We start from the raw sequence: 238337 nt of genomic DNA, 5'->3' as shown, positions 1-238337 counted from the left end.
TTAAATAGGCACTTATATATTGGGAGAGAAAAAACAGCAACGTGTGATTAGTCATAATATCGTATTCAAGCAAAGCCATGGCATGTATGCGGTTTGATGTAGAATCACTTTCTTGTCTCCAGCGAGCGTACCAAACACCTTTTTATGCCGTCCCGATAAATGTTCAGAGTTTCCGAGGCGGTGGCAGAAAAAGAAAGACTTGCATTTAACGTCCCAAAGCCCTTTTATAGCAAATGAAGGACTTTTGAAGTGTAGTCACTGCTGTAATGTAGGAAGCATGGCAGCCAATTTGCTTCCACGAGCAGAAATGTGTCTTAGTGATGTTGATTGAGGGATAAATATTGGGCAGGACACCAGAGATAACGCCCTTGCTCTTCTTTGAAATAGTGCCATGGTGTGGCAAAGCCACTAAGAGACTTTCACAGTGACTTGTACAATTGCCTTTAATCATGTTTATTACCTTTTAATGTTGGCTCTGGTTAAACAGAGCTAGATCGACAAAATCGCGATCTGACGTGATGACGTCATCACGTGGGTCATGTGACGTCCCAACGGCGGGAAACATAATGACGTCAGAGGTAGAGGGCGTTTCCAGCTAGTCCTCGTGTGGAGTGATAGTGAATAGACCTGTTTAGAGCTTCTCCTGCATTTTCTTGTTTTGTGAAGTTTTAGTACATTAATCTCAGTTTGTTAACTACTAGTGAGTTTATAGATTCTTTGCTAGGAGTGCAGAGACTCCTGCATTGGTGACCCCGAATCCTCGCGATCGTTTTTCGCGGTGAACGCAGAACACGGGCCAGGAATGGAGGCCAATGCAGTGGCCTTGAAGCTCCCCCAATTCTAGGAACAACAGGCGGCCTCTTGGTTTGTGCAAGCCGAGGCACAATTTGAACTCCGCAACGTTGTACAGGACCAGACCAGATATCTCCACGTGGTCTCTGCCCTCGATAGCTCGACGGCGTCGAGAATCATCAGCTTTCTGGAGAGTCCCCCGAATGCTGACAAGTATGTAGCCATCAAGACACGATTGCTGCAGGTATTTGGTCTTACCAAAGCAGAGCGCGCTCGCCGTTTACTGACACTACCAGGGTTAGGTGACTCCAAACCCTCGGAGCTTATGAGCCACATGCTGACTCTCCTGGGGTCCGAGCCCCAGTGCTTTCTGTTTCGCAAGCTGTTCCTTACTCAGCTCCCCGAGCAAGTCCAAGCAGCCCTCGCCCGAGCAGAAACCGCAGACTGCGTCGCGCTCACCGAAGAGGCGGATAAGATTCACGCAGTCCGGCAACAATACTGCGCCATCGCGCAATGCCCCGCCACGAGGAGCCCGGCCCCGGCTCAGACCACGGCGCCTCTGACGACCGGTTACTGTTACTACCATGCTTGTTTCGGCCCGAAGGCCCGCTGCTGCCGCCCACCGTGCAGTTTCATTACCAGACCGTCGAATAGACCGCCGCGAGTCAAGCACGCTGGTCCCGGTACTTCCCCCGTGGCCACGATGGCGATCGGCGCTTCCGGGAATCTCACCTACTTAACCGACTCCATCTCGGGCCGTCGTTTTCTATGCGACACGGGCGCAATGCAGCATACTTCCCGCCTCGGTCATCGACCTTCGGTCCGGTGGACGGGGTCCCCCTCTGCAAGCGGCCAACAGGGGTTCGATCCGCACTTGCAGAAAGCGGCTCGTCCAAGTCTGTTTCGGTGGACAGCTTTTCATCTGGAATTTCATCACCGCTCAAATCTCGCAGGCCCTGTTGGGTGCCGACTTTTTGGGCGCCAACGGCCTGTTGGTGGACGTGAAAAATCGACGCCTCGTTCACGCCGCCACGCTCGACGATATTTCAGGGGTGCGCAGCACGGCTGCGCCACACACGATTTCATGTGCGCGGCCACCGCCCGACGATTTCGCCCATCTCCTCGAGGAGTTCCCCGAGCTGACGAAGCCCACCTTTTCGGCTTCGACCGTCAAGCATATTTCGACTACCGGCTCTCCCGTTTACGCCAGGGCGCGACGTTTAGAGCCCAGCAAGCTAGCGGCGGCGAAGGCGGAGTTCGCCGTGATGGAGAAAATGGGGATCATCCGTCGGTCCAGTAGTCCCTGGTCCTCCCCGCTCCACATCGTCCCCAAGCCCGGCGGGGGATGGCAGCCCTGTGGTGATTATCGCCGCCTCAATGAGATAACGACGCCCGACCGCTACCCCATTCCCCATATACAGGACTTCTCTGCACATTTGGCGGGGACGTCCATCTTCTCAAAAGTCGACCTCGTCCGTGGTTACCACCAGGTGCCAGAGCAGCCTCAAGATGTCGAAAAGACGGCGGTCATTACCCCCTTTGGACTTTTTGAATTCCTACGAATGCCCTTTGGACTTAAGAACGCGGCGCCGGCGTTTCAGCGCCTCATGGATTCAGTCCTGCGGGACCTTGATTTTTTATTTGTTTATTTGGATAATATTCTGATTGCCAGCACCTCCAAGGAGGAACACCTCAAGCACCTTCGGGTCCTTTTTCGACGGCTTCAGCAGCACGGCCTCATCGTTAACCCGGACAAATGCCATTTCGGCCTAGCGCAACTTGATTTCCTGGGCCACCGCATAACCCCCGCTGGGGCAATGCCACTTCAAGTCAAGGTGGAGGCAATCGCGGAGTTCCTGAAACCGAAATCCGTGAAAGCCTTACAGGAGTTCCTGGGGATGGTGAACTTCTATCATCGTTTCATCCCCAGGGCAGCGCAGCTCATGCGTCCGCTCTACGAGGCCCTCAGGGGCACGACGGGAAAGGAGCCCGTGGTATGGTCGCAAGACATGGATCACGCCTTCGAGGAGACGAAGACTGCGCTCGCCAACGCGACCATGTTGGCACACCCCCTGCCGGGAGCCACCATCGCCCTCACAACGGACGCGTCAGGCTACGCGGTGGGGGCCGTCCAGGAGCAGTGGGTTGACGGCGCGTGGCAACCTCTGGCCTTTTTTAGCCACCAGCTACAACGGCATGAGCGCCGGTACAGTACTTTCGACCGAGAGCTGTTGGCTTTGTTTTTGGCCATCCACCATTTTCGCTTCCTCCTCGAAGGGCGCCGCTTCATCACGTTTGTTGACCACAAGCCATTGACGTTCGCAATGGCCAAGTCTGCGGAACCATGGTCGGCTCGGCAGCAAAGGCAGCTGACGTACATATCGGAGTTCACCACCGACGTCCGGCATGTGGCCGGTAAGGACAACGTCGTCGCCAATTGCCTATCCCGCGCCGCCGTCCAGGCCATCCAATTGGGCATTGACTACACACAGATGGCGGCTGACCAAGCGGCCGACCCAGAGACCCAGGTTTTTCATTCGGTTCCAGCCAGCCTCCAGCCGAGGGATGTGCCGTTCCATTCCGCAGGTACTACTCTGCTCTGCGATGTTTCGTTGGGTGCACCCCGTCCGATTGTCCCATCTAAATGGCGCCGGGCTGTTTTCGATGCCATACACGGCCTATCGCATCCTGGAGTGCGGGCGTCGCAAAAGCTGCTGGTCTCCAAATTCGTATGGAGGGGAATACGCAAAGATGTCAGAGACTGGGCGAACACTTGTGTTGTTTGCCAACGGGCCAAGGTGCAGCGGCATGTCAGGACCCCGCTCGCCATCTTCGAGGTCCTGGAGTGGCGATTCGATTACATTCACATTGACTTAGTGGGCCCGCTTCCACCGTCCCGGGGCTTTACGTACCTTTTGACAATGGTGGATCGCACCACGAGGTGGCCGGAGGCAGTCCCCATGACGTCCACCACCTCTGCGGATGTTGCTCGAGCTTTCGTTTCATCATGGGTAGCCCGGTTTGGTGTCCCTGCGGATATTTCATCGGATCGTGGGCCGCAATTTTCGTCTGAACTGTGGAATGAGGTGGTTTCCATGTTGGGCGTTAAACTCCACCGCACTACAGCCTATTACCCGCAAGCGAATGGCTTGTGCGAGCGGTTCCACCGTTCCTTGAAGGCGTCGCTCAGGGCCAGCCTTCTGGATGCATCCTGGGTCGACAAACTGCCGTGGGTGATGTTAGGACTCCGCACGGTGCCGAAGGAAGATCTCCAGTCGTCGGCGGCGGAGATGGTTTACAGGCAACCACTTCGAGTTCTGGGTGAATTCCTGCCATCCCCTACGCAGCCATGGTCCGCAGCCAGGCAAAGAGAGACCCACCGGGATGCAGCCCGCTGTTTCCGCCCAGTTCCGACCTCACAGCACGGTTTGCCTTCGTCCAACATCCCGGGGGAGTTGTCGAAGACCAAGTTCGTTTTTATGCGCCAAGATGGCCATCGTACCCCGCTCGCACCTCCTTATGCAGGGCCCTTCCAGGTTTTGCAGGCAGGGGACAAGAGTTTCGTGATCGACGTCAGGGGCAAGCCTGATCACATCTCTGTCAATCGCCTTAAGCCTGCACACCTGGACCTCGAACAACCGATCGAGCTGGCGCAGCCTCCGCGCCGCGGCTGGCCGCCGGCCGCCGCCACACCTGACAGCGCCGTGTTACCTGCCAGCTCACCGCCTGCTCAGCGTTTTCCCCTCCGGGAATTTAGAATTCGGTCCAACAGGCTTGTCGGACTTCCTCAGCGATTGACTCTTCTCGTTAAAGACAATTCTGGGGGGGCGTATGTGGCAAAACCACTAAGAGACTTTCACAGTGACTTGTACAATTGCCTTTAATCATGTTTATTACCTTTTAATGTTGGCTCTGGTTAAACAGAGCTAGATCGACAAAATCGCGATCTGACGCGATGACGTCATCACGTGGGTCATGTGACGTCCCAACGGCGGGAAACATGATGACGTCAGAGGTAGAGGGCGTTTCCAGCTAGTCCTCGTGTGGAGTGATAGTGAATAGACCTGTTTAGAGCTTCTCCTGCATTTTCTTGTTTTGTAACGTTTTAGTACATTAAACTCAGTTTGTTAACTACTAGTGAGTTTATAGATTCTTTGCTAGGAATGCAGAGACTCCTACAATGGGATCTTTAACATTCACCTGAGAGAGCAGTTTAATGTCTCATCTGAAAGACAGTACTTTTGACAGTGCAGCGCTCCCTCAGTATTCCACTGGTGTGTCTGCCTAGATTTTTATATTCAAGTCGCTGGAAGTGAGGACTTGAACTTACAACCTTCTGACTCTAAGGCAAGAATGCTACCAACTGAGCCACAGCTGACACTGTTAATCAGTGAGGGAACTATTTGCTCACCCAACCCTCCTGTTACATAAATCAGATGTATTAAATTACCTCCAGAATCTCATTCCTCTGAAGTGAGTTTGTCTCCCACTCTTTCCTCATGATTCCCTTGGGGGGGGGAGGGTGCTGTTTCTAACCCTGCAATCACATTTATTGACTGGAGCCAATCGAGGCATATTTTGTTTGACACCAATAAAATTCAAATCTTTTATTATTTATATTTATTTTCACTGCAATTTTCTGCCCATTTTCCTCCCCTGAAGACATTGGGGATAATTTTGACTTTGGACCATATAATCAAACGGGCGATATTGGATCAGCCGCCTGTTATACGTCTCTCCCAAAGTCAGTGCAATGAAAATCAGGAGCGATGTATAACGGGCAGCTGATCCAATATCGTCCAAAGTTAAAATTACCCCATCGACTCCTTACTGGCATTTAGTTCTGGACAGTGTTCAATATCTCGCTAAAATGCCCATTACTCAGATGTGAGACTTGACAATAAGAATCAGCAAAGACTGATCCAACCCTCACCCTGGAACCACACACATGCACTTCCAACAGGGATCACTGAATAGCAATCAAGATTGGGCACCTGGGCCAATTTTCCCCTAACCCAGCCACTGAGCCCTATCATACTTTCTGTACTGTAGAGACCAGCTAATTCAGCACAGACCAATGATGAAACCGATGGCCTTTCTGACCAATATGGCTCAGATGCTCAGTGGATTTACATATAGATTTACATAGAATTTACAGCACAGAAACATAGCCAAACTGATCTATGCCAGCGTCTATGCTCCACACGAGCCACCTCTCACCCCACTTCATCTAATCCTATCAGGGTATCCTTTTATTCTTTCCAATGCTATTCGCCTCAATAACTCCTTGTGGTATCGAGTCCATCAGGTCATTCAGCCATTGAGGGTTCCTGCTGGCTGTACCCTGATAATGATTTATCATTCTCACCAGAAGACTCCATTAGATACTAAGATGAAGATACTTGAACAAATGCTCCCATGTAATGAAATGGTCTAAATGGGCTCATTCTGCAACCCTCCGGGGTTTCTGTGCTCCTGCAATTCTAGCCTCTTGCGCATCCCCAATTTCCATCGCTGTGCCTTCAGCTGCCGAGACCCTAAGCTCTGGAATTCACTCCCTAAACTTCTCCACCTCTCTACCTCTCTCCTCCTTTAAAACGTTCCTTAAAACCTAAGTCTTTGACCAATCATTTGGTCTCCTAATATCCCTTTCTGTGGCTCGTTGTCAAATTTTGTCTGATAACGCTCCCGTGAAGCGCCTTAGGACATTTTACTGCATTAAAGGCGCTATATAAATGCAGTTCATTTAAGTCTCTATTAATTTGATTGGAACCAGTTAGATTATTTTTAATGGTGCACTCTTAAAGAGGGCACGCAGTACTGACTTTTCTCTGTTGATACTGGGGAAACCCAGCGTAACCTTTACTTGTTTAATTAAAATATGCAAATCCCTGGCTCTTGCCCTTGGGGGAAAAGGCCAAATGATCAAAGTCAGAAAAATAGAGAAAAATAATTCGATTTCTTTTTTATATTTGACATCGCTGTCTGAAGTGTGACTGACATGCGCTAGACAGAAAATTAAGTTTTGCACCAATGTGCACTTCCTGTCCACAAGCCTTACTTCCTGTTGTCACGATTTGAATATAATTTATGTAAATCATTTGATAATTCAATTTTAGCTGTAAATTTCCTGCTTGGCTATTCTACTTACGTTGCCTAATTCAAATATTTGGATAATTCAAATTTTTAGTTTAAAAAATAGTCTTTCAGAAATAGTTTGTAATGCTTTTTACGTCAGCATTTATAATAAAAATTGCTATGTAATTATTCCTAATGGGAAAAGCTATGTAAAGTAACTTAACATTTTATATAATCGGAAAGGCATATCTGCCAGTCACACTGTTGATTTTGAGCTCCCACCAGTGATGGTTCTATAGCATGAGTCACCCAGTTCTGCCCACTATTTTGTTTTTTGTATCATATTTTCAGATATTTTTACTCTTTATCAGATGTTTAAAATGAATTAATAGAGTAGTTGTCACCATATCTATTTTTTAAAAATGATAATTAAACAGAGTCCTTCAGAATTTGATTGCTGACAACTTTGCAAATTGGAAGATGCTCATCAGTTTCAAGCTCCAGCTCAGAAGCAAGGAATATTTTAAGATTGTTCTGCATCTGTAATAAAGTGTGATGCCTGCAGTCAGATATCTGTATTCACAGACATGCCATTTTTAATCTATTACAAGCAGATCTTCAATGGCACGTCTTACAGGAATTTGTTTAATTTATTCGTTCCTGGGATGTGGGCATCGCTAGCAAGGCCAGCATTTATTGCCCATCCCTAATTGCCCTTGAGAAGGTGGTCATGCGACATCTTCTTGAACCGATGCAGTCCTTGTGGTGAAGGTGCTCCCACAGTGTTGTTAGGGAGGGAGTTCCAGGATTTTGACCCAGCGACGATGAAGGAATGGTGTGTGGCTTGGAGGGGGACTTGGAGGTGGTGGTGTTCTCAATCGAGTTGCTGCAGTGCATCTTGTAGATGGTACACACTGCAGCCACAGTGCTCCGGTGGTGGAGAAAGTGAATGTTTAAGGTGGTGGATGGGGTGCCAATCAAGCGGGCTGCTTTGTCCTGGATGGTGTCGAGCTTCTTGAGTATTGTTGGAGCTGCACTCATCCAGGCAAGTGGAGACTACTCCATCACACTCCTGGCCTGTGCCTTGTAGATGGTGGAAAGGCTTTGGGGAGTCAAGAGGTGAGAAACTCACCGCAGAATATCCAGCCTCTGACCTGCTCTTGTAGCCACAGTATTTATGTGGCTGGTCCAGCTAAGTTTCTGGTCAATGGTGAGCCCCAGGATGTTGATGGTGGGAGATTCGGTGATGGTAATGCCGTTGAATGTCAAGGGACGCTGGTTAGACACTCGCTTGTTGGAGATAGTCATTGCCTGGCACTTGTGTGGCGCGAATGTTACCTGCCACTTATCAGCCCAAGCCTGAATCTTCTCCAGGTCTTGCTGCATGCAGGCATGGACTGATTCATTATCTGATGTGCAATCATCAGCGAACATCCCCACTTCTGACCTTATGATAAAGGGAAGATCATTGATGAAGCAGCTGAAGATTATTGGGCCACGACACTGCCCTGAGGAACTCCTGGGGCTGAGATGATTAGACCTCCAATAACTACAACTATCTTGCTTTGTGCTAGGTATATCTCCAGCCAGTGGAGCGTTGTTCCCCTGATTCCATTGACTTCAATTTTAGAAAGGCTCCTTGATGCCACACTCGGTCAAATGCTGCCTTGATGTCAAGGGCAGTCACTCTCACCTCACCTCTGGAATTCAGCTCTTTTGTCCAAGGCTGTAATGAGGTCTGGAGCCAAGTAGTCCTGTTGGAACCCAAACTGGGCATCAGTGAGCAGGTTATTGGTGAGTAAGTGCCACTTGATAGCACTGTCGACGACACCTTCCATCACTTTGCTGATGATTGAAAGTAGACTGACGTGGCAGTAATTGCCGGATTGGATTTCTCCCGCTTTTTGTGGACAGGACATACCTGGACAGTTTTCCACATTGTCGGATAGATGCCAGTGTTGTAGCTGTACTGGAACAGCTTGGCTAGAGGCGCGGCTAGTTCTGGAGCACAAGTCTTCAGCACAATAGCCGGGATGTTGTTGGGGCCCACAGACTTTGCTGTATCCAGTGCGCTCAGCTGCTTCTTGATATCACATGGAGTGAATCGAATTGGCTGAAGACTGGCTCCTGTGACGGTGAGGACCTCAAGAGGAGGCCGATATAAACCATCCACTCAGCACTTCTGACTCCCATGTCTCTTTGGACCGCCACTGTTTCTAGCTTTTCACCATTTAGAAAGTACTCTGTTCTATTCGTTTAGGTCCAAAGTGGATGACTTCACATTTGCCTACATTGAAATCCATTTACCACAGTTCTGTCCGTTCACTTAATCTATTAATATCTCCTTGTAATTTTATGCTTCCATCTACACTGCTTACAATGCCACCTATCTTTGTGTCATTGGCATACTTGGATAAATGGTGCAGAAGGGAGGGCTTTCGATTCCTGGGACATTGGGAACGGTTCTGGGGAAGGTGGGACCAGTACAGGCCGGATGGGTTGCACCGCAACAGAGCCGGAACCAATATGCACGCGGCGGGGTTTGCTCGTGCTGTTGGGGAGGATTTAAACTAATTTGGCAGGGGGATGGGCACCAGGATGTAGCATTAGAAAGGAGAAACATGGTGCACAAAAGAGTGGGAGATAGAGATAGTACGGTATTAGGTGGGGTCAGACTAAGAGAGAATACAAGAAGGTCTAAGATAGGTTTACAGTGTACGTGTGTAAATGCATGAAGTGTGGTAAATAAGGTTGGTGAGCTGCAGGCGCAAATAGCCACATGGGAATTTAATGTTGTGGCGATAACGGAGACCTGGCTCAGAAAAGTGCAGGACTGGGTACTAAATATTTCTGGATATAAGGTGTTCAGGGAAGATAGTGAAGGAAAGGAAGGAGGTGGGGTGGCAGTATTGATTAAGGAGAATATTACAGTGCTGGAGAGAGGGGATGTCCTGGAGGGGTCAAAGACAGAATCTATTTGATTAGAGTTAAGAAACAATAGAGGTGCCATTACACTACTCGGTGTATTCTATAGGCCACCAACTAGTGGGAAGGATATAGAGGAGCAAATTTGCAGGGAAATTACAGAGAGGTGCAAGAACTATAGAGCAGTGATAATGGGGGGACTTCAATTATGCATACGAACATACGAATTAGGAGGAGTAGGAGCCTGCTTTGCCATTCAATAAGATCATGGCTGATCTGATTACTCCACATTCCCACCTACCCCCAATAACCTTTCACCCCCTTGCTTATCAAGAATCTATCTACCTCTACCTTAAAAATATTCAAAGATTCTGCTTCCACCGCCCTCTGAGGAAGAGAGTTCCAAAGACTCATGACCCTCTGTGAGAAAAAAATTCTCTTCATCTCTGTCTTAAATGGGCGACCCCTTATTTTTAAACAGTGACCCCAAGTTCTAGATTCTCCCACAAGAGGAAACATCCTCTCCACATCCACCCTGTCCAGACCCCTCAGGATCTTATATGTTTCAATCAACTCACTTCTTACTCTTCTAAACTCCAGCAGATACAAGCCTAGCCTGTCCAACCTTTCCTCATAAGAAAACCCGCCCATCCAGGTATTAGTCTAGTAAACCTTCTCTGAACTGCTTCCAACGCATTTACATCCTTCCTTAAATAAGGAGACAGCACTCCAGATGTGTTCTCATCAATGCCCTGTATAACTGAAGCATAACCTTTCTATTTTTGTATTCAATTCCCCTCGCAATAAACAATAACAGTCTATTAGCTTTCCTAATTACTTGCTGAACCTGCATACTAACCTTTTGCAATTCATGCACTAGGACACCCAGATCCCTCTGCATCTCAGAGCTCTGCAATCTCTCACCATTTAGATAATATGCTTCTTTTTTATTCTTCCTGCCAAAATGGACAATTTCACATTTTCCCATGTTATACTACATTTGCCAGATCTTTGCCCACTCACTTAACCTATCTATATCCCCTTGTAGCCTCCTTATGTCCTCTTATGGACACTGGAGAGGTCCCAGCGGATTGGAAAACCGCAAATGTAACATCCCTATTTAAGAAAGGAGGGAGACAGAAAGCAGGAGACTATAGACCAGTTAGCCTAACATCTGTCTTTGGGAAAATGCTGGAGTCCTTCATTAAGGAAGCAGTAGCAGGGTATTTGGAAAATTATAAGGTAGTCAAGCAGAGTCAGCATGGTTTTATGAAAGGGAAATCATGTTTAACAAATTTGCTGGAGTTCTTTGAGGATGTAACGAGCAGGGTGGGTAAGGGTGAGTCAGTGGATGTGGTGTATTTGGATTTCCAGAAGGCATTCAATAAGGTGCCACATAAAAGGTTACTGCATAAGATAAGAGCTCACGGAGTTGGGGGTAATATATTAGCATGGATAGATAATTGGCTAACTAACAGAAAGCAGAGAGTCGGGATAAATGGGTCATTTTCCGGTTGGCAAACGGTAACCAGTAGGGTGCCACAGTGATCAGTTCTGGGGCCTCAACTATTTACAATCTACATTAATGACTTGGACGAAGGGAACGAGTGTAATGTAGCCAAGTTTGCAGATGATACAAAGATGGGTGGGAAAGCAAGTTGTGCAGAGGACTCAAAGAACCTGCAAAGGGATATAGACAGGCTAAGTGAGTGTGCAAACATTTGGAGTGTAATGTGGGAAAGTGTGAGGTTATCCACTTTGGCAGGAAAAATAAAAAAGCAAATTATTATTTAAATGGAGAGAGATTACAAAATGCTACAGTTCAGAGGGACCTGGGGTCCTTGTGCATGAAACACAAAAAGTTAGCATGCAGGTACAGCAAGTAATCAAAAAGGCAAGTGGAATGTTGGCCTTTATTTCAAGGGGGTTGGAGTATAAAAGCAGTGAAGCCCTGCTACAACTGTACAGGGTATTGGTGAGACCACACCTTGAGTACTGCGTACAGTTTTGGTCTACTTATTTAAGGGAGGATATGCTTGCATTGGAGACAGTTCAGAGATGATTCACACGGTTGATTCCTGAGATGAGGGGGTTGACTTATGAAGAAAGGTTGAGCAGGCTGGGCCTATACTCATTGGAATTTAGAAGAATGCGAAGTGATCTTATTGAAACATATAAGATACTGAGGGGGCTCGACAAGGTAGATGCAGAGAGGATGTTTCCCCTTGTGGGGAATACTAGAACTCGGGGGCATAGTTTCAGAATAAAGGGTCGCCCTTTTGGAACTGAAATGAGGAGGAATTTCTTCTCTCAGAGGGTCATAAATCTGTGGAATTCTCTGCCCAGAGAGCCGTGGAGGCTGGGTCATTAAATACATTTAAGGTGGAGATAGACAGATTTCCACTGGTTCCCCTTTATCCACAGTACACGTTACTTCCTCAAAGAGTGAATGGTTATGGGGAGCGGGCAGGGAAGTGGCTTTGAGCTCAAGATCAGCCATGATCTTATTGAATGGTGGAGCAGGCTCGAGGGGCCAAGTGGCCTATTCCTGCTCCTATTTCTTATGTTCTTATGTTTATGTTCACAATTTACTTTTCTACCTATCTTTGTGTCATCAGCAAATTTAGCGACCATACCTTCGGTCCCTTCATCCAAGTCATTTATATAAATTGTAAAAAGTTGAGGCCCCAGCACTGATCCCTGTGGCACACCACTCGTTACATCTTGCCAATCAGAAAATGACCCATTTATGCCTACTCTCTGTTTCCTGTTAGCTAGCCAATCTTCTATCCATGCCAATATGTTACCCCCTACACCATGAGCTTTTATTTTCCGCAATAACCTTTGATGTGGCACCTTATCAAATGCCTTCTGGAAATCTAAGTACAGTACATCCACTGGTTTCCCCTTTATCCACAGCACATGTTACTTCCTCAAAGAACTCCAATAAATTGGTTAAACATGATTTCCCTTTCACAAAACCATGTTGACTCTGCCTGATTACCTTGAACTTTTCTAAGTGCCCTGCTATAATGTCTTTAATAATAGCTTTAACATCTTCCCTATGACAGATGTTAAGCTAACTGGCCTGTAGTTTCCTGCTTCCTGGCTCCCTCCTTTTTTGAATAAAGGAGTTACATTTGCTATTTTCCAATCTAATGGAACCTTCCCCGAATCTAGAGAAGTTAGGAAAATGAAAGCCAACGCATCAACCATCTCACTAGCCACTTCTTTTAAGACCCTAGGGTGAGGTCCATCAGGACCTGGGGACTTGTCAGCCCACAGCTCCAACAATTTGCTCAGTACCACTTCCCTGGTGATTGTAATTTTCTTGAGTTCCTCCCTCCCTTCCATTTCCTGATTTACAGCTATTTCTGGGATGTTACTTGTATCCTCTATAGTGAAGACCGATGCAAAATACCTGTTCAATTCAACTGCCATCTTCTTATTTTCCATTATTAATTCCCCAGACTCACTTTTTATAGGACCAACGCTCACTTTGTTAACTCTTTTTTAAATATCTATAGAAACTCTTACTATCTGTTTTTATATTTCTAGCTAGCTTTCTCTCGTACTCTAATTTTTCTCTCCTTATTAATCTTTTAGTCATTCTTTGCTGTTTTTTATATTCTGTCCAATCTTCTGACCTGCCACCCATCTTTGTGCAATTATATGCTTTTTCTTTAAGTTTGATATTATCTTTAACTTTTTTAGTTAACCAAATAAAGACTGGGATAATCATAGTGTAACAGGCAGAGAGGGGGAAGAATTTCTGAAGTGTGTTCAGCAGAACTTTCTTGATTAGTACGTTTCCAGCCCAACGAGAAAGGAGGCATTGCTGAATCTGGTTCTGGGGAATGAGGTGGGCCAGGTGGATCAAGTTTCAGTTGGGGAACACTTAGGGAACAGTGATCATAGTATCATAAGGTTTAGGTTAGCTGTGAAAAAGGACAAAGAGCAATACTTAATTGGAGGAGCGCCAATTTCAGTGGGTTGAGAACGGACCTGGCCCAGGTAAATTGAAATCAAAGATTGGCAGGCAAAAGTGTAATTGAGCAATGGGCTGTCTTTAAAGAGGAGATGGTTCGGGTACAGTCGAGGTATATTCCCATGAGGGGAAAAGGTAGGGCAACCAAAGCCAGAGCTCCCTGGATGACAAAAGAGATAGAGAGTAAGATAAAGCAGAAAAAAGGGGCGTATGACAGATGTCAGGTTGAGAACACAAGTGAGAACCAGGCTAAATATAGAAAGTTCAGAGGGGAAGTGAGAAAGGAAATAAGAAAGGCAAAGCGGGAGTATGAGAATAGACTGGCAGCTGACATAAAAAGGAGTCCAAAAGTCTTCGATAGGCATATAAATAGTAAACGGGTAGTAAGAGGAGGGGTGGGGCCGATTAGGGACCAAAAAGGAGACCTACGCATTGGCATAGCTAAGGTATTAAATGATTACTTTGCATCTGTCTTCACCAAGGAAGAAGATGATGCCAAAGCCATAGTGAAAGAGGAGGTGGTTGAGATATTGGATGGGATAAAAATTGATAAAGAGGAGGTACTAGAAAGGCTGTCTGTACTTAAAGTAGATAAGTCACCAGGACCGAATGGGATGCATCCTAGGATGCTGAGGGAAATAAAGGTGGAAATTGCAGAGGTACTGGCCATAATCTTCCAATCCTCCTTGGATATGGGAGTGGTGCCAGAGGACTGGAGAATTGCAAGTGTTACACCCTTTTTCAAAAAAGGGGTGTAAGGATAAACTCAGCAGTTACAAGCCAGTCAGCTTAACCTCGATGGTGGGGAAGTTTTTTGAAACGATAATCCGGGACAAAATTAACAGTCACTTGGACAAGTGTGGATTAATTAAGGGAAGCCAGCAGGGATTTGTTGAAGGCAAATCATGTTTAACTAACTTGATTGAATTTTTTGATGAGGTAACAGAGAAGGTTGATGAGGGCAATGCGGTTGATGTGGCATACATGGACTTCCAAAAGGCGTTTGATAAAGTGCCACATAACAGCCTTGCCAGCAAAGTTGAAGCACATGGAATAAAAGGGACAGTGGCAACATGCATACGAAATTGGCTAAGTTACAGGAAACAGAGTAGTGGTGAACGGTTGTTTTTCGGACTGGAGGAAGGTATACACTAGTGTTCCCCAGGGGTCAGGACTAGGATCACTGCTTTTCTTGATATATATTAATGATTTGGACTTGGGTGTACAGGGCATTATTTCAAAATCTGCGGATGACACAAAACTTGGAAGTACAGTATAGTGAACAGTGAGGAGGAAAAGGATAGACTTCAAGAGGACATAGACAGGCTGGTGGAATGGGCGGACACGTGGCAGATGAGGTTTAACGCAGAAAAGTGCCAAGTGGTACATTTTGGTAGGGAGAACGAGGAGAGGAAATATAAACTAAAGGTTACAATTCTAAAGAGTGTGCAGGAACAGAGAGACCTGGGGGTATATGTGCACAAATCGTTGAAGTTGACTGGGCAGGTTGACAAAGCGGTTAAAAAAGCATACGGGATCCTTGGCTTTATAAATAGAGACACAGGACTGGATTTTCATTGAGGAGGTGGGTAGGAGGCGGGACTACAACTTTTGGGGTTGTAGTCCCGCCTCCATCGAGTTCTAGCCAACCCATGCGATTTTGACTTGATTGACCTTGTTGAGCCAGTCCAGCGGGCTCATCAGGCCAATTAAGGGCCACCCGGCAACAGGTGACGTCACAGATTGAAATTTCATCTGTCAAGACCTTTTGACAGATGAAATATCAGCGTTTCACAGCTGTTTGAAGCTGTCAAACACTGACAATCTGTACTCCAAGTTAATTCCTTCCTCTCAGGATGATTTAGAGATCTCCCCGGAACAGAAAGCAGAGGCTGCAGATTTTGACAGCTGGCAGCCATTCTGCTTTCTGTGCTGGTGAGATGAGGGACTCCTGAGACCTGAAGGAAGGAAGGCTGTAAAGGTAAGTAAAAGTTAGTAGAACTTCTTTAAACACTTTACACAGACCAAACACACTTACCTCTGCAATCATGCACACATCACTCACCTGAACACCGGACATCTCAACCCCTCCAAGCCCTTCATCCCGACGGCCCGCCTCGCTAACTTGGCGTGGTTTGGAGCCGTTGGGAAGCCCACATTTCAACAATGAAAATAAGGATTAGGCTAAAAACTGCCTGTTAACTACCTGTTAACAGGCAGTTAATTGGCACTAATCCCCTTCCCGCCTCAGGGAGGCGGGCCCCAGTGCGGGGCGGATACCCGCCTCCTTTGAAACTGGCATGGAGGCGGGTTGGGGGCGGGATGGGGTCGGAACCCCCGATTTCGGGATTTTAAACCCCCACACGCCTCCAATCCTGACTCCACGGCCCAATGAAAATCCAGCCCATAGAGTACAAAAGCAAGGAAGTTATGATAACATAAGAAATAGGAGCAGGAGTAGGCCAATCGGCCCCTCGAGCCTGCTCCGCCATTCAATAAGATCATGGCTGATCCGATCCTAACCTCAAATCTACTTTCACTCTCCATCCCACCCGAACCCATGTGATCTCCCGGGAGAGGCGAAAAACCAGATAAAAAACCCAATGGCCAATTTGGGAGAAAAAATCTGGGAAATTCCTCTCCGACCCATCTAGGCGATCGAAACTCGTCCAGGAGATCACTCTGTCCCTGTATTTCCTGCAGTACTTACCTTCTGTAAGAGGTGATCTCCACCCCAGCCAGGAACAGGCCCAATTTACTCTTGAAGGACGCCTAGCTGGCAGCCTGTTCCCAAGGTCTCCACTAATCCCTGTGAATAGAACCATCTCCTGAAATCTAACACAGAATTAGAACACAAGAAGTAGGAGCAGGAGCAGGCTACACGGCCCCTGGGCCCGCTCCGCCACCCACAGGGCCATGACCGATCCGAACCTAGCCTCATGTCCGATTTCCTACCCGCTCCCCGTAACCCCTAATTCCCCTTACTTCTAGGAAACTGTCTATTTCTGGTTTAAATTTATTTAATGATGTAGCTTCCACAGCTCTCTGGGGCAGCAAATTCCACAGACCTACCACCCTCTGAGTGAAGAAGTTTCTCCTCATCTCAGTTTTGAAAGAGCAGCCCCTTATTCTAAGATTATGCCCCCTAGTTCTAGTTTCACCCATCATTGGGAACAACCTCACCGCATTCACCCGATCAAGCCCCTTTACAATCTTATATGTTTCAATAAGATCGCCTCTCATTCTTCTGAACTCCAATGAGTAGAGTCCCAATCTACTCAACCTCTCCTCATATGTCAACCCCCTCATCCCCGGGATTAACCAAGTGAACCTTTGTACTGCCTCGAGAGCAAGTATGTCTTTTCTTAAGTATGGACACCAAAACTGTATGCAGTATTCCAGGTGTGGTCTCACCAATACCTTGTACAACTGCAGCAATACCTCCCTGTTTTTATATTCCATCCCCCTAGCAATAAAAGCCAACATTCCATTGGCCTTCTTGATCACCTGCTGCACCCGCATACTAACTTTTTGTGTTTCATGCACCAGGACCCCCAGATCCCTTTGTACAGTAGTACTTTCCAGTTTCTTGCCATTAAGATAATAACTTGCTCTATGATTTTTCCTGCCAAAGTGCATAACCTCACACTTTCCAGTATTATATTCCATCTGCCAAATCTCTGCCCACTTACTTAGCCGGTCTATGTCCCTTTGCAGGTTTTTTATGTCCTCCTCACTCACTACTTTCCCTCCCATCTTTGTATCATCTGCAAACTTTGATATGTTACACTCGGTCCCTTCCTCCAAATCGTTAATATAGATTGTAAAGAGTTGGGGTCCCAGCACTGACCCCTGCGGAACACCACTAGTTACTGATTGCCAGTCTGAGAATGAACCATTTATCCCAACTCTCTGCTTTCTATTAGATAGCCAATCCTCCACCCATGCCAGAATATTACCCCCAATCCCGTGATTTTTTATCTTGAGCAATAATCTTTTATGTGGCACCTTGTCAAATGCCTTTTGGAAGTCTAAATACACTACGTCCACTGGTTCCCCTTTATCCACCCTGTATGTTACGTCCTCAAAGAACTCAAGCAAATTTGTCAAACATGACTTCCCCTTCGTAAAACCATGTTGACTTTGTCCTATTAAATTATGTTTATCCAAATGTCCCGTTACTGTCTCCTTAATAATGGACTCTAAAATTTTACCAACCACGGATGTTAGGCTAACTGGTCTATAGTTTCCAGCCTTCTGTCTACTACCCTTTTTAAATAAGGGTGTTACATTAGCAGTTTTCCAATCTGCCGGGACATTTGCTGAGTCCAGGGAGTTATGAAAAATTATTACCAATGCATCCACAATCCCTACCGTCACTTCCCTCAAAACCCTAGGACGCAAGCCATCAGGTCCAGGGGATTTACCCGCCTTAAGTCCCATTATTTTACCGAGTACCACTTCCTTAGTAATTTTAATCGTAGTTAGCTCCTCCCCCTCTAGAGCCCCCTGTTTGTCCAGTGTTGGGATATTCTTAGTGTCCTCTACTGTAAAGACTGATACAAAATATTTGTTCAGCGTTTTTGCCATCTCCATGTTTCCCACCATTAATTTCCCGGTCTCATCCTCTAAGGGACCAACATTTACTTTAGCCACCCTTTTTCTTTTTATATAACTATAGAAACTCTTGCTATCTGTTTTTAGATTTTTTGCTAATTTACTTTCATAATCTATCTTCCCTTTCTTAATCAATCTTTTTGTTATTTTTTGCTGTCTTTTAAAGACTTCCCAATCTTCTATCCTCCCACTAGATTTGGCTACTTTATATGCCCTTGTTTTTAGTCGGATACTATCCTTTATTACTTTACTCAGCCATGGATGGCTGTCTTTTCTTTTACACCATTTTTTCCTCAGTGGAATATATATTTTTTGAAAGTTGTAAAATAACTCCTTGAATGTACACCACTGCTCATGTACCGTCTTACCCTTTAATCTATTTTCCCAGTCCACTCTAATCAATTCCACTCTCATACCTTCATAGTCTCCTTTATTCAAGCTTAGTACATTTGTTTGAGATCCAACCTTCTCACCCTCTAATTGAATATGGAATTCAACCATGTTATGGTCACTCATTCCAAGGGGATCCTTTACTAGGACATTTTTAATTAATCCTGTCTCATTACACAGGACCAGATCTAAGGTTGCTTGCCCCCTGGTCAGTTCAGTTACATACTGCTCAAGAAACCCATCCCTAATACACTCAATGAACTCTTCCTCAAGGCTGCCCTGCCCAATTTGATTTGTCCAGTTAATATGAAAGTTAAAATCCCCCATAATTATAGCTGTTCCCTTATTACAAGCCCCAACTATTTCCTGATTAATACTCCGTCCAACAGAGTTGCAACTGTTAGGAGGCCTATAGACTATGCCCACCAATGTTTTTTTTCCCTTATTATTCCTTATCTCCACCCAAACTGTTTCATTATCCTGATTCTTTGACCCAATATCATTTCTCTGTATTGCAGTGATTCCTTCCTTTATTAACATAGCCACCCCACCTCCCCTTCCTTCCTGCCTGTCCTTCCTGATTGTTAAATACCCTCGTATGTTTAATTCCCAGTCATGGTCACCCTGCAGCCATGTTTCTGTAATGGCCACAAGATCATACCCATATGTAGTTATTTTTCCCGTCAACTCGTCCATTTTGTTACGAATGCTACGTGCATTTAGATAAAGAACTTTCAAATATGTTTTGTGACATTTAGTTCCTGCTTTTTCCCCTTTTACTACTTTACCTTTTACTCCATACATTCTGTCCCTTCCTGACACTCTCTGGTTTTTAATTCCCCCACTGCTACCTAGGTCTATGACCTTCTCCGTTGTCATTTTTATTATTTGCTCTCCAGAAACCTCCCCCCCACTAATTAGTTTAAAGCCCTCTCTACAGCCCTAGTTATATGATTCGCCAGGATTCTAGTCCCAGCACTGGCCAAGTGAAGTCCATCCCAACGGAACAGCTCTCTCCTGTCCCAGTACTGGTGCCAGTGTCCCAAGAAGCAAACCCCATTTCTCTCACACCAGTCTTTGAGCCACGCATTTAATTCTCTAATTTTATTTATCCTAGCCAAATTCGCTCGTGGCTCAGGTAATAATCCAGAGATTATTACCCTTGAGTTTCTGTTTTTTAATTTGACCCCTAGCTGCTCATACTCCTTTAACAGAACCTTCTTCCTTGTCTTATCTACGTCATTGGTACCAACATGGACCACGACAACTGGATCCTCCCCCTCCCACTCCAAGTTTCTATCCAGCCCAGAAGAGATGTCATTAACCCTGGCACCGGGCAGGCAACACAGCCTTCGGGACTCCCGCTCTCAGCTGCAAAGAACCCTATCTATCCCCCTAATGATACTATCCCCTTACCACTACAACATTTCTATTTACTCCCCCCTCTTGAATGGCCCCCCATTCCACGGTGCTGTGGCCAGGTTGCTCATCCTCCCTGCAGTCCCTGCTTCCGCCCCCACAGGGAGTAAGAACCTCGAACCTGTTTGACAAGAGCAAGGGCTGCGGCTCCTCCAACACTACCTCCTGGATCCCCGTACCTGCCTCACTCATAGTCACACTGTCCTGTCCCTGACCATGGACTACATCTGAATTAATTAATTTCATAGGTGTGACTACCTCCTGAAACATAGAGTCCAGGTACTTTTCCCCCTCCCTGATGTGTCGCAGTGTCTGAAGCTCGGTCTCAAGCACATCAACACGGTGCCGGAGTTCCTCCAGCAGCAAACACTTGTCGCAAATGTAATCACCGTGAGCCTCAATGGGGTCCACCGGCTCCCACATTTTGCAGCAGTAACACATCACCAGCTCACCCATTCTATATAATTAATTAAATTTCTTATTATTAGTTATGAAGACCCTCTGCCCCACTATAGATGATAATATCACACCACTATTTAATAGGACTGACCAACTTATAAAGGTATAAAAGAGAAGGAAGAGGACCTACCAACCAGCTGATCACCTACCTCCCTTTTCAATGCTGTCTGTGGGACCTGTTAGGTTGATTCACCTCGCTGCTCCGCTTCCGCAGTGCTGGCTAAGCCTGAGAGTGGGAAACAAAACAGGGCAAAAACACCCCCTCACCTCCCACTTGCCCGAACTCTCTCACTGACCAAAACTCTCGCTTACACTCAACGCCGACTGCACTCGATGATGAACCTTTATAAAGCACTGGTTCTGCCACAACTGGAGTATTGTGTCCAATTCTGGACACCGCACTTTAGGAAGGATGTGAAGGCCTTAGAGAGGGTGCAGAAAAGATTTACAAGAATGGTTCCAGGGGTGAGGGACTTCAGTTACGTGGATAGACTGGAGAGGCTGGGATTGTTCTTCTTAGAGCAGAGAACGTTGAGAGGAGATTTGATAGAGGTGTTCAAAATCATGAGGCATCTCGATAGAGTAGATAGAGAGAAATTGTTCTGATTGGCGGAACGGTCGAGAACCAGAGGACACAAATTTAAGGTGATTGGCAGAAGATCCAAAGGCGACAGGAGGAAAAACATTTTTACGCAGTGAGTGGTTAGGAGCTGGATTTCACTACCTGAAAGGGTGGTGGAGGCAGATTCGATCATGACTTTCAAAAGCGAATTGGATAAGTACCTGAAGGAAAAAAAAAATTGCAGGGCTATGGAGAAAGGGCGAGGGAGTGGGACTAGCTGAAGCGCTCTTATAGAGAGCCGGCATGGGCTTGACAGGCCAAATGGCCTCCTACTGTGTTGTTACCATTCTATGATTCTATGATTCTAGGTTCGTCAGGCATGATCTACCCTTTACAAATCCATGCTGGCTCTCTCTGATCAGCTGAAAATGTTCAATGTATTCAGTCACTCTATCCTTAATTATAGACTCTAGTAATTTTCCAACAACTGATCCCCATACTTATATACCTATAGCAGCACTAACTGAGGGAAATTCACTTTGTTCTGACTTTCCATGGGCAAATCCACGGGTGATTCATTAGTGGTTATACAAAAAAACACAGACTGGGGTTACTCAGAGATTAATTGGTTGTTTGGTAATCGAACTTTACAGACTAAAATGTGCTTCTCAGTTTCATATTGTTGCTCAGAACCACTTAGCATTTTGAGTTTATTTTGTATCTGCAACAAAGCATGATATCTGGAGTGTTATTTCTGGAGCATAACGTCTGTGCATATGTGCCATCTGGATATATTGCTGTTTGTGGTAGGTTGATATGCTATTTTATAAGAATAGGAGCATTTAGCCATGTAAAATATAAAAGCACAAAATCTAATTGCACTCAGGTAATCACTGAGTAAGTTCAAAGTTGAATTGCTGGTCAGGTTGTGGGCAGAAGCCAAGCTTTTTCACTCTTTAAAGTCAATTAAGATGTTACGGACACTCATAGGCAGATTCTCCTCTTCAAAACCAGGACATAAGAGCTTAACAGGACAAAGCTGATCAGGTACAAGCTGCTCACAATTTGCTGTCAGTTCATTTCAATGAATGGGAAAGCCTGAGCAGTTTTATCTGATTTTGCAATAAAGGTTTCTGCCCCATCAAACTCTTACACCCTGGCATTAATGCGGAAAATCTATCTCTCTGACTCCAATATTTTCTGTTGCTGGAGAGTTTTTCTTTACTTCTCAAATGGCTACCTTTGTTTCTTCAGAATTTTTGTAAATGCAACACAGAAGTTTGAGTGTAATGGACAGGAAATGCATGATGTACCAATTTTAGTACATCACTCCTCAATGTGCACATAGGAATTAATAAAAATAAGAATACATTACTTTAAAATGTGGATTGAATTACAGTTGCATATCTTGGTCAAAGTAACCTCCACCCTCCAACCCTGCTTCATCTGAAGACTACAGACTGACGTCTTGAGTTCCCATGTGAATGGAAACTGCAATGTAAACCTTTAAAAAATATTTGTTCATGGGATGTGGGTGTCGCTGGCAAGTCCAGTATTTATTGCCCATCCCCAATTGCCCTTGAGAAGGTGGTGGTGAGCTGCCTTCTTGAACCGCTGCAGTCCATGTAGTGAAGGTACTTCCACAGTGCTGTTAGGTAGGGAGTTCCAGGATTTTGACCCAGCGACGATGAAGGAATGGCGATATACTTCCAAGTCAGGATGGTGTGTGGCTTGGATGGAAACTTAGAGGTGGCGGTGTTCCCATGCGCCTGCTGCCTTTGTCCTTCTAGGTGGTAGCGGTCGCGGGTTTGGGAGGTGCTGCCGAAGAAACCTTGGCGAGTTGCTTCTTGTAGATGGTGCACACTGCAGCCACGGTACGCCAGTGGTGGAGGGAGTGAATGTGAAGGTGGTGGATGGGGTGTCAATCAAGGGAACTCTCTCCCCAAAAAGCTGTTGAGGCTCGGTCACTTGAAGATTTCAAAACTGAGATTGATAGATTTTTGTTAGGCAAGAGTGTTGGGAATTATGGAACCAGGACGGGTGGATGGAGTTAAGATACAGATCAGCCATGATCTGGTTGAATGGTGAAACGGGCTCAAGGGCCTGAATGGCTTACTCCTCTTCCCATGTTCCTATCAGTACTGAATTCGCTTTTCTCCCATTGGCAGGAACATTATCAGTAACAGGATCACCACTTCAGATCTACCCTGCATGCTTACTTAAGGCCTCAGCAAGAAATTGCAGTGGGTTAGCACTGGATTCACGTGGGTGGTTATTCCTGTTCTGCCACCAACCCACTACTTTGGCAACAGGAGGAGAATTCAGGCTATTATCTCGATGAAAAATAAATATTCAATGGAGATGATCTCACATGAGGCATAAGTTTACATAAAAATAAGATGTAGCTCTCTCTCACTTTTGTGACTGTAGTTTAATTTGGTTCTAATACCTCTTCTCATCATATAAATAACAGAATTGGCAGACACTGGCATTCAAGCTATGTGTTCCTTGCCTTGGGCGTGTTACTTTATTATAGGTTTCAATGATTTCAGGCCCATGTCTGATTCCAGAAAACCCCACTGTGATTGCTCAGTAGCAGAGTAATGATTTATGGTGTATGTGAAAGATTAAATTATGGGTTTTAAATTTATTACAGATGTGTTGAGGATGTAACTTTCCCTCATCTGTACTAAGTTCAAAACCTATAACCAAATTGTTAAACTCCACCAGCGAAGCAACATCTGTTTTACACTATGCTCTTTTTTCTCTCTAATTTTTATACAAATTTTCTCCCAAGCCTAATCTTCTGCTGAGCCAATAGTGTTGACTCCTTGCTAAGATTTGATTCCATAGGTGCTCGTCACCCTCTAGTACCTCACCCAAGTGGCCATTCTTTATGAGTGAACCATAATACTTGACATTGGCAGGCTATTTATTCAGGGGAGCTATCATAGTCGAGCCCAATCCTTTCCTCACCTGAAGTCCATATACTGTACATGCACTTCTGACAGGGATTGCTGGATGGCAATCAGGAGGAGAATGCCAGCCAATTTTCTTCTCCCTAACTAAGGGGTAATGGAGGTCAATTATAGCACTGTTTCCTACGAATCCTCTTTGCCTCCTGTTAGCACCTGTGTGCCTCTGTCCTTGATCCCATCCACTTCCCTGACTGCCATATCAAGCTGAATCAGGAGGTGCAGAACCTTGGCATCCTGATCATCCCTATGCTCTGCGTCTTCCCCCACATCCACTTCTTTCACCTCCATAACAGTATCCATTACTCCTCTTTTGTTCCTGGTTAGCAGGTTTATGTTCTCGCTTCAAACTCTTAAGAAATGGAGAGAACATTTTACCAAAGCTTTACTAAGTTTTCATGTTCTATTGAAATGTAATTTTGCATTGCGGTCTTGTCAGATGTTCCTTGATTGATTTGACCCTGGTTGACACCAGCTTTGTAGCCATTGGTCAATGCCAGCACCTGGTATCACAATTTTCATGGTGTGTCACAGTTCTCAGTGACCGATGCCATGACATCCGCTTTAATTGCCTTCCAACAGTATATGATTTACCCCTTTGTGAAACCAGTTCCATACTCAGCTCACGGCCTTGACATGATTATTCCAATTTTTCGAAGGAAATTCTGGCCTGCAGAATGTCAAATTTCAATTCATTCTAATGCAGGAAGACCTCAGGATTGGAGCAGTGAGCCACCTGTTAGGCTATAAGTTGGACAATCAGCTGAGCATGAATAGGGAGCCTGTGCAAGATTTGCCCTTAAACATACACTGCTTGAGGGATGCTCTGCATTGGCATCACTTTAAGAAGCTCTAATGCCAAGCTACAGCTAGAAATGGCCCCAATCACTTCACCCCTGACAGCAATACCCATCTAACAAGCAAAAGATCAAGCTATTGGCTGAGGAACTGTCTGTAAGGGAATTTATCAATTTATTTAGTCTGTTGACATCACCCAGCAAGCCATTATCACAGCAATCTTTATGCAAATACCGAAAGCCATGATGTCAGGCCAGCCAACCCCGCTCAGAGGGCATTGACTCTGGTACTGGCTAGGTTAGCTACGACATCTCCTAATGCCAGGGATTGGGGTGGTGGCCTAGCTAAGCTGCCTCAAGTGAATTTTTTTTTTGTTGACCAACAAGTTGGTTTGGCCCTGTTATCTGACACGGGAGAGGAGGCAGAGAAGATGGATAAGAAAATGGCTGGTTGTAATGCAAAAGAAAAGTCAAGAACCAAGGGACAACAGCTTTGTAAAAAGGAAAGTGTTATTACTGGATCCTTACAATAAGGAAGGCAATGAAACAAACTGTAGAGATGTACATAATACCTCACTGATTCTGGCATGTATATGGATTTATGGCTGCACCTCTTGTGCATATAATAACCAGAAGCTAATGCCGGATAACTCGCTAACATCTGTCTGAGGCTGAACCACACTGTTCGCAACCTTGGTGTCATATTTGACCCTGAAATTAGCTTCCAACCACATATCTGCAGCATAACTAAGAACCCTATTTCCACCTCTGTAACATCGCCTGTCTCCGCTCTTGCCTCAGCTCATCCGCTACTGTAACCCTCATCCATGTCTTTGTTACCTCTAGACTTGACTATTCCATTCCAATGCACTCCTGGCTGGTCTCCCACATTCTACCCTATGTAAACTTGAGGTCATCCAAAACTCGGATGCCCGTGTCCTAACTCGCACCAAGTCCCGTTCGCTCATCACCCTTGTGCTCACTGACCTACATTGGCCCCCGGTTAAGCAGTGCCTCGAATTCAAAATTCTCATCCTTGTTTTCAGATCCCTCCATGTCCTCGCCCCTCCCTATCTCTGTAATCTCCTCCAGCCCCACAACCCCCCGAGATATCTGCGTTTCTCTAATTCTGTCCTCTTGAGCATCCCTGATTATAATCGCTCAGCCATTGGTGGCCGTGCCTTCTGTTGCCTAGGCCCTAAGCTCTGGAATTCCCTGTCTAAACCTCTCCGCCTCTCCACCTCTCTTTCCTCCTTTAAGGGGCTTCTGAAAACCTACCTCTTTGATCAAGCTTTTGGTCACCTGCCCTAATTTCTCCTTATGTGGCTTGGAGTCAAATTTTTTGTCTTATAATACTCCTGTGCAGCGCCTTGGGACGTTTTACTACGTTAAAGGTGCTATATAAATACAAGTAGTTGTTGTTGATAATATTTATTTATCATAAATTTACTGTTGATTATTAATCTAGCTATACAATCACTGTTCAAAATTAAATATACAATATTTGTAGACTCAAAGTCTGCATGGATGGTGGGGGAGGGGAAAATCACTGGAAATGGAATTGATATGGGGAAGAGGACAACTAGATAAAGCACACCAAAGCACAATCGCGGGTCATAATCCGCCTACGCATTTTCCAAAGCTAGTTTCCTGATCTCTTAGTGAGTCATAGAGTTCTGCAGACAAGCAGTGTCACTGAGCTGTGAATCACTTCATGTTGCAGTGCAAAATAATTGACTCAGTGCGATAAAGTATGTTCCAGAGTGGGTGGGGAAACAGTTCTTATGGAGGAGCTGGTTCTCCGGCAAAAGTCTGCAAACACTGGACATGAGAAAATTGCAAATGATGTTTAGCTATCTCTTGAAGATACTCTTTATCAAAAAAATTTTTTTTTTTAGTGCAAATCCAATTATATTAGCATATAAGAAGTAAATCTAAAATTCCAGACAAGAGGTTAAAATAGATTATCCTGAAGAAAGATCTGTAATAGTTGGCAAGTACAATGCCATGCAAAAATATCTCATCTCTAACATGTAATCATTGGCAAATCACAATTCTCTCAGTTTTCAATTTCATTTATTTCTCCCGGTTCTATCTTTCAATTTTCTCCCCTCCTGAAGGTATTGGCTCCTTGTTGGGCTGCACTTTGACGGCTACTGGTGCCCTCCAGTACACCATCCAAGTAGCCATTCTTCATGTGTGAATGTTGGCAGGCTGTTTAATTGTGAGGGTGGAGGGTATAGAAAAATTACAGCTGAGCAGATCCTGTTCTCACACAGTGTCCGTACACTTTTGGCAGAGGTTGCTGAAGGGTGATCAGGAGCAAGAACCTGAGCCAATTTCAGCCATTCTGTAAGCAATATTTAGGAGACGTGCATGTGAGTCAGTTCTAAATGATCACTAGATTATCTTTCTTTGCTCCTTGTGAGGAGGTGCTTCCCCTCTGGTTTAACTTCCTCAAGTATTCTATCTATCTATATATATATATAAAAAGCGGTTCTTCTGTCTGTCATTCCGTCTGTCTGTCTGTATTGAATAAACTCGAAAGTTATAGAGCGTACCTACACGTGTGTTACATCGAAAGAAAGCTTACGATTCCAGAACTGTCATAAGCGTATTTACGTTTCGGCCAGACAAAAATTGCGCCCGCGGGATCCAAAAAACGTTCAACGTTCCGCTCATTATCCGCTCATTAGCATCGAGTGACGTCGAGGTCGACCAATCGTACGGTCGAGCGACTCGACGGTCGACCAATCGCTGCGTGGCGGGGGCGGGTTCCTGGCGCTTGCGGGCGAGCCCTCCTAGAGTCGAGTGACGGGACGATTGACCAATCCTATGCTTCGGTGACCTGACGGTCGACCAATCGGTGTGTGTGTGGGCGGGCCTTATCGTTCTGAACCGAGGTGAGTCGCCGCCATCTTGATTGCAAACTTTTCATTTCTTTTTCCCGCTTTCTGCGTGTTTCTTTTCAAATCTACATTTCCAGCAAAAAAAAAGTTGCTTTTAAAACACAAAGGCCTAGAAATTCAGTGGCCTGCGCCACCAGTTTGCGCCCAAAGAGGGCTTTTGCGCCACTGGCCAAACCTACCACGATATTTAGCAGGGCGTTAATGGCGGCATTAGCCTGTAGCGCTGCGCCGCCACCGATGACGTCATTGGTGTGCGCAGCACCCCGCTATCGCCCCGCTGGCCATATTTGGTCGCTGCCGCCTCCTCCGCGCCGGCCGCTAACAGCGACCGGTACACAGGGGCCTACCTGTGCCGGTAGTGGGGCGAGTTAAGGTGGAGGTGCGGCCGGCCACTTTTTCGGCGGCCGCCTGCCCGCACCTCCGTCCCCGGCCTCCTACACCACCCCCCCACGGCATTGCCGGCTGTTTCCAGAGAGCCCGGCACTTCTCCTTGGTGCCGGGCTCATTTGCCGGCACTCGCGAGCGGGGATCGCGCTGTTGTAGGCACCTCCCCCTTAAGAGTGAGAGGAAGGCCTGCAGTACCGCAGGCTGCCGTGCCGCAGCGGGTGGCGCTGCGGCACTTTGCACGCCGATATTCAGTTTCAGCGCCCCAAGCGGGGCGCCGAAACCCTTGTTTAGCGGCCGGCTTCCACTTGGGGGTGCTGAAACTGAATATTCTGCTGGCGCAAGTGGCTCCGCGCGCAGCGGTAATTCCGGCGCCCAGGCGAGCTGGGCGCCCCAAACTGAATTTCTAGGCCAAATTGTTTTTAAAAAAAACTTAATTAATTTGTAAATCTTTTCTGTAACATCTAGAATTTTCCTACCTTTAACCGTTTTTCCAGGCCTCTAAGCCTGGGCCTCTGTTGCCCAGCCACGCCCGAGCTGGGCAACTCCCGTCGCGCTGAACAAGCGGCTCGCGATCTCCGCCATCTTTGTGAAGGCTGGAGGGGACGGGCCTGAGCCGAGCGTCGCCACCGCCGCCATGTTAGTAAAGGCGGGTGGGGCAGGAGTCAGTGCGCGCGACTTGAGTCCGGCCGGGCCTCACGCGGTAGGTTGCGCGGCGGCGTCTCTCTCTCTGCTCTTGAAGCCGGCTCGGGCGGGGGGCGGGGCTCGGGAGATCGGGCCTCTGGAGATCGGGGGGGGCGGGCCTCTGGAGATCGGGGGGGGGGGGCGAGCCTTGGGAGATCGGGGGGGGCGGCGGGGCTCGGGAGATCGGGCCTCGGGAGATCGGCGCTCGGGAGATCGGGCTTCGTGAGATCGGGCCTCGGGAGGGCGGGGCTCGGAACATCGGGGGGCGGAGCTTGGGGACTCCCCCCCCCCTCCTCCCCCCCTCCCCCACTCTCCCCTCCCCTCCCCCCTCCACCTCCCCTCTCCCTCCCCCCTCCCCCTCCCCCCCTCCCCCTCACCCCTCTCCCCTCCCCTTCCCCCCAGTCGCTCTCTCTCTTCCCCCCAGTCGCTCTCTCTCTTCCCCCCAGTCGCTCTCTCTCTCTCTTCCCCCCGCAGTCGCTCTCTCTCTCTCTTCCAACAACAACATGCCCTCAAAAGAGCCTCGGCACCGCTGGGCACTCCAGCTAGTATATGCATATATTAGGAACTTAAGACTTGAGAAATCACAAGTACAACCTTGGATCCTACCATAGAATCATATAATGGTTACAGTGTAGCATACCGATCACAGAACGGACACAATCCGCTTTCCGGTCCGTAGACTATAAATCAGGCATCATGCCTTTAAGAAGGATCACACCTTTAAGAAACTCGATCTGCAAGTTAGTTAAGCCCAGAACGGGGGAGGAGCAGTCGAAGCTGTGCACTGATGAAAGAGAGTTGTACTTTGTGTAGTCTCTGACTCCATTTTGTGTTCAGCATGCAGCCTCAACAATTAAACCTTTTCTGTTGAACCTCTCCGAGTTCAGTATTTTTTGCTAGGAGTACGTAGACTCCTACATTGGTGACCCTGACGCTCAGGACGACTCCTAAGCGTAACCATGACTGACACAAACGCAGTTTCTGTGAAGTTGCCAGAGTTCTGGGAGAACCTGGCCACGGCCTGGTTCCTTCAAGCCGAATCGCAATTCCGACTCCGCGGCATCACCGCCGACGCAATGATGTACGACTACCTCCTCACCTCCCTGGGCAGCTCCACAATCACGAAAGTCTGGACAACACTACAAAACCCTCCGGAGGAAGGCAAGTACGCACATCTCAAGGCCGCGCTCATTAAAAAATTCACAGCCTCCCAATTCGTGCGCAACTGCCACCTCCTCGACCTCCCGGGCCTCGGTGACTCCACGCCGTCAGACTTGCTCTCACACATGCTTGCTCTGACCGACGAGAAACCGCCCGGCTCCCTCTTCCGCATGCTCTTTATCCGCAAACTACCTCCCAGCATCCGCCCGGCGATCGTGGCGTCCAGCCTCACGGACCGCGAGGCCCTGGCCAACGAAGCCGATAAGCTCCTGTCCGCCAGCTCCAACCACGCCGTCACCCCCGACCTGGCCTCCGCACGCGCTCCACCCTCTATCGCGCGGCCACACAGCTCGGCCACAAGGCCCCCCAGGCCCCCCAAGCCCTCCAACCCAGGGCTACTGCTACTTCCATACCCGGTTCTGCGCACGGGCACGCCGCTGCAGCCATCCCTGCACGTTTCCAACCGCCCCCACACCGGCCTACATGATGGCCGTGGGGCAAGCAGGCGCGCTGCTGTACGTTACGGACAGCGCCTCCAGACGCCGTTTCCTATGCGACACGGGCGCGCAGTGCAGCATCATCCCCGCGTCCGCCCTCGAGATCCAGCGAGGCGGCCGTGGCCCTGCGCTGGCTGCCGCCAACGGCACCGACATCCGGACGTACGGCACCCGCACCGTCACCATCGACCTCGCAGGCCGCCGCTACCACTGGGAGTTTATCACCGCCAAGGTGCTCTCCCCGCTCCTTGGTGCGGATTTCCTGTGCGTCCACGGCCTGTTGGTCGACATGCCTCGGCGCCGCCTCGTGGACATGAACACCATGTCACCTGTCCCGGGCGCCATGGCCCCCTCCAACCCGCCAAAATGGCGTGGCAGTGCCGCGCCCGCTCAACGGACGACTACTCAGCACTCCTGGCTGAGTTCCCAGCCCTCACCAACCCGACCTTCTCCGCAAAGGTTGCTAAGCACGGGGTAGAACACTTCATCCCCACCACAGGCCCACCGGTGTATGCCCACGTCTGCAGGCTGGACCCGGCCAAGCTGCAGATCGCGCGGGCCGAGTTCGCCACAATGGAACAGCTCGGCATCATCCGCCGCTCCAACAGCCCCTGGGCCTCCCCACTCCACATCGTCACCAAACCCAACGGGGGATGGCGCCCCTGCGGGGACTACCGGCGCCTAAACAACGCCACCACGCCGGATCAGTACCCCATACCGCACATTCAAGACTTCTCGGCTAGACTGGCCGGCCGCTCAGTCTTCTCCAAAGTCGACCTGGTGCGCAGTTACCATCAGGTGCCAGTCCACCCCACGGACGTTCCCAAGATGGCCATAATCACCCCTTTTGGGCTATTCAAGTTCCTCCGAATGCCCTTTGGCCTCAAAAACGCGGCCCAGGCCTTCCAGCGGCTCATGGACTCGGTCCTCCGGGACCTGAAGTTCCTCTTTGTCTACCTGGATGACATCCTGGTAGCTAGTTCCTCCAAGCAGGAACACATCGAGCACCTCCGCACCCTGTTCCAGCGGCTCAGTGAGCACAGGCTCATCATCAGCCCAGCCAAGTGCCAATTCGGCCTCAGCAGGATCGAATTCCTCGGCCACCACATCATGCAGGACGGAGCCATTCCCCTGCCCGTCAAGGTGCAAGCCGTCCAGCAGTTCCCCCGGCCTACCACCATCAAAGGCCTCCAGGAGTTCTTGGGGATGATCAACTTTTACAACCGCTTCATTCCCGGAGCGGCCTCCCTCATGCGGCCCCTATACGAAGCCCTCCGGGGTAAGAAAGACAGAATGGCAATTGAGTGGTCGGCGGACATGTTGACCGCTTTCGACTCGACCAAAAAGGCGCTCGCCGACGCCACCATGCTCGCTCACCCACAGCCCAACGCCAGGGTGGTCCTCACCACGGACGCCTCCGACCGCGCGGTCGGCGCCGTGTACGAACAGTGGGTCGACGGGGCCTGGCAACTGCTGGCCTTTTTCAGCCGCCAACTGCGCCCCCCGGAGGCCAAATACAGCGCCTTTGACCGCGAGCTCCTCGCACTGTACCTGGCAGTCCGCCATTTTAGATTTCTTCTGGAGGGCCGCCCCTTCACCGCGTTTGTCGACCACAAACCCCTAACATTCGCGATGGCGAAATCTGCAGACCCGTGGTCAGCCAGGCAACAACGCCAACTCGCCGCGGTGTCCGAATTCACCACGGACATCCGGCACGTCTCCGGTCGAGACAACGTGGTGGCCGACTGCCTATCCCGCCCCGCCGTCCACGGCGCCCACCTGGCAGTGGACTATGCTCAACTGGCAGCGGAGCAACGCACCGACCCCGATCTGCTCTCCGCGCCCACAACCCTCCCAGGGCTGCGACTGACCGACGTCGCCTGCGGCCCGTCCGCCGTCACAGTCAAATGCGACACCTCCTTGGCGCAACCCCGCCCCGTAGTCCCGGCGTCCTGGCGAAAACGGGTGTTCGACATCGTCCACGGCCTCTCACACCCCGGCACCCGCGCGTCCATTAGACTGCTGGCCAACCGATTTGTCTGGCGCAGCCTGCGGAAAGATGTGCGCATCTGGGCCAGATCCTGCATAGCTTGCCAGCGTGCCAAAATCCACCAACACGTCAAAGCCCCACTCGAGGAGTTCACCGTGCCAGAAAGAAGGTTCGACCGCGTCCACATCGACCTCATCGGCCCCCTGCCGCCATCACAAGGTCACACGCACCTGCTGACAATCATGGACCGTACCACCCGCTGGCCCGAGGCCATTCCACTGACGTCCACCACCACCGCCGACATCGCGAGGGCGTGCATCGGTACCTGGGTCGCTCGGCTCGGCGTCCCCTCCGACATGATGTCGGATAGAGGCCTGCAGTTCACCTCTGATCTGTGGGCCGCCATCGCCCGAAACCTCGGGGTGGCCGTTCACTGCATCACGGCTTACCACCCCCAAGCCAACGGACTGTGCGAGCGATTCCACAGGTCCATGAAGGCGTCCCTCCGCGCCAGCCTCGAGGATGAGGCTTGGATCGACCGCCTCCCGTGGGTGCTACTCGGCCTACGCTCCGCGGTCAAGGAAGACCTGCAAGCCTCGACGGCAGAACTCGTGTACGGCCAGCCGCTGCGCGTACCCGGAGAGTTCCTGCCCACCGCCACGACCCCCTGGTCGGCTGACCAGCAACGCCGCGCTTTCGCCAACCAAGCACAACAGTTCGCTCCGGTACCCACCGGCCGGCACGGCGAACCAGCAACCCGCGTACCACCTAGCCTGCACATGGCCAAATTTGTTTTCGTGCGCCATGACGCCCACCGAGGACCTCTACGGCCCCCATATGACGGACCCTACAAGGTACTCCAGACGGGGAACAAGTTCTTCCTCCTCGAAGTGGGCGGCAGAACTGACAAGGTGTCGGTCAACCGGCTCAAGCTGGCGCACCTAGAGCCCGACGAACCCGTTCAAGTGGGCCAACCCCACCGCGGGGCAGACCGCCTAAGAGCCCGACGCGTCCGACCGCCCCGCTCCCGACACCAACCGCCAAGAGCCGTTCCGGCCGTGCCATCAAGCCGCCACGCCGGTTAGTACACTCCCTACTAGCGGATTCTGGGGGGAGCTGTGTGGCGTACCGATCACAGAACGGACACAATCCGCTTTCCGGTCCGTAGACTATAAATCAGGCGTCATGCCTTTAAGAAGGATCACACCTTTAAGAAACTCGATCTGCAAGTTAGTTAAGCCCAGAGCGGGGGAGGAGCAGTCGAAGCTGTGCACTGATGAAAGGCAGTGGTACTTTGTGTGGTCTCTGACTCCATTTTGTGTTCAGCATGCAGCCTCAACAATTAAACCTTTTCTGTTGAACCTCTCCGAGTTCAGTATTTTTTGCTAGGAGTACGTAGACTCCTACAACAGCACAGAAGGAGGCCATTTGGCCTGTTGAGCCCGTGCCAGCTCTTTGCAAGAGCACTTCAGCTAGCCCCACTCCCCCACCCTTTCCCCGTAGTCCTTCAAATGTTTTTCCTTCAGGTACTTATTCAATTCCCTTTTGAAAGCCTGTTTGTTATTCAGTGCACTAGTGCAACAGCACAATGTACCACAGTCCACTCGTGTACTATCATCATTTGTTATGGAGATATTCACATTTTTAAGGCAGAAGTCAATTAATGTCTGTGGCCTATACACTTAAAACTCTATGATAAGCAGCAAAACTTAGAACTAAAATTGACATTTACTGTGAAAACTTGAATATTTGTGATCAGGGAGAGTAAAAGGCTACTTTATTTTGTCTTTGCCAGTCGTAGCCCTTCCCCTCCTCTCCTGCAGGCATGGTTGGGATACAATTGTCCTCCAGCACCTTGTCCAAGTAGCCATTATTCACGTATGACATTGCGTGCCGATAACTGTTTCACTGCAGGGAGGGCCTATCTGTCCTCACCTGACAACTATGCACAAGCACTTCCAGCAGGAGTCACAGGATAATGACGAGGAGTGGGAAATCAGGCTGATTTGCCCCTTCCTCGCGCCGAGACATGGAGGCCAGTTGTAGTGCTCCTAATGCTGCCCCGGCTGAGATCAGCTGACCTCAGAACAGTACCAGGTTTGCTCAACTCCTACCTGTGGATTGGAAAACAGCAGCTTCCCAACCATGAGATAAAATAGCACAGTTGGAGGACAGGAAACAGAGGTTTGGGTTTAATTGGTGATGCTTGGATTGATGAAAGGTTGGAAGTGGTGTATCCCAGGGTTCAGTGCTTCTGTTCTCTGTACATACAGATGATTTGGATTTGGACATAGGGAGCGCGATATTGAAATTTGCTGATGGCATAACAGTAGGGTGTTTTGCAAACAAGGAGGACTGTAAAAGACTTCAGTAGGACCCATTTTGCACTACTGTCAAAGACCAATTTCACCCCCATAATTCCCTGACTGTACAAGAGCAGGAGGATAAAGCCAATAGGATTTTAGAAATAGGGACATAGAATACAAGAGTTAATAAATAATTATGAATTTGAAATTTCTTTACTTAGAGTATTATTGGAGTATAGAATTAATACTTTGTCATAAGGAACATGGGAACAGGAATAGGCCATTCAGCCTGTTCCAGCATTCAATTCGATCATGGCTGATCTGTAGCTTAACTCCATTTACCCGCCTTGGTTCTCTATTCCTTAATACGTTTACCCAACTAAAAACCTGTCAATCTCAACTTTGAAACTTTCAATTGACCTAGCATCAACAGCTTTCTGGGGCAGAGAGTTTGAGATTTCCACTACCCTTTGTGTGAAGAAGTGCTTCCTGACATTACCCCGGAACGGCTTGGTCTAATTTAAAGGTTATGTCACCTTGTTCTGGACTCCCCCACCAGGGGAAATATCACTCTAATTGCCCTATCAACCCTTTAATCATCTTAAGCATCTCAATTAGATCACCCCTTAATCTTCTATACTCAAGGGAACACAAGCCTAGTCTATGCAACCTGTGGCTAAGGCAGAGACCATTGTTCCTTTTAAGGGAAAATCGGATAAATATTTGAAGTAAAGGCGTAAGGGGAGAGAGCAGAGCAGTGGGATTGGCTTTGGATTGCTTTAGTAACAAGCCGGCACAGACATTTTGATCCGAATAGCCTCCTTGTGCCATATAAGCTTCTATGGTTATAATAGGAGGGAACTACAGTGTTCAGTATTGTTGCAATTGGAGATATTATAAACCAGAGGCCAGAGTTGTCAAAAACCCTTTGAGAAACCTTTGATTGATTTTTAAATACAAATTTGTTCTGTTTTTTTGATAGGTTGGTTTAATCATAATTTCCAGCTATTGCTGCTGTAGTTCCACCAGTGAAGTTTGCTTCTCCTTTGGAAAAAAGGAGTGCTTCAACTGTGAGCAATTTGTCCTGTTTACTTCTGCAGAATCTCTGTTGCTTAGGAAAAGTGGTCCAACCATGGCTAACAAGAGAAGTTAAAGATAGTATTAGATCAAAGGAAGAAGCTTATAATGTTGCCAAAAAGAGCAGTAAGCCTGAGGATTGGGAGGATTTTAGAATTCAGCAAAGGAGGACCAAGAAATTGATAAAGAAAGGGAAAATAGAATGAGAGTAAACTAGCGAGAGACATAAAAACAGACTGTAAAAGCTTCTATAGGTATGTAAAAAGGAAAAGATTAGCAAAAGTAAATGTGGGTCCCTTACAGGCTGAGACAGGAGAAATTATAATGGGGAATAAGAAAATGGCAGAGAAATTAAATATTTTGTCTGTCTTCATGGAAGAAGATGCAAAGAACCTCCCGGAGATAGTGGAGAACCACGGGTCTAGCGAGAATGAGGAACTAAAAGAAATTAGTATTGGTAAAAAAGTACTGGAGAAATGAATGGGACTGAACGCCAATAAATCCCTATGACCTGATGGCCTACATCCTAGGGTTTTGAAGGAGGTGGCTGTAGAGATAGTGAATGCATTGGTTGTCATCTTCCAAAATTCCATAGATTCTAGAATGGTTCCCGCAGATTGGAAGGTAGCAAATGTAACCCCACTATTTAGAAAGGAGGGAGAGATAAAACAGGGAACTACAGACCAGTTAGCCTGACATCAATAGTAGGGAAAATGCTAGAATCTAGTATGAAGGACGTGGTAACAGGGCACTTAGAAAATAATAATAGATTTGGGCAGAGTCAACATGGATTTATGAAAGGGAAATCATATTTGACATATCTGTTAGAGTTTTTTGAGGTTGTAATGAGCAGAATAGATAAGGGGGAACCAGGGGATGTGGTGTATTTGGATTTTCAGAAGGCATTCGATAAGCTGCCACACAAGAGGTTATTAAACAAAATTAGGGCTCACGGGATTGGAGGTAATATACTAGCATGGATTGAGGATTGGTTAACGGACAGAAAACAGAGAGTAGGAATAAACTTGTCCCATTACCATCTCCTTTTGCCTTGCACCATCATTTCTTTTGTCTCTTAATCTCTCCTGCCTTCCATCCTATCACAGACCTTCCCTTTTATTCTTTCCTCCCCTCCCACCTTTCCTTGCCCCTACACTTGCTTAAAAACCTGTTCCATCTCCAACTTTTTCCAGTTCTGACAAAGGGCCATTGACCTGAAACGTTAACTCTGTTTCTCTCTCCACAGATGCTGCCTGACCTGCTGAGTATTTCCAGCATTTTCTGTTTTTATTTCAGATTTCCAGCATCCGCAGTATTTTGCTTTTGTAGGAATAAACAGGACATTTTCGGGTTGGCAGGCTGTAACTAGTGGGGTACCGCAATGATCAATACTTGGGCCTCAGCTATTCACAATCTATATCAATGATTTGGTTGAGGGGACCAAACGTAATATAACTAAGTTTGCTGATGATACAAAGCTAGGTGGGAATGTAAGTTGTGAGGAGGATGCAAAGAGGCTTCAAGGGGATATAGACAGGCTAAGTGAGTGGGCAAGAACATGGCAAATGGAACATAATGTGGAGAAATGTGAAATTATCCACTTTGGTAGGAAAAATAGAAAAGCAGAGTAATTTTAAATGGTGAGAGATTGGGAAATGTTGGTGTTCAGAGGGATCTGTGTGTCCTTGTACATGAATCACTGAAAGTTAACATGCAGGTACAGCAAGCAATTAGGAAAGCAAATGGTATGCTGGCTTTTATTACAAGAGGATTTGAGTATAAGAGTAAAGACGTCTTACTGCAATTATATAGGGCCCTGGTGAGACCACACCTGGAGTATTGTGTACAGTTTTGGTCTCCTTACCTAAGGAAGTATATATTTGCCATAGAGGGAATGCAATGAAGGTTCACCAGACTGATTCCTGGAATGGGGCGATTGTCCTATGAGGAGAGATTGAGTAGACTAGGCCTATATTCTCTCGAGTTTAGAAGAATGAGAGGTGATCTCATTGAAACATACAACATTCTTACAGGGCTTGACAGGGTAGATGCAGGGAGGATGTTTCCCCTGGCTGGGGAGTCTAGAACCAGGGGTCACAGTCTCAGAATAAGGGGTCGGCCATTTAGGACTGAGATGAGGAGAAATTTCTTCACTCAGAGGGTGGTGAATCTTTGGAATTCTCTACCCCAGAGGGCTGTGGAGGCTCAGTCATTGAGTATATTCAAGACAGAGATCGATAGATTTTTGGATATTAAGGGAATCAAGGGATATGGGGATAATGCAGGAAAGTAGAGATGAGGGAGAAGATCAGCCATGATCTTATTGAATGGTGGAGCAAACTCGAGGAGCCAAATGGCCGACTCCTGCTCCTATGTTCTTAGAATGATTTAATCCTGGAAGAGGATATTTGTTTGGAGAACACTTTAGAACAACACTGAAGATGTCAGAAATGCAGAGTATCATTGTTAATAAAGTTCAAGATAATTATTAATTAAATTACATCAAAATCTAAAAAATTATTTGCTATTCTAACAATTTGATACAAAAACAGAAAATGTTGGAAATACATAGCCAGTACCTGTAAAGAGAAAAGGGAAGTTGATGTTTCAGATGGAACCCAGGGTCAGAACTGTTTATTTTCTGTTAAACATACAATGCATTGAAGTAATTCATATTGAAAATGTAATTATGTCACAAAACATTATTTCATCACTTCTGTACCGCAACTTATATTTGTCATTGCAATTTTTCTCCAAGTTCGGTTTGCAAAATAACATTTTCAACAAAATAAAATGAGGAAATGGGACTTAATGTTACTGACATTTTCTCCGGAATTTACCTAAGGTATTCTGACTTTTGTTCTTTAAAATATATATCTTAAAATGTCACTGATTTTTAAACCCCTAACTTTAGGCACTATACTGAGGTTGAAATTTTGTGTCCTTGTATTTTATAATTCTATTTTCCACATTAGGTTTCTTTTTAAAGGTGAATAAGGGAATGTCGGGGTTTGGTCCACGTTCATTTCCTGAATTATTATAGAAATGTGTCAACGTAGTTGAGCTTACTCGAAAAAGTAGTGCATTGAAACAACAATAAAGGGATAACATCCCGAAAAATCGATGGATTTTTTTTTTGTCTCGACCTGTGTATGCTCTTGGCAACGTTTTTCGAAATCAGCAGCATTTCATTTGATTGAAAAAAATGATTACCCTGGCAAACTGCGCCCGACTGAGAGTCGGAGAGTCAGTCAGCCAAGCCGAGCGGCACTCTGCCGGCGCGGGTAGAGAAGAAGTGCACTCTTGCAGCGTGCACGATTCTTTGGCGGGAGGAGGCGCGGTTGCGCGGCCATATTGGTGGTGGCTGGAAGTGTCGGTTGGGCTCGCGCCGGAGAGAGTGGGTGAGTGCGCGAGCGAGCAGCAGGTGAGTGCCAGCGCGGCGGGCGAGCGAGTGAGGGCTGCTCGCTCCTGGATATTCCCGTAAACACAGGCTGAGGTCGGGTGCTGCTGTCAGCGACCGTGTGTTTATGTAGCGGGAGGGTGGTTAGATGTGTTTCCGCCTGCGCTGTTTGGCCTTCACCAGGAAGTCGAGCTTGCGGTCTGTCTCCGGTAGAGCAGGCGAGGTGAGTGAGAGCCGGTGTCAGCCCGCGGGAACGGGCGGGCTGTGTGTTTATGCCGAGAGGGACTGACTCTCTTCCTCTTCCTCCAAACTACCCGGGGCCCTTTACAATCGGTGCTGTGAGGGGGCGCTCGGTAGCTTGTCCGGTGGGGTTGGGGTGGTTGCTGGATTTTGCTGGCGCCCGGGGAGGTGTCGGTTGGGGCGGGGGTGTTGAGTTGAGTGGCTGCCCTCAGGCACCCCCCGGTCATGCCCCGCCCGGCTGTGAGGTGCAGGCGCTTCCTGCTCCGGACACCTCGGCGCTGGCGAAAGTGTGCACTGACCGGCTGTCGGTGTGTGGGGCGCTGAATGAAGCACCAGGACCAGCCCGAGTTAGAAGTTGCACTTGGAAACTTCCCCTGTGTGTGCTTTGGGTCGCGTTACTGATGGCTTTTTCCTTCCACTTTTACCGCGAGTAGTTCGGGTTGGGTTAGCCCGAGTCGGGCGGGGTCCGTGTACCGTGTCTGTCTGAGGGAGCAAGCCCGCTCCATCTGTTGCTCGATTGATTGACTCACTCGGGGTTTTTAGCGTTGCTTCTAGTGAAATAATTGTATGTCTGTCCCTCTGTTGATGCACGGAGACTGCAAGCGTGCTGTTTAGAAGTGTCAGAATCGCGCAGCAGAATCCTTGGCGCCTCCTGCGTGTTGATCGTGTTTGTATCGCAGGTGGTCGGTATTATTCTCGATCCATCGCATGTGTATATATACATAAATAAATAAATAGAGAGAGATGGGGGAGATTTTCCAGGGTCTTCGCCCAGGTGTAGTTAAAATAAAATCATGGGGCAGGGTGGGTCTGCACCCCACACGTGTAAAGGAACCCATCGGATTTTCCGATATTCGCTGCGCCCAGTCACTCAGTGCACCTGGGCAAGACCATCTCCCTTCGTGCAATGATAAAAACCAAAAACAAAACTCTTTTGGCGGACTGCATTGATTGTGAGGACTTTTCCAGCTTAGTTGCTCAGTATTTCTAATTGTTATGTCAGTCGTGCTACAGGGCGTTTGTGAAGGGGTCACTTCTTTCGTCAGGTGTAATGTAGCGCAGGAGCTGGACGTTCATTGTTATGGCTTTTTAAATGTCATATTCAGCAGGAGGATTGTGTGTAAAATTGATGCACAATGAACTTGAACTGTAGATTATTTTTTCTCAAAAGGTTTCTAATTTATGGGATGATTTGTGCCATTTGGGAGAGCAATTGTGAGGTTGCATTGAATAGTTATTCTTTGCAACCTATTCAAGCCGTCAATTTGCCATACATTGTCGTGATGGTACAGTACCTTCAGATGGAATGTCACATTTGGCTTTATTGTACATTTTATCTGCATCATAACATTCATATTGAAACTGCATTTGGTGCCCCCATCCTGGCACTAATATGGCATTTGTTTTACTCACTGACAAATGTTGGTAAGTACATCCATGAAGAGATATTTTATGTGCATAATTGTATGTAATTACAAATGCCTTGAGGCATCAGCATCTCCGGGGAATAGTGTTACATGAAGAGACTATAAGGGAATGGAAAGAATGTACTATAACATTACTTATTAGATATTCCAACATCATAATATAGTATATAGGATTGTGCTCGTATTAACTTATACAGTGAATTCCTGATCGTGAGTAGTTTTTACCTCAACCACTAATCCTGGAAATAAATTCCACAGCAACACAACTGTGCAAAGAAGTTTACCTTGCCTTTGGTTCTAAATCTTGCATTTAATCATGTATCTACGGCCCCTCAACTACTGGAAACAGACTGCTTGTATGTACCCTGCCTCATCCTTCATAATTTTAAACACTTTAAATATGTTGCCCGATATTCTGCATTGTTCTAACAAAATAAATCCCCAATTTTTTTTCCATATTTTTATTTTTCATACCAGTCAGCATCCTAGCGCAGCTGCGTGTTGTCTCAATATTTTTCTTAGTGTGCAGCCCAATATTGCACACAGTGCTCTTAACTGAGGTTCAAGCACATTGCAGCTGAAAGCTCTTCGTGAAGAGCCAACGTAACTGGGATCTGCATTGTCCACATTTAGTTTGCTGTTTGCTGCTTTTGTTTGCATCACATAGAAGAACATAGCAGCACTGCACATCTATTGAAGGGTTGCTCTATTCATGCTGGTCCACCAGAAAAACATGTAATTTATTTCCCTACTTTATAATTTGTTTTTGAATTTTTTCCCATCTTTATTGTACCACTTATGAATTCGAAAATATGCGCACATGCACAGGCACACAGGTCTTGAGGTTTTTCACAGGCTAATCATTATCTCATGGCTTTTATATTCTACACTTGGAGATAAAATTTAGAATTCCATTAACTTTTTTTTTACAGCTTTATCAACTTGAGATCTGCCTTGAATGTCCTGTGAACCTGTATCCTCAAACCTCTGTTCTTTCACAATACTGGGCCTACTTCCATTCAGAGTATAATTACTGCTGTTACTTTTACCAAAATGCATTCATCTTACACTGGCATTAAACTCCATCTGCCACTATCTTCAGTTGGTGGGTGGGATAAACCTTGAAATAATGCTCCTTGACTAGCCTGCCAAATAATATGCAGTGAACGCTGGTACTTGGCTTCTCTTCCAGTTGTGTCCAACATCTTGCAGTTTAACACACATGCATCAAAGGTTGAACTGGTTGCATCTATGATATCATCAAATTTATTAAAGTTAGTTTCAGCCAATGAAAACTTTTTTTCACATGTTCTTGTCTCCAAAGTGGAAAGAAGCTACAAGATAAGTAAAAGTTTTTTTGGGATAGTGTAAACTTAGGAAAGAAGAAACTTGGTTTATCTGGTGCCTTCTATTACATTTAATGTCCCAAAGTGCTTCACATACAATGAATTACTTCGAAGTGCAATCACGATTATGTAGGTGAATGACAGCCACAGCTTAAGTGTAAGAGTAAAGTTTAAAACATAAAACATAAATATGACTAATAAAGTTATTCCTGATGTTTTGAGAAGTTACACTAAAAGTGTTTTCAGTACCAAACTTGCTGGCTCAGACAAAAATGTCCCAGTCTAAAGGTAAATGTTAATTTTTTGGGGGAAATTTATTGCCAGCCATGGCTCAGTTGGTAGCACTCTCCTCTTGAGTCAGAGGTTGTGGGTTCAAGTCCCACTCCAGAGACTTGAGCACAAAAAATCTAGGCTGACACTCCAGTGCAGTACTGAGGGAGCGCCGCACTGTTGGAGGTGCCGGCTTTCGGATGAGACGTTAAACCGAGGCCCCTTTCGGGTGGACATAAAAAATCCCATAGTACTATTTCAAAGAAGAGCCAGGGGAGTTATCCCTGGTGTCCTGGCCAATGTTTACCCCTCAATGACCAGATAATCTGTTTAGTGATGTTGATTATCACATTGTTGATTGTGGGAGCTTGCTGTGTGCAAATTGGTTGTCGTGTTTCCTATATTACAACGGTGACTACACTTCAAAAAGTACTTAATTGGCTGTAAAGCGCTTTGGGATGTCCTGAGGTAGTGAAAGGTGCTATATAAGTGCAAGTTTTTTTTTTATTGATTAGGATGTGATCTGTTATAAAGTTGGTTGTAATAGTGTTGCTTTTTTATATTTAAAATATTTTTTTCTTGATTCAAATTTCCTTCACAACTCCCAAATCCCTCTGGTAATTGTACCTGCTTTCATCAGTGATTCATTTCCTGGTGACTAAATACTGAGTAAAAATATCAGGCAGTGTTTACGTACTCGAGCTTCTCTGAAGATGAATCTTGTAGTCATGTGGAAGTCATTCGTGTTGAAGTTATTATATTGGTGAGGTACATACACTTGTTTCAGCAAATAAAAATGAATAAAGTAATATTAGTTGGTGAAAAAGACTTGTGTTTTTAACTCCCACTTTTACCTAGGGGTTACTAAGCAGATGTCCTTCAAATTTGTCCAGTGTTTGTATACTCTGAATCTCTTTTTTTAATCTGCCATGATTTCTGTGCCCTCAGTTCTGTAAAGGATGCCTGGCTTTTCGTAAAATTACTTATTACTAACCAAAAATCTATCAATCTCTGTCTTGAATATACTCAACGACTGAGCTTTCACAGCTCTTTGGGATAGAGAATTCCAAAGATTCCTAACCCCTTGAGTGAAGAAATTTCTCCTCATCTCAGTCCTAAATGGCCAGCCCTGTATTCTGAGACTGTGACCCCTAGTTCTAGACTCCCCAGCCAGGGGAAACATCCTCCCAACATCTACCCTGTCAAGCCCTGTAAGAATTTTATATGTTTCAATGAGATCACCTCTCATTCTTCTAAACTCTAGGGAACATAGGCGTAGTCTCCTCGTAGGAGCCCCCCAGGAATCAGTCTAGAGAACCTTTGTTGCACTCTCTCTAAGGCAGGTATATCCTTCTTTGGGTAAGGAGACCAAGATTGTACATTATGCTAGGTGTGGTCTCACCAAGGCCCTATAAAATTGCAGTAAGACCTCTTTACTCCGATACGCCAATCCTTTTGTAATAAAGGCTAACCTACCATTTGCTTTTCTAATTGCTTGCAGTACCTGCATATTAGCTTTCTGTGATTTGTGTACAAGGACACCCAGGTCCCTCTGACTACCAACATTTCCCAATTTCTCAATTTAAAAAATATTCTGCTTTTCTATTTTTCCTACCAAAGTGGATAACTTCACATTTCTCCACATTATCGTCCATCTGCCATGTTGTTTCCCACTCACTTAACCTGTTTATATCTCTTTGCAGCCTCTTTGCATTCTCCTCAGAACTTACTTTCCCACCTAGCTTTGTATTGTCAGCAAATTTGGATACGTTACATTCTGTCCCCTCATCTAAGTAATTGAAATAGATTGTAAATAGCTGCGGCCCAAGCACTGATCCTTGCGGTACCCCACTAGTTATAGCCTGCCAACCCAAAAATGACCTGTTTATTCATACCCTGTTTTCTGTCCATTAACCAATCTTCAATTCATTCATGCTAATATATTGCCCCCAATCCCATGAGCCCTAATTTTGTGTAATAACCTCTTGTGTGGCACCTTATTGAATGCTTTCTGAAAATCCAATACATGCACTAGTTTCCCCGATCTACCCTGCTAGTTACAACCTCAAAAAACTTAGATTTGACAAACACTATTTCCCTTTCATAAATCCATGTTGACTCTACCCAATCATATAATTTTCTAAGTGCCCTGTTCCCATGTCCCTAATAATAGATTCTAGCATTTTTCCTACTACAGTACTGATGTTGGGCTAACTATAGTTCCCTGTTTTCTCTCTTCCCTCCTTTCTTGAATAGCGGGGTTACATTTGCTACCTTCCAATCCACTGGGACTGTATTTGTTTTATTTCTCTGCCATTTCCTTATTCCCCACTATATCTCCTATCTCTGCCTGTTTGACAAATCTATTCGAGTTCTTTTGAGGAGGTAACGAGCAGGGCGGTTAAAGGGGAACTAGTAGATGTAGTGTATTTGGATTTCCAAAAGGCATTCGACAAGGTGCCACATAAAAGATAAAGATAAGAGCTCATGGTGTTGGGGGTAATATATTGGATTGGATAGAGGATTGGCTAAATATCAGAAAACAGAGTCGGGATAAATGGGTCATTTTCAGGATGGCAATCTGTAACTAGTGGGGTGCCACAGGGATCAGTGCTCAACTATTTTCAAGCTACATTAATGACTTGGATGAAGGGACCGAGTGTATTGTAGCCAAATTTGTGGACGATACAAAGATAGGTGGGAAAGCAAGTTGTGAGGCAGACAGAGTCTACAAAGGGATATAGATAGGTTAAGTGAGTGGGCAAGAATTTGGCAGATGGAGTATAATGTGGGAAAATGTGAAGTTATCCACTTTGGTAGGAAGAATAGAAAAGAAAAATATTATTTAAATGGAGAAAGACTACAGAATGCGGCGGCACAGAGGGATTTGGGTGTCCTCATACATGAAACACAAAAGGTTAACATGCAGGTGTAGCAAGTAATTAGGAAGGCAAATGTAATGTTGGCCTTTATTGCAAGGGGGACGGAGTATACAAGTAGGGAAGTCTTGCTACAACTGTACAGGGCGTTGGTGAGACCACACCTGGGGTACTGCGTACAGTTTTAGTCTCCTTATTTAAGGAGGGATATACTTGCATTGGAGGCAGTTCAGAGAAAGTTCACTAGGTTGATTCCTGGGATGGAAGGGTTGTTTTATGAAGAAAGGTTGGGCCTATACTCATTGGAGTTTAGAAGAATGAGAGGTGATCTTATTGAAACATCTAAGATTCTGAGGGGGTTAGACAGGGTAGATGCCGAGAGGATGTTCCCCCTCGTCAGGGAATCTAGAACGAGGGGGCATAGTCTCAATAAGGGGCCGCCCATTTAAGATGGAGATGCGGAGGAATTTCTTCTCTGAGGGTTGTGAATCTTTGGAATTCTTTACCCCAGAGAGCTGTGGAAGCTGAGTCATTGAATATATTCAAGGCTGAGATAGACAGATTTTTGAGCAACAGGGGAGTCGAGGGTTCTGGGGAGCGGACGGGAAAGTGGAGTTCAGGCCAAGATCAGATCAGCCATGATCTCATTAAAAGGCGGAGCAGGCTTGAGGGGCCGAATGGCATGCTCCTGCTCCTATTTATGTTCTTCTGTTCTTATGTAAGGAACCACTTACTTTTGCTAATCTCTTCCTTTTTACATACCTATAGAAGCTTTTTCAATCTGTTTGTCTCTTGCTAGTTTACTCTCATTCTGTTTTGTCTCTATCAATTTCTTTGGCCTCTTTTGCTGAATTCTAAAATCCTCTCAATCCTTAGGCTTACTATTTTTGGCAACATTGTAAGCCTCTTCCTTTTAATCTAATAGTATCTTTAACTTCTTGTTAGCCACGGTTGGACCATTTTTCCCATGGGGCTTTTAAGCCTTAAGTGAATGTATATTCGTTGTGAATTATGAATTATTTCTTTAAATGTTTGCCATTGCTTATCTACTGTCATATCTTTTAATCTAGTTTCCTAACCTACCTTAGCCAATTCGCCTTTCATACCTACGTAGTTTGCTTTGGTCAAATTTAAGACCCTAGTTTCGGAGTTGACTAAATCACTCTCGAGCTCAATATAAAATTCCATCATATAATTACCGCACCCAAGAGGCTTCTTTACTGCAAGTTTATTAATTAACCTTGTCTCACTGCACAATACTAGATCTAAAATAGCCTGTTCACTAGTTGTTTCCTCGTCATACTGATCTAGAAAACTATCGTGAACAATGTTCCCTCTAATTTTGTTTGGTCCTGCGTGGCCCCTTTAAGGTGATTTAAAGTCTAATGTGCAATATGTGAAAGGACACGACTGCTGCCAACGAAATAAAATAGTTGTGCATGCACAGTTCCATTGTTTTTTGGTTGTTCTCGCCGGTCTTCCCACAGATTGGTGAGTGAGGAAAAAAAGAGGAGGGGGTGGGGAAAAGTGATAGCTGCTGCCGAACTGAGCTGGAAATATTTCATTATACAGATTCTAAACTAGAATATCCATAAAATACCAATGTTTTCTCTCCTGACTCGGATGAGTTTTGCTAAAATGGAAGAATTTAAAGGTCTAATCAAAAATAGAAACCTGACTTTTCTAGACTTCACTTATTTGTTTTTTAATTCAGCTTTTTAGCAAAACCAGTTTGCGTCAGAGAGAGAGATTGATGGTATTTTGACCTATTATTGCAAAACTCCAACTTATGGTTGGAAAAGGATGTAATGATTACGACTTAAAAAAAAAGTATATCATATCTTGTGGAGAATTGTTTAAGCTTGATTTCATTATATCCAACTATGCAACTGTGAAGATTTTTAGGTACTGAGCCAGGAAGTAACTTTCTGATTCTGAAAAGTGTTGGAAAATTACTCTTCAGCTAGATTGTCTTCCTCACAAAAGAAGCTGGAAAAAAAAATACTAGGAGTGGCAAACAAAAAGGCCAATGGAACGTTGGCCTTTTACCTCAAAGGGGAGGAAGTTATACTTCAGTTGTATAGAGCCTTGGTCAGATCCCCTCTGGAGTACTGTGTTCAGTTTGGGCACCGCACCTCAGGAAGGATATATAGGCCTTGGATGGGGTGCAGCACTGTTTCACCAGTATAATACTGGGGCTTGAAGTGTTAAACTATGAGGCAAGTTGCAGATATTTGGCTTGTATTCCCTTGAGTACAGGAGATTGAGGGGTGATCTGATTGAGGTATTTAAAATGTTAAAAGGATTTGATGGGTTAGATATGGAGCAACTATTTACTCCGGTCGGGGAATCAAGAACAAGGCGACATAATCTTAATATTTAGTGCTAGGCCATTCAGGAGTGAAATCAGGAAGCACTTTTTCCACAGAGTAGTAGAAATTTTGAACACCTCTCCCTCTTCTCTCTCTCTTTTCCCCCCCCCCCCCTTTTCTGATCTTCAATATGGAAGATTAAGGGGAGATGTAATTGAGGTGTTTATGATAATTAAAGGATTTGATGGGGTAGATAGAGAGAAACTATTTCCTCTGGTTTTGGAGTCCAGTACAAGAGGCCATAACCTTAAAATTAGAGCTAGGTCATTCAGGGGTGATGTCGGGAAGTACTTCACACAAAGTGGAAATCTGGAACTTTCTCTCCCAAAAAGTCATTGAGGCTAGGTCAATTGAAAATTTCAAAATGGAGATTGATAGTATTAAGGGTTATGGAACCAAGGCTGGTAGTTGGAGTTGAGATACAGATCAGCCCTGATCTAATTGAATGGCAGAACAGGCTCAAGGGGCTGAATGGCCTATTCCTGTTCCTATGTTTCTATTACCCTGGTGAAAATAGTTGGATAGTCAGGATTGGCAATCATTCCACTTCTTTATGTTGATCCTGGTGCTGAATTGTAGTTTAACACTTAGTATTTGGTGCTGAAATATATCTTAAAACTGCTAAATTACAACCAGTAAGGATGCCAGTTCCTTATCACTCAGAAGTACCAGTCAGCTATATTCGTTGAGAGTTTCCATGGCCTTTTCTCGCTCTTTTTTCCTGGAGTTGGGGATTGTTACTGCATTACAGCTCTGAGGCATAGACAGCTTGGGTACCTCCAATGAAGTGGTTGATCTTAGTGTGTGGATTTGGGCATTGTATATCAGAAGACTATTTGACTATGGGATTATTGTTGCAGCTGGACTTAATCTTATCCTCATCTGATCATTGCTGTCACAGTCACCCTGCTGCTCCAGAAGCTTCATTATAACAGTTTCTTGCCAAAAGACTCCGCATTGAAACACATGCAAGGGCGTGAAGTTGTGGTACTTGTATAATAGATACCCACTAATCTCGCTAGAAAAAGTGAGAGCTTGTGCATTCCAGTGTAAGTAAATTTTTAATGGTGTGATAAGTCTTTATTATGGCCAAACAACCTCTCTGGCACTGAAAATTAACTTTGCAAGTGTGAAATCTCATTCCTTCTGATTTTGGGGATTAAAAAAAAAGTATTACTTTTTTAAAAACTTTTTTTTCTTGTCTCATCTCTCACTCTTAATCACATCTATCTATCTATCTCTCCCTCTAACTCTCTCACTTTCTGTACATGATTTGGCATTGAATTAACTACTCTAACTAACTTACATTTCCTGGTTCTGACTCTGCGTGCCTCAGTAAGGATTCTTCAATCTGATTGTTTGATGCACAGTTGCTTGCCCTGTTCAGACAGGTCCCAGATCCCCTGTAGAGGGTGGTGCACTGAAATGGATTTCTAATCACTTCAAGTTCCAGTGCAAAAGCCCTTGGAAACTTTGTGGGCAAGTGTAAGTGTAATGAATGGCTAGTGCAGTTCATTTGCTGCTGACAGCAAAACCCGAGCCATAGTTTTAAATGAGTACGGATCCCTTTTTCCAACAAATTGGAAATGCTAGATTGAAAAAGTTGATTTAAAAGGTATGGCGGTAGGTAGCATTTAAAAATACATTCCATTGAGAAACAAAAACTCCACGGGAAAAGTGATCCAACCGTGGCTAACTAAAGAAGTTAACGATAGCATTAGATTGAAAGAAGAAGCTTCTAATGTTGCAAAGAATAATAGTAAGCCTGAGGATTGGGAGAGTTTCAGAAACCAGCAATGGTTGACCAAAAAATAGAATGAGAGCAAACTAGCAAGAAATATAAAAGATTGTAAGAGTTTCTGCAAGTATGTAAAAAGGAAAAGAGTAGCAAAAGTAAATGTTGGTCCCTTAGAGGCTGAGACAGGAGAAATTATTATGGGGAATAAGGAAATAGTAGAAACTTAAACAAATATTTTGTATCTGTCTTCACAGTAGAAGACACAAAAAGCATACCAAAAATGGTGGGGAACCAAGTGTCTGATGAGGATGAGGAATGTAACATAATTAATATAAGTAGAGAAAAAGTACCAGAGAAACTAATGGGACGAAAAGCTGACAAATTCCCTGGACCTGACGGCCTACATCCTAGGGTTCTAAAAGAGGTAAAGAAAGGCTTGCATTCCTATAGCGCCTTTCACGACCACCGGACGTCTCGGTGCTTTACAGCCAATGAAATACTTTTGAAGTGTAGTCACTGTTGTAATATGGGAAAGAGGTGGCTGAAGAGATAGTGGATGCATTGGTTTTGATCTTCCAAAATGCCCTAGATTCTAGAATGGTCCCAGCGGATTGGAAGGTCGCAAATGTAACACCGCTATTCAAGAAAGGAGGGAGAGAAAAAGCAGGGAACTACAGGCCAGTTAGCCTGACATCAGTTGTCAGGAAAATGCTGGAATGCATTGTTAAGGAAGTGGTATCAAGTCACTTAGAAAATCATAACATGATTAGGCAGAGTCAACATGGTTTTATGAAAGGGAAATCGTGTTTGACAAATTTATTAGAGTTTTTTGAGGATGTAACTTGCAGGGTAGATAAAGGGAACCAGTGGATGTAGTATATTTGGATTTCCAAAAGGCATTCGATAAGGTGCCACATAAAAGGTTATTACACAAGATTAGGGCTCATGGGATTGGGGGTAATATCATAGCATGGATAGAGGATTGGTTAACGGACAGAAAACAGAGTAGGGATAAACTGATCTTTTTCAGGTTGGCAGGCTGTAACTAGTGGGGTGCCGCAAGGATTAGTGTTGGGGCCTCAGCTATTTACAATCTATATCAATGACCTAGATGAAGGGACCGAGTGTAATGTATCTAAATTTGTTGATGATAGGTGGGACAGTAAGCTATGAGGAGAACACAGAGTCTGCAAAGGGATATAGATAGACTAAGTGAGTGGGCAGTAAGGTGGCAGATGGAGTATAATGTAGGGAAATGTGAGGTTATTCACTTTGGTAGGAAGATAAAAAACAGAATATTTTTTTAAATGGTTAGAAACTTACAAATGTTGGTGTTCAGAGAGATTTGGGTGTCCTTGTGCAAGAAACACAGAAAGCCAGCATGCAGATACAGCAAGCAATAAGGAAGGCAAATTATTGCAAGGGGGTTGGAGTATAAGAGTAAGGAAGTCTTGCTACAATTGTACAGGGCCTTGGTGAGACCACACCTGGCGCTCCAGAGGGCTGTGGATGCTGAGTCTTTGAGTATATTAAAGGCTGAGATAGATAGATTTTTGGACTCTAGGGGAATAGAGGAATATGGAGATCGGGCGGGAAAGTGGAGTTGAGGTCGATGATCAGCCATGATATTGAATGGCAGAGCAGGCTCGGGGGACTGTATGGCCTACTCCTGCTCTTATTTCTTATGTTCTTAAATCCGGAAGGATTACACTGGGTTTCCCCAGTGTCATCAAACAGAAACACAATTTAAACATGCCCCTTTTTAAAATAAATGGCACAACTAATAAAGGAACTTAGCCATAAAAAAAACTTTCAACAAAACAAAAGGAAACTTACAAAACTTATCATATTACTGGTATCTAAGACACTCCATTCCTTGCGATGCCCATTGTGTCTCATCTGAAACGTGGCTTGTGAGTTTTCTCCTTCAGCTGAGTTGACGACTTGATTGCCTGATTCTTAATGGCAAAAAAGAATCTCCCATTGTTTGTGACAGTTAATGAATCGATGCTGGCTGCCAGAACAGATAATATACTGGGCAAAATTGTTTTGGTCTGTGATGTTTATCCTTTTCTTGCTATTCTTTATTCTCTTCTGCATTTTTATTTTACATAAAAAGGCCTTTCTTCTAAAGAAAGTCCTTTTCTTTCAAGTGCCCTTTTGCAGTGGTTTTTCTATATTTTTTCTGTTTATTTATCTTTTCAAGCTGTATTGATTTTGCTACTGAAATTCTGACCCCAATTTATTTTATTGATTGTTTTTGTCCCCTTTTTCCTCCAGTGGTATGAACAGAAATGCTTGAACCATGCAGAAACAGCTGAGTGTCTGGCTCCTAGCATAATTGACATTTACGCATAATATGTTGAAAGTGATTCAAGGTTTAGCTGGAGAACTTAGTGTTTTTCTAGCCGCTTCAGAATTTTTGGAAACTATTTAAATACTTGTCAACAGATATGGCATCATAAAAATGATTTGGACAGTGTGGCTTATTGGAAAAAGATTTGAATAAATTCTTGACTGTTGCCATGCCATAATTGTGCATAGTATTAATATTGCTCAACTTTCCTGGTGCAAATAATGAGTTGAACAAAATCTAGTTTTAGCAGTTAAAAACTTTTTTTTGTTAGTCAGGATACAAATGAATCCTGTATGAAACTAGGCCAGTGAGAGTGTGAGGAGGATATTGTCATTGAATAGGCTTTCCATTGGTACATCACTGTTTGCCTCCAATATTAAGTAAAGTTTATAGTCGTGCTTTTGTCTTGCAAAGCTACCAATGGCAGAAGCACATTCAGGTAAATGAGGCTATTTGCTGACGCCGACTGATTTTTCTCTGGAGCCTTGAGGTAGTAGTGCAAACATTTTTGGTTGGTGATCATTCCCACCAGTTTTTCCTGGGCCAGATGCTCAGCCCACCTGTACAAGTGAACAATGCAGTTTTCTCATTTGATAACCTGGAGCAACCTTCCTCAGCCATTGGGAAGTGCAGTCTCGAATTGAAACTTTGAAGCTGTACATTCTCAAAGTTGCAAATGCAGATTGAATAGCATTTGAATCTGAGTATTACAAAACTTTTCTTGAAAGAGTTCTGAGATATAAATGCAGAATAAATTATCCTAGAGATTCCCCTCCGTCTCCCACAAATAAAAAATTAATATACATATGCAGTTTGGTTGTTGGCTATTTCTCTTTTGTGCTGTAAGATGTAGCAATGCTGTAAATGCCAGTGACCATTATTGCAACTGCAATGTAAGTTATGTGTTACTCACTTACAGTGCTGAGGAAGTGGCTGCAATTACGCTACAATACATTACTCATCGCACAGGTGCTGCCACAACATATGTACTTAACCTTTACTAACACTGACTGAGGTGAGATACATATGCCAGGCATATACACACTGCAGGCCTGAAAATATTTTCTGGTGAATCTTAGCTTCTTACAGCAGTGTGTTTTTAATCACCTGAAATGGTGAAACATTTAATATCTAATTTCATGGAAGATAATTTGCATTGTTTTGTAACTCTAATTTAGAATTACTTTGAAAACACTTGCAGTAAAAAATGTATTTTAATGTACACCATGGAAACCATGTCTCCAGGATTCCAGTGTTTTTAAAAAAAAAAAAACTAATATACACTGATTTTATATTTTGCTTTCCTTGAAGTGAAATTTGATTCCATATCGAAATGACTGTATATTTTTTGGGGGTGGAATTGGGTGGCAACAGCAAAGAAAAAATCTGATGGGAAAATGAAGTCTGTACTTGCTGTTCAAGGTAGAAATGCTACATTTTGGTCCATGCTTAGAGGGTTCTATGCCCTTCCCTGCATTTGCAACCATTCTTAACCCCATCCCATCCAAAGAAAATATAATTAGGAAGTCCAAACAAACTTCAACCATATTTTTCAAAATGTAATTTGTTGGTTTGTTTGGGATTATAGGATAGCCACAGTAGCTTTTCTGATCTTACATTGGATTGTATCTCGGGATTATGGCAAGTTTGTGTGTGCGTGCGTGTGTCCTTGGTTAATGGGTTTGACAATAAAAAGGGCTTTAGGACAGTGGCTCTCAAACCTTCTTGAGAAATATACACACTAGTCATATCGTCGGTCCCGGCATAATAAACTAAACAGCCTCCCGTGAAACTGAATGTAAATGATTGTAGAGTCAGGAACAGGAGCACAGATGGTAAAATAGGGCTGATGAGTGAACATGAAATGGATAGACGGCTCCAGTCTCCACCCTGCAGAGCTTGGCCTTGCTCTCTGCTGAGTTGCAAACCATTACTGTTGCAGTTTAAAGTCACTCCCTGTTAGATAAAATATTAGAACTGAATGCCTGCGCTGTCAGTCGTGTCCTGAATAAAGAGGATTTCACTCAGTAACAGAGCACAACCCCCTCTACCTCGGAAAGATCCTGTTTCTTAATGTCGCTGAGTGACCTGTGCCGCCTGTCACATGATCCACCACTTGGAATCCTGGATTAACGGCAGGGAGCAGCAGTGCACTGCTCCACTTGCTGCTATCCAAGACTTATTTTGGTGGACCCCTTGAAATCTTCTCGGGGACCGCAGACCCCCGGTTAGGAACCCGAACGTGAACACTGGTCCCGCCTCCTCCCCGATCCTCACTGGTTCATTTTTGCAATCTGCAATTTTTCAGAGATCTTTCCCACCGAATAATTGGTCAATGTTTCGCGGACCCCAGTTTGAGAACCATTGCTCCAGAATTTAGGGTCAATTGACATCTCTTACAATTTGCTAATGTAGCAAATTGTTGTAAAGCTGGCAACTGAATAAACACATTTACCACAAACTCTTAAGTCAATAAAATGCTTATATGTAGCACTTTCAATTAAGAGTTTGTTCTCTTTTTCTAAGAAAAATTAGGTGATTGTGAGGTGTAGACCAAAGCCTTCCAGTTACTGAATGTCATACAAAGATTTTCTTAATCTGCAAACTTAAAAAAATTCTTTTGCCACACTGACCAGTATTTTATTTTGAGTGCATTTTCTGGTCAGTACTGTCTAAAACTAAATAATACAATTCCAGTACATTAAAGAAGAAACCTTCCCTTGCCATGATCCCCAAATGTTGGATTTCTTGCTGCTCTCAACTATTTCCCCCTTTTCTCCAGTTTCATGTCCGTTTTCTGCAAATGTAGGAAAATATGAAACCTAAGTGCATTGAATGTTGCATTTCCCAAATTGTAATACCCTGACAACTCTTAAATTAAGCTAAACTTGGATTATCTGGGGAAATGGATGTATTTGGCCATCTCTAGCATTATAGACAACATTACCTTGTGTTTTCAGGTCGAAAGTTTTAATTACTATGATTCACTTTCATGTTTGGTATGTTGCTCAAAGGGTGTTGGCATGTATGTTAGCTTTTTGATGTTTAGGTTTCTCCAAAACATCCATTACCTCCATGGGTTGGAGTAATTCTACATTCTAGCTGCAACCCCAGAACTTGTGCAAAACTTTCATTTTTTGACTTCTTGCTCAAAATTACAACTGTATAGTAGGCATAATTGTGGCTTAGTGTACTCTCCTGTTTAGAAACATTGCTCAAAAATGAGAGAATCAGGCTCACCTGTGATGCCATTTAGTGCTGAATAGTCTGACAATCCATGCATGTGTAGAATGAGCATGTGTGATGGTGCTGTTGGTACACCAGAATAAGTTACAGGAAACTTTCTGGTATCCGGCACTGACAGGACCGAGTTGGTGCCGTCCCATCAAAACTGCTGTATAAACCAGCGCTAATGTTAAAACATACGGAGCTTTTCAGCTCCGTGTGAATCAACAAACCCTGTTGCTTAGCAACAGCTTCAAAACAGTCGGCCGCAGCTTAAAAGCGTCTCTCTCTAGCTAAGCAACAGCTTCAGCTAGACCTTGCAGAGCCTGACTGGGGGGGAGAAAAAAGCAACGAGAAGTAAAAAAACTTATAGGAAACGGCTCCTGAATTTTGCCGGTAGATAGAGCTTTCCGGACTTTTAACCTCCGGTTGAACGAAAGTTTCCTGTACTAACTTCAGGAGAGATGGGGAGAAAATTGAGGAGCAAGATGTTTGACTTGGTTACTGTGCTCTTTTAATCATTAAAGGTCTGACATCTGTTTTGTACCCATATACATGCTTAGCGTGTTGTAGTTAAATCCCATTAAATTAAAGTTCCAAATGAACTTGTGCTGGCCAATTACTTTGGTAACTAGTTTAATAATTGAATCAATTATTTGTATGGTTACCCTACAGTTTCTTGATTTAACTATGGATTTGGCACAGTATTGGGACAGATTTTGTTAGATGTAACTTTCTGTGGTGAGTTTATGCAATCAATGTGCAAATGTAGCAACTTCAAGAAAATCATGATGGATAAGTGCGAGATGCCATTTTCGTGAAGCTAACGGTGGAATGGTGCAAACCGGGCAGCAACATGGCGATTTCACAATTCACTGGTATCTCTTCCTCAATACAAGTTGCTGGCTGATTTGCACTTTAAAAACCGAGGGGTAGCATAGTGGTAATGTTACTGGGCTAGTAATCTAGAGGCCTGGACTAATGATCTGGAGACTTGAGTTCAAATCCCACCACAGCAACTGAGGAATTTAAATTCAGTTAATTAAATAAATCTGGAATAAAAAGCTAGTGTCAGTAATGGTGATAATGAAACCACCGGATTGTCGTAAAAACCCATCTGGCTCACTAATGTCCATTAGGGAAGGAAATCTGCCATCCTTACCCGATCTGGCCTATGTGGCTCCAGACCCACAGCAATGTGGTTGGCTCTTAACTGCCCTCTGAAATGGTGGCTTGCCAGCGACACCCACATCCTGTGAATGAATTTTTTAAAAAGCGTACGTCGTTCAGACGCTGTTATTTTTCCAGCAAAATCTGGCCCAGTGCGTTGACATTGCCAACAGATTTCAGTTGAATTAATATTTCAGTTCCAAAGGATTTACAACTGATTTCTGAAACACCAACTATGAAAGTGGTCTGTATTCAGTCGTATAAAAGGTAAATCCGTCAAACATCATTGTAGGTGTACCCAAGAATCAGATTTTTGGGGCACACTGGCAGCGGCACCATTCTTTTTATTGACCATGTCCAGGAGTCTTGAATATTGGCCCGGATTTTGCTATAGCAACAACAGAGAGGCTATCGGGGCTTCCTGATATTATGGCGTATATCAGATAGCAACTTCCAGCGTATGCACATGCGCAGTTAAACGCGAAAATCAGGAAGTTGTCCGATTTGCCCTGCTCCTCCACAAGCTTCGCAACACCGGGACTTCGCCAAAAGACTCAGTATGGAAGGGTGTGAAATTGTGGTACTTACCCACTAAACACGCCAGAAAAATTTAGGCCTCGTCCATTCAAGTGTAAGTGTAGCTAGAACAGCGTGAAGAGTCTTAATTACTACCAAACAACCTCTGGCACTGAAACTTTACTTTCACAAGTGTGTAGTCTCATTCCTTCAGATTTTAATTTATTGTTGGAGATTTATAAAAAAAAGTTCTTCTCTCTTAATTCCATCTCGTTTTCCCTCTCTTTATTTTGTTTCTGTTCATGATTTTACATTGAATTAAATATTCTAACTTGCACTTCCTGGTTTAGACTCGGTGGCCGTGATTTTACTAATGGAGGCAGCTTGAGTGTGGGTCTGCTGCTCGGAGACTTTCCGACCCGCTCCCAGCAACCACCTCCCAGAACTTACCATTTTGCACTGATTGGCCTCGTTATGGCCGACATGCAGGTCCCTCCAGGCAATTGCTTGGAGGCTGCCAGTTTCTCGCGTCTGATGACTTGTTAGAAAGTTTAAAGGGGCCATGTCCCCTTTGGGAAAAATGTCAGTGATGGTTTGGTGTTGTAACATCTAGAAAGGGGAGTTGACAGCATCTGTTGTGAACAAAATTTAATGAATGAAATTGCTGGTCATATTTTTCCAGAAAGATTTTTTGTATACATCAATTTATAATCTGACTATGAAATGAAAAAGATGTTAGATTTGTTCCAATCATTGGCTTAGTAATATTAATGCTTTTTTCTCTTAAAGGTGCTGGCTGCTGCAGGAATGGCAGCCCCAATAACTAAGGCTGCGCCCAGGTTTAATGAGGACTTTCTCCATGCTCTTGTTGAGGGAGTTGGAGGACGTCGGGAGCTCCTCTTCCCTGGAAACAGAAGGAGGAGGCCTCCTCAGCAAACCAAGGCAGCTTGGCTGCAAATTGCTGAGGAGGTGCGCTTGAGGTCTGTGCAGACGCACATGGGTTCAGTGTGGGAAAAGTATGGCCTCTGTGTTCTGGGATATGGAAGTTCAAGAGTGAGGGCTGTGATTTCCATGTAGAATGTTTGTGGTGACACTGAGCGCAAACCACCGTTTATTGGACAGATGATGCCTGGGGTTTTGAGAATGTCGGACTTGTATTCATCTCCATGTGCTAGCCACCTGTGGTTGAAGTGTAAGATGATGCAAATCTGGCATGGATGAGTGCATCCCTTGCCTGACGGCCAGCAATGTGGTTGTCTGCTGCTGGATTGGCCACTCCTCATCCTCTTCCTCCAAGGAGGCTGTGTGCTGAGCCACTTGTCCATCCGGCAGCACTAAGCCGCGTTGCTCTTCCTTCAAATCTGGCGACCAGGATGAGAGGATGTAAATGGTTCCTATCCCGTTGTTATAGACTTCAGTTGAGGCAAGAAGCTTGCAAGCGCGCACTCAAAGTGGCCTGAAATTATTCCAATCAGTTCAAACAGCAGATGTGTGTCAGCTTGACCAGTCACAAGGTCAGTAGATTTGCAAAATCTTATCCCAAACCTCCAACAACAAAGTTGTTGCATTTGAATGCCAGCCATGTTACAGGAGTGCTTTTAAAGTTCTGCACCACTAATGACTCCAGATCATGTCCTCCACCAACTCGTCTCCTTGCAGCTGCACTGTTTCTGACAAGACGGGAAACAGGAGCCAGAGGCAGGAAAATCGGAAACCTCTGTCAAAATGGGATTATCAAGGCAGCTAACAGGCTCTGAACTGCCTTACCTACCTGTCCCGCTGGTTGGAGTCGGGTCTGTTTGGGAGCAGTTGAACAGACACTCGGGGAAAATCGCGTGGAGGCGGGTTGGGTGTCTGAAGCCATTTTTTCTGATTTTAGCAGCTGACACGCCTCCAAACCCGCCGCCTCAGGGTTGGTAAAATCGAGCCCGGCGTCTCAGTAAGGATTCTTCAGTGTGATTGGTTGAGATACGCTGTTGCTTGTCCTGCTCACATGGGTCCCAGATCATCTGTAGAGGTGCCATGCTGAAATGGATTTCTACTAACCGTAAGTTGCTGCATAAAAGCCCACAAAGTCTGTGGGCCGCTGTAAGCGTAATGAACAGCAAGTGCCATTTGTTTGCTGCTGACCACAAAATCTGGGCCATTTTGTTTGCTTTTAAATATCAGGGTGTAGTTTTTGATTATTGGTAATTGTCAGCATGTCTTTGATTTGTTTCAGTGTTGTTTGATTATTGTGTCTGGAATTTTCATCAGGAATTGATTTCCTGTGCGACAGAAGATTAACTGTGTCAACTTTGAGCTCAAGCAACACATTTATTTGTATAACTTGTGGTTAAGCTTGCGTTGAAACCTTCCCAATGCACAGTAAATACTGGGAGTTTTAGTTTTCATTTGTTTGTAACTGTTGACCAGCAGAGTTGTTTGCGTTCCTGATGCCTTAGAGCAGTTTTGGGGGTGGGGGGACGATAAGGACACTTGTTCTGATCCTCAAATCTCAATTACCGATGCGTAGTACTAAAGCAGCATTGGCCAATGTGCTCATGCCACATCAGCAGCCCCCAGCTCCTCCGCATACAAAAAAAACTTTCTTGGAGAGATGCGCGCGTGGGACATGAATCTCTGAAGGGAGGCACAGCAAAAGTAGTTTGAGAACCTTTTAGCTTGGAGGATGAATGCACCATGTAGTGTGCTACTGAGTTGTACAAAATCCTGGTGGATATCGAGTCAGCTGATTGCAGTTGGGGCTGTGGTGGGGGCAGAACAGATAGTCTGCCTATGACGGTGAAAAAATTGACCTTTTGCCTCTGGGGGCCACTGAAGTCACTGCTGCTACTAGAGGTGCTATCAAAAAGTGCTGCCTCATTTGGTTTTTAAGTGCTGGATTCTATACTTCAGTTCATTTCAAGTCTTGGTTGTTGGTGCTGTGCCTGTTTTATGATACCTGCTTCTCTGTATTTCATTTTCATTCTCTCCCCATGCCCCCCAAAAAAGTTTCTTGACTTAGAAGTGCACATGAAGGCAACTTGATATTGGCAGAAGCCTAAGAGCATTAGAGGTTTGTGGAACTGCCTGGGTGACGCCTCTTGGGAGATTTTTTTCCCTGTAGAGGAGCAGTAGCATTTGTCTGCCTCCCATCATTTGTAAAGGTTGATTGAGTATTTGGTAACTAGTGATCCTTTCTGGAATGTGTGCATGTCAGGCATGGACAAGATTGGGCTTGGCTGCAGTGTCTCCGATAGTTAAAATACTTGCTGATGCTGTGTAGGTTAATTGTTGAAGAATGCCCACTTGGGTGGGCTGCTGGGCCCAATTGAAAATCATACACAGCATGAGTCTCCAACTTCAGCAGAAAGAGAAATCAAATTAAAATGTCCAATTTATCTGGCAATAATTGTAGATTAATTTTGTGTGTGTGTCCTTTGCTTTTGTTACTTGTTTAAAGCATTTTGATTTTTTGACGGTGAATGTTGAAGTTGCCTCAAGATGTGCAGCTTATTATCCGTTCTGTCACAATATGCTTAAATTTGTAAAATGTGTTTGATTCAATAGGTCCTTGTAGAATTAGACTGCCCAATCTAATTTGTATGGCTGAACATTGGATACAATGACTAGTTACAGGTGGAGTGAGATTGGAGATTCTTAGTTTGCTGAAGTTACAGCAGGTTAGATTTTAAACCGTCAGTACAGTATGTTAAAGAACAAATGTACACTTCCCTGGCCATCTGCTGAAGTTGAATAAGTTATACACAGCGTTGTCATTTTCTGCCATTATATCTTTTTTTTTGTGTCTGTCCATCATTTTTGTAACAACTTGATTCTACATGTGAGTCACAGCTGCAAAAGCAGCCCTTTCATTGGTCCTGCAACATTTCATTGATTACTCATGACAACATAAGTTGCATGGTTACTAGAGGTTCTCTTAAGGCTCCCAAGTTTGAGAACCCTTCAATTTTATATTTCATAATTTACTTTTAAAGTGGTTGCTATGCTCAGCGGTTTCATACTTTATACGATGGTCAGATCAACACCAACAACTTGCATTTCTATAGTGTTTGTTGCATACAAAGAAATGCATCAGCAGGTTAGTGGATAATGAGTGGACATGGAGCTAGGGTGAACAGAGATGCTGAGGGGGGGGGGCGTTGCAGATGGCGGGGGCAAGGTGGCTGAAGGAGCAGTCACTTGTTGCTCATATTTCAATGTAATAAAGGTGGTGAATAAATGCAAGTTTTTGACACTTCTTGGTGAACACAAATAGTTTAAAAGCTCTTTTGCGACCCTCTGCTCAGAAAATATAATCGGTGTTCACAAAGGGAGGAAAAACTTGCACCTTTTATTGCATTGTTGAAATATTTCACTGCTTCATACAATGAATTAGGTTTGCAATACACTGACTTGTAGGCAAAATTTATATAGCCTATTAAAGCATATCTTTCATCTAAAAGATTGCCATATATATTGTATAAACATTTTTGCACAAATGTATTTAATTCATTGAGGCAAGGCTGAGTTATCTTCCAAAACAGAACTGTCTGAATGGAATACATTGCAGGTATGTTTTTATTTAAAAGCACTTTAGCACTAATTTATTATTTTTTTTACCCCTCCATAGAGCAGTTATGCTCCTACATATACCATATTTATCCTTGTTAAATTAAAATGTTATTGAGCTGTGATTTCAATGCTGTTAAAATCTTCAGGGCCACAAACAAAGTTGTCTGTTCAGTGTTCTTAAACTTTGAATTTAGCTCCACAGTTCTTTGAGCAATTTAATGGGATTGTAGCACTAGAAAATATATTTTTGCCATGTTAATATAGTACTAAATATAATGTATTGAAATTTTGAGTCTTTATGCACTTCGTCAATGTTATCCATTATAAATTAATTTGTCCACATTGATAATGGAAGCTACCGATGTAAAACATGTCAGCAGCCCCCAGTACAATAAGAACAGCATGTATAACTTAAAATGGGGACTGAATTACATTTGCACAGCCTGATCCATTTATCTACCACTAACCTTGCTTCACATGGTCACTATGCTTAGTCTTCACTGCTTCTCTTCCCCCTTCACAAAACCAGAAGAGATTGACAGCTAACACATTACCTATCAATACACATGACCACTGGCAGTAAAAAAAAAAATATAAACCTAACGTTTTATTAACTTTTTTAATCACATTTTTATCTGATGGTTAGGAGCAGGATTGCTGAGGGGTTCCTCAAATGGCCAAAATATATGGTCAGCTGTGGCTCAGTTGGTGGCACTCTCACCTCTGAGTCCGAAGGTTGTGGGTTCAAGTCTGATTCCAGAGACTTGAGCACAAAAGTCTAGGCTGACACTCCACTGAGGGAGTGCTGCACTCTCGGAGGTGCCGTCTTTCGGATGAGACGTTAAACTGAGACATCTGCTCTCTCAGGTGGATGTAGGAGCAGGCACTATTTTGAAGAGTAGAGGTGCTGTCCCTGGTGTCCTGGTCAATATTTATCCCTCAATCAACATCACTTAATTTTTTTTTTTTTTTTTTTTTTTTTTATCTGGTCATTATCACATTGCTGTTTGTGGGAGCTTGCTGTGTGCAAGTTGGCTACACGTTTCCTACATTATAACAGTGACTGCACTTCTAAAGTACTTTATTGGCTGTAAAGCTCTTTTGAGACGTCCTGAGGTCATGAAAAACGTTATATAAATGCAAGTCTTTCTTTGGGCACCTGCGTCCAAAACAGATGTATGTTCAGTGGATAGTAATTAGGCGCAGGAACCATGGCTATTTTTCAGTCCTTAACCCAGAGACACTGAAGCAATTGTACTTCTACCACTGCCAGGCTGAGATCAGCTAACTTGGAATTGAACTTGGACCTTCCTTTCTGTCTGGCTCATCTCACTTAATTAACTCACTGGACTGTGGGAATAGCATTTACTTTTGCTGACTATTTAACGTAACCAATACATAAGTTTAAAGAGACAACCATTACCATTGCTGTAAATAGTGTACATATCTAATGGTCTACATTTCCAGTCTAACTTTTGTGGTTATTTTTATCCAAGCCTCTCTTCAAATTGGCCCAGAATATTAAATTGTTGAACCGAAACTTGTCCCAAATGCATGTGCTATCTAAAATTGCAGATTGTGGAGTCTAATAATTTTGAACCTCTTATTTTCCTTTACAGATCATACACTAGCCCAGATTTTGTAGTACGCTGATAGTTCGCTGTCATTACCCCTCTGAAACTGACTAACTTCAGGATTTAACGCATGTGTATCTAAATGTGGAAATCCTGAAGTTGCGGTCAGTCATTCACTGCTCCGCCACAGGCTGTGCACCCCTCCTCCAACCATAACTGGCAGTCATGAAAATGTGAGCTTTTTTGCATTAATACCACTGTTAAACACCCCATTAAATGCTCAGCCTTGTTGGAATAGGTGCAATTGGGGTTTTAACAGCATATTGACTGCCAAAGAACCATTCTGGCCATAAAAAATGAATTTTTATATTTGTGTAATTTCAATTTTCTCTAATTACAATTTTTAAGAAAATATATTTTTTAAAGTTTGTTCATATTTCAGCTTCTGCCTTAACCCCATGTGTACGTCCCAATCTTTATTTTGCTCTCTAACATAACATTTTTTTTAAAAGTTCACATAATCAGTGCTTTTCATTTCCTGGTTTGCTGTCTGTGTGGCAATTCTTCAATAGCTTGATGACGTCACTGCTGCATTACACTAGGAATCCCCTTTTCACAGTGCTACAATCAATTACACGTCGAGAAACCTAAAGTTTTCGCCACAGAGATCGCAAGATTTCTGTAGGCAGCTTTCTTCAAGGTCAGTGGCATCGGCACTGACCTCAAATCACGGGCCACTGTTTCCTAGTCGAGTAGGTGGCCAAGTGACTTGTATCAATGCATCCTTAAACTGGCTGTGAGACATGAACGGCCTATTGTTTGTGTGCTTTTTCTCCCACTGCCTGCCTCAAATGTTTCTCCCCCCACCCTGCAAAACCACCTAATAGCAAAGCCAAGATCTGTCCTACTTTAATATGCTCGAATGTAATTCAGACAACAGTCACTTTGGAAACACTTTCACTTTCATTGGGTACATTGTGCCACAGTCTAAAATTACATTCATATGGACATGCATCGTGTCATTCTTGGTGTATATGCTGTGGCTTAAATTAATTCTTGTATGTAGGAGTTGTGTTGAAAGTGATTATGTTGGAAACTAATGTAATGTGCTTTAGTTGCATTCTTTGCATTGCAGAACTGAGTTTTTAAGAATTTTAAGTATCAAATAAATTAGGAAGAATTCTTTTGCAGAGTGTGGTGAGAATGTAGAGTTTGCTGCCGCGTGGCGGGTTAAAGCAGATAGCATTACTATATTTAAGGGGATGCTTGATGCATACATGAGGGGGAAAAGGGAATGGAGAGATCTGGGGGCTGGGCGGGAAGACGTCATTAGTGTGAGGAGGCTTGTGTGGAGTGTAAACGCCAGCATAGACCATTTGGACCGAATGGCCTGTTTCTGTGATGTAAGTTCAATGTAAATGATTTTCTGTCAGGCGTGCTAAAAAGTTAGCAGATTACAGTGCTTCACAAATATGTTGCTTGTGTTGTATGTGAAAGATTTCTGGAAAATTCAGATTTGTAATACCCAACATCATTTAATGACAGTGATTTCCTGGCACAAGTAGTGCTGGCACAAAGTAGTGTGGTTATATTTCAGAGCTTCAATAATTGCCACATGTTCGATGATAAAGTCTAAGTGTTTGTGGTTAAAGCAACCGTATATTAACTAAGAACTGTTTGGAATTATATATTCCAGTTAATATTACATGTCAACATGTGGTTGCAGTATACTTTTGATCCTTTGACTGGGAAAGAAAGCATTGAAAATAGATAAATGGAACTTCACAATATTTGCTACTGTCGGGCCTACTTTCAGTATAGCAATTTTGTTATTTCAAACTGGAGATTGATCTTTTTAAAAATAGTTGTGTAAAATTATATTTGAAACTCCTTTTGAACATTTTCCTTCTGTTATTTATATTCCGTGTTATCGAGTGGATTGTACTCCAATTGTTGGGCAGTTTTTAAGTAGTATACTCAAGGGTGTGAATGTGGGGGTAAGAGTTAAGACAAGTATGTAATGGACTACTAAAATTTGCTGGTCTAGTTTTTGTATCTTAATACTTTTTTTTAAGAAGTGGAAAGATTCGCAGGCTGATTAACAGTCTGACAGGCCCAGAAATTGCTGGAAAATAATGGTGAATTAATAGCCTGCCATTATTAGTTTGCAAAAAATCCAGCAATTTGTGGCAAAGTAGAGATAAACCATGAGCTCCAATTCTTCACAAATTGCTGGATGATTTTTCCCACTTTGCCATTAGCCTCGACGTTAGCCTTTCCATTGAAATTAATTGCATGTCATGAAATTGCTGGAGTAATGCTGTAAATGGTAATTCACGTTATAAGGACCCTGCTAATTACGTGATTTATGAGCCCGCGATGAAACTCCCAACAACAACTTGTATAGTGCCTTTAACGTAGTAAAATGTCCCAAGGCGCCTCACAGGAGCATTATCAAACAAAAATTTGACACTGAACTACATAAGGGGATATTGGGGCAAAGGAAAGAGGTTTTAAGGAGTGTCTTAAAGGAGGAAAGTGAGGTGGAGAGATGGAGATGTTTAGGGAAGAAATTGCAGCGCTTTGGGCCTCGGCAGCTGAAGGCACGGCCTCCAGTGGTGGAGCGATTAAAATCAGGGGTGCATAAGAGGCTAGAATTGGAGGAGCGAAGATATAAGAACATAAGAAATTGGAGCAGGAGTAGGCCCTTCGAGCCTGCTCTGCCGTTCAATGAAATCATGGCTGATCTTCTGCCTCAACTCCATTCACCGACCCTATTGCCATATCCCTTGATGCCCTTACTAGTCAGAAATCTATCGATTTCTGTTTTGAATATACTCAATGACTGAGCCTCCACAGCCCTCTGGGTAGAGAATTCCAAAGATTCACCACTGTGTGTGAAGAAATTTCTTCTCATCTCAGTCCTGAATGGCCTACCCTTTATCTTGAGGCTGTGGCCCCTGGTTCTACACTCCCCAGCTAAGGGAAAAATTCTCCCAGCATCCATCCTATCAAGCCCTGTAATAATTTTGTATGCTTCAATGAGATCCCCTCTCATTCTTCTGAATTCAAGAGAATACAGGCCTAGTTTATTCAATCTCTTTTCATACGACAGTCCCGCCATCCCAGGAATCAATCTCATGAACCTTCGTTGCACTCCCTCTATGGCAAGTATATCCTTCCTTGGGTAAGGAGACCAAAACTGCACACAGTACTACAGGTGTGGTCTCACCAAGGCCCTATATAATTGGCGTAAGACTTCTTCACTCCTGTACTCAAATCCTCTTGTAATGAAGGCAGATATCTTGGAGGATTGTAGGGCTGGAGGAGGTTACAGTGATAGGGAGGGGCGAGGCCATGGAGGGATTTGAAAACCAGGATGACCATTTTAAAATCGAGGCATTGCTTAACCGGGAGCTAGTGTCGGCCGGTGAGCACAGGGGTGATGGGTTAACGGGACTTGGTGCGAGTTAGAATACGGGCAGCAAAATTTGGGATGAGCTCAAGTTTATGGAGGATGGAAGACGGGTGGCCAGTCAGGATTGCATTGATCTCGTCAAGTCTTGAGCTAACAAGCTTGAGGGTTTCAGCAGCAGCGGTGGAGTTGGGCGATGTTATGGAGGTGGAAATAGGCAGTCTTCGTGATGGCGTTGATATGTGGTCGGAAGATCATCTCTGGGTCAAATATGACACCAAGGTTGCAAACCGTCTGGTTCAGCCTGAGACAGTTTCCAGGCAGAGGGATGGAGTCAGTGGTTAGAGAACAAAGTTTGTGGAGGGGACTGGAGACAATGGTTTCAGTCTTCCCAATATTTAGTTGGAGGAAATTTCAACTCATCCAGTACTGGATGACGGACAAGTAGTCTGACAATTTAGAGACAGTGGAAGGGTCGAAAGAGGTAATGCTGAGGTAGAGCTGGGGATCGTGAGTATACATGTGGAAGCTGATGTGTTTTTGGATGATGTCGCAGAGGGGCAGCATGTAGATGAGAAATAGGAGGGGGCCAAGGATAGATCCTTGGGGGACACCAGAGGTAACTGAGCGGGAAGAGAAGCCATTGCAGGTGATTCCCTGGCTACAACTGGATAGATAAGAATGGAACCAGGCGAGCGCAGTCTTAACCAGCTGGATAATGGAGGATGGCATGGTCAACCATGTCAAAGGCTGCAGACAGGACGAGGAGGGATATTTTACCTTTGTCACGGTCACATAGGATGTAATTTGTGACTTTAATAAGAGCTGTTTTGGTACTGTAGCGGGGCGGAAACCTGAAGAGAGAGAACAGTTAACAATATCAGCTAACATGGGAGCCAGGAAGGGAAGTTGGTCAGCAGTTTAGTGGGATTAGGGTCGACGGAGCAGGAGGTGGATCTCGTGGATAAGATGAGCTCGGAGAGGGCATGAGGGGAGATGGGAGCGAAACTAGAGCAAGATCCGAGTTCAGGGGGTAGGGGGGAACCTTAGAGGACGTTTGACCCGGTGGGCTAGGGAAAGGGAGGGAAGTGGCAGGGGCAGCTGAATGGATGGTCTCAATCTTAGTGACAAAAGTTCATGAGCTCCTCTCTCTTGTTGGACGTGAGGGTGGAGAAGACGGGGAGAGGGGTTTAAGAGGACTGTTTGCAGTAGAGAAAAGAAGCCTGGGGTTATTTTTGCATTCCAGGATGATCCTGGAATAGTGAGCTTTTTAAGCAGAGGAGGGCAGGACCCGATAGTACTTTGTGGTCCAGCCAGATCTGGCGATGAATGGCTAAACCAGTTATCCATCATATACCTTCAAGTCTGTGTCCCTTTGGACTTGAGCGGAGATGAGGGTCATACCGGGGGAACGACCAGGGTGAGAGAGAGCAATGGTTTTAATGGGGACTACGGTATCAAAGGTGGAGATGAGGGTGTGGTTGCAAAAATGTTGTGGTGAGTGGCGGGCCAAAGGCGAGGCTGTTGGGGGGGAAAAAGTTGACGTAGGTAGTGTGGCATCAGCATGGAGCATCAACGAACTGATGTCCAGGTTCGGAGACAGGTGTGGAGGGCGAGTGAGCCTGTAGCTATTTGAAGGGTAGAATATCAGAAGATGCACTGCTGGAGGTATTTCCATGGGAATGAAGAGCCAGATGGTGTGCAGAAACAATCACGGGGCAGAAAGACAATGACGAAATTGAGGTCACCATAAGATCCAGAAGTGGCAATGAAATGGACTTCGGGAGAATGAATTTCTGGCCAAGAACCAGACTGTAGCTGAAGCTAGAAGACCAGTAGGACAGTCACAGGCTCAGTAGGTAACGGCAACGGTGGGGGATGGGCTGTAAGCTAGACAAAGTTACTTTAAAATTTAAGCAACTATTCAAGCCAGGGGAACTTAAACACCTGGAAGAGAGGAGATTGGGGAGAAAGGGCAAAGGGTGGCCAAGGATGGAGAGGCACAGCAAGGAGCAACCTCTGAGGCCCAGAAAGAGAACAAATTGAACTGTGGAGCCTCGCTCCAGCAGGTAGTGAATTGTTCTTGGAGTTTTTAAAAACATTTTTTATCCATCTTGGCAGTATTTTTCTGCCAGTCTTGCCACCCACACTCCTGTTGGTGTCGGAAGGCATAATTTTCAGGATGCAAAGCTGTTTGGACACTCAAATGCAGATTGGATTTATATCAGAAAATAACTTTGAAATACAGTATATGAGTAACAATGTTTGTATATTTTGAACACCTACCCTGCCATTCACTCAAGGAATGATACAACAATTCCCAAACACAACTGGGTTACAATGTAACGATAGCAAAATACTGCAGATGTTGGAAATCCGAAATAACAACAGAAAATGCTGGAAAAACTCAGCAGGTCAGGCAACATCCGTGGAGAGAAATTTGAGTTGATGTTTCGGGTTGGACCCTTCTTCAAAACTGGAAAGAAAAGAAACTAGATCGAAGGCAGGGCTGCGATCGGACAAAAGAATCAAAAGAAGTAAACGAGATTAGAAGCTAGACGAGATGGTAATAGGCTGGGATTAGGTGTAAAGTGTACTGGCAGGGCAAAAGATAGCTGCCAGGTGTGAGAGAGAAACAAAAGGAAAGTTGGGGGGGGGGGGGGAAAAGGAGTGGAACAATTACAAGAGAAAATGAAATGGGGGCCGAGCTTATGATCTGAAATTGTTGAACTCGATATTGAGTCCGGAAGGCTGCAGAGTGCCTAATCGGAAGATGAGGTGCTGTTCCTCAAGTTTACGTTGAGCTTCCGTGGAACAACACAAGAGGCCAAGGACGGTGAGGTCCGAGTGGGAATGGAGCAGTGAATTAAAATGACAGGCGACCGGAAGCTCGGGGTCACCCTTACGGACTGAACGGAGGTGTTCCGCAAAGCGGTCACCCAATCTGCGTTTGGTCTCCCCAATGTAGAGGAGACCGCATCGTGAGCAGCGAATACAGTATACTAGATTGCGAGAAGTACAAGTAAATCGCTGTTTCACCTGGATGGGGTGTTTGGGGCCCTGGACAGTGGGAAGGTATAGGGGCAGGTGTTACATCTCCTCCTGCACGGGAAGGTGCCAGGCGAAGGGGAAGGGCTGTTTGGGGTGATAGAGGAGTGGACTAGGGTGTCTCGGAGGGAGCGGTCCCTGCGGAATGCTGAAAGGGGAGGGGAAGATACGTTTGGTGGTGGGATCACTTTGGAGGTAGCGGAAATGCCGGAGGATGATCCGTTGAATGTGGAGGCTGGTGGGGTGAAAGGTGAGGACAAGGGGAACCCTATAGTGGTTCCGGGGAGGGAGGGGCAGGGGTGAGGGCAGAAGTGCGGGAGATAGAACTGACACGGTCGAGGGCAGTGTCAACCACGGTAGAGGGGAATCCTCGGTTGCGGAAAAAGGAAGACCTGTCTGAAGCACTGGTGTGGAAGGTGGCGTCGTCTGAGCAGATACGGCGGAGGCGGAGAAACTGGGAGAATGGAATAGAGTCCTTACAGGAAGCGGGGTGGGAGGAAGTGTAGTCCAGGTAGCTGTGGGAGTCAGTGGGCTTGCAGTGAATATTGGTCGATAACCTATCCCCAGAGATGGAGACGGAGAAGTTGAGGAAGGGAAGGGAAGAGTCAGAGATGGACCATGTGAAGGTGAGGGAAGGGTGGAAATTGGAGGCAAAGTGAATGAAATTGTCAAGTTCGGGGCGAGAGCAGGAAACGGCACCGATACAGTCATCAATGTATCGGAAAAAGAGGTGAGGGAGGGGACCAGAGTAGGACTGGAACAAAGATTGTTCCACATAGCCCACGAAAAGGCAGGCATAGCTAGGACCCATGCGGGTACCCATGGCAACACCTTTGATTTGGAGGAAATGAGTGGAGTTAAAGGAGAAGTTGTTCAATGTGAGAACAAGTTCAGCCAGGCGGAGGAGGGTCGTGGCGGATGGGGACTGGGCGGGCCTCTGTTCAAGGAAGAAGCGGAGCGCCCTCAGGCCATCCGGGTGGGGGAAGCACAGCCCGCTTCTACCTCCTTCCCAAGATCCACAAACAGGACTGCCCTGGTAGACCCATCGTTTCAGCCTGTTCTTGCCCTACGGAACTTATCTCTTCCTATCTTGACTATCTTTTCTCCCCTTGTCCAGTCTCTTCCCACCTACATCCGCGACTCTTCGGATGCCCTCCGCCACTTTAACACTTTGCAGTTTCCTGGCCCCAACCGCTTCCTTTTCACCATGGACGTACAATCCCTCTACACCTCCATCCCCCACCAGGATGGCCTGAAGGCGCTCCGCTTCTTCCTTGAACAGAGGCCCGACCAGTCCCCATCCGCCACGACCCTCCTCCGCCGGGCTGAACTTGTTCTCACATTGAACAACTTCTCCTTTAACTCCACTCATTTCCTCCAAATCAAAGGTGTTGCCATGGGTACCCGCATGGGTCCTAGCTATGCCTGCCTTTTCGTGGGCTATGTGGAACAATCTTTGTTCCAGTCCTACTCTGGTCCCCTCCCTCACCTCTTTTTCCGATACATTGATGACTGTATCGGTGCCGTTTCTTGCTCTCGCCCCGAACTTGACAATTTCATTCACTTTGCCTCCAATTTCCACCCTTCCCTCACCTTCACATGGTCCATCTCTGACTCTTCCCTTCCCTTCCTCAACTTCTCCGTCTCCATCTCTGGGGATAGGTTATCGACCAATATTCACTACAAGCCCACTGACTCCCACAGCTACCTGGACTACACTTCCTCCCACCCCGCTTCCTGTAAGGACTCTATTCCATTCTCCCAGTTTCTCCGCCTCCGCCGTATCTGCTCCGACGACGCCACCTTCCACACCAGTGCTTCAGACAGGTCTTCCTTTTTCCGCAACCGAGGATTCCCCTCTACCGTGGTTGACACTGCCCTCGACCGTGTCAGTTCTATCTCCCGCACTTCTGCCCTCACCCCTGCCCCTCCCTCCCCGGAACCACTATAGGGTTCCCCTTGTCCTCACCTTTCACCCCACCAGCCTCCACATTCAACGGATCATCCTCCGGCATTTCCGCTACCTCCAAAGTGATCCCACCACCAAACGTATCTTCCCCTCCCCTTTCAGCATTCCGCAGGGACCGCTCCCTCCGAGACACCCTAGTCCACTCCTCTATCACCCCAAACAGCCCTTCCCCTTCGCCTGGCACCTTCCCGTGCAAGCGGAGGAGATGTAACACCTGCCCCTATACCTTCCCACTGTCCAGGGCCCCAAACACCCCATCCAGGTGAAACAGCGATTTACTTGTACTTCTCGCAATCTAGTATACTGTATTCGCTGCTCACGATGCGGTCTCCTCTACATTGGGGAGACCAAACGCAGATTGGGTGACCGCTTTGCGGAACACCTCCGTTCAGTCCGTAAGGGTGACCCCGAGCTTCCGGTCGCCTGTCATTTTAATTCACCGCTCCATTCCCACTCGGACCTCACCGTCCTTGGCCTCTTGTGTTGTTCCACGGAAGCTCAACGTAAACTTGAGGAACAGCACCTCATCTTCCGATTAGGCACTCTGCAGCCTTCCGGACTCAATATCGAGTTCAACAATTTCAGATCATAAGCTCAGCCCCCATTTCATTTTCTCTTGTAATTGTTCCACTCCTTTTCCCCCCCCCCCCCCCCCCCCATCCTTTCCTTTTGTTTCTCTCTCACACCTGGCAGCTATCTTTTGCCCTGCCAGTACACTTTACACCTAATCCCAGCCTATTACCATCTCATCTAGCTTCTAATCTCGTTTACTTCTTGTTTCTTTTATTCTTTTGTCCGATCGCAGCCCTGCCTTCGATCTAGTTTCTTTTCTTTCCAGTTTTGAAGAAGGGTCCAACCCGAAACATCAACTCAAATTTCTCTCCACGGATGTTGCCTGACCTGCTGAGTTTTTCCAGCATTTTCTGTTGTTATTTTGGGTTACAATGTTGTCGTCTACTGCTTGTTTTTAAAAAAAATTCTTACTTTCCCGTTGTCTTTTTTTTCTCTTTCTTAATCCACTATCTTTACCCTCTCTTGTTTCTCTTTGCATTTAATTTGACCATAATTGCCCTATTTCCTTCCCCGTTGTTCACTCCATTTCTTTCTCTGTCCTTTTAATTTAATTGGCTAAGGAAATAGACTGTTCATGAGGTCCCAGATGTGCTGTTGACACTGCTGTGCCGTTGTCTGTTTGCACTTCAATTTGTGGTGCAGAAATAATACATTCTGGAGGGTGAGGTTAAAAAATCCAATTTGCGGCACTCTTGAAGAGGCTGAGATTGGGAACTTGGCAAAAAAATTTTTTTTAAAACAGCTGTTGCAGAAACTGAAAATATAGAACAACATACTGATAAGGTCAAAAATGGCAATTGATGTGAAAATTCTGATTAGTGTCTCGTCATTAAGTGGGAACAAAATACTCTTCACCCATAACAACTTGCAGCTTTAAATCTTTTCACTCCATTCCATAAGAAATTCTTCTTTTCCTCTCCAGCCCACTTTTCCGTGCTCCAATCTGCACAGTTGAAAATTGTGAGCAGTGTGTGTTGTATTGGGAACACGAGTGTGTGTTGGACATCTTGGAGAGTTGAGGGTTATTATAATTATATAGGGCTTTGGTGAGCCCACACCTGGAGTACTGTGTACAGTTTTGGTCTTCTCGCCTAAGGAAGGATATACTTGCCTTAGAGAGGTTCACTAGATTAATTCCTGGGATGAGAGAGTTGCCCTATGAGGAAAGATTGAATAGAATGAGCGTACATTCTCTGGAGTTTAGAAGAATGAGAGGTGATCTCATTGAAACATAAAATTCTTAAGGGGCTTGACAGGGTAGATGCTGAGAAGCTGTTTACTGTGGTTGGAGAGTCTAGAACTAGGGATCATAGTCTCAGGTTAAGTGGTTGTCCGTTTAGGACTGAGATGAGAAATATCTTCACTCATAGGGTTGTGACTCTTTGAGCATCCACAGTCCTCGGGTAGAGAATTCCAATCATTGAGTATTTTCAAGACTGAGATTGATGGATTTTTAGACACTAAGGGAATCAAGGGATATGGGGATCGGGTTGGAAAGTGGAATTGAGGTCATAGATCAGCCATGATCTTATTGAATTGCAGAGCAGGCTTGAGGGGCCGTATGGCCTACTGCTGCTCCTATTTCTTATGTTATGTTTTTCCTTGTATCTTGGAGCAACAGACATTGCAATATGAACAGGATAGCAGCAGGGTGCCTTGAGAAGAAAGCATGGCTTGTCTTCTACTTTTAATGTCTTGAGTATTATCTACAAGAAATGCTTGTGCAAGGAAATAAGTGGGACATCTACCATGAATGATTAAAGTATAACTTCAGTGGTTAGTGTAATAAACATAGGCAGAGGGGTCCATTAACTATAGCATGGAAGGAATATTTAGGAAGATAAGTTATGAATAAAACTCCTCAAAGGATTCAAGAAAAGATAGATAAGGGAGTCTTGTTGGAGGAAAGTATCTTTTGAAGTAAACAACTAAGACTGTTTGTGAATAGACTGTTTTCCAAGGTTTTGGGAACAGATGCATCACTGACACTTATCTGTAACCTCTATCTTTTAGCTGTAGGAAAACTGAGGTGTATAAAGGAGCTTGGGTTTCAACAGTTTTTTGGAGGGCTCAAAAGATAGAGAAACCAAAAAGCTGCTACTCTGTATACAGTTGGATTGATCACCTCTGCTGTATGTAAATAAAGTCTGTTGCGTGTACTCCACCATCAAGTGTCTCGTGCTTACTACGAAGAGTGTCGTTGTAAACTATAGAAGGAGGGAGGTTGACCAAGAGTTGATCCTGACAGTGTGCTGTACAGGAAATGGCTTCTAGCCCTAGATCCTCCATTTGCTGTTTTCAATTTCTATTGTGCAGCCAAAGGGAGGTGCTGCGGGGAAGAAAAAATTATTGCCTTCTAGGAGCCAGTTTCAGAGCAACATTGGTGAGAGCCTGGTTTTTCTCATTTTCACCCTGACCAAGAAAAGGAAAGCAGAGAAAGTACCTTGAAGGAGATCTTGTCCTACAAGTACAAAAATGTGCAAATTAAGACCAAACTTACAATGTTCTACACCTTACTGTCCTTTAGATTTTAGAGCACTGGTGTCTCCTGTTGAAATCATCTACAGTTAAAATATTGGAACAATTTCTCCCTGGTGATTTGTGTTCCACAATGCTTTGCCTGCTAAAATCAAAATTATTTCATGCTTAACAGATCTAAGATCATCTACACATGCTTATACAGAATTTAGTCATCTGTAACTTCACTTTCAGCAACATCTTATACTCAAAGACTGAAGTTTTAATTGTAATGTGTCACTGTTATGAGTTGCTAATCTAGCTAAGTAAATGCTTCAGGCAATTATATTTCATGCTACTGCTACAATATAGTATTTAAATATTTCATATAGTTCTAACTATTTCCAATTTGAGTAATTGGTTTAAAAAATGTTAGTTACTGGTGGTCATTTTTTTTAAAACATATGCAGCAAATCTATTCTTTAAACACCACAGCACACTGAAAATGAGGTTACATTTTTATTCTCTGTTCTAATGCAGAATATAGTTACTGCATGTTGGGGATAGTTCGCTGTATCACCATCAAAAAATCATAACTAGGACAATCCACTTAAATTGCTCCATTGACAAAAGGAGCACCAAAATACATTAATAAATTGCTCATCAAAGCAAAGCGTACACTGCCTCGAATTGTCACATAGGATTTCACGCAAGCTTTTGATTGATAATCCTTTTGAAGTATCTTTTGCGGGACTTCAAGTAAATCGAAGCTGGTTATGATGGTACTCTTGGTAGTAGGTCTTGCATAAGAATGATATCTGATTAGACTGCTGCAGTGTAATATTTGTTGATTGTCTACATTTGTACTTTGAAACAAAATCATTTGAGGCAAATTTGTTCTGCAGGAATTGCAACGTTTTATTTTTAAGTCACTGGAAAACTTTTGGAGATCTGTGGGGATAGTAACAGTTGTTGCATTTGTCCTTCGTCTTATTTGCTTTTCTTTGCTTCTCTTCAACCTTCTGTGCTATTGATTTTGACAGAAGCTTCACTCCAGGGTGCAGATTAAATTTATCTTCAATGTTTCTGCTTTGTTGGTTTGTGTAAATTGGGTAAAAATTTTGACAATTTTTAAGCTCTGGCTTTCTTGGGAAGGTATACACCAGATCAGCTAATGGAGCTATATTCCTTTGGTGCTTCCTGACTACTAAAGAACAAATTGGATTGTTTCCCTGCTAAACTATGATATTCCAATAAATGCGGTCAGCTTTGACAGTACTTGATGTTGGCTTTAAAAGCCCAATTCTAGGGGTATGCTGCCAACAGTTCCTCCCACCACAATTTGAAATGCTGTACATGCCAACACACATTCAAGGTCTGTTTGAGCACACTTGGGGCACTTCCCATGGTTGGGCACTATTGACAGAATTAAGGGATTCATCTCGCTCCACAACCTTCAATATATAACAAAAAGGGAAATCAGGATAGCAGATAATTTAGGAAAATTCAGGCAGAAATGGGGGCTCTGGTACTTCTATCATATACGGGTGATTTTGTATTCCTAGTATAATGTGCATACTTTTTCCATTGCAATAGAAAGTGACACAGATTTGATTTAGAATGCTTTAAATAATTCCTAAGCTCAATCAAGAAGCAATGTCCTTGAATTTGCAGTCGGTATGAAGGCTATCACATCAAATGTTGGTCTTGTAACATTCACACAGGGAAAGGGCTATTGTGTTGGTGGTAATAATAAGCAATGGCAATATTTCTATAGCAAAATGGTCAACAGAATTTGAAGATAAGTTCAAGATACTGTTTTAGTTCACAAGCAAGGATAAGTGAGCAGGCGCAGGAGCCTGTTAGCACAGCGTAAAGGTAGTGGGGGAGGGGGGGGAAGAGGGAGAGAGAATGAGAAAATTGCAATTTCAGGGCCATAATAATTCATATGTTATATGTATGTATGTCTGTTATCAAGTTTATGGTGTCAAAATAGATTTCAACTTTTTTGTCAGGTCATTTACAGATATTTGGAAATATATTGATGTAAGCTTGCAAGAAAACATGCTGAAAGAAAAATAAATCTTAAGAGTGAAGGCCAGCCAGTATTCGTAGTGTGGCTGTCGGGTTGCTATGCTTAACTCCGCTGTAGGCTGGATTCCAATTGACCTGTGTCTTCCTTTAATCAAATGGGGCTTTCTATGTTTCCTGAAAGGCTATTGCCCCACATGATCCCAGGTACGCTTACACACAATGGTGAGCCCCTGGGATCTGGAGCACTATGCTGCGCACAACTCTTCAGCATTTCAAAGCTAGTTTTCGTTTGGGGCTTTGCACCAGGTAAGTGCAGATTTCATTCGAAGGTCAGTGGCATACTCCTTGGCTATGCCGCCAACCGCAATTTCAAGGCCATTATCTGCTTAATACTGATCTACTATAGTGCAAGAATTCCACATTACTTAATTTTACTCAGATTCTACCTTAGTTTTACTCAGATTCTGCCTTAGACTTGTCTCTGAATCTATACATGTAGTACAAACTAGTCTGATCAAACTGATGCCTTGAAGCTTATCTGATTGCAGCAGTAATACCAGATCATTGAGAGTTGTGTATGACTATAAAGATTGGGGGAAGGCAAGCTGCAACTGACCGATATTTGCTCATTACCCAACAATTTCATGTGAAAAATAAGTTTGATGTCTCAGTAACCAGTGAGCAGATGAGATGATCTTTCTGGCTGGGTGAAAATACATCTAAAACTTGCAGTCACTGTTGAGATTACTTATCTTTTGTTTGGCAGCTGACTGGTTAAACAAGTGCATTTTAAATGATTTTTGTAACACCAGCGTTATTGCAGGTCATTTGAGAACACACATGTGGTGCATCCTACAGTTAATAGCTGAAAACAATACTCCCTTCTAAAATGATCACTGAAATGTGATTCTGTAGTTTCCAACTTGTTATTGTTTATCTTTCCTCTCATTCAGCCTGCAGTGCAAATATGCTGCATTACACTCTTCCTCTCTGCATCCTCGCTGTTAAAATCAAATTTCCTTTTCAATATCTTCCAATCTAACTCATTCTTTCCAGAACTCAAAAATATGAATGCTGTTTCCCTCCATCTTCACTTACTTTTGCAATCTACAGGATTTTAAAACCAAATTTAACATCACCTAATCACTACTACTTTATCTTGTCTTCTGTTTTTTTTTTCAATCTTGATGTCCTCTACTATGGACTTTGGCTTTTCACCCATCTTTCTCAATTTAAAAATGATATCAAAGTAAGTACTTGAAGATGGGAACTAAGGAAGGGTTATAGCTGAAATGTTAATCTGTCATTTCTCTTCAGTTTTTTTTTGGACTGCTATGTATTTGTACTTTTTTTTGGTTTTATGCTCGCTTATCCTTGCTTGTGTACTAAAACAGTATCTTGAACTTCTCTCCAAATTCTGTTGACCATTTTGCTATAGAAATATTGCCCTTGCTTATTATTACCAACACATTAGCCCTTTCCCTCTGTGAATGTTACAAGACCAACATTTGATGTGATAGTATTTTCAACTCATTTGTTAAAACAAAATTGTGCTTAATTAACTAAGAGTTGATATTTATGAGCTGCTAGTCCAAACATGTAGGTAGTAAAATGGAAAGTATTCGCTCATAGAATTTGATTTGGTATGCCCTGCTGGACCATCATTTGTTTTGAGTATCTGAAAATTTGGTTTTCATATACCACTTTCCCCTTCCACAACTCCCCAGAAAGCACAAACACATGCTAAAGTGCAGTTCTAGTGTACTGGGTGACCTCTGGCAGCTTACTTAAGCAGTTAATTTCTAGGCTTCGAGAAAAAGATTGATTGGCAGACTATTCAACTGTGAAGGTCTTCACAGGCAAGCCTGATCCTGCTGGTGTCAGGAACAGAAACCCTGGCCACTTCCCTTTTGTCTCCACAACACTCCTTCCCCCCCCCCCCCCCCCCCCCAAACTAAGCTGTAGCTGAGGTGTAGCACTGAGGCCTGCTAACTCTGTTCAGACAAATGATTAAACCTTGGAGCTCCCTAGTCTGTGTGGGTTGGCTCCAAACCAGCCAGTGCGCTTACTAATGGAATTATCAAATGATTTAACAGCTTACATTCTAACTGTGAACATTTAATATGCTAATTAGCATTTTAGTCATGTGTTTTAAGAGCTTTTACTTTGTACCTCTCACACTAATATAAAATCATATTTGATGACTACTGTCAATGTTTGGTGTGATGCAGAGGAAATGACTCTTGAGCTGGTAACCCCCATGTTGGAAGCTCAATTGCCTGCAGACTACAGAACATTATACTGGAGATAATAATGCAGTTTGGTTGATCTTCAGACATTTAAACCTCAATTGTTTAAAGCCAGATCCAAAGGAGTTTTTTATTCGGCAAATCAGAGAGCAACTTTTCTGAAAGTAGACCCTGCCTCCACAGTGGAAAGTGAGACCCAGGAAGTGAGTGATTGGGAAGGGAGAAGGGTAAGTGGAAATACTTAGTTAAGGATAGATATACAAGATCGAAGTAAGCTATCTTTCCCTTTAAGGCTCAGCTGGTAAAGGCAATGCATGTTTAACCCATACAAACCACGAAGATCCCAGAAATTGATTTCTAAGTAATGCTAAGTTAGCTGATATCAGCCAGGTTTTCATATTCTTGATTGCTATCTGGTAACACTGATTTTGGAGTGCACTTGTAGACATCCATTGAGGGCAGGATCTGCCTCGGCTCTTTCCCCTCTGCAGTTGAACAGCTTGCAGACACTAATTGTCCAGGCTTTTCAGGTAGAATGGCTATTTGACTGGGGTACCATATTTCACCAAGAAAGGGAAACTTTGTCAAGCCCATCATTTTGCTTTCCCTACCCGTGTGCCCCTACATATGTCCCAATCTCTCCATTCATTCTTTTTCTTTATTCTTTCTCTTCCCCCCCCTCCCCCTGTTCTCGTTTGTTCTCCCCACATTTATTCATCTCCACATTCCTTCCCATGCTCTCCACCTCCATTCCCTCTCTTCAATCATTTGCTATGTATTTTAGCATCACCATTCTGAGACAGTCATACTAGCAGCTGCACATTTGCACTAGATGGAGAAAGAGACCAAGCCTGTTCAATCTTTCCTGATGGGTATAACCTCTATCATTCTAGTAAATATTTTTTGCTCTGTCTCCAGTGCCTTTATATCCTTTTTTTATAATATGGAGACCAGAACTGTGATCTAACCAAGGATCTGTGCAAGCTTAACATAACTTCTCTGCTTTTCAATTCTGTCCTTCTAAAAATGAACCCCAGCGCTTTGCTTTTTTATGGCCTTATTAACCTGCATCACTCCTTTCAGTGATCTGGATATCTGTATCCCCAGGTTACTCTGTTATTCTAGCCCATTTAGACATACTTATTTTTCAAGGAATGTGTGGCCTAATCTTCCTACCAAAATGTATTACCTCGCACTTATCTTTATTGAAGTTAATTTGCTAATTACATGCCCATTCTGCAAGTTTATTAATATCTTCCTGTATTTTGTCGCAGTCCTCCTCTCTTAACTACACCCCCCAATTTGGTGTCATTGGCATATTTTGAAATTGTACTTTCAATTCCTGAGTCTAAATCGTTCATGTAAATGGTGAACAACAGTGGTCCCTGCACTGATCCTTGTGGAACATTACTTCCCACCATTTGCCAATCCGAGTAACTCTCTTTAACCCCTATTCTCTCTGTTCTCTGTTTTCTGTTTTGTAGCCAGCTTGCTATCCATTCTGCTACTTGTCCCCTGAATCCACATGTTCTGACCTGAGTCTACTATGTGGTACCTTTATCGAAGGCTTTTTGGAAATCCAAATATATTATGTCTACTGCATTGTCCTTATCTACCTTTTTCTGTTACTTCTTCAAAGAATTCAATTTCAACTTCTGAAATAGATTATATGTTTTAAGATTTTTTAAATGATTAATGAATATTGACCGCAGGAGAGTGCTGGCCAGGGCCACAAAACTAGCACAGGGAATCTGAATAATGCTTCAGCACTGAAATTGCTAGGGTAAAGTTGCTGCCTGGTCAAAACTCAATCAATCAATCTGAGATACTTGTTTTAAGATGGCATCTCATTTATGTTTCTCTGAGCAGTAAAATTAGTATTGTTGGCAGCTGCATGTAGGAAACTAGTGTGATTTTTTGTGTGTATCTCCTGCTCTGCAGACTGCTTTAATGTTACACATGTAAATTGTAATTTTTGCTTTAATGTGTGAGCTTTATCGCAGTCAGTATAACTTTTTGACTATTGAAGTCAGACCATTGCGTCTGTAGTTGCTTTGTGTATTTATTTTCTTGTATGGGAACTATATTTGCCTATCCTCATTGACTCTCCAAAAAAAAATGAATCGGTGTTTCAGAAAGCACCTCTCTGTCTCTAAATACCCTAGCCTTGTCCAGGGTGGTTTTATTTTTGACCCCGTCAGTCTATTTGCTTCAATAATCTAGTCCCAGAGCACGTGCACTTTATGTTGCATGGTTTACTGTCTGTGTCCTCCCTCCTTTAAAAGCTTACACAAAGTAATCATTTATCCTTTTATCTGCTGTTCAACCTCCTGTTCAATTTCATATGGCTTCCTTAGAGGTTTAACTTCCTCCTGGACTGCCCTTTTGCTATTCTATTTGAAAACACTTTTTTGGTACTTTTTTAATGGCAAAAATATCTTCCTAGATTCCTCCTGTATCTCCTGCCACCCCCCCCCCCCCCGATTTCTCTTTTTGGCCCGGTTCATTAAAATCTTGTATTTGGCCCAGTGGTTGCCACCTCCTTTTGATTGCTTCCCCCACCCAATCTGCCTAGAGTGTTATTGTCATTCCATTTTGGAGCATTTTTATTTGCTTTGCCCTTGCTGCACTTCAGTATTAGTCCTGCATGTTCTTGAAAAATGCCCAGATTTATTCTCATAGTGCCCCCACCCCAGTCTGTTCAGCATTCCCTAATGCCCTGAAGTTTGCTTCTTTGAATTAATATTCTACAGTTTGGTCAAGTGTGTACCACTGTTTTCCAAATTGGTTTCAAATTATTGTACTATGGTAGCAATTGTCTAGTGGTTCTGTTACTTCCATATTCTAAATAGTGTTGTGGTCACTCATAATAAATTCTAGAAGAGACCCTCCTCTTGTCAGCTCCCTTGCACATTGCATCAGTAACCAGGTCAGCTGCATTCCCAGTTTGTGTTGGGTTGGTTGAACGCCTCCAAATTTATTACTTTATTTGTTCACACTTCTAATATTGTGTAGTTTTTTTTTGGCCCCAATAACTTGATCCTCTTTGTTGAATACATCTAGGTAGAACATTTCTTATAGTCACACTTCCTGTGGTCCTGGCTGAGCTATGTTAATATTCTGGGTGTCCTATTCTAGGTTGTCCTTTATGTAGAAGGCACCTTTCCTACTCACCATATCCTTCCCGAATGCCCGATAACCTTGTAAATTATAATCGCTTCCATCTTCTTGAATGATTTTGTGATCCTTTGCAATGTTTAAGTAATTACAGGTTATTTATCTGCAAAATTAATTCTGGATCTCTTCTGATTTTTGGCTTAGTTGTTCGGGCTAATGCTGGGTGATCCTGACGTCATACTTATGCTGCAGTGGCTATTCCCACTCCCACACAGTTACCTCCTGGAGTCGCCCAAAGATCTATCCTTGGGGGCGCCCCCCTCCTATTTCTCATCTACATGCTGCCACTCTGAATTATCCGAAAACTCGTCTGGTTCCACGTGCACTGACGACACCCAGCTCTACTTCACCACCACCACCATCTCGCAACCCCTGCCACTGATTTATCACTGCTTGTCTGACATCCAGTATTGGAAATTTTCTCCAATTATAATGCTGGGAAGACTGAAGCCATTGTCTTCGGTCCCCACCACAAACTTAGTTCCTTCGCCACCGACTCCATCCCTCTTCCTGGCCACTGTCTGAGGCTGAACCAGATTGTTTGCAAACTTGCTGTCCTATTTGACCTGGATCTGAGCTTCCAATGTCATATCCTCTCCATCATCAAACCCCCCAACTCCACTTTGCAGCATTGCCTGTCCCTGCACCTACCTCCTCATCTCTGCTGCTGAAATCCTCATCCATGCCTTTGTTACCTCTAGACTCGACTATTCCAATGTTCTCCTGGCTGGCCTCCCACCTTGCACCCTCTGTAAACTTGAGCTCATCCAAAGCTCTGCTGCCCATATCGTAACTCGCACCAAGTCCTGTTCATCCATCACCCCAGTGCTCGCTGGCCTACACTGGCTCCCGGTCTGGCAAAGTCTTGATTGTAAAATTCATATTCTTGTTTTCAAATTCCTCCATCGCCTCGCCTCCACCTCTCTAACCTCCTCCTGCAACCCTATGAGATTTCTCTGCTCTTCTAATTTTGGCTTGTTGTGCATCCCCAATTTTCATGGCTGTACCCTTGGTGACCGTGCCTTCAGCTGCATTGGCCCGAAGTGCTGGAATTCCCTCCCTAAATCTATTCCACTCTCTACCTGTCTCTCCTCCTTTAAGATGCTCCTTAAAACCTACTTCTTTGACCGAGCTTTTGGTCACCCACCCTAATATCTCCTTATGTGACTCGGTGTCAAATTTTGTTTGGTAACACTCCTGTTGAGCTCCTTGGGACATTTTACTACATTATTGGTGCTTTACAAATGCAAGTTGTTGTCATATAGAAAACCCTTCACTTTTTCCTTGTAGTTTAGATTAGATGAGGTGCCTGTAGTTGTACAAGGGTTCTGTTTACAATCAATTTTTCCTCTTTCACCAATGCTTCCCCAAGATTCAAGGTATCGGCACTGACCAACAAGCCTCCATTATGAAGAACAACAAAACAGTGCTTTCTTTACTGGGGTATGCATGCAAATAAGACAATGTTGTAGCTGTTCTACAGACATACTGAGCATTTAATTGAGGGTAGGTTGCATAAACTTGGCTTGCATTCCGTTTGGTATAGAAGATTGAGGGGTGATATGATCTAGGTGTTTAAAATGTTAAACAAATTTGATAGGGTAGATACAGCAAAACTATTTGCTCTGCTGGGGTAATCAAGAATGCGGGGAGAAGCACTTTTTCCACAAAGGGTAGTAGAAATCTGGAATTCTCTTTGTAGTGTATGTGCCTTTAAGAGCCCCTGTGTACTGTAATGCCGGTAATGGCCACTCGGGCTATATAAGCCTGTATATTGTGTTGTATCAGTTAGTTCACCTCCAGACTTTGTTCAGTAAACACCTGTGAAACCAACTCCTGCCTTCAGTGTCTCTATTAACACACGGACACAACAGTGGCGATGAATTGGAAACGGACTTACCTGCAATTCGGCAGCACCTCAAGGACATCGATTCCTCAGACGTCCAAAGTCGAAGAAAAGCAAGAAAAAAAAAAAAAAGCTGTGGTTTCACCAGCTAGCCGAGCTGGTGGCAGGTACTGCAATAATCCTTCTTGGGCGGCGGGCTGGGGCTCCATCGGCTGGCTCTGCAGCGAGGCCAAGCAGCGAAGGCGGAGGCAAGCAGAAACCGACGGGAGGGAGCACTCGGGAGACGGCCGGCGCTACAAAGCAGGTCGGCGTTCGGACCTAGCAGAGGGGGGGAAAAGTCCCAGAGAGTCCGGCGGGAACGAGTCTCCACCTGTAAATAAAAAAAAAAAAATTTTTTTTAAAAACGCGGCATACAGTGTTGTCAGCAGCAGCGGCAGGAAAGCGCGGGAAGCGCCATATCTTTTCTGCAGGAAAGAAAGAAAAGCGCGGGAAGCGCCATTTTTTTTTCCAGGATGCCTCAGGCTGGCAATATTGATGCTTTTGATAACGATATAGAGGATTGGACCACATATGTGGAAAGAGTGGAGGTATATTGCACAGCAAATGGAATAGAAAATGATAAAAAGGCGTCAGTACTTCTAAATCTAATGGGCGCAAAGACATACGGGCTGTTACAAAACTTAATCACTCCAGCCAAACCAAAGGACAAGAATTTTAAGGAAATTGTTGATACCCTACAGGAGCACTTAAAGCCAACACCGCTGCTGATAGCGGAACGATTCAAATTCTTCAAGAGGAATCAGCACAAGAATGAAAGTAACGCTGATTACCTCACCGAATTAAGAAAGCTATCAAAGCACTGCCAATTCGGGGCAGGACTGGCAGATTCTCTTCGAGACAAATTCATCTGCGGTCTCCTAAGTGAAGGAACACAAAAAAGGCTGCTTTCTGAGAAAGATTTGACACTGGACAAGGCTTTCAGTATGGCTGTATCATACGAAGCAGCCGCAAGAGGAGCTGCAGAGATACAGCAAAAGACACAGGACTTCGGCACCCATGAAATGACACAGGGTTTCAAGAGATGTTATCACTGCGGCAGATCCACCCATGACCAGAGGGACTGCTGGTTCAAGGACAAAGCATGCAGGCAATGCGGAAAGATTGGACACATTGCACGGGTATGCCGATCTGGACAAAAAAAATCAAAAAGAAAAGTACAGAAAGGTACAAATGATGATGGACAGTAGCTCCGAAGACCAGAAGAACGATAGCGACTCCGGAAACAAGAGACTAAGCTGTCTCAAATTACATAATGTAATTGCCAAAGAAGATTACCAGACCATTTGGGTTACCCTCACGATAGCAGGGTCCCCAGTTAAAATGGAGCTAGATACAGGATCAGCTCTGACCGTCATAAATCGACGGGATTACGAGCGGCTATTTCCGCCTATACCTTTAAAAGACACATCCATTATCTTGAAAACATATACGGGGCAGAAAGTATACCCCAAAGGAAAAATAAGGGTGCCTGTTGTATACAACGGCAAGGAAATACAGAAGTTGTATTTATACGTTCTACAAGATGGTGGTCCACCACTGTTGGGACGTGAATGGATCAGGAAGATACGTTTAGACTGGCACTCCATTCAGGCAGTGACGGTGACCAGTAAGAAAAAAAATGATGATGACGTCATACCTGAACGATTAAAAGACATCTTGGCCAATGCCAAGGAAGTGTTTGAAGAGAAACTAGGAACCTTGAAAGGCATCGCCCCCTCAATAAAAGTGGAAGATGCAACAATTCCCAAGTTTTTTAAGGCAAGGCCGGTGCCATACGCAATTCGTCCAGCAGTCGAGGCAGAGCTGGAGAATTTGGAAAAGGCAGGTGTATTATCCAAGATAGATTGGAGCGAGTGGGCAACACCCATCGTCCCGGTTATGAAGAAAACGTTGAATAATGATAAATCTGAAGAACAGAGAAAAATTCGCATCTGCAGAGACTTCAAGGTGACTGTAAACCCGGTCCTTCACACGGTACAGTATCCTCTTCCGAGGATAGAAGATATTTTCGCCTCACTATCCGGAGGGAAACGTTTCACCAAAATTGACTTGGCACAGGCATATCTACAAATGCAGGTTGAAGAGGCCTCTAAAAAGTCTCTCACGATAAATACACACAAAGGCCTGTACCAGTACAATCGACTGGTTTTCGGAGTAGCATCAGATCCAGCTATCTGGCAAAGAGCTATGGAGCAAGTCCTCCAAGGGATTCCGGGGACTCCATGCTACCTAGACGACATCCTTGTAACAGGAGAAAACGACAACGAGCACCTTGCCAATTTGGAGCAGGTGCTCACGAGGCTGAGAGAACGGGGCCTACGAGCAAACTGCCCCAAGTGCGAATTTTTCCAGAAACAAATCATATTGTGGCCACATAATTAATAAGGAAGGGTTGCATAAGTCACCTGAAAAAATTGAAGCGGTCATAAAAGCCCCAGCACCTGAAAATGTTTCACAATTAAGGTCGTTCCTGGGATTGATAAGTTCGGTAAAAATTTATGATAGTAATTTATCAACTCTTCTGCACCCTCTTAATGAACTGCTACAAACAGGAGTAATTTGGAAATGGAGCGAAGACTGTAAGTGTGCCTTCCATAAATGCAAAGACTTAATCACGTCCAAGGAAGTTTTGGCTCATTACAACCCATCACTGCCAATCAGACTGGCATGCGATGCATCCCCTTACGGCGTAGGCGCGGTATTATCGCATAGATTCCCTGATGGCTCGGAACAGCCGATAGCTTTTGCGTCACGCTCATTGAACTCAGCTGAGCGTAACTATGCCCAAATCGACAGGGAAGCACTCCGCCTGGTATGGGGAGTGAAGAAATTCAACCATTACCTACACGGACAAAAATGTACCTTGTTGACTGACCATCAACCCCTCATCTCCATATTCAACCCTAAAAAGGGTGTTCCCATTATGACAGCGCAAAGGCTACAGAGGTGGTCCCTTTTTCTAGGGGCACACCAATACAACATAGAATACAAAGGATCAAAACAGCATGGGAATGCTGACGGTTTATCGCGCCTACCGTTGCCAACAGTAGAAGAGGCACCTACAGTAGACCCAGTGGAGATGTTCCATTCTACCATAGTCGAATGTCTACCAGTAACAAATTCTGCCATTGAAAGGGAAGTGAGAAATGACCCTACTCTCTCTCGGGTCTACGATTTAACAGTGAAGGGATGGCCAGCTCATGGCGAACCACTGTTGCCAGCATTCTCGCAAAGAGAACAGCTGTCAGTGTGCCGAGGAACCTTGATGTGTGGACCCAGAGTGGTGATTCCACCCAAACTCCAGGATAAAGTGCTAAAGGAGCTTCACGAGGGGCATCTGGGTGGAGTGGAAATGAAGAACCTAGCCAGGGCGTTTGTATGGTGGCCAGGTATCGATGGAGACATCGAAGAAATGACCAAGAGCTGCCTAGGATGCCAGAAGGTCCAAAACGCTCCACCACAAGCCCCTCTACATCCATGGGAGTGGCCCTCGTCTCCATGGCAAAGGGTACACATCGACTTTGCTGGTCCATTTATGGACTCAATGTTCTTAATCGCGGTTGATGCACACTCCAAGTGGCCGGAGGTAATAAAGATGTCCTCCACCACCACGGAAAAAACCACCACAGTATTAAGGACCATATTTGCCAGGAATGGGCTGCCTGAACAGATCTGTTCTGATAATGGACCGCAATTTGTGTCCGAAGAATTCAGGAAGTTCTTAAAAAACAATGGGGTTAAGCACTACACGTCCACCCCATACCATCCCGCCACCAATGGATTAGCTGAAAGGTTTGTCCAGACCTTCAAGAAGGCCATGGGTAATGAAGACACAAAACTTCAACATAAGGTAGATAACTTCTTGTTTGCATACAGGAATGCAACACATATGGTTACAAACCAAACTCCCGCCATGATGTTCTTCAATAGAAGCCTAAGATGCCGGCTGGATTTGATCAAGCCAAACATCAGAAGGGACGTGGAGAACCGGCAATTTCAAGGCATGAATGAAAGGCCAACTAGAACCTTCCAGATAGGTCAACAAGTTTTGGCCCAGGACTACCGTACCGAGAAATGGCAGCCTGGAACTATTTGCACACGACTAGGACCGCTGATGTATACCGTGGACATTGGAGAAAGCATAATAAGGCGCCATGCTGCCCAGATCATAGTCATCCGAAAAGGGACAACCTACACCACAACTCTATACGCCTAATGATGAAGCAGAGATACCCATAGTATCTACCCCCGATCCGGTGATACTGGAACCAGATGAACCCGACACTGGCATTCAAGCCGAATCAGTCTTGCCAAAAGAACCTACTACACCACCAGAACCTACTACACCACCGAGGCGTTATCCGGACCGAGTCAGGAAGCTTCCAGAGAGACTGACTTATAATTGATTAACTGCAGCAATGTGTAGATTATTGTTTTTGTAACATGTAATTAATGATTACTTAAAATATTATGTACTGGTTGGCTAAAAGGGGAGGAATTGTAGTGTATGTGCCTTTAAGAGCCCCCTGTGTACTGTAATGCCGGTAATTGCCACTCGGGCTATATAAGCCTGTATATTGTATTGTATCAGTTAGTTCACCGCCAGACTTTGTTCAGTAAACACCTGTGAAACCAACTCCTGCCTTCAGTGTCTCTATTAACACACGGACACAACACTCTTCCCCTGAAAAGGTGTAGATGCTGGAATAATTGGAGCTTTCAGGAGTGAGATCTAGATTTTTGTTGGGTAAGGATATGGAGGTAAGGCGGTAAATGGATTTGAAGTACAGATCAGCCATGATCTAATTGAATGGCGCAGCAGGCTTGAGGGGCTGAATGGCCTACTCGTGTTCCATGCCAAGAAACCTTTTCTGTAGTGTTGGGCTTTCAGCAATTACTCACTGGCCCACACCTGCTCAGTTAGGAGGCTACCTGTAGAAGTTTGCAGCAAAGAACAGCAGCTGCGTGAGTTTGAGACAATACCAGACTTCAGGATTTTAAGTTCCGCCAACAGGAAAGGTTTAAGATAGTCGTGCTCTGTGTGCACTGAGCTGGGAGTATCTGCTCAACTGAGTGCCAACGAGAATTTGGTGAGGGTGAGAATTTGGTGCAGAGGAGGGGAAAGGAGATGCTAAGTGCTTTAAACGAAGGGACTACAGTAAATATGAATAATCAGAGTAATCAATTAGATCTAAAGGGATTTTTTTTTTAAACAAAGTGATGGGACAGTTGAGACCCGTTGCCTGCAATTCCTGTGCCTTTTGGGAAGTCCAGGACACCGCATGTGTCCTGGATAACCATGTGTGCAGGAAATGCCTCCAGTTGCTTGAACTTGAGCTTCGGGTTACTGAGCTTGAGGAGCGGCTGGAGTCACTGCAGGGTATACGGGAGGCTGAGAATTTCCTGGGGGTGGTCACCCTGCAGCTGCAGAGTTCAGGAGGATAGTAAGTGGGTGATCATCTGGCAGCATAGGAAGAGGCACGACAGGGCAGGAATTCTCCAGGAGTGTGGCACGGTTAAACTGGATTTCAGCACTCTCCCAAGGCAACGCCTTGGGAGAGTGCATCCACAGCACCGTGGGGCAAATGGCTGCACAGTGGAGGGGGGCACAGCAAAGTGTAGAAGTGCAGTGGTCATAGGGGATTCGATGGGCATTTCTGCAACTGCTGACGTGAGTGCCACATGGTCTGTTGCCTCCCTGGTGCAAGGGTAAAGAACATCACAGAGGGTACAGAACATTTTGAAGGGTGAAGAGGAACAGCTGGAAATCCTGGTCCATGTGGGAACCAATGACTCGGGAAGAAAAGGGGTTGAGGCCCTGCAGTCAGAGTTTCAGGAGCTCGGGAGAAAGTTAAAAAGCAGGACCTCAAAGGTAGTACTCTCTGGATTACTCCCAGTGCCTCATGCTAATGAGTATAGGAATATAGGATAAAACGGGTTAACACGTGACTGGAGAAGTGGTGCAGGAGGAAGGGCTTCAGATTCCTGGGTCATTGGCACCAGTTCTGGGGCATGAAACACCTGTTCAAAGGTGAATGGGTTGCATCTAAACAGAGCTGGGACCACTATCCTCCTGGGAGGGTTAACACTTACTTTGGGGGAGGTTTTAATCTAATTTGGCAGGGGGATGGGCATCAGGATGAAACACTCGAGAGGAGAAGCAAGGTGCATAGAGGACTGGGAGAGACAAATAGCACGAGTAAAGAATAGTTTTGAAATAGGAAGGATCAGACGGGGCAAATGCGAAGCACTCTAAGATGGGTTTGGAGTGCGTGGTGTAAATGCACGGAGCGTGGGAAGTAAGGTTGGTGAGCTGCAGGCACAAGTCGCCACATGGGACTATGATATAGTGGCAATAACGGAGACCTGGCTAAAAGAAGGGCAGGATTGAGAACTTAATATTCCTGGCTGCAATGTATTCAGGAAAAATAGTGAAGGAAAAAAAGGAAGGGAATGGCAGTATTGATCAAAGAAACTATTATAGCACTGGAGAGGAATGATGTAGTTGAGGGGTCAAAGACAGAGTCTATTTGGTTGGAACTAAAGAACAGCAAAGGAGCTATTACACTATGGGGTGTATACTATCGACCACCAAATAGTGGGAAGGAGCAAGAGGAGCAAACTTGCAGGAAAATTACAGAATGAAGTAAGAACTGCAGAGTAGTGATAATAGGGGACTTTAATTATCCTAATAAAGACTGGGCTAGTAACAGGGTAAAGAGGGGGAGGAATTCTTGAAATGTGAACATGAGAACTTTCTTGGTCACTGTTTCCAGCTCAATGAGGAAGGAAGTAGTGCTGGAAGTGGAGCATGTTTCAGTAGGAGAGCACTTGGGGAACATATCAGATTTAGAAATAACAACAGAAAATGCTGGAAAAACTCAGCAGGTCAGGCAACATCCGTGGAGAGACATTTGAGTTGACGTTTCAGGTTGAAACCCTTCTTCAAAACTGGAAAGAAAAGAAAATAGATCGAAGTCAAGGCTGCGATCGAACAAGAGACAATAAAAGGTATTTGAAGCCAGACGAGATGGTAATAGGCCCGTGGAGACAAAAGGCAGCTGAGATTAGGTATGAAGTGTACTGGCAGGTAAGAGACAGCTGCCAGGTGAGAGAGAGAGAAACAAAAGGAAAGGAGGGTGGGAAAGGAGGACCCAAAACAAAGGGGTGGAAAAAATTATAAGTAAAAAAAGTAATAGGGGCCGAGGTTATGATCTGAAATTGTTGAACTCGATATTGAGTCCGGAAGGCTGCAAAGTGCCTACTCATGTTCACATTTCAGGAATTCCTCCCCCTCTTTACCCTTTACACTGTTACTACCCCAGTCTTTATTAGGATAATTAAAGTCCCCTATTATCACTACTCTGCAGAACTTGCTTCTTTCTGTCATTTTCCTGCAAGTTTGCTCCTGTGGCTCCTTCCCACTATTTGGTGGTCGATAGTATACACCCCATAGTGTAAACATCTTCTGACTAGGCACTTTGCAGCCTTCCGGACTCAATATCGAGTTCAACAATTTCAGATCATAACCTCGGCCCCTATTACTTTTTTACTTATAATTTTTTCCACCCCTTTGTTTTGGGTCCTCCTTTCCCCCCCCCCCCCTCTTTGTTTCTCTCTCACCTGGCAGCTGTCTCTTACCTGCCAGTACACTTCACACCTAATCTCCACTGCCTTTTGTCTCCACGGGCCTATTACCATCTTGTCTGGCTTCGAATACCTTTTATTGTCTCTTGTTCGATCGCAGCCTTGCCTTCGATCTATTTTCTTTCCAGTTTTGAAGAAGGGTTTCGACCCGAAACGTCAACTCAAATTTCTCTCCACGGATGTTGCCTGACCTGAGTTTTTCCAGCATTTTCTGTTATTTTGGATTTCCAGCATCTGCAGTATTTTGCTATCATATCAGATTTAGAATTGTTATGGAAAAGGACAAGGTACAATCAAGTGCAAAAATACTTACCTGGAGAAGGGCTAAGGGATCTGGCCCAGGTGGATTGGAATCAAAAATTGGTAGTCAAAATAGTAATCGAAGAATGGGAGACCTTCAAAGAGGAGATGGATCGGGTACAGATTGGACTCATTTCCTACGAGGGAAAAGGAAGGGCATCCAAAGCTAGAGCTCCGAGTGACTAAAGATAGAGGTTAAAATGAGACGGACAAAAAAGGGGCTCGTGACAATTGTAAGGTTCATAATACAATAGAAAACCAAGCTGAATATGGAAGGCACAGAGGAGATCTAAAAAAGGGAATAAGTGGGGCAAAGCGAGAGTATATGACAATAGATTAGCGGCTAACATAAGGGAACCCTCAAGTCTTTTCTAAACATATAAGTAGTAAAAGGAAAGGTGGGGCTGATTAGGGACCAAAATCATGTTGAGGCAGAGGGCATGGCTGAGGTACTAAATGAGTACTTTACATCTGTCTTCACTAGAGAAAAGGATGCTGGCAATGTAGCAGGGGAGCAGGAGGCAGTAGCGATATTGAATACGATAAAAATAGAGGAGGAGGATGTACTTGAAAGGTTGGCAGTCCCCAAAGTAGAAAAGTCACCTGGTCCGGATGAGATGCATCCTAGGTTACTGAGGGAAGTATGGGTGGAAATTGTAGAGGCTCTACCCACAATCTTCCAATCCTCCTTTGAAATGGGGGTGGTGCCAGAAGATGGGAGGGTTGCAAATATAACACCCTTGTTTAAACATGAGTAGGAGTAGGCCATACGGCCCTTAGAGTCTGCTCCCCCATTCATTAAGATCTTCGACCTCAACTCCACTTTCTCGCTTGATCCCCATATCCCTTGATTTTCCTCGTGTCCAAAAATCTATCTGAATCGGCCTTGAATATATTCAATGACTCAGCATCCACAGTCCTTTGGGGTAGAGAATTCCAAAGATTCACAACCCTCAGTGAAAAAATTCCTCCTCATCTCGGTCTTAAATGGCTGACCCTTTATCCTGAGACTATGCCCCCAAGTTCTCGACTCTCCAGCCAGGGGAAACAACCTCTCCGCATCTGCCCTGCCAATCCCCTGCAGAATCTTGTATGCTTCAATGAGATCACCTCATTCTTTTAAACTCCAGAGAGTATAGGCCCAATCTATTCACTCTCCCCTTGTAGGACAACTCTCATCCCAGGGATCAGTCTAGTGAATCTTCATTGCACCACCTCTAAGGCATGCATGTCCTTTCTCAGATAAGGAGACCAAAACTCTGCACAGTACTCTAGTTATGGTCTCACCAAAGCCATGTACAATTACTCTTATACTCCAACCCCCTTGCAATAAAGGCCAACACGTCATTTGCCACCTTAATTGCTTGCTGTACCTGCATGCTAACTTTGTGTTTCCTGTACGAGGACACCTAAATCTCTGAGTACCAACATTTAACAGTTTCTCGCCATTTAAAAAAGTATTTTTCTATTCTTCCTACCAAAGTGAATAACCTCACATTTCTTCGCCAAGCCCATTTCTAACTTGAATTCAAGCCCAGTTTACAGCGGTGACAGAGCAGTATATATACTAAAATGTACTGCTCTGTTCCTTTCATTACTTTTGATTGGTTTATCTTGGAAAATGATTAAGGGGTAGTGGTAGAATAGATTTTTCAAATACTTATAACTGGGTTGGTTTGGTCAAATTTTACAAATGCATACTGAAGAGTGGTGACATCTTAAATGAGTTTTTATCCAACCTAGTGAAGTGCAGTGCTGTATAAATCTTGCAAATTTGCAGACTATGTTGCAATTATACTGCACGTTTGTTGCCGTGACTGATTTTGGTGTGCTGGTGCCAAAATCGGAGTTGTTTGGGCTGGCTTTGGGACAAGCAAGTTTCTACAAGAGGTGTTCTTACTCCAAATTGATTGCAATGTAACTTCAGCTGAAATTTGTTCAAACTTTTTGGTGGTGGGGAAGTGGGTGACTCACTGTGCAGTCATAGGTTTGGGGGCAAACAAAAGCTGGCCTAATTTTATCCATTCTTAACTTTCAAAATCTCTAAGGCGGGGTCCATAGCACCACTCCATGTATGTATATGAGTACATGTATGGAGCTCTGCTCTATTCTTTTCTCCTCTGACCCTTTAACAATATAACTATCTTGTGGCTCGCATACCTCTTCATGTATTGTTAATGCTGGGCTGATTAATATGTGCAAAAAAGTTGTATTGTCTTTTAATTTTTAGCAACCAGCAAGTCTGCATTCCAGATGAGGTTATGATTAGAACTGAACTAGATTTTTTTTTTTAATAGGGAGTGTTAAATCAGATGCCCAAAAATAATGGGAGGAGGAAAAATTCATTACCACCAGCATGTGGGAGAACTGGTTTTGTTTCATTCTCTTCTGTCCATTTTACTTTTGAATATGTTTTAATCTGATGCAAAAGGAAAGGAAGGTATACAGAGACCACCACTGTTTTAAGTATGCATGTACTGTACTAAAATCGTGTTGGGCATCTGGGATTACTATCTGTATTCAATAAATTGCAAAATGCTATTTCAGTGGTTAAATAAATTGAGGATATAAAGGGATGTTGGAAGCTACTGGCAGTTTCAGAATTAGTGTACAATTAATTCTGTGCTGCTGTGCCGAACACACTGTTTTGTTAGAATTGGGCCATGAGCTGAAGTTGTATTTTTTTTTTTTAAAAGGGGCTTCTCTTCTCCACAGGTGTCTTGAGTGAACTGCAAGATCCTAGAACCGAAAACAATCCAAGAAGCACAATATGGTCCTGATATGCAGGGACTGAAGCAAGACATTTTAGTGAATCATTTTGAAAGGTATGTTATTAAAAGCCTATTTCCTTTACAGAAAGGCAGGAGGGAGCAAAATTGCCTGAGTTCAGAACCAAATTTAGCTGTGTTATTGAATTTAAACTATCATTGCATGTACTATACATTGAAATATTTCAGCCCTTATATTGGAAGTGAGTGTGCTGAATTACTGCAAAGTTTACTGTCAATATTTTTATTGCTCTAGCAAAAACTTGATGATTCCATACATCTGCACATAACTCTGTTCTGCATAGAAGTACCTCGACAGTACAAAACTTCAGTTTCATACTAATTCCCATCACTTAATCATGTGGTATTCCTACCATTATTCTCTCCGATTAAGTCCATTTCCTACTGCTTCTTTCCACGAAATTGCCATTCTTGAATAAAAATTCAATTGGTACCAATAAAAATCAAATTCTGTCACTAATGATTGAGACCTCTGGACACCAACACCATACATAGAATATAGCACAGAAACAGGCTATTCTGGGTTCTTTGTGGGTTTCTGTATTGCAACTCTTTTTATTTAAAACCTTGTAGTTACATTTTGTTTGCACATAAACTTATCTTTTCACCAGTGAATGGAAGTGTTAGAAGTTCTTGTGTTTTTTAACATGTCAGATGTAGCCACATCCATAATGTGTTTGGATCAAAAATGGCCTCAGCAATTTTTCGGCCAATGAAAACACAAGTTGATTTTAACTAAAACATAAAGTGCAAGCTAGGAAACGGTAGCATAGTGATTGTTACTGGACTAGTAATCCAGAGGCCTGGAGTAATGACCTGGAGACGTGAGTTCAAAATCCCACCACAGCAGCTGGGGAATTTAAATTCAGCTAATTAAATAAATCTGGAATTTAAAAAAAAAAAAAAAAAGCTAGTGTCAGTAATGGTGACAATGAAACTATCTGATTGATTGTCGTAAAAACCCATCTGGTTCACTGATTTCCTATAGGGAAGGAAATCGGCCATCCTTGCCGGGCCTATATGTGACTCCAGACCTGCAACAATATGGTTGACTCTTGACTGCCCTCTGAAATGACCGAGCAAGCCACTCCGTTGTAACAAACCGCTACAACAATCAGTAAGAATAAAACCGGACGGACCACCCGGCATCGACCTTGGCACTGGCTACGGACATGACAACGGCACACCCAGCCCGGTCGACCCGGCAAAGTTCTCCTCACCAACATCTGGGGACTTGTGCCAAAATTGGGAGAGGCGTCCCACAGATTAGTCATACTCATACTGTTCAGCCAATGTCCCAAACTCCTCCATCACCATCCCTGGGTATTTCCTGTCCCACCGGCAGGACAGACCCACCAAGGGTGGCGGCACAGTGGTATAGTCAGGAAGAAGTGGCCCTGGGAGTCCTCGACATTGACTCCGGACCCCATGAAGTCTCATGGCTTCAGGTCAAGCATGGCAAGGAAATCTCCTGCTGATTGTCACCTACCACCCTCCCTCAGCTGATGAATCAGTACTCCTCCATGTTGAACACCACTTGGAAGAAGCACTGAGTAGCAAGTGCACAGAATGTACTCTGGGTGGGGGACTTCAATGTTCATCAGCAAGAGTGGCTTGGTAGCACCACTACTGACTGAGCTGGCTGAGTCCTGAAGGCTATAGCTGCCAGTCTGGGCCTGTGACGGGTCGTGAGAGCACCAACACGAGGGAAAAACCTACTTGACCTCGTCCTCGCCAATCTACCTGTCGCAGATGCATCTGTCCATAGCAGCATTGGTAGCAGTGACCACTGCACAGTACTTGTGGGATAGATTCAGAACAGATCTCTCAGCTCAAAATTGAACATCCATGAGGCGCTGTGGGCCATCAGCAGTAGCAGAATTGTATTCCACCACAATCTATAACCTCATGGCTTGGCATACCCCTCACTCTACCATTACCATCAAGCCAGGGGACCAACCCTGGTTCAATAAGGAGTGTACAAGAGTATGCCAGGAGTGGCACCAGGCCTACCTAAAAATGCGATACCAATCTGGGGAAGCTGCAACACAGGACTACATGCATGCTAAAAAGTGGAAGCAGCATGCTATAGACAGAGCTAAGCGATCCCACAATCAACGGATCAGATTAAAGCTCTGCCACATCCAGTCGTGCATGGTGGTGGGCCATTAAACAACAAACTGGAGGAGGAGGCTCCATGAATATCCCCATCTTCAATGATGGTGGAGCCCAGCACGAGCGTGCAAAAGACAAAGCTGAAGTGTTTGCAACCATCTTCAGCCAGAAGTGCCGAGTGACCATGTCTGCCTCCTCCTACGGTCCCCACCACCACAGAAGCCAGTCTTCAGCCAATTCGATTCACTCCACGTGATATTGAGAAACGGCTGAGTGCACTGGATACAGCAAAGTCTATGGGCCCTGTTGTGCTGAAAACTTGTGCACCAGAACTAGCCACGCCTCTAGCCAAGCTGTTCCAGTACAGCTATAACACTGGCATCAATCTGACAATGTGGAACACTGTCCAGGTATGTCCTGTCCACAAAAAGCAGGACAAATCCAATCTGGCCAATTACCGCCCCATCAGTCTACTCCCAATCATCAGCAAAGTGATGGAAGGTGTCGACGACAGTGCTATCAAGCGGCACTTACTCGCCAATAACCTGCTCACTGATGCCCAGTTTGGGTTCCGGCAGGGCCACTCGGCTCCAGATCTCATTATAGCCTTGGACCAAACATGGACAAAGGAGCTGAATTCCAGAGGTGAGGTGAGAGTGACTACCCTTGACATCAAGGCAGCATTTGACTGAGTGTGGCATCAAGGAGCCCTAGTAAAACTGAAGTCAGTGGGAAATTGGGGAGGGGAGGGGAGAACTCCCCACTGGCTGGGGTCATCCTTGTCACAAAGGAAGATGGTTGGTTGGAGTTCAATCATCACAGCCCCAGGACATCGCTGCAGGAGTTCCTCAGGGCAGTGCCCTAGGCCCAGCCATCTTCAGCTGCTTCATCAATGACCTTCCCTCCAACATAAGGTCAGAAGTGGGGATGTTCGCTGATGATTGCACAGTGTTCAGTGCCATTCACAACTCCTCAGATAATGAAGCAGTCCATGCCCACTTGCAGCAAAACTTGGACAACCATCAATATCCTGGGGGTCACCATTGACCAGAAACTTAACTGGACCAGCCACATAAATACTGTGGGAACAAGAGCAGGTCAGAGGCTGGGTATTCTGCGGCGAGCATCTCCTCTCCTGACTCCCCAAAGCCTTTCCAGCATCTACAAGTCAGGAGTGTAATGGAATACTCTCCACTTGCGTGGATAAGTGCAGCTCCAACAACACTCTAGAAGCTCGACACCATCCAGGACAAAGCAGCCCGCTGGATCGGCACCCATGCACCAGCTTAAACATTCACTCCCTCCACCCGGTGTATCATCTACAAGATGCACTGCAGCACCTCCCAACCCCGCAACCACTCCCACCTAGAAGGACAAAGGCAGCAAACGCATGGGACCCCCACCACCTCCAAGTTCCCCTCCAAGTCACACACCATTCTGACTTAGAAGTATATCACTGTTTCTTCATCGTCGCTGGGCCAAAATCCAGGAACTCCCTCCCTAACAGCACTGTTGGGAGTACCTTCATCACATGGACTGCAGCGGTTCAAGAAGGCGGCTCACCACCACCTTCTCGAGGGCAATTAGGAATGGGCAATAAATTCTGGCCTTGCCAGCGATGTCCCACATCCCATGAACGAATTATTTTAAAAAAGGAACAAGGAGTTTACAAGAGGGGAAAAGATTATAGGAAACATTAGGGTAGTGTAGTTTGATTGAAAAGTCAAATTTGATGGATTAAAAATAGAATGGAGAGAATGTGAGTGGAATTATTGTTCCTATTTTTGGTATTGGGTTAAGGCTACACTAGAAACAAAGAAGATAGGAGCTGGAGTAGGCCATTCGGCCCCTCGAGCCTGCTCCGCCATTCAATGCGATCATGGCTGATCATCCAAATTCAGTACCCGGTCCCTGCTTTCTCCCCATACCCCTTGATCCCTTTAGCTTTAAGAAATATATCCAACTCCTTCTTGAATATATTTAATGAACTGGCCTCCACCGCCTTCTGTGGTAGAGTTTCACAGGTTCACCACTCTCTGGGTGAAGAAATTCCTCCTAATTTCTGTCCTAAATGGCCTACCCTTTATCCTTAGACTGTGTCCCCTGGTTCTGGACTCCCTGACCATCGGGAACATCCTTCCTGCATCTAGTCTGTCCAATCCTGTCAGAATTTTATAAGTTTCAATGAGATCACCTCTCATTCTTCTAAACTCCAGCGAGTACAAGTCCAATCAACCCAATCTCTCCTCATACGTCATTCCTGCCATCCCAGGTATCAGCCTGGTGAATCTTTGCTGAACTCCCTCCATGGCAAGAACATCCTTCCTCAGATAAGGCGACCAAAACTGCACACAATACTCAAGGCGTGGTCTCACCAAGGCCCTGTACAACTGCAGCAAGACATCCTTGTTCCTGTATTCAAACCCCCTCGCTACGAAGGCCAGCATACCATTTGCCGCCTTAACCGCCTGCTGCACCTGCATGCTTACCTTCAGCGACTGGTGCACAAGGACACCCAGGTCTCATTGCACTTCCCCTTCTCCCAAGCTATTGCCATTTAGATAATCTGCCTTCCTGTTTTTGCCACCAAAGTGGATAACCTCACATTTATCCACGTTATATTGCATCTGCTATGTTTCTGCCCAATCACCCATGTCCAAATCATTCTGGAGTTTCTCGACATCCGCCTCACAGCACACACGCCCACCCAGCTTTGTGTCGTCTGCAAATTTGGAGATATTACATCTAGTTCCCTTGTCCAGATCATTTATATATACAGGAAACTTTGTGCTATCCGGCACTGACGGGACCGAGCTGTTGCCGTTCCCTCAAAACTGCCGGAGACACCAGCGTTCATGTTGAAGCATATGGAGCTTTTCATCTCCGTATCTGACAACAAACACTGTTGCTTAGCAACAGCTTCTATACCTTGGAAGCATCTCTGTAGCTTAGCAACAGCTTCAGAGAGACTTTCCAGAGCCTGACTGTTGGGGAAAAAAAAGCCACGAGAAGAAGAAAAAAAACCTAACAAAACAGCTCCTGATTTTTGCCGGTGGCTCGAGCTTGTCGGACACTTAGCCTCCGGATAACACACAGTTTCCTGTATTGTGAATAGCTGGGGTCCAAGGACTGATCCCTGCGGTACCCCACGAGTCACTGCCTGCCATTCGGAAAAAGACCCGTTTATTCCAACTCTTTGCTTTCTGTCTGCCAACCAGTTCTCTATCCAACTCAATACCTTGCCCCCAATCCCATGTGCCTTAACTTTACACGCTAATCTCTTATGCGGGACCTTATCGAAGGCCTTCTGAAAGTCCAGATACACCACATCCACTGGTTCTCCCTTATCTATTTTACCAGTTACATCCTCAAAAAATTCCAGTAGATTAGTCAAGCACGATTTACGTTTTGTGAATCCATGTTGACCTTGTCTGATCCTGTCACTGTTTTCCAAGTGCTCTGCTATTACATCTTTTATAATGGACTCTAGCATTTTCCCCACTACCGATGTCAGGCTTACCAGTCTGTAACTCCCTGTTTTCTCTCTACCACCTTTTTTGAATAGTGGGGTAACATTAGCTACCCTCCAATCCATGGGTACTGTTCCAGATTCCATCGAATGTTGGAAGATGATCAGCAATGCATCTACTATTTCTAGGGCCACTTCCTTAAGTACCCTAGGATGTAAATTATCAGGCCCTGGGGATTTATCGGCCTTCAGTCCCATCAATTTCCCTAACACCATTTCCCTACAAATACTGATTTATTTCAGTTCCACCCTTTCATCAGACCCTATGTTCCCCGGCATCTCTGGGAGGTTATTTGTGTCCTCCTTTGTGAAGACAGAACCAAAATATGAATTTAGTTGGGATGCCATTTCTTTGTTCCCCATTATAAATTCCCCTGATTCTGACTGCAAGGGACCTACGCTTGACTTCACCAATTTTTTTCTCTTCACATATCTATAAATAAAAGCTTTTGCAGTCAGTTTTTGTTCCCTGCAAGCTTACTCTCATATTCTATTTTCCCCTTAATTAATCCCTTTGTCCTCCTTTGTTGAATCCTAAACTGCCCCCAATCCTCAAGATTATTGCTTTTTCTGGCCAATTTATATGTCCTCTCCTTGGATCTTATGCTATCCCTAATTTCCCTTGTTGGCCACGGTTGAGTCACCTTTTGTTTTATTTTTATGCCAAACTGGGATGAACAAATTCTGTAGTTCATCCATGTGGTCTTTGAATGTTTGCCATTGCCTATCCACCGTCAACCCTTTGAGTGACATTCCCCAATCAATCCTACCCAACTTGCGCCTCAGACCATTGTAGTTTCCTTTATTTAAATTTAGGACCCTAGTCTCTGAGTCAACTACTTCATTGTCCATCTTAATGAAGAATTCGATCATATTATGATCGCTCCGACCCAAGGGGCCTCATACAACAGGATTGCTAATTAATCCTTTCTCGTTACATAATACCCAGTCTAAGATGGCCTGATCTCTGGTTGGTTCCTCGACATATTGGTCCAGGAAACCATCCCGTAAACACTCCAGGAATTCCTCCTCCACAGTATTGTTACTAATTTGGTTAGCCCAATCTATATGTAGATTAAAGTCACCCATGATGACTGCTGTGCCCTTATTGCATGCTTTTTTTTCCCCTTTTTATGCCATCCCCAACCTCCGCCTTACTGTTTGGAGGTCTATATACCACTCCCACTAATGTTTTCTGCCCCTTGGTATTTCTCAATTCTACCCATACAGATTCCACATCATCAGAGCTAATATCCTTCCTTACAATTGTGTTAATCCCTTCTTTAACCAGTAATGCTACCCCGCCTATCTTTCCTGAATATCGAATACTCCTGGATGTTGAGTTCCCAGTCTTGGCCATCCTTGAGCCACGTTTCTGTAATCCCAATCAAATCATATTCGTTTACCTCTATTTGCGCAGCCAATTCATCCACCTTATTACGAATGCTCCTCGCACTAAGACACAAAGCCTTCAGGCTTGTTTTTTTAACGCCCTTAGACCTATTAGAATTATTATTTACTGTGGCCACGCTTGATTTAAACCGTTGATTTATCTGACTGCCACTTTTGTTTTTCTCCTTCCTATCTTTTGCTTTTATCCTTGTTTCCCTTTCCTCTGTCTCCCTGCTCAGGTTCCCAACACCCTGCCATTTTAGTTTAAACCCTCCCCCAGAGCACTAGCAAACACTCCCCCCTAGGACATCGGTTCCAGCCCTGCCCAGGTGCAAACCGTCCGGTTTGAACTGGTCCCACCTCCCCCAGAACCGGTTCCAGTGTCCCAGGAACTTGAATCCCTCCCCATTGCACCATCCCTCTAGCCACGTATTCATCTGAAATATCCTTCTATTTCTACTCTGACTAGCACGTGGCACTGGTAGCAATCCTGAGATTACTACCTTTTTGAGGTCCTATTTTTTAATTTACCTCCTAACTCCCGATATTCAGCTTTTAGGACTTCATCCTGGTTTTTACCTGTATCGTTGGTACCTATATGCACCATGACAACTGGCTGTTCACCCTCCCCTTCCAAGATGTTCTGCAGCCGCTCTGAGACATCCTTGATCCTTGCACCAGGGAGGCAACACACCATCCTGGAGTCTCGTTTGTGGCCGCAGAAACGCCTATCTATTCCCCTTACAATAGAATCCCCTATTACTATAGCTCTACCCCTCTTTTTCCTCCCGTCCTCTGCAGCAGAGCCACCCCTGGTGCCAGGAAGTTGGCTGCTGCTGCTTTCCTCTGATAAGCCACCCCCCCCCCCCCCCCAACAGTACTCAGTGGTGTATCTGTTTGAGAGGGGGATGTCCGCAAAGGACCCCTGCACTACCTGCCTGCGCTTAGTACTCTGCCTGTTGGTCACCCCTTCCCTTTCTGCCTGTCCAACCTCTATCTGCGATGTGTCCAACTCCGTAAACGTGCTATTCACGACATCCCGAGCATTGCGAACGCTCCAGTATGCGTCCAATCGCAACCCCAGTGCCGCAATACGGTCTGTCAGTAGCTGCAGCTGGATTCACTTCCTGCACACGTAGTTGTCAGGGACACAGGAAATGTGCCTGAGTTCTCACATATCGCAGGAGGAGCATACCACGTGGCCGGGCTGTCCTGACATGACTTACCCTTTGATTTAATTTAATTTCAATTAATTAATCAATCCCACTAATTACACTACAGTTAAATGGTTTACCAACAGTCCCCATTACATCAGAGAGACCTTAGTAACTACAACCCACAGAATTAAAGTTGAAGAAGAGAGAAATACTCACCAACCAATTACTTACCTGCTTTCTGGTGACGTCACACTTCAATTACTTTTTACTTCTCCCTTCCTCTGAGACTGGTACGCCTCAGCTGAACTCTGGCGCCCTTTTTAAACCGCTGCTCAGCCTCGTCCCTCGCAGGTCCACGCCGCTGCCGCCTCCGCTGCTGCTGTGGGGCCTCACCTGAACTCTGGCGTCCTTTTTAAACCACCGCACTGCCTCTTCCCTCGCAGGTCCACACCGCCTCCGCTGCTGCTGTGGGGCCTCACCTGAACTCTGGCGCCCTTTTTAAACCGCTGCTCAGCCTCATCCCTCGCAGGTCCGCACCGCCGCCTCCGCTGCTAGTAACAATGCAAAAATGACATTTGAGTAGCAGCATTGGTATTTGTGCAGTGTATGGTGAAAATCTTTATTAAAAACAGTCAGCTCACAAGACTATGCTGGCAGAGTTGAATATTGACTGTCATTTGGAGAAGGAGGGATGCTGCCAAATGGAGACCTTTCATACCCCATGGGAAGTTTTAAAAAAAAATTGGAGGACAGAAAGCAGAATTTTCAAAGTATGTTTTTTTTTGTTTTTATTTTCGTTCTCTCATCTCCTGAAGGCTCAATCTTGCTATAGATATTTTGCTACCCTTCCTAGCCTAGGTGTGGAGAGGGGAGGCTGGTTCCCATTGTAGCACTAAATTGCTGCAGTTTATTGAGACCAGAAATTGAACCTAGGACCTTTTTGTTTCCATGGCTGAGCGCGACACTGGCTGTATCTTTACCCATTAGGCTGCTAGAAGAGGAATATTAATAAACTTGAACTAAACTTTATTATTCTGCCTAAAAATATGAACACATTCTGTTTGTTTTATTCTACTTCAGAACTTTAGAATTTTTTGCTTTTATGAATTTTTTGCTTTTATGAATAATTAAAGTATATATAATCTATCTACACCAACAAAAAATTAATCTAATAGGCAGGTTTTTTAAAACAAGATCAGTAACTAATGCTGAAAGTGTTGACATTGTTTGTGTTGCTGAGCATGCAGTACAAGCAAAAATATTGTTTATCTGGGATGCCTGTTTGTTAGTAAATGGACATGCCCTGATAAGCAAGCTGAGACTTGTATGCACCAGTGAACTTTAATTTCAGCACATAGACCTATCCAGGATGAGGTCAATTAATTGTATATCAAATTTGCATTTATTTCTTATTTAAATCTGTGTTGACTACATTTAAATGCTTGTTTCTAAGTTCTATCATACCAGAACTAATAGTTTGACAAGCTTTGTACTGAAAAAAAAAAAAATTACAATCCCCCTTTTTGTAATTTGGTAACTAGCGATTATTTGTTATGGAAGGAATAGAATCATAGAAACTTACAGCACAGAAGGAGACCAGTCGGTCTGTCGTGCCCCTGAAAGAGCAGACATGCTTAGTACCACCAACATTCCCCCCCCCTAAGGTGCGCGGCTGCACATCAATCGGGAGGTCTCGCACAGGCCGCTCACAAGCTGGAAGTGATACTGTGCATGTGTGGCCGCGCTGCAAATTTAAAGGGACTGTGCGCAAAAAAAATTGGCGGGAACATTTTACCCCCCCCCCTTTTTTGTCCATAACTCTTAAGTTCTGCATCCTCAAGTACCTGTCCAACTCTTTTTAAAAATTATTTATGGAAGCGGTTTCCACCACCTTTTCAGGTGGAGTGTTCCAGATCCCGGCAACTTTGAGTGAAAACATTTCTCTTCCTCTCCCCTCCAGATCTCTTGCCAATGATTTTAAATCTATGACCTCTAGTTATTGGCCCACTCGCTAGAGGGAGTAGTTTCTCTCTATCTACTCTTATCAAAACATCTTATCTTGAAAACCTCGATTAGGTCACCTTTTAACCTTCTCTGCTTCAAGGAGAACAGTTATGAGAAGAGGCTGGAAAAGTTAGAACTGAAGTCCCTCATCCCAGGTAGCATCCTGGTAAACCTCCTCTGTACTCTTTCTAAGGCCTTTACATTGTTCCTGAAGTGTGCAGCCTTGCATTGTCCACGATACTCCAGCTGAGGCCGAGCCAGTGATTTATAAAGTTCCAGCATGATCTCTTGCTTTTATATTCTAGGCCTCTATTTATAAACCCAAGTAACCTAGATGCTTTTTTAACCACCTTATGAACTTGCCCTGCCATCTTTTAATGATGTGTATAAGGACACCAAGGTCTCTATTCATCTACAATTTTGAAAAGTGTAATGAGTCAAGGGTTACATGAGTCAGTTTTGTAATATGTATTCTCATTGGTGCTATCCATATGTTCTCAGTTTTAGCGTAACCAAAATGAGCCTTGTTGCCTTCATATTTTTGACTCCAGCATCTGCTTTAGAGTGCTATGAGTTGACAGCATGGCGTTGTACTGGTGGCTCCACCTCACTGGATTGGGGCAAAGCCATAGCTCTATGCAAGCTCAGAGCTCTGCTCAACAACATTGCAATGCTGGTGAAAATGTTGATGTTCATGAAGAACTGATTGCTAGTTGCCTGGCATTACCCTGCATGCTAGTTGTCTGGCATTACCCTGCATGTTGAGTTAGCTCTGAGGGCTCTGTGGACTAACTGTTCTCTTTATTTGTTTATTGACATTAGAAATGCAAAGCCATTCTACTGAACTACTTTAAATTTTTGAAACAAAATTTAGAAACTGATTGGACTTTTTCTACAGATGGTATGAAGTCTAAATGATCTGAGACTAGCTACTTGAAGTGATCTTGAACCACTTGCTAAGAATTACCCTTTTATAGGAACTCTAGGGTAAAAATGGAGTTTTAGCATTTCGAGTGGTCTACCTGGGACAGTAGTGGAGCACTTAAGGGAAGGTCAGGAAAATTGAGGCTGGGACCTGAAATCACTGCTGCTGACAGGTGACTGACAGCAGATAAACGTTTAGAGCATAAGACAAGATGGTTGTCCATGGATGCTAGGTTTTTTCCCCCCAAAGAATAGTGTTTTTAATGGATGTATTTCTGAAATGTGTTATGTGCACTAATTTTCTCCCATTTAAATGGAATATTTGTCATTAATCATAATTAAGTACACTGCAGAAAGCAAATGAAATGTTGTAGCGTTTGTTCCCCCCCCCCCCACCCCCTCTATTGTTCAGGTCATCTTTTACAGCTGCTGCTGTTTTTAAAGGAGCATTTGTCGATGAAGGGAGAAATTCGCGAACCCAACACCAACCACTCCGTCTTTGATGGGCAAGAATGCCGTCTTCAACACGTAAAGGGGCAGTGAGAGATCCAGAGGTTTCGGAACTGTTCTTTAAAGAAGATCCAGAGGAACTGTTTATTGACCTGCATGAAATTGGACATGGAAGCTTTGGGGCTGTTTATTTTGTAAGTGAGAACTTGTTTAAAACCATTTCTGGACTAATGTTTTTGAAATGCCAAATCAAACACTGAATTTTACAACTGATGTTTGTTTACAATAGTGATGGGAAACTGTACTACAGGAAACTTTGTGATATCCGGCACCGACGGGACTGGCGTGTTGCGGATCTATCAAAACTGCCAGATGTACAAAGTTAATGTTGAAGCATACAGAGGTTTTCATCTCCGTATCTGACAACAAACACTGTTGCTTAGCAACAGCTTCTAAAGAGGCAGCTGCAAGCGTCTCTAGCTGAAGCTGTTGCTATAGCTACAGACCTTGCAGTGGCTGACTGGGGGAAAAAAAAGAACGAGATCTAAAAAAACTTACAGAAAACGGCTCCTGATTTTTGCCGTTAATCGAGTATTCCGGACATACAACCTCCGGATAAACCAAAGTTTCCTGTAGTTTGTTTAAATCTGATTTAATCCTGTAAATACCTGAAAATACAGCACTATAATGCCATCCTATTAATCAGTAACTTTTAAGCGACTTTGAGTCATGGTCATACGGCACAGAAGGAGGCCATTCGGCCCACCAAGACCATGCCGGCTCTCGGTAGAGCAATCCAGTCAGTCCCATTCCCCCGCTCTATCCCCGTAGCCCTGCAAGTTTATTTCCCTCAAGTGCCTGTCCAGTCTCCCTTAAAAACATGAGTGTCTCCATTTCCACCACTTCTGTCAGCAGCGAATTCCAGGTCCTAACCACCCGCTACGTAAAAAAGTATTTCCTCACACCCCCCTGTATCTCTTGCCCAAAACCTTAAATCTCTGTGCCCCTAGTCCTTGTACCATCAACTGGTGGGAATAACCTTTCCCCGTCTAGCCTAGCCGATCCAAACCCGTCATAATCTTGTACACCTCTTATCAAATCACCCCTCAACCTCCTTTGCTGCAATGAAAACAAATCCAGCTTCTCCAACCGGTCCTTGTAGCTAAGATCCCCCATCCCCAGAACCATTCTGGTAAATCTCCTCTGCACCCTCTCAAGGGCCTTCACATCCTTCCTAAAGTGTGATGACCAGAACTGGACGTAATACTCCAGTTGTGGCCTAACCAGCGCTTTATAAAAGTTAAGCATAACTTTTCTACTTTTGTATTCAATACCTCTATTTATGAAGCCCAAGATCCCATATGCTTTGTTAACCACTCTCACTATGTCCTGCCACCTTCAGGGACCGATGCAGATTAACTCCCAGGTCCCTCTGTCCCTGCACACTCTTTAAAACTTTGCCATTAAGTGTATATTGCCTCTCCCTGTTCCTTCTGCCCATTCTGCTAGCCTGTCTCTGTCCTGTTGCAGTCGATTGGTATCATCATCACTGTTCGCCACACCCCCAAGTTTGATGTCATCAGCAAATTTAGAAATTCTACTGTGTTCCAATATCCAGATCATTTGTGGCTCCAGTACTGACCCTTGGGGAACACCACTGTCTACCATCCTCCAGTCTGAAAAACAGCCATTTATCACAACTTGCTGTTTTCTGTCCTTAAGCCAATTCCTTACCCAAGCTGCCACTGACCCACCTATTTCTTGAGCCTCAATTTTGTTAACCAGCCTTCTATGTGGTACTTTGTCAAATGCCTTCCGCAAATCCATGTAGACAACATCCATTGCATTCCCTTCATCAATCCTCCCTGTTAATTCATCAAAAAATTCAATTAGATTAGTCAAACACGATCTGCCTTTTACAAATCTGTGTTGGCTCTCCTTAATTAGCTTAAACCTCCCCAAGTACCCGTTAATTTTTTCCTTGATTATTGTTTCTAAAACTTTATCCACCACTGATGTTAAACTGACTGGCCTGTAGTTACTAGGATTGTCCTTACACCCTTGAACAATGGTGTCACATTTGACACTTTCCAATCCTCAGGGAAGGTTGGAAAATTATGGCAAGCCCTTCCGCTATCTCCTCCCCCAATTCCCTTTGCAACCTGGGATGCAAGCCATCCGGACCAGGCGACTTGTCCACTCTAAGCATACCCAACCTTTGTAGTACATCCTTGTCTATCAATTTTCACCCCTTCCATTGCTTCTACTTTTTCCACTTCTACCAATATTGTCAGCATCCACCTCCTTAGTAAACACCGATACAAAGTACTCATTGAATATTCTAACCTTGTCCTGCGCCTCCAAGCATATAACGCCTTCTTTGTCTCTAATAGGCCCCACCCTGCCTCTTACTAGCTGCTTACTGTTTACATGCCAGTAGAAGATTTTTGGGTTCCCTTTTATGTTAACTGCCATTCTACTCTCATATTCTCTTTGCCAATCTTATTTTCATCTTCACTTCCCCTCTCAACTTATTGTATTTGGTCTGGTTCTCCCTTGAAGAATTCACCTGACCTACATCATACACCCTCTTTTTTTTTGTTTCATTATCTTCTCTATCTCCCTTGTCATCCACTTGCTTTGGTTCCCTTACCCTTCCCTCTTGTTGGAATGTACCTATCCTGCACTTGGAACATCTCCTCCTTAAAGATCACCCATTGTTCCATTACAGTTTTTCCTGTCAGTCTTTGGTTCCATTTTATGCTGGCTAGATCATTTCGAATCCCATTGAAGTTAGCCCTATTCCAGTTTAGAAGTTCCTCTCTAGATTGTTCCTTGCTCCCCTCCGTTACAAATAATTCAAAAGAACTCACGGCATTTAGATTACCTGCCAGTATAGAAATGACCAGGCGTGCTTTTTATTAAGGCTGGTGCATTGGCGGGGAGGGAGGGTGCAGTAATATTGAGAAGGATTCCTGAACCAGCGTCGGCGGGAATCCTGAGCGGCAGAGCGGGGCTAGAAAAGGCCCCAGCGACCAGGTAAGGCCTCACAGCGTCGGCGGGAATCTCGAGCGGCAGAGCGGGGCTATAAAAGTCCCAGAGACCAGGTAAGGCCTCACAGCGTCGGCGGGAATCCTGAGCGGCAGAGCGGGGCTATAAAAGTCCCAGAGACCAGGTAAGGCCTCACAGCGTCGGCGAGAATCCTGAGCGGCAGAGCGGGGCTATAAAAGTCCCAGAGACCAGGTAAGGCCCCACAGCATCGGCGGGAATCTCGAGCGGCAGAGCGCGGCTATAAAAGGCCCCAGAGACCAAGTAAGGCCTCACAGCGTCGGCGAGAATCCTGAGCGGCAGAGCGGGGCTATAAAAGGCCCCAGAGACCAGGTAAGGCGTACCAGTCTCCAGTCTGGGAACTCGGAGGGAAGGAGAGAGGTAAAAAGTAATCCAAGTGTGACGTCACCAGAAAGGGGGTAAGTGATTGGTAAGTATTTCTCCCTTTTTAAGCTTAAATCTCTTTGGTTTATAGTTTCTAAGGTGTGATATTCACCATCTAGAATCGGGGCAGAGGGTATTTAAGAATAATATTAATAAATTAAATTAATTACATAGAATGGGAGATCAGGTGATGTGTTGCTGCTGCAATATGTGGGAGCTGGTGAACACCATTGATGCTCACGGTGATCACATTTGCAGTAAGTGTTGGCTGCTCGAGGAACTCCGGAGCCGCAGCCCTTGCACTTGTCCAACAGGTTCGAGGCTCTTACTCCCTGTGAGGATGGGAACAGGGACTGCGGGGAGGATGAGCAACCTGACCACAGCACCGTGGAGCAGGGGGCCATTCAAGTGGGGGGGGAGTTAAAAGAAATGTTGTAGTGGTAGGGGATAGTATCGTTAGGGGGATAGATAGAGTTCTTTGCAGCCGAGAGCGAGAGTCCCGAAGGCTGTGTTGCCTGCCCGGTGCCAGGGTTAAGGACATCTCCTCTGGACTGGAGAGAAACTTGGAGGGGGAGGATCCAGTTGTCGTGGTCCATGTTGGTACCAACGACATAGATAGGATAAGGAAGGAGGTTCTGCTGAGGGAGTTTGAGCAGCTAGGGGCCAAATTAAAAAGCAGAACCACAAGGGTAATAATCTCTGGATTATTACCTGAGCCACGAGCGAATTTGGCTAGGACAAATAAAATTAGAGAGTTAAATGCGTGGCTCAAAGACTGGTGTGGGAGAAATGGGTTTTGCTTCCTGGGACACTGGCACCAGTACTGGGGCAGGAGGGAGCTGTTCCGTTGGGACGGGCTTCACTTGGCCAGTGCTGGGACTAGAATCCTGGCGGATCATATAACTAGGGCTGTAGAGAGGGCTTTAAACTAACTAGTGGAGGGGAGGTTCCTAGAGAGCAAATAATACAAATGACAACAGAGAAGGTCATAGACTTAGGTAGCAGTGGGGAAATTAAAAACCAGAGCATGTCAGGAAGGGGCAGAAGGTATGGAGTAAAAGGTAAAGTAATAAAAAGGGCAAAAGCAGGAACTAAGTGTCACAAAACATCTTTGAAAGTTCTCTACCTGAATGCATGTAGCATTCGTAACAAAATAGATGAGTTAATGGCACAAATAACTACATATGGGTATGATCTTGTGGCCATTACAGAAACATGGCTGCAGGGTGACAATGCCTGGGAATTAAACATACCAGGTTATTTAACGATCAGGAAGGACAGGCAGGAAGGAAGGGGAGGTGGGGTGGCTATGTTAATAAAGGAAGGAATCACGGTAATACAGAGAAATTATATTGGGTCAAAAGATCAGGATAATGAAACAGTTTGGGTGGAGGTAAGGAATAATAAGGGGAAAAAACACTAGTGGGCGTAGTCTATAGGCCTCCGAACAGTGGCAACCCTGTTGGATGGTGTATCAATCAGGAAATAGTTGAGGCTTGTAATAAGGGAACATCTATAATTATGGGGGATTTTAACTATCATATTAATTGGACAAATCAAATTGGGCAGGGCTGCCTTGAGGATGAGTTCACTGAGTGTATTAGGGATGGGTTTCTTCAGCATGTAACTGAACCGACCATGGGGCAAGCAACCTTAGATCTGGTCCTGTGTAACGAGACAGGATTAATTAAAAATGTCCTAGTAAAGGATCCCCTTGGAATGAGTGACCATAACATGGTTGAATTCCATATTCAATTAGAGGGTGAGAAGGTCGGATCTCAAACAAGCGTGCTAAGCTTGAATAAAGGAGACTATGAAGGTATGAGAGCGGAATTGAGTAGAGTGGATTGGGAAAATAGATTAAAGGGTAAGACAATACATGATCAGTGGTGTACATTTAAGGAGTTATTTTACAACTTCCAAAAAATACATATTCCATTGAAGAAAAGGGTGTAAAAGAAAAGACAGCCATCCGTGGCCATGTAAAGAAATTAAGGATAGTATTCGACTAAAAACAAGGGCATATAAGGTAGCCAAATCTAGTGGGAGGATAGAGGATTGGGAAAACTTTAAAAGACAGCAAAAAATAACAAAAAGATTGATTAAGAAAGGGAAGATAGATTATGAAAGTAAATTAGCAAAAAATATAAAAACAGATAGTAAGAGTTTTTATAGTTATATAAAAAGAAAAAGGGTGGCTAAAGTAAATGTTGGTCCCTTAGAGGATGAGACCGGGAAATTAATGGTGGGAAATATGGAGATGGCAAAAACACTGAATATTTTACATCAGTCTTTACAGTAGAAGACACTAAGAATATCCCAACACTGGACAAACAGGGGAAGGGGGGGAGGAGCTAAACACGATCAAAATCACTAAGGAAGTGGTACTCGGTAAAATAATGGGACTCAAGGCAGATAAATCACCTGGACCTGATGGCTTACATCCTAGGGTCTTGTGGGAAGTGGCGGTAGGGATTGTGGATGCAGTGGTAATAATTTTCCAAAACTCCCTGGACTCGGCAAAGGTCCCGGCAGACTGGAAAACTGCTAATGTAACACCCTTATTTAAAAAGGGCAGTAGACAGAAGGCTGGAATCTATAGACCGGTTAGCCTAACATCTGTGGTAGGTAAAATATTGGAGTCCATTATTAAGGAGACAGTAACAGGACATTTGGATAATCATAATTTAATAGGACAAAGTCAGCATGGTTTTATGAAGGGGAAGTCATGTTTGACAAATTTGCTGGAGTTCTTTGAGGAAGTAACGTATAGGGTGGATAAAGGGCAACCAGTGGACGTAGTGTATTTAGACTTCCAAAAGGCATTTGACAAGGTGCCACACAAAAGATTATTGCTGAAGATAAAAAATCACGGGATTGGGGGTAATATTCTGGCATGGATAGAGGATTGGCTATCTAACAGAAGGCAGAGAGTTGGGATAAATGGTTCATTCTCAGACTGGCAATCAGTAACTAGTGGTGTTCCGCAGGGGTCAGTGCTGGGTCCCCAACTCTTTACAATCTATATTAACGATTTGGAGGAGGGGACCGAGTGTAACATATCAAAGTTTGCAGATGATACTAAGATGGGAGGGAAAGTAGTGAGTGAGGAGGACATAAAAAACCTGCAAGGGGACATCGACAGGCTAAGTAAGTGGGCAGAGATTTGGCAGATGGAATACAATACTGGAAAGTGTGAGGTTATGCACTTTGGCAGGAAAAATCGTAGAGCAAGTTATCTTAATGGCAAGAAACTGGAAAGTACTGAAGTACAAAGGGATCTGGGGGTCCTGGTGCACGAAACTCAAAAGGTTAGTATGCAGGTGCAGCAAGTGATTAAGAAGGCCAATGGAATGTTGGCTTTCATTGCTAGGGGGATAGAATATAAAAATAGGGAGGTATTGCTTCAGTTGTACAAGGTATTGGTGAGACCGCACCTGGAATACTGCGTACAGTTTTGGTGTCCATACTTAAGAAAGGACATACTTGCTCTTGAGTCAGTACAAAGAAGGTTCACTCGGTTAATCCCGGGGATGAGGGGATGGACATATGAGGAGAGGTTGAGTAGATTGGGACTCTACTCATTGGAGTTCAGAAGAATGAGAGGCGATCTTATTGAAACATATAAGATTGTGAAGGGGTTGGATCGGGTGGATGCGGGGAAGATGTTCCCGATGATGGGTGAAACTAGAACTAGGGGGCATAGTCTTAGAATAAGGGGCTGCTCTTTCAAAACTGAGATGAGGAGGAACTACTTCACTCAGAGGGTGGTAGGTCCATGGAATATGCTGCCCTAAAAAGCTGTAGAAGCTACATCATTACATAAATTTAAAACAGAAATAGACAGTTTCCTAGAAGTAAGGGAATTAAGGGTTCTGGGGAGCGGGCAGGAATTTGGACATGAGTCTAGGTTCGGATCGGACATGGCCCTGTGGGTAGCGGAGCAGGCCCAGGGGCCGTGTAGCCTGATCCTGCTCCTATTTCGTGTGTCTAATTCTGTTAGATTCAGGAGATGGTTCTGTGATAGTGGATTGGCGGTTAGGATCAGATCAGCCATGATCTTATTGAATGGCGGAGCAGGCTTGAGGGGCCGATTGGCCTACTCCTGCTCCTATTTCTTATGTTCCAGAAAAGTGCTTTTGAAAAAAATATTGTAGGAAAGAAGTGGCAAAAAGGACCATACTCTGTGGAGGAAAAAAAACATTGGCAAAGATTTTCCAGGAGCAAAATAGGAGTTCAACATCTTGCAACTAAGAGGATATATGGGCAATGTATGCCTTGGAGAGGGTGTGGAGGAGATTTACCAGAATGACACCAGGGATGAGGGACTTTAGTTATGTAGGGAGACTAGAGAAATTGGAATTGTTCTCCTTGGGACAGAGAAGATTAAGGGGAGATTTAAGAGAAGTTCAAAATCTCTCTCGCGTTGGGTTGAATCACCATTTTCTAATATATTGCGATACTGCAGGTACAGCTGCATAGTGATTATGTCACTGGACTAATGATCCAGAGAGTTCAAAAACCCATTTGGTTCACTAATGCCCTTTAGGGAAGGAAATCTGCTGTCCTTACCCGGTCTGGCCTGTGTGACTTCAGACCCACAGCAATGTGGTTGACTCTTAACTGCCCTTTGAAATGGCCTAGCAAGCCACTCGGTTGTATTAAAGAAGGCGGCTCACCACCACTTTCTCGAGGGTTATAAATGCTGGCCTTGCTGGCAACGTCCACATCCTGTGAATTAATTTTTTTTTAAGTCACATTCTAGTGTAGAGCAAGCAAAATGCTCATTTTGTTCACTTTGGTGAAACACCAGAATGCATTATCGCCTGTGTATCTTCTGAATCTGAAATGCCCGCCTTCTATCTTGGTTTCTAATGTGCTAGAAATTGGCACTTTATGCTGCCAATATAACAGGGTGGATTTACATTTTATACCGATAAATCAGGCCCAGTTGCCAGCAATTGAGTTCATATGTATGGGTGTGCATGTGGTAAAATGGAAATTTGTTTCTTTTGGCTCATACTTAACCTAGTTGGTTGGAATGCCAATTGTTGAAGTAGCAGAACAAGATCATCAAAGATTACAGTTGCAACTGGAGCAGTAAGAAAGATTGACCTACCTGCACATTTCAAAGTGACATTTAAATTCTGACATGCCTGATAAATAGCCATGTAATTAAGTATATCTCCATAGGTGGGATTAGTGGGCATTTTCATTGTGGTTCCTATTTTATAAACCCTAGGTGATAGACCTAATGGAAATGCTCTAACCCTCACCTTGTATGATTTCTGGAATAGGAATGGTAATAGCTTCACTGTCTCCTGCACTTTAGATGGAGTAAAATAATGTTCTTATTTGAGAGTTTTTTTTAAAAACACAGATTATTCATTGGAAATATTTTTGTTTATTTAACCTTCAGGCCAGAAATGCTCGCACATCTGAGGTGGTGGCAGTCAAGAAAATGTCCTATAGTGGTAAACAAATAACAGAGGTAAGGAAATTTAAGATTGTTCCATTTTCTTAAATATTTCAACTCAGCAATTTTTAAAAAGGAACATTCTTGTCAGATTCGAGCCTATTTTTTGAAGGAATTGCTTTGCAGTAACCAGTGACATAATTATATTTAATATTTTGGGGTTGGGTCTTTTAAAATGTGCAGCGAATCTATTTTATGCACGTTATTTATCTAACCTTATTAATTATTATTTACAGAAATGGCAGGACATTATCAAAGAAGTAAAATTTCTGCGGCAGCTCAAACATCCAAATACTATAGAATACAAAGGTTGTTACCTAAAGGAGAACACTGCCTGGGTAAGTTGCAGTGTTTCCAAATTTTATATAATCATACTGTACACTTAGTATCTTAAAGGGGTAAAATGGACAAATTAAATACAGAAGCAATTTTAGAATTGGAAACTGATGCTCTATCGTGTCAGTTGGTGAAAATTACTACTGTCAGAAGTGCTTTATTGCAACCAGGTGAACACTATAAAGGCTACATGTAGATCAGTAACCATGAGGTACTGCAGGAAACTCTTCATTATACGGGACCGGCGTGGTGCCGGTTTATCAAAAAATCCGGATTACAGAGAGGTATAGTTAAAAGGTACGAGAGCTCTGTACACAGCTACAAATCCAGGCTTCCCTGTTGTTTAGCAACAAGTGCAGGAACCCCAGTTACACAGCCACAGATCCCGGAACTGCCACTAATATGAAGTAAAACTTACCTGAACGTACTCCTGAATTTTGCCGGTTAACAGAGATTTCCGGTTATTTAGGTGCCGGTAAATCGAGAGTTTCCTGTATGTAAATCATCTTGAATGCAGGGTAGGCACCAGATTTCATTGGAGCAGCATTTTTTGAGGGCTAAATCTTAAAGCTTGAGCACATTTTTTCAGCCTTCACCACTTCAATAAAAGCAAAATACTGGTGGTTTGCTGGAAATCTGAAAAAAAAAATTCTGGAAATACTCCAAGTCAGGCAGCATCTGTGGAGAGAGAAAGTTCATGTTTCATGTCGATGACCTTTCGTCAAAACTGGAAGAAGTTGGAGATGTAACTGTTTTAAAGCAAGTGGAGGCCTGGAAGGGAGGAGGCGGAGAGGAAAGAACAAAAGGTGGAGGGCGGGAGTGATTAAATGACTAAAGGGATGATGGTACAAGGCAAAAGGGGGTGGTGATGGGTTCTATAGGAGCTGTAAATGGCAACAGCAGAACCATTACCAGCATCTGCTGTCTGGAAAAATGGTAAGAGTTATTGAAATCAATGTTGAGTTTGAAAGGTTATAAAGTGCCTATTCGAAAGATGAGGTGCTGTTCCTCGATCTTCCCTTAAGCTTCATTGGAACAGTGTAAGAGGCTGAGGTCAGAGTGGGAGTGGTACAAAGAATTAAAATGGCAAGCAAGCGGAAGCTCAGGGTCACGCTTGTGAACTGAACAGAGCCGTTCAACAAAGTGATCGCCCAATCTGAGTATAGTCTCCCCAGTGTAGAGGAGACCACATCGTGGGCAGCGAATACAGTATACTAAATAGAAAGAAGTACAAGTAAATCACTGTTTCACTTGGAAGGAGTGCTTGGAGTTCTGGGAAGTGAGGAGGTGAAAGGGCAGGTGTTGCATTTCCTGCGCTTGCACAGGAAGGTGCCGTGGAAAGGGAAGTGGGTATTGGGGGTGCTGGAAGAGCAGGATATCGTGGTGGGAACGGCCCCTTCGGAATGCTGAAAGGGGAGAGGAAGATGTGTTTGGTTGTGGCACCGCACTGGAGGTGGAGGAAATGGCAGAGGATGATCCGTTGAATGTGGAGGCTGATGGGGTGGCCGATGAGCACAAGGGGGGACCCTATTGTGGCTGTGGGAGTATGGGGAAGGTGTGAGACAAGTGTGTGGAAAAAGGACGGACACGGTTGAGGGCCCTGTCGACCACAGTGGATGGGAATCCTTGGTTGAGGAAAAAGGAAGACGTATCTGAAGCACTGTTGTGGAAGGTGGCAGTGTCTGAAAAGATGTGACGGAGAAACTGGGACAATGGAATAGAGTCCTTTACAGGAAGCGGGGTGGGGAAGTGTAATCAAGGTAGCTGTGGGAGTCGGTGGGCTTATAGTACATATTGATCGATAGCCTATCCCCAAAAATGGAGACAGAGGTTGAGGAAGGGACGAGTTGGAGATGCACCATGTTAAGGCGAGGGAGGGATGGAAATTTGAAGCAAAATTAATGACATTTTCTTGTTTGGGGCGAGAGCAGGAAGAGGCACCAATACAGTCATCAATGTACTGGAAAAAGAGGTGAGGAAGGTGACCTGAGTAGAACTGGAACAAAGAATGTTCCATGTATCTCACAAAGGCAGACATAGCTAGGACCCATACAGGTTCCCATAGCTACACATTTTACATAGGATATACGGCACAGAAACAGGCCATTCGGCCCATCTAGTCCATGCCGGTGTTTATGCTCCACTCGAGCCTCCTCCCATCTTTCCTCATCTAAATCTATCAGTGTAATCCTGTATTTATTCCCTTCTCCTTCATGCTTGTCCAGCCTCCCCTTAAATGCATCTATACTATTCGCTTCAACCATTCCCTGTGGTAGCGAGTTCCACATTCTCGCCACTCTTTGGGTAAGAAGTTAATTCTGAATTCCCTATTGGATTTCTTGGTGACTATCTTATATTGATGGCCTCTAGTTATGCTCTTTCCCCACAAGTGGAAACATTCTGTCTAATCTATTAAAATATTTCATAATTTTAAAGACCTCTATTAGGTCACCCCTCAGCCTTTTTTCAAGAGAATAGAGACCCAGCCTGTTCATCCTTTCCTGATATGTATACCCTCACATTTCTGGTATCATCCTTGTAAATCTTCTCTGCACCCTCTCCAGTGCCTCTCTCTATATCCTTTTAATAATATGGCGACCAGAACTGCGTGCAGTACTCCAAGTGTGGTCTAACCAAGGTTCGATACAGGTTTAGCATAACTTCTCTACTTTTCAATTCCATCCCTCTAGAAATAAACCCCAGTGCTTGGTTTGCTTTTTAAATGGCCTTGCTAACCTGTGTCGCAACTTTGTGATTTGTGTATCTATACTCCGAGGTCCCTCTGTTTCCCTACCCCACCTAGACTCGCACCCTCCAAGTGACGTGACCTCCCCATTCTTCCTACCAAAATGTAATACCTCACATTTAGTTGTGTTGAACTTCATTTGCCCATTCTGCAAGTTTATTAATGTCCTCCTGTAATTTGTTGCAGCCCTCCTCAGTATTGACTATCTTTTTTTTCCTCTCTCTCTCTCTCTTCGCGCCCCCACCCCCCCCCCCAAAAAAAAACATTTGGGATCATCTGCAAATTTAGAAACCTGTGTTTTTGATTCCAAAGTCTGAATCATTAATGTAAATTGTGATCAGCAGTGATCCCAGCACCGATCCTTGTGGAACACCACTATCCACCTTCTGCCATTGTGAATAGCTACCCTTTACTCCCACTCTCCGCTTTCTGTCTTGAAGCCAGCTGGCAGTCCATTCTGCTACTTGTCCCCTGACTCTGCATTCTCTGACCTTATTCATTAGTCTGTTATGGAGATATCCCTTACCCTGGTACTGGGTAGGCAACACACCCTTTGGGAATCTTGTTCTTCGCTGCAGAGGACGCTATCTATCCCCCAAATTATAGAGTCCCCTATTACTACCACATTTCTATTCTGCTTCCTCCCCCCCCCCCCCCCCCCCCTGCCCACTTTGGACAGCCTTCTGAGCCACAGTGACTTGGTCTGCATTGTGGCTGTCCTCCCTGCAGTCTTTCTCCTTGTCCTCACAGGTAGTGAGTATTTCGTACCTGTTGGACGGGACCAGTGTCTGCGGGACCTCCTTCTCAACCTCTCCTAAATCCCCTCTACCCCTCTCCCTAACAGGCACACCCTCCCATTCCTGAACCTGTGCTTTCCTCTGGGGTGTAACTGTATTCTGGATAAAATTGTCCAGAAATTCTTCTCCCTCCCTTGTGTGTCGGAGTGCCTCCAACTTGCACTCCAACTCAATGATTCGAGATGGAGACATCTCTTGCAGACGTGTTTGCTCGGGACAGTCTCGCACATACTGCAGTCCGGACGCACAACCTGCCCTGCCATATCGTAGACTAGCCTTACTTTATTTATTTAATTCGTTAAAGTCTTTATTCAACGATTATTTATAGTTATATTAAATAGTTTAACTAGTTAAGCTATAAATTTAATACAGTATGATCTAGTTTCCCGCTCCTAGTTTAAACCACTGCCCTAGGTTAGAGAGAAAAAAACCTTAATACAGTACTCACCAACCAATCGCCGACCTGCTGCCCTGTGACGTCACTCTTCGTTTCTTTTTGGAAATCGTTGACGATTTGGTTGCCACTGGTGTCTCCAATCAGGTCGGCGCTGTTTCCCCCACTGTTTTATGCTCCGCCGTCGCTGATGTCTCCAATCAGGAGGAAGTGAGTGGAGTCAAAGAAGAAGTTGTTTAATATAAGGACGTGTTTAGCCAGGTGAAGGAGGGTGGTGGTGGATGGGGACTGGTTGGGCCTCCGGTGAAAGAAGTGGTGGAGTGCCTGTAGGCTGTTTTGGAGGTGTAGAGGGACTGGATGTTCATGGTGAAAAAGAGGCAGTTAGGGCCAGGAAACTGTTGAAGTGGTGGAGGACATCAGAAGAGACTGGACAAGAGGAGAAAAAATAGTCAAGATAGGAAGAAATAAGTTTGTGGGGCACGAACAGGCTGAAACAGTGTCTCTACCAAGGCAGTCCTGTTTGTGGATCTTGGGAAGGAGGTAGGCTGTGCTGGGTTGGGGGACTGAGGTTGGAACTCGGAGGTGGGAGTAAAAGTTCTCCAGAGGAGATGAGGGCAGTGACGGTGTGGGAAACGATAGCTTGATGTTCAGTGCTGGGGTAAATCTTTTCCCTTCAAGTATTTATCCAATTCTCTTTTGAATGTTACTTTTGAATCTGCTTCCACTGCCCTTTCAGGCATTGCTTTCCAGATCACAACAACTCACTGTGTTTATAAAAAAAAAAAGTTTCCTCATGTCGCCTTTGGATCTTTTGCAAATCATCTTAAACCTGTCTCCTCTGGTTACTGACCCTTCTGCCACTGGAAACAGTTGCTCCTAATTAACTCTATCGAAACCATTCATGATTTTGAACACCTCCGATCACATCTCCTCTTGACCTCCTCTGCTCTAGAGAGAGCAACCCCAGCTTCTCAAGTCCCTCATCCCTGGTACCATTCTAGTAAATCTCTGCACCCTCTGGTGCCTAGAATTGAACATCGTACTCCAGCTGAGGCTTAACCAGTGTTTTATAAAGGTTTAGCATTACCTCCTTGCCTTTGTACTCTGTTCCTCTATTCATAAAGCAAAAGATCCCTGCTTTTTTAACAACCTTCTCAACTTTTCCTGCCACCTTCAAAGATTTGTGTACATACACCCCCAGGTGTCTCTGTTCCTGCACTCCCTATTAAATTGTACTATTTAGTTCATCGAGCCTCTCCTCATTCTTCTTATCAAATTGTATCACTTCACACTTCTCTGCATTAAATTTCATCTACCGTGTATCTGCCCAGTCTGTCTATGTCCTCCTGAAGTCTGTTACTACCCCCCTCGTTGTTTACTACATTTCCGTATTTCGTATCAGCTGCAAACATTGAAGTTATGCCCTGCATACCAAAATCCACGTTATTTATATTAATATAAATCAGAAAGAGCAATGGTCCTGCTACTGCCCCCTGGGGGACATCACTGTATACTTCCCTCCAGTCTGAAAAACAACCGTTCACCACTACTCTCTGCTTTCTGTCCCTTAGCCAAATTTGTATCCATGTTGCCACTGTCCCTTTAATCTCATGGGCTTTAATTTTAATAACAAGTCTATTATGTGGTACTTTGTCAAATGACTTTTGAAAGTCCATATACACATCAATCGCACAACCATCTCTGCTCCTTCATCAAAGAACTCAATCAAGTTAGTCGAACACGATTTGCCTTTTAACAAATCCTTGTTGACTTTCATTTATTAACCCATACTTGTCCAAATGCCAATTAATTTTGTCCCGGATTATTGTCTGAAAGTTTCCCCACCACTAACCTTCGGCTGACTGGCCTGTAGTTGCCGGGTTTATTGCTCTCCCTTTTTTAAACAGGGGTGTCACATTTGCAATCCTCCAGTCGTCTGGCACCACCCCCATATCCAAGGAGGTTTGGAAGATTGTGGCCACAGCCGCCGCAATTTCCACCCTTAATTCCCTCTAACCAAGGATGCATCCCATCTGGACCGGGTGAATTTGCCTTTTCTACTTTGAGCCTTTTAAGTGCATCCTAGTTATTTATTTTTTCCTAATGGTCTTGATTCTGAAGAAAAGTTGGGTTAATTTAAAAATATTCTTTGTCCTATAATTTAAAATACTAAAGGTTCCTGTCATACAAACAAAATTGCACCGTCTGGCTTATTAAAATTCAAGGAAATTATTTTTCGCATTCTCAGATCTGTTTTTAATTAATTTTAGTCAGAAGTTAAAATGTGTTTGATTGTTGGGGATTTATAGAATGTGGCTCCAGTGTCATAGGTTGTAAAGACTATGTTGGCGATGCTTCATGTTTCAGTAATAGCTATATTTGCCACTTTGATGTGGTTGTGCTTTTGAAGTGAAAGATCAAAAGTCTGATTCTGAATTCATAGCATTGATGGAGGCCATTTGGGCTTCAACTGGAGCGATGTACTTTAATATTATTTACCTGCCCTTTTCCTGTATCAAGATACACAAAACACTACTAGCGATGCAGGTTAATAAGACCATTTATTAAAAAAAAAGGAAACCAAGCACTGGGGTTCATTTCTAGAGTGATAGAATTGAAAAGCAGAGAAGTTACATTAAACTTGTAGTGAACCTTGGTTAGACAACACTTGGAGTACTGTGCACTGTTCTGGTCTCCATGTTATAAAAAGGATATACAGGGTATATACATTGGACAAGGTGCAGAAACGAGATGATACCAGAACTGGAGAATATACTTATCAGGAAAGGCTGAAGAGGCTGGGGCTCTTTTCTCGAGAAAAGAGAATGCTGAGGGGTGACCTGATAGGTCTTTAAGATAATGAAAGGGTTTGATGGGGTAGATGAAGAGAAAATGTTTCCACTTTTGGGGAGTCCAAAACAAGAGGTCATAAATATAAGGTAGTCATTAATAAATCCAATAGTGAATTCGGGAGAAACGTCTTTATTCAGAGTGGCTAGAATGTGGAATGCGCTACCACAAGGTGTAGTTGAGGCGAATAGTATAGCTGCATTTAAGGGGAAGCCAGATAAGCACATGAGGGAGAAAGGAATGGAAGAATATGCTGATGGGGTTAGATGAAGTAGAGTGGGAGGAGGCTAATGTGGAGCATAAACACTGGCATAGACCTGTTGGAACAAATGACCTGTTGGAACAAATGGCCTGTTTCTGGGCTGTACACTTGATGCAACTCTTGTGTTTTTCCTTTTTAAAACATTTACCCCATTCCTTTTTAAATAATCTAGTTTTTACCTTAATACTTGTGATGTCTTCCATGTTCAAGTAATCCTTAATTAAGTACGTGGTGTAATTTCAGATGGTTATGGAATACTGCCTAGGATCAACTTCTGACTTACTGGAAGGTGAGTTTCTCTCATGAAATTAAACTGAAGATTTCATCAGCCATCATGTAAGCATTGCAAACTTGGGTCTTAAGTACAAAATCAGATTTTCAAATACAGTACATCGCAATTGCTAAACATGGTTATATTTGTACTTTTATGTAAAATATGCACATTTTTCACAGGACCCTATAGTTTTGCCTACAAGAATAATCGGGATGTAAAGCAGGACTTTTTTTTAGTACATATATGGGCTGTCTGGTTTACATCTGAGCCAGTCTGCCCATGAGCCACACATCAGAAATATCCAATATTCTGTTTCCAATCTGGTGGGTCAGCTGGTATAATTTATGCAAATGTGGGGAGGGGTTACAACTGGCCACAGTGCCCTTGGATTAAAAAAGGAAAATCAGTCTGCATTCTGCTTTTGATTGTGATGTACAGCATTCCCAACTGAAAGTGGATGTTTGTAGACCTGGGTGGGGACAGGAATAGGCCTGGTTCTGATGTCCTCAACAGTCTGATTGTCAACACTGTTCTAAAAACTCGTGTAAAGAATGGTCTTTTGAATGAAGAGGCTGAGGGTGACCATGCCCTAATAAAGATGCTTTCGGGAAGGAAGAAAATTGGGGGAAATAAACCACATGTTTGTTGTGCGTCTTCCTTTTATTCCTTTTGAAAAATCGTCTTGCTTTAAGTGTCAGCTGTGGCTCAGTGTAACACTCGCTTCTGAATCAGACGATTGTGGGTTCATCTCCCACTCCAGGGTCTTGAGCACAAAATCTAGGCTGACACTCCATTGCAATACTGAGGTAGATGCTGTCATTCGTATGAGACTTCCAAGCAAGGCCCCATCTTCCCTGTCCGGTGGATGTAAAAGATCCTATGGCACTATTTCAGAGAAGAGCAGGGAATTCTCCTGTGTCCTGGCCAATATCTATCCTTCGACCAGCGCCTAAATACAGATTGTCTGGTCATTATAGCATGTGGGACCTTGCTGTGCGCAAATTGGCTCCTGTGTTTCCTACATTACTTTTGAAGTGCAGACACCATTGTACTTAATTGGCTGGAAATTTCGGACGTCCAGAGGTCATGAAAGGCGCTTTTCCCACATAAATTCCTCGTGTGCGAAGTTTGGGTAGTCTGGTTTGGGAGTCTCTCCAAAACCGCTGCTGTTGCTGCTCTGTGAACAGGAGGTGAATGTGCATTACAAAAAGGAGAGCCATTTAAGTTTAAAATGTTTACCCAAATGTGCTCCCATTACATTACAGCCATGTTTCCCCTCATTCTGGAGAGCGAGAAAGTGAAAATGTGAATGCCCCTGTAGTATGTTTATTTTGCATGTAAACTGCTTTTCCTTTTTTCACACTTCACTAGGAAAAATTTTAATGGCCTGGATTTTGGTGTCAGTGGCTAATAAACAGCTTGCAGCTGCCCACAGACTTTTCATGGGCTTTTGTGTGGCAACTTGCAGTCATTGGGAGTCTGAAACAGTGCAGCATCCTCTACAAGGAACCTGTGACCTTTTAGGAGTAGGACAAGCAACAGCGTGTCTCTTCAACCAATCAGATTGAAGAACCTTACTGAGACAGCGTCTAAACCAGGAAGTTGAAGTTAAAATATTTAATTCAACGCAAAATCATGTACAGAAGTGAAATAGAGGGAAAGAAAGATAAGAGAGATAAAAAGGACAAAGAAAAAGTTCAAAAAACGTTGTTTTAATTTTTACAAACTCTAATGATAATTAAAATCTTAAGGAATGAGACTCCACACTTTTTAAAAAGTAAATTTTCACTGCCAAAAAAGTAATTGGTAGCAATTAAGACTTAGCACGCCATTAAAAATTCACTTACACTTGAATGGACAAGCCCTAACTTTTCTGCCGTGTTTAGTGGGTATCTAGTGGCTAAGTACCACAACTTCACACACTTCGTGTGTTTGAATGCTAAATCTCTCGGCAACATACTGTTGTAGTGAAGCTTGTGGAGGAGCAGGGCAAATTGGACAGCGACTTCCTGATTTCCATGTTTATCTGCACATGTGCGAATGACAGAAGTTGCTGCCTGATTTACTCCTGAATAACTGAACGCTGCTAGCCGTACCATTATTTCTGCTGCAAAATCTGGGCCATTTTGATTTTGTTTATATGCTTGTGGAATGTATAATAGAACTGATATTTAGTAAATAAACAAAGGAATTTGAATGTCCTGGTATGTAAGCCATTAAATTCTGGCTTGCAGTTACAAGAAGTGTTCAAAAAGACTAAAGTTGTTGGGATTCATTGCTGGAATGCTATTCAAATGTTATTTAGAATATTCACTTTTGACTGCCCAACCTTAGGAAGAAATATACTGGCCTTGAAGTCCAACACTCATTCACCAGAATGATACTGGGGAAGAGGAGACTGAGCTATGGTAAAAGGCTCTGTAAACTCTGGTTATATTCCCTGAAAATGAGGAGTGATCTATTTGAGCTGTTCAAAACCATGAAGGGAATTGACAAGGTAGATGAGGAACAACTGTTCCTCTAATAGGATAAGTTAGAACAAGGACACAATTCAAACTAAACCAGTTACATGAATCCAGAAAAATACTACCTTGCACAAAAGGTTATGGGACTGTGGAATGCACTGCCCCAGAAGACCATAAATGCAGGATCAGTTGAGATGCTTAAGAGAGAGATGTGTACTTGGGAAGGAAGAGCATTAAGGGACATGGAGAAAGGATTGGGAATTGGAATTAAAAGCAGTTAAGGCTATCAAATTGATGAAGTCGCCTCGATGGGCTAAATGGCCTACTCTTGTTTCTGTATAATGCTTGCGATTTTCTTCCTCCAACATTATATCTAACTTTCCCTTCGTTTAGAACCCCTTTGCAACAACCAAGTGGGCTGACAGTTTGTTCAGAGTCTGTGCCACTATGCAACAGGTTTCCAGGAAGCAGAGGAGCATTTTCATAGACTGCTTTATATATTTTTTAAAAACGTTTTAGGCCTGCTCTCAGTTCCATCTATACGTTGCCTGACCAGGAAGTACTTGATGCTGACATTCAATGCCTGAAGTACAAAAGTGTTCTATTTCAGAGCACTTGCTTCACCATGAGTTAAAAGTTTACTGGAAGAAAAAAGCTAACACAAATTTAAATTATAGATTTATTCAATTTAAATTTAATTGAGTTGTGCCTGCTTGTGTATATTGGCAATCCTTTTACTTAAAGTAATGCTTTATTTTAAGTAACATTAGCATGGAAGGGAATTTAAAACATTGTTTCAGTTGCTATCAATGTTCCCTCTTTTTCAAAAAAAAAAAAAAAAAAATTTCCTGTTGAGTGGGCCACGAACTCCTTTGAGCACGACCTTTTCATCCATGAGCAAATTTTAAAACAACACTGACGACTGCAAGCACTTAAAAGCATATATACGGTAATGCCATATTGCCACCCCACCATCTCAAATCATGAGACAATCAGAAAAGGTTTGACACAAGTTTAACATAACTTGTCTGCTTTTGAATTCTATTCCTCTAGAAATGAACCCCTGTGCTTTATTTGCACTTTTACGGCTTTTTTAACCTGCGTTGCTACTTTTAATGATTTGTGAATCTATGCCCCTAGATCTCCTCTACACCATTTAGACTCTCTTTTCTAAGGAGTTGGTCGCCTCCTTATTCCTCCTACCAAAATGCACCACCTCACACTTCTCTATATTGAAATTTGTTTGTCATTTACATGCCCATTCTGCAAGTTTGTTTACGGTAGAATTAATTAAAAGCTTTTAGTTGGTCATGTACAAACTCTGTTTATTTTTTTAAAAATTGCTTGTCAGAAATGATAGGATACAAAAGAACTGCGTAATAATGCATTAACACTTCAGAAACGTCACTCAATTACACGGTTATGCATTGACACACAATCCAAAAGCCCAAGGTGAGCTGAAAGAGGCTTCTATTTGTGCAATATGTATTAATTTTAAAGTTTTCAACTTATTAGCCCATCCCTCACGTCACTATAGCAATGGCTGCACAAGCAGTGGCTTTCCTATGGCGCTGACGTGCTGTACGTCCACATAAGTAATTAGAATATTAATCACAAGACAACCAACAAATATTGAAGTGCTATAGCTCTTTAGTTCACAGTATTAAAAAGAATTGAACAAAAACAGGTTTCCGTATTTCCAACTTCAATCACTTCCATTAATAAACGTTGTCGTCTTGACCCAGCACACCCCCACCCATGTAACATGTCAGAAATGCAGCACTTATTCACAAGTGCAGAAAAACACATACACCGAATTAAAAACAAAAAGCAGGAAAAGCTATGATTTAACGGAAATAAACATTCACCTTCATTCTTCCTGGACAGTAGAACCAATCGGACTGACTTGGAAATGTTTACTAATATGTTGACGTAATGATGCTAATTTACAAATGTCGCCTCTAATGTTTTTCTTTCAAACATTCTCCACAATATTGATCCCTGCTCTTATCACAGTGTTGAATTATTTTAGGTACTTCCCAATTAAATAGTGGGAAACAAACTTCATTGTACTCAATTTTTAATCTCTTATTTCAAACATACCAAATTGAAATTGTACATTATCAGTTTAATCAAAGTATTTTGTGTCTTTCTCTAAGTAGCTTCCTGCAATTTTTATACATCATTACATAACTCTTGTTTCTATGAACACTCCACTAAACATTTAAGAGGAAATCTATATTTACATTATTCCTGGGACTTGTAAGGACTATAGAACGACAGACAGAAAAGAATGGTTTGTGTTTTTCCCCTTTTTTAGTTATCTTCCTAAACCGCTTACATTAGTTTTTTTTTAAGTCAATAAAAAGTAACTCCTGCAAATCCTCCCCGCCTTCTTTCTCTTCTCCCCGCCCCCCACCCCCCCCCCCCCCACAGCATGATTGTATGTTTGTGTAAAGCTACTCACTTCAGTCGATCGTTCAAAATCAAATATTGAGATTTTAATTTTAAAATGTTTTAAGCATTTCAGACCCTCTTTAAAAGCATTTGGACTTCAAGAACTGGTTGAAACTTTTTTAGCTGAGGGGAATATAGATTTTTGTTCTGGTTTCTTTCAAAATTATATTTGAAACTTGGGGTGGGGGGGCAAAGTGTTTTTAACACTACTCCATATGTTTGTGAAAAGTTCATTAAAAATCTTAATTATTTTAAGTCCCTGCAGCTTTGACGGAAGATGTTGCTCCAAGTTTCTCTTTCTCTCCAACGCTGCCATTAACCATACAACAAAAAAAAATGCTAATTCCAAACGGAGCTCAAATAAGAAAGTGAATAGTGGTTAAACTTCCTAAGAAGGCGGTGAGGTTATCCCAGCCTTGGCGATGGGTTGGGATCAGTTTTGGAGAAGTTGCTTCCTTTTTTCCTGTTGCTGTTCCCTCTGTCTCTCTCAGACTCTGAGGTACAAACAGGGGCACAAACTTTTCCCCCTCTCTCAAGATTTAAATAACCCTGATGGACTCTTTCAGAAAGGGGACAACACCTGGCAAAATTGAACTGGAACTTACCGCGGGACATCCAACATCACTTTCCCGTATTTTTTTCCGGTTTAAAAAATGTCCCAAATTTAAAAAAAAAAAAAAAAAAAAATTCTCTTGTTTCACCGGTGGCCTAAAACTTGTTTGCTTTAGCCTCCTTCCAGCAGCCATTGTGCACGTGCTGCGCTTTCACCTGTGTTGTTCCAAAGTCGCTTCCTCTTCGCGCTTCCCCTCGCCCCCCCCCCCCCCCCCCGCTCCCTGGCCACCAACAGATCCCCTGCCCTCCGCACAAAAGCGTGGCCCAACTGGTTACTGCGTATGCGCAACTTCAGTGTATCACGAGCAGGCACAGAAGACTGCCGAGGCAAATAATCAGAGCGGGAGATTTTCCTGCTGTCCAGTTGAAAGGTCATAGTTCAAGGGAGAAAACCAAACCCCTCCCGGCATTACACAGCAACCCATCAATCATCGGAACACACTTCAAGAGCTACAATTGGGATCGGCTCTGAGGTCACAAGACTCACAAATGGCTGTCTGGGTTCCCGGGGCCATTGAGTATTGGGCGCCTCCCACGCTCCAGCTGCTGTCCAGTTCTCTGCGCGACTTTTCAATTGAAGTACGCGGCACCTTAGAGGGATGCTATTCTGTTGGAATATTTTAGTGTCCGTTTCATATCCATTTTTAATATTTTGAATGCTTTAAAGAAAAATGAATACCAGCTTTCAAAGTCTTGTTTAATGTTCTGTTCCTGCTGGAATTTTGTGACTGGCTTTTTTCCCTAGTATTTTGATGTGTACAAGGAAAGTGTGGTCCAGATGTCTAGAAATTGATTTTCCAAATTTTATTTCCTCCCATAGTTCACAAAAAACCACTTCAGGAAGTGGAGATTGCTGCCATTACCCATGGTGCCTTGCACGGGCTGACCTACCTGCATTCTCATAATTTGATACACAGGTGAGCTAATATAATATAAATTGTAATTTTACTTGAGTATCTCTTCCCAAGGCGCTTGCAGGAGCGTTATCAAACAAAATTTGACACTGAGCCACATAAGGAGATATTGGGACAGAGAGTCACGGAGTTAAGGTTTTTAAGGAGCGTCTTAAAGGAGGAGAGAGAGGTTTAGGGAGGGAGTTCCAGAGCTTGGGGCCTAGCGAGCAGAGGGCACGGCCACCGATTGCAGAACAATTAATTTCAGGGATGTACAAGAGGCCAGGGGTGGCAGCACTGTGGTATACAGTCGGGAAGGAGCGGCCCTGGGTGTCCTCAACATTGACTCCGGACCCCATGAAGTCTCATGGCTTCAGGCCAAGCATGGGCAAGGAAACCTCCTGCTGATTACCACCTGCCGTCTTCCTTCAGCTGCTGAATCAGTACTCCTCCATGTTGAACACCACTTGGACGAAGCACTGAGAGTAACAAGGGCACAGAATGTACTCTGGGTGGGGGACTTCAATGTCCATCACCAAGAGCGGCTCGGTAGCACCACTACTGACCGAGCTGGCCGAGTCCTGAAGGACATAGCTGCCAGTCTGGGCCTGCGACAGGTGATGAGAGAACCAACACGAGGGAAAAACATACTTGAACTCGTCCTCACCAATCTACCTGTTGCTGATGCATCTGTCTATGACAGTATTGGTAGCACTGACCACCACACAGTCATTATGGAGACGAAGTCCCGTCTTCACACTGAGGACACCCTCCATTGTGCTGTGGCACTACCATGTGCTAAATGGGATAGATTCAGAACAGATCTAGCAGCTCAAAACTGGGCATCCATGAGGCGCTGTGGGCCATCAGCAGCAGCAGAATTGTATTCCACCACAATCTGTAACCTCATAGCCCAGCACATCCCTCACTCTACCATCACCATCAAGCCAGGGGACCGACCCTGGCTCAATAAAGAGTGTAGAAGAGCATGCCAGGAGCAGCACCAGACGTACCTAAAAATGAGGTGGCAACCTAGAGAAACTGCAACACAGGACTACATGCATGCTAAAAAGCAGAAGCAGCATGCTATGGACAGGGCTAAGCGATCCCACAATCAACGGATCAGATCAGAGCTCTGCAGTCCTGCCACATCCAGTCGCGAATGGTGGTGGACTATTAAACAACTAGTGGGAGGAGGAGGCTCCATGAATATGCCCATCCTCAATAATGGTGGAGTGCAGCACGTGCGTGCAAAAGACGAGGCTGAAGCATTTTCAGACAGAAGTGCCGAGTGGATGATCCATATCGGTCTCCTCCTGAGGTCCCCACCATCACAGAAGCCAGTATTCAGGCAATTAGATTCATGTGATATCAAGAAACGTCTGAGCGCACTGGATACAGCAAATGCTATGGGCCCCAACAACATCCCAGCTGTTATGCTGAAGACTTGTGCTCCAAAACTAGCCGCGCCTCTAGCCAAGCTGTTCCAGTACAGCTACAACACCGGCATCTATCCGACAATGGAAAACTGCCCAGGTATGTCCCATCCACAAAAAGCAGGACAAATCCAATCCAGCCAATTACCACCCCATCAGTCTTCTCTCAATCATCAGCAAAGTGATGGAAGGCATCATTAACCGTGCTATCAAGCGGCACTTACTCAACAATAACCTGCTCACTGTTGCCCAGTTTGGGTTCCGGCAGGGCCACTCTGCTCCAGACCTCATTACAGACTTGGTCCAAACATGGACAAAGGAGCTGAATTCTAGAGGTGAGGTGCGAGTGACTGCCCTTGACATCAAGGCAGCATTTGACTGAGTGGCATCAAGGAGCCTTAGTAATACTGGAATCGGGGCAAAAAACTCTCCACTGGCTGGAGTCATACCTAGCACAAAGGAAGATGGTTGTGGTGATTGAAGGTCAATCATCACAGCCCCAGGACATTGTTGCAGGAGTTTCTCAGGGCAGTGTCCTAGGCCCAACCATCTTCAGCTGCTTAATCAATGACCTTCACTCCAACAGAAGGTCAGAAATGGGGATGTTCGCTGATGACTGCAGTGTTCAGTACCATTCACAACTCCTCAGATAATGAAGCAGTCCATGCCCGCATGCAACAAAACCTGGACGACGTTCAGGCTTGGGCTGATAAGTGGCAGGTAACATTCGTGCCACCCAAGTGCCAGGCAATAACTTGTCTCCAACAAGCGAGTGTCTAACCACTGCCCCTTGATATTCAGTGGCATTTCCATCACCGAATCCCCCACCATCAATATCCTGGGGTTCACCATTGACCAGAAACTTAACTGGACCAGCCACACAAATACTGTGGTAATGAGAACAGGTTAGAGACTAGGTACTCTGCAGCGAGTGTCTCATCTCCTGACTCCCCAAAGCCTTTCCACCATCTACAAGGCACAAGTAAGGAGTGTGATGGAATACTCTCCACTTGTCTGGATGAGTACAGCTCCAACAACACAAGAAGCTTGATGCCATCCAGGACAAAGCAACCCGCTTGTTTGACACCCCATCCACCATTCACTCCCTCCACCACCGGCGAACCGTGGCTGCGATGTGTGCCATCTACAAGATGCACTGCAGTAACTCGCCAAGGCTTCTTCGGCAGCACCTCCCAAATCCGCGACCTCTTCCACCTAGAATGACAAGGGCAGCAGGTGCATGGGAACACCACCACCTCCAAGTTCCCCTCCAAGTCTCTCACCATCCTGACATGGAAGTATATCGCCGATCCTTCGTCGCTGGATCTAAATCCTGGTACTCCCTACCTAACAGCACTGTGGGAGTATCTTCACCACGCGGACTGCAGTGGTTCAAGAAGGCGGCTCACCACCACCTTCCCGAGGGCAATTAGGGATGGGCAAGAAATGCTGGCTTTGCCAGCGACGCCCACATCCCATAAATTAATTTTAACAAATTGGAGGAGCGCAGTAATCTCTGTGGGTTGTCGGGCTTAAGGAGGGGCGAGGCCATGGAGGGATTTGAAAACAAGGCTAAGAATTTTAAAATCGTTTCGTTGCCAGGCTGGGAGCCAGACTTGGTGCTAGTTAGGATATGGGCAGCAGACCTATGAATGCTTGGTTCAGCCAATCTATTTCTATTCAAAAGTAAGTAGTTGATTTAGAAATTGTAGAACATTTTAAAAGTTTATCTTCGACAATAGCGGTGAGTAGTTACAAGGTAATGGAGTTTAGGTGACTACCGAATCACCAAGATTTGATGATTCTACAATTCCAGTATATCCCTATCTTTTTAACAGTATACCATCATGATAATTAAGTGCAATTAACATTATACACAGATGAATTGTAATGAAGGAATTAAAAGAATTTGATCATAATTATTGCTTTGCATGTTCACCATACTGTGGAATAAAGCTTAATGATTTGACGCCAGCCTTAAATCTAGTATTAAATCAGTCTGACTATGGAAAGATTGAAGAAAGACCCATTTGGTTCAAGTTACAAGGGGGTTCTGCTGTTGGAAAAGCAGATATAAAGCAGTGAGAGTCAACTTGCATAAAAGAAAGATGCTCAGATCACCGATGCTACTGAACCCGAGAAGGTATCTGTGGCACATTTGTAACAGTGCTGCATAGGAGGCTTGTTGATTAAAATTAAGCACATTATATTAAAGGGAATGTGACAACGTGGATAAGAAGTTGGTCCAAGGATTGAAAAGTCATTAAAAAAAACATGTTTTTTCAGACTGACCGTATAATCAATGGTGTCTGAGGTCAGTGTTGAGATAGGCAGATAGATGTGAAGTGATGCATTTTGGGAGGAAAAATTAAGAGGCTAAACATTTACTGAATGGCAAAACTTTTTAGAGAAGCGGAGACTTGAGGGTTCAGATGGACAAATCTTTAGAAGTGAGAGAAAAGTCAGTAAGGTTTTTAAAGAAAAAAGCATCCCAAGTTTTATCAGTAGGAGCATGGAGTACAAATGCAGTGAGGTAATGCTAAACATCTGCACATGTGCACTTTTGTTACAGATGCAAAACCATCTTAAAATGCTGTGCTTCGGAATTGGATCCTAAAACTGATGAACACAGTCCAATTTATGAAATTCCCTGGGAAAAGCGCAATTAAACTCTGAATAATCTTGGGTTCTATTTACTTAAAACAATTAGACTTTATAACATGGCTCCCATTACCTGCAGAATAATATATTGTTTGATACATATATATAAAACATGTCAACTAATTTAACTGCAAGTTTCACTGTAACACAGACAGTGTGTAGTGTGCATTTTACTTTGTCTAACTTCAGAAAAAAGAAACCCAAGCATTCATTTAACACAGGAGCCAGAATTTCCAATCTCCTGATTGGCTTTACAAATGATACTTTAAAAAAAAAGACAAGGCCTAAGTTGTGAACTACAGTTTGAAGCACTGCTAAACTCTTGCCTTAGCCAGTGTTTCCTTAACAGCAAGTATAACTTGTTGCCTTAAAGTGAGGATGTCCAAATTGCAGCCTGTGGGCCCACATGCGATTCCCAGGAACTTGCAGTTTAGCCCTCTGAACGCAGGCAACTTAGTCCTATTTGTGCGTATATATTTTTATTCGCTGTTTTGCCTTTATGTGGGCCAGAAAGTTTGGAAACAACAGCAGCTTGCGTTTATATAACACCTTTAACGTACTAAAACATCCCGAGGTGCTATACAGGAGCATTATCAGACATTAGGTTAGGAAGCCTTACTAAGAACATTACCAGACAAAATTTGACACAAGCCACATGAGACATTAAGACCGGGAAAAGGTAGGTTTTAAGGAGCGTCTTAAAAGAGGAGAGTGAGGCGGAGAGACTTGGGGAGGGAATTCCAGAGCTTGGGACATAGACAACTGAAGCCACAGCAGCCAATAGAGGGGCGAAGGAAATCTGCTTTGCATGAAGCCAGAATTGGAGGAACGCAGAGTTTTCGGAGGGTTATAGGGCGATAGGGAGGGGCGAGGCCATGGAGGGATTTGAACACAAGAATGATAATTTTAAATTTGCCGCCTTTCTGTACCGGGAGACAATGCAGGTCAGTGAGAACATGGGCGATGGGTAAATGGGACTTGGTGCGAGTCAGGATCCGGGCAGAAAGCTTTAGATGAGCTGAAGTTTAGAGGGTGGAAGATGGAAGGCTAGCCAGGAGAGCATTGGAATAGTCGAGCATTGTTTCCTCATTGGTGGATAAATCCTAAAGGAAAAAACCAAGACCTGTTAGTACCAATAACCTGAAATGTCGGCACGTTGGTGATGAAGTTGCTTCATATGTGACGTATGAAGACACAAAACTTATACCTGCTCCACTAACTTCAATATATTTGGACATGCTCTTGGAAAATTCTTTTCCAAATTTGTTGACTAAATGTATACTCATACCCTGCTTCCACACAACAGTATAACCCAAATCCTCCTGGGCCCATGCCCTTTTTTGTCACTTCTGTGTCTTCCATCCCTTTCTGGACAGCCTTTACCTGCCTCATCCTGGCACTTACCTCCAACCTGGTGCATCTTACCTATCATCTTGTGCATCTTGGTCTTTATAAAAGGTAGATAAAAATTGAGTACATAGGTAAAGGAATTAGATGTCCAATATGCTGGTAAAAATCCCAGATTACAATACAATATATATTCAGTTTGACTTATTCAGTCACTCTACATGAGGGGCTCAGAGGCAATACGCCTATTGTTTTATAATTGCATGTTTTTTGATACCATGAGCAATGCCACACAAAATCCACTAGTATAATTACACATGCTAACTGTTTATTTAAAAAAAAAAAGTCTGTAGTTGTACCAATGGCTTAGTTAAAGTGTTGGATTTCTCCCACCACCTCTTTGTATATCAAGGGAAGATCAGAAATTCTTGGGGTAAAAGAATTAAAATTTACCTTTTTTGCAATTTCTGTTCATGCTGCCATTGCTGAAATTGAAGGCTGAACAAGGAATACAGTCATTGTGCATCTTGGTGCCAGTTTTAGTCTATACATTTTACAATGACTGTTCACCCTGTTTTTAATTGCACTGTAGTCAATGCAAATGCTGATTTATTTTTTTCTATCCCTCTTATTCCCCCCCCCCCCCCCCCCTCCCCGGCCTTGCTGAAGGTACTCATTCATGGTGGAGGTGTGTTTTTTTCGGTAATAGTTCCGGTACCTTGCCCAAGTACCATCCATAATGTGTCAACCTAGACAATGAGTGTTGGCAAACTATTCCACCACAGATGTATTGCAGCTGGACCCAATCACTTTGTATTTCCAGCAAGAATTGTTAAGTGAGCAGGAATAGTTTTTGTTTTTGTTTCCTCTACCCCACTTCCCTGTTTCCCTTCTGGTAAAGAGGCACTCAGTACAGCTGTGATATCCTTTCTGTACCCGTGGCAGAAACTAGGCAGGTCGGTACAAGCCAAGGATTGAATTTTGCTTTTCTTGGTCTGTCTAGCTCATCGTCACAGGTGATGTATTTATCCAGAGAGTCATGGGAGGGGGTGGTGGCAATGTTCATGTACTAAATATTTTGCCAGTTGAGAAACCACAGTGTCACTGCATCTCTATGTGCAGAATTTAACAAGTGAGGGATAGATGGTTCCGATTCATGTTCTCAACTGCTGGAATCAAGAAGGCCAATGGAATGTTGGCTTTTATTGCTAGGGGGATAGAATATAAAAACAGGGAGGTATTGCTGCAGTTATACAAGGTATTGGTGAGACCGCACCTGGAATACTGCGTACAGTTTTGGTGTCCATACTTAAGAAAAGACATACTTGCTCTCGAGTCAGTACAAAGAAGGTTCACTCGGTTAATCCCGGGAATGAGGGGGTGGTCATATGAGGAGAGGTTGAGTAGATTGGGACTCTACTCATTGGAGTTCAGAAGAATGAGAGGCGATCTTATTGAAACATATAAGATTGTGAAGGGGCTTGATCAGGTGGATGCGGTGAGGATGTTCCCAATGATGGGTGAAACTAGAACTAGGGGGCATAATTTTAAAATAAGGGGCTGCTCTTTCAAAACTGAGATAAGGAGAAACTTCTTCACTCAGAGGGTGGTAGGTTTGTGGAATTTGCTGCCCCAGAAAGCTGTGGAAGCTACATCATTAAATAAATTTAAAACAGAAATAGATAGTTTCCTAGAAGTAAAGGGAATTAAGGGTTACGGGGAGCGGGCAGGAAATTGGACATGAGTCTAGGTTCGGAATGGTCATGGCCCTGTGGGTAGTGGAGCGGGCCCAGGGGCCGTGTAGCCTGGATCTGTTCCTACTTGTGTTCTAATTCTGTTAGATTTCAGGAGATGGTTTTATTCCTGTTCCTGGCTGGGGTGGAGATCGCCTTTACAGAAGGTAAGTACTGTAGAAAATATAGGGACAGAGTGATCTCCTGGAAGAGTTTCGATCGCCTAGATGGGTCGGAGAGGAATTTCCCAGATTTTTTCTCCCAAATTGGCCATTGGGTTTTTTATCTGGTTTTTCGCCTCTCCCGGGAGATCACATGGGTTCGGGTGGGATGGAGAGTGATAGAAGATTTGAGGTTAGGATCAGATCAGCCATGATCTTATTGAATGGTGGAGCAGGCTCGAGGGGCCGATTGGCCTACTCCTGCTCCTATTTCTTATGTTCTTATGTTAATCTATTTTTTGATGAAGATAGGAGTGGACAAGCTGTAAATGTAATCAGTAAAACAAAATTACATTTTAGTTAACCTAAAATATTACTTTTTTTATTCAGCCAAGTTTGATCCATATCCAGTGCTAATTTGTGTGCATTTTCCAAGAATGGTCCCTAGTTAGGAATCAGAAATAGGAACCCTGAGCACTCCGAGCAATAGATTTAAATTACACAGTGGAAAGTTTTTTTTAAATTGGGGTGAGTTTCAGAGAAAGAAATCAGAGCTTGAAGTTCTAAAGCAGAGCTTCAGCAGTTTAATGTCCAGCTTCCTGAGTGTGCTGTATTTTTGGATATACAACTAGGTAACCTGTTTTTAAACTTGTAATCTTCCTTGTTCTTTCCTTCCTTCCACATCCCAATCAAAATGATCTGAGTTTTGTCATTTATATTACTTTTGTAGTTTTATATAATTGTAAAGAACCCACTGACACTATTTTTCAAGAAAATGCTTCTCAAATTCAATGATCTTCAAAGTTCAAAAATATTCTGGGTGTGATTCTTGATTTCAGCAAGCTTTTGCCATTTTAGCGTATCATGAGATTTTCTGGAGAATACAAGAACTTGCATTTATATAGCATCTTTCACGTCATCAGAATGCCCAAACATGTGTCACAGCCACTGTTGTAATGCAGGCAACTTCGGCAGCCAATTTGCAGATAAGTGTCCCATAAACAGCAATGGGATAAATGACCAGATAATCTGATTCAGTGGTGTTGGTTGATAGCTAAATTTTGACCAAGATACTGAGAGAATGCCCTTGCTTTTCTTCAAGTAGTGCCATGGGATCTTTTATGTCTACCTGTGAGGGCAGATGTGTCCTCTGTTTAACATCTCAATCAAAAGACAGCATTCCTTTAGAACTGAACTAAAATGTCAGCCTAACATTATGTGCTCAAGTCGCTGGAGTGAGGCTTGAACTTGAATCTTCTGACTTGAGCCAAAGCTGACACTTATCAACTTTAAAATAAAAAATAAGCCTTTTGAAATAATCACGAATGTAGGGAATTTCACGATCTTAATTTTTTTTTTTTTACAGAGACATTAAGGCAGGAAACATTTTACTAACTGAGCCAGGACAAGTCAAACTAGCTGATTTTGGATCTGCCTCTATAATATCCCCCGCTAACTCCTTTGTAGGGACGCCTTACTGGTAAGTGAATTATAAATAACATTTAAGTGAGAAGCATAAGAGAAATATCAGCAAAGCTTTAGACTTTTGGCTCAGTCACCCTTAAAATGTACATATGCCACATGCTTGTATTGTAACTCTAGCAAAACAAGTATTAATATAGGAGTTCATTATTGGACATACAGGCTCTCCTTATAGCCAAGACCTACAGACCAGGAAGGTTCCAGGTTCAATCACAGGTCTGGGTTGAGTTAGATGGGATCTTGAGCAAGTAACAGTACGGAATGTTACAATTGAACAGAGCAATCCTGATGTACTTTCCCCATCGGCTGCTTTAAGTAACTGTCTCTAGCAACAGGGAAAGGTATATGTTCGATCCGTGATTCTGAGAGTATGATGTTTTTCAATAACCACACGGATGCTGTAACTTAACAATCAACAGGTATTTACTGGAGTAGGGTAGTCTCAAGACTGGGGGTACAGAGGCATGCTCAAGGCTTATATACCGGTGTGGTCACTGCCAGTACTACAGTATACAGGAGCTGTAAAAGTAGTTCTCTCTTAAAGGTACATACACCACGTATAGTTGATCACAACAATCCTGATGTGCTTTTTCTGTCAGCTATTTTGAGTATCAAATTGCCTTGATTGACTTAACTTGTTGATTTGTGAAATAGTATGGTATTCCTTTAGTTAGGATTTAGTTCTGAAATTTTCACACTGTACCAGTAAATATATTTGAGCCATACAGAATGATATTTCTTAATAACTAAATGTATATGTTTAACAGGATGGCCCCAGAAGTGATCCTTGCTATGGATGAGGGACAATATGATGGAAAAGTAGATGTGTGGTCTCTTGGGATTACATCCATTGAACTCGGTTTGTATTTCATTGCAATAATATGCAAACATTTATTTTGTAGCAAAATTCTTAAATAGTCATGATTTTCATTTACCAGCAGCTTCATGTGTCAATTAATCGATCATGTCAAGACCATTGTTTTTTTTCAAGAACTCAGTGAAGAATTTGCAAGAGTCTCAACAAACCATTTTTCTCTGGCATGTCAGAGAATCTGGCAATGAATTAAAATTGTTCAGCATCCTTGGGTAAAGTCATGTTCCTAAATAATTGTCTGGCCATCTAGCACTGCATCTCTCCTGTTTGTTGCACAGCCAACATAGCCAAGTGATTCTGCATTGTTTCAATCTGTTTGGTGGATCCATCTTCAGATTTCTGTCTGACTGAAATTTGTCTTGAGCTTTTCTTGCATTCTGGGGCACCCAGCACTTGTTATTGAATTGCCAGGTCATATGGACCAATCTTGACCATGAAGTAAATTGTAGACTAATTGGAAAGACGCTGACATTTTCAATTAATAAACTATTATAACTAAAATTTTTCCGCTGGCATTCATATTTTATGCTGACTACAGTAGTGGTGCTCGTAAAATTTACCAGTACAAGGGCTGGACCTACATAAGATTTGATCAATACTGGATATCATTACTGAGTTTCAAATATTTATCCAATTTTCCCTTTTAAAAGATGCAATGGTGTCTGCCTCAACTACTCCTTCTACAAAGCATTCCATGGTCTGAAAACCATGTGTAAAAAATTTCTCCCAACCTTACTTCTGGTGAGAATTTTAAGTTGATGATTCCTTGTCACTGGCTTTTCAACCAGGGAATATGGTCTTTCCCTATTCACCATATCAAAATCCTTCATTTTATAAACCATCCCTGGCATCATCCTGGTGAACCTACACTGCACGCTCTCTCAGCTTTAATATCCTTTCTGTAATGGGATGCCTAAAACTGCTGCAGTACTCTAACTGTAGCCTAACCAATGCCTTGTACAAATTTATCAGTACTAATTTACTCTAATTTTTTGTCCCCATTTCTAAAACCCAAAATACTGTTGGGCTTTTTAGGGAATTGTATATCAACACACTCACTTTCAAGGAATTGCATATTTGAACTTTGAGATCTCCATTCATCGACACCCTTCAGCATCTTTTCACTGTACGCTTCAATTTCTTGTTTCTCCCCTCTGTGTATTACTTCATGCTTATCCACATTAAATTGCATCTATCACCTGTCTGCCTGTTCTGCTAGCCTGTGTGCCTATCCAAGATCTTTGACATCCTTGCCACTGTTTGCCAAACCCCCTACTTTTGTTTCATCAACAAATTTCAAGTTGTGCTCCCTATATTCAAGTCCTAGCAGTGGCCTCTGGGGTACAGCACTTCCAGCCCTTGTCCAGTCTGATTACTCTCTGATTCCTGTCCATCAACCAACTTTCTATCCATGCTACTGCATTTCTTCTTAAACCATAATGTCTACATTCTATTAACAGCCCTCTGGAGACATCTTATTGAATGCCGTCTTAAAATCCATATGCAGTAAAACTGCTGTCTTTCCCTTACTTAGTCACTTAAAAAAAAGTCACATTTGCCAAACAATCTTTAACAAATCTGTCCTTGATTAACACATGAATTTCTAAATGCTCACTAATTTTATATCAAATTGGGATTGTAAGAGTTTGCCCACAACTGACAAACTGGTTAACTATAGACCAGTTAGTCTGTCATTCTCTCCCATTTTAAACAAAGATGTTACATTGGCTAATCTTTAGTTTCATGGAACAATTTGTATATTTGAGGATGATTGGAAAAATTGTGGTCACTGTCTCGGTTGTCTCCTCTGACTTTCAGCAGCCAAAAGTGCATGCCATCAGGGCCAGCTGGCTTATCCAGCATGAGCTCTATGTTTTTCAGGACCAAAGCTATTGCCTAACAATTATTCCAAATCATCCTCTAGTATACCTACATGCTACTTCCACCATCATGTGTCAAAACTGATGCAAAATTTCTACCCTCATAGAATATGGTGTGTGTGTCAGCTGTGGCTCAGTGGGTAGCACTCTCGCCTCTGAGTCAGAAGGTTGTGGGTTCAAGCCTCGCTCCAGAGACTTGAGCACAAGTCTAGGCTGACACTCCAGTGCAGTGCTGAGAAAACGCTGCAGTGTCTGAGATGCCATCTTTCGGATGAGACGTTTAACCGAGGCCTCATCTGCTCTCTCAGGTGGACGTAAAAGATCCCATGACACTATTTCAAAGAAGAGCAGGGGAGTTATCCCCTGTATCCTGACCAATATTTATTCCTCAATCAACATAACAAAAAAAAAATAGATTATCTGGTCATTATCACACTGCTGTTTGTGGGAGCTTGCTGTGCATAATTGGCTGCCGTGTTTCCGACATTACAACAGTGACCACATTTCAAAAGTACTTAATTGGCTGTAAAGCGCTTTGGGACGTCCTGAGGTCATAAAAGGCGCTCTATAACTGCAAGTCTTTCTTTCAAGGGGATGTAAATTATGTATTAATGTACAGTAGATAGTCAGGTGTGGATCCCTACTTGTCAAGTCATCTTTTCTCAAAGTGGAAAATAATTTGAATACTATTATTCCACTCCTTTCTGATCAGTAGCACTTTGTACTGGTCCCATCTCCCCAGGAAATCCCTAAAGATACTCATTGTTTTATTCCCATTGGATTATCGCAATTTGATGCAAGTCTGCAGGGGATGATATGCTTGAACTATCATCTCGTGGAGCACACAAAAGTGGGCAGAGTCTCCTCAGACTATTGCTTTTTAGGTAGGAATCCCTGGAGAAGATGATTTCTGCTGGGGAGTAAGAACGCTTGTTGAAACAATTAGAGAATTCCTCCATGTCCTTGATTTTCCTTGGCAAATTGTGAACCAATAGTGAGGTTCTCCATCCTGATAACAGATTTGGGAAATTATCTAGCTGTCACTCTTGCCCTCTCCCCTATCCTTTTCATTATATGCAGATATCTGATTCAGCCAGTCACTTAGAGGTTGTGCTCCAGTGTGAAACATATGGGCTTCGTTTTTTTTCTTGTATCCGACAGAACTGTGACTATGATAGTGGTACTTGTCGTTTGTAATGCTAAGTTTTTATCGGAAAGTGATGATGGCAAGTGTGCCTGGTTCCTCGTCAAATTGGGCCTATCTACCGGCAGGACTTCACATTGGGGTACTCCTTGCAAGTCTCCCCTTAACTCCGGTCATTGATTTAATACCCCCTTCAAGAACTGCAAGAATCTGATGCTTTATCTTATGCATATGTTATGTTTATGTTTATATTTGCTACTTTGGCTGTATACTTGTGTTCCAAATGCTTCCCAGCTGTTCTCTGTATACTCCTGAGGAGAAAACTGAAATGAGGAATTTCTTGGAGTTGGTCCTTATTTTCTAATGCATTCTAAGTGGTTACATCAGCTGCATTTCTTTTATTCTTAACAACACCGAGCCACATAGAGATATTCGAATGTAAGAACATAAGAATTAGGAGCAGGAGTAGACCATAGGGCCCTTTGAGCCTGCTCCGCCATTCAATAAGATCATGGCTGATCTTCGACCTCAACTCCATTTTCCCGCCCAATCCCCATATCCCTTGATTCCCCTAGAGTCCAAAAATCTATCTCAGCCTTGAATATACTCAATGACTCAGCTTCCACAGGCCTTTGGGATAGAGAATTCCAAAGATTCACAACTCTGAGTGAAGAAAATCCTCCTCACCTCAGTCTTAAATGGATGACCCCTTATCCTGAGACTATGCCCCCTAGTTCTAGACTCTCCAGCCCGAGGAAACAACCTCTCAACATCTACTGTCAATCCCTTTCAGAATCTGTGTTTCAATGAGATCACCTCTCATTCTTCTAAACTCCAGAGAGTATAAGCCCAAACTACTCAATTAGGACAGATGACCAAAAACTTGGTCAAAGAGGTAGGTTTTAAGAAGCATCTTAAAGGAGGAAAGAGAGGCGGAGAGGTTGAGGGAGGGAATTCCAGAGCTTGGGGCCCAGGCGGATGAAGGCACAGCCACCAATGGTGGAGCGATTAAAATCGGGGTGCACAAAAGGCCAGATTTGGAGGAGTGCATAGTTCTCGAAGGGTTGTAGGGCTGGAGGAGGTTAGAGATTGGGAGTAGCAAGGCATGGAGGGATTTGAAACTAAGGTTGAAAATTTTAAAATGGAGTCGTTCCAGGAGCCAATGTAGGTCAGCAAGCACAGAGATAATGGGTGAACGGGACTTGGTGCATGTTAGGATAAGGGCAGCAGAGTTTTGGATGAGCTCAAGTTTATGGGAGGCCGGCCAGGAGCGCATTGGCATAGTCAATCTAGAGGTAACAAAGGTATAGAGGAGAGTTTCAGCAGCAGATGAGCTGAAGCAGGCGCAAAGTCGGGCAATGTTACGGAAGTGGAAGTAGAAGGCCTTGGTGATGGAGCGGATATGTGGTCGGAAACTCATCTCTGGGTCAAATACAACATCAAGGTTGCAAATGGTCTGGTTCCGCCTCCGACAGTTGCAAGAGAGTTGGGCTGCGATTTTGTCATTGGATGCGGGTTGGGAGCGGGTCAGGTGGTTTCTGGCTTCCAGTCTCCAACTGCATCCGGCCCATGGACGTGATTTTACGTTGCTTGAACTTGTTAAGCCCACCCTGCGGGCTTGCCGGCCAATTAAGAGGAAGCTGGTCAAATGATGTCATTTGATGACGCGTCATCTACTGGTTTTCTTAAAGGGACCACGCACAATATTTGACAGCTCGTTTCTCAGTGTTTGACAGCATTGAGGTGCTGCGAACACTGACAATCACTGTAAAAAGGTGAGCTCTTGCACCCAGGCTCTCCAGTGACTCCCTCCATAGGCTGGAACAGATGGCAGCTGCAGGTGAGGTGACTGGAGTAATCTGTCACTGGTGAGAGAGGTTCTCCCAATGAGGTGGCACTAGATATCGTTTTCAACACTTGTTACCTAAATAAATGTGTAAATGCATTAAAAATGATTTCCCAACATTTTCTTACCTCTGAGACTCACCAGTGCACCATTGGATCCTTCACACCACTTCTGCAGCTGTCATCAATGCAGTAACATTATAGCAGACTCAACACACCACACTTACCTGGCGTGGTGTCCAGACGTCTGGAAGCCTGCAGCAGAAGCGGCAAAATTTTAAAAAATAGCCTGTTAACTACTCAACTACCTGTTAACAGGCAGGTAAGTGGCTTTAATCCTCTTCCCGCCACTAGGTGTCGGGTCCATGCGCAGGGACCCGACACTTGGGAAAATTGTTTGGAGGCGGGATCGGACCCCGCCGTCAATCAAAACTATTTTAACCTTTGACCTACCTCCCAACCCGCCCCCTCAGTGCCGATAAAATCGCGGCCAAGGTGTTTAGGGAGCGGAGTTTGTGGTGGGGACTGAAGACGATGGCTTTAGTCGTCCCAATATTTAGTTGGAGAAAATTTATACTCTTCCAGTAATGGATGTCGGACGAGCAGTGTGACAAATCGGAGGGGTGGGGAGGTAGTTGCCCTTGAGAAAGTGGTAGTGGGCAGCCACCTTGAACCACTACAGTCAGTGAAGTGATGGCCAGTATTTAAAATCTGCTTCCCCCATATTGCATGCAGAGATTTATTTAAGTATGGTATATGAGGGGAACAAATTTATCTATCTACCTGCAGTGGATAAGGAAAATGCTATTTATTTTGAGGAACCAACTGAAAAGCCCATCATCATTGGACCAATCTTACAAACTTCTTTGCAAAATCTTTCAGTGGAGGTTTGCCCTATCCCCATTACAACTGTGGAACCTCTGACTTGCCTTGAGCAATGTCACAAGCTCTACTAGTTTTATTAAAACAAAGTTGTACCCCAAGTTGGGTCAATATAGCGCAATTTTCACAAACTTGTGTAAAATTTGAAAGGAGCACTTTGCTTACAGATTGCCATTTCCTCTTTCATTTCAGTAGCATGAATTGCTAAATTGTTTATTCTAATGCATGATGCAACATTTAAAGGGCAAAATTAGTCTGAGTTCATTTAATACGAACTTTTTAAAATTGTGTGTGCTCACTAAGCTTTTGCACCTTGTATGATTACCGTAGAATAGATCTTTAGTAGGTTAAAAGGTGATCTTAAATAGGATTATTCTCTATGACGACGGTTCTTATCCATATGGGTTTATTACTGGCCGTTGTGGATATAAGACAACTTTTCAACATGCGCTCACGGTTTTCTTTTTTCTTAGCTGAACGCAAGCCACCTTTGTTCAACATGAACGCAATGAGTGCCTTATATCACATTGCCCAGAATGAATCTCCAACACTTCAGTCAAATGAGTGGTAAGTTCATATTGATGAGAGAGATTTATCAAGTCACATTTTTATTTTTTAACCAATAATTAGTATAATAGTTAAATATCTCGTTTTGAAATTGTTATTTGTTATAGTTTGAGATTTTAAAGTAACTTAATTTGAATAACTTGCCTGAATAACTCAACTTCAACTGTATTTTTGCCAAACATGACTGTTGTGTAGTCATTGCTGTTTATTCTATGTGTATGCTTCTCTGTTCAGATTTATAGAATTTCAATTTCTTAATGTACTTACTGACTGGTTTGTATTTTTTAATAGAAGTTTGAATAACCAACTTTTTTGTATATCTAAAAATGATACCCATTTTGTGAGATCTCAAGACTGACAAACTGTCTAAATTTAGGCTGTTAAAGGGATTCTTGAAAGAATTCAGAAAGACGTGGTTGCTGAAAATAGATTTTAATGTTTCTGATTTCTATTTGGTAGGTCTCACTTTTTTAGAAACTTTGTGGATTACTGCCTGCAGAAGATTCCACAGGATAGACCAACATCATTGGAGCTTCTGCGGGTAAGAACTTTAATACTTTGTACCATACTGATCAGTTATAAATATTCAGTTAATTCTTTTGGGCCTCAATTACTGAAAATTAATTCAATTCAAATAATATATAATGCATTAGTTTATCATTGATTTTAGTATAAACTATTGAAGCCCTGTAATTGTACCCTACTTATCCATGATTTACCAGTTGTGGTTTCTGGGTCTCATCACACTGTTCAGACTAGTTTTGAATATTGATTTGCTTATCTTTCATAGTGTTCTCAAAGAATAAAATGTAGAAATACAAAACAATTGTTTAGTCCATCAAGCTAACTCGAGCATTTTCAGGACCTGTATGACCAACATTATTAAGCAACGTTTTTTAAAAAAAAAAGCAAAATCCTGATTATCACCTATTATGGCCCAATATCCAATGCAGTGAGAAACTATTCATGTTCATCTTTTTATCTACAACACTATAATATAGACTTTTTTCAGAATAAATCATAAGCATAACAGCAACCAGAGCTTACATTGCTATTTCATCAACAGGATTACTTAATTAGAGGTTTAGGGGTCTAAACTAAAATGTGTTTGTGAATGCCGAGGATGCCCTTGATTTGTTAGATTCAGGATTAAAAATGAATAAATTATTTTGATGTGTTTATTTGAGGTAATTCGTAGCTGATAATTGATTTTAAAATTTGAAAGTATCCCTTTTGAACCATTTATAAATTGAATTAAATCCATCTTTTTCTATCTCTTCTCTTTTCTTCCCCCCCCCCCCCCCCCCACCAAAGTGATTAGTATCTAATTGTAGTAAATTTTGCATCATTTCTTTTTGTATGAAAATCGAAAGCCACTCTATACTTCTCGTGTCAAAAAGGCAGAGTATTTTGATTTTATCAGTACTTATGGTCTATTTTTATAAGCCAGTGCAATACTTTTCTCAGATTTATAGCGCCCTTTGGCTGACGCTGTACCTTTTTAAAAATTCACATAATCTCTTCCATGCTTTAATAGCATTAAAGGCTGAAGTATTCTATTCTTGGCTGCAGTGTCACCCACTCATTTCTTGAAATACTTTTTGAAATTGTTTGCCTTGAACTAGTGGTCAGTTTCTAAACCAGTAATCTTTAGCTATTTGGTGTTAATTAGGAATGTGAATTCCTGCAGATTGGAGGATAGCAAATGTAACCCCGCTATTTAAGAAAGGAGGGAGAGAGAAAACGGGGAACTACAGACCTGTTAGCCTCACATCAATAGTTTGGAAAATGCTGGAATCTATTATAAAGGATGCAATAACTGGGCACTTAGAAACTAATAGTAAGATTGGGCAGTGTCAACATGGATTTATGAAAGGGAAATCCTGTTTGACAAACCTATTGGAGTTCTTTGAGGATGTAACTAGTGGAGTAGACAAAGGGTAACGGGTAGATGTGGTGTATCTGGATTTTCAGAAGGCCTTCGATAAGGTCCCACACGAGGTTGGTGAACAAAATTAGGGCACATGGAATTGGGGGTAATATACTAGCATGGATTGAGAATTGGTTAATGGACAGAAAAAAAAAGGTAGGGATAAACGGGTCTTTTTCAGGATGGCAGACTGACTAGTGGGGTACCACAAGGATCAGTGCTTGGGCCTCAGCTATTCACAATCTATATCAATGATTTGGATGAGGGGACTAAATGTAACATTTCCAAATTTGCTGCGGATACAAAGCAGTGTCAGTTGTGAAGAGGATGTGAAGAGGCTTCAGGGGGATCTCGACAGGCTCAGTGAGTGGGCGAGAACATGGCAGATGGAATATAATGTGGATAAATGTGAAGTTAGCCACTTTGGGCGAAAAAACAAAGGCAGTTTCCTAAATGGTGAAAGATTGGGGAATGCAGATGTTCAAAGGGACCTAGGTGTCCTTGTACATGAGTCACTGAAAGTGAATGTGCAGCAAGCCATTAGGAAGGCAAATGGTATGCTGGCCTTCATTACAAGAAGATTTGAGTACATGAGTAAAGAAGTCTTACTCCAATTATATAGGGCCTTGGTGAGACCACACCTAGAGTACTGTGTACAATTTTGGTCTCCTTACCTATACTTGCCATAGAGGGAGTGCAATGAAGGTTCACGAGATTGATTGCTGGGATGGCGGGACTGTCGTATGAGAAGAGATTGAGTAAACTAGGCATGTATTCTCTTGAATTCAGAAGAATGAGAGGGGATCTTATTGAAGCATACAAAATTATTACAGGGCTTGATAGGATGGATGCTGGGAGAATTTTTCCCTTAGCTGGGGAGTCTAGAACCAGGGGCCACAGCCTCGATTATAAAGGGTAGGCCATTCAGGACTGAGATGAGAAGAAATTTCTTCACACACGGTGGTGACTCTTTGGAATTCTCTACCCCAGAGGGCTGTGAAGGCTCAGTCATTGGGTATATTCAAAACAGAAGTCGATAGATTTCTGACTAGTAAGGGCATCAAGGGATATGGCGATAGGGCCGGTGAATGGAGTCGAGGTAGAAGATCAGCCATGATCTTATTGAATGGTGGAGCAGACTTGAAGGGCTGAATGGCCTACTCCTGCTCCTATTTCTTATGTTCTTATGTTTGTAAATAGTTTACAAGCACTTCAAATTGCTTCAATACAAGTCAAATCAAAATGAAGTGAATTTTGAATAAGAAACAATGCATTTGAACTTGTAGACTTAAGTGATGTACATCGGTTTAGGGAGACGTGGGGTATTAAAACAGCCTCCTGTGTACTGATGAACAAAGCTTGCCTGTTGAGGTGTTTCCATGTGAATTACTCAGTACTGAGTAACCTCCTGAACTGTGAATCATATTGCTAATATAACAGAAAATGCTGGAAAAACTCAGGCCAGGCAACATCCGTGGAGAGAGAAACGGGGAGTTAACGTTTCAGGTCGAAACCCTTCAGAACTGAGAAAAAAGCAGGAAATGAAACAGATTAAAAGGCCAGTTTGGGGGCTGGGAAATGGGGGAGGGAAATGATCGAACAAAAGGGAAGGTTTGAGCGGTGAAGAGACATTAAGAGATATTCAAGACGAGACGAGATGGTAATAGGACAGGTAAAAAGAAATGCGCTGGCAGAATAAGAGACAGCTGCCATGTGGGAGAGAAAAAAAGGAAAAGGCACAAACCAAAGGTGTGGATAAAAAATATATAATAGGGGCCGAGGTTATGATCTGAAATTGTTGAACTCGATATTGAGTTGGGAAGGCTGCAAAGTGCCTAATCGGAAGATGAGGTGCTGTTCCTCGAGATTACGCTGAGCTTCCGTGGAACAATGCAAGAGGCTGCGGCCGGTGAGGTCTGAGTGCGAATGGAGCGGTGAATTGAAATGACAGGCGACCGGAAGCTCGGGGTCACCCTTACGGACTGAACGGAGGTGTTCCGCAAAGCGGTCACCCAATCTGCGTTTGGTCTCCCCAATGTAGAGGAGACCGCATCGTGAGCAGCGAATACAGTATACTAGATTGCGAGAAGTACAAGTAAATCGCTGTTTCACCTGGAAGGGGTGTTTGGGGCCCTGGACAGTGGGAAGTGGGGAGGTATAAGGGCAGGTGTTGCATCTCCTGCGCTTGCTCGGGAAGGTGCTGGGGGAAGGGGTGCTGGGGGTGATAGAGGAGTGGACTAGGGTGTCTCGGAGGGAGCGGTCCCTACGGCATGCTGGGAGGGGAAGATGTGTTTGGTGGTGGGATCACGTTGGAAATGGCGGAGGATGATCCGTTGAATGTGGAGGCTGGTGGGTTGAAAGGTGAGGACAAGGGGAATCCTATCGTGGTTCCGGGAGGGGCAGGGGTGAGGGCAGAAGTGTGGGAGATAAAACTGACACGGTTGAGGGCCGTGTCAAACACGGTAGAGCGGAATTCTCGGTTGAGGAAAAAGGAAGACATGTCGGAAACACTGGTGTGGAAGGTGGCATCGTCGGAGCAGATGCGGCGGAGACGGAGAAACTGGGAGAATGGAATAGAGTCCTTACAGGAGGCGGGGTGGGAGGAAGTGTAGTCCAGGTAGCTATGTGAGTCAGTGGGCTTGTAGTGAATGTTGATCAATAACCTATCCCCAGAGATGGAGACGGAGAAGTCGAGGAAGGGAAGGGAAGAGTCGGAGATGGACCATGTGAAGGTGAGGGAAGGGTGGAAATTGGAGGCAAAGTGAATGAAATTGTCTAGTTCAGGGCGAGAGCAGGAAACGGCACCGATAGTCATCAATGTACCGGAAAAAGAGGTGAGGGAGCGGACCCGAGTAGGAGGAAATGAGTGGAGTCAAAGGAGAAGTTGTTCAATGTGAGAACAAGTTCAGCCAGGCGGAGGAGGGTGGTGGTGGATGGGGACTGCTTGGGCCTATGTTCAAGGAAGAAGCGGAGCGCCCTCAGGCCATCCTGGTGGGGGATGGAGGTGTAGAGGGATTGTACGTCCATGGTGCAAAGGAGGCGGTTGGGGCCAGGAAACTGTAAACTGTTAAAGTGGCGGAGGGCGTCAGAAGTGTCGCGGATGTAGGTGGGAAGAGACTGGAAAAGGGGAGAAAAGATAGTCGTGATAGGAAGAGATAAGTTCCGTGGGGCAAGAACAGGCTGAAATGATGGGTCTACCAGGGCAGTCCTGTTTGTGGATCTTGGGAAGGAGGTAGAAGCGGGCTGTGCGGGGTTGGGGAACTATGAGGTTGGTGGCCGTGGCGGGGGAAGATCTCCAGAGGAGATGAAGTCAGTGACAGTCTTGGAAATGGTGGTTTGATGTTCAGTAGTAGGGTCATGGTCCAGGTGGAGGTAGGAGGAGGTGTCGGAGAGTTGGCGTTCAGCTTCCGCTAGGTTGAGGTTGGTTCGCCAAACAACAATGGCACCACCCTTATCAGCAGGTTTAATGACAATGTCGGGGTTGGATCTGAGAGAATGGAGTGCTGCAAGTTCAGAGGGAGGTAGATTGGAGTGAGTGAGGGGAGCAGAGAAATGGAGACGGCCGATGTCACGGCGGCAGTTAGCAATGAAAAGATCTAGAGAGGGTACGAGGCCAGGGGGAGGGGTCCAGGTAGAATGGGAATTCTGAAAGCGGGAGAAAGGGTCAGCCGTGCGGGGGGAAGACTCCTGGCCAAGCAAGTGGGCACGGAGATGAAGGTGGCGGGAAAAGAGCTCAACATCGTGCCTAGCTCGAAATTCATTGAGGTGGGGGCGTAAGGGGATGAAGCTCAGGCATTTGCTGAGGACTGATCGTTCGGGGTCAGAGGGGATAGTGAAAACGCGGCAGGGGGTGAGATTGGGAGAAGGGGGGTCAGAGGAAAGTGAAGGGGAAGAAGGTTCCGGAGGGGTGTTGGTGTTCAAGATTCAAGATTATTTTATTGCCATCTGTAACTGGTACAATGGAATGCTTACTCCCCACTCACTCCCACAATATAAGTATAAATATAAAAAGCAAAAGTAAAAACAGGTATATAAATATAGAAACAATAAGCAAATAAGTATAGCAATGACAGTCCAAGTTGCAGGATATGATGAATAGTGCAAAAAGCCTCTATTACCACTGGAAGTGATAGTAATGTAATATGATAAGTATATGGTAGTATAATATATATATTTATATATAAATAAGTAGAAGTTAAAATGCAGTGTGCAATGTACAAATGAGTTATAAGTTAAGGTTGAGGTACAAGAGTCCTATGTGCACACAGTCCAGTGATCAAGAATGTTCTTGTGCACTCACGGTTCAAGTGATATACAGTTCCAGGGTGGGAGGGAGAATGTGACTATGGTATGTGGGGCAGTGCGGTTAGCAGTTCAGTAGGCGCACTGCCTGTGGGTAGAAACTGTTCTTGAACCTGCTGGTCCTGGTTCGCATGCTGCGGTACCGACGACCGGACCGCAGGAGGGAGAACAGTTCGTGCCCAGGGTGATTGGGGTCCTGGATAATGGAGCGGGCCTGGTTCCGACACCTGGTTTGAAAGATCTCCTCGATGGACGGAATTGCACACCCGATAATCTTTTCTGCCGTCCTCACAACCCTGTGGATGGCTTTCTGTCCTGTGCAGTGGTGTTACCATAGCACACATTGACACCACCCGTCAGGACGCTCTCTATGGTGCCGCGGTAAAAGTTCACAAGCCACTGTGTGCTTATGCCGCATTTCCTCAGACACCGTAGAGGGTAGAGGCGCTGGTGTGCCTTCTTCAGCATGGCCTCAGTGTTGTGATTCCAGGCCAGGTCAGAGTTGTTGAAGCTTGCGCTCCTTGACATCAGAAAGGAAGAAAAAACATTTTTTGTTGACGCGCCGGAGGAGTCGAAGGATGAAATGGAACTGTGGACCTGGACAGCTTTGAGATAGAGTGTGTCGGTGCTGCTGAAGAGAGAGGTCGAGAGTGTTCATGTGGCGAGTTCCTTACATTTTAAATATTTGAAATTACTAGATTAGAAGTCATTGAAGTTAATTTATTGCATTTTCCAAGATAGTTTTCAAATGTTTTCAACTTTCTAAATATTTATTGAATTGTAGATTTTCCCCTTTCTGCATAATGGTGGCATGCTGTGAGTGTTCGTGGAGGGGAGATTTCGGATCCTTTAATGTGATTAGTTGTGTTGGACATTTGAGTAGTTTATCCATTCATAAAGAGATATCTTTGTTCTGTGAAATGTTTGACTAATTGAACCAGTTCCTCAAAAGGTCACCTGATGGACTTTAAACTGCTCTCACTTACCAATGGTTTAAAGTCTGATATTAAGAGATCTAATTAAGGTATTACATTTTGGTAAGAAAAATAAGGAAGTCACATATTACTTGGAAAATAAGTATCTTAAATGGGGTAGAGGAGCAAAAAGATCTGGGAGTACAAATCACTGAAAGTAGCGACACCGGTTAATAAGGCCTTTTTAACCAAAGGCTTATTTCTAGAGGGATAGAATTGAAAAGTAGAGAAGCTATGCTCAACTTGTATCGAACCTTGGTTCGACTACACTTGGAGTACTGCGTACAGTTCTGGTCGCCATATTATAAAAAGGATATAGAGGCACTGGAGATGGTGCAAAAATATTTACAAGGGTGATACCAGAACTGCGTCAGGAAAGGATGAACAGGCTGGGTCTCTCTTTCTCTTGAAAAGGGAAGGCTGAGGAGTTACCTAATGGAGGTCCTTAAAATTATGAAAGGTTTTGAGAGAGCGAGTGCATCAATTTGTGGGGAAGAGCAAAACTAGAAGCCATCAATATAAGATCGTCACCAAGAAATCAAATAGGGAATTCAGAAGAAACCTCTTTACCCAGAGAGTGGTGAGAATGTGGAACTCGCTACCACAGGAAGTGGTTGAGGCAAATAGTATAGATGTATTTAATGGGATGCTAGATAAGCATATGAGGGAGAAGGGAATAGAGGGTTATCCTAAGAGTTTGAGGAAGGATGGCAGGAGGCTCGAGTGGAGGATAAAGACTGGCATGGACTCGTTGGGCTGAATGGCCTGTTTCTCTGCTGTATATTCTCTGTAATTGGCTGAGGCCCCATGCTATGCAATGAATTGTAAACTTATAAAAGAGAGGCTAGTATTTTATGGGCTGTACCATGTCGGTCTGGTGACTTGTGTGTCTCGTGCCATTACATCCATCATTTTCAGAACTTTTATTTGGGAGGGTGGAGAGAGAGAGAGATGAGAGTTCACCCCACCCCCTGCCCCTCAAATTGGGAGAGTGAATATATAATCAATTTGATATTTGCCCCAATGAAATGGATAAACAAAATAATTGATTGAGTGAACTATAATAACATACAGTAGCTATCCTGCTCCCATACAAAAAAGGTTTGCTACAATGCAGCTAAGAATTTTGGGCCTTGCTTTAGATATTCTCTTGGTTATGCATCTTCGATTTCCTTCGCCCTGCCATTGGGGACTGTACCTTCAGCTTTCTCAGCCCTAAGCTCTGGAATTCCCTCCCTAAACTTCTCTGCCTTTCCACTCCTTAAGAGATTCAAAACCTACCTCTTTGAGCAAGAGCTCAGTGTCAGTTTTTTTTTTGTCTGTGTACGATGTAAATGGTCTGTTTCATAGTATGCTTGTACTGCCTAATATCTAATCATACAATAGCATAACTCACGAGTGTAACAATATGACCCTCTTGTGAACAGAACTGCACACTCGTCCTTCAAGTGTCTCCACATGCGTGCCTCTAATCTTTTCAAAGGCAGTCCAAGAAAACACTTGGTACGACAAATTAAGTTGTTATTTCTCAGACAGCAAGTAAACTTGGAACAATGGTTATAATCGGAACTCATTTAATTTAATCAGTACAACTTGTCTTTGTATAATAATACAAGTTGATGAATATGCTAAATTTTTCGCATATCAGTGGGCCATCTTGGGTAACTCAAAACAAAATACTTCTAACTACCCTCCTGCATTCTAAGCTGCTGAATCTGGTAAAAGCCACCTTGTAGCCTTTTGTTTTCACCCCTATTTTAAGCTCTCCAGTACACACCCATAGAGGAAAGGTGTACTTTCCTGTTACTTACTGCAGATAATCCCTGCTGAGTTCACAAGATTACTAGGGGTTTGCTGACTCAATTGGCAAAGCAAGCGAACAAATTGCTTATTGTCTTTTTTTTTGGCAAAACCAGTTCAATGCCCAACGCATTAGTATTTTAACCATCCTTTTGTCTCTTTTTTAAAACTTTTGTCATTTACTTTAAAAATGTAGCATTTAAAGTATTCCTTTTTCAAATCCTTCCTGTAGAAAAGTGGTTCCAAATCCCAAAATGTGACCGCTGTATGTTTGTTAAATGAAAAGGAAAACACTGAAATTATGGGAAAAAAAGAATTTGGCATTAATTGGCTAAATTTGTAAAAAAAATAAAATGGTGAACTAGAGAGATTAAAACATTCCACTTATTGCATAGTTTGCAATGTATGAATTGTGTGCCTTGTACCATTTAATTGCATATTGTTTGTGATTTAATATGTCCCAATTTGTCACTTATACTGTTATGTTCACAAGATAGATACAGAGAATGAAACCCATTTGGCCTATCTTAATTCATCAATTAAAATGTCCGAATGGACCGCTTCCTCAATGACACCCTGGTCCATTCCTCAATGACCCCCTCCCCTTCCCATGGCACCTTCCTGTGCAAGCACAGAAGTGCAACACCTGCCCTTTTACCTCCTCCCTTCCTACTGTCCAGGGCCTCAAATACTCCTTCCAGGTGAAAGTGATTTACTTGCTGTACTTGCAATTTAGTATACTGTGTTCGCTGCTCACGATGCAGTCTCCTCTACATTGGGGAGACCAAACGCAGATTGGGTGACCGCTTTGCGGAACACCTCCTTTCAGTCCGTAAGCATGACACCATTTACACCTCTTCTAGACCCATCTTTTGTTTCTTTATTTGTCCTATTATCATCTCCTTTTGCTTTGTACAATCATACCTTTTGTCATTTAATCACTCCTGCCTTCCACCCTATCACAAACCTTCCCTTTTGTTCTTTCCTCCCCTCCCCCTTTCCCTCTGCACTTGCTTAAAATCTGTTAGATCTCTAACTTTTTCCAGTTCTGGCTAAAGGTCATCGACCTGAAACGTTGACTCTCCACAGATGTTGCCTCACCTGCCGAGTATTTCCAGCATTTTCTGTTTTTACATCAAAATGTCCAATTGTTTCTAAAGGCTCAAGGATTTTCACTCTGACCCTACCTGGAAGGCCATTCTTGTACTGACTGTTAATTGTATAAGAATTGAGTGTTAATTGTATGCAGGTGGTGGGATTTAATTGGACTCGCTGGCCTTCATAGCGAGAGGATTCGAGTACAGGAGCAAGGATGTCTTGCTTCCGTTGTACAGGGCCTTGGTGAGACCACATCTTGAGTATTGTGTGCAGTTTTGGTCACCTTATCTGAGGAAGGCTGTTCTTGCCATGGAGGGAGTGCAGCGAAGATTCACCAGACTGATACCTGGGATGGCAGGAATGACTTATGAAGAGAGATTGGGTCGATTAGGCTTATATTCGCTCGAGTTTAGAAGAATGAGAGGGGATCTCATTGAAACTTATAAAATTCTAACAGGACTAGACAGACTAGATGCAGGAAGGCTGTTCCCGACGGGGGAGTCCAGAACCAGGGGTCACAGTCTAAGGATAAGGGGTAAGCCATTTAGGACAGAGATGAGGAGGAATTTCTTCACCCAGAGAGTGGTGAACCTGTGGAATTCTCTACCACAGAGGACAGTTGAGGCCAATTCATTAAATATATTCAAGAAGGAGTTAGAAATATTTCTTAAGGCTAAAGGGATCAAGGGATATGGAGAGAAGGCAGGGCCAGGGTACTGAATTTGGATGATCAGCCATGATCTCCTTGAATGGCGGAGCAGGCTCGAGGGGCCGAATGGCCTACTCCTGCTCCTATCTTCTATGTTTCTCATTTTTATTAGGTATTCAAGAAAGAAAAGAGAATACTGAAAGTTAACCTGATGGCCCTCTTTAAAGTTCTGAAGGGGCTTGATAGGGTTGATGTAGATTAGATGTTTCCACTTGTAGTGGAGTACAAAACTAGGGGCCATGAATATAAGATGGTCACTAATAAATCCAGTCAAGAATTTAGGAGAAACTTATTTACTCAGAGTGGTGAGAATGTGGGACTCGCTTACCATATGGAGTGGTTGAAGCGAGTAACATCGGTGCATTTAAGAGGAAGCTAGATAAGTACATGAAGGAGAAAGGAATAGAAGGATATGTTGATAGTTAGATGGAGTAAAGTGGGAGGAGGCTCAAGTGGAGCATAAGCACTAGCATAGAACTGTTGGGCTGACTGGCCTGTTTCTGTGCTGAAAATTCTGTTTAATAAATGAGAGTAGGCTGGGGAAGGGGTACAAGCTGATCTAAGGAATGCACAGTATATAATGTGTGTCAATGTGAATAAAGGCTTTTAAACAACTAAAGACTCATACTCTATCCTTTGCCACATGGCTATCCAACTTTTACACTGACCACTCTGTGTGAAGAACTTCTTGATGGTCCTAAATTTGCCTTTGATTAATTTGAACTTGTAGCCCATTGTCCTGCATTTGAAGTACCATGTTGGTTCTCCCCTTTCACAGGAGAACTCTGAGTTTCTTTACACCACCTCTGGCTTGAATGACTCGCGTGTCTTGGTGACGAGAACTTGACACAGTACTCAAGATCCATATTTCAGTGATTTTTGTTTACTTGTTACCAAGAGTGACAACTGCTACTAGAATACTTGATGACTTTTCTCTCTAAAACCACACAGGTAGCTGTTAAATCCGGGAATCTTTAGGTAGTGTGTCCTTCAAATAATCGACAGAGACTGCAGAGAACAATTAACAGGTGTTTACTGGATGAGGGTTGCTCTAAAACTAAACAGTACAGATCCCTACTTAGGGTTATATACAGGTGTGGTCACTGCCGGTACTACAGTATACAGGAGCTGTAAAAAGTAGTTCTCCCCTTAAAGGTACATACACTACAATTCCTCCCCTTTTAGATTAACAGTACCATAACATTCATTTAACAATTAACACTTTTAACATGCAACATTAACTGAAAATAGTCCATTTATAAATTCAGTCTTTGGGGCGGCTTCCTGATCCTTTCTGGATAGCGCCTTTCCTGAGTGTCTTGCTCTTGGTGCGGAGGCGATTTTGGCCCCCTGTCGTCGGTTGGTTCATCAGCTTCCGATGCTACTGTTTCTGGGGTAGATGCTACCTGTATGTCGGGTTCATTACCAGGTACGCGAGATATGGGGTTGACTCGTTCCTGTGACACTAGGATCTGGTCGACATTGGCGTCTCACAATGTTCTCCCTAACATCCACTGTGTACATTAGTGGCACCTGCCATGTGCATAGCGTTCCTGGTTGCCATTTCTCTGTTCGGTAGTCGCGGGCCAAGACTGGTTGCCCTACATTGAAGCTCCTTGTCGGCTTCTCATTGATGTGCTGGAATTGCTTATTCTCAACATCTCTTCGTACATTTGGTCTGAGCAAATCCAGACGAGATCTCAACCTTCGGTTAAAGGACATCATGGCCGGGGTCTGGTTGGTAACTGCATGTGCCGCATTTCTGTAGGCTAACAGGAAATTGTCCACCTTATGCTGCAGTGGAATGTCGTCATCGCACATGGCCCTTACTGCCTTTTTAAAGGTTTGTACAAACCTCTCAGCCAATCCATTTGTGGCTGGATGATACGGGGCGGATGTGTAATGCCTTACTCCATTCCTTTTCATAAATTTCCAAAACTTTTCGGACACAAACTGTGGTCCGTTATCAGAGCAAATCTGCTCTAGCAAGCCGTTCCTGGCAAATATGGTCCGTAGGACTGCAATCGTTTTCTCCGTGGTGGTGGAGGACATTTTGAGTGCACATCCACGGCTATTAAAAACATTGAGTCCATGAATGGACCAGCAAAATCAATATGCACCCGTTGCCATGGAGAGGAGGGCCACGCCCATGGGTGTAGAGGGGCATGTGGTGGTGCATTTTGGACCTTCTGGCATCCTGAGCAGCTCTTTGTCAGGTCCTCGATTTGCTGATCGATCCCCGGCCACCACACATAAGCCCTAGCAAGGCTCTTCATTTTCACCCCTCCCAGATGGCCTTCGTGAAGCTCATTGAGCACTCTCTCCCTTAACTTGGGTGGAATTACCACTCGGGATCCACACGTCAAGGTCCCCTGGCATACTGACAGCTGTTCTCTTGTGGATGAGAATGCTGGCAACAGTGAGTCACCATGTGTTGGCCATCCCTTCACCGTCTAGTCATATACCCGAGACCGTGTCGGGTCATTTCGGGTCTCCTCTATATCCGCGTTAGTTACTGGCAAGCGTTCAATTATAGTCGAATAAAATATTTCGACAGGTCCACTGCTTGTGCTTCCTCCGCAGTAGGCAGTGGCAGGCGTGATAGCCCATCAGCGTTTCCATGCTGTTTCGTGCCCTTATACTCTATTTCATAATGGTTCGCCCCTAGAAAAAGGGACCATCTTTGTAGCCGTTGCGCAGTCATCACCGGAATGCCCTTCTTTGGATTAAAGATGGAGACAAGTGGTTGGTGGTCAGTCAGCAAGGTGAACTTCTGCCCGTGCAGATAGTGGTTGAACTTTTTTACTCCCCACACTAGGCTGAGGGCCTCCCTGTCAATCTGGGCGTAGTTACGCTCGGCTGAGGTTAGTGACCGAGACGCAAAGGCTACTGGCCTCTCCAAGCCGTCCGGGAATTTGTGCGACAGCACTACACCAATACCATAGGGTGATGCATCACACGCCAACTGAATTGGTAGTGCTGGGTTGAAATGAGCCAACACCTCTTTTGATGTGATCAATTCTTTGCACTTCTGGAAAGCTCGTTTACATTCGTCATTCCACTTCCATGGTACCCCCGTTTGCAGTAGGGTGTTCAGTGGGTGTAGTACTGTAGACAAATTCGGCAAGAACTTATGGTAGTAGTTCACCAGCCCGAGGAACGACCTGTTTTGACACATTTTCCGGTGCTGGAGCCTTGACTACTGCCTCAATCTTTTCAGGGGACTTATGTAACCCCTCTTCATCAATAACGTGGCCACAATACGAGATCTGCTTCTGGAAAAACTCGCATTTGTGGCGATTAGCTCGGAGCCCATATTCCTTCAATCTAGTGAGCACCTGCTCCAGGTTGGCAAGGTGATCACTGTCATTTTCGCCCGTGACCAGGATGTCGTCCAAATAACACTAGGGCCTAGAAATTCAGTATAGCCACGTTTGGGGTGCTACAGCCGGGCAGCCGCTAAAGTTTGCGCCCAGCGCCACCTTCGCCGATATTCAGTGGCATCGCCCCAAGAGGTTGCTGCTGCGCTAAAACAGGCGATGCACGACTATCATTAGGCGCTAAGCCGGCGGCCCGGGGCGAAACTCCCGAGGGCGGGCGCAGCACAGGTGCGGCGAGTTGCTGATTGATGGCAGACACTCTGGCGCCGGTGAGCTCTTAAAGGGGGAGGGTGGATTTGTTTTTTTGAAAGTCCGAGACTGGTGTATTTGTGTTTTTTGAAAGGCCCAGACTGCTCGATTTGTGTTTTTGGGGGGGGCTTCTCTCCATTAGTTTGTTATGTGGGAAGGGCACAGAGGTATCAAAGTAATAAATGTTCTTAAATCGCACTGTCCATGCTTTCTTTTGGAAGTCCTGGTTGCCCTGCTCGGCTGAGGGCTTGTGGAGCGGCTACATTCATCTTGTGCCCATTCCCTGAGAGGGGGCCTAGAACCGACGTTCAATAAGCCACCGACGGGCGGCCCTTGCACTTTCTGCCTCCCTCCTGTGCTGGTCCTCCTCCTCCTCTGGTGGTCCTCCAATGTCTGGTGGCAGTGGCCGAGTCCTGCGGATAGCCAGGTTGTGCAGCATGCAGCACACGACCACGAAATGGGAGACTCGCTCAGGCGAGTACTGTAGGGCTCCTCCGGACCGATCCAGACAGCGGAACCGTTACTTCAGGACGCCGATTGTTTGCTCAATGAGGTTCCTGGTTGCTTGATGGCTGTCATTGTATCCCTCTTCAGCAGGGGTGCTGGGCGCACGGAGCGGGGTCATCAGCCAGGTGCACAAAGGATAGCCTTTGTCCCCGAGAAGCCATCCTCGTGGGTGAGGCTGGGCCTGGAACATGTCTGCCACAGAAGTCTGGCGCCGGATGAAGGCATCGTGGCTGCTGCCTGGAAAGCGGGCATTGACGGCTAGGATGATCTGCCTGTGGTCACACACCAACTGCACGTTGAGCGAATGGTAGCCCTTCCGGTTGCGGTAATCCTCGGCATGCTCTAGAGGTGCCCGCAAAGCCACATGCGTGCAGTCAATGGCGCCCTGCACCATGGGGAAGCCCGCTAATGCTGCAAAGCCCGTTGCATGCTGTTGCTGCTTGACAAGGGCCATGGAGAAGGAGATGAACTGACGTCTCCTTCTGAAAAGGGCATTGGTCACCTGGCGGATGCAGCAATGTACGGCAAACTGGGAGATGTTGGAAATGTCCCCAGCAGCGGATTGGAAGGAGCCGGTGGCATAGAAGTTGAGAGACACCTTCACTGCCACCGACAGAGACGTCCTGCTCCTCAGCTGTGGCTGCAGATCTCCGCGAAGCAGGTGGCAGATCTCAGTGACCACCGCCCTTCGGAATCGCAGTCTCCGAACACACTGCTCGTCAGACGTGTTCAGATACGAGAACTGCTGGCGGTACACCCTGGGTGGGTAAGGCCTCCTTAGCCGATGCCTGTTGCCCCTTCTCCCTCTGGCCATGACTGCCACTCTCTCACGGCGTCTCTGAGCCCTTTGAATGCAATGGAGAAGGCCAACGTTTGCAGCCCCCATTATATGTTTCCAATCAATGCTATGGCTCTGAAGTTAAAGACAAGTGCAAAGCTGTGGCCTGAAGCCACAAGTACCTGTGCGAGTGTTGAGCCAAACCAGAAAGCGCTCTACCTTTGTCTCTCTGCAAAGATCCGTCTCTCACAAAGGAGTGGTGTTGCAAAATGGCTGCCATTTCTACTGCAGGAGGAGTGCCCTTTAATTAGCGCCCCCCGCAGCGACTAGGAACCGTTCCCCTCTACCAGTCGCTAGGGGCGCCAGGCGCGCAATAGGCCGGCGCCACTGAATTTCCGGTTTGGGGTGCACAAAGGGCGTTGCACGATGAAATGACGTCAGGATCTGCGCGCGCAGCTGAGCGCGCGCAAAGGCTTTGCGCCGCCGCTAAATCTTTACTGAAGTCGGGGAGAGGCGCAGATCGCGCCGCGCCAGGCCGCTAGCCGCCTAGCGCCCCACATCTCCTCCTCCTAAGGCGCTAGCGGCTGGTGCAAACAACTGAATTTCTAGGCCTAGGTCCCTGAAATCCCTTGCAGGACTTGATCCATTGCCCTTTGCCAAATAGCCGGAGCTGATGCTACCCCGAACACCAGCCGGTTGTATTGGTAGAGACCTTTGAGTGTTGATCGTGAGGTACTGTTTCGAGACTTCTTCTACCTCCATTTGCAGGTACGCCTGGGCCAGATCAATCTTAGTGAAGCGTTTTCCTCCAGATAGCGAGGTGAAAATATCTTCAGTCCGCGGAAGCGGATATTGTACCGTGTGAAGGACTGGGTTCACTGCCACCTTAAAGTCCCCACAGATGTGAATCTTCTTTGGTTCCCCAGGCGTATTACTCAACGACCTCTTCATTACAGGAACGATGGGTGTAGCCCACTCGCTCCAGTCCACTTTGGACAGTACTCCTGAATGTTCCAAACCTTCCAGCTCTGCTTTGACGGCTGGGCGGATCGCATAAGGCCTTAAAAAAAAAAAAAAAAAAACTTTGGGCTTGCATTTTCCTCTATTTTGATCATTGCTGTTATGCCTTTTAGTGTTCCGAGTCCCTCCTAGAACACTTCTTGTGCGTCAGTTAGCATTTTTGACAGTCGTCCAGGTGTGACGTCATCCTTTTTGGCATCTACCGTCAGTGCCAATCTAACTGTATCTTCCAGATCCATTCACGTCCTAGTAGTGGTGGTCCTCCATCTGGCAATACATATAGGTCCATTTTTGGTGTTTCCTTGCCGTTGTATATCACGTTCACCCTTATTTTTCCTTTGGGGTAGACTTTTTGCCCCGTGTACGTCTTCAAGACAATCTCTGTATCTCTCAAGGGTATATGTGAGAATAGCCGCTTGTAGTCCCTTCGGTTTATGACTGTTAGGGCTGATCCTGTGTCCAATTCCATTTTCACTTGGACTCTGTCTATCTTGAGCATGACCCAGATAGTTTGGTGATCCTCCATTTTGATTACATTATGTAGTTTCAGACAACCCAGCTCCTTGCTTCCGGAGTCTGTATCACTTTTCTGTTCGTCTGAACTACTCTCCGTCACCTTATGTACCTTTTTGTACTTCTCCTGTGGAGATTTCTTGCTGCTGGTTTTCTTTCCCGACCTGCAGACTCTTGCTGTGTGTCCTACTTCTCCACACTGTCTGCACACTTGGTCCTTGAACCAACAATCCTTATGGTCGTGTGTTGTTCTGCCACAGCGATAACACTTCCCTGCTCCATATGACATTTCATTTGTGCCATATTCTTGCGGTCTCCGTTGTATCTCTGCAGCGCCCTGTGCGGCTGCTTCGTGTGATACTGCCATGCTGAAAGCCTTGTCCAGCGTAAGATCCTTTTCTGATAGAAGCCGTTTCTGGGTTCCTTCACTTTGAAGCCCACACACAAACTTGTCCCTTAAAGTATCTGCTAGTCCTGTTCCAAACTGGCAGTGTTTCGATAGCTTGCGCAGTTCCGTTAAATACTCAGCATTACTTTCGTCTTTTTGCTGGTTCCTTTTGTGGAACTTAAATCTTTCTGTTATCAGCAGCGGTGTGGGGTTTAAGTGGTCCTGTAGGATTGCCACTGTGCTTTCAAAATCCTTTTCCACTGGCTTCTCTGGGGTTACTAGGTTTCGCAGTAAGCCGTACGTTTTTGCACCCATGGAATTCAACAATACCAGTGCTTTCCTGGCATCTGGCACTTCATTCGCCTTGCAGTGCACTTCTATGCGTTCTATATATGTCGCCCAATCTTCGACTTCATTGTCGAACGCTGTGACGCTGCCACTCTTCGGCATCCCTGGGTGTGGTTAGACTGGCTAAAATGGCGTTTCCCGCGCTTTCATTTCTTCCCGCGCTCTCCCTCCTTCTCCACTGTGGCTCAAAATGGCGTCTTCCCGCGCTTCCTTTCTTCCCCCGCGGACGCTGCTCAGCCCTTGAACACCGGCCGCGCTCTGCGCGCCTCTCTCGTCGACGCCGCTCAGTCTTCAACCCCGGCTGCGCCCTGTGCGCTTTACCCTCTCTCTCTCTCTCACCCGTCAACGCTGCTCGGCCTTTTTCTGTGCTGTCGGTCGGCTCCCGCCGCCGCTGTCCGGGAAGGGTCTGCGCCGTACCTGCTGCCAGCCCGCTGCGCTGGATCGTCGCAGCTGGAGAACCAAGCCCAGCTCTCCACAGCCTCCCCTGCCTGCTCAAGTCCTCTCAGGATGGTCGACGCCTGCACTGATGGAATCGACCGCCTTCTGCAGAGTTGCAGGTAGGTTCGAATCGCCTCGTCGCCAATGTTAAAACCGGGAATCTTTAGGTAGTGTGTCCTTCAAATAATCGACAGAGACTGCAGAGAACAATTAACAGGTGTTTACTGGATGAGGGTTGCTCTAAAACTAAACAGTACAGATCCCTACTTAGGGTTATATACAGGTGTGGTCACTGCCGGTACTACAGTATACAGGAGCTGTAAAAAGTAGTTCTCCCCTTAAAGGTACATACACTACAGTAGCCACTTTGGAATTAATGTATATGGAAACAGATCTGACTTGATGCTGGAAAGAATGTAACTAATGAATCTTAAACTATTGTTGAGTGCTAATGGGAGGATGAGTTTTCATTTCCTGTTTTCCTTCAGATAATCCATTAGTATCTGGCTCTCAAAGTGTTATATAAAGTGTTGACATTCCAGTTATTGTTTTTCCATGTGGGTGCATTTGTAACATGGGTACACTGCCCAAACATCCGCTTCAGCAATGCATACAAGTAACTTGCATAAGTCCATTAATATTCTAATAGCTTATCTTACTGGATAACTTGCTCCTAACATTGGCTAGAAAGTACACATTTAATGAGACCATCCTGAATTTTACTACACAGTCTGTGAAGAATCTCAGGAATGCCCAACGAGAATAAAAATCCTGCTACTAACCTGGAAATTGTATTCGGTTGTTGAGCTACACCGTAAGATTATAGTGCCAATGTGCTTTGGTGTACAAATCACAATACCATTATTTGTGCTTCAGGGGTGTTTCTTTCTCAAACTGGTCTTGTTTCTTCAACAATATAAAAGTATTTTCCAGTGTTCTTATAGTTATATTCTATGTATAATATAGGATGTACAGCTTTTGATTAGGCTTTTGGACATTGATTTGATATTTCTGTTTGTTAGCATGATTTTGTTCGCCGGGAGCGTCCACAAAGAGTTCTTTGTGACCTTATTGCAAGAACAAAAGATGCTGTTCGAGAGCTGGATAATCTTCAGTATAGGAAAATGAAAAAGATTCTTTTTCAAGAAACTCGCAATGGGCCAACAACAGAATCGCAAGAGGAAGAGGAGGTAAGATGAATCAGGCTGCTAAAATAACAGATTAAAATCTAAATAACTGAGAAAAGAAGCCAAGTGTTTTGGCCTGCAGTTATTTTTTTTTTTCATTTTTCTTCCCTTTCCTCCTTCCTCTCCTGAAGGTGCTGACTTGCTGAAGTGAAGTTATTTAGGTGTCAGCAGCCCTCTGCTATTTTGCCCAAATGGCCATTCTTCATATATAAACCAAAACAGTGAATTGCAGCAATATTTGTGAAGGGCATCACAGCTGAGGCCTATCTACTTTTGGTATCTAGATACGCACTTTTTTGCAGGAATCATTAGAAACCCTGGCTACTAATCTTTTTCCTCTTCTCCCAACCTGTCCAGTCAATGGACACTTAAACCAATTGTAGTACCCAACTGCTATATCAGCTAAGATCGATCACCTAACTCAAAAGATCAAATGGACTGGGACCTTCTAACTGGTATGGCTTATCTATTCAAGTGCACATAAATGCTAACCCATCGTAGGAAGTCTATGATAGCATTGTATCAACATTTCAAAAATTCTGACTCGACACCTAAAGGAACTGCCAAACTTTTGGGTTGTGTAGAACTGTTTGTAATTTACAACACTTGAGAGTAATGGATGCATATGCACAGTTTAGCAAACTAATGGTGAGCCTAATAAATAAACAGTAGGTGCAAAGCAGTGTATGATTAAAATCCTGATAGCTTGGTGGGTAATGCACTGTTTACTGTAGTGCTAAGCCATGCATACCAAGAAAGAATAAGTTTGATCCCTAAGTTTTAGCTGAGGAGATAGTGGGGGTGCTTTAATTGACCTCCACCACTTTAGCTAAATGGGAGGCGGGGGGGGGAATCTAGGCATGACATCTGCTCCCGAGAGTGCTCCCTGTACATTGTGGACATCTGAGAAATGAAATCGGGCTCACCTGTTTTGCTCCCATGTGATCAAATGGCCCAGCAAAACACACCATTTAGCCTTACAAATAAAGAATATATGCTTGGGTAAGTATTGTTGGTGCCTGTGGAACCAGATCTTGGCACAAGTTATGTTTACAAGCAGAGTAAGAAGACTAGCGAGGGGGAAAAAATGCTTTTACTTTAACTCAGAATAAACTTGAATAATTATCAGTGCATTGTTTGGAGTATTATTCTGCACTTCTGAACCAAAATCTCTCAAAGCTGTTATGTGCATGAATTCAATGTTGTTCATCTTTCTTTCCCTTAAATTAATTGTACTAATCTTAAATTGAAGGCTTTTTAATGAATTATGTACACTTTTAAATCTTTTATGTTTTACATAGTCACTGAGGAAGGTCAATTAGTCCATCTCAATTCATCCACCCAGAAAAACCTTACAAGACCCCCTTCCTTCCCTGCCCCACCTCCATTGCAACATCCATTTAGTTACTAAATTATTCTGGAGTGTTTGCCTTCACTACTGTTTGGAAGTCATTCCAATTCATCACTGTGAAGAAGTTGCTCATAGCAACCCTAAATTTGCCTCTTACTAGTTTGAATCACTTGTCCTACTCTCATAATTTATTTTAAAGTAATATTCCAGATTTACCTTTCCCATTCTGTGAACAATCCTGTATAATTCTCACACACCTCCTTTCCAGGGTGAAAAGCCCCCCTCCTCCAATTTTTCCCCATAAGTACCGACTGACACTAGTGTTCAGCCTGGTGGCTCTTCTCTACACTGCCTCCAATGCTTGACCATTTCCATTGTACCTTAGAAACCAGAACTGGATATAATTCTCATAGGTGCCTCTGCTATGCCGCACAGACTTTTGGAGTATATTTTTATTAATATTGACAAGACAGTACAATATTTTAGTGAATTTCCAGGTGTATTTTATAAGTTTGCAGAATAAATGTTCAGATGTTTCAAAATTAGATATTTGAATGTACTTTTTTTATTTTACGCAATTGCAACCATTTAACAGCAGTGATTTTAAAATGCATCTTTTTTGTTCCCCCGCCCGCATAATTTTCTTTCCTGAAGAGGCTCACTCATACTAGGCTGAAGTTCTACAGGGGCTGACCACCCTCAAGCACCTTACCCGAGTTACCATTCCTCCTGTGTGAGCATTACTGTCAAGCCTGATTCTGTCCTCACCTGAGCTACACATATGCCTTTTCCAGTAAGGGTCACTGGGTAGTGATCAGAAATGGGAACTTAGCCTTTTGTCCCATTACTCCTCCCTTGGCTGGGAATAATGAGGCCAATAGTAGATTTACTGCCACTCAGCTGAGGGCTGCTGTTCAAATAGGCCATTTTATCTTTTAACACAGCTCCTTAACGATTGCATGATTGTCACACAAATTTCAGTAAAGTGTAATTAATGGGCATGTCAACTATTTATGCTATGCTAACTTGGACAATTAAAAAGAACCATCAGTATAAATATAGATCTCCTTTTAATCTTGGGTTGTATCTGTAGAGCATTTTGAGTTATGTAACACTAGGGTGAACTGCTGATGGTGAAGGGAGCAGTTAGAGATAGTGAGCAAAGTGTAGGACACATTAAGCATATGCCACAAATACATTTCCCCCTTTTCCCCTAAGTGATGACACTAAGCTTTTTTAATGCATGACGATGGGCCTCTATTTCCCCCACCCCCCAAACTACCTCGAATTTGTCACTGGAAGCATCCACCAAAAGTTCTTGACCTTGCAGAAACCTAGATTCCAGTCCCCTAACATTTAAATTCACATAATAGACCTCTATGATCATTACAAACAGGCCATTGGTTACATTCAATCCCTCTGCTGGGATCTTGGGGGGTCGAGGTTCTGCTTACCTGCTCTAACTGTATAATCCTATTTGAATTACCCATATATAGTGATCGTTTTAACTTCTATATAATAATGAGAAATACTACTCACTGCATGTGATTTCTAAAGGCATGACACCGCTAATGCATGTTGGCCTACACTAACAGTGCTTTCCTCTATCTTACAGGACAGTGAGCATGGTGCAGGCCTAGGTAGTAAAGTAGACAGCCTGGGAAGTAATCAGTCCATTCCCAGTATGTCGATCAGCACAGGCAGCCAGAATAGCAGTGTTAACAGTCTGCATGAAGTCTTTGATGATAGCTCAGAGATCGCCATGATGCATGATGGTGATAACACCATGCAGTCCAATGTCTCCGTCATCCACAGAAAGGTAGGTTTGCAGTATTGTGTCTGAAAGTGTTGCCTCTGACATGTATAGAATAAAGTGGTGCTATGTCTTTACCAGAAGTATTTTTAAAGAAGTCGAGCTTCATGGAAACCTCTGATACATTTATTAGTTTGAAAATAACCTCAAATCTAATCAATAGATCACTGTCTATTTTTCTAAACTCCTAGGGCATGAATTTCCATTGGGTGAGGTGTGTATCCTAATTGTCCACTGACACTTTGGTGGTAGAGCCATCGAGACCTGGGCTGGTGGATATATTTGAGATCCCCACCTTCCACAGAAATTCACCCCATAGTGATTTAAACACCTGGGGGTAGAATTTCCGCTCTGATGCGCTGTTTTTTTTGGTGCAGTTTGCCTGAAATCGGAGTAAGCCACGTAAAAGACTGCAGAATTTTAAGTGCAAATTACGTTCAGCGCAAGTTGAGTTTCCGCGATCTTTTGTGCTAGTTTTAAAAAAACTTGCACTGGAAGCCAGCCCCACCCACAACTGACCATCTACCCAGGATGAATTAATTACGGGCCTTTGAGGTGGTTCTTAAAAATTAAGCTGGTTCTTTTAGGCGCAAGGACTAAAAGGCACGTTCTAATAGGCACGTTGTATAATTTTTTTAAATTAATTACTAAAACTGACTACTGTACCCCAATATTACTAGCAAATGGTTGTGTATATTTTTTAAATCATTTTCAGTAATTTAAAATCTGGTTACTCTTGGGTGGTAGATTGACCCGAGTTTAAAAATGCTTATTTTATATGATAAACCCATTTTCAGCTGTATTAATCAAACCACTCTTAAATATAACAAGGAACATTTTTTGAAGCGCATTTTTTAAAATTGCTTTTTAAAACTCTGCCCAATTGCGCTGGTTCATGGCAGATTTTGCGTTGTGGTATGCAAATGAGTTTGAGTGGAACTTCGAGGGGGAAAAAAACCACTTTGCGCCCGGATTGCTGATTGCGCCCAAAGCGGAAACTCTACCCCCTGATTTAAGGAGGATGGTGTCGTGCATATACACTACAATTTGCTTTCAAAATATGTTAATTTAAAATATGCATATGCGTGTGTATAATTAATTGATAGTTTCAGATTTTAATGAACTAACTTGAGCTTTGTTTATGCAGTTTTTTCATTAAAATTGCTGCCTTATAATTAGTCCAGTCTCCGCCCTCCATCCTCAATCCAATCAACAAAGGTTACAGTAAAGCTATGAATATGCAAATGCTGATGATGCACTCGGCTGAAGAGTTAATTGAAGCTAGAGCGAAATTACAACTTTGACTTTTGATGAAATGCCTTTCTAAAATGAAAATGGATCACTGATACCTAAATGAATATGTGCGATACATTTTCAAGTCTGGATTGTGTGTGACTTGGAGGGGAACTTGGAGGTGGTGGTGTTCTCATGCACCTGCTGCCCTTGTCTTTCTAGGTGGAAGAGGTTGCGGGTTTGGGAGGTGCTGTCGAAGAAGCCTTGGCGAGTTGCTGCAGTGCATCTTGTAGATGGTACACACTGCAGACATGGTACGCCGGTGGTGGAGGGAGTGAATGTTTAAGGTGCTGGTAGGGTGCCAATCAAGTGGGCTGCTTTGTCTTGGATGGTGTCGAGCTTCTTGAGTGTTGGAGCTGCACTCATCCAGACAAGTGGAGAGTATTCCATCACACTCCTGACTTGTGCCTTGTAGATGGTGGAAAGGCTTTAGGGAGTCGGGGGGTGAGTCACTCGCTGCAGAATACCCAGTCTCTGACCTGCTCTTGTAACCACAGTATTTATTTGGGAATGGTAGCATAGTGGTTGTGTTACTGGACTAGTAATCCAGAGGCCTGGACTAATGATTTGGAGACATGGCAGCTGGGGAATTTAAATTCAGTAATTAAATAAATCTAGTTCCAGTAATGGTAACACTGTAACTACCAGATTGTTGTAAAAACCCATCTGGTTCACTAATGTCCATATGTGAATCCAGACCAGGGGTAGGCAATTATTTGGGCTGGAGGGCCACTTCACAAGTTTTGGTGAGCTGTTGAAGGCTGCACACTAATGTTTCCCTTATGTGCACGGCTGCGCACCAATTGCGAGGTCCTACGCAGGCCGCTCACTAGCTCCTGCGCTTGGAGCTCCTGCACATACAAATTTAAAGGGACCGCGCACGAAAAGAAAATTAGAGGGAACATTACATAAACATTGCATGAATATAAATTCATATTGTAGTCAGATACTATCTTTAATACACAAAATGTAGTGTAAATAGTAAAATCTTCCGTTAATAAATGATTGATGTTGTACTGAAAGTCTACGTGGCTCAAGTCTACAGGGCCTCTGATGTGAGAGGTATTCTGTTTTTAGTGTACTAAGTATGGGAGCCCAAGGCTTTGCAAGGTCTGAACTACAATTGCGTGCCATTACCTGGAGTCCTTGTGCTCAGGGATCCACTCCCGTGTCTAAGATGGCAATGAGAACTCCCCTGCTGTCATACTCTGGTTACTGGGAGTAGAGCAAACCATTCTTTTTTGCTATCTATATAATATTGTATATGTAATTAGTAATATTGGAAAATAATATTGTTTGAAGATATATTCCTACAATTATATATTTTAAAATCTCCTGCAGTAATAGAACTAGCATTATATGTGATACTAATCAGAGTGACAGGATCAGTGTCCTAGTGATTCTGAGTGTCTCACTTGTTCATATACATTTATATTATAATAGTTAAAACTTAAACTGACCATAAAATTTTATTCATATTTTGAAAAAACTGATTACTCACTTGTCAATTATTGCCTTCCTTTTACAGCGTTTAAAGACTGGGAGATTAGTGCAGATATGATGCAATTTTTTTTTGTACAACCTGTGTAACAGAATTTTTTGCAGTTTACTATGTCATTAGATTAATTTGTCAAGAGGATTGTATATACATATATAAATCCTTATCCGTTTTGGAGAGGAAATACGCAGCTTCGGTGAAAGAGTCGTTGAGATACAGTCTAGATAAGCAGCCATGAGTCGACGGAGGAGGAGCATCCAGTGTGCACACGCAGCAGTGCCCCCACCAGCCAGCAATAGAAAAGTGGATCCCAGAGCGGGAGCGAGTCACATATGTTAGGCTGGCTCCAGGACGCAAGGGAAGCAGATCTACATCAGACATCTAGCAGCAGTCCTCGCAGTTACAATTTTTATTTAATTGCCCCTGTTCAGGGTCGTAGCCTACTCCCAGGCCGCAGTAACACTGAGCGAGCTCTCCTTTGGGCACCCTTCACAAAACTCGGACAAAAGTGCAGCTTGAGCTCCAGCAGGCAGAATAGAATGAACCGGTGCGCCAGGTACGGCCCGCGGGCTGTATTTTGCCCACCACTGCTCCAGACCCACAGCAATGTGGTTGAATCTTAACTGCCCTCTGAAATGGCTTATTAGCAAGCCACTTAGTTTTACCAAACCACTGCAACAAAGTATAAGAAGAATAAAACTGGACGGACTACCCGGCATCGACGTAAGCATTGGATTCTGACACGACAAAGGCACACCCAGCCCAGTTGACCCAGCAAAGTTCTCCTCACTAACATCTGGAAACTTGTGCCAGAATTGGGAGAGCTGTCCCACAGCTATACTCACATATGATGGTCATACTTAAAGGATCATACCTTTCAGCCAACGCCCCAGACTCATCCATCACTATCCCAGGACTGACCCACCAAAGGTGACAGCACAATGGTATACGGGAGGGAGGGAGTGGCCCTGGGAGTCCTCAACATTGACTCCAGACTTCATGAAGTCTCATAGCATCAGGTCAGACGTAAACAAGGAAACCTCTTGCTGATTACCACCTACCGCCCTCCCTCAGTTGATGAATCAGTACTCCTCCATGTTGAACACCACTTCGAAGAAGCACTGAGAGTAGCAAGGGCACTGAATGTACTCTGGGTGGGGGACTTCAATGTCCATCACCAAGAGTGGCTCGGTCGCACCACTAGTGACCAAGCTCCCCAAATCCTGAAGGACAATGCTGCCAGCCTGGGTTTGCGGTAGGTGGTGAGAGAACCAACATGAGGGAAAAACCTCATCCTCACCAATCTACCTGTTGCAGATACATATGTCCATGACAGTATTGGTAGGAGTCACCACCACACAGTTCTTGTGGAGACAAAGTCACGTCTTCACAGTAAGGAAACCCTCCATCGTGTTGTGTGGCACTACCGCTGTGCTAAATGGGATAGATTCACAACGGATGTAGCAGCTCAAAACTGGGCATCCAGGAGCAGAATTGTATTCCACCATAATGTCTAACCTCATGGCCTGGCATATTCCTTGCTCTACCATTACCATCGGGCCAGGGGATGAACCCTGGTTCAATGAATGTGGAAAAGAATGCCAGAGCACCAAGTGCACCTAAAAATGAGGTGCTAACCTGGTGAAGCTACAACACAGGATTACATGCATGCTGAACAGCGAAAGCAGCAGAGCTAAGTGATCCCACAACCAACAGATCCGATCAAAGCTCTGCAGTCCTGCCACATCCAGTCATGAAAGGTGGTGGACAATAAAACAACTAATGGGAGGAGAGGCATCCTGAATATCCCCATCCTCAATGATGGCGGAGCCCAGCTCGTGAGAGCAAAAGACAAGCATGAAGCGTTTGCAACCATCTTCAGCCAGAAGTGCCAAGTGGATGATGCATCTCTGCCTCCTCCTGAGATCTTCAGCCAATTCGCTTCACTCCACGTGATATCAAGAAGCTGCTGAGCATACTGGATACAGCAAAGGCTATGTGCCCAGACAGTAAATCGGCTGCAGTGCTGAAGACTTGTGCTCTAGAACTAGCTGTGCCTCTAGCCAAACTGTTCTAGTACAGCTACAACACTGGCCTCTACCTGACAAAGTGGAAAATTGCCCAGGTATATCCTGTCCACAAAAAGCAGGACAAATCTAATCCAGCCAATTACCACGCCAACAGCCTACTCTTAATCAACAACAAAGTGGTGGAAGGTGTCGTCGCCTGGGCTATCAAGCAGCACAGTGTCCTAGGCCCAACCATCTTCAGCTGCTTCATCAATGACTTTCCCTCTATCATAAGGTCAGAAGTGGGGTTGTTCGCTGATGGTTGCACAGCATTCAGTTCTATTCGCAACTCCTCAGATAATAAAGCAGTCCGTGCCCACATCCAACAAGACCTGGACAAATATTCAGGCTTAGTCTGATGAGTGGCAAGTAACATTCATGCCATATCAGTGCCTGGCAGTGACTATCCCCAACAAGAGAGAGTCTTGCCACTTACCCTTGACATTCAATGGCGTTACCATGGTCAAATCCCCCACCGTCAACATCCTGGGGGTCACCATTGACCAGAAACTTAACTGGACCAGCCACACACATACTGTGGCTACAAGAGCAGGTGTGTGAGTTCAGTGTTTCACATTCTGCCAGAGATATAGGGAATCATTCTCAATCTCAGGCTACAAGAAGTATCTGCTTTTCAAACAAGCCAAACTCTCATGAACTATACCTGGGTGTTTTGTCGCAAGCTAATGAGGCATTTGTCTCTCTGTTTGCCCACCACCCATTATCTTTCTCGTTCCTCCATCTCTTGTTCTCATTCCACCCTTGTTCTCCTTTCCACCCCTCTGCCATTCTCATTCTACCTGGGTTCTCCTTTCCACCCCTCCGTCACTCTCGTTTCACCCTGGTTCTTTGCTAGCTGTAACTAGTGGGGTGCCACAAGGATCAGTGTTGGGGCCTCAGCTATTTACAATCTAGATTAATGACCCACAAGTCAGGAGTGTGATGGTATACTCTCCACTTGCCTGGATGAGTGCCGCTCCAATGACACTCAAGAAGCTCGACACCATCTAAGACTAAGCAGCCCGCTTGATTGGCACCCTACCAGCACCTTAAACATTCACTCCCTACACTACCGGCGCACCATGGCTGCAGTGTGTACCATCTACAAGATGCACTGCAGCAACTCCCAAACCCACGACCTCTTCCACCTAGAATGACAAGGGCAGCAGGCGCATCGGAACACCACCACCTCCAAGTCTCTCACCATCCTGACTTAAAAGTATATCACCGATCCTTGATCGACGCTGGGTCAAAATCCTGGAACTCCCTACTTAACAGCACTGTGGGAGTACCTTCACCACACGGACTGCAGCGGTTCAAGAAGGCGGCTCACCACTACCACCTTGAGGGCAATTAGGAATGGGCAGTAAATGTTGGCCTTGCCAACGGCGCACACATCCCATCAACAACATTTTTTTTTTTTTTTTTAAATGAAGGGACTGAGTGTAATGTATCCATGTTTGCTGATGATACAAAGCTAGGTGGGACAGTAAGCTGTGAGGAGCACAAAGAGTCTGCAAAGGAATATCGATAGACTAAGTGGGTAGTAAGGTGGCAGATGAAGTATAATGTGGGGAAATGTGAGGTTATTCACTTTGGTAGGAAGAATAGAAAAAAAACAATATTTTTTAAGTGGTGAGAAACTTTCAAATGTTGGTGGTCAGAGAGATTTGGGTGTCCTCGTGCAAGAAACAGAAAGCTAGCATGCAGGTACAGCAAGCAATAAGGAAGGCAAATGGCATGTTAGCCTTTATTGCAAGGGGGTTGGAGTATAAGAGTAAGGAGGTCTTGCTACAACTGTACAGGGCCTTGGTGAGACCACACCTGGAGTACTGTGCACCGTTTTGGCCTCCTTATCTAAGGAAGGATATACTTGCCTTGGAGGCGATGCAACAAAGGTTCACTAGATTGATTCCTGGGATGAGAGGGCTGTTCTATGATGAGAGATTGTGTAGAATGGGCCTATACTCTCTGGAGTTTATAAGAATGAGAGGTGATCTCATTGAAACATACAAGATTCTGAAGGGGATTGACAAGGTAGATGCTGAGAGGTTGTTTCCCCTGGCTGGAGTGTCTAGAACTAGGGGGCATAGTCTCAGGATAAGGGGTAGGCCATTTAAGACCGAGATGAGGAGGAATTTCTTCACTGAGGGTTGTGAATCTTTGGCATTCTCTGCCCCAGAGGGCTATGCATGCTGGGTCTTTGAGTATGTTCAAGGCTGAAATAGATAGATTTTTGGGCTCATGGGGAATCAAGGGATATGGAGATCGGGCGGGAAAGTGGAGTTGAGGTCGATGATTACCCATGACCTTATTGAATAGCGGAACAGACTTGAGGGGCCGTATGGCCTACTCTTAATTCTTATGTTCTCCTTATAAAAAATTATAAACCTTCAGCGCCACAATATTAGAGAGATGGGAAAGTTTGGGGGGGGGGGGGGCGGTGGGGGGGAGACAAGAACGATGGGAGTGGGTGGTGGAAAGATGAGAACTAGCGTGACCCGGGGTGGGGGTGTTGGAAAGACGTCGCTCACGTTCTCTCCTTTCCACCGCTCGTGTCCTCTTCTTCCTCCCACCCCGCGTCCTCGTCTTTCTCCCTCCCACCCCACTTCCCAGTCTCTCTAATATTGTGGCGCTGAAGATTTATCGTTTTAAATAGAAATTACTCCTTTATTATTGATTCAATATGACTTGCATTAAAAGGAGGACAGATTTAACCATTGGCTACCCTCTCATTTGCTTGTACTGTTGTCTTGAAAATAGGGCTTAGGGACAGTTATATTAGTTTGGCTAATTAGTCTAGTTAACTTTGAAATCTGCATGTTGGCTTAATCTACAAATGTGACCTGCATGTTATGATTAAATTTGAAACATTGAACCTTCAACATCCAATAAAATGGTTTGAGAAAATATCTTTCTTTGGTGCCATGCCAACTGAACATCCTAGTTGAAGTGGTTCTTCTAGTGGATTGATCACAAGTATTGGATTCTAACTTTTCCCATGGAGTTACCCATTTATGATATACCCATGTCTTGAAAAGTGGCAATAATACAACTGTCAATATTGCCGATTACAGAAAATACTAATCTTAAAATGGTTAAAGCCAAATTTAACATGATCAAAACCATTTGTTAGATATTAATTTTCTCAAGTATAAAATATATAATTTCCTCCTTCCGTCAGTGCCATTCAGTAGTTGGAATTGTGGAATTCAGTTCTCTCCGAATTATATCATGTGAAGCTATTTTAAACCTACTGTGAAGGTGATGGTAGGCTTGCATGGTTGCTACCATTTTCATGCACCCAAAATGCAAATCAGAGATTGGATTAACTGTTTTTCTCATTATTTAAAGAAGTGGCTCATGTAATGAGTTCTTGAGTTTTTAAGTTTGCCCTAATTTTACCTATAATATGAGAATTGTAATTTTGAGGATTATGATTAGATTTTAATTTTACTTAATGTCGATGTAAAGGTAGATCTGGTGTTGCAGCACATGAGCTACGGAATGCTGCTTTCATAGTCCATCATGACCTACCTGTGGAGGTACAGAATGAAGATGAGGGGGGAGTACCCATCCAACTCCAGCATACTTGTTGCTGATTTAAGAGCGGCATTGGCAGGGATAAGTGTTGCCTGGGATGGGCACTCCTTAAAACTGGGAAAATCAAATAAATTCAAGAAGGGTATAATCAACAGTAATTTCTGACCCATATCCTGTAGCAGTTGTGTTCAATATTTTAACTTTATAAAATTGTGAAAACTGGCTTTTTTTTTAAAGTTTTATAGTTAAAGTCAACTGTCACAGAATGTCACAAATGGAATGTAAAACTGAATGAATCAACTTAATTGTGGCCTTTACCATCTTGAGTTTATTTTTAAAACTCGTATAAAGAACATTCCAATGAACCTTTTGTATTTCAAGTTCTCATCGTCAGTTTTGGAAAATATTTTTCCTTTGTACCAAAAAGCTTGTACAGGTACTTTGAAAACATTTGCTACTGAAAGAACTTGTTTTCATTGCTGATGTCTATTAAACTTGTGTTCCTAGTTCTATTATTGGATCCATAACAAAAGCAAATCAATTAAATTGAGTATTTCAAAGAGGAGAATTGTAATGGTGATGAGATGCATCAGAGCTATAATATTTCTCATTAATATGGACTCAAAGATACCTGTCTATGCACAATTTAAAACTGAAAACAAGTAGTTTGAAAATAATTACACCAAAAGTGCTGGTATGATTATTTTGTAATTGCTTTGTGATATCTGTTTCTGTATGCAAACAAATTCTTTTAACAAACAAATGTGTAATTTGTCATCCGTTGCTTACGTTGCCAGTTAAATGCTGTGATTTAAATGTCAAAAAATGAATGAAATATTAAAAGAAAATCAATTCATACAAATATTTTCTTAAAATAATCAGCTTGAAAGTGTTGCCAATGATTTTACTCCTGAAGGACTGCCAGAGATTCAGGAAGCATCCCACTACTGATCAGCTGACTCCTCTCCTGCAATGTGTTGGTTATTCATCTCGCTGCTCAGCTGCAGTGACTGGTACAGCTAACTATGCATTTCATACAGTGCTTGCAAAAGAAGCAGAGGTACAACAAAGATATCCAGCAGGGAAAGCACACAGTTTGACATCGTATTTGTTTTATCCCATTTCAGCAGGACCATGTATTCATAAGGGATGAAGCAGGCCAGAAAGACACCAGGCCTGATCTGCGGCCTACACCATCTCTCCATAGTCAGGCCTCTCTCCTTAAGAACCGAGAGCATTTTGCTACAATCAGAACAGCATCTCTGGTAAGTAACGTCAAACAAAGGATTTTTGTATGTTTCATTTTTTTTCTGCAGTGACCGCCCATGCTAGTTAATCACATTAATCTTTTGAGTCAAAGCATAATTTTTTCCTTCAGTCACTAATTGTAACTAAGCTGACATTTTATTATTCATATAACAAAAGATCTGAGAGGTTTTTGTCTTTATTTAAATGTTTTAATATGGTTAAATGGATGGAGCAGTGCTTCAGCATTTAAAATATTCTAATTGTTCAGGGGATTTATGGTTGCAGAGACTTAATTTAATCTCTAATGGGTAATCTGTTGAAGCAGTGAGATGGCTGGCTCTCGCTGTAACAAATGTGAGCCTGAAAGCAAGAATACAGTATTTCAATGTGTACACATTTTGTATATATGTCTAGGTTACCATTCTATGTTGAAGGAAGGCCATATAATAACTTGCAGAATGTTTTATTCCAGGTCCTACTTGTGAATATTGAGAGTGAGTGGTTTATATAGACTCCTTTTGCAATTGCAATAAAATAATTTGTTGCATTATAACATTTGCTAAATTATAATATTTGCTAAATTTAATTTATGAATTAAATATATTTTATTTCAGGACCTTATGAACACTAGGATGCTCAAATTGATTGAGATCTATTGTGATTTAAAAAAAATTAAACTTAAAAGTTCCTCTTTCATCAAGGCGCTCCTGTTGGTTTCTCTAGGAGCAGCAGTTTGCCAGTCCTGTAGAAGTAAACCAGGTTGCTATGTAAAAAGGATCCATCATGTGTTTTAAATAGCCATTTGAGGCTGTAGGTATAGGTGAAAGGGTGTAGCCCAATCAATGCATTGTTTTATGGCTAGTGGTTGATTGTATATACCATGGTACATCTGGTTTCACATTCTGATCTTCATGTTTTAACTTTTTCAGGTGGAAGTTGTATAACTACTTGTTTCAGGCATACTTATTGCACCTCCTATAAATCACTACTGTTGAGAGCATTTGACATAATTGTGATTTTGAATATGCCTTTGGTTAAGGCAATGGTGTGTGCAGAAGTGGTTAATTTTAGTTTGATCATGTTAAAGTGGTTCCAAGCAGGAGCTTGTGAAATGCATAGACTGAGGACTTGAGCCACCTCTGTCCCTGTAGCGTTGAAGTTTTGACTTGTACAGTAGATTTATGTACAGTACTACTGAAAATATATTGCCACTTAAAGTCTAGGGGGGAGAAATTCGGTTGTTAGCGCCACCGATTAACGCCTAAAGAGGCCGAGAAGTGGGGTGCTAGCCAATTTCCGGGCGGGCGCAAGACGCCTAGCCCCATATTGAGCATGCATTTAGCGCCGGCGCTAAATCTTAGCGCCCGCTCATGGGTGCAGGCTGATTATGACGTCATTTGAGTGTGCAACACCTTTTGGGTGCCCCGGACCGGAAATTCAGTGGCGCCCCCCTCCGTAGCGCCTGGCGCTAATAGTGACAGCTTACCTGGACCTTACCAAGTCGCTCTCGGGCTGGAGGAGCGTTATTTAAAGGGGACTGGTGTGGTTTAAAAGCGGCAGCCATTTTTGGAGCACAACTTCCTCGAGAGCTACAGAGTTGCTGAGCTGCACACTGAGAGCCATTTGACCACTGAGCCAGCGCAGGCAGACGATCTTCAGCCTTTTGACCATCACCTTGCTGTTGGTGAGCCTTGACAATGGGGAACCTTCCTGTGGGCACTTATTATGGGGGCTGCATTGGAGGGGAACGTCCTGCTGCTGAATCATCTGGAAAGGGCACAGACGCTGGGAGAGGGGGGCGGGCATGGCCAGACAGAGGAGGGCCAACAGACGTCGCCACAGCAGACCTTACGCTGGCAGGGTTTTCCGACAGCAGTTTTCCTACATGAACATGCCGGAGGAGCAGTGTGTCAGAAGGCTGCGATTTAGAAAGTAGGGGGTGACTGAGCTGTGCCAGCTGCTTCAACCAGATCTGCAGCCTCCGATAAGGTGCAGGACATCTCTGTCGGTGGCTGAGAAGATGTCTGCTGGCCTGAACTTCTACGCAAGCAGCTCTTCTCGGGCTGCGCGTCAGAGGCTGATCAGAAGTAGCTTCTAGGCCCCTCTCACGGAATGCTTGCTGCCATTCCAAGAAGAGGAATGGAACCGGTCTGATACCCCCAAGCCTGTGAAGGGCAAGATGCATGTAAATAGTAAGCATGGCCATTGTAAATGAAGAAAGTGTTTCATTAAACAAAATGTGGTTCCTTCAAACATGAGAAAGCTATGGCAACAGAAAGCAAAACTAATACACTGACACATAACTGCCTCTCATACCCGGGAGACTGTCCAAAACATAAATTACATTCCGACCATCTTCCTTGACCTTGATTCCACTGCGCCAACCAAAGCATCCAATGCCCCATCAGTGAGTCGTTCCGCCCTCTGCCTCACCCTTTCCATGTCTTGCTAGGCTGGTGCGCCACAGGTAGGCTCCCACCGCTTTGAAGGCCTACAAGGCAGTGAGTGTGTCTGGTGATGCCAATTGACCTGCCCCTTTAAGAGCTGGCCGGCGCCACTGTGTCTCAGGGAAAGTGATTATTGACCGCATCCTCGCTGCGCCCCGCCGCCGCGAAATTGGGTTGCACCGCCGGGTTAGCGCCTTATTTAGCGCCGCAATCACCTTTAGGGGCGCTGCAACCCAATATCGCGCCAGATGGCGCTAAATTGCAACTGGCGCTAGGCTTTGCACTTCACCAGAACTAGCGCCCCAAACGGGGCTATACCCAATTTCTCCCCCTAGCTTTCTAATGGTGGAAGCACTTTTTAGGGTAGCTGGATTTTCCTTTTCAGTGCTGAATGTAAAAGCTCAGTAGGGCAGAAACCCTTATCACAAAATTAGACTGCTCACATTTTTTTGCCCATCAAAATGATTGAATGAAATGACGTGAGGAGCTTATGTTCTATTTTTACAATAAGGGATTCTGCCCCAACAAGCTCTTGCATCCTGGTGGTGTAGAAGAGAATCTCTCCCTTTTGTATGCTGGGAAATGTTAGCGTCACTCATTTTACATACCTATTTTTGAAACGGTTTTTGTTTTCCATACAACTGTGCTATTTTCACCTATTCATACAGATATTCCTGCAGTTGCTTACTGTTGGCTTTAAGAAATTGTGTGTGCCCATCATTCTAGTCTTGCCAACTTGCCCCTCTTATTTGCTTTTCTGCTGGTTAGGTTGGCTTGAGTAATTATATAGATGCACTAGTTAATAAATGTAAATTTTTTTGTAGATACAAAATGGGGAAACTCCTGTGCCCAACAGGCCTAACTATATTGGTTGGCACTATGCATTAAGACAGAATTAGTTCTGTGTCACAACTACTGACCCATTTACTTATAGTTGTGTTGTTTCAAATATTGCCTTGTACGATATATTTCCACATGGGATACAGAATTATAATAAGAGGAATAATTTTTTTTTAATACATTTTTCAGGTTTTGCTGTCATTTTAGGTAATGGTCTATTTTTAGTTTAATTTTAACTTCATCTTCATTCACTGCTTGTACCTACCACCCTGTGTAACACCGCCTCAAAAACATGTTATAAAATCTCATGTTATAACGTGAGATTTTATAACAAGATATTTTTGCACTTGTGTTTGTCACGCTTTACATTTTTCCAAAAATGCCAGTCGGACCCACTCCAAGAATAGACATTTTGTGCAAATTCTACTTGGAGGTTTAGGGTGAATATCAAAAAGCTGAGGACGACAGTCTAGCTGTAGAGATCTCTAAGGCTGTTGTCACTGTTTGATTCTTGATTAACCTGCTGATGATTATTCCTGAATAATGGGGACAGACTACTACTTCCAGTTTTTCATATTCACTGGATGTTTACTTAACATTAGTCTGGATGAGGGCTAGTTAAAATTCATCTACTGAGGGAAATCTGATTTGATTTTCCGTTTAGACTGATTTGAATGCCATTACTCTGAACAGGAATCTAGCACTTTACTGTTACAAATTGAGAATTCACATTTGCTTAATAAATGTTTAATATGGGAATATTTCTTAAAACTCAGCTTGTTAAAATCACTCGACCATATTTTCTCAGCTTTTTAAATTTCAACTGTTGCTCCATATCTTTTGCTTAACTTTTCCTTATAAACTGAGCTTGCACGTTTCCATAATAAATATGGAAGCATACAATTTGGATGCAGCATTTTTAGATAAAATGAGCATACTGTAGTGAGAGTGCCAAAACTAAAATTGTAAATGCATATTTTTAAACCAATATGACCTTGCACTTTCCCTCCAAATTTCTCAAACATATGTTCCATAAGTTGCACAAAAATAAAAATACAGAAATGAGCCAACTTATTTTTTTAATATAAGATTAGTATATAAGATGCATCAGCTCACCATATGTTGTAATATAAATAGACTAATACGGAGATGGATATATGCTGGATATTTTGCTAAAACTGGGGGTTGGCGCCACCCTGTGGTCTAATACATTTAACTCTCTCTTTGGCGGGTGGGGAGGGGGAGAATTTAACTAGTCTGATTAGTAAAATTCTTTGTAATTAGTATCCTCCACACACCAGAATTGAGCTGGCTGATTCTGGGGGAACCATATGGTGGCTGCCGCATCGTAGTGATATTTCTGACATTGGAATATGGTGATGCCAGGCAGCATCAGCCCATGTGGCAGTCATTTGCTCCAGTGACTTATGAGGATATATGCATGTGACAAAATGCTAGTTTGTTTCCCCATAGTTTGAAACAAACTTTTGCACTCCCATGCACATTCCATTCATGGATCAATCTGTCCTTGGGACTTGAATCCACAACCTTCTGACTCAGGTGAGAATGCTACCACTGAGCCAAAGCTGATAACTAATTCTGGATGAATAAACATTAATGCATGGGGACCTATATATTTGAGTCCGGGGAGCTGTTTTAGATTTGGTACCTCCCCTTCCCTTGTACATGTATGTTACCCAGTTTATGCAGATATAAAAAACACTCTTGCGCACAAGTATTAAATGTCTTATGGCCTAAAGTTAGTGTGACCGCAAATCGGAAGGTAATTGTGAGAGAGAGCGCGGTGTATGAAGTTGTGGGACTATGAGCACTGCTGTCCTAGAACCCAAAATGTAATGTAGATGCTTTACAGTATTTTGGCTAGAACTTCTGTTGAGAAAGGTTTTAGTTTGTTTGTGGGCCAAAACCTCTTTTGAAACTTTCATAGATATTACTCTAGCCTTTTGGATAAGTGATGTGCAATATTGATTTAAGGAGCAAATTTGGTTTGTTCCACAGATGGATCATATATTTCATACTTGGATAACATTTTTTGTTTTTTTACATGGCAAAAGATCACGGGTTGTTAATTTCTACATGGAATGTAGGACTGATTACAATAACGAGGTTTCGTCATTATTATAAAAAAAACTGACGGCCAAGCCATGTGATTACATTGCCAGCTAATAGTATTTGTTTAAAAGGCATGCTGATTTTCTTTTTAAATAGAGGTCATTAGTGGTCTCTTTACAATAATTTACTCCTTGGTAATCAATTACAGGACAGATCCATGAGCGTGAAGAGGAAACTATTAAACTTTGGGATTTTTAATGCTAGATATATCATTGTGTGCATTGTCAGTGACCGTTCCTGTAAGCAGGTTTGGCATCTCCTATGATCCAGAGTGTACATTTATTTGCCCAATATCTAATTAAATGTAGCAAGACCCAGGAGTCTAACAGAAAACCAAGCTCAAGCTTACTGCAGTATATATTGTACTGTCATCTGATGATCTTGTCTTGTGTATGTGGAAGAATATTCACACTATCACACTTGGACTCAAGCTCTAAGCCAATTGACAAATTTATTTAGCATTGAACAGGTAAATGAACATTATTCAATACAAACAGGCCAACTTAAATTAATTAAAAAACTTTACTATTCTCAATGTCAAAACAACAAAGATGATTCTCCTGTGCTGACCTTTAATGTAAAATTGATCCTTGAAACAATCTCTCACTACTTCGACCAAAATGATTTAACCCAGTCTCTTTGCTAGCTTCAGACTGACTGGCGAGTTGAGCACAGGCAGCCAAAGAAGCTCACGATTCAAAGCTCCTTTTCATTGAGGTGTCTGTAAAAGGGGCTACAAAAAAAATTGATCCTGCCCCCCTCTCAAATGCAATCCCTGTCTTCACCTCGGATGCAGCTGTCAATCAATCAAACCAAATATGCCAAAGGACCCCCAGGACTGCAGTCATACAGGCTAGTTTGAAATGAATAGGATGGCTCAATCCAGCGATCTATGCCAAATACTCTGAATGACCCGGTAGATCGGTACCCATCCAAATACAAGTCATGCACATCAAGGACTCGCTAATGTCTCTGGCTTTCCCTGAGTTATAAATATTAGCCAGACTGTAATGTACATTCCCAACAGCTTGCAGTAACAACTAGCAATAACTTTGCGCACACAGGGTTAAGTAATGTCCATCAGGAAAGAATCTACTAAATAATATAACCTAACCAAAAATGTTCCATTTTTATCATACACTTCCACTATTTTTTTAATAGATGTAATTGGTCATCTCATTGCCATGATTTTATTCTTGGTACTAGGTTACAAGACAGATCCATGAGCATGAACAGGAAAACGAGTTACGTGAACAGATGTCGGGCTACAAGCGGATGCGAAGACAGCACCAGAAGCAGCTGATGGCTTTAGAGAATAAGTTGAAGGCTGAGATGGACGAGCATCGTCTGAAGTTGGAGAAGGAAGTAGAGACCCAATGTAACAATGCATCCATTGAACTAGAGAAGCTGGCGAAGAAACATCAGATTTCTATGGAAAAGGAGGTAAGATGTATAGCAGGGATTGTGAAGAAAAAGTATAAGACAGCATCACTAATCCAAAACTCTTGTAAAGGAGAAGCAAATGCTCAGAACCATGTAAACATCTAGGCAATTGCAAACTGCGTCAGTTATGTTGCGCAGTACTATACAGGTCATTTTAAAGAGAATAACTTAATAGTTGAAAATAGCTTGGATCTATCCTTGCACTTGAATTCACATCAGGGGTGTAGTTGACCCTTTCAAGACTGACCAAAGTGAAGTATGCTGTGAAATTAGACAGTTGGAACTTGCTCCTTCTAGGTAAGCTTAACCATGCATCACTATCCATAATCTTAGCAACTTTGTTGCATTAAAAGTTGCAAATGCTTTGGAGATGTAGAGCTTATTTTTAAGGTTGAGAAATTAAAGTCTATAGTACAGGACACCATCCCAGTGAAGGTTGAAAAAAGTGGAAAAATAAGATGAGGTGTAGTAGGAAGTTGTCTTGATGCCTAACTTTTAAATGCTTAACAATTATAGGAGGAGAAACATTTTGAAGGAGATGAGGAGTTTGAGTTGTGAGTCTTAGGGAACAGCCAGAGTAAATGATGTAAATGTGTGGATTTAGAAGAAGCAAGAGAGGGAAGTTCAGAGAAGCATGCCAAGGTATGCTAACTCTGTACAGACTGGGTTCTTCCTGATCTGCGTGATTCAACTACTTATATTAACCAAATGAGCCATCAAGGAAGCTTGAAGATGTGAGTTTGAAGAATTAAAATAAACAAAATTTTCACTGCTTCATCAAAGGGCTTAGAAGAGATCAAATTGCAGTGATTGAGCAGCTGCCAATAGAGAAAAGGGTGTGGGGAATGAGGAATAGACCAGAATCCGGAGTAGAGGATGCAAAAAGTGATGCATCTCAAGGTTGGGTGGAACAAGTCCATGAAGCAATTTGAAGGTAAGGATGGGGAACTGAAAGTTAGTTCTTTGCTCACAGGGAGCAAGTGGAGCTTGATCAAGACGGAGGCAGTACACTTGTGAACACGGAGTTCTGGATAAGTTACAGTTAATGGAGGATGGAAATGGATAGGCCAGCAAGGAGAGCATTAGAAAACTAAATGGATAATGGATTTCAACTTCACGGTTTCCACGTTGTTTTTGTTTTGTGCATGTATTGAAAGGAAACAAATAATGTTTCCTCTTAAAGAAGCTTAGTTTTCTAACTGCCTGCCATTTGGAATTTGTAATGAACTCCAAGTGTTGGACTTCTAACTGGAGAAATCCAAGTCTGCATTCTAGTCTTGCTTTATCCCTCAGGCTCCTAAGATTTTTGGAAGGGGAGGAAAACTGAGGAAGTTTCTTTGTATCGCACTTGATTTGTACTTTTGATATGCAGAGGAGGATAGAGGCTAACCAGAGTGATATTTCTGCTATATCTGATAACATTGGAGGCCAAATTATCTCATCTTTAAAGCTTTCAACAGGTAGATATTTAAACAAAAGGAGCAGCTTGCTTTCTGGTTAATGGTTGAGTTTAGGTATAGCAGGGTTTTAATTGATATGTAACTCATTATGCAACCTGTCAGTGAAAAGTGCCAAAGATGCAAAAGAGTTAGCCTTGCAATCAGTACACTGTTTAGAAATTCAATTGATCAGGAAGATGGACTGAGAGTCAAAGACAAACAATGATGAGAAACTGTTAGACATGTAGAGGAAAAGAGCGAGACAAATGGGAGGAGAAACTCAATTGTTTGTTTTGCCCAATAACCATTCAAAAGTGAAATAGTGGCCTAGAAATTGGTTGGTGTAGTGCCTGTTTCTCAGCCATGACATGGCCTCCTAAAGCACCAAAAAGGCAGGCAGGAAGTGCGCCACTTGCCATATTGGGTAGGGTAAAACAAAAGACATTCTTTACCCACGCCTGAAGCAGGCACTAGGCTGTTTGCATATCCAGATAAGGGGTCTAACACCTGCTTCAGGTCCCCCCTGCAACCTTAAAAATTGCCCCTTTTAAAAAAATTTAAAAAAAGTTACGTTACTTGCCAGGTAAACACCACCCTGAACGCTGCTGCTGCCTGCCCTGTCCTTCAGTTTCCCTGACCTCTGATGTCCACCTCCCCCACCCCCGCTCCCCCCGTACCAAAAATGGGCGCTCCCGAAATTCTAGGCATATATGTCGTCAAAGAAAAATCTAAATGAGATGCTATATTAGCTGACCCAAAAAATTTTAATTTGTAAAAATGTTTGTCTAGAGGTATAGAATCGTACAGCACAAAAGGAAGTCATTCAGCCCATCGTGCCCATGCTGGGTCTCAAAGAGCTATCCAATTAGTCCCATAGCCCTGTAAATTTTTCCTTTTCATGTATTTATCCAATTCTCTTCTGAAAATTATTATTGAATCTGCTTCCACCACTCTTTCAGGCACTGCATTCCAGGTCATTATTACTCACTGTGTAAAATATTTTTCCTCATGTCGCTTCTGGCTCTTTTGCCAATTACCTTAAATCTGCGTCCTTCGGTTACCAACCCTTCTAACACTGGAAACAGTTTCTCCTTATTTACTCCAGCAAAACCCCTTTGAACAGCTATCAAATCTCTCCTCCTCTGCTTTGAGGAGAACAACACCAGTTTCTCTGATCTCCACATAACTGAAGTTTTTAATTCCTGGTACCATTCTAGTAAATCTCTGCCTTGACATCCTTCCTAAAGTGTGGTGCCCAGAATTGGCCACAATACTCCAGCTGAGGCCTAACCAGTTTTATTAAGGTTTTGCATAACTTCCTTGCTTTTGTACTTTATGCTTCTCTATTTATAAAGCCATGGATCCCGTATGTCTTACAGCTATCTCAACTTGTCCTGCCACCTTCAAAGACTTGTGTATGTACACACCCAGGTCACTCTTTCTCTTCCTGCACCCCCTCTAAATTGTAACATTTAGTTTACATTGCTTCTCCTCAATCTTCCAAAATGCATCACTTCACACATCTAATTTCATCTGCCATGTGTCTGCCTATTTCACCAGTCTGTCTATGTCCTCCTGAAGTCTGTTGCTGTCCTCTTCGCTGCTTACTACATTTCCAAGTTACGTGTCATCTGCAAACTTTGAAATTATGCCCTGTATACCCAAGTCCAGGCCATTAATACATATCAAAAAGAGCAGTGGTCCTAACATGACCCCTAGGGGACACCACAGCATACTTTCCTCCAGTCTGGAAAAACAATACTACTCGCTGCTTTCTGTCTCTTAGCCAGTATTGTATCCATGCAGCCACTGCCCCTTTAATCGCATGGGCTTCAATTTTGCTAAAGTCTTATTATGTGGTACTTTATCAGACTTCTTTTGAAATTCCATAAACACATCAACTGCACTACCCTCATCCACCCTCTCCGTTCCTTCATCAAAGAACTCGAATCAAATTAGTCCAAAACACGATTTGCCTTTAACATCTGTGCTGGCTTTCATTTATTAATCCATATTTTTCCAATTGCCAATTAATTTTGTCCCAGATTAATGTCTCTCAAAGTTTCCCCACAATCAATGTTAGGCTGACTAACCTGTAATTGCTGGGTTTATCCCCCTCCTTTTTTGAACAGGGTTGTAACATTTGCAATCCTCCAGACCTCTGGCACTACACCCATATCTAAGGAGGATTGGAAGATTGTGGCCAGAACCACCACAATTTCGAGCCTTCCCTAGGATGCATCCCATCTGTACCATGTGACTTTTCTACTTGAGAGTTGGCAATCTTTTAAGTACCTCCTATCTTTTTATCCGAACACATTTCTCTACTACCTCCTTACTATGACATTGGCAGCATCCTCCTCCTTGGTGAATCAGCCCCACCCTTCCTTTGACTACCCTTTTACTATTTATATGTTTATAAAAGACTTTTGGGTTCCCTTTTATGTTGCCTGCTAATTTATCTTCATACACTCTCTTTGCCCCTCTTCATTTTTCAGTTCTCCCCTGTACTGTTTGTATTCAGCTTGACCCTCCACTGAGTTATGAAGCCAACATTATCACAAGCCTCCTTTTTTCCGTTTCATTTTAATTTCTATATATTTAGTCGGCCAGGGAGCTCTAGCTTTGGATGCCCTTCCTTTCCCCCTCATAGGAATGTGTCTAATCTATACCCGAACTACCTCCTCTTTGAAGGACTCGCATTGTTCATTTACTCTCTTAACTGCCAGTCTTTAATTCTAATCCACCTGGGCAGATTCCTTTTCATCTCACTGAAATGAGATTCTCCCCAGTTGAGTATTTTCACATTTAATATTTCCTTGTCCTTTTCCATAACTACTCTAAACCTAATATTGTGATCACTATTTCCCAAATGTTCTCTCACTTCATTCCCCAGAAATAGATCCAGCACCGCTTCCTTCTTCATTGGGCTGGAAACGTATTGATTAAGAAATTTCTCTTGTACACATTTCAGGAATTCCTCCAACTCTTTGCCCTTTACACTGTTATTTTCCCAGCCGATATTGGGATAATTGAAGTTTGTCCATCTTTCTGCAATTTGCCATTAATTTTGCTCCTCTATCTCTTTCCCACTATTTGGTGGTCTACAGTATACACCCAGCAGTTCCTATTCTTCAATTCTAACCAAATATATTCTGTCTTTGAATCCTCAAGTGCATCCTTTTTTTCCCCTTCCTTATCTTTCCTGAATATGTTGTAGCCAGCAATATTAAGTGCCCATTCCTCTCCTTGTTTGAGCCAAGTCTCTCTCATTGCCACTATATATCATAATCCCATGTGGCTACTTGTGCATGCAGCTCACCAACCTTTTTACCACGCTCTGGGCTTTTACGTACATGCATTCAACCCGTCTTAGTCTGTCTCGCATTTCCCCCTCTTTCACCGCCCGCCCGTCTGATCCCTCCTATTTCTGAACTATTTATTCTAATGCTGTTTGTCTCTACCAGACATCTGTGCACCTTGTATCTCCTCTCTGCTTCATCCTGGTGCCCCTCCCCCAGCCAAATTAGTATAAAAATTAAATTATATTCTAGGTTACGAAACAAATAAAAATCACCCTACTCGGTATACAGTGTAACTAGACTGATGGCTATATTGAAGAAATCATGTGTCTTTTTGTTTCTTTGTACATCCCATTGTGGTGCTCAACTGACTGGATCCCAAATTGTAGAGCAGTCTGACAGCAGTTTAAATTCTTGTTTGCTTTCATGTAGGCCAGAAATCATAGTTTTTCCAGTACGCAAAGAAACAATGAACAATTTTTCTGCATCAGTCTACATTTATCATTGGATTGGATGCATGAGTCTGTTTTGTCGATTTCACTGCTAATTACCTTTGTGGCTAAATATTAATTTTGCTCCTTTTAGATGAAGGTAGCAGCACAGGATGAGAAGAAACTCCAGCAGCAAATTGCAGCCCAACAGAAAAAGGAACTGACCACCTTCTTAGAAAATCAGAAACGCCAGTACAAACTTTGTAAGGAAAAGATTAAAGAGGTAAGCATGAACTGGGAGAGACTGTCTTGGGTGGTCTCACCACTTCAAATTATAACACAAATGGCTTTTTGGTAGCATATTGGATGGGAGGTGGCAGAAGGTCTGGAGACTCATTACCCACTGGTACCAAATTCAAATTCCAGGTAGCAATCGCAGTCAATTCATTTTTATGATAAACCAGTGTCCTTTATAGTGATCCTGGTTAGCTGAGCGCAAATGCTGGACATGAAATATTTTTAGACTAGATGTCTAATATTCTTGATTCAGGCGCAGTGGTCCTGCGAAGCAACAACATAACTGAAATGATTCAGAGGAATCACTAAGTATTTGAATTTTCTCTCCTTTTACAGGAGATGCATGAAGATCACAGTACACCGAAGAAGGAAAAGCAAGAGCGATTGTCCCGGCATAAAGAAAACCTTCAGCACACGCAGGCAGAAGAAGAATCCCAACTTCTTGGCCGCCAACGATTACAGTACGATCGAAACTGTCGTGACCTTAAACGCAAGTTGATGATTATGCGACACAATCTGGAACAGGAGCACCTACGTGAGGTAAAATTTTGACAATAAAGCAAGATTTTTGTTTATTTATGAATCTTCCTCATTTGATGCCTTCCACTTAAATTTAAGATGCTGGGATGCAAGTGGTTACCATTTAACACAAATGGGGTAAATTTTTCCTCCTCCTCCTCCTCTGTCCTGTCTTGAAATCATTCAAGTTTGAAAATATGTTGGGAAGATACTAAGTTAATGAAAGAATATATCATTTTTTTAAGTCAGTTTTGGTAGGTTTCATTTGTTTCAATGTATTGTACAGAAGCGAGAACAGTGCAACAAAGAATTTGATTAATAAAGTTGGAACTGGAAACCAAGACATAGACTCAAACTAATTTCTGAGCAAAGTCTTATTCAAGTAAAGAATTATACAAATAATTATAAACATATGTACTTTTGAGTTTGCTTTTGCATTTCCCCCCCCCCCCCCCTTTTTATTTCACCAAAGTTGACTTTACTTCATAATGAGATTCCTTTCCATGAATTTGTTATGGGTAGTAGGCAAAAAAAAATGTTGTACATAATTGGTGTACGGTCTAGCTGAACCCAAAAAGAGGAGAAATAATAAGCAAGGAAGCTATTTGCATAAAGCCATCATAAATTGACTTTATGGCAAAACTTTTTTGACCCTTTGTTTCTCCTCCTATTGGGTCTCACATGGCCCTACAAAAATCTGCATTGGAGAGAATGGACAAGTAACATGCTTCCAAAGCTACATTGTAACTGACTGTTAGAATGTGTATGAGAGCCATCTGGGTGACTTGCCTTGATTGCATAATTGAAATTTGGAATTTACCATGTGTTAGAATTTCAGGTGTGACTGCTAAATGCTTTCACTTGACTATTTTGCCTAAACAGCCTTTTGTAAAGTAATTGTTGAAGGAGTAAACTTGTACTATTATGAGGTAGACCTTTACCTTGGGCAGTACTATGACTGTACTCAGATAGTCAAATTAAATTTTAGTAGTTTTAAGCTTCACCACAAGAGAATGATATTTGCAACTTAATGTAGGTGGAAAGTCCTATTTGTGGCCTGCCGTTCGAGACCACAATTTAAAAAAAATACTTAATTAGGATCAATGTATGAAGAATTGGGATCAATTTATGAAGAATTGGCAATCTGTGCAATATTTTACTTCTCTAACAATCAGTGCAATAGTTTATGTAAATATTATTCAACACAATATTAAAGACAAAATGTCCTGTTCAGAATTCCACACGGAAACCACCCATCATACATAGACATAGAAGATAGGAGCAGAAGTAGGCCATTCGGCCCCTCGAGCCTGCTCCACCATTCAATGAGATCATGGCTGATCATCCAAATTCAGTACCCTGTCCCTGCTTTCTCCCCATATCCCTTGATCCCTTTAGCCTTAAGAAATATATCCAACTCCTTGAATATATTTAATGAATTGGCCTCTACTGCCTTCTGTGGTAGAGAATACCACTCTCTGGGTGAAGAAATTCCTCCTCATCTCTGTCCTAAATGGCTTACCCCTTATCCTTAGACTGTGACCCCTGGTTCTGGACTCCCCGACATCCTTCCTGCATAAGTTTCAATGAGATCCCCTCTCATTCTTCTAAACTCCAACGAGTATAAGCCCAGTCGACCCAATCTCTTCTCATAACGTCATTCCTGCCATCCCAGGTATCAGCCTGGTGAATCTTTGCTGCACTCCTTCCATGGCAAGAACATCCTTCCTCAGATAAGGCGACCAAAACTGCACACAATACTCAAGATGTGGTCTCACCAAGGCCCTGTACAACTGCAGCAAGACATCCTTGTTCCTGTACTCGAACCCTTTCGCTACGAAGGCCAACATACCATTTGCCTTCTTAACCGCCTGCTGCACCTGCATGCTTACCTTCAGTGACTGGTGCACAAGGACACCCAGGTCTCGCTGCACTTCCCCTTCTCCCAATCTATTGCCATTCAGATAATCTGCCTTCCTGTTTTTGACACCGAAGTGGATAACCTCGCATTTATCCACATATGGCAGATGCAATATAATCACCCAACCTGTCCAAATCATACTGGAGTTTCTCGGCACCCTCCTCACAGCACACACGCCCACCCAGCTTTGTGTCGTCTGCAAACTTGGAGATATTACATCTAGTTCCCTCGTCTAGATCATTAATATATATTGTGAATAGCTGGGGTCCAAGGACCAATCCCTGCGGTACCCCACTAGCCACTGCCTGCCACTCGGAAAAAGACCCGTTTATTCCAACTCTTTGCTTTCTGTCTGCCAACCAGTTCTCTATCCAACTCAATACCTTGCCCCCAATCCCATGTGCCTTAACTTTACACGCTAATCTCTTATGCGGGACCTTATCGAAAGCCTTCTGAAAGTCCAAATACACCACATCTACTGGTTCTCCCTTATCTATTTTACCAGTTACATCCTCAAAAAATTCCAGTGGATTAGTCAAGCATGATTTACCTTTTGTAAATCCATGTTGACTTTGTCCGATCCTGTCACTGTTTTCCAAGTGCTCTGCTATTACATCTTTTATAATGGACTCTAGCATTTTCCCCACTACCGATGTCAGGCTTACCGGTCTGTAATTCCCCATTTTCTCTCTACCACCTTTTTTGAATACATTTTGTGCCTTCCAGGAACCTCTCTTTCCTCTACTTGATGGCTTAACCAGTGTCATACATGTATTTGTTATTGGTCTGTTCCTTTTTGTAAACTTGAATATGCAAACTGGTTTTGCAAGATCTTTTGTTAACTAAATTGTTCAGCTTTTAAATAATTTTTAAACTTAAGATTTTGTTGCTCTATTTGGTCTGTTGAAAGAAAGAGAGAAGCAAACTTATTTGGGGAATGGTTGCAGAATTTATTGCTATTCTTAAAGGCAAAAGTAAATGCTTTAGTGCACAAGCTGGATTAAACTATAATTAGTGTATTTAAATTGTAAACATAAAGCAAATGCACTAATTGCTGAGAAAATCAGGCCCATTATTTATCAGCTGGTTTCTTTGTGATAAAGAACAGTAGACTGAAACATGGCTCAGCTGCTGAATTTATTGGGTTATTTTTAATATAAACATTTAATATGACTGTCTTTCTAATAGGAAGTGAATAAGAAGCAAACTCAAAAGGAGATGGAACATGCCATGTTAATTCGTCATGATGAGTCCACACAAGAACTGGAGTTCCGACAACTTAACATGTTGCAAAAACTTAGGATTGATCTAATCCGCTTACAGCATCAGACTGAGCTGGAGAATCAAACTGAGTATAATACCCGCCGAGAGCGGGAACTACACAGAAAACATGTCCTGGAACTCCGACAACAGCCAAAGAGCCTAAAGGTATGGGATGGGATTTTTTTTATACTGTACAGGTAATGAGAAGATATCTGCAAGGGTCTTCATCAAACCAATTGAATCAGTGGTTCTGCACTCTTCCTATACCTTACAACCAACTGTCTCATGTGACTGGAATATGACCATGTAGCCAATGAAAAAATTGCAAACTCATACGTGCATGGATCTGTTGCTTTGTCTGCCAGTGCTATTCTGTGTATGACAGTAAATGAGGTTGAAAAGGAGGCAGAAAAAAAAGTGACACAAAAAAACTACTTCTATGTGAAGACCACCTTTATGCAGTCTGTGATAATCTATGTTCCAGTTTTAAACTCCATGCCAGCACTTGCCTAGAGAGATTTTAGTGCAAGTTTAACATGAAAGGGTCAGATGAAATTGAGTATGGTTTGATAAAGATTTCATACTTGAGGATTTTCAAATTATTGCAGCAGTGAGGTACTTAATCAAAGGGATTGAAAACTAACTGAGCCTCTGGGTTTATGGTACGTATCCTAGGCTCTAAAAGGAGAGGACGGGGCAGGGTGGGGGAGAAATTTGTAGGAAACTTCCTACCATTATGAAGAAATCATTGAGCACCAGTGAGAATTTGCAGACCTGGAAACAAGCAGCATATTTGTATTTAAAAAGGATGTCAAACCTGACCCTGGCATGTACAAGCCCATAAGACTAACACCGATATCATTTAAAATGATAGATCCCATTCTAGGGAGTAGGATGGGAGAGTATCTATACTGCCACTCCAATTGCCTGCCTGTGTTTTGTGGCCTTGGAAAGGGATCACGTGATGTCCACTGGTACAAACGAGGCCTTCTGCAACCAGTAGGCACCGCAGGATGTAAACTCTACATAGATGAGGACAAATTATAATTTAGTTTTAAGCTTTCTGTTGAAATGGACCAAAACGTTTTATTAGTGGGGCCTTTCTCTTAAGGGGGACACTTCTAGTGATGTTGGTTAGATGATATTCAAACCAGAGCCGTCTTATTGGTCCATATCAAATAGTCCTGAACTTCTTTGAAGATTTTACAAATAAAGTTGACAGTGGAGCTCTATGATTTGTTTATTTGGACTCTCAGAAAACTTTTGATGGTTTTACTAGAGATTTCCCATGGGGTAGATATTGGGACCACTGCTCTTTTTGATGTATATTAATAACCTGGACTTGGGTATATAGGGCATAGTTTCAAAGTTTGCAGATGATACGAAATTTGGAAATGTAGTAAACAATGAGGCGGATAGTAACAGACGTCAGGAGGCCATAGACAGACTGGTAAAATGGGCAGACTTGTAGCAGATTAAATTTAATGTAGAAAAGTGTGAAGTGATGCATTTTGGTAGGAAGAATGAGGAGAGGCAATATGAACTAAATGGTGCAATTTTAAAGGGGGTGCATGAACAGAGAGACCTGTGGGTGTATGTACATAAATCTTTGAAGGTGGCAGGACAAGTTGAGATATGGGATCCTTGGCTTTATTAACAGAGAAATAGAGTACAAAAGCAAGGAAGTTAGGCTAAACTTTTATAAAGTACTTGTTAGGCCTCAGCTGGATTATGGTGTAGAATTCTGGACACCACACTTTAGGAAGGATGTCCAGGCCTTGGAGAGGGTGCAGAACATAAGAAATAGGAGCAGGAGTAGACCATAGAGCTCCTCGAGCCTGCTCTGTCATGCAATAAGATTCAATAAACTGAACTTTTACATCAACTCCACTTTCCTGCCCTATCCCCATATCACTTGATCCCCAAAAACTATCTTTCAGTCTTGAATATACTCAGCAACTGAGCATCCACAGCCCTCTGGGGTGGAGAATTCCAAAGATTCACAATCCTCCTGAGACTATGACCCCTAGTTCTAGACTCTCCAACCAGGGGAAACAGCCTCTCAGCATTTACACTGTGAAGCCCTTTATGAATTTTATACATTTCAATGAGATCACCTCTCGTACTGAACTCCAGAGAATATAGGCCCATTCTACTCAATCTCTCCTCAAAGGATAGCCCTCTCATCCCAGGAAATAATCTAGTGAACCTTTGTTGCAGCCCCTCCAAGGCAAGTATATCCTTCCTTCGGTAAGGAGACCAAAACTGTGTACACTACGCCAGGTGTGGTCTCACCAAAGCCCAAAATAATTGCAGCAAGACTTCCTTACTCTTATACTGCAACCCCCTTCCAATAAAGGCTAACATATCATTTGCCTTCCGAATTGCTTGCTGTACCTGCATGTTGACCACCTGTGATTCCACCCAAATCCCTTTGAATCCCAACATTTTACCCCTCACCTTTTTATTTAAAAAAAATTAAAAAAAATATTTTGCTTTTCTATTCTTCCTTCCAAAGTGGATAACCTCACCTGTACCCACATTATACTCCATCTATCACCTTGCCCAATCAATTAACTGGCCTATATCACTTGCACCCTCTTTACGTCCTTACAGCTCACTTTCCCACCTAGTTTTGTATCGTCAGCAAACTTCGATTTATTATACTCAGTCCCCTCATCTAAGTCATTGATGTAGATTGTAAGTAGCTGAGGCCCAAGCACTGATCTTTGCAGCACTCCAGTAGTTACACCCTGCCATCCTGAAGATGACCCGTTTATTTCTATTCTTGTTTTCTGTCCGTTAACCAATCCTCAATCCATGCTAATATGTTACCCCCATCCCATGAGCCCCTAATCTTGTGTAACAACCTATTCTGCATCACCTTATTGAATGCCTTCTGAAAATCCAAATATACTATATCCACAGGTTCCCCCTTATCGACCCTGCTAGTTACACCCTCAAAAAAAACTCCAATACATTTGTCAAACACTCTTTCGATTTCCTAAAACCGTGTTGACTCTGCCTAATCATTCTGTAATTTTCTACGTGCCCTGTTGGCATGCCATTAATAGATTCTAGCATTTTCCCTACTACTGATGTCAGGCTAACTTGCTATAGTTCCCTGTTTTCTCGCTCCCTCCTTTCTGGAACAGCGAGGTTACATTTGCTACTTTCCAATCCGGGGGCCAATCTAGAATTCTGGTCATGGGGATTTGACCGCTTTTAGTCCCATTAATTTCTCCAGTACACTTCTTTATTAATAATTACTTCAAGTTCCTCACTTTCATTAGACCCTTGGTTCCCCACACTTTCGAATATGTTCTTTGTGTCTCCCATGTGAAGTCAGACACAAAATGTTTGTTTAACGTCTCTGCCATTTCCTTATTCCCCATTATAATTTCTCCTGTCTCTGCCTCTAAGGGACCCACATTTACTTTCGTTAATCACTTTTTTTCCATACTTGTAAAAGCTTTTTATATTTCTTGCTAGTTTACTCTCATTCTATTTTCTTCCTCTCCTGCTATCACTTTCTTGGTCAACCTTTGCTGATTTTTAAAACCCTCCCAATCCTTGGGCTTACTATTTTTGGCAACATTGTAAGCCTCTTTTAATCTAATGCTATCCTTAACTTTTCTAGTTAGCTGTGGTTGTACCACTTTTCCAGTGGTGTTTTTATTCCTCATGGGAATGTATATTTATTGAGAATTATGAATTATTTCTTTAAATGTTTGCCATTGCTTATCTACAGTCACATCTTTTATCTAATTTCCCAATCTACCTCCGCCAACTCGCCCCTCATTTCTCCATAATTGGCTTTGTTTAAATTTAAGGCCCTAGTTTCAGACTTAACCACATCAGTCTCAAACTTAATATGAAATTCTGTCACATTATGATCACTCTTCCCCAGAGGATCTTTTGCTATAAGATTACTAATTAACCCTGTCTCATTACATAATACGAGACCTAAAATAGCCTATTCTCTAGTTGGTTCCTCAACATATTGTTCTAGAAAACTGTCTCGAATGCATTCCAGGAATTCGTCTTCCAAACTACTTTTGCCAATTTGTTTTGCCCACTCTATGAAAATTAAAGTCCCCCATGATTATTTTATTATCCTTGTTACATGCTCCTCTAATTTACTGATTTATACTCTGTCCAACACTGATTACTGTTAGGGGGCCTATAAACTACTCCCACCAGAGTTTTCTGCCCTTTCTTATTTCTTAGCTCCACCCATACTGATTCTACATCCTGATTTTCTGGGCTAAGATTCTTTCTCCATACTGCCTTTATTATCAGGGCTACCCCATCTTCTTTTCCATTTTGCCTATCTTTTCTAAAGGTCAAGCACCCTGAAATATTTAGTTCCCAACTTTGGTCACTCTGCAACCATGTCTCAGTCATGGCTACTAGATCAAACCCATTTATCTCTTTGTGCCATTAATTCATCTATCTTGTTACAAATGTTTTGTGCATTCATATATAGCACCATTAATTTTAACTTTTTACTATTTTTCCCTGATGTGGCCTTAGTAGCTAATGTCCTATTACCATTGTTAAACTCTGTCCCTTCCTGACGCATTCTACTTGATTTTACCCAAATCACTACTTTAATCCAAGGACTTGATCTTCTCTTCAGATTTATAGATTTATCTTTACCTGAACCCACCCTCCCTCTTATTAGTTTAAAGCCCTATCTACCATCCCAGTTATTCAATTCACCAGGACACTGGTCCCAGCCCAGTTTAAGTGAAGTCCGTCCCAACCAATGTTCCCTCTAAGCTGCGCAGCTCTCTGCCGGTCTTGCGCAACCCGGGACTGGCTTTTCCAATGCCAATGCCCCATGAATTGAAACCCCTGCCTCCCACGTCATTCTTTTAAAAAGCTCTAATGTTTGGCCCTGTATTAATTTGCATGTGGCTCCAGCAGTAGTCCAGAGATTATTACCTTTTTGAGGTTCTGCTTTTTAATTTGTATCCTAGCTCCTCAAACTCCCTCAGCAGGACCTCATTCCTAGTTCTATCTATGTTGTTGGTTCCTACGGGATCCTCCCCCTCCTTCTCCTCAACCTTGGCACTGGGCAAGCAACACAGCCTTTGGGACTCCGGTTGTGGCTGCAGAGAACAGTATCTATCCCCCTGACTATACTGTCCCCTATGACTACCGCATTCCTTTTTGCTCCCCCCACTTGAATGACTCCCTGTACCACGATGCCATTGTCAATTTTCCCATCCTCCCTGCAATCTTTGTTCTCATCCGCACTGGTAGCAAGTACCTCGTACCTATTGGACAGTGACAAAGGCTGAGGCTCCTTCACCACTGCATCTGAGGTCCCCTCCTGTCCCTGACCACTAACCAAATCTAAAGCACTACCTAACCTAAGGGGTGTGACTGCCTCCTGGGTCAGAATGCCCAGGTAACACACTCCCTCCCTGATGCATCACAATGTCTGCACCTCAGACTCCAGCTCAACAACTCTGAACTCAAGTTCCTCGAGTTGCAGACACTTACTGCAGATGTGGTTGCTTGGGATCACGCTGCTCTCCACAAACTCCCACATGGTACAGATACGGCACACTTCCTGCGCTGCCATCTCTCTCCTACCTTGTTTTGTATATTTAAAGTATTATGTAATTAATTAACTTGGTTTATTAATTTTTTTAAACTAATTAACTTAACTAGTTTAAGTTATTTAATAAATTATTACTTAAAGGTTCCGAGTTTCCACTTTATTTATAAGTAATTACCTTAATTTGTTTTAAGCTTGTATTCTTGCACGCTAGCTAACTTGCACCAAGTGCTTAAACACTGACAACATTTTAACTACTTACTGCTTCAAGCTTACACAAACCACTACAAGTGTTAAAGGCAAAAAGAAGCACCTCCTTCTCTTCACCTCCCCCCCCCCCCCCCCCCGAACCAAATTCCCAACACTTATCAAATTATCAACTTCCCACTCTGTTCACGATGCACTCGGTTAACGTTGCGATCTGTGGTTACGCTCAGATTTTAGAATGGTACCAGGGATGAGGAACTTCAGTTATGTGGATAAGCTGGGGTTGTTCTCCTTGGAGCAGAGAAGGTCAAGAGGAGATTTGATAGAGGTGTTCAAAATCATGAATGGTTTTGATAGAGTAAATAAGGAGAAACTGTTTTCAGTGGCAGAAGGGTCAATAATCAGAGGCCACAGATTTAAGGTGATTGGCAAAAGAACCAGAGGCGACATGAAACACTTTGTTTACATAGCGATTTGTTGTGATCTGGAATGCTCTGTCTGACGGTGGTGTGGAAGCAGATTCAATTGTAACATTCAAAAGAGAATTGGATATATACAGGAAACTTTGTGATATCTGGCACCGACGGGACCGAGCTGTTGCCGTCCCATCAAAACTGCCGGACAAACCAGCGCTAATGTTGAAACATACGGAGCTGCTCCGTATCTGGCAACAAACCCTGTACAACTTCTAAACAGTCAGCCGTACCTTGCAAGCGTCTCTGTAGCTTAGCAACAGCTTCAGCGAGACCTTGCAGAGCCTGACTGGTGGAGAAAAAAAAAGCAACGAAAAGAAAAGAAAAAAACTAACGGCTCCTGATTTTTGCCGGTGGATCGAGCATTCCGGACAGTTAACCTCCAGATAAACCAAAGTTTCCTGTACTTGAAGGGAAAAGAATTACAGGGCTATAGGGAAAGAGCAGGGGAGTGGGATTAATTGGATAGCTCACAATGGGCCTAATGATCTCCTGTGCTGTATCATTCTATGATTCTAAGATTTATTAAACTAAACATCATGGAAATGAAGTAAAGCATTTGGGATCAGATAAGAATTTGGCTTTTAAAAAAAAAAAAATGGACAATAGTGAAAGATGCCAAACTGGGGGAAGTGTTGCATGGATGACAGCAGGAAATCATTGCATGGTATCCTGTTGATTTTAATCTATGTGAATGACCTGAATGCTGAAACCAATGCTCATCGAATTTGCAGATAGCACTAAAATGGGGAGGCCAATAAAGACCAAGTTAACGATTTGTGGAAGGACTTAGGTCTGTTATGCATTTGGGCTGATTGGGTAAGTGGTGAAAGAAATTTAATGCTAACAAGTGTAAAGTATAACAAATTTAGAGGAAATAAATACTGTGATGTAAGCACAAAATGAATGGAAAAGAATTAGCACGGGGAGACTTTGTGACCTGCCCATCATGACCCTCAGATTTTTCTCTGTTAATGTCCAGACAGTGTGGCCAAGCAATTAAAAAGAACATTAAGGTTATTGGGATAAGTAAGCCCGAAGAATGGCGTGCAAGTCTGTTGCGATTATGCCAAGTCTCCACAGGTGTGATGTGATGTGATCAGTGCATTGTAATCAGTTTTGGTCCAAAAATGACATGCAGGTATTGGATACGGTGCAGAGAAGAGCAGTAAGCATAATTCCAAGTATAAAGAGAATGAGCTATGGGGCTGTATTATAGAAGCTTAAACTCTACGGCCTTCAGAGGAGAAAATGGGGGCGGTGGGGTGAGTCAGGCCTCATTGAAGTGTATAATAAATGGCGCAGATAAGGTGAACCCAGAACCTCAGTGAATCATAGCAGTAATAAGTTCAGAAGCAATATATAAGGATTTCTTTACTGAGTGAGTTTCAGTGAGCTGAATGGCCATTTCTTGTTGTTGACTTTGTTTATCAAATAATTTAAAATTTTTTATCTGGTGAGCAAAAGTTATCAAATTTGATCATCATGAATGTATAGAATATACCTACATTACATTACTACACTTTTGTCTCCTGCCCGAAGCAGGATTGTAGGCAAGCAGTGTGATGCTAATACCCCACTTGACCCAACTATTAAGTTGTCCAGCGTATCTTAGCATTTGATTTTCCCTTCACATGCACCATGATTGTAGCAAAATTGCTAAATGTGCAGTAATGTGTATAGGTGTGCATTCTCTGACACAATGCATTAGACAGTCAACCTGAAATTCTACCCGTCACTTAGAATGTAAACTCAGTGAAAGAGGAAGATCCATTGTATATTGTAGTGTTTGATATTGCATTTAAAGTTGTATTTCAGTCTTTGATCTACTGATATCTATGACTGTATCAGAATCCCTTAATTGAATTAATGCTTGTAGCTCAATCAGCTGTAATATTCTACATATACTTAAATATAGGATGCTAGAAACTGTCATTCGTATATTAAGTTGATTAAACTGGATAAATATTCTATATAAGGATAACACTATTTCTGAAGATTTAAATTTGGTGACGACCAATAAAAATGTGGGCCGTAACCCACTTTGAGGTCCTTATTAGATCTGAATCTTCTGGTCATTCTATTTTTTCAAAATCTGAATTTAAAAAAAAAAAAAAAAAATCTGTTTCTAATAAATAGTTTTCTGCCCATAACACCGGATTTTACTTTAGCATATTGTAATTGTGTGACATTGGCTATATGTGTTTTGAAGGAATAGCTTATGTACAAGTTCTTTCACAACCTAACATTGATCTTGCCTTGTGCTTCTGTGCAGGCTATGGAGCTACAGATAAAGAAGCAGTTCCAAGACACGTGTAAAGTCCAAACAAAACAGTACAAAGCACTGAGGAACCACCAGCTGGAGGTAACTCCAAAAAGTGACCACAAGATGGTCCTAAAAGCACTTAAAGAGGAACAGACAAGGAAACTGGCTATCCTGGCAGAACAGTATGAACAAAGTATCAATGAGATGATGGCCTCACAGGCGGTACGTAATCTACTTTCTACACCGATAAACTGCAGGTTTAGAAGTGGCATGTTTCTTTAAAGGTGCTTTATATCTCGAAGTCAAGACTGCTCTTATGCATCATTAAGAATCATTGTCTATGATCTTTGCCCTTAATTCAGTGGCTTTTAGTTGGATTTATTGCACAATTTTTATTATTTAGATATGGAGAAGGCTTTAAATGTTCAGTCCTCATCAACGTATCTTCCACACCTCTTGTTACCTTGGTGTCAGCCTTGGCTCAGTGGTAGCACTCAGGTGATTTCCGGATCTATCCTGAATGTTAATTTCAGAGGTGCAGGAGCACTGTGGTTGATTCACCTGTGTCCCTTGATGTCTTTACTCATCATTCCAGAGGGCCCGGTTGAAATTGTGAAACAGTGGGAAGAACTTGTGTCTCATTATGCTAGAGCATTTAATGAGTGGAGAGTTTAATGTTGCATCCACTACATTTTCCCATCTCCAGAATTGGCACTTTTAGTACTAAAATACTGTAGTACCTTTAGGATTGTCTACTTTGTATTTTAGACTCTCATTAAAAATTGTCATTTATATTGCTATAGCATAGTAGAATTTTGATATGCTTTTAATCTAGGAAAAGTGGATACTATATGAAATATAAAAACTTAGCAATTCCCCCCCCCCCTTGACTTTTTTGTGTATCTTCATAACAGTTGAAGTGCTTTTGTAACCTATAGATTCCAAAGTGGTCACCTTGTTAAATCCTAAAATGCTACAAGTGCCTATAATTTCCACCTTCATATACTTGCAGGTTCATATTACTGCTTTAGATCCCTTAAATTCTAAATGTAGACTTGAAATTCTTCCAAAAAGCATGGAAAAAATACCTATGCTATATCACACAATTTGCTTTTACTCAGTTTATAAGATTTTACAGGATCTACAAAATTGAGATCTAGAAGCTTATGAATATGGATGTGATCTTTGTAAAAACATTCTTGGTATGATAAGTTTACAATGCTAAAAAATGGACCATTTTCTAAATGGAATGTAATATTAACCTTTTAAAAAAAATTAAAGTAACTACATGTGTTTTGGGAACACTAGCCATCACTGTCTCTGTTCTAATCGCCTCTCTTGGATTTCTTTTGAAATACTATAACTATTGCACTTTACATTTGGGAGGTAATATATTACAATAGCAAAATACTGCGGATGCTGGAAATCTGAAATAACAACAGAAAATGCTGGAAATACTCAGCAGGCCAGGCAGCATCTGTGGAGAGAGAAACAGAGTTAACGTTTCAGGTCTGGGACCCTTCATCAGAACTGGAAAAAGCTGGAGATGTAACAGATATTAAGCAGGTGCAGAGACGGCGGGGGGGCTTTAGGAGGGGAGGAAGGAATTGAAAGAACATGTTGCAAATGGGAATGGCAAAATCATACTGCATGAAAAATGGGGGCAGGGATTATTATCTGAAATTGTTGAACTCTATGTTGAGTCCGGCAGGCTGTAAAGTGCCCAATCGAAAGAGGAGGTGCTGTTCCTCGAGCTTACGTTGAGCTTCATTGGAACAATGTAATAGGCCGAGGACAGAGAGATCAGAGCGGGAGTGAAGTGGAGAATTAAAGTGACAGGCGACCGGAAGCTCAGGGTCACCCTTACGGACTGAACGGAGGTGTTCCGCAAAGCGGTCGCCCAATCTGCGTTTGGTCTCCCCAATGTAGAGGAGACCGCATCGTGAGCAGTGAATACAGTATATTAAATTGTAAGAAGTATAAGTAAATCGCTGTTTCACCTGGAAGGGGTGTTTGGGGCCCTGGACAGTAGGAAGGGAGGAGGTAAAAGGGCATGTGTTGCATCTCCTGCGCTTGCACGGGAAGGTGCCAGGTGAAGAAGGGGGGCTGTTGGGGGTGATTGAGGAGTGGACCAGGGTGTCGCGGAGGGAGTGGTCCCTTCGGAATGCTGAAAGGGGAGATGAGGGGAAGATGTGTTTGGTGGTGGGGTCACGTTGGAGATGGCGGAGGATGATCCATTGAATGGGGAGGCTGGTGGGGTGAAAGGTGAGGACGAGGGGAACTCTATCGTGGTTCTGGGGGGGGGGGTGAAGGGGTGAGAGCAGAAGTGCAGGAAATAGAACGGACACGGTCAAGGGCCGTGTCAACCACAGTAGAGGGGAATCCTCGGTTGAGGAAAAAGGAAGACATGTCGGAAGCACTGGTATGGAAGGTGGCATCATCAGAACAGACGCGGCGGAGATGGAGAAACTGGGAGAATGGAACAGAGTCCTTACAGGAAGCGGGGTGGGAGGAAGTGTAATCCAGGTAGCTGTGGGAGTCGGTGGGCTTGTAGTCGATGGTTGTCGAAAGCCGATTGCCAGAAATGGAGACGGAGAAGTCAGGGAAGGGAAGGGAAGAGTCGGAGATGGACCATGTGAAGGTGAGGGAAGTGTGGAAATTGGAAGTAAAGTGAATGAACTTATCTAGTTCAGGGCGAGAGCAGGAAACGGCACCAATACAGTCATCGATGTACTGGAAAAGAGGTGAGGGAGGGGACCTGAGTAGGACTGGAACAAAGAATGCTCCACATATCCCATGAACAGGCAAGCATAGCTAGGGCCCACGCGGGTTCCCATAGCAACACCTTTTAATTTGGAGGAAGTGAGTGGAGTCAAAGGAGAAGTTGTTCAATGTGAGAACAAGTTCAGCCAGGCGGAGGAGGGTGGTGGTGGATGGGGACTGGTTTCTGAAATTGTTGAACTCTATGTTGAGTCCGGCAGGCTGTAAAGTGCCTAATCGAAAGATGAGGTGTTGTTCTCGAGCTTTCTGAAATTGTTGAAAATAATATATTGTTTATGAGGTAATATATTGTTTGACAAATTTCTTAATAGTATCTAAACCATTCATACTAATCTGTAAAATTACATAAACTGTGACCTTTTTGTATTTGTGGGCCAATGTATATAATAAAGAGCAAATATGTTTGCGAAGGCTTTCAATAAAGAAGAAAACAGAGTGAGCCACTGTAAAGTACCAGTGATCAGTCTTCAACTGCTTGTTTCTTGAGGGACCCATGCCATTGTCCCCTTTATTGTTTTTAAATCCCTCCATGGCCTCGCCCCTCCCCATCTCTGTAATCCCCTCCAGCCCCACAACCCCCCCCCCCCGAGATATCTGTGCTGCTCTAATTCTGCCCTCTTGGGCATCCCTGAAAATAATTGCTCAACCATTGGTGGCCGTGCCTTTTGTTGCCTAGGCCATAAGCTCTGGAATTCCCTTTCTAAACTTCTCCCCCTCTCTACCTCTCCTCCTTTAAGACGCTCCTTTAAACCTACCTTTCTGATCAAGCTTTTGGTCACCTGCCCTAATTTTCTCCTTATGTGGCTTGGAGTCACATTTTTTTTTGTCTTAATACTCCTGTGAAGCACCTTGGGACGTTTTACTACGCTAAAGGTGCTATATAAATACAAGATGTTTATTAAACAAAAGTTAACTTTTATCTTTCTATAGTTCTGTTAAATTATTTGAAATGTTTTGCATAATGGTGAATGTTGATGAAATTGGGAAAAGTCACTGAATCTATCCCTGTACTATTATTATTTAGTTCCCTCAGCCATAACCCAGGGTGGGTCGATGAACTTACTAGTGTTCCGCTTACTCACACAGTCTAAAGCCTATCCTTCATAAAGAAGTTTTTAGATTCCACGCCTAAAGATCTAATCCACTATTCTTTTGTCTGAGGTACTGAGATCAAGTTTGCCGTATTGTAGAAATTTCTGGATGAGTGCAGTGGTATTGACGATATTTTTTTAAATATTTAGCTGCGATTAGATGAGGCCCAGGAAGCAGAGTGCCAAGCCCTGAAACATCAGCTTCAGCAGGAAATGGAGCTACTCCACGCCTACCAGAGTAAAATTAAGATGCAGACTGAAGCACAGCATGAGCGAGAGCTTCAGAAACTGGAGCAACTGGTGTCACTGCGCAGAGCACGCCTTGAACAAAAGGTCAGTTCAAATCAAAACTGTTCCTTGTATCTGTAGTAGTATGCGTGTTTTCTCAAAGCCGTTTATAAATGTGGCTAGCTAAGTGTGGTGTAATAAGTTCCCTTTATAAAATAAATTATTTTAAAAAGGAAATTAAATTTTTTCATTAAGCACCACTACAAGATCATCAAACTTGGCACAGCATTTTGAATACCATGCTTTGTGATATTGTCCATGTTGGAACATCAAGATGGTGCACAATAGAGGGCTAGGACATGGTTTCATCACCATGATTCTTCTCCCCTGATAAATTGAGTTGGCAATCTTAATCATGCTACCTTATATAGGTGATGATAAAAGGCCAGGTGCTTTCCAACAGAGGGTCAATTGTCTCTGAGCTATACTCTCGCACCACTGAGTTGTCAGATTGCGTGCCACTGATAGAATTCTGGTTGTAAATCAGTAGATGGTGCGTCATACAGTATAAAATTCTAAAAATAGAGAGCTTTGCCTTTTCAACATGTTACTGTCCTTTCATGCCTTTAATCGTCAATAATCCAGGTGCTGTTTATGAAATTGCCCCCTCTTCCTAGTGGGCTACAATGATCAAGTGAAATCAGCTTAAGCTGTTTCAGCCCAGTTTCCACTGGGCATGAGTACACCTTTTGACATTCAGCCACATTGGTGGGACATTGAAAGGGGATGGGAGCTTTACTCTGAATTTAATTTGTCCTTTTGAAGCTAATTCTAGTGCAGAAGAAGAAAGTTCTATTGTTGAATACTGTCAATCTCTGTGGCATTTGTATTTAGAGCTCCAATGCTGTTGGGTGTGATTTGTAAACTATGCAATTGTTACTAATGTGAATCCTCATCAGTTCTACCACACACACAACTCAATTCCTACAATGCTTTACATCTCTGGGCTAAGTGCATAACAGGTACAGAAGAGGTTGTATAGCATAACAAAAGACTGCATAACATCAATTCACTTAAAAATGGAACATTGTACAGGAAACTTTCGTTTAAACGGAGGTTAAATATCCGGAATGCTCTATCCACCAGCAAAATTCAGGAGTCGGTTCAGATAACTTTTTTTTACTTTTCGTTGCTTTTTTTCTCCATTTCGTGGCTCTGCAAGCGTCTAGCTGAAGCTGTTGCTTAGCTCCAGAGACGCTTGCAAGCTGCGCCGACTGTTTTGAGGGTTTGTTGCTTCAGACGGAGCTCTGAGCTCTATGTTTTAACATTAGTGCTCGTTTCTCTGGCAGTGTTGATCGACCGGCACCAGCTCGGTCCCGTCAGTGCCGGATACCAGAAAGTTTCCTGTATTGAGGCAACTTATAGTTAGTAAATTTTAATGAAATGTTCAACTTATCTTAACATTACATTAAGAATATAATCATTAATTTACTGTTTATACATACTGGGTTTTTTCAATTCACACAGACTTGAAACTTGTATTTATATAGCACCTATGTCAGCAATTACAGCACCTATGTCAGCAATATCTCAATGCTTCATGCAAATAACTTTTTGCTTTATAATTTTATGTAGGCAAATGAGTAGCCAATTTATACACTAAGATCCCATTAACAGCAAATGAATCCTAATCTTATTAAAATTACAAATTAGCCTTATTGGTTAAAAAATAGCTAACATGTCAAAGAAATAGAGGGCATTTTTGGCTTTTTAGAAATGATATACTAAAATGGGGAAATACTGTATTGAAATGCAGAAGAAAAATGAACATTTAGTTACCATGCCCCTTCCCCTTTTGCTGGAAAGTGCATGGCTGAGGAATTTCTTTGGAGCTGTTCCCACTTCATTGCTGAAAGGGTTTTGTCACATTTCTGGTGAAGTTACAGCAGCAGAGCAGGAGCACCACCAGGGAAAAGTCCTGGCCCATGTATGGATGTCGGCTGAGATCAGGCTTGGGTGTGATTTCCCCTGTAGCTTGCCAACATTCACTGGGCTTACATGTGAAGAATGACCACTTAGATGATATACCAGATAGCTTCCTGTGGAACCATAGGAAGGGGGAAATAACAACAGAAAATGCTGGAAAAACTCAGCAGGTCAGGCAACATCCGTGGAGAGAAATTTGAGTTGACGTTTCGGGTCGAACCCGTCTTCAAAACCGGAAAGAAAAGAAAATAGATCGAAGGCAGGGCTGCGATCGGACAAAAGAATAAAAGAAACAAAAGAAGTAAAAGAGACAATAAAAGGTATTAGAAGCTAGACGAGATGGTAATAGGCTGAGATTAGGTGTAAAGTGTACTGGCAGGGCAAGAGATAGCTGCCAGGTGTGAGAGAGAAACAAAAGGAAAGGGGGGGTGGGAAGGAGTGGAAAAATTACAAGAAAAAATGAAATAGGGGCTGAGGTTATGATCTGAAATTGTTGAACTCGATATTGAGTCCGGAAGGCTGCAGAGTGCCTAATCGGAAGATGAGGTGCTGTGGAACAATACAAGAGGCCAAGGACGGTGAGGTCCGAGTGGGAATGGAGCAGTGAATTAAAATGACAGGCGACCGGAAGCTCGGGGTCACCCTTACGGACTGAACGGAGGTGTTCCGCAAAGCGGTCACCCAATCTGCGTTTGGTCTCCCCAATGTAGAGGAGACCGCATCGTGAGCAGCGAATACAGTATACTAGATTGCGAGAAGTACAAGTAAATCGCTGTTTCACCTGGAAGGGGTGTTTGGGGCCCTGGACAGTGGGAAGCGGGGAGGTATAGGGGCAGGTGTTACATCTCCTCCTGCACGGGAAGGTGCCAGGCGAAGGGGAAGGGCTGTTTGGGGTGATAGAGGAGTGGACTAGGGTGTCTCGGAGGGAGCGGTCCCTGCGGAATGCTGAAAGGGGAGGGGAAGATACGTTTGGTGGTGGGATCACTTTTGGAGGTAGCGGAAATGCCAGAGGATGATCCGTTGAATGTGGAGGCTGGTGGGGTGAAAGGTGAGGACAAGGGGAACCCTATCGTGGTTCCGGGAGGGAGGGGCAGGGGTGAGGGCAGAAGTGCGGGAGATAGAACTGACACAGTCGAGGGCAGTGTCAACCACGGTAGAGGGGAATCCTCGGTTGCAGAAAAAGGAAGACATGTCTGAAGCACTGGTGTGGAAGGTGGTATCGTCGGGAGGTGACTTAGAAATATTGGTTCGATTTGGATTCTGAAAATTCTACTGGTACCATGTATTATAGCAAGAAAAGTGTTGTTTAAACATTTTTTTTAATTTTCCATTTATTTCTTATTTCAAGATTGAAGAGGAACTGGCTGCACTTCAGAAGGAGCGCACCGAGAGAATACGAAATTTATTGGAAAGACAAGGGCGGGAACTTGAAAGCTTTGACATGGAAAGCCTCAGACTTGGGTTTGGAAATCTGGTTACATTGGACTATCCCAAGGAAGACTATAGATGAAAAACTATGCCATAACCTTGCCCAGGTATCCTAATCATGGGCTCACTTATTGAGGGCAGACATCACCTCTGGACTAGTGCCTGTACAGTCCTTAAATTTCCTTATAATCAGGGCCCGTTGTTAATGTTAAAAAGAACGCTGACCATTTGTTGGTCATCTTTTAAAATGACACAGTATTGATATATGTGCAATCATACTTTTTGTGAAATTGGAAAGCAGGATGTACATCGCTTATGATCATGCATTACAGATAATTTGTAAATCTGTGCAGAAAGACAAATGTTATATCTGCAGCCTTATCTTACTCGCTGCTAGCTTTCTTTCGGTATTTATTCATCAGGAAATTTTATTAAGATTGAATAATTTGATACAAAAGAATTTGATGTACATGTCGATCATACAAAGTGCTTCTGGGAAATAGAGTTTTTAAAAAAATGCTGGCTAGGGTATCCTGACCCAGTGTTAATCATATCATATATATATATATATAAAAAATCATTTTCTGCTGTGGCAGATGACTGTATGTGAATCCTGGGACCCAAGTAGCACAATAGGGCCAAGGCACTATCACATATATTGTATAGATGGAATTCAGGAGAGCTTTTACTTATTTTCATAAAGTATTTTAATGGTTCCTCAAATTAATTTTTTAATGATTTTTCGTTCAGTATATGGAGGTAAATCTGGCTGTCAGTGGGATCTTCTAATGGAATTTTCCATCTAGACCATAAATGTTGCTTACTCATACTACAAGCTGTGTATTTTCTTACAAAACAAACCAGTAAGATGCTTTACTATTGCATGCACTCCAATTTTTTTCAGGTAAAATAGCATGACTGTCGAGGCAAAAGTAAGCTTTTAATCATATTTGTAAATAAAAGTGCTCACCACACTGCGTTGAGAGTTATTTTAGCACATTGTATATTGAAATCTGGAGTCATTTTTCCTTTCGGGTATAATTTCATGGAAATGGGAACCCTGTATGGCCTAGTATGACTATTGTCAAAACATTTGTAATGACTTTCTAATTTTGGATAAGCATATCAGTGTTACTCAGAGATTTGGGGTAATTTTGCAGTGCTCTATCTCATAGATTAAGTGGCCCATTAGATAACCCAACCTAGGTAATGGGAGGGAAGCTTCCATTCTTTATTATTCTTGAAGATACCACTTTGTGGGTTCTCATGTTCTCTGGTCCCTGAGGGAAATGCAATGTGTTAAGAATTTATGGATCCGGATTGATTGAGACATAGGTGCTTATTCCTCATTCTTCAAAATAAACATTCTTCAATCACCTTTCTTGTTTGTGTACCACGGCTAAAATTATATTTTAAAAGGCCAGGGCAAGTGCAATAATCTATGAATAAAATATAATTGTGGTTTATTTGGAAAGCATTTTAATGGCCTTTCCTGAAATAAACGTGTAACTTCTGCAACTTTAATGGGTGTGACCAGTCTCAATCTAGTTTCTGCTGGATGTACAGCATTCTTCATAACTTGCAAGTCACACTTAATGATGTCTTAGTATGGGAAATTAAAGTGGAATTTTTGAAGCCGTTTGGACAACATTGAACTTGTGTAATACCTGGCTTTGAGGGTAGTTTAACCTGCTGAGAGGAAAAACGTTATTTCCCAGCAGTTCTCCTTCACCTTTACTGAGCAGAACTATTCCTATTTTCCTCCCCCATCTCCAAACAAAGGGAACAATTAACCTTAATTAAAAATGCACATTTAGCTGGGGCTTGCATTTAATCAGCAATGAATTATAGACTTCCAGAAAACTGCAGATTATCAACCAAAAGTACACTGCTGAAATGTTGGTAATCTGCAAATAAAATGCTCAATTTGCTGGACTGGAAACTGATGAATTGTGGAAGTATACCTTTAAAAAGAGATGGTTGGAGAACTGTAGGGTACAAGCCACCCTAGTTGTTTCAGCTGGCATCATAAATTAATTGGTGCTTTTCTTAAAAACCTGTTGCCAACATAGAACAGCCCAGATCATGTAGAAGCATGGATTAAATGTAGAGTAAATGCCCCTTGACTGCATTCTGATATATTTGAACTCCAAAATCTATGGCTAGAGTTATACTGCACTCAGTGCAAACTCGAACTGCTGTGAGGTGGCTTCTTGGAGAGGATCTTGCACCTCAAGGTTTTATCCTGTGATAGTCTTTTGAGTTGTACAGCCACTTTTGTGTTCATGCGTATCCAAAACCATTTTGCTTGGATGTGAAAGTGGTAGTGTGACTGCACCGTAAGATACCATTGAGATATATATAACTTTCCACATGAGCCAGCCTTGTGACCGCTAAATTAAGTTGCCACTTAATGCCAAATTGGGAAGTAGATTGAGATTGGCTAAAGTCATTTTTATTTTGGCTCCTGCAACCAGCAGAGGTGGGAGTACTTTAATCCTATCAAATCACAGGTGCTTTTTGTGGTCTCCACAGTGAGGGGTCTATCATTGGTCACACCAGAGACTGTTAAGTGCTCCTCTCATACCCCAAATTATTATTTTCCCATTATTTCCTTTCAGGCCCAAACCTATTGCTCAAATATAACTCAATTCACCCGTCTGATTTCCTATTTCTTTCACCTCTGCACAAAAGATACATTGTAGTAATCTGCATGATGGGGATCCAGGGACTCTCAATTTGAGCAGAAGGGTGCCTAACTCCAAACTTACTGGTTAAGATAGTTTCAGTAAGAGCACTGATCCTGTGGCTAACTTTTTTATTCATTTATCGGATGTGGGTGTCGTTGGCAAGGCCAGCATTTATTGCCCATCCCTAATTGCCCTCGAAGGTGGTGGTGAGCCGCTGCCTTGAGTGGTGAAGGTACTCCCACAGTGCTGTTAGGGAGGGAGTTCCAGGATATTGACCCAGCGATGAGGAAGGATTGACGATATATTTCTAAGTCAGGATGCTGTGTGACTTGGAGTGAAACTTGGAGGTGGTGGTGTTCCCATGCGCCTGCTGCCCTTGTCCTAGGTGGAAAAGGTCACGGGTTTGGGATGTGCTGTTGAAGAAGCCTTGGCGAGTTGCTGCAGTGCATCTTGTAGATGGTACACACTGCAGCCACGGTAGGCCGGTGGTGGAGGGAGTGAATATTTAAGGTGGTGGATGGTGTGCCAATCAAGCGGGCTGCTTTGTCTTGAATGGTGTCTAGCTTCTTGAGTGTTGTTGGAGCTGCACTCATCCAGGCAAGTGGAGAGTATTCCATCACATTCCTTACTTGTGCCTTGTAGATGGTGGAAAGGCTTTGCGGAGTCGGGAGGTGAGACACTTGCCGCAGAGTCTCTGACCTCTTGTTGCCACATTATTTATGTGGCTGGTCCAGTTAAGTTTCTGGTCAATGGTGACCCCCCAGGATGTTGAGGGTGGGGGATTTGGTGATGGTAATGCTGTTGAATGTTAAGGGGCGGTGGTTAGACTCACTTGTTGGAGATAGTCATTGCCTCCAAATGTCCTTGCCACTTGTGTGGCGCAAATGTTACCTGCCACTTATCAGCCTAAGCCTGAATGTCGTCCAAGTCTTGTTGCATGCGGGCATGGGCTGCTTCATTATCTGAGGAGTTGTGAATGGCACTGAACACTGCAGTCATCAGCAAACATCCCTATTTCTGACCTTATGTTGGAGGGAAGGTCATTGATGAAGCAACTGAAGATGGTTGGGCCTAGGACACTGACCTGAGGAACTCCTGCAGCAGTGTCCTGGGGCTGTGATGATTGACCTTCAACTACCACAACCATCTTCCTTTGTGCTAGGTATGACTCCAGCCAGTGGACCGTTTTTCCCTCTGATTCCCATTTACCTTCAGTTTTACTGGGGCTCCTTGATGCCACACTCTGTCAAATGCTGCCTTGATGTCAAGGGCAGTCACTCTCACCTCACCTCTGGAATTCAACTGGATCACTAACACATTTTTCCTATGCTTATATGTTCATTTGGATTTTACTTTTTATGTTTTAGGGCTGCTCATTTGAATTAGTTATTCAAAAAGAATTAGTTCCTAAATCTTTGGCTTTTTTAAACTGAAAATCCTTTAATATCATATGGCAGTGTGAATATAACCTTTACACAGATTTCAAAAAGGTCATGCTTCACCAACCTTATTGAATTCTTGAAGTAACAGAGTAGACATGGGTAATGTAGTAGATGTAATATATTTGGATTTTCAAAAGGTTCCGCATATTCGACGTATGTGAAGGTGGGAGTCAAGTAGCAGAATGGATAGCAATCTGGCTACAAAATGAGAAAAACGGGAGTAGGGGTTAAAAGGGTAGTTACTTAGACTGGCAAAAAAGTGGGAAGTGATGTTCCACAACGATCAGTATGTTCACCATTTACATAAACGAGTTGGACTTGGGAATTGGAAGTACAATTTCAAAATTTGCGGATAACACCAAATTGGGGGGTATAGTGAAAACTGACAATACAAGACTTTAATAAACTTGCAGAATGGATGTGTAATTGGCAGATCATTTTCAATATAGATAAGTATGAGGAGGTGCATTTTGGTAGAAAGAATGAGGCCACATGCATTCCTTGAAAAATAAGAGTCTAAATGGGTAGAGGAACAAAGGGATCTAGAGGAACAGATGCACACATCACAAAGTAGTGATGCAGGTGACTAAGGACATTAAAAAAAAATCAAAGCATTGGGGTTCATTTCTAGATAGAATTGGAAAAACAGGAAAAGTTACGTTAAACTTGTATAGAACCTTGCTTACACCATACTTTAGAGGTATTATACACAGTTCTGGTCTCTATATTATATAAAGGATGTAGAGATACTGGAGAAGGTGCAAAAAAGATTTACAAGGCTGATACCAGAACCGAGAGGTTATACCCATCAGGAAATATTTAACAGGCTGGAGCTGTATTCTCTAGAAAAGAGAAGGCTGAGGAGTGATGTGATGGAGGCCTTCAAGATTATGAAAGGATTTGATAGGGTAGAGAGGTTTATACTTGTGGGGGGGAGACCAAAATTAGGGCCATAAATAAATTCAGTAGTGAATTCAGGAGAAACTTCTTTACTCAGTGGTTTGAATGTGGAACTTGCTACCACAACAAGTAGTTATAGCAAATAGCATAGATGCATTTTAGGGAATGCTAGATAAACACGAGGGAGAAAGGAATAGGTTATGCTGATCAGGTTAGTTGAAGCGGGCTGGGAGAAGGCTTGTGTGGAGCATAAATACCAGCATAGACCAGTTGGGCTGAATGGCCTGTTTCTGTGCTGTACATTATGTACTTCAATTAATTAATTTACACTAATATACAGCTGGTTTTCTGATGTTGGGAGTGCCCTCTGTGCCAGATGTACAGTACTGGTGTGCTACACCATCAACCCAGATCTCTTGAAACAATATTCCTTTGCTTTCTGCTCTTAGCTCACAGCTCAAGCAGTATTTGTTCCCCTGACCTCTATCGTCTCCCCTCACCGGCTGACCCGTGGTTTATAGGCACTGGTGCCTTTACAGTATTTTACCAAAGCAGCAATCCTTACGTGAACCTTGACAACTAAGTGTTGACTGGCTTAATAAACATACACAAGAACCTTGCAGGTGAAAAGGAAGAGAAAGAGTTACGAAGAGAGGTAAGGGGCCCCACAGCAGAAGGCACAAGCCTCAATGGCAAAATAGTCCACAAAAAATGTTCAGAGATAGGGTGTTTAGAAACTCTGTAAAGTTCCTATTGTGGCTCTTTAAATGTATTTCCACCTTTTTTGTAATGTCTGGCAATGTTGGGCCCTTGTTTTAAATGGGAATGATTTACAGAGAGAGCGAGTGATGCAGTAATAACATAAGTGGAACATATGTCCTTAACACCTCATTTTAAAAAGCCTGCCAATATTGGAAAAATGGGCAGGGATCCATCCAGTCTATGCCATTTCCACCCAAAAATTAATTTGGTATGAAGAGGAAAATACATTCTTTAGAACCTATCCTATGGAAAGAAATGAACAGGCATTTGGACAAAGAGAAGTTAATCCGGACCAGCTGCCCCCGATTTCTCAAAGGCTAGTCGTGCTCAACAGCTATTGAAATAAGAGGATAAAATAAATGCAGTGGGTGTAGTTATAGATTTTTAGAAAGAATTTAATAAATAAAAGAAACTAAAGACATGGCACAAGAACTGAACAGATGCAGCAAGTAGTGTTCCTATCTAATAAAGCCTTGAAGTAGAGTTCATGTACTGGAGAAAATCAAACACATTTTCCTATAAAAGAGGAATTTCAGGCATCAGATAGTTTAAGATTGGGGACAGAGTTTCCATTTTGGGTGGAATCAGCAAGCGGTACAAATTGCACTTGAAATTGTGCAGGGTTTCTGAAGTTATGGTTCAAATTTCCACACTCATTTGCATAATCTCACACTGGCCGGAAATTTGCCGGGGCTCGGAGCGGGTTTGGAGGCAGGACATCTGGCAAAATCGCAGATTGACCGGGTCGGAAACACGGTCAAACCGCCTCCAAATCAATCTTCAAAAGGGTCGGGTCCTTGATTTGTGCATGGACCTGACACCTAGCAGCGGGAAGAGGATTGTAGCCACATAACTGCTTGTTAACAGGTTGTTAACAGACAGGTAAGAGGCTTTTTGCAATTTTGACAGTTCTACTGCAGGCTTCCTGATGTCCGGACACCGCACCAGGTATGTGTGGCGTGCTGTGGGTCTACTGTAATGTTTCTGCATTGATGACAGCTGCAGAAGTGGTGTTAAGGATCCAATGGTGGACTGGTGAGTTTCAGAGGTAAGATAATGTTGGGGAAACCATTTTTAATGAATTTACACTTTTCTGTAGCTAACAAGTTTTGATTTATATGTCTAGTCCCACGTGATTGGGTGTATTTGGACTTTCAGAAGGCTTTCGATAAGGTCCCGCATAAGAGATTAGCATGTAAAGTTAAAGCACACGGGATTGGGGGTAAGGTACTGACTTGGTTAGAGAACTGGTTGGCAGACGGGAAGCAAAGAGTTGGAATAAACGGGTCTTTCTCCGAGTGGCAGGCAGTGACTAGTGGGGTACCGCAGGAATTGGTGCTAGGACCCCAGCTATTCACATTGGCCCAGAAATTCGGGTCGGGGGCTTCCTGCAGGTGCAAGCCCCCGATCTGCACTGAACTTGTGCACCGGCCATTGAGCTGTGGGCCCCTGTGGAATTCCGATCTGGGGCCTGGTCCAGCTGCCGGCACGCAGTGCTTGCGTATCCCAGGGGCGCAGTTAGTTCGAATCGTCCCTTGGGATCACGTGGGCCATGGGGAGCCAATCGGAGCAGGGAATGCTCCATTCATAAGTTTGACAGGAAGTGCTGTCAAGACTTATAAATACTACGGGCCCTTTCTTACAAAACATCACTAAATCTTCAAATACATTTTTTTTTTAAATCACTTTTTAAATAAATATAAATTAAACTATTTTAAACAATAATTTAAATTTTTGAAAAAAATAATTTTATTTTCTAATGGGGCTAAAAATAAACTTACCTTGCTTTAAAAGTATTTAAAAATAATAAACCTGTGGGGAAAAAATGTTTCAATTTTAATTAATTCACCACTTACCGTGTAAAAAGCAGGCCTTACGCCTGCTTTTTACATTTTTAAATTCTGCAGGCTTACCTTCCCGGGAAAACCTGTATTTTAAAAAAAAAAAAACCGAAGTTCAATGTGCACACGCAGTCTCTACTGCGCACGCGTTCAACACCTGAACCCCTGCTTTCAGGGGAACGGAAGTGCCGGTTTCCTGCGCATGCGCAGTGCATGCAGGAAACCGGCACTTCCATTGGGCCTACGTGTGAGTACCCCGTGCGTACTCATCCGTGGAGAGCCGAATTTCTGGGCCAATATATATTAATGATCTAGACGAGGGAACTAGATGTAATATCTCCAGTTTGCAGACGACACAAAGCTGGGTGGGATATGTGCTGTGATTGGGCAGATGCAGTATAATGTGGATAAATGCAAAGTTATCCACTTTGGTGGCAAAAACAGGAAGGCAGATTATTATCTGAACGGCAATAGATTGGGAGAAGGGGAAGTGCAACGAGACCTGGGTGTCCTTGTGCACTAGTCGCTGAAGGTAAGCATGCAGGTGCAGCAGGCGGTTAAAAAGGCAAATGGTATGTTGGCCTTCATAGCGAGAGGATTCAAGTACAGGAGCAAGGATGTCTTGCTGCAGTTGTACAGGGCCTTGGTGAGACCACACCTTGAGTAGTGTGTGCAGTTTTGGTCACCTTATTTGGAGGAAGGATGTTCTTGCCATGGAGGGAGTGCAGTGAAGATTCACCAGATACCTGGGATGGCGTATGAGGAGAGATTGGGCTTATATTCGCTGGAGTTTAGAAGAATGAGAGGGGATCTCATTGAAACTTATAAAAATCTAACGAGACTAGACAGACTAGATGCAGGATGTTCCCGATGGCGGGGGAGTCCAGAACCAGGGGTCACAGGCTAAAGGGGTAAGCCATTTAGGACAGAGATGAAGAGTAATTTCTTCACCCAGAGAGTCGTGAACCTGTGGAATTCTCTACCACAGAAGGCAGTTGAGGCCAATTCATTAAATATATTCAAGGAGGAGTTAGATATATTTCTTAAGGTTAAAGGGATATGGGGAAAAAGCAGGGACAGGGTACTGAATTTGGATGATCAGCCATGATCTCATTAAATGGCAGAGCAGGCTTGAGGGGCCGGATGGTCTACTCCTGCTCCTATCTTCTGTGTTTCATTGGGAGAACCTCTCTCACCAGTGACAGATCACTTCTGTAACCTCACCTGCAATCTGTTCTAGCCTAAGTAGGGAGTCACTGGAGAGCCTGAGTGCAAGAGCTCACCTTTGTATAGTGATTGTCAGTACAACACCTCCATGCCATCCAACACTGAGAAATCAGCTGTCAAAAAAATGTGTGGCCCCTTTAAGAAAACCGGCAGATGACATGTCAACTGACACCGGCTTCCTCTTAATTGGCCAGCAAGCCCGCACGGCGGACTTAACTAGGCCAATTGACGCAAAATCATGTTTGTGCGTCTGATGTGTGACTGGAACCTGGAAGGCAGCCGTCCCGCACCCAAGCCGCCTCGAACAGAAAAATTGCGGCCTTAATCTTTTATGAACCAGCCCAATCAGGCAGTGTAATAGAATATAATTGGTTTTTTCCCTATGCATTAAAAAATATTCATTGATGTATTTAAGAGTAGTAACCTGGTGCAGTTTTATTATTACATCTAAAATGGATTTATCACAAAAATAAGCATTTTTAATTAGTGTGTCTAGTCCACCACTTGTGAGTAACCTGATTTTAAAATCACTAAAAACTATATTGAACCATTTACTAGTTTCATTGGTATACACTAGTTTCTTAGTAAATTTATGCTGGACATAAGTTATGCATAAAATTCAGCGATCTTTCACGCTGGTTTGGCTGATCTCAAGTGAATTCCGCTGGTAAAACCAACACAAACTAGCAGCAACTAAACTAAATAAGGGGGAGGGTCCCGGTGAAGAGAAATCTAGAATGTTAAAGAGAAAAGACAAGGAAGCAGTGCAGGAAAGTGATTGGGGTAAGGATAACCAGATTGTGGCAGGAAGGGACCGAGCGTACAAAGTCAAATAGGGTCCGGGTAAGACAACTAGTGCCATAGCACAAAAAATGTTAAAAAGACACTGTATCTGAATGCACAAAGCAGTCGTAATAAGATGGGCAAATTAGCAGTGCAAATAGATGTAAACGGATACAATTGTGATTACAGAGACATGGCTGCAGGGTGACCAAGGCTGGGAGCTGAATATCCAAGGATATTCGATATTTAGGAAGGACAGGCAAAAAGAGGTGGGGTGGCATTGTTAGTAAAGGATGAAATCAGAGCAATAGTGAGAAAGGATATTGGACATTGGCTCAGAAAATCAAGATGTAGAATCAGTCTGGGTGGAGCTAAGAAGCACCAAGGGGCAGAAAACATTGGTGGGAGTTGTCTATAGGCCTCCAAACAGTAGTGGTAATGTAGGGGATGGCTTTAAACAGAAAATTAGAAATGTATGTAACAAGGCTACTACAGTAATCATGGGTGACTTTAATCTACATATAGACTGGCCAAACCAAATTAGCAATAATACTGTGGAGGATGAAATTAGCAATAATACTGTGGAGGATGAATTCCTGGAGTGTGTACGAGCTGGTTTTTTAGACCAGTACGTTGAGCCAACTAGGGAACAGGCCATCCTAGATTGGGTATTGTGCACTGAGAAGGGGTTAATTAATAATCTTGTGCAGGGTCCTTTAGGGAAGAGTGACCATTACATGATAGAATTCTTCATTAAGATGGAAAGTGACGAAGTCCAATCCGAGGTCCTAAATCTAAACAAAGGAAACTACGAAGGTATGAGGAGTGAGTTGGCTATGATAGATTGGGGAGCTTCATTAAAAGGCATAACGGTGGATAGGCAATGGCTAACATTTAAGGAACGAATGAATGAATTGCAACAGTTATACATTCCTTTCTGGCGCAAAAACACAAAAGGAAAAGTGGCCCAACCATGGCTAACAAAATAAATTAAGGATATCATTTAATCCAAAGAGGAGTCATATAAAGTTGCCAGAAAAAGTAGCAAGGATTGGGAGCAGTTTAGAATTCAGTAAAAAAGGACCAAGAGAATGATTAAGAGTGGGAAAAATAAAGTAAGAGAGTAAACTTGCAAGGAACATAAAAGCAGACTGTAAAAGCTTCTACAAGTATGTAAAAAGAAAAAGTAGTGAAGACAAATGTAGGATCCTTAGTCAGAAACAGGAATTTATAATGGGGAACAAGGAAATGGTGGAGCAATTAAACAAATACTTTGGTTCTGTCTTCACGGAAGAGGACACAAATAACTTCCCAGAAATGCTAGGGAACCAAGGGTCTAGGGAGGAGGAATTATTAAAGGAAATTAGTATTAGTAAAAAAAAGTGCTGGAGAAATTAATGGGACTGAAAGCCAATAAATCCCCAGAGCCTGATAATAGAAACATAAAACATAGAAAAATAGCAGTAGGCCATTCGGCACTTTGAGCTTGCTCCACCATTCAATATGATCATGGCTGATCCTCTATCTCAATACCATATTCCCGCTCTCCCCATACCCCTCGATGCCTTTTGTGTCTAGAAATCTATATCTCCTCCTTAAATATATTCAGTGACTTGGCCTCCACAGCCTTCTGTGGTAGAGAATTCCACAGGTTCACCACACATAATCTGCATCCCAGAGTACTAAAAGAGGTAGCCATGTAAATAGTGGATGCATTGGTTGTCATCTTCCAAAATTCTATAGATTATGGAACAGTTCCTGCAGATTAGAGGGTGGCAAATATAATCCCACTATTTAAAAAAAGGACAGGGAACTACAGACTGGTTAGCCTAACATCAGTAGCAGGGAACATGCTAGAGTCCATTATAAAGGATGTGATAACAGGACACTTAGAAAATATCAATGGGATTAGACAAAGTCAACATGGATTTATGAATGGGAAATCATGTTTGACAAACCTACTGGAGTTTTTTGAGGATGTAACTGGTAGGATAAGGGAAAACCAGTGGATGTGGTGTATTTGGATTTTCAGAAGGCCTTTGATAAAGTCCCACATAAGAGGTTAGTGTGCAAAATTAAAGCACATGGGATTGGGGTTAATATACTGGCATGGATTGAAAATTGGTTGACGGGAAACAGTAGGAATAAATGGGTCTTTTTCAGGGTGGCAGGCGGTGACTAGTGGGGTACCGCAGGGATCAGTGCTTGGGCCCCAGCTATTCACTATATATCAATGATTTGGATGAGGGAACCAAATGTAATATTTCCAAGTTTGCTGACGACACAAAACTAGGTGGGGCTGAGTTGTGAGGAGGATGCAGAGACTTCAAGGTAATTTAGACAAGTTGAGTGAGTGGGCAAATACATGGCAGATGCAGTATAACGTGGATAAATGTGAAGTTATCCACTTCGTTAGGAAAAATAGAAAGGTAGAGTATTATTTAAATGGTGATAGATTGAGAAATGTTGATGTACAGAGGGACCTGGGTGTCCTTGTACACCAGTCACTGAAAGCAAACATACAGGTGCAGCAAGCAGTTAGGAAGGCAAATGGTATGCTGGCCTTCATTGCAAGAGGATTTGAGTACAGGAGCAAGGTTGTCTTACTGCAGTTGTACAGGGCCTTGGTGAGACCACACCTGGAGTACTGCGTGATGTTTTGGTCTCCTTACCCAAGAAAGGATATACTTGCCATAGAGGGAGTGCAGCAAAGATTCACCAGACTGATTCCTGGGATGGCAGGACTGTCGTATGAGGAGAGATTGGGTCGACTAGGCTTGTATTCACTAGAGTTTAGAAGAATGAGAGGGGATCTCATTGAAATGTATAAAATTCTGACAGGGCTAGACAGACTGGATGCAGGGGGGATATTTCCCATGGCTGGGGTGTCTAGAATGAGGGGTCACAGTCTCAGGATACAGGGTATGACATTTAGGACGAGATGAGAAGAAATTTCTTCACTCAGAGGGTGGTGAACCTGTGGAATTTTCTACCACAGAAGGCTGTGGAGGCCATGATCTTCTGGAACATTTACAAGTTGAAATATCATATCTCATTTAACTGGCTCAGGCTTTATCGCACCAAAAATTGGATCAAAGAAAAAAGCCTAGTTACTGTAATTAAGTACTTTTAATAAAAACAAACTTATCGTGGCTCTGCCCACAAATCAGTCCAGTAAATCTGCATTCTTCAAAACAAATTCCATAGTTAGAAATATCTCCACTTCCTTCAATTGAATCTGATAGAAATAAGGACACACCTTATTGAAAAGTATTCTCCTGCCTTAGTCAATTTGTTGTAAATTTAACAAATTGACACCTGTTTGAACCTGAACTGATAAATACAAGGAACACAAAAACTCAACTTTGAAACCCTTTGACGTTTATTTAAAGAGTATAGAACCAAAAGCACAAGTAAGTCACTGTGCATGGATAACATTAGTACTTTGGTGGCTGTGCACAGCCTGAAACAGTGCTTCTGTGACATTACTTACACGGAAATGCACATTTTCTTTTGTAAAACAGGAAGAAAAAAAAATCAAATCAGTTAGGAATTTGCAATTTTTTTTTTTTTTTTTTTACTTTCCAGATAATTGTTCATAGAGTTTAGGGACGTAGTTATCCCATTCAGCCTGGTAGCACGTCCCAGCCACTGGTGCACCCAAATTGTACTTCTTGCGGAAAGCTGCAATTTTGAACATCCCACGCTTATCACCCGAACAGTTAGACAAACACTGCTCATCACATTTCAGTGGCTGAGATTGTTCATAAACCAGCCAGACGTAGCGGTGAAGGCCTGAAATAGATTTTTTAAAGTTATTTAATGCATTACAGAAACCTGTCACATGAACATATTTCATTAACACAAAGAGCAACTAGCAGAAAACAAATAGTGAAACCATAATTAACCACATTCAATTATCTGCAAGAATTTTCTTAGAATAATGCAAGACTAATAGGAGTCTCTGCTCCTGCCTGTGCTGCACAAGTTAATGTCAACTCAAAGCTTCCATCCACATCTCCAATTGTTGGACGAGTGACTTGTCTGCCTAAAAATGCTCCCCCCCCCCCCCCCCTGCCCCGCTACAGCAGTCTCCTCCAATATTCCCATCAGCAGCCTGGACAGCACTTCTGTCAGTGGAGCTGACTTTAAAAGTCAATCCAGAGCCTGCCTGTTTAAAGCTGGCTTGAACAAGTGTTGAATGTGATAGCAGCTGGTACAGTAACATTCAAAACACAATGCTCACTGACATACAGTGCAGGAAACCTTGATTTTAGTCAATACAGCCACCAACGGCATGCTAGAAATGAACATGCAAGTTATAGCATTCATCTCTGTAGTTGGGGGCATTCTGGCTGTCCCTCTGGCCTACTGGGAATCTGTTGGCTGGAGGCATAAGTTGGGCACATGAGCATTGAGCCAGCAGCTCATGAAATATCAGTGTTTCTCGCATAAATGGAGGGGAGTGTGTTAGAGAGAGGGCAGAAAAGGTATGCAAGAATAGGCAACACATTCAAAATCCAATGTAATCAGCAGAGGAATTTGGGGACAGGCCCAATTACCATCATCCCCTCCATTATGGCATATAACAGGTTCCACTATAAGCACTTAACATACTCCCATACAGAACCTTAAACCTGAAAAAAACTTCAGCACACTAAAAATATTTTCCACAAATGGCTACTTAATTAGGCTAAGGCACATATACCAACATGTAAGCATCAGCGCAGGCCCCAAGGATTTTGTTTTTTGTATGATTGTTACTGCTGATTGACCAGCAGCCTGTTTGGAGAAGATGGGAGGGGCCCAGGTGTTCATGATGGACAGTAGATTCCAGCCAGGCCTACAAACTGATTACAGGAGAAAGTCTGAGCAGACAGAGTTCTCTGGGAAACAATGGGCAGAAGATGGAGGGCCATTGTAAATTAATGGGAAACCATTTAACCCAGGATCGGGTGAGAAGTGTGGCCCATCATCTGCCATTATCAGCACCTAAATGAGATAGCCCCGAAAGGCAGGAAACCAGACAAAGAACGGTGATTAAAAAGACATCACTGCAATACACAGACCTTAATGAACTTTTAGGGTATAAGAGAAGGCAGCTTTGGCCATTCTCACTCTCTCGCACCTTCGCGTGCCCTCATCTCTGAACAAAGAACCAAGCACTCTGTCCAAGACGGAGAAAAGAAACCACTATGAGCGACAAGAGCCTCGCCTTGCTCTTTGACTGTAGGAACGAACCTCGAAACTGGGACTTGGATACTGCATCGGCAATACGGAACCAGGAGACACGCTCTACACGGGAGCAGCGAGCAAGAAAACAGAATCGGGGTGAGCATTGTCCAAGCCCACACATCCTTAAGACCACTGGTACTGTGTGAGGGGGTGTTGTGTGTCCCAACCAATCCAGAGGGGGTTAGTGGGGAGGTTCTGTGTGTATTATATAGTGTATGTTCCGGAGTTTGTGGGATAAGTCCGTGTTATACTCTGTATAACAACAGTGTGATTTTAGGCGTCTTAATACGAGACAGGGGCCTGTTCGACAGACCAAGTTGTATTGTTGTACTGTTTGTTTTACGCCACCAGGCATTTTACGTACTGGAGGCGGGTGTGTGCGTTAACCTTATTAAACACCGTACGGTTGAGTCCGAAAAGCTTGTTTGTGTTCCAATCCTGTTCACCGTAATTCCTGTCGTCTAGAACGAAGCAGGAGAGGTGATTCGAACCACCAAGGCAAACCACCTACAAACAATTCCAAGTTCAGGCTAAAACTCTTCTAAAGATTAGTTTAGAGTGAGGTTACATAATACTGTGGAATCTTTATTTATATTAATTTATTATAGCAAAATAACATTAAGTGTTAAAATGTCTCCAATAATTACAAGCAAATGCTAACAAACTGTATAGGGACTTAAGAGTACCAGGCTTCACTATTACAGAGATGGTCATATCCATACAAAAACAAAAGGCAGTAGTAAAATTCTATAATTAGGGGAACTAAGCACTTTTCACAATTAATATTGACATCTAAATATCATGAAAGTTACTAGATAAATAGCTTGTATAAAAGAGAATGATCACAGTTGTTTGCTGTGATTTAATGATTTAACCACAAGAAATTACCAGGCCTAATCAATAGGGCAACAAATTTGGTGAAACATCAAAAAATAAGGATTCCCTACATCAGAATTGTTAGAAGTATTTTCCAGATTGTTTTAAAAGGTTGTTCTAGAAGGGAAGCAAATTACATTTAAGTAATTGATCATGTTGGTTTATGCTGCTGCAGCTGAAAGTCACAAATACAATTATTTGTACCTAATGGTATATTGAACAATACTGTTTATGTTATGTGGATACACCAAGAATGCCTCAGCTAGCCTACAGTCCCAGTCATTACTACCACAATCCACCAGGATTAAACAAAGTTAATGCACGTGATTGGTTTGCTAAATACCAGAATTATTTTATGTTCAGACACCTTCTAATGGCTTGAACAATAAATGCATGGCTTGGTGTGTGTAGGATTCGCAAAAATCCAGGAAAATACAGTCTACATTGTAAAACCCCTGAAATGGCCACATTTTATGAACACAAGATGGAGTTGGCAGATCACATGACTCATTTCAGAAGGACATACCACTGCAGTATCTTAAAGAAACCTGAGTCACCACCGATTAGAAGATTCCAGAACTGACTGCAATTGATATGGTAAAATGGTTACAGTAGTAACAAAAAGTCACAACAAAAGTATTTACACCTCAAGGTGTGTTAATTGCTAGCAAAACGCAAACCCATCTCTGAAATCGCAGAGCACAGACAAAGCCTATCATCTGTACCAAACTCAGAGGGACACAGGACAGATCCCATTAGTTTCATTTACAAGACATTAAAATAAAGTACCCGCTTTTGTCAAAGCAGCCTGCCCATTACTTTAACAAAAGAAAACCCCTGATTTGGCGCCAAGATAAGGGCAAGAAAACAGTATAACTGTTGGGGGGAAAGAGACATTAAAACACACAGTTTCACACAGACACGAGGTCAAAGACAGAGCGTGGAGAGGTTCGATTACGGTTCGAGCAGGAGAGCAGGTTCAGGAGCCGGTCCCATAAGGAAGATTGGAGATCCCAGACGATACAGGAGCACCAAGGTCAAGGACAGTTTTAAAAACCCTGGTGAGCATAGAGGCCCAACTCCACCTAGCTGATCTAGTGGAGGTATATTTTAGAGACGGGAGGGTTTTTAATATTAAGGGCTTTGTAATTCGGGAGTGTTATTCATCCTTCGTTGTGCCATGCGCTTTCTCCACCCCCGTTTTATTATATCGCTGATCTAGAATTGATGTATTATGATAGTCAAAGTAACTCTTGTGTGTTAAATTTGAGTTCCCATTGAGAGGCGTGTTCATGATTTTGTCTGCATTGTTTCTTCATTCTCTATGTTTTATTCTCCTTAAAAATAAAGATACTTTTGATTTAAAACTTACCTTGTCTCACCTGATCCATTTGTCTTCCGAGTCACAAGTTGGGCCAACACATCAAGGTGGTCTGGCAATAAGCCCAGTGTCTAGAACCGGTGAGGGGGGGGGGGGGGGGAGCGCTTCGGAACCGCTCACGAGCAGTGTGAAATCAAAAACCGATCTCGCACACCACAAGCTCGTTAAAACGACCCCTTACATGTGTGAGCCATAAAGACCAGGAAGGACACAAGTTCAATCCCCTGTCTGTGCGGAGTTAGCTGACCACAACTTGGAGACAATAGGGACACTGTAATTGGTCACAGCAGCCTAGGCAAGGACAGAGAAGAGATTGGCTGGATGGCAAACAACAACTTTCACAGGAACACAAGAACAGGAGTAGGCCATTCAGCCGCTTGAACCTGGTCTGGCATTCAATTGGATCATGGCTGATCTGTACAATTTGCAAATACATAACTCCTTTAAATGTAGAAAAAAGCATCCCAAGGCACTTCACAGAGGCGCAAAGAAAAAATGAACACTGAGCCAAAGAAGGAGCTATTAGGAGGGATGACCCAAAGCTTGGTGGAATAGGGAACTCCAGAGCATAGCGCGAGATGAAAACATGGCCTCCAATGGTGGGGCAAACAGGGGGTGTGGAAAACACAAGAGGTCAGATTCAGGGCAATGGGAGTTTTTTTTTTTTTTTTTTTGAGGGGGTGAGGTATATGGCTGGAGGAAATATAGATAAAGAGGGGTGAGGCAATTAAGGGATTTAAACGCAAAAATGGGATTTTTAAATTGGAGGTGTTGGGGGGACCAGAAGCCAATGTAGGCCAGGGTGATGGGAAATTGGTGCAGATTAGGATTAGGGCAGTGTGGTGATTATTCTTTATGTATTGTGATTGGTTGTTTGTTTCCTGCCTTGGGATATATGTTGTAATCTCATTGGTAGTTGATGTCATGTGATTTGTGGTGGCCATCTTAAATTCAGTTCTTTCCAGCCTTTAGTTGGGACTGGGTGTTGAAGATGTGCTACAGGATTTTTAAGTTAATAAAGCCTAGATTAGAAAGGCAAATCTATTCTTTATTTCAGGCAGCAAAGTTTGGGAGGAGCTGACGTTTATGGAGGGTGGCAGATGGGCGTTCAGCCAAGAGAGCGTTGGAATAGCCGGGTGTGGAGGTGGACTAGCCGGGTGTGGAGGTGACAAAAGGCATGAATGAGGGTTTCAGCAGCAGATATAAATGTTAAATGTTAATCTTTTTAGAAAATAGAACACTGATCGATTTAGTGCTAGCTGCTGGGCTCCAGCTGTATCCCACAACCTATGTATCCAAATCCAAAATGGACATACCACAGGAGATGGGCAAGAGCAAGTGTGATACACTTCAATACTACTGAAGCTGCCCCAAATGGCAGCGTGGGTGAAGGCAACATGGTACAATCTCAGAAATAGATCCAGATCTGAACCCTAGCTTCAGCAGTCCGGGCTAGGGAAGTAGCAAACAGGGAAAATGATGGCCAGGGTTCCTAGTGAAAACTGCTGCAAGTGCCCGTGTGGATATGGACCAGAATACAGCAACAGTTGGAGGAGATTTTCTGATCACAATGTCACCACTTTCTGGACTTCAAAACAAAACACATGTGCCCAGAATTTGCTGTCAAAACAACAGTGAGGCTAATGGCGTTCACTGTTACTTAAGCACAAATGGTACAGCAATTTCAGGCAAGGGGTTAAACGCAGATATCCAAAAGTTGCTGTTCGAATTGTGCTGCTCCGCCATTAGCTTTGCAAAAACAGCAACTCATTCTCTGCCTCACCATTGAAATGCAGTGACTCACGAAGTTACAGGAAACTTTGTGCTATCCGGCACCCATGGGACCGAGCTACTGCAATTTTTTTTAAAAAGTTCCGGATAGACCAGCGTCAATGTTATCAGATAGGAGCTTTTCATCGCAGTATCTGACCACAAACACTGTTGCTCAGCAACAGCTTGTAAACACTCGGCCCGTGGCTTGGAAGCGTCTCTGAAGCTGTTGCTAAGATACAGAAATGCTTTCTAGAGCCTGCCATGTCTGACCACAAACACTGTTGCTCAGCAACAGCTTGTAAACACTCGGCCCAGTAGCTTGGAAGCGTCTCTGAAGCTGTTGCTAAGCGACAAAGACACTTTCCAGAGCCTGCCTGTGAAAAGAATGCTAGGAGAAAAAACACCTAACCAAAACGGCTGCTGATTTCTGCCGTTAGATCAAAGTTGCCGGACATTCAACTTCCGGATAGCACAAAGTTTCCTGTACTGTATTTGCACAGTAGATATGAACTAAACTCGTCACAGAAAAGGTAAGTCTTGCCAAATCAAATCTAATTATCCTTTAATGATGTTAAATTACTGGTGTTAATTACTGCCAATCAACCTCTCGCACTAAAACTTAACTATTACAAGTGTGGAGTCTCATTTTTCCGTACCTGATTTGACACTGTATTCACCCATTCTAATTTACGTTTCTTTTTCCGTCCTTCCTGTTTATTCTCAATCCTTCAATCTGATTGGTTACGGAGATGCACAGTTGCTTGCCCTGTTTACTCAGGTCCCAGATGCCCGGTTTCCCTCGCTGCGACGTGATTAGCTTGCACTTTCAGCAACTTGCCACACAAAATATTTATAAACGTAAGCATGCAAGAGCAATTTTAACCAATGGTAGCTGCCATGCCACAGCAAATTTTGGCCCATACTGTCTCAATCCAGTTCCAAGAGGCCAGCAGTCTACTCATAAAATCACCTACTGAATAGCAACAAGTTGGTAGAAGGATGGCTGGTATAAGAAATTACATTGTCACACTAGTACAATTGGGATTGCTCAAACTTTGGAGTTCTAACACGTTAATAAGGCAGAATAGACAGCTTTACCCTGGATCTGACTAGCACTATAACCCAAACTCAAAATCACTTAGTATGTATTTTGAAACATTTGATTCCCCAGCATAGACATACTGCTCAAACTAATCTATGGAGGAGCCTTGCAGCCAGCAGAGATGGAGTTAAATTTACAGAATAGTTTGAGGTACAAGGGGTAATTCTGTGCTCCCTATATAAGATAACCCCTATAACTCTAACCTACACAAATTTAGACAACAGAACTATGAATTTTGTGCGATGAAAATCATGGAATTGTTTATGTAGTGTTCAATATGTTTCCTTGATTTTGTTAGACATTTTGTACTTATTGAAAAGTGTCAATATCATCCAGTACTCTCCAGTCAGATAAAACACAGGTGCCTCAGACCATTGCAGCCAGCAGAGATGGAGATTCCCCATCAGTCGGAGAGAGATGGAGTGAATATTCCCCATCAGTCTGGGCTGGCTTCGAGTCCAGGTTCCAAAGGTGAAAAATGCAGTGTGCTAATACTGCACCGCCAGTCTCCAGATAACATGTGTGTGTTTACTTAAAATCACATCTATTTCAAAACGCTGTCATTTCATACAGTGACACGTTGAAAACATAACATTTAAAGTTTTGAGAATATTTGGATTGAAATTTGCCACAAAAGGGTTGACTGTCAATAACTAACTAAAATTACTCTGGCTCATTAATCATATCTAATTTATATTGATAAAAAAAATTAGACTCACCAGTTCCTTTAGGAGGACCTGAGCCAACGTAGTCAGACTGGATCTCTCCACTTTTAATGTCATTTCCTTTCATGTTGATTACAATAAAGTGATGCCATTCCCTAATAAGCAAAGAACAAGATTAATAGTTGGGCAGTGTGCTGCATTAAAGAATTTTGGTAATGAACTAAAAACAAGATATTTAAAATGGAAACAAAGCTTAAAAACTCTTAATGCAACTTTCACCAGTATGGTTCAGAGAGTTGGACTGTGGAGGTTAGTGAGGAGAAAGTGATCAGGTCATGGAATCTGGTGCTCCTTGAAGTAACCCGGGCAGTTAAGCAGACCAAATGATTCCATTCTTCAAGAGTTGGGTGTGAAGATGGAGTTGATAGGAAAAATCAATGTAAAGATGTCCTATTTCAGACATGCGGTTTGTAGCAGCAGTGAAGAGCTTACACATCAGTTTCAATGGACAACTCAATGGCAAGATCTATGCCTACTGTGCAGAATTCCCCAATGGAAACGTGGAAGCAGAGTCCGGGGAGGAGCACACACCCCAATAAACAGAACGTCAGGCCGGCTCTGTTATCCTAATCCAATAACCCCAAGTGCAGGAACAGGCAAACCTGCTCCCTAAAATATTACTGTTACTTTTCAAATGCTATAAACTCCACCTCGACAGCATTGTAGAAGGTTAACAGCCTGTGTAATGTCGTTCTGGTAAACATTTATTTTTGTTTTTCTTGTATTTGATAGTTGAATGTGCCACCTTTCATTTATGTATTCAAAGACTTACAACATGTATCTTTATTTCTGCAGTTTATAGAAATGAACAGTTCAGGAGCCAACTTGAGAAAAGTGGCTACATAACTGAAATCAAAGCACCCCACCCCATTATAAGAAATTTATTTTCATAAGTACAAGGTAAAAATGTTCCCTAGGCTTTACTCTATCACATATATATCTCAAACTGTTTCTACTGGAGGCAGGGGGTGTGGGAAAGAGGGGTTGCTACCATTTCAGACTGATCCAGAGTTGACTCCTGGACTCCAAGCTTTGAAATTCTTGGCAAGCTAAGTAGCAATTTAAGATTTCAACAACAAATACTGTGGGTTGGACAACTTTTACCATCAAGAATGTTCATAACACTGCAAATCTACAACATTATTAATACATTTTAACCATCAATTTGATTTTTTGTCTTCCTCTTACTGCTGAGAAAAATTGAAGACATGTCCTTTTATAATGTAATTTTAAAATCGAATGTAACTAATGTTAAAATAGGTACAGCAACCTTTCTAGAGCATCCAAGATGGCCGACAGGCTCCACTCCTGGGAAAGGTGGCTTTTGATTTGTTCTTAAGTACAGGTAGACTATCCTTTATCCGAAAACCTCGGGACCAGCCGTGTTTCGGTTTTCAGAGAATTTCGGATAGTGGGTCGGCGGGGGGGGGGGGGGGGGGGGGGGTCGTGCGCACGACTTACGCTGACGCTCAGCGTAAGTTGGCGGGGGTCGGGGTCGGCGGGGGGTCGTGCGCACGACTTACGCTGACGCTCAGCGTAAGTCGGCGGGGGTCGGGGCCAGCGGGGGGTCATGCGCACGACTTACAGCGTAAGTCGGCGGGGGTTGGGGTCGGTCCGCGGGGGGTCGTGCGCACGACTTATGCTGACGCTCAGCGTAAGTCGGCGGGGGTGTCCGTGTGCAGGACTTACGCTGACCCTCTGCTCAGCGTAAGTCGTGCGCACGACTTACGCTGAACGAAAAAACCTTCGGTTTTTAGAGGGTTTCGGTTTTCGGAAGTTCGGATAAAGGGTAGTCTACCTGTATAACAAGGGGCATGTGAACTAAGGACATGGGTTTAAATTATCATTGGTTAAAAATTGATAGCTATTTTTGTGAGTATTGGTGATTTTCCAACCTCATATCCTCTCTGCCTTTTAATGCTGGCTATTTATGTGAGCCAACATGCCCCTCCCTTCAGGGAAGACTAGCTCATTAATGGACAATATTAAGCGAGTCTAAAAATTGTAGGCTGCACCTCAGTAGTAACAGTGACCAATTTTAAATTATGGCAAACAATACAATGGTCCCAAAGCTAGATTAAAGGATCTGATCAGTAATTTTAAATAAAGAGCCAGGGAAAACCAACCCAGCCTCCCTCCCACCCAATGATATTAAAAAATATATTTTGTCTCACAGATGATCCAGTAAAATTTCAATTTCTTAACAGAAAATTCTGAACTACTTGTTTGCACAAAATTTAAATTGTAACGGTACACACATTTTATTTACAAAACAAAGTATACTCTTGTTATTGTGAAAGTGGAAGCACAAAGTAAAATTCAGCACCTCATTTGAGAAGGTTCAAGTATAGCTAGCGCGACAAGTGGAAAAATTCAATCTCGGTTTCCCCGAGATGAATATAGAGGGATACATGAAAACAAATGGAGTAGAAAATGTTAATCCTGAGTACTTTCAACTGTAGGACAAGGGGGCATAAGAGCAAAGTGGTTAAAAACAAGTTCAGGACTGATGTCAGGAAGCATGTTTTCACACAAAAAGACATAGAATAGTGGAGGCAAAAACCCAAGTCATTCAAGACCAACTTAGATGCTGTGACAGGGGCAGGGGTCGTGAGAAAAAAGATTGTAGGTTTCTACGGAAGGTTGACAGGGTGGAGCAAACAGTGGTCCACATCAGTATTTATCTTTGTGATGAAGGTTAAAGCACATTATTAGGGCAGAGTACAGGGCACTTTACAGTGCATTTGCCAAATCTGGAAAATGTTCCATTTCCTAGTACTGATATTCTTCATGGTAGAATGGAAAAGAAAAAAATGCCCACACATTAACATTTGTCTGCTGGAGCATTACCTTAATTAAATGCACAAGCATTAGTCACATTTTAAAATTTGATATATTTGGGAATTCAACAAACTAAAAGTAGTGAACTTTTTTCCCCCCCTTTGTCAGTAAAATGGTGAATTATGAAAATATTCCACCCTCAGCTCTTTCATTATAGGCTTAGAATAATGATCAAGAATGGCCTTTTCAATACCTACCTAAACTTTGGTGCCTTCCTGCTTGGAGCATCTGGATCAGTTAGAACCAGAGTGTAGAGCTTGCCTGGATCACATCCAGACCAGTTAATGGTGACTGGACGATTCTGCACCTGCAAGTGCAAATTAAATGCTTTTAAGGTCAGCCTTGAAAGGAGGCAGAGAGATGGTCATAGAATCATAGAAAAATTACAACACAGAAGGAGGCCATTCAGCCCATCATGTCCCTGCCGGTCAGAAAAGAGCTACCCAGCCTAAGCCCACCTTCCAGCACTCGGTCTGTAGCCCTGTAGGTTACAGCACTGTGCAAATCCAAGTACTTTTTAAATATGATGAGTGTTTCTGCCTCTACCACCCTATCGGGCAGTGAGTTCCAGACCCCCACCACCCTCGGTGAAATTTTTTTCCTCATCTCCCCTCTAATCCGTCTACCAACTACTTTAAATCTATGCCCCCGGGTTCTTGGTCCCTCTCCTAGCCACTCTATCTAGGCCCCTCATAAAATCTCAATTAAATCTCCCCTCAGCCTCCTCTGTTCCAAGATCAGCCTATCCAATCTTTCCTCATAGCTAAAGTTTTCCAGTCCTGGCAACATCCTCATAAATCTCCACTGCACCCTCTCCAGTGCAATCACATCCTTCCTGTAATGTGGTGACCAGAACTGCATGCAGTATTCTAGCTGCGGCCTAACCAGTATTGTATACAGTTCTAGCATAACTTCCCTGCTCTTCTATTTTATGCCTCAGCTAATAAAGGAAAGCATTCCATATGCCTTTTTAACTACTTTATCAACCTGTCCTGCTACCTTTAAGGATCTGTGGACACACACTCGACAGTCTCTCTGTTCCCCAACACCTCTCAGTATCCTTCCATTGTTTATTCCCTTGCCTTGTTACCCCTCCCCAAATACATTACCTCACACTTTTCCAGATTGAATTCCATTTGCCACTTTTCTGCCCAACTGTCCAGTTCATAGATATCTTCCTGCAGTCTAAAGCTTTCCTCCTCATACAAGGCAGTTAAGGGTATGGAAAAAGTAAATTACTTTAAATTAAATTGCAAGAATAGGACAAGGTCAAGCTCAAACTAGATATGGTAAAACTTAGGGCTGACATCGAAAAGTTCTTCACACAAGAGTGATTAATACATGGAATGGATTCACACATTGTCCAGAGAAAGCAAAAGCCCTGCAATCATTTAAGAAACAGTGGAATGCTGAAATGGGGAGCGGGGGCAGAGACTTTTCGGGTCTGTCCTGATGGCCTAACTCATCTGTAATTATCGTGATCTTGTGGAAAGGCCCGAGGACCACATTTTGTCAGGACTAAATCAGTTTAATAACAGAAAATGCTGGAAAAACTCAGCAGGCCAGGCAACATCCGTGGAGAGAGAAATAGAGTCAACGTTTAGGGTCGAAACCCTTCTACAGAACTTCTAAATCAGTTTAGTCAGACTTGGAAGTGGTGGTCCCACGTTCGGCAGCGGACAGGCTGCAGAGTAATTCTGGTGCACTGTGAACCGGGACAGTGCCGAGTTTGCGGCGGCACAGGAAAACGCCCCGAGGGATTTGCCCCCAGCTTTCAGCATTAAATTAAAAAAATAACGTTTCCCCGCAAAGAGCTGGCAGGTTTCTAAAACTGCCCAGGACTCGACATAAGCGGTGATATCTGAACAAAATAAATACTCAACATCATTATTTTAAAAAAAGTTAACGGCTAGAAGGTTTGCGACCAACAGTCGAACGGAATCATGCGGGGGGCCCAGAGACGGTGCAAGAAGATGGCAGCCAGCTTTGCAGCAGCAAAACAAACGCAGCTTCGATTGCAGTCAACTGCAGTCGCTTTTAAAGACACATTTCATATTTATTCAGTTTCCTTTCCAAGTTATTACATTTAAAATCCAGTGTTAATAACAGAAGCCGAAAGCGATACAACATGTAGCCCGATGTTAAGGCCAGCCTGTCAGTGGCCCCTCCCCATCTATTTAAGTATTATTCATTTGCAGACGCGGGATTGATTCCCACATGTGCCTATCACGCAGCTCAACTCATCCCGGATCTTTCTGCCTCTTGTTGCAAGGCGGGCGGCTCTCGGCTGCAGTCGGTACAGTACCTGGGTCGGGGTCAGCACTTGGCCCAACACATTGATGTCCACGCTGTCATAGTTGACGCTGAGGGGCTGCGCCGGCTTCTCGTCCACCTCGGTCAGGGCCAGAGCTCCCGTCCACTCGACCAGCTCCACCGGCATGTTGCTGCTGGCTGACGCCGCGTCACCGCACTGTAGCAAACCCAGCCACTCCCGGCCTCTGATAGGCTCGGCGCTGCTCGCCCTCAATTCCTATTGGTCGCACTGAGCCGTCATTGCCTCAGCTCCGCCCTCCCTTCCGCTATAAATAAGGGCGCAAAAGGGACATCGCGGCCGGTCAGTGAGAGGAGGTGGTGCTGTGTTAGTGTCAGAGAAAGATCACCGTAGTACGATAGCAAAATACTGCAGATGTTGGAAATCCGAAATAACAACAGAAAATGCTGGAAAAACTCAGCAAGTCAGGCAACATCCGTGGAGAGAAATTTGAGTTGACGTTTCGGGTTTGACCCTTCTTCAAAACTGGAGAGAAAAGGAACTAGATCGAAGGCAGGGCTGCGATCGGACAAAAGAATAAAAGAACCAAAAGAAGTAAAAGAGATTAGAAGCTAGACGAGATGGTAATAGGCTGTGATTAGGTGTAAACTCATATGCTAATCTAGCCTCCCCTTAAATCCATCTATACTATTTGCTTCAACCACTCCCTGTGGTAGCGAGTTCCGCATTCTCGCAACTCGCTGGGTTAGAATCATAGAATGGTTACAGCACGGAAGAAGGCTATTTGGCCCGTCGAGCCCGTGCCAACTCTCAGCCAGTCTCACTCCCCTGCCCTTTCCCTGTAGCCCTGCAATTTTTTTCCCTTCAGATACTTATCTAACTCCCTTTAGAAAGATAAGATTGAGTCTGCTTGCACCACCCTTTCAGGCAGTGCATTCCAGAAGTAAAATGGTTGAGAATGCCTGCTGTAGGCAATGTAAACAGAAAATGCTGGAAACACTCAGCAGGTCAGGCAGTATCTGTGGAGAGAGAAACAGAGTTAACGTTTCAGGTCGATGACCTTTCATCAGAACTGGAAAAAGTTAGAGATGCAACTGGTTTTAAGCAAGTACAGAGGCAGGGAAAAGGGAGGAAAGAACAAAAGGGATGGTCTGTGATAGGATGGAAGGCAGGAGAGATTAAATGACAAAAGGGATGATGATGCAAGGCAAAAGGAGATGGTAATGGGACAAGTAAATGGCGGAGGATGATCTGTTGAATGTGGCGGCTGGTGGGATGGAAAATGAGGACAAGGGGAACCCTATTCTGGCTCTGGAAAAGAGGGGAAGGTGTGAGGGCAGAAGTGTGTGAAATGGGATGGACACGGTTGAGGGCCCTGTCGACCATGGTGGACGGGAATCCTCGGTTGTGGAAAAGGGAAGACCTATCTGAAGCACTGGTGTGGAAGATGGCATCGTCAGAACAGATGCAAGAGAACCTGAGAGAATGGAATAGAGCCCTTACAGGAAGTGGGGTGGGGGGAAGTGTAATCATAAGAACATAAGAAGTAGGAGCAGGAGTAGGTCATATGGCCCCTCGGGCCTGCTCCGCCATTCAATAGGATCATGGCGGATCCGAATCTAGACTCACGTCCACTTCCCTGCCCTCTCCCCGTAACCCCTAATTCCCTTGTCTGCTAGGAAACTGTCTATCTCTGTTTTAAATTTATTTAATGTTGCAGCTTCCACAGCTCTCTGGGGTAGCAAATTCCATAGATTTACTACCCTCTGAGTGAAGAAGTTTCTCCTCATCTCAGTTTTGAAAGGGCAGCCCCTTATTCTAAGATTATGCCCCCTAGTTCTAGTCTCACCCATCAGTGGAAACATCCTCACCGCATCCACCCGATCAAGACCCCTCACAATCTTATATGTTTCGATAAGATCGCCTCTCATTCTTCTGAACTCCAATGAGTAGAGGCCCAACCTACTCAACCTTTCCTCATACGTCAACCCCCTCATCTCTGGAATCAACCGAGTGAACCTTCTCTGAACCACCTCGAGAGCAAGTATATCTTTTCTTAAATATGGAAACCAAAACTGCACGCAGTATTCCAGGTGTGGCCTCACCAATACCCTATATAACTGCAGCAAGACCTCCCTGTTTTTATACTCCATCCCCCTTGCAATAAAAGCCAAGATTCCATTGGCCTTCCTGATCACCTGCTGCACCTGCACACTAACTTTTTGTTTATTTCATGCACCAGGACCCCCAGATCCCTTTGTAATGTAGCACTTTGCAGTTTCTCTCCATTTAGATAATAACTTGCTCTTTGATTTTTTTCTGCCAAAGTGCATAACCTCACACTTTCCAATATTATATTCCATCTACCAAATCTCTGCCCACTCACTTAGCCTGTCTATGTCCTTTTGCAGGTTTTTTATGTCCTCCTCACTCACTGCTTTCCCTCCCATCTTTGTATCGTCGGCAAACTTGGATACGTTGCACTCGGTCCCTTCCTCCAAATCGTTAATATAGATTGTAAAGAGTTGGGGTCCCAGCACTGACCCCTGCGGAACACCACTAGTTACTGATTGCCATCCTGAGAATGAACCATTTATCCCAACTCTTTGTTTTCTGTTAGATAGCCAATCTTCCACCCATGCCAGTATATGACCCTCAATCCTGTGATTTTTTTTTATCTTGATCAGTAATCTTTTGTGTGGAACCTTGTTAAATGCCTTTTGGAAGTCCAGATACACTACATCCACTGGTTCCCCTTTATCC

General features: G+C 43.4%; 2 protein-coding genes across 7 annotated transcripts; one reads left to right on the top strand and one right to left on the bottom strand.

The window, feature by feature from the left end:
* The first annotated feature begins 39298 nt into the window (after positions 1-39298).
* Positions 39299-211105, top strand: taok3a (TAO kinase 3a). Of its 6 annotated transcripts, none has more exons than XM_085961790.1 (21): positions 39299-39411; positions 94571-94680; positions 106210-106409; positions 115067-115138; positions 115360-115461; positions 122752-122797; positions 129137-129233; positions 137914-138027; positions 138797-138888; positions 145128-145221; positions 145681-145762; positions 164678-164845; positions 167809-168012; positions 177537-177674; positions 184284-184520; positions 189847-189975; positions 190326-190529; positions 193618-193857; positions 202220-202432; positions 206233-206415; positions 209645-211105. In XM_085961790.1, exons 3-21 carry the CDS (start codon positions 106278-106280, stop codon positions 209804-209806), a joined length of 2709 nt encoding a protein of 902 aa, XP_085817916.1. In that variant the 5' UTR covers positions 39299-39411; positions 94571-94680; positions 106210-106277; the 3' UTR covers positions 209807-211105. The 6 variants fall into 6 exon arrangements, with proteins under 6 accessions (XP_085817916.1, XP_085817914.1, XP_085817917.1 ...); XM_085961788.1 differs by having other exon boundaries at positions 39299-39434; XM_085961791.1 differs by having other exon boundaries at positions 39299-39434; positions 106178-106409.
* An 11623-nt stretch (positions 211106-222728) lies between these two features.
* Positions 222729-235785, bottom strand: pebp1 (phosphatidylethanolamine binding protein 1). The gene is made up of 4 exons (XM_085961787.1): positions 235608-235785; positions 233500-233609; positions 230456-230556; positions 222729-223164 (listed from the first exon to the last, which is right to left on the bottom strand). The coding sequence occupies exons 1-4, from the start codon at positions 235740-235742 to the stop codon at positions 222947-222949; spliced, it is 564 nt and encodes a 187-aa protein (XP_085817913.1). The 5' UTR covers positions 235743-235785; the 3' UTR covers positions 222729-222946.
* Positions 235786-238337: the final 2552 nt, after the last annotated feature.

The sequence above is a fragment of the Somniosus microcephalus genome, chromosome 19, assembly GCF_052327205.1.
Source record: "Somniosus microcephalus isolate GS21.2 chromosome 19, FLI_Smic_1.0, whole genome shotgun sequence".
In the NCBI taxonomy this organism is placed as follows: Eukaryota; Metazoa; Chordata; class Chondrichthyes; order Squaliformes; family Somniosidae; genus Somniosus; species Somniosus microcephalus.
Note: the sequence above shows the minus strand (reverse complement) of the source record. Positions and strands in the feature narration are given on the sequence as shown.

What these genes read in the sequence shown, in the direction of transcription:
- taok3a (XM_085961790.1), top strand. Translation starts at nt 106,278, where the DNA reads ATGCCGTCTTCAACACGTAAAGGGGCAGTGAGAGATCCAGAGGTTTCG. An exon ending in TAAAGGAGAACACTGCCTGG is followed by an intron (nt 115,462 to 122,751) that starts GTAAGTTGCAGT and finishes GTGTAATTTCAG; the next exon opens with ATGGTTATGGAATACTGCCT. An exon ending in AACAGGAGCACCTACGTGAG is followed by an intron (nt 190,530 to 193,617) that starts GTAAAATTTTGA and finishes TCTTTCTAATAG; the next exon opens with GAAGTGAATAAGAAGCAAAC.
- pebp1 (XM_085961787.1), bottom strand. Translation starts at nt 235,742, where the DNA reads ATGCCGGTGGAGCTGGTCGAGTGGACGGGAGCTCTGGCCCTGACCGAG. An exon ending in AGGAAGGCACCAAAGTTTAG is followed by an intron (nt 230,557 to 233,499) that starts GTAGGTATTGAA and finishes TTTGCTTATTAG; the next exon opens with GGAATGGCATCACTTTATTG. An exon ending in AGGTCCTCCTAAAGGAACTG is followed by an intron (nt 223,165 to 230,455) that starts GTGAGTCTAATT and finishes AATCTATTTCAG; the next exon opens with GCCTTCACCGCTACGTCTGG.